The following is a 267,025-nucleotide window of genomic DNA, read 5'->3' as shown; positions in this document are numbered from 1 at the left end:
ATCACTTAATGTCAAGTTGGTAAAGTCTATGCCCTGTGGGAGCTGTTTAGGTCAGGCTACCCACTCCCGGTTCCGACCAGCCTGGCCTCAGCCCCCATCAGCCATTAGCTATTGAAGCTCAGGCGGCGGCGCAGGCGGGGACCGGGTCGGAGGTGGGCTCCTCTACGAACCTGACAGCCCCGCCCACCGCGCTCAGCTTCCGGGAACACCCTGGGGGCGTGTCTAAGGCGCTGGGCGGCCCTCAGCGCGAGCTCAGGTAAAAGGGGCGGGACTCGGAGGAGCCTGGCGTCGCAACGTGATGACGTCAACACCGCGCCTGGCGTGGCGTGCCGGCGTGAGCAGCGGCCGTTCCCCGGGTTGCTCCCGGCTCTCGAGCTGAGGGAGAGGGGTCCGTGCTGTCGGCCGGCCGAGATGTCACAGGCCTTCGGCGCTGTGGACGAGGACGAGGAGCTGGCGGAGGACTGTCCTGAACTGGTCCCCATTGAGGCGAAGCAAAGCGAGCAGGAGGAAAAGTCTGGCCCCGGCGCTAAGATCCCAGTCACAATTATCACCGGGTATTTAGGTAACTAACCATCCCGGTCAGAGAACCCGTGTATCTTGGGATTCGGGGGCGCTCACAGATTTTAGGTATTCCGGCCACCGGCCAGCAGCAATGCCTCCGGAGGTACGGGCTGGGCTTCTGGCTCCCCGATTCACACTTACAGAGTGAGACTCAGCATTAACCTCGCGTTTTGAAACTAGCTCTTGTTTTGCGGCCTGAAGCCCGGACCCGCCCCCAAACCACGCCCGTGACCTTTAACAATTACCTTTCTGAAGCTTATTTACCTCATTTGAAAATGCAAACCATACCGGTCACCTGCCTGAGTTTCTCCTTTGCAAAATGGGGCCGGAAATACGTATCTTGTAAGTTTATTGTCATTAAAGGATGCCCTGCCCGTAAAATGCTCCACACAAGGGGCGGGCCTAGTCAATTCCCTTTCCCCGCCAGCCATTCCCCCAGCGATTCCTGGACATACCACCTCTCTCAAACTTTTATTTTTCATTTGTTTGAGGTCTGTTTTCAAAGCACTGTAGGAGAAAGGGTAAGAATAAAAGCTCTGCCCTCCAAGACTTTTTTTTTTTGCTTTTTAATCGTTTATTTTTATTTTTCAATTAACAGTTGACACACAATATTATGTTTCAGGTGTGCACCCCAGTGATTAGACGTTAGAGACCTTCCTAAGTGATCCTCACAGCTGACACCATACCCCGTTACCAGGATATGACTGACTGTAGCCCCTGTTACATCCCCATGACTATTCTGTAACCGCCGATCTCTACGTCCAACTCCCTTCACCCTTTCCACCCATCCTGCCAGCACCCATCTCTATCTATGAGTCTGTTTTTGTTCTGTTTGTTCCTTAATTTTGTTTTGTTTTTTTAGATTCAATTGTTGATAGGTATAATGTATGTATTGCCATTTTATTGTTCATATTGTTTGTTTGTTTTCCTTCTTCTTAAAAAAGACCCTTTAACATTTCATGTAACATTGGGTTGGCAGTGATGTACTTCTTTGGCTTTTTTCTTGACCGGGAAGCTCATTGTATGTCCTTTGGTTCTGAACGATAGCTTTGCTCGGTAGAGTAATCTTTGTTAGAGGTTCATGCTTTTCGTCACTTTAAATATTTCTTGTCGATCCCTTCTGGCCTGCAGAGTTTCTGATGAGAAATCAGCAGTCGTGTGGGGCCTCCTTTGTAGGTAACCGCTTGTTTCTTGTTGCTTTTAAGAGTCTCTCTTTGTCTTTAACCTTTTGCATTTTAATTGTGATGTGTCTTGGTGTGGGCCTTGCGTCTTGTTTGGGACTCTGCGCTTCCTGAACTTGTGTGTCTGTTTCCTTCACCATGTTACGGAAGTTTTAGGACTTGTCAGGTCCGTTTCAGGAGGCTCTGACTGCTGGTTGTTGTGTAGTGTAGTTGTAACTTCGATGTGGCTGTGGGAGGATGTGAGTGCCACATTTACCGACGCTGTTATCTTGACCAGAAGCAGATTGTATGTCTTTAAACTGAGGTCGTCCAAGAACGCACTGGGACACTTGCGTTCATAGGTTTGTAAACATGCTACAGTTCCCTGAAGGACAGTTGATGCGCTTACACTAGAGGTACTTAATTGGAAAAGTTTGAAAAGTATTATTTGAAAGCCTTACAGTTAAATAGAAGGGCTAGAATAAATACATGACCCTATTAAAGGTGTGGGGAAATGTAGAAAAAGTGAAATGATTTGGGGAAATCATACCATTCCTAGATGCTACTAGAGACCAGCACAAACTTGGTGCACCTGAGGACCTTTTACATAAAAAAATAAGAATTAAATCACTGGTGTTTCTTTTGTTTTGTAGACTATAAGCTTATTTCTGTTTTTACTCAGGACTAATTTTATAATGGAGTTTATTTTTGGTATTTTTCCACTGTTATTCAGAGATTGCTCTTCCGTGAAATGGAACAAATTCCTTGTCCAAAACAGCACAGTTTGACTTGCCCCTCTGGCCTTCTTCATTTTGCATACTGGTAGATCAGCAGAGCATTGGAGATGATGGTCTGAAACTTAGGAATGAGGCTCATGCCAGCAACCTGTTGTTGAATCTAGGCTATAGTCTCACTGCTTATTCTTGATCATCATTTTCTATTTCTTGAAACATTGTTCCTTCCGCTTCCATCACATTTTTCTTCCAATATTTCCACCTTCGTCTCTGGTTTCTCCTTTAAAAATTTCCCCTCCTCTGTCCATTCTTTGAGCTTCATACCCAGATAGTTTCTATTTTGATGTTCCACAGACATTTCAAACTGAGAATATCCAAGACTTCATGTTATCATCCACCTCAAATCCTCCTGCTCCTGTGATCCCAACCACCTAAAAGCTTCCTGACTAGTCTTGAGTCCTGATGCCCTTTTAATATATTCCGTGTATTTTAGCCTTAGTGGTCTTTATTAACATCAATCTGACTGTGTCACACCCTTCTGTGGTTTCCATTTGGGTTAAAGTTCAAATTCCTTAACGTGAATTACAAGGTCCTGTATGGTCTGGCTCTTGACAAGCTCTCCAGCCTGCAAAACTGTGACCCAACATTGACCTACTTCTAAATGGTATCAGGAACTTCAACCCTTGTATATTCTTCTTTTTTTCTTTTTAATATATTTTTATTGATTTCAGAGAGGAAGGGAGAGGGGGAGAGAGAGAGAAACAGCAATGATGAGAGAGAATCATTGATCAGCTGCCTCCTGCCTGCTCCACACTGGGAATTGAGCCTGCAACCCAGGCATGTGCCCTGACCAGGAATCGAACGGTGACCTCCAGGTTCATAGGTCAATGCTCAACCACTGAGCCACACCAGTTAGGCCCTTGTATATTCTTCTTACTCTTATTCTTCTGGCTAGATGTCCTCTTAGGTGCTCCAGAACATCTTACACATCTATTAAATAGCATCCTGTGACATAATTGCCTCTTTATTGATCTGAATTGCCCTTCCTATCCTAGTTAATGCCTTTAAGCGGCATGAAGGTAGAGACGGTTTATCTCTGTCTAGTGCTCTTTTCACCAAGGTCCAGCATAAAATCTGATCCATAGCAGCTTTTGAATGAACTACATGTTAAAGTCTTTTGCCTCATAATATAGTTAATTATTAAGCCTTAGTAATTTTATAAGATCTCTTACAACCTCCCCTTCCTTTCCATTTCACTGCCACTACCTAGTGCAGCACTCATGTCCAGGGCCTCTTTCTTACACTTGGACTGGCTTTAAGAATTTCCTCATGTCCCTGACTCCTCGAGGTATGTCCCTTCCATTCTATACTTCACACTTCAGTGACGTTGAGCTTCGTACATAGAGCACTCTAAACACAAGCCTTCCATCCTTCAACAGTTTTTAAAGCAATACGACCTAGAAATGTTGAAGATATTAATACCCTGATACTCAGTAAATTCCTAGAAATCTTGCAAATCCACTTCAGAAGATATGTACAAGTGCTTGTAATAACAAAACACTGGAAACAATTGAATGTCCACCAACAGAAAAATAGATAAATAAATGATATATTTATACAATTGAAATACAGTACTGTGCAGTTGGGACTTTCTTTTTCCTCTCTATGAACTTTGCTGTCTATGGCTCACGAGACAAATGTTTTTCTTCTACTTCAGCTGAACATATTAGGTTTAATATGCCACCTACTGGATAAAGTTAGTGTAGCTTTATGAGTTTATCTTTCTAAAGACTGAATATTCTCTTTTGTTATTTCCTACATCCAGTCTTTGTGTGTGTGATGCATATATATAAAATCAATTTTATAGGTTGCTTTAAGCATACTAAAAGTAGACATATAGTCAGTTTGAATTGGTGTCTGGTTAATGATGGATGTTGAAATAAAAGGTCTTTATATGTAAGTTTTAGGGAATAAAATCATATATTCTTGGCTAAGAAACATTATCATCATGCAAAAGGATTTAAATATTATATAAACTACATGAGTACTTTATTCTTTGGAAGCCATTAGTTCAATATTTTTTTATTTAATAGAAAATTTTAAAGCTCTTGTATTAATTGTATTATAAATTATGTAGAAGGCATATTATTTTTGTCATAATGAGATTGAAGAAATCTGTGTGATCCAACTTACAGGAGTATTTATAAAATGTTATGTCAACAAAACATTTTAATACTTTTCAAAGGGTACTTTAATCTTCCTCTGGAATAAACTTGATTAAATAATAGTTTTAAAACCATTGTGACTATCTTTTTGTATCTTTAAATTTTGTTATTTTATAAGATCTACAAAATGTATTTTATAGGTGCTGGGAAGACAACACTTCTGAACTATATTTTGACAGAGCAACACAGTAAAAGAGTTGCAGTTATTTTAAACGAATTTGGGGAAGGTAAGTCAAGTTCAACAAATGCTATGCTGCAAGAATTTATAAGATAGTTCATTCCACTTGTGACTTGATAGTCCATATTTAAAAAATGAAAATGCAACGCATTATAATGTGAATACATTGATTTGGATAGTTTTGGAAGAATGAGATTAATTTCTGTCAAGTTTTATTTTGGACAGATTTTGAATACTGAAATTAGATAGTTTCTATAAAATTTTATTTTGTATAACTTTCACATTCATATCAATGGAATTAAATTTTTACATGAAATAAATTACTCCAGAAGTAAAAATCTATGATATATGATATGAAAGAAAGTTCTTTCAGGAACTAGAAAGATACTTTTGTACTGATTATATTGTTTACTATCGACTTTTGAAAAATTTAAAAATGCTTCATTTATTGTAAGGTTTCCTAGCTGAATGTTTATCAGCAAAGCAATTAAAACTGAAGATTTTAAAAATACGTTGAACATATGGTCTTCATCTTCAGAAAACTTCAATTACCAGTGAAAATACATACATTAAACATTCCATTTTTTGTCTTTAATGTTTAACTGTAGTTTTAAAAAAATCTATACAGCAGTATAAAACACAGTTCTTTATTACTTTTATATGTTTTTCTTCTTAAGTGTGAATTTTAATAAAGGCTCAGTTTAAGCCAAAAAATGTAACTTCTGTGGGATATTTCATAAGGTATACTATTTTTTCTGTTGTAAATTAGTAAAAGAGCTAGGTTTTATGAACAGGATGGGAGGCCTGTAGTTAACTGTGGCTTCTGGTTCCAGTAAACTAAAGAGAAAAGTCCTGTCAGACAAAATTAAAATCCCAAGATTTTTAAATCACAATCATATATTCTGGCTTCTTATTAACTGATCTTTTGGATATTGTTAACATTATTTCTTACTACTTTTCTTCATTCTTTCTGGGTCATTTTCACAATTTGTTCTTTACAGCATTCATAATACTTTCCTTCACATTTTATTGATGTTCTCTACACCCTAAATTCTGTGGCAACCCCTTTCAAAGCTCTTTGTCAGCTCCTAACTGAAATATAAACAAAAAATATGTGAATGAAAAAAAATTTTTTTGGCTGTTTGTGTTACTGGACATTTAGAACTCTTTCCTGGCTTTGGTATATTTCTTTATTGGGGAAAAAATAAGACTTTTAAAAACAATTCTTATATGATTCTTATGTGTATAAAAATCTCAAATATATTTTTTCTCAAGTAAGCATTGCTAGGAAACTAAATTTAATATTTAAGTGAGCACATTGATTCCCTGGTTAAGCAAACTTCCTCAAATGAACCAAGGTTTTTACTCACATTGGGAATACTGAGTAGACTGTCTAATAGAAACAAAAACAATTTAGAGGAAGAATGAAAAGAAAAATATAGATAAGGACCTTAAGAGGTTGAAGGGCTTATGAAAACTAATATTTAAAACATTATCTAGAAAGTTGACCACAAACAAGAAAGAGTGCCATGGTATGATTCATTAATTTTGGACTTGTCTCCTTAGGGACTTAAATCCTTTGTAAGAAATGAAAGCTAAAATCAGCTGGAGTTAATATAGATTAAGATAAGGAGGCTGCATGAGTAGAATAGAATAAAAGTTATAAAATGCATTTTTTGCTTTGAATTCTCTGTTATTGAGTATCAATTGTATATATACTAGTGGCCAGGTGCAGAGATTCGTGCACATTTAAAGGAAATTAATTAGAAGAAATATTTTAATATCGCTATTCGCCCTTTCTCTATAATAGAAGTGTCAGAGATGAAAGAAAATTAGTAAAATGTATATGAAAATAATGTGTAAATTGATTAATAAATAGCAACATGATATAACAACAAAGACATATAAAAACAACAAAAACATGATATAAAAACAACATTGATAAAAACAGTGACTAATAAATTGATTAAATTTATTCTAATATCTCCCTGTATACCACATTAAGAGTAAAAACACTTTTCAGAGTACCTGACTAATTTCCCTTTTGATGAAGTATTTACAACTTTAACGTCACACGCTCTTCAAACTCAAGCGAAAGCAACATATAACTGACCATGTCCCAAAATGGGTTCAGGTAGGAGTATTCCTATTCTGTCTGGATTGCTACCAGCGAAAACTTTATATGTATCCACATGCACGAGTCAACTAGAGGCCCAGTGCACGAAAATTCATGCAGTCGGAGTTCCTCAGCCCAGCCTGTACCCTCTGGCAGTCCGGGAACCCTCAGGGAATGTCTGACTGATGGCTTAGGCCCGCTCCCCATGGGACATCCTTAGCACTGCCGTGGAGGCAGGAGAAGCTCCCGCCAATGCCACTGTGCTAGCCAGCTGTGAGCCTGGCTTCTGGCTGAGCAGAGCTCCCCCTGTGGGAGCACACTGACCACCAGGGGGCAGCTCCTGCGTTGAGTGTCTGCCCCCCTGGTGGTCAATGCGCATCATAGCGACCGGTCATCTGCCATTCAGTCAATTTGCATATTAGCTTTTTATTATATAGGATTGCCAGTGCACATCATATGTACCAGCTAGTCAGTCGGACAGTCGGTCACTTATCCTTTTATATATATAGGTGGGGTTTTTTTTGGTTGCTAGTGAGCATAATCTAAAGAGTACTTTTTATTAATTATTTCAGGAAGTGCAGTGGAGAAATCTTTAGCTGTGAGCCAAGGTGGAGAGCTCTACGAAGAATGGCTGGAACTTAGAAATGGTTGCCTGTGCTGTTCAGTAAAGTGAGGAGTGTGTTTACAGTGTGATTGTTGGTTTACTATAAATGTTAACTGATTATATTTCTAGCTTTGATTTTCTTGTGTAATTTTACTGAATTTACACAGTCTGCTTCATTGTATTTTCAAATAGAAAATAGACTTAAAGTGTTTCTTGCTATCTTATTTCTTTTTCTACATGCTCTAATACTTTGGTCCTTTTATTGAGTTTTTTTTGATATCAGGGTTTATTTGATCTCTGTGGTGCATGAAAGTCTCATTTTATCTGTGAAAAATGGCCTGAGTTGAGTAAGTCATTGGTCTTTGTTCCAAGACTGCATCCTCTAAAAACAAAAATGAATGACTATTAAAAAAAAGAGAAAATCCTCACATTATTTTCCACCAGTTATAGTTCTTTCCAAGGACTATCTATTTTATTCACTAATATACCACAGATCTTAGAAAAGGACACATAGCAGTCACTCAATTATTTGTTGAGTGAACTAGGAAAATTAACAACTGCACTGAGTTTTGTATATTCTAGTGAATTAAATTTCTTCTACATCATTTACTATCTTAGGTGTTTAACTTTGAGTCAAATGTATTAACAAGGCTAAAGTCATAATAGGTTTTCTTAAACAACAAAAATGCATCTATTAATTATTTTCTTGTACTTTTTATGTTATAAGGAAAAAAACCTGGTACTCTAATTTAAAACAGAGATAAATGGTATTTACTAGTAGTATCCTTCTAGCTGTTATATTAAACTACTGTAATTCACAAATTTATTATTATTTTGGATGTTGACTTTTTTCAAAAGATGTAAAAATAATAGATTCTGACTTATTTTATAGTCAGGTATAGCAAACATTTCCTCTGCTTTTAATTTTAGTAAAATTAAGTATTAACTTATCATGTATTTGATTTCTTTTTATTTATCAGTGTATATGCATCTATTTTTTTCCTTCACTGGTAAATATTGGATGGACATTTTGTTAGAAGTTTGGGAGTGAGTTAAATTTTCACATGCCTAAAGATATTTTTGTCTCAGATTGCTGAATATATTTTTTAATTTTTGTAATGATTGCTTTAAAATATTTAGGCCAATACCTAATAGTATATTTTGGTATTCTCCAGGGACAATGGTCTTAGAGCTATTGAAAATTTGATGCAGAAGAAGGGGAAATTTGATTACATACTGTTAGAGACCACGGGACTAGCAGATCCTGGTAAGAAACAGTATTATTAGTAACCATAATATAGTTCTTAAATATTTTAAAATAAATATACTAGAGAAATCTCTAAAATGAGTTTTAAAGCTTTATTCTAGATTTAAAAACATTTTTTTGGTTAAGAGGAAAAATATGTGTTGTCATGTTCTTTAGAAGATGAATCACAATCAAAGTACTTAGTACTTTTAATCTGAAAATAGAATTTGAAGTTTTATTGATTGTTTCAGGGTTTTTAATAGAAACAAAAATTGTTAAAAATATGGAAATTTAGGAAAAATAGAATCATTTTACTTTTAAGTTTATATTTGATTAGTTATACCCTCACAAGATCTTACTAGTATTTCTGATTATTTCCAATCCAGTTTTCTTAGAGGGTCATTTGTAGCTACTCAGGAGCTTTTGGATTCTAATTTTCATAATACTTATTCCTATAAATTATTGTTAGCATTTTGTTTTTCTGCTACTAAACTTAAAATAATTTTGGGGGTAAATCCATAATAATAAAAGGGTAATATGCTAATTGGACCGGACATCATTCCAGACGTCCTTCCAGATGAAGCCAGGGCCAGAGGGAAGCTTGGGTTCTGGGTGCTGGTGGGCAGCCGGAGGGAAGCCAGCCTGGGTCCCGGGTGCCGGCAGGCGGCCAGAGGGAAGCCAGTCTGGGTCCTGGGTGCCAGAGGGAAGCCAGTGCTGGCAGCGGGGGAAGGAAGGCCTATTCTTACACGAATTTCGTGCATCGTGCCTCTAATACTATTAATAAGGTGTAGAGTTAAACCAAGCCTTTCTCCTGGTATAGATTGGTTATTCATGAAATTTTTACCTTTGAATGGAATTATATATAAACTTCCCTATTGAAAGCTGCTACACAAAGTCTACCTGTTTCTGTCAGTGGGTTTATTTCCTTCTTACCCAAATAACTTTTTAAAAATATATATGTTTTATTTTTTTAGAGAGAGAAAGAAACATCAATGTGAGAGAGAAACATTGATTTGTTGCCTCCCATACGCACCCGAACTAGGATCGAACCAGCAACCTAGGTATGTGCCCTGCCCAGGAATCTAACTGGCAGTCTTTCAATGTATAAGATGATGCTCCAACCAACTGAGCCACACCGGCCAGGGTTCCCAAATAACTTTTAGGTAACATTTTTATTCCTACTTTGCAGAACCTTTTCCAAGTCCAACTCATACCATTTTGTTTTGAAAGTCTGATCTATACCATTATTTCTTTTTGATCTGGATCTATGGCATTGGACCATAACACTATATTAAAGTAAGGTTTGGGGATAATTTATTAAAAGGGTCATAATTATTTAAAAGAAATATTGTAGTATACTGAAGGTTCAAACGTAATAAATGTTATTATACTTAGAAGTATTATATAATAACATTGCCCTCATGTTTTCAAACTAGTATTGAATGGGCTGTTTTGGTCCTTATGGAAGGCCTGAGTTTTTTATACATTTCATACATTTCCAATAGGTTTGACCAATGATACAACTTGAATTATTACATTAGTGTTAAATATTAAATTTACTTAGATCTAGAATGATAGGAAAATATATGCCTCTTTTTAAAATAGCAAATATCAGTATCTTTCATTGTAACACTAGAAAAACTTGTAACTTTTTTTTTTTTGAAAACGAGGTCTATGTGACATTCTTTTATTTTTAAAATATACTTTTAAAAACATGTTTTTAAAAAATATTTTTATTGATTTCAGAGAGGAAGAGGAAGGGAGTGAGAGACAGAAACATCAATAATGAGAGAGAATCATTGATTGGCTGCCTCCTGCATGCTCCCTACTGGGGATTGAACCCGCAACATGGGCATGTGCCCTTGACTGGAATTGAACCCAGGGCCTTCAGTCCATAGGCTGATGCTCTATCCACTGAGCCAAACCAGCTAGGGCCTCTTGTAACTTTCCTTTTGAGAGTAGATGAGTTTGATAAAACATCGTTCAGCTTTTCAGAGGAAGAATAAAAAGTTAAAAATCTCAGATAAAACTTTTGTACAAATTAGAGATATAAATGGGTTAATGTTTCTTCTAACTTTTTTTTAGAATAATGATTTTTATTGTTTGGGTAAAAATTAAACATTCATTATTTTTAAAAATTAAAGAATACCTAAGAAAATATGAAGTTTAAAATAAAATCATCCTGTGTTTCAGTACATTGAAATTCAAGTAGGTAAATTTCATTCCTAGGATTTCTCCGTGCCAAGCTACTCACTACGGTTGAATGATAGTATTGGCCTCAGTTAGGAGTTTGTGAAAGGAGCAGATTCTTTTTTTTATTTAATACTAGGAGCCCAGTACACGAATTCGTACACCTTGAAAGGAACTGTGGGCCGCAAGGCTGCAGTGGGCATGGGGGCAGGTCTCAGCCCATCCTCCGAGCTCCTGCCCAGCCCCTCCTGCCACAGCCCCTGGTCCCCTGTCTGCTGGCAGCCCCGCTCCCACCGTTGCCCCTCCCATGCGCTGACGGTGCCAGCTCTGCTCCCACCTGCTGACAGCACTGAGCGATTGGGGTTGGCGCCAGCAGCGGGTGCAAGCAGGGCTGTCACCAGCAGCTGGTGCGAGAAGCCGCTGCTGGCCCCAATCGTCCCTCAGGAGCAGGGGGAGGTGGAGAAGCCCTAAGGGATGATCAGGGCCCGCAGCCGCTGCTCCCGCCCACTGACAGCACCGAATGATCGGGACCAGTGCGGGGCGCTGGCAACGAGTGCGAGCAATGGCTCCAGCGCTGGCAATGGGTGCAAGCGGGGCAGGCACTGGCAGCAGGTGCGAGCGCCGGGCAGGACTGCAGCACGTGGGAGCAAAGAATTTTCAGTAACCACCAGAGGCTCTCCCTGATGACAGTGACCGGCGCCCCATTTTGGTCTGGCGCCCCGGTTCACCTGCTCCACCATCTCACTAAGGCCAATGCCCGCCATGTTCCACGCTCTGCCACCTGCTGCCGATGCCTGCCATGTTCTACACATGCCCCCTGGTGGTCAGCGCAAGTCATAGTGACCAGTTGTTCCGCCGTTCGGTCTATTTGCATATTAGAGTTTTCTATATATAGGTATTTTTATTGATTTCAGAGAGGAAGGAAGAGGGAGAGACAGAAACATCAATTGCTGGGGTCCTGCCCCAGCAGGTCCAGGGGTTCCCCAAGGTGTGGACGGAGTCGGCGAGGAAGTAATGACATGAAGGCAGTGTTCAGTTCATCAGCAGAGTTGGGTTCTCTAGCCAGGATCTCCAGCGAAGTTCTGGTCAGGATCTCCAACCAAGTTCTGGTGCCATGTTCTCTCGCTAGGTTCTCCAGCCAGGTTCTCCAGGTTCTCCAGCCAGGTTCAGTCACCAGGTTCTTTAGCCAGGTTCTATCCAGGTTCTTTTGCCATGTTCTGTCTAGGTTCTCCAGTGAAGTTCTGTAGCCAGGTTCTGTCCAGGATCTTTTGCCATGTTCTCTGGCTAGGTTCTGGTTAGGATCTGATGATTATTGTCTTGTTATATCCGTATTTATACCAGCCGATTTTAATCCTGTCAATTTCTATTACAAAGGTTAGGGCGTTTCTTATCTCCATTCCAGGGAGTAAAGATTATGTAGCTTAACTACCCGCCTGGCACTTAATTAAGGGGTTGTATCCCCTCCCTAACCTCAGGGAAAAATTCCTACCTGGGGAAACAACCTTTCTCGGAGAGGTGACTTTGGTTAAAACACATAGCGCCAAGAAGGGGAGCAAACATATTAAGAACAGTATGCCATATACGCCAGGTCCCTTGAAACAGCAAGGATGGACCGGCTCCCGGCAATCAATGATGAGAGAGAATCATTGATTGGCTGCCTCCTGCACACCCACTACTGGGGATCAAGCCTGCAACCAGGGCATGTGCTCTGGACTAGAATCAAACCTGGAACCCTTCAGTCCGCAGGCTGATGCTCTACCCACTGAGCCACACCAGTTAGGGCCAAAAAGAGCAGATTCTTGAACCCCATCATAGATCTACTGATTCAGAATCTCTAAGGGCGGGGCCTAGCAACCTCCAGGTGATTCTTTCTATATTTATAAAAGCCAAGCGACCAGAAAAACTGGAATGACCGGAATGCACTGCGGCAGCCAACTGGCCCGATCAGGACCCTGATTGAACCCCCAAACCTCCCGCGGCCCCTACCCCCAACTGGACATGCCCCTGATTGCCCCCCTCCCCCTACCCAGATCAGGGTGGGGCTTGCTGGCCAACCTCTTGGTCCCTCCCCCAGCTAGCAGGCCCTGATTGCCCAATTGGGGCCAGGGAACCAGGGGTGGGTGGCGGCAGAAGTGAGTGGTGATGGATGGAGGAGGGGGGAAGTGGGGAATTGCACGGTGGCAGCGTGTGGGCGGCCAAGGAAGGAAGGGGCGGGGAGGTGGGAAATCTGATTGGCCCTGATCGCTAGCCAGGCCTAAGGACCCCACCCATGCACAATTTCGTGCACTGTGCCTCTAGTAAATTCGTAAGTCTAGGAAGCCCTGTTCTATGCACTTCTGAAAACTGTATAAATATGCAGAAATATTTTATAAAATGGGATCTCATTCCTTGTGCTATTCTGAAATAACTAGAGGCCCAGTGCACGGATGGGGTCCAGCTGGCCCCGCCCCCGATTGCGGTGAGTGGGGCCATTCGGGGGGAGGGTCTGCGGGTAGTTCGAGGGATGGCCCTGCCCCCTGGACAAACTCCCGGGTGAGGGGGCAATTTGCATATTAGCCTTTTATTATGTAGGATTATTTAGTTTTACTTGAATTTAAAAGAAGTGAAGGAATTGCTGAATATCAGGTAAATGCTTCTTGATTGCAAACGATGTGAATTAAGTAAAAAGGAAAAGATTTTAAAGAACACAAACAAATTGGACAAGTTGTTTTTTAAACTACACATTTCAATTTTGAGAGCATTATCTATTGGCTCTCTGGAATAAAAGATGAGGGAATTATACCCTTCAACTTTTTCCCACCTCCTGGTTTAGGTTTATTGTATTCTGTGCTATGTTGTCAAGGTTTCTAATATTTACATACTGTTCTACTTTATTTAGTTTTCTGTTTAAGCAGTTTTAGTTCTCATTGCCAGTATTGTGGCTTCTCATTCCTTAGTTGATCATTCTCTTGATTGACTGAATTTCATGGTCAGGTTATGTTTTCAAGCTATAGGTGTTGTATACCTGAGTTTTTGCATACTTAATTGCTTGAGAATACTTGTGTTTTGTTTTTCTACTTGAAGGATTACTTGGCTAGGTTCAAGATTTTTCAGATCACAATTTTTTTCCCTCAGAACGTAGCAAATGTAGCTCCAAAATCTCAGTATTTTTTTGATTGGTTGAATCTCCTTGTACAGAATTTTTTTTTTATTTCATGAGGAAGGATTTGTCAATGCTCTATTTTTTGAGTTTCAATGCTTATTGTTTCCTTCAATGTTTGAGAATGTCTGCCTGTTGTTTTATTCTCAAAAGACTACTTGGCTAAAGGCAATATTTTTAGGGAAAATTTTCATTAGAACTTTCTGGTCATTATTTTATTATATTGGGGCAATGAATGTTGCTGTAGAAAAGTCTGATTTTTTTTTCTGCCTCCTTGAAAGTGACTTGCTTTTTCATCCAAAATGCCTGAAAAATGTAATTTTTAAAAAAACATATATTTTATTGATTTCTTACAGAGAGGAAGGGAGAGGGATAGAGAGTTAGAAACATCGATGAGAGAGAATCATCGATCAGCTGCCTCCTGCACACTCCCTACTGGGAATGTGCCTGCAACCAAGGTACATGCTCTTGACTGGAATCGAACCTGGGACCCTTGAGTCCGCAGGCCAACACTCTATCCATTGAGCCAAACCGGTTAGGGAAAAATGTAATTTTTGAAGTTCAGTAATATACTCTACCCATTTTACTTACATTTGTTTTGTTTTTTTCCTGAGCTCCAGTTTGAAAACTGGGTATTGTTCGGAGTAGGGGGGAAGGGGAGACTGAGAGTGCTAGATGGACAATGTGACTTTTAGGCTCAGCTCTCTGGAAATCCAAGTGCTTTTAAAAAATTTTTTTATTCCTTGAATTGCTCAATTCCAATATATTAGTGAATAATATACCACAATTTGTTTATCCACTCAATTTTTTATTAAATTTATTTGGGTGATGCTGGTTAATAAAATTTTACAGGTTTTAGATGGACAGTTCTATAACACTTCATCTGTACACGGTATTCCCAAGTCAAGTCTCTGTCCACCACCATTTATCCAAGTGCACCCCCCTCCTGGGTTTGCTCTAATTACTCATGAGTATGTATCACATACCTTGTGTGGGGACATCCTTGAGCTTAAGACCTTTCACTTCATTTTACTCTGAGCCCTAGAAAGTGACTCCCTCTCCCACAAATGTGCAGATGACAGGAAACTTTTACCTTTGAAATTTTTGTTGTTGACTTTTTCCATATTGCTTATTCCTCCTCCTTGTCATTTTGAAAGCTATTTCTGTTAAGTGTTAGGACTTTGTAAACTAGTTCCCTATAACCTCTTACTGGGTGTGAGAGTAGAATTAAGAACTATCAAAAGTTACATAGAACTTTCTGTTTCTTATTTTAACCACCACTCTTCAAAACTTATGGAAGGAGGTTGTGTATTTGATTGCTGCTGCCAAAATCTGGCTTTTAAATTTTTATCTTATTTTTCATTTTGTTAGGTTTTGAAAAGGGAGATTCTATAATCTAAATCAGGATTTCTTAACCTTTGCACAAATGACATTTTGGGCTAGATGATTCTTTGTTGTAGGAGACTGTCTTGTGCATTGCAGGAAGTTTAACAGCATTCCTGGTTTCTACCCACTACATGCCAGTAGCAGTACCCTAGATAAGACAACTAAAAATATCTCCAGACATTGCCAAATGTTCCCTGGGGGAGAAAAAGCACCCTGGTTTGAGAACCACTGACTAACTTTATTCTCTCATCTTTTCTTCTCCTAAACTCCTGCATCTAAATTTGAAATAGTTCTTTCTTGTGTAGCCTGGTAAGTATTATACCACAGATAGCCATCCGATTTTGCTTAAAAGCTCTAATACATTCTTGTAGTTCAACTTAACACTACGGAGATCCTAACTATCGAGGACTTATAAGCTATCTGAATAGAGATTAGTGAATTTTTTCAAAATGAAGATGATTTATGTATAATGTTAGGAATTATACTAAGTTGAAAAAATTAATACTTTTTTATGATTTATTGTTTGGAGTAGTGATACTCACAATAGACTTACTTTCCCCCCCTCGTTAATTAAAATCATGTTGTTAGCCAAGTAAGTGAAGAAAATTTGTATTGGCAATTCAGTTGTTTCCCATTTAGGAGACTGACATTCTCCAGTTCTAAGCTAAATAATTGTCATGGTAAAGTAATTTCCTTGAAAGGGACAGACATTGATTCAGCCCCTGTTACTCACAAATCCTATTTCAGTCAAATTGGAAAACTATTAAGTTTTTGGGAAAAAAATCAATAGGTATCAGGAAACCATTAGATCTTGGGGCCCTTGCTATATCTTGCATGAGTAATCATTGTAAACAGCTGACAGGTATTTCATTGTTGACACAGAGTGATGCTTGGGGGACCACATCTCGTCAGGGTAGGTGGACAGTTTTAGACATTGGAACAAGTTCGGTTATCCTTGTTTTCCCCCAGTACTCATTCTTTTAGACAGCCCTGTCACTAACTGGACCTGTGATGCTTTGAAAGATCAAATACTTTCTTTGCTGTCAGTTTTCTTTTCCTTGTGTTGTGGCAAACTAATCAGGGTGTGTGGATTGGTACTGAACCAGTTTCTGTTAAAAACAAGTTTTAATTTCTTATTTAGAAATTATTTTTCCTCAAACCCAGATTTTATATCAGTATTAAATAAATAGTTAAGGATTTCTTCTTGTTCTTTTTCTTCTATAGAACTTACAAATATTTTTTTTTTTTGACAATTGACTTAGGAATTATCTATGTTTTCTTTTGCTTTCCTTTAGAGATATAATTTAGTATTTTTGAACTATATGATTATTATTTTCAGGAGAGACAAAATAAAAATACGTTCTTTGTGCACACAGCCATATTGCTCAAATTATTTGATAATATCTGTTGGTAAATTATTATATCATTGGTAGAAGCTTGGTGTTGGGTTTATTATTTGATAAAAGTTGGTCTATTGTTTTTTAAGATACTAGTAAAGGGAGAGGGGAAGAAATGGATATAGATAGTAAAAGGTTCTATCACTGTAATTCCCATAAGATTGGAAACCCATATTTAATTTGTGTACGTGTTTGCCCGCTTATTTTGTTGGGGCAAATTAAAAAATTACAGACTGCCAAACCGGTTTGGCTCAGTGGATAGAGCATCGGCCTGCGGACTGAAGGGTCCCAGGTTCGATTCCGGTCAAGGGCATGTGCCTTGGTTGCGGGCACATCCCCAGTGGGAGGTGTGCAGGAGGCAGCTGGTCGATGTTTCTCTCTCATCGATGTTTCTAGCTCACTGTCCCTCTCCCTTCTCTCTGTAAAAAAATCAATAAAATATATTTTAAAAAAAATTACAGATAGAACTGTGTTTCTCAGTGTGGAGAAATATTTTTATTTGATGACTATTTATATTTTCAGGTGCTGTAGCTTCTATGTTTTGGATTGATGATGAATTAGGGGTTGATATTTATCTTGATGGTAAGTTTAAATAAGAATTTTGTTTTCAAGTAAAATATTGTATGGTTAAGATGATTTTTATTCTTTATGTTGTGATTTTAATTCCTTACATTCTTACTCTTTTTAAACTTGTTTAGTTTGATGATGAAGAAAGTCTTTGTTCATACAAATTCTAATGCCCCAGACAATGGTAGAATTAGATGTCAGATATTTTGTTTATTTTTTATTTTATTTCATTTTTTTGGATGTCAGATCCTAATCTCAACTCCCAATTTAGTGCTTCGACTAAGAGTTTCCTTTCAAAATACTAGGTTGATTTCCTATATCCTCTGTTGTTTGATTTATGTCTTATTATGTGTTGTCTGCCTCTCCTCTGTTGTGCCCTACCCTTTTCCCCACATCTCTTCACCTTTTTTTAAACCAGGTCTTTCATAGACTAAGCGGTGAAATCATTTAAGAATCATTGAAGCTGGACCCTGTTATTTGGCTCTAATATTTGTGGCATACAGCTGGTTGAATTATTAAGGCATCAACAAATTCATTCTACTGTTATCCTATGAAAAAGTTATCTAGCATATAAATTCAGAGATAGTCAAACTAACTGATCATTTGGAGATTTAGGCTCATATTATGTATAACATTTGTGTGAGTTAGATTTAGTGAGAGATTAGGTTTATTAAACAATAATTTAAATGTTAAGATTCTCAAATTTGATTATGTGAAAATAAACTAGAAATAAAGTGTCTTGTGTAATTTGTCACATTTTACTTTATATGATGAAATTAAAATTTGTCTCATAATATTTTGGATTATTATTAAAAGCTTGTTTATTTAATTTAAAAAATTTATTTATTTTATATTCTAATACCTTCAAATAGTGCTAGAGACTCAGTACACATTTGAAAATGCATGCACTTATTAATGGAATTGAATTAAATTGCAGCCTTAGCAAGAGAAAAATATACTTTATTGAGTCACATTTATATGCTGAAATAGATTAGTTTTAATTTTTATTCTCAAGTATAAAGGTGACTAAATGATTTATTTCTTTGTAGGTATCATAACTGTTGTGGACTCAAAATATGGATTAAAAGTAAGTTGAAAGGTTGCTAGGAGTTGCTGATTATTTGTTAAGAGCTGGGTATGTGGGCATTGATTATATTATTTTCTCTGCATTTGTGTCTGTTTGAAAATTTCCTTGACAAAATCTTTTGTATTTTTAAATATCCCAAATAATAGATAAAATTTGTGTGTTTTTAAATTATTATTTTGTGCTTTTGAATTAATTATTTTCTATTACTTTGGCTTGATGTGATAAAAGTTGGAGGTATAATATTTTGTAATAAGGATATTACAGGATAAAGTTAGGGTGTGTATAACTCCTCAGTAGGGTTCAGCCCCCATGTTGATAAGTTTTTCTGATTGATAGAGGAAACTGGGCTTGATAAAGCATATGAGAGCTTGTTTTTCTTGTTAAACTGCAATGCTGTAGGTAATTGAGCTTTAAAAAACAATACTGCTTCACCCTATTTTCAAGAAACCAGGATTTATACATAGTTTTAGTGAAGAGCAGCTCTTCATTAAAAGGCATCCTCCTCTGAATGTTTTTGGTACTACCAAGGTCCTCAGATGCACGTTAATGGGCTTCAATTTATAAAATGCACTTAGCAAGATTTTAAAAAGTACTCTTTGTAATTTTAAGCAATTAAAAAAAAGGCAAAAAAATTTTTTTTCATGTAGTCTATCAAAATGTAAAAAAAAAAAAGATTTTAAAAAGTATGTTGTTACATAAAGTAAAGTCATGTTTCTCAACCTTCCAAGTGAAAGAAGAGAATGAAGTTATTCTCCATCTCACAGTTCCAATCTGGGGATATGGATAGTGCCCAGTATAATAATTTTTTAAAAGTTTAAATTTAACGTTTAACAATTTATGTCTGTTTTCTGTCTGTTTTCTGTATTCTGTCCTACAATATATTAAACATGTTAATTTGAAAAAACTTGTTTTTCTTCCAAACCTTTATTAAAATGATGCTCTAGAAATCTATGGCAGTCTCATCAAATGGTTATCAATACCCTTTCTCTGGCTCTTCAATTCCGTCAGGGGTAGAGCACCCTAATTTGAGAAGTTTGAGAGATAATTCCTTATTAGATTTTTAAGTCCAAATTTATTAATAATAGTCCTAAGAATCAAAGTAAGATCCCAGATATTACAGTTTTACTCAGAAAAATTCCTACTGTTCTGAAATCTAACATTTCTAGCAAAATGTTGATGAAGAAAGAAAAAAAAAGCCAACCTTCAAATTCTTCATTCTGAATGATTATTTCTGGCATGTTTAAATTCATTTCCTATATAAATTTTTAGCCAAATTTGGGATTTTATGGGATAGATAGCAGTTAAGATTTAATTGTTTTATTGATAGACTTAAAGTGCCATACCTAAAGTCAAACTCTTTATGTATTTATGATTATAAGAATAATTTTATGTGTATATTTGGATATGGAGAGGAGTTAAGTAGAATCTATTATCGGTGTGATGGAGGCCAGAAAATCAAAGCAGCATTCTGAATAATGCAAACACAGTAAACGTTTAACCCCCTGCCACCTTGATAAAACCTCTTAAATTATTAAATCAATATACCTACATAAAACTGACATACTGTCAGGATAATGGAAACTTTAGATTTTCTAAGTCAGATGCCAGATAAATAACTTTTCCTTTATATAAAGAATTTGCCAACTTGTCCAATTCCTCGGGTTGCAAAGCTTGACCTCAGTAGGTGCTTGTGATTCAGAGAATTCTGAAGCAGTACAAGTAATGACACTTGGATAATGGGCAGCAATTTAAGGGTGTCATGCTTCACAGAGCCAGCCCATCACAAGTAAAGCTGAAAAATGGTACCCTGTGGCCAGCCAGCCAAATTGAAACTGAAGTGGTAATTGATATCATGGGCTATCACCCTAATGGGATTGTCACCCATTGATCTGAAATATTCATTTTTTAATCATGGGCAAAGAATTGGACAACTTCAATGACAGCTCTCTATTCTTAGGACTTGACACCGAGGCTACTGACATTGTTCTTTTCAGTTCTACAAATGTGACAGCATTTAATGCAATAAAATCAATGAATGAAGTTACAGAGAAAAGGTCAAGGAAGAGGTTTCTTCTTGGTTCTTTTGTCATATTGCACAAGCTGTTGAAACAATTCAGTCAGAAAACAGTTTGGCTTGAAAAAGACCAGCAAAATAAGTAGACTGACATTATGCAATATCGTTTTTTAAAAGCTAAAATAGTGTTAGATTTATAACCGATCCATTGGAAAGAAATGCCTGCTGCTTTTTTTTTTTTTTTTATAATGTCATCTGACATCTTTGACACTAGATTTATTTCCACTTTGGTCAACAACAGTGTTTTCTTTCCTTTTTTTTAAATTTAAAAAATGCAGCTTGTTTCTGCAGAAAAGGACACCCTTACTGAAGTTGTGCCTACAATGGTGTTATTTAAAAGGGTTCCTTTCTTATGGTATATTAAGTTATAGGATTGAACCTTAATCTTTTGGATATGTTGGATTAATTAGCACCAAAATTATTTTTTGTCTTTTTTGAAATATAAGCAAAAGCCACAGTCTTTAAGCAGAGATGAGGATTCCTTTGGGGAGGTATATATGTGTGTATATGTGTGTGTGTGTGTGTGTGTGTGTGTGTGTGTGTGTATTTTTTTTTGCTAAAAAGTTTTACTTCCTTGCCTGTACAGTAGAATAGAATGTCAAAATGTCCATTTTTTAAACCTTATAAATGGAAGTCATCTGACTTAATGGTGTATAAGCAGATATTAGAGAATGTCCTTTTGAATAGCAGACATTGGTTTTAGTCATTTTGTGGAGTTGTCTTAGGGAGGGGGTGGTTACATAAGGGAAATGTTAGGCTGATATACAGAGAAAATAAATGTTAGTATGCATTTATTATTTTTTTAGGTTTGTATAGCCTTCATATGTGCATAGAACAGGGTATTTATCTCTTTGGCTATAATATGATTATCACATGTCATATTCTTAACAGAGTTGTATGTGTTGGCAGATTTTTATTTTGGAGAGATGTGGGTTTTTTTAATGTTTTTATTGATTTCAAAGAGAGGGAGGGAGAGAGGTAGAAATATTGATTGGCTGCCTCCTGCATGCCCCCTCACTGGGGAATAAGCCCGCAACCCTGGGCATGTGCCCTGACCAGGAATCCAATGGGTGACCTCTTGGTGCATAGGACAACCCACAGTACACGGAGCCCACTGGCTGGGCTATTTTGGAGAGTTGTAGCATTTTTATATGTGATACTTCTGGACTGCCTAGAGGTAGTAAAATATAGCTTTGAGTGAAGATTTCTAGTTTTCTTGAGAAGTAAATGCATTAAAAACAAGAGTTACTTTGTGAAACTACCATTAGTTCTGTTTAGGTCTGAAAGTCAAAACTGGTTTCTAATTTCCTTGACAAATCTTTTTTATACTGCACCAGCTCACAGCCAATAGCCCCAAATTTATATGTAAACAAAGCCTCCAAAAGGTCAACAATATGATGTTTTGAAAAATAATTTAAAAGAACTTAAGTATTACAGGATCATTCAGGAACAGATGACTTGCTAAAAATACATCTTTACTGAATAGATTTACTACTGAATAGAAAGGGATTTGTTGCTTCATGTTATATAAAATTTTTCAAATAACATTCATGTACCTGTCAACAAATAGAGGGTGTTAATTAGAATTCATTTAACAGACACTTGTTAAGCCTGGATGTGAGGTTCTCTTTCCAGGATGGTAACAGCCTTATTCTCTAGAGGACACAATGATAGGATTTGTTAGAGCCTCAGGGCAAGAATAATTGTCAAAAATAGTAAACGTGGTCTTTTGGCAAGGAACAATTTTTGCTACAATATTCTTCAAGTTCTATGACTTCCATGATTTGAATGGGCCTGCAGTTAAATTTATAGCATTGTACCTAAAGTGAAAATCAATACATCATTACTGTACTTTTAGTTTAGTCTTATTTCCTCCAAAATAGAATTTGGCAAACTTTTAGAAGAAAAACACTTTTCTCTATAGACTTGACCAATACTGTTAAATAAAATTATTAATAGTTTGCTCTTAGGTTTCAAACTATTCAAATATCTTAATGACCTGCCTCTCCATGAATTGTGAAGCTGGTTTGATGAAATAATTTTTTTAGAAAATGTGCTGCCAGAGCAAAGATGGTGAAGTAATTTTTAATGTAATTTTTAGGTCATCTTTATATATATATTCTTATGTGATTATTAACATACTAGAGGCCTGATGTACAAAATTTGTGCAAGGGGCTCGGCCCTCGTAGCCGCAGCAGCTTGCCTTGGCCCTCACATCCCAGGCTTCATCCTGACGGTCGTCAGGAACGTCATTCAGCTGTTCAGTCTAATTAGCATATTACGCTTTTATTATAGGCATATTACGCTTTTATTATAGATGTGTAACACTGTATGCAAGACTGATTTAATAAGACAAAAAGCTTTCACAAAGATTTAAAAATGTTCATTTTCTATTATAAATTTTAGTAATTTTTACTTCATTTCCAATTTTAGTAAAATAGACCTATAATGTGTTCTATGATGGTTATGGCATTAGATTTAGTTTCTTCTTTTATAAAATGAGGAGAATAGCCTTTTCCCATAATTGTTATGAAGATTAAATGAGATAATATGTGTAAAAGGATTTAATAATTGTGAAGTTTGATTCAAATATGAAGAATATTAATCTAATTGCCTCTAATCTCAGTAGGCAGCTTTTGAGAATTAAGATAATGAAGGTGACACATTTTTTCAGAGGAACCTTATGGCATTGATAACATTGGGATATAAATAGGATTATGGAAAAATGATAACTGCCTCCAGAGGGGTGAGCACTACCTTGTGGACCTCTAAGTCAATGTCAAAATATTATTTTGGAGCTAGCGTGACTCTGGAAAACTCAGCAAAATAAATAGTTGCATGGAGAGGCCAGATCACTCAAGTGTTTCTAAATGATAAACTGTTTTTATGCTAGAATTAGGGCTGGGCCCTTCTCTCAGCACATTTGTTTCTAGGGTATATGAAGGGCCCAGTACTGAGTTAATATAATGTACCATTCTGGGGTGGGGAGTGGGGCTATTTTGTTATTAGTATTCTGTCAACTGGGTTCTTTAATTTGAATTTATGTATATCTGTTTTACAGAGAACACATATATTCATAATGATGAAGATATTTGCTAAAGATCCTGATAAATCTTCTGAAGTGTAGTTTTTTAAGGGAAGTGTATTAGGCCTTAACAAATTCTATTATTATGTCCTCTAGAGTGGACAGGAATGGAGGGAAAGTATATTAGATGTGTTTAAAGTATAATTTCAATGATTATCTTTTAAAATAAGTAGTAATGAATATTTAGAACAAGAACAACTTTATAAAAAGGAAAATGCCTAAAACCTGAACTATAATGTTCTATGTTTTTATGACTTTATTTAAATATGGAGTGTTTTCCTTTTAAGAAGAGATGTCAGGGGATACAATTTAATCTCCCCTCCCCCCTCCAAAAAAAAAACACCGTACTGGTTCACAGTAGGAACAAAAATTACCAATGGAGAAGAACTAATTTGTATATTCAGTAATAGAGCTTGTTAAAGTCTTTGTCAGAGGTGAAAAAGGAGAGTAAAATCCTTTGTGTTAACATTAGGTTTTGTTACACTACAGTAACTTTTTTCAAACTTTGTTTTTGTTCAGCATTTAACAGAAGAAAAACCTGATGGCCTTATCAATGAAGCTTCTAGGTATTCATATTTAAAGTATATATTGATTACTGGCTAATTGGAAAGAGAAAATTATGAATGTGAAAACCAAAAACAAATATAAAAACATAAGTCAAGGAATTTATTATCTTTTTTTTCCCTGTGGTTGAGTTATTGTTATTTATAATAATAAATATGTCCTCTAATATATGTCTGATAACTAAACTTTTGTTTAAAACTTTTTTATTATAGCATAAAGTTAGTGCTGGGCATAGGAGTTATTAATGGGGAGTTTGGGAACCGTTAACATTTAAAAAATATTTTCTTTTAAAAATATTTTCTTATTCTTATACCATTTCTTTGGGATTGAAAGTGATTATAAAAAAGTTGACTCAATTCAGAACAACAGAGGAACCAGTATGGATGTGGTTTAATTTGGCATTTAGAACATTTTTTGTTTAAATACCTTTATGCTTCTAATTGGTTTGTCTTTAGACTTAAAATATTTAAATTAGTTTGCCTACTCTAAGCATATTCTCACTAATAGGAAAAAGGTTTTTGGATAAGTGACAGTCACTAATTATGCTGCTGGGTTTAAGAATGGGCTCCCTTGAGTTTGCTATGGATGATCCAGACATAAATAATGAAGACTGCAAGCAAGGGATTGATTCCCTATCATTTTGGAGTGTGATACTCTGTTGTTTTGTAATCCTGCCTAAGCATTCATTTGGTATATACTTATAATTCAAATTAGACTGAACTTAAATGTTTTTGTAACTTTTTCCTTTATTAAATTATCTTTATTATAGAAAATGTAAATAAACCAACTAGAAAATAGCAAATATTATAAAAGCCAAAATAAAATTAAACATAAAAGACCTCCAATTTAAAGATTGCACCTGCTTATATTTTGAAATGTGCACATTCATGTAAAATTTACTTAAACAAAAAAAAGGGATTGTGATATGCATGCTATTGAAACCTGCTCTTTTCATGAATTAAAATTAATTTATTTTTGAGAATTTGTTTGTGTTATTTATTAGCTATACTTCCAGATAGCACAAAACTAGGATAGGAACAGATAGTCTCATGATTAAAATTTCCTGAGGAGTTGAGGAAAATTTAAAGACTCCTTCGCTTTACTATTCCTGTTAGTAGAATATATAACTTCTGTTACAGTAAGGTATTTTCTTACTTGGCTTTCTGTTAACTGGATTCTTTAACTTGAACTTATGTATATCTGTTTTACAAAAAAATATATGTTCATAGTGATGAAATAGATATTTGTTAGAGATCCTGATAAACCTTCTGAAGTGTAGTTTTTTAAAATACTGTTTAATGTTTAAAAAAACTTAATTCACTGTATTTCTTTGAAAATTATGTTAACTATTACATGGAATATTTTAGCAAGTAAACTGTCTTTATTTTTGCCATATTGGAAATCTGAATTTTATGCATTTCTTTACAAAGGAAATCATGAGTTGATAATCATCCTAATTGTAAATCATCCTTGATTGTAGACTTTTGAGGCTTGTTCTAGAGTAGCAAGTGAAAGTACTTAGTAAATATTTTTAATGAATAATGTGAAATCTGAATTTATATAGTAATGAATATAATTTATTCTTACTATCTGAAGAATAGGTTAGGAGTAAATTGAATTACTATAGAGAGTACTATATAGTTTTTAACTGATAATTGATCTGAAGGAGATGTTTCTATTTTTAATTTCTTAACATTTTTGTTTTGACATCTGTTCTTATTTGCTAATTTAGGCAAGTTGCTCTGGCAGATATCATCCTCATCAATAAAACAGACTTGGTCTCAGAAGAGGATTTAAACAAATTAAGAACAACTATTAGGTACAAAATTATAAGTGTTAAGTACCTACCAATTCTAAGTGTACTACACAAAATTTTTTACCATGTACCCTTAGAGAATCACATGTATTTTTATTGACTGACTGTTATATAAGTAGTACTATATGAAATTATTCCCCATTGCTTACAGAGCATGGCTCAAAGTTCATAGACTGATATTCAGGGTCTTCTGACTTTATCCTCCTTTTCCTGTCTTCTCTTTGACTTTTTCCTTACATGAAGTTCTCTGTATCCAGGATGATTATTTACTTATTTTCTCATGTGTCTTGTGAAATCCTTTTATTAGTCATATTGTGTTCTCACTCTGCCAGTCCTTGAATTCCTTTATCTTCTCTGTTTTTCTTCTTCATTTTCCCCCCAGTCATTTTATCCATTCTCTAAAACCCCTCCCTTCCCCATCTTTTTCTTCTTCTCTCCTATGTGAAGTTTTCCCTGACTTGTGTGGTCTTACTTTTACCTGAACCTTCATTGACTTTGTCTTCCTTAACTGTCAACTGACCATACCTGTTTTCCAACTTGTTTTAATGTCTGCAGTATCCATGGCCTACGCCAATCAATATAGGATAATATGAATGATACTCAAATATGTGTTAAATGATCCAACAGTAACTTGGACTTTTCAAGTGAGGTTAGAGTTTAGGGACTTTGAATTGTTTTATAAGACCTAAACTAGTACATGCCACCTATAAATAGACATTGAATAGCTTTTATTATTAGTCATCTTTAGTGGACACAGTCTGCTGACATCAGATTTTGAATCTGTCAGTGCCAGTTCATATAGTATATGTTATGAATGGAATCAATGAAGCTAAGACTCATTAGGAGATTGCCTACAATGATAATGATTACAGAAGAAAAAAATTCATGTTTTTCTCCATATTTGGTCTTATTTTAATAGTAATAGCTTCTCAGACTTTACTATGAAAAACTGTAATAATGTCTTCAAGTGGAGGGCAGATAATATTGCATAGTACTTAAGGTCATGGACTTTGGAATCTGCTTGGGTTTTAATCCTTGGTCTGTTTCTCACTGTATTATTTTTAAGTCTCATCTGTAAAACAAGAGTAATACGTACCTCATAAGTTGGTTTGATTGGTATATGCGATAATGTTGGTGAACTTTGCACGGTGCCCAGCACATAGTGAGTTTGTTAACTCTTACCATGATCAGATTGTAGATTTTTTCTTCATTTATATAGTAATTCCAAAGTACAGTGAGTAAACAAATGAAATAGAAAGATGGTTGACAATTTTGAAAAGTCTAGGAAAGATGAACCAGTAAATGAAGATTACTTCTTTTACCCCTTTTGACACTCATTTCCTAAATTTTGTTCTCTTCCCAAAATCCCATGCATCGTTGTGATTACTAGAAAAAAAGAACACAATCTATGTAGCAAACATTTTTGGATCTGAGATTATTACTACTGGGCTTTTCTATTTCCCTAATGACTAAGCTGGATCTGCAGGACTGACTGTTAGCCAGATAGTTGCCAGCCTGGACTGTACAGCTATACCAGAAAAGAATTTGGACAAAGCACATTAAGAAGTTAAAGACCCTTTTGGCTGTTTACCATCCATGGTATATCAGACTTGCAACTGACTTGGAATTAGGTTTGGGGAGTTGGAAGGTAAACATTTGAGAGGAAAGAGCCATCATTTTACAGAGTACATTCAAAAGAGAAGATTAAGAACTTGGTGAAATAGTGGAGAGACTTGCCTCAGAATCATTGTATGCGGGAGGCCTTACCCATGAGAACAAGCTTGAACAAATAGCAAATACCATCAGCAAGTAACACTAAAGGCAATGGAATTGATGATATAAAGATAACTAGATCAGGTGTACAGTATGTTGAAAAAGATTTAAGTATTTTTGGTGCCATGCAATGGGAGCCGTATTTTATTATCTTAGTATCAGAAAGGAAAGGATGGGTAGAGTTTCTACTCTGGGAATTGGAGAAGTTATTCTCTAAAACAGCGGTTCTCAACCTGTGGGTCGAGACCCCTTTGGTGGTTGAACGACCCTTTCACAGGGGTTGCCTAAGACCATCCTGCATATCAGATATTTACATTACGATTCATAACAGTAGCAACATTACAGTTATGAAGTAGCAACGAAAATAATTTTATGGTTGGGTCACAACATGAGGAACTGTATTTAAAGGGCCAAAAGTTTGAGAACCACTGCACTAAAAGAACCTGGATGTATGACTTAGTGTTACTGTGAGTATTGAGGACAGGCTGGGTCAAAGCCACTCAGAGCTAGGCTTTAATTCTAGCATGTGTATAGTCATTTCCACAAACTGTGCTTGGGGAATGTTGGGTATCAATAAAATGTTTTACTTATGTACTTATTTTAAGAACATTAGAATTACTGGTTATTTATGAATCACATTTTCTAAAGTGAAGGATCTTTTTATAAATCCCAAAGTAGCCCCTCTTTCTGTGAGTTGTGCAGTAAATTTTTGCATATCATATTTTAATGTCTCAGTAGAATATACCTGACTTATTATTAGAAGGAAAATAATAATTAAACTATAAAATATGTAAGTTTTGTTTTTCTATATTTTGTTTTTTTCTAGTTCCAGAAAAATTTGTATATGCTTACTTCATATTTTAGAAATAATATGCCTTGTATGTTTTTTAAAAAACAATATTTTTTACCTTTTCTTCCTCATTTTTAAATTTATTTCAGATCAATAAATGGACTGGGAAAAATTTTGGAAACACAAAGATCAAGGTACTTGTAAAAAACGATTAGTGATATTAACAATAAATTTAGTTAATAATAAATATTAAGTAATTGATAAATATACTTGAATCTAATATAAGAAAAAAACATGCATATTTTTAAATTGATTTTTAGAGGGGGAGAGAGAAAGAGAATCATTGATCGTTTGCCTCCTGTACACTGCTGACTGGGGATTGAACCCACAATCTGGTTATGTGCCCTGACTGGGAATTGAACCCTGGACCCTTCAGTACATGGGATGGCAGCAACCAGCTGAGCCACACTGGCCAGGGCACATGAGCATTTTTAAAACTAGGATCCAGAAATGTTGATTTCAATGTTTTTTTTTTTTTTTTTTATTTTTTTTTTTTTTATTTTTTTTTTTTTTATTTTCCTCTTAAAGTATTACAAAGGGTATTACATAAGTATCCTTCCCCCCCCCCCCCCGCCCTTGACAAACCACTACCCTCCCTTACCCCCCAGTGTCTTATGTCCATTAGTTATGCTTATATGCATGCATACAAGTCCTTCGGTTGATCTCTTACTCCCCTCCCTCCTGCCCCCCAACTCTCTCTGGCCTTCCCACTGCAGTTTGACAATCAGTTTGAGGCAGCTCTGTCTCTGTATCTATTATTGTTCAAAAGTTTGTAATGGTCTTTATTATCCATGAATGAGTGAGATCATGTGGTATTTTTCCTTCATTGACTGGCTTGTTTCACTTAGCATAATGCTCTCCAGTTCCATCCATGATGTTGCAAATGGTAGGAGTTCCTTCTTTTTAACAGCAGCATAGTATTCCATCGTGTAGATGTACCACAGTTTTCTAATCCATTCATCTACTGATGGGCACTTAGGCTGTTTCCAGATCTTAGCTATGGTGAATTGTGCTGCTATGAACATCTGGGTGCATATATCCTTTCTGATTGGTGTTTCTGGTTTCTTGGGATATATTCCTAGTAGTGGGATCACAGGGTCAAATGGGAGTTCCATTTCCAATTTTTTGAGGAACCTCCATACTGCCTTCCATAGTGGCTGCACCAGTCTGCATTCCCACCAGCAGTGCACAAGTGTTCCTTTTTCTCCACATCCTCTCCAGCACTTGTCGTTTGTTGATTTGTTGATGATGGCCATTCTGACAGGTGTGAGATGGTACCTCATTGTTGTTTTGATTTGCATCTCTCGGATGATTAGTGACTTTGAGCATGTTTTCATATGTCTCTTGGCTTTCTGAATGTCCTCTTTTGAAAGGTGTCTATTTAGAACCTTTGCCCATTTTTTGATTGGATTGTTTATCTTCTTTTTGTTAAGTTGTATGAGTTCCCTATAAATTTTGGAGATTAAGCCCTTATCAGATATGACGTTGGCAAATATGTTTTCCCACGAGGTGGGTTTTCTTGTTGTTTTGTTGATGGTTTCTTTTGCTGTGCAGAAGCTTTTTATTTTGATGTAGTCCCATTTGTTCAGTTTCTCTTTAGTTTCAACTGCCCTAGGAGCTGTATCAGTGAAGAAATTGTTTTGGCATATGTCTGAGATTTTGTTGCCTTTGTATTCTTCTAGAATTTTTATGGTTTCCTGTCGTACATTTAAGTCCTTTATCCATTTTGAGTTTATTCTTGTGTATGGTGTAAGTTGGTGGTCTAGTTTCATTTTCTTGCATATGTCTGTCCAATTTTCCCAACACCATTTATTGAAGAGACTATCTTGGCTCCATTGTATGTTCATGCCTCCTTTGTCAAAAATTAATTGAGAATATTGGTTCGGGCTAATTTCTGGACTCTCTATTCTATTCCACTGATCTATATGTCTGTTCTTGTGCCAGTACCAGGCAGTTTTGAGAACAGTGGCTTTGTAATACAGCTTGATATCTGGCATTGAGATCCCACCTACTTTGTTCTTTCTCAGGATCGTTGCAGCTATTCGGGGTCTTTTTTTATTCCAGATGAATTTTTGGAGAGTTCGTTCTAGATCTTTGAAGAAGGCCATTGGTATTTTAATGGGAAGTGCGTTGAATGTATAGATTGCTTTGGGTAGTATGGACATTTTAATGATGTTGATTCTACCAATCCAAGAACATGGTATGTTCTTCCATCTGTTTATGTCTTCCTCTATCTCTTTTTTCAACGTCCTGTAGTTTTCTGAGTAGAGGTCTTTAACCTCTTTAGTTAAGTTTATTCCTAGGTATCTTAATTTTTTTGGTGCGATGGTAAATGGGATTGTTTTTCTGATCTCCCTTTCTGAAAGTTCACTGTTGGTGTATAGAAATGCCTCAGATTTCTTGGGGTTAATTTTGTATCCTGCTACATTGCCAAATTCATGTATTAAGTCTAGTAGCTTTTTGATGGAGTCTCTAGGGTTTTGTATGTATAATATCATGTCATCTGCAAATAAGGACAGTTTTACTTCCTCTTTTCCAATTTGGATGCCTTTTATTCCTTCTTCTTGCCTAATTGCAATGGCTAATACTTCCAGTACTATGTTGAACAGGAGTGGTGAGAGTGGGCATCCCTGTCTTGTTCCTGTTCTTAGGGGAAATGGTGTTAGTTTTTGTCCATTGAGTATGATGTTGGCTGTGGGCCTGTCATATATGGCTTTTATTATGTTGAGGTATGATCCTTCTATTCCCACCTTTCTGAGAGTTTTTATCAAAAATGGGTGTTGGATTTTGTCGAATGCTTTTTCTGCATCAATTGATATGACCATGTGGTTTTTTTCTTTCAATTTGTTTATGTGATGTATCACATTTATTGATTTACGGATGTTGTACCATCCTTGCATCTCTGGGATGAATCCTACTTGGTCATGGTGTATGATCCTTCTGATGTACTGCTGGATCCGATTTGCTAAGATTTTGTTGAGGATTTTGGCATCTATGTTCATGAGGGATATTGGCCTGTAATTCTCTTTCATTGTGATGTCTTTACCTGGTTTTGGTATTAGGGTGATGCTGGCTTCATAGAATGAGCTTGGAAGCGTTCCTTCCTCTTGAATTTTTTGTAGTAGTCTGAGGAGGGTAGGTTTTAGTTCTTCCTTGAATGTTTGGTAGAACTCCCCTGTGAAGCCGTCTGGCCCTGGGCTTTTGTTTGCTGGAAGCTTTCTGATGACTGCTTCAATTTCTTCCATAGTTATTGGCCTATTGAGGTTTTTAGATTCTTCCTGATTGAGTTTTGGAATGTTGTATTTTTCTAGGAATTTGTCCATTTCCTCCAGGTTGTCCAGTTTGTTGGAGTAGAGTTGCTCGTAGTATTGTTTAACAATCATTTGTATTTCTGTGGGGTCTGTTGTTATTTCGCCTCTATCATTTCTGATTTGGTTTATTTGGGACCTCTCTCTTTGCTTCTTGGTGAGCCTGGCTAGGGGTTTGTCAATCTTGTTTATCCTTTCAAAGAACCAGCTCTTGGTTTCATTGATTTTCTGTATTGTTTTTTTGGTCTCTATTTCATTGATTTCTGCTCTAATCTTTATTATCTCCTTCCTTCTGCTCACTCTGGGGTTTTCTTGTTGCTCTCTTTCTAATTCTTTGAGTTGTAGAGTTAGATGATTGACTACCATTTTTTCTTGTTTTTTGAGATAGGCCTGTAGAGCTATAAACTTCCCTCTCAGGACTGCTTTCATTGTGTCCCAGAGGTTTTGGATTGTTGTGTTTTCATTGTCATTAGTGTCCAGGATGTTTTTAATTTCTTCTTTGATGTCATCGGTAACCCAATCAATATTTAATAACATGCTATTCAGCTTCCAAGTGTTTGAGTATTTTGGGTTGTTTTTATTGTAGTTTATTTCTAACATTATGCCATCGTGGTCTGTGAAGAAGCTTTTTATGATTTCAATCTTCTTGAATTTGTGGAGACTTTGCTTGTGACCCAATATGTGGTCTATTTTTGAATATGTCCCATGAGCACCTGAGAGGAATGTATATTCCGCAGCTGTGGGGTGAAGTGTTCTGAAGATGTCAATTAAGTCCATCTGATCTAGTGAGTCATTTAGGATTGCTGTTTCTTTGCTGAGTTTTTGTCTAGCGGATTTATCCAGTGATGTCAGTGGTGTATTAAAGTCCCCTACTATGATTGTATTGTTGTCGATCTCTCCCCTGATTTCTTCCAGAAGTTTTCTTATGTATGTGGGTGCTCCTGCATTGGGTGCATATATGTTTACCAGGGTTATATCTTCTTGTTGTATTGATCCCTTTAGTATTATGAAGTGGCCTTCCTTATCTCTGGTTATGGCCTTCACTTTGAGATGTACTTTGTCAGATATAAGTATTGCTACCCCAGCTTTCTTTTCCTTTCCATTTGCGTGAAAGATATTTTTCCATCCCTTCACTTTCAGTCTGTGTGAGTCCCTTCTAATGAGGTGGGTCTCTTGTAGACAGCAGATGTATGGGTCATGTTTTTTTATCCATTCAGCCACTCGATGTCTTTTGGTTGGAGCATTTAGTCCATTTACATTTAAAGTTATTATTGAAAGGTATTTGTTTGTAGCCATTTCTTTTTGTGTGTGTGTGTGTGGCTGTTTTCTTTCTGAGCTTGATATTTCTTCTTTTTACACCAGTCCCTTTAGCATTTCTTGCATGGCTGGCTTGGTGGTGATAAACTCCCTTAGCCCTTTTTTGTCTGTGAAGCTTCTTATTTCCCCTTCAATTTTGAATGATAGCCTTGCTGGATAGAGTATTCTTGGATTCAGTCCTTTGCTTTGCATCACTTTGTAGATTTCCGTCCATTCTTTTCTGGCCTGATGTGTTTCTGTTGAGAAATCATTTGATAATCTAATGGGAGATCCCTTGTATGTTACTTTCCGTCTCTCTCTTGCAGCCTGTAAGATTCTCTCTTTATCCTGAACATTTGCCATGGTAATTATGATGTGTCTTGGTGTGGGTCTTTTCGGGTTCACCTTGTTTGGGACTCTCTGGGCTTGTGTGACTTTTTTCTTCCCCACCTCAGGGAAGTTTTCTGATATTATTTCTTCGAATAGGTTTTCTAATCCATGTTCATCTTTCTGTTGTTCTGGCACCCCTATTATTCGTATGTTGTTTCGTTTCATGTTGTCCCAAAGCTCCCTTAGGCTCTCCTCCTGTCTTTTAATTTTTTTCTCCATTTGCCGTACAGTTTGAGTGTGTTTTGCTTCCTTGTCTTCTAATTCACTAATTCGGTCCTCTGCTTCTCCCAGTCTACTGTTGATACTTTCAATGGAGTTTTTTATTGAAGCTATGTCACTCTTCATTTCTTCTTGGGACTTACTTAAGTTGTTGATTTTTTCATCTGTTTCTTCTAGCTTCTTGCATAAGTAGTTGAGTTTTTCATCTGTTTCTTCTTGCTTCTTGAACATGTGGTGCATGTACTCTAGGAACCTTATTCTGAATTCTTTTTCCGTCATGTTGCATATCTCTGTCTCACTTAGCTGCTTTTCTGGCGAGTCCTCCTTTTCTTTCCTTTGGGGGTTTCTTTGCCTACCCATGTTTGATCTCGCTGACATATGTAGATGTTGAGATGTTCAGTGGCTGCTCCCTGGGTGGCAGGGGCTCCTTGGGTTGTGGTTGCTGCTCAGACGGTTGCGGTAGCAGCTGCTTTCCAGTTGGCAGCAGCTCCTCTGGTGGGTGTTGTTCACAGCTGTGTTGGCTCTTCTGGCTGGTGGGGGGAGGCTTCACGTACAGTTGCTGTTCCACAGACAGAGGGTGTGGTGATCAGGAGGCTGTGGTGATCAGGAGGCTGCGGTGATCAGGGGGCTGCTGTTGCTTGGATCTGCTGCGTTGATTTAAAGGCACAAAATACAACAGAGCAAGGCACAACGTACCAGGCACTGAACACAAGTATATTCACAATATTAATAACTCCAAATAAAGGTGACCACCCGAATTAAGAGAATTAGGGGATAAGGGAGAAAGAAGAGAAGAAGATAAAAGAGAGAACAGAAAAGAAAAATAAGAAAAAAACAAACAAAAAAGGAGTGCAAAAATAGAATTGGGAAAAAAGAGGGGGGAAAAAAAGAGAGCGAAAAAAGAGAATGAAGTAGAAGTGGGGAAGAGACTCCCCGTATGAGGAGCAAACTCCAATAGAACTGCCACTAATCTCAACAAATTCCAGCAACAGATCCCTGGAGATGAATGCAAACTACAAACCACCAATAATATCCAGAGGGGTAAGGGAAAACAGAAGCACAAAAATAACTGGGGTGGGGTGGGGGAGGGAAGGGAAAAACCAGCAGAAAAAAAAAAGAAAAAGAAAAAGAAAAAGAAAAACAACCTCACAACCAGTCCTAAAAAAGAAGAAAAAACACAAAACAAAACAAACAAACAAATTAAAAAAAAAAAAAAAAAAAAAAAAAAAAAAAAAAAGCCCAATATATTCGACAATCAAGAAAACAATAGAAAGATAAGAGAGAAAAAAAATGGTTGGAAAGTGAAGAAGGATAAAGAATAGGTGTATAAGGATTTAGAGCAGTAGATTGGAAGTAGGATATATAAGTAGGGTGGAATTAGACAGGGGGTAAAAAGAGGGAATTGGGAAAGTCTGGACCAAAGTCTTACCCTTAAATAGGGTAAGAGAAACAGGACACCAAAAGGGGAAAAGTAAGGAAGAGGGTTTTAGCAAAGAGGTGGAATTGAGATAGGGAAAATTAATGCTAAAGGAACGATGAAAATAGAATGGAGAACACTAATCCCAAAAGAAAATAAAGAGAAAATAAAATGGCACTTCAAAAAATGGCAAAATGGTAGGAGCAACAATACTGGTCAAAAACAAAAATGTGGTAATTGAAAGGGTAAAATCAGGTGATGGAAAAAGAAGAAAAAGAGAAAAAAAAAATTGGTTTCTTAGTAAAAAGGTGAAAAAATTAAAAAGAAAAAGAAAAAGAAAAAATTTGCAGTAGTGATGGTCCTTCGGCTCTTCCACTCTTCAGCCTGGTTCGCCTTAGTCCTGCCAGGTATTTAGGAGAGTGTTGAATCTGCCTGCATTACACTGTTCCTCCGTGTTGCAAATCACAGTCCCGATTTTAAAGCAGGCCGTATTTGTGATCCAGTCTGCCTTAATTTGTATTCCCCTAAGAGTCAGTTTGTGGCTCAACCTCTGGGTGGCAGTGTTTTTGGGTTGGCCTCTGAGGCTATACAGCTTCTCTATCCTTTTTTAATCCTTACCCTGCTCTGTGTTGTTGGTGGGACTGAAAATCCCTCTATAGGCCAGACCCTGGTAACTCCCAGGGACTAATCAGCTTGTTTTAGTCCTTTATCTCATACAGGGTGGAATCTGGGTGTGGCTGTGCTCCTTGCCTGGGGGGCTGGAGGGAGGAATTCCACCCTCTGGAGGAATGGCTGCCCCAGTCCTGGGCCCAGGGGGGTCTCAGCACTCAATTCGCTGCCACCTCCTCCGGCTCCCCCTCTTTCCTCAGCCTCTCCCCAGATTCCCCTCGTCTGCACCTTCACCCTCTCTTCAGCACAGGTGAGTGTCTGTATCCGAACTGTCCTATGAGCAGGGTTCAGTGAAAACAAAGAAACAGACAAACGCCGGCCGGCCGCGGAAACGCTCCTCTTACCGGTCTGGGAAACGCTCCTCTTACCAGCACTGCATGGTCTGGGAAACGCTCCTCTCTTATGGACACTGCATGGTCTGATCAGTTCCTCAGGATGCCCCCTTTAGTCTCAGTTCTCCGCAATCACAAAATCCAAATCTCAAATCTCCTGGCGCCAGCAAACCCGCGGAACTCCTTACCCTGGTCAGGGTCTGTGTCTGTCCCAAGAGACGCGGCTGTCTGCCATGCGGTCTCCCTCCGACCCTCTGGGCTCAGGTCTGGCAAACTTTCCTGCCCAGATCCCTGGTTTTTAACCTTTCCAGGGGAGGTCTGCCCTTCCAGGCTGCAAGCCGTCTCACCAGCTGAGTAAATTTGCCAATTCGGGGTGGGTGTTATTAGTTTCAGCTGCTTACTCCGTTTGCTCCGGGACAAGACCTGGGACGCGTCTGCCTATATCGCCGCCATCTTTCCATCTCTCGATTTCAATGTTTTTTATAAATTAGTTTGGCATATCTATTTATTTGCTTCTCCTTCTTGTAATTAAAACTGTAGAGCCATGATAACACTGTGCAACTGTGCTTTTGCTAATGAAGAGGAAAATGTAGGATATTCAGCTATTTATAAAAGTAACTAGTGTAGAAATCTGAAAAAAAATATATATTATTAAGAATCTTATTTTATTTTGAGATATCTAAATGGCTTTTTTATTGTTAATCCTCACCTGAGGATATTTTTCCATTGACTTTTAGAGAGGGTGGAAGGGATGGAGGGATAGAGAGGTAGAGAGAGAAAGAAAGGGAGAGAGGGAGATATCCATTTGAGAGAGACACATCGATTGGTTGCCTCCGACATGCGCCCCTGCCTGGGGTGGGGATCAAATCTGCAACCCATATACCTGCCCTTGACTGGGAATCGAACCCGAGACCCTTTGGTGGGCAGAACAATGCTCTAACCACAGAACAACACCAACCAGGGCACTGTAATATTTTGAAACCTTCCTAGTGTTTCATGGTTGCAGAAATCATCTGTCATGTAAAAATACATGGAACCTTAAAGTTCCTGATATATTCCTTTTTTTAAAAAAACTTTAATTTCCATTTCCTGTAGGTTCTTCTCTCTTTCCATTGTGTTTATACAGATGTTCATTACTTTATAAAATTATGTGTTCTTAATATATTCCTAAAATGGATTTCTATAGATTGAACTCTTATTTTCCATTGCATGCTTACAGGGGTATTTCGGTAAGCTCATTTTTTTCAGCAAGAATGGCCCAGCAGCTGATAGACCCAGAAACATGCAGCCACAGCTCTGAGACTCACAGCTTGCAGTCTGTGCCACCTAGTTTTTAATTCAAAGATCTGTCCTTGGAAGTGCAGCAGACGCCTAAGTTGAGTGGCTCATCTGCTAGGGCAGAGATTAGAGGTGCTGACAGACTACCATAAATGTTAGGCAGTAACAGCAGCAGCTGCTTATATGCGTGTCAGCAGCTGGTGAATTAATTTTGTATGCATTCTCAGGAGCCACTGGTCTGCTGGCAGAGGTGGCAGAAGAATGCCCTGAGTGTAAGTTTTCTACAAGCATACACCAAATATGCTCCCTGCATTTCAAATTCCAGTGTAAAAAATGTCTGATAGCCTACCTAACTCATATTGTGAGCATTCTTCAGTATGTCTTCTTCCTATTGCATTTTACTGTTTCTTTTCTCCTTAATGTTTCTTTCTTTATAAAATGACAGACAACTATATAATGCTTAAGTAAGGTTTTAAAAATCATGTCCATATAAATAGCTATAGTTCTGTTGTAATAGCATTTATTTGGTTCATATTTACAAACATCTTAAATCAGTTTTTTAAAGGCCTGTGGATTTATCTTGCTTAATTTTTTTAATGTTGGTTTTTATTTAGGATCTTTATTTTCCTGTATAAAGGTTTCATCTTGAATAGTTTATCATATAATGATTTTGGTGTTTATATACTTTTCTATCATTGTTCTGCTATATTATAGAATAGCAAACATGCACTGATTAAATTTTGTTACTTCAAATGGATGAATGAACAGGGAATAAATTCTCCTTTTTTTCTGTTTCTTCAGTGTCAGGTGTTTGCCAGTGTATCTGAGAATCTAGGGACTTTCTGAAGTAGCACTTCTTGTGTTGAGCATGATGTTGGGTTGGGATCCTTTTCAGTGAAGATCAGAACTCCATGGAAGAATTCTTACTAGTAGGTCAGGAATCTTATATCAAACTAGAGGCCCAGTGCACGAGATCCGTGCACTCAGTGAGGAGGAGGTGTCCCTCAGCCCGGCCTGCGCCCTCTCACAGTCCAGGAGCCCTTGGGGTATGTCCAACTGACGGCTTAGGCCCGCTTTCTGGTAGGCCTAAGCCGGCAGGCAGTCAGACATCCTAAGCGCTGCTGCGGAGGCAGAAGAGGCTCCCACCACCGCCACTGCGCTCACCAGCTGTGAGCCCAGCTTTTGGTTGAGTAGTGCTCCCCCTGTGGGAGCGCACTGACCACCAAGAGGCAGCTCCTGCATTGAGTGTCTGCCCCCTGGTGTCCAGTGTGTGTCATAGCAACCAGTCCTTCCGCCATTGAGTTGATTTGCATATTAGCCTTTTATTATATAGGATATTTCCCAAAATTCCTTGAGGCATTGTAACTTGAGTTTCCCAGTTTAGAAACTAGAGATTTGGTTTTTAACAAAACAGTTGAAATCACTCTGATGGAAGTTTTGTGTTACGGTGTGTGTATTTTTTTTTAATCCCTTAAGCATTTTGTGATAGACAAATGCTGACAGTAGTAAAACTGACCATAGTAAAGCTGCTATAAGCATGTGTAAGAAAAGCTTACCTAGAGAGTGTATAAGTTAAAGAATGACAATGATGTGTAGCATTGTTTTATTGGTATGTCTTAAGTTGATTTTGAGGCAAATGGGATTCTAATGGACCACACCCGAACTTTAGAAGCTGGAGGGAAAGATTAGGAGTTCCATTCTTATCTTTTTTTGGACTTTTTTTAAATCTTGGAGATGTAAATGGACTGCACAGAGGAAAACCTAAATCCAATTTCTTAATAATAAGTTATTCTATTCAACAAACTATATATTGAGCATGCTACCAGTTGCTAGGCATTTTGTGGTATGTTAACGGTTTAAGCAATGGGTAAGGCAAAAACTTGGTCTTCAGAGTGATCAGTCATTTGAGGAAGACAAAAGCAAACAAAAACCAATATATCATATTATTAATGTAACAGGAATATTAGATACACAGGTTCCTGTAAGAACAGGAAGATAAAGAACAATTACTCAACTGTTCTTGATGAAGAGTCAAAAAATTTTAACTGAGAAGGTGATCATTGACCTGAGTCTTAAAAAATGAATAGGAGTTTTCCAGATGGACAAGAGTAGCAATGGCATTCTAGGTCTAAGGGAGTTTTTATATTTGAGACACCAATGAATATTTCAAAATGACTAGAACGTATGGTATTATGTTGCAGAGAGAAAAAGAGATAAGACTGAGGAGATAGAGAACTTACCACAAAGGTGGTGATACCACCTTTACCATGATACATAGTTTTGATTTTCTCCTGTAGGCAGCAAGGATCTAGTGAAGGAGTAAAAGCAGTATGACTCTTGGGAAATGGATTGAATATTGCACAGTTCTTCCAAGTCAGGAAATACAGGAAGGAAGGAGCAATTTTGGGGTAGGGTGATGTTAGCAGTGGGTTTAGTAAGGTGATTTAGTTCTTTAGGCTTTTGAGGTGCCACTGAGGAAAGCATTTGGAAATTTAATTCTAGAGTTCGGGGTATAGCTATTGGATGGTATTAATAATTCACAGATCTGGAATTGGCTGGTGGCCCCTGTTCATGAGACTCACTGAACTTTGAAAAGATGACTATAGGCAATATCCCTGGAGTAGCCTCTGAACTTCCCTTTCCACCTTGGACAGCCAGAGCTCTATTCCTTGTCATTCTCCTTTCCCTGGTCTTAGGCTACTTAAAGTACTCTAGACATAGGGAAAAATGAAAGTTCTTCATTGATTAGGTACTCCTGGCATAGATAGTTCAAGAAATTAGGAGAAAAGATGAGCTTTCAAAGTTCTTTACTTCCCCCTTTGTGTTTGCTTTATTCTCTCATTTAGTTTTTACATGATGGTACTAGTCTTTATTTTTTTTTTTAATATTAATATCTTGAAAAATATCTGATGTTTTTATCTTCAAAGGAGGAAATTAAATGCATTTGATGCCAGGGCAGTTAGCTTTCTAGTGAGTGAAATCATTTATTTTTCATGGCGATAATAGATTTGAAGAAAGTCTATGGTAACTTTTATCTGGAAGCTTAGACTTTTTCCTCTTTTACTCTCCATTGAGAATCTGGTGAGAATACAGTGAGAGACTTTGATATTTTATCATTCTCTGTAGAATTTAACCTGTACAGATCTAGTGTTGATCCTATCTATTTTAGAAATGTCAAAAGAATCTGAGTACAAAGCAGAATTATCTCTAAATCTATGACATGTATTCTCAAGGACACAGTCTTAGTGAAACGAGTTTATTTAGAAGCTTGTGTTACAAAACTGACTTTTGGTATTCACACAATTGGCTTGAATTTTGATATTCACACAAATGGCATGTGTAAACTTTTTAAAACTTTAAAGTTATTTCCTAAGGTAAAGATAATAAACTTGGGGGAAACTTCATTCATCGCCTGTCAGTATAAATATTTGCTCAGTTGTGATAGTGAAAAAGGGAATATGTTTAATGTTGAGGCTTTGATCTCTTACATAAATTGATATTAAAAAATTTCTTTGCCCGGCCAGTGTGGGTCAGTGGTTGAGTGTCAACCTATGAACCAGGAGGTCACAGTTTGATTCCTGGTCAGGGCACATGCCCAGGTTGCAGGCTTGATCCCTTGTGGGGGGCATGCAGAAGGTTGCTGATCAATGATTCTCTGTCATCATTGATGTTTCTATCTCTCCCTCTCCCTTCCTCTCTAAAATCAATATTTAAAAAATTCCTTCGTGGAACATTTATTTTTTTGCTGGATCGTTTTCCTAATTCTGCTCATCTAGAATATCTGGAATTTGAAATATTGTTTGTCTATTAACAGAGAACTTTGGTGTATTCTTCTTTTAATAAGATGGGAATTTGTCTGCCTTGTGCCAGGATAAGCATCATAATCTAACAGAGAGTATTGTTGGCACAAGTATGAATATATGGCAGACTGTTAAGAATGAGCAAAGCAAACACAGCTGGTCAGTCAGTCCTACTAGTAAGTTAAAAGAGAAGGTTTAGTTTACATGTTTACGCATTTTTAAAAATCTTGACGTGGTTTGGTTTTCCTTGTGAAAAATGTAATAGATGTTTGGCAAGTTCCTGGAATCTAATTTTGAAATTTAATTATATGGTTGTCATTTTCTTTACATTGTAGCTTTGATTATAGAGAAATCACCATCTTTAACTGTTTAATAGACTCATGTAAAAATTAGAACTCAATCACTAGTCTTCATAAATTTATGAGTTCAAAACACAGCTAATGCTAATTTTGAAATGATCGTCTCTTCTGATTTGAATACTTGCTTTCATAATAAGGCTTACTTAATTACTACTAAATAATTCTAACATAATGTTTATGCAGATAGAACACTAACTAGGAAGTTTCAGTTTATATGCAACACCATTCTGAAGGAAATGAAATCAAACCACATTATTTGCATATAGATACGGGTCCTAATGAATATTTCTAATACAGTGGTTGTTTGACTCCTCACATTCTTACAATATTACCTATTATATATCATGGAAGGAGGGAGGTGGAGTAAAAGAAATATAAAAATTCTATTTGTTCCACTACTCTCATTTCATATTTTAAGTAATAAACTGCTGCTTTGAAAAGTTTCAGTTCTTTAACTGAAATTTATATATATGAATGGATTTTTAGGATTAAAAAGGTTACTGAAAATAAAAAAATAAAAAACTAACTAATGCCTGGGGCTGGTGGTGGGATGGGCTAGAATGGGTTAATGGGGGGCGGGGGGCTTATGCAATACTTTAAATAAAAATCTAAAAAATATTAAATAAATAAACAACAAACTAAAGAAACTATAGCTCATTGAAGCAATAACAAAGTAACCTGGGTCTTAGACCATTCAACCAATTTTTAAAATTTTATGTATTAAATCTATAAAAAGGTTATTTTTACAAGCTTTTTGTTTCTTGCCTGTCATTTTTGTTTTCCCAAAATACTGTGATATACTGATAAATCTTTATGTCTACATTTTTGACAAAACAGTCTTTGAGATTTTTTTTCTGGATTAATTGAATATATTTTCTAGAATTTTACACTGTTACATTGGTTTTCTTTCTTTTAGAGTTGACCTCTCTAATGTGTTAGATCTTCATGCCTTTGACAGTCTCTCTGGAATAAGGTATGTTTCCTGTATTTTGGTCATTTTTATTATAATTTACCTGTTATTCCACAGTTACAGGTGTTACAGGAATGATTTACAGAGTTGCACACTTGATTTAAGCTTCCTGTCATTCTTTGACATAAAAGACCGCTCCGAATGATTATGTTCTTGAAAGCTTTGTTAATTGGATATTTGGAAATCACAGTACATTTTCCTATAGAAGTTATAGTGTAAATGGTAGTTAACTTTAAGACTAATCATTAATATTTTTATACCAAATATATATAACATTTTCTATGACAAAATGCATGAAATACATAGAAAATTTTAACTTAGGATATTACCACAGATACTTTCTTTCCCCTCAGTGATGGATCAGTTTCCTGTGTCTTTCCCCAAAGGGAATCTTTTTTATAAGAAAGAGCATAATGTAAATTTCTTTTCTGTACATTAGTATCTTTTTTTTTAAAGGCATCTTAACCATTTTTAAGTGTACAGTTCAACAAGTATATTCACATTGTTGTGGATTGACTCTACAGAACTGCTTTATCTTGCAAAACTAAAACTACACCTATTCAGTGACAACTCTCCATTTTTCCCTCCCCACTACCCTTGGCAGCCATCATTCTATTATCTGTTTCTATGAATTTGACTACTTTGATATTCATATAAGTAGAATCAAGCAGTATTTGTCTTATCGTGACTGGTTTATTTCACTTTTTCATTTAGTCCTCAAGGTTCATCCATATTTAACAAAGAAGGATTTCCTTCTCTTTTAAAAAAATTCCCACTCAAGGATATTATTTCCCTTGATTTTTTTTAGAATGGAGGGGACGGAGGAGGAAGAGAGAGAGATCGAGATCGAGATAGAGATAGAGAGAGAGAATGTAATAGAGATAGAGATAGAGAGAGAAACACGTCAATTGGTTGCCTTTCGCACACGGCTGGGGATCAAGCCTGCAACTGAAGTACATGCACTTGACCAGGAATTGAACCCCCCTCCCCCCATCCTTTGGTCCATGGGCTGACATTAACCACAGAGCAAACTGGCCAGGGCAGGATTCCCTTCTTTTAAAAGGCTAAATAGTATTTCCCTGTATGTGTATAATGTTGCTATGAATATGGGTGTGCTAATATCTCATCAAGATACTGCTTTCATTTCTTTTGGATATGTACCCAAAAGTGAGATTGCTGTATCCTATGGTATTTCTATTTTTAAGCCTTTGAGGAACCACCACACTGTTTCCATAGCAGCTGCACCATCTTACATTCCCACCAACCGTGCACAAGGGTTTTAGTTTCTCTACATCTTGTCAGTACTTTCTGTTGTTTTTGGTAGCAGCTGTCCTAATGGGTATGAGGTGATAGCTCATTGTGGCTTTGATTTGCATTTATCTAATGTTAGAGATGTTGAGCACCTTTTCATATGTTTGTTGGCCATTTTTATATCATCTTTGGAGAAATGTCTGTTTAAGTACTTACCCCATTTTAAATCCGGTTATTTGATTTTGTTGTGGCTGAGTTGCAGGAGTTTTTGTATTTTTAGGTGTTAACTCCTATTGTTATATCGCAAATCAGCAAGCTGGACAAGATGCCTAATGAGCCAATTAGTTAGGAGTCATCTTTATTGCGCGCAGGTTCAGAGCAGATTACCTCTGTCAAATTCTGAACACCACATACAGGAAGTTTCCGGTATTTATACTTTTCAAGCCTCTTTGTTTGCAGATATTACAAAGGGCTCTGTGTATGTTATTGTTACAGACATTTGTACTTGAATACACAATGAGTTTGGCATAAGAATATGGGAATTGTTATCAATATTAGTCTACAGTGGTCGGCAAACTCATTAGTCAACAGAGCCAAATATCAACAGTACAACGATTGAAATTTATTTTGAGAGCCAAGTTTGTTAAACTTAAACTATATAGGTAGGTACATTGTTATTAACTTAATTAGGGTACTCCTAAGGCTTAGGAAGAGCCACACTCAAGGGGCCAAAGAGCCGCATGTGGCTAACGAGCTGCAGGCCTAATACATTGAATGGCTAGCTTGCAAGGTCAGACAGTTAAGTTTATCTTTTTCTATTATTTGAACTAAAAATAAAGTCATTTTACAGAATAACAGACTATCTTAAAGTGACAGAGTTTATAATGACAGAGTTTACAGAACAAGGGATTATCTAACAATAGCAGAGGATTTTAAACAGCAGTTTTCTATACAAGATGGAAGTTACTATGCTTCACTATCAGACATGATTTGCAGATGTTTTCTTCCATTTCCTCTGAAGTAGATGAACCCTTCTGTGAGCGGTTTCCTCCCTCCCTATACCTGAGGAAAGGAGCATGCTTATCTCTGAGGACAAATGGACACACGGAGGAATCTGAAGGAGCAGGCCTTACTGAGTTTCCCCCAACTTACATTTGGCTGACACACTGTCCTGTCCTATTTTTCCATGACTTTGCACTCTTTACCACACCTAACATAAACCCATCCAGGCTTAACCATTTATTTGGGTCTTCATTTTCTTATGAAGGCTCCTCTGTCTTGTAAAACTTAAGTAATTGTGTGCTTTCCTCCTGCTACTCTGTCTTTATCAGTCTAATTTTCAGACCCAGCCAGGGACCTTAAGAGGGTAGAAGAAAACTTTTTCCTTCCCTACGGAAGTTTTAGGCAGTCATTGTCTAAAAACATTAAATATTGAAATAGCAGATGACTTACTTAAGAACAGTTATAATGCATTAGTGACACTTAAAAAAGTAGCTGTTTAATGTGATGTCCCCGCTATAGGTAAGGCCTTTGCATATTTCTCAGTTGTGCTTGGTTGTTGAACAGGAGAATCCATTCCTGAGCAACTAGCTGGGAAGGTTTAATTTGACACTTTCCCTACTAAGACTTCCCCCTCACCCCCAGAGAGACTCATTCCCTCCAACAGTTCCTACAAGCCTTTTCTCTTTCCTAAACTTGCTATTACTAATTTACCCCTCGCTGTTCTTCAAGGCAAAACATCTGCAAGGTTTTAAGTCCTTCCCGCCTCCCAGCCTACCCCCATCAGTGTCTAACAATTGTCATGGTTATAATTTGTTATGCTTTTCTTGCTCTTTTCATATCAGAATAATGCATTGTTAAGATTCTGGCTTTTTGTTTTTACCACTAACTGAATATACAGAAGGTTTATATTTATGGATACTGTTTATTTTTTACTAAGTAGTCATGTACAAAGGAAAACGTTTATAAAAGAAAATTTATTCTTCTAACTTTCTTTAGGTACCAGAAATTTCATATTAGGAAGCATGGGGAGACTTGATGAAGTTTTGAGCAGTAGTAAAAATGCTTATTTATAGTTTTCTAGGCTTATTTAGATTTTTGTATCTGGGTTTCAGGCTAGTTAGAACTTTTGGAATTAAAAAGAAATCTACTGACATATTTAACCACACAAAATAGTGTTGCTAAAGATTAGTTTTTCTTTATATTGTGTTTATGTATGTGAATGTTTGTACATTTTTAAGAAAAGTTTTAAAATAATCTGCCAGCTTTTCTCTATTAGAATATGTGAGCAACATGTAAACTATATAATAGATTAAACTGTGAATATGTCTTCCTTATGTAGCTTTGTATCGTTAAGAAATGTACAAGGTTAAATAAAAAAATATATTGATCTCTGAATTTATAATTAGTTGTTCTTAGTTTGCAGAAAAAACTTCAACATTTGCCAACAATACAACCTCACCTTGATCAGGTAAAAAAAAAATCTTGAAAATATTTTTACAGTATCTCTTTAACTAAATAGGTTCTGTTTAGGACTATTTTATTAGAACTCTTTCTAAAAATGTATTTTTTAATTGTGTTGATAGTTTTCAGAATGTAAATGCTTTTGAGGTCATCTAATCTCTCTTCTTAAAACATAATAGGAATTCATTAAACTGGAGTGGCTTAGAATGTTTAGAAAATCATGCTTTCTAACTTCTCCATTCTATAGGTCACTCAGCATATTCTATCAGTTCTTCTGAGGGAGTCACTTAAAAGCAACATAGTGGTTCTATATGCAGCCTATTTTTAACTATATTGAACTGATTAGGGAAGTTTGGTATAAGCATGTATGGCTTATTTAAATAAAAATTGGCTTTGAGTTTCAATTGAGCACTATAAATTTAAACTTGTTAAGATGTTTTTCATTCTCTAAAACTCTAATTCCTGAGGTAAATATTGAAAGTGCTAGGAACAAACAAAATAAATATTCTCTGTGCTCATCTTTCTTTTAAGCAAGTCGTAGATAGTAGAGCTTTAGGGTAACTTCTTTGTTTCATGTAAGCACAGTGAAAGGAAGTGGGGTGTGGGTGAGCATTGCACCTAGTCTTCCTTCTCTGTCTTGAAGCTCTTACTCATTTTTTGAGTCCTTACTAATTGTAATAGGGCCAAAGTAACAGTAGCCACTTGTTCTTTTATCTCCGTTTTGGCTCATATTTATGGGAAGCTATACTACCATGTTTGTAACACTTTTCTCAGAAACTTAATAGAATATTTATCTTATCTTTAAAATGAGTGAATTGGAAAAATATAAAAGCCAGGTCGAATTTTTTGGAAAACTGTTTATAATTTCAATATTAGTTACAAAATGGACTTGAATCACATTTTTAATGACTTTCTGGGTAAAGGACATCATAGTAGGAGTCATAAGGTTTAAAAGATGTAGTATTCACTTTCAAGAACCTTTAAAATGGCCAGCGTCTGCACCCATAGTGTCTTGAGTATATCATGGCATTTCTCATGCTTTGTAGTTCGGGTTGACATGCTTTTCCCTTGCAGTAGTCTCTAAATTCCTTAAATGTAAATTTCTCATTGTTAGAAATTTATGATGGGTGCTTAGTGAATATTAAAAGAATGCAAAGCTGTGATTCTCAAATGGGGGTGTACATCAGAATCAATTGGAGCTTTTAAAAAGAACTTGGATGCTCAGTTGTTGCCACCTCTCATATCTCCAGGAATGGGCCTTGAGAATGTACATATTAATGTTTATGTATATTTTTAACATTTTCTCTTGAAAAATGTCAAAGATATATAAAAGTAGAAAGAGTAGTAAATGAACCCTTCATATATATGACCCAGTTGAAATGGCCATCAACATTTTGCTGGTTTAATTTCATCTATCTTCCCAGCATTTCTTTTGCTGCAATATTATTTAAACTTTTTTCTTTAAATAGAAAAGTTCAAGCATACATAAAACTAAACAAGTATAATGAACCTACATGTATCCATCACCCTTGCTGGAGTGTATTAAAGCAAATGCCAGACGTGTGTCATTTCATCAGTAACTAGGATGTGCCTATTCTTTGTGTAAAGCTCTCCAGGAGACTTCTGCTTTAGATGTCTAAACATAGAACAGAATATAATATTGCAGACAAAGGACTATGGAATCAAGAACTCCAACTGTCTCATTTGGTTTAGTAGACTGTAAAAGACTATGTTTCATCTGTAAAGTATACAAATTTTTAGTATACAAGTATCTTCACATGTACTTTTACCTATATATCTGCCCATATGTGTACATGAACACACATCCCTACAATTCCCATTCAGATCAAGATATAGAAAATGTTCAGTCAAGCAACTCTCCTCCCAAAAAGCTAACCGCTTTAATGACTTTACACCAAAAAGTAACCCCAAAATGGTAGATTTATTTTTTACCAGAAGAGTAAGGGAAAGTGTTTAAAAGTGGGAAAGTGAGAATGTTCTAGAAGAGCAGAACTCCAGTGCAGAAGTCTTCATGATTGCTTGGTATTGGGATCCTAGTATTGGCTTTGATTTGCTAGGCAAAGAAAACTCATGGCCTGGCCTACGTGGCTCGGTGGTTGAGCGTCTACCTATGAACCCAGGAGGTCACTGTTCAGTTCCCAGTCAGGGCACATGCCAGGGTTGCGGGCTTGATCACCCGTAGGGGTTGTGCAGGAGGCAGCCGATCAATGATTCTCTCATCATTGATCTCTCTCTCTCTCTCTCTCCCTCTCTCTCTCTCTCTTTCTCTCTCTCTCTCTCTCTCTCTCTCCCTTCCTCTCTGAAATAAGTAAAAATATATTTTTTAAAAAAGAGAGAGAGAGAACTCATGCTGTGTTGTCAGACAGTATTGGGTCAGCCGGATTGGCGTGTGGAGTCAGGAACCAAGCAGGAAGATACCGCAGAAGCTCACATGCCCTTGATGAGGGCCTTCTTACATTGAGAATAGAAATGGGATAAATCGAGCACTATTTCACAGGTAGACTTGTCTGGATAACTTGACTAACTAGTGATGAAGCAATAAGAAGAGAGAAGCGATGGAAACAAGCCTAGATTACCTAGAGGATCCTAGAAATACAAAACTCGGGAAGGCAAACTGAATATTCACCTCTTGGTGCCAGGATATCACAGTAGAGATACACAGGCAAAGAGGAGCAGAGGACTGGAGTGTGGAGATGCCGATTTTGGGTTTAAGCAAGTTAGTGGGCTTAGTTTTCTAGGTGAATAAGACATAGAACTGGTTGCATATTAGGTATTGTTTGCAAAAGAATGGAAAACCGAGGGAAATAACCTGGTAGGTTAAAGAAAAAAACTGAGCAAACTCCTAGAATTTAGGTTATTCCTGGATTTTATTTTAAGTTCAGTACCTTATTTTGCTTTAGTTTTCCGAATTATTGATTCAGTTTTCTGATTCTTTCTGTGTTTGGGAAAGAAGAGTTATTTTTAGATTGAAAACAATAATAAACTAGGGGAAAAGTCTGAAATGGGTAATACCTAGGACATATTGTGTGATATTAAAGTTTTATCCTTGAATGATGTTTAATACAATTCTCTATATTTCATGGATTTCTCATTTACTCCCTATAAGGAGAACTTGGGGTTGGAGGGTGGAAAGTAGATGAGAAAACCCAAGGGACAATCTATGCATACTTAGTCAGTAGAGCCAATTATGAATTATGAGTTGTGACCCTCATTTTTGCCCTGGGAATTTATGGGTTTCATCTTTAGGGTCTAATGTGAATAGAGTTTATTGACATAGAAAAACATCTTGTTTTAAAATGTTTATTTCCCTCCTTGAGTCCCATGATGCATTGTCTTAATTTTTAAAAGCTTTTTCCTCTCATGCTGGAGTTAATTGTACCTCTTAGACAATTGTCATATCTCTAACCTGCGAAAAGCAAAAATCATTTCCTGATATAAAATTTTTAGGCTAAGAATAAAGCAATAGAATAGAGCAATATTGAGTGCTACATTAAGACATTCCCAGTATTAAATGCCAAGTTATCTAACTTGAATAAAATACATTGTTAGCATTTTTGAAGATTAAATTACTACTGTCTTTTAAAATTGGCAAATTATGTTTCACTTGGCACCCTTTTGCTGTGTATTTTAATAAGATTTTCTGTACATTTTGATATAGATTTTTAGTGATTGCTTTGAGGAGGAAAGAAGGCTGTCATTTTGTTTAAATATATACTATTATTATCATAACTTACAAAAACAGTTTAAAAGCAGTGTTTAAGATTTAAAAATAAACACTTTTAAAAAAAATTGTGGTAAAAGACACATAACATGAGATCCACCCCCTTAAGAAATGTTTAAGTGTATAGTGCAGTATCGTTAAGTATATGCACATTGTTCTGGGTAGTTTGTTTTTTACTAAGCCTCATTTCCCCCAGCTTATAAAATGGAAATAACTCTCTTTATTCCACAGGATTATTGTCACATGTAAATGAAAGATAAAATGAAGTGACCCAGGCAAAAATACCTGGCTCAGTACTTATGTTGATAAACAATATATGTGCATTATCTTTCCTCTTAGCACTGAGAATCCTGGAAAGGATGAATTAAATGATGAGTACCCTTTTATGGCAGTTTCTCTGTGTAAATGCTAAACCATTGATCAACTGTTCAAAATTTAGAAAATGGAGTTGCTGATACCAAAAATCAAGTAATAGTGGGAAAATTACACATAATATAACTTTCTATGAATATGTTCCTTACTTTTCATTCTTAAAACTTAGGATTTTTTTAAAAACCACTTTTTATTTTAAAAAAAATCATTATTGATTCTCTTTCTTGATTTACAGAGTATTATTACAGTCACATTTGAAGTACCAGGAAATGCAAAGGAAGAAAGTCTAAATGAATTTATTCAGGTGAATGCAATAGTTAACTGATTAATGTTTTATCAACTGTATTGTTACATAGTTGTTGCTATTAGCAATCGTTGGTCTTACTGACATAATGTTACTTGATACAGAATCTTCTGTGGGAAAAGAATGTGAGGAACAAGGAAGATGACTGCATGGAGGTCATACGACTAAAGGTGCAGTAGACATTTTACAGTTTTGGACAGAGTCCCTTTCTTGACTGTTATATGAAAGCATATTTGGATTTAAATGGAAGCACTGGTTTTATACAAATGACCTTTATCTATTTTCATTTTTTCTTATTTCCATTGCTGAAACGCTTTGAAAATCACTGCATAAAGCATGATTTATTCACACAACTTCATTTAGTGTTGCAGCTAAAACAACCTGTGTGCTTTGAAATGTTACACTATGCTCTCTACTCCCAGGAGTTCTGAGCAGTTATCTGGCTCAGTTCATATTGAGGTTGACTGATCATTCTCCTCTGAGCAGGGGCTGGTGTCGATCAAAGATAAACCACAGCAAGTGATTGTCCAAGGTGTCTATGAGCTATATGATCTGGAGGAGACTCCAGTGTGCTGGAGAGATGACACTGAGAGAACAAATCGACTGGTTCTTATTGGTAAGTTACAAGCAGTTAAATCTCTAAAGCAAAGTGGAAAATATATTTGAAAAGATTATAATGCACTACTTAAGCAGTATTAACCAATCAGAAGTCCTTTTGTAAACCTAAATAAACTTGTAGTTAATATATTTGTCTTAATCATGTTATAACATTCATAAGAACTGCTAGACCTTTTACTCTTCAAAGAACTTTAGAAAAGTGATTAATGCAAGTGTCAGTTGGGTACTGAAGTATTTAACTAGAAAGTTAAGGAAGAAATCACTCAATTACTATTGTTTTTAATTTTCTGAAGATCATCAGCATTTAATGGTCAGGAATTGATAGCTAAACTGTGTCATTTTAATAAGCATAGCATAATCACACCATATTTTGTTCTTTTTGCAGGCAGAAATTTAGATAAGGATATCCTTAAACAACTATTTATAGCTACTGTGACAGAAACAGAAAAACAGTGGACAACATATTTTAAAGAAGATAAAGTTTATCTGTAATATTGGACACATTTCTTAGCCAAAGGATTGGATGATAATATTAGGAATAAATTTCCTACTGGTTATATTTCAAACATCTGTTCTTTGTATTCTGTTATGAATTCCAGTGTATGTTAAAATTACATTTATTTTATAGGATACATAAGATATTGTAAAGCAGAACTGTAAAACATTTGACTTTTTTTTAATATATATATTTTATTGACTTTTTCACAGAGAGGAAGGGAGAGAGATAGTCAGAAACATCGATGAGAGAGAAACATCAATCAGCTGCCTCCCACACATCTCCCACTGGGGATGTGCCCGCAACCCAGGTACATGCCCCTGACCGGAATCGAACCTGGGACCCTTCAGTCCGCAGGCTGACGCTCTATCCACTGAGCCAAACCGGCTTCGGCAACATTTGACATTTATACAATAAAATATAATATCCTCTGAAGTGTTTTTGTTTTTTTTTTTTAATAAACAGATGTTTCACAAAAATATCTTTAGAAATGGCTTGGGAGTTTACTTATGCCGAGCTTCTCATCTATGGGAGTTATTTATAACTAGAGGCCCAGTGCACGAATTTGTGCATGGGTGGGGTCCCTCAGCCTGGCCAGCTATTGGGGCAGTCAGGGCCAGCCAGCCAGGGGGAGGGACTGTGGGAGGTTGGCCAGTGGTGGGGAGTTTGGCTGTGGGAGTGCACTGACCACCAGGGGGCAGCTCCTGCGTTGAGCATCTGCCCCCTAGTGGTTAGTGTGCATAATAGAGACTGGTCGTTCTGCTGTTCAGTCGATTTGCATATTAGCCTTTTATTATATAGGATAAATTTTGAAAGGAAATAATGTTGCCATTTTTATTAAATGAAATAAAAAGTTTATTGTGGCTAGAGACTTATAGGTGGAAGAAATCTGAATAAGATAAATTAATTGGGACCATCTCTTATTTTTAGTCAGTTCTAAGCCTTCTTGATAATCAGTGTAATGAAACTTAATCCATTCACTTTGTGATATATTTAGAATTTTCTTATTGTAGAGTGTTTTTTTTTAATACTTTATTGATTTTTTACAGAGAGGAAGGGAGAGAGATAGAGAGCTAGAAACATCGACGAGAGAGAGACATCAATCAGCCGCCTCCTGCACATCTTCCATTGGGGATGTGCCCGCAACCCAGGTACATGCCCTTGACCGGAATCGAACCTGGGACCCTTCAGTCCCCAGGCTGACGCTCTATCCACTGAGCCAAACCGGTTTCGGTGTTATTGTAGAGTTTTTAACTTTAAGTACATTTTACTCCTGGTATTAAGTTCATCTTGGGTGTTTTTTTTTAACTTCTTTAATTTTTAGTATACGCATTTGAATGCCATAGCATCTATAGACATAAGCAGTGGACCTTTTTTAATTAAATTCAAAATATCATGGCAGTTAACTGGATACACAAAAAAGTGGCAAGTACAGCCCTAACTGGCTTGGCTCAGTGAATGGAGCATCAGCCTGAAGGGTCCTGAGTTCGATTCCGGTCAAGGGCATGTACCTTGGTTGCAGGCACATCCCCATTGGGGGTTGTGCAGGAGGCAGCTGATCAATGTTTCTCTCTCATCGATGTTTCTAGCTCTTTATCTCTCTCCCTTCCTTTCTGTAGAAAATCAATAAAATATATATATTTTTTAAAGTGACAAGTACAAACCATCAGATATAACTGCAGAAAACTTAATAATTCAATAATCATTATTTTTTCCTATTCCTACTAAATGCCAGGTCAGCATTGACAGTATTCAAATTGTAGGAGAATAGCATTAGATGGAATTTCAAGAAGTGCTTTTCCATGCCGAACCAGTTTGGCTCAGTGGATAGAGCATCGGCCTTCGGACTCAGGGGTCCCAGGTTCGATTCTGGTCAAGGGCATGTACCTTGGTTGTGGGCACATCCCCACTGGGGGGCGTGCAGGAGGCAGCTGATCGATCTCTCTCATCGATGTTTCTGGCTCTCTATCCCTCTCCCTTCTTCTCTGTAAAAAATCAATAAAATATATTTGAAAAAAAAAAAAAGTGCTTTTCCAAACTAAGAGTTGTTAAATATCAGAGAAGGCTATAAAAGTAGCATTTTGTATTTTTTTAGAATTTTAAATAAAAGAATTACATCTGTGTATATTCCAGTGTTTGGAGGCAGGTCAGTTGATTAGATTATATATGTTCCTTCCCTGGTATTCTGTATTTTTTATACATAACTTCTCTATATTCATCCATTTGCCTCCTGAATCCATTCTCTTAATTGGTGGTTGTGAAAATACCTGTATTTTGTAGCAGCATGTTGCCCAATAGAAAGCCAGCTAACATTTGAGTCAGATCTGGGCTTTAATTTCAGCTCTGCTGCTGTTTGTCTGTGTAATCTTGGACAAAGTATTTTCTTTGATATTAGTTTCCATATTTATAAAGTGGACAGTGATAATATCAACCACTCAAGGTTGTTCTGAGGATTAAATAGGTTTGTAATCCACCTGGCACACAACAGATCCCAGGTAAATGGATCTTCTTCCTAACAGCTTAAATTTGTTTTATAATTTATGTAGTCATTGTAATACTTCATAATGTGCTTTGACAAATAGTTCATCTGGATCCATATCTTCTAGACCAGAAAGGGTTTATAATTAACCCTTTGCGGACGTATTAAATTTGGACATGGGTGTTGTACTGGTCGGAATTAATTTCCATTGAAAGAGCAGTGATACATAACATGCAAGATTATGAAGGATAAACAAGATTTATTAATTCTTTTTTGGAACTATGTCACTACTAGTAGAATCACTACAAACGTTATCACTTTCTACGTCAGAGTCAGTATTCAAGGTGCCAAAATAAAACTCTACATCGTTACTTTCAGATTCGCAGTACACTTCTTTCGGTAACTTTCTTTTTGCCAGTTTGGAGTATTATTTTGAAATATCTTAACAAGCGAGAATGCCTAATTACAGTTAAATGTAATTTGTAAAGCTTTATTTGAAATTCTGCGAAGTATCTCCGAAGCTTGTCGATTTCTTCACTCTCAAAAGGCGACTGACTCGCCAGGGTGTTTTGCATGGCGAGTGTGGAACGACCACATTTGTTTATATTGAGTTTCGATAGCTCCAATTTGTCGGGGGAATGTTTTGGTTCGTGACAAGGTTGCTTAGACACTTAAGAGCTTTCAGAGAAATTATGAACTGATACATGAATGAATAGAGTTAAGAATCGTACGGTTCCTTGCTGTGGTGGCTGAGAGCAGACATATGACCGGGACGGTAAAAAAGCTTTGGTGGCTAAGAGTAGACAAACAACCGCAAAGCGTTAACTGTCCTGTTGTAACTGAAGAAGAAAGTTCAGGAATAAGCAATATTGTTTTATATCTATTCTTTTAGATGTCTTTTCACTTACGTAGTTTCCCAAACTGAATTATTTTCCTATGATTAAAGCTTTAATTTAAGCTACTTCTCCAGGAAACTTGCAAACTTGCCATAAATATTCTCAAGAAAAGGTTTAATTTTTATAAACTGAACTAGAGGCCCGATACATGAAGATTTGTGCAAGAATGGGTCTTCCTTCCCCTGGCTGCCGGCACCACCTTTGCTCCGGCCCGAAGCTACCTTTCTGCCTTCCCACACTGCCCAGGGGAAGGCAGTATATCCCTGGCTCTCTGAGCGGCTGGGGCAGTGCAGAAAGCCTGCATCATAGCCATGGCGATGACACAAGCGTCCCGGCCCCTCAGCGCCTGCATATGCAAATTAACCCACCATCTTTGTTGGGTTAATTTGCATACTCCTGATTGGCGGGCATTGTGAAGATACGGTCAATTTGCATCTTTCTCTTTTATTAGTGTAGGTGTTTTAAATAAAACATATATTATAATGCAGTTTGCTTTTTTAAAAAACTCAACTATTAGTCTTAGATCTTTCCATGACAGTGTATATAAATGTCTTATTCTTTAACTGTTGTACAGATATGCATAATATAGCATAGAATACATACATTTTCAAAATGTTTGTTGAGAGCTTCCAGTTTGCCCAGGTATTAGTGCTAGGACTGAAACTGCTCATGACAAAGGCTAAGTTCTCATATGCTTGCATTCTGTTCTGGTGGAGGGGCATAGGAGAAAATATGAGGTAGCCTTAAGATGGTTGATTAAAGATCAACTTCAGATTGAGTTATGGAAAGGGTCTCTGAGAAGAAGTAGTTTTTAAGTTGAGAATAGACTTAAAAGGAGTTGTTCATGCAAAGTGAGGGAGAAGGTTCTACACAGAGGGAGGGAGTTTGCAGAGGCCCTTGAGGTGGCAACCAGCACATGTTGGAAGACCAGGAAGAAGACAAGAGTGGAAGGTTACAAAGCCAGGCTTGAAGATGGAATTGGATCGTGAGCTGGGGCCAGAGGTTTTGGACTGAGTGACACATTTGGATTATTCTGGAAGCCCTAGGAAGTGCATTGATGTGGTTGTGATGGATGAACTAGTTGTTTTCTGTTTTTTTTTCATTGCAAACAGTGCTGCAGTGAACATCACTGTGCATGTGTCTTTGTTCTTATGAGATAATGTTTCTCTAGAATAGGTATGGAAGGGTGGGAATCATGAGCTTCCAGGATATGCACACTTAAAATTTTTAATAGATACTGATATAAATTGCTCTTCCAGTGGCTGTACCTCTTTACAGTAGTATAGGAAAGCACCCATTTCTCCAAACCTAGCTAACACAATTTAACATTTGCCAACCTACATGGGATGGCATGTCACTTTTAATTTAGATTTTATTCTGTATTTCTATGTTGTTTATATATTATTTTAAATGTCCTGTTCCTCATTCTTATTTTCCCCAAAATGAAGTATTTTTAAGTGACCAGAGCAATAGTATAACCAGCACCTTCAGAGAACTTTGGAACTTGTCATGAATATCCTCCAGAGAAGATTTTATTTTTATAATACAAATTGCTAACTAAAGGAAATAGTGTGGGCCATTATTCTGCTTACTATAGAAGATTTTCAGGGTATTGATGATGATAATTAAGGCTTAGGGATATTTCATCTAAAACTATAGCTTACTGAGTGATATAGGATAAATGACAAAATCTCCCTGAGCCTTTGCCTCCTTATTCATAAAATGGATATATCGATGCAGACCTCTCTGGATTGTTCCAGGGATTAAATTGAAAGCACCCTGTATACCAAATGTCAGTAAAAGTGAATTCCCTATTTCCCGCAAGACCCAATTTAAAAAAAAATAAATAAAGCTTTTGTGCACTTTGTTCAAACAAATGGCTCTTTCCTAGACTTTCCCAAGCTTTCAGTGAAAGGGGCAAGAACATTGGTATTGAGATTAAGATAGCTGTAGGAAGGTTCAGCACAGGGCATGAGGGAAGACCAGGTGATTGAAAAGGTCTATAATTTCTAGATCCTGAAGTTTGAAGGGAATTATCAACAAAATAAAGTTAACAGGCTTTTAAGCATTTATGGGCTTGGTTGCTTGTACAAATTAAATAAATGTTTCCTTTGGATTACTAGAATAGGTAGGAAAACTATTTTAGATTGCTTTGAAATTACTTTCATAGTTCTAGAAATGCCATACATTGTGGTAGTAGTGTTGAAAGAAATGAATTCTACCTTTGTCTAGCAACTTGACCTACTTTGATGAGAAAGATACCCTAGATTTTTTTCTCACAGTTTTAATATTGGAATCAACTTTACCTTTTAACTTGATATTGGAATCAACTTTACCTTTTAAATAACGACCAAATTGCCTTTAATTTTCAGAGTGAAATGGAGAGAAATCAGACATCATCATCATCCTTCCTGTAAATTAGTTTAGAAAAGGTTGTTTTTCAAACTAGTGTCTTGTGAGTCTGATAGGTTTGTTCAGGAAAAAAACCTATTAATCACCAAAAATTATGCACGAGACGCATGCTAAATGTTGCAGGAGCAACAATGTAAAGCTTTTGATTTTTAAGGCAACACTGAAGAATTGAAGGGACTGGACGGGAAGAGTGCCTTTATTTTTTTAATTTTTTTTTAGAGCGCCATGCCATAACGGAATCTTTGCAAAGCATTCAATTTAGTTTTCACTGATACAGCTCCTTGTTTTTATATTGACATATTTTGTATAACTCTAGATATAATTCATATACTATAATTAATATACCTCCTAAAAGAAACCCTGGATCCCTTAGCAGTTATTCCCCATTTTTCCCTGCTCTTAGCTACCAGCAAGTGCTAATCTACTTTCTGTCTCTATAGATGTTCTTTCCGGACTCCTTTCATTTACTATAATGTTTTCATGATTCACCATGTTGTAGCATGCATCAGCATTTTGTTCCTTTTAATTGCTAAATGACATTCTATTTATATATCACATTTTGTTTATCCACTCCTCAGTTGATGGACATTTAAGTTTTCACTTTTTGGCAATTATGTCCTTTTCCCTTATGCTTAATTTTTAATTAATAGAATATTTTTCATAACAGTTTTAGATTTACAGAAAAATTGAGCAGATAGTAAAAGAGAGTTCCCATATATTACCCTCCAACACACACACACATCTTACAGTGGTATGGTACATTTGATACATCAGTGAACCAATATTGATACAGTATTATTAACTGACGCCCACTGTTTTACAGATATCCTTACATTTTACCTAATGTTCTTTTTCTTTTCCAGGATCCTATCCGGGATTCCATGTGACATTTAGTAGCCATGTCTTATAGACTCTTCTTGGCTGTGACAGTTTCTTAGACTTTTCTTGCTTTGGTGACATCCGTAGTTTTGAGAGATACTGGTTGCGAACACAGGACGCTCCTCTTGGAATTAGTGTGTTTTTCTCATGATTAGATTGGGGCCTGGGGAGGAAGATCACAGAGTGCCATTTTCATCACATATCAAGGGATATACTATCAACACAATTCATGTGTGTTTTGTTGATATTGATCACCTGACCATCTGGCTGAAGTAGTGTTTGTGAGGTGTCCCCACCGGACAGTTAAGTGACTCTTTCCACCCCTGCCCATTCTGTGCGTCCTGGAGGGAAGTCACTATGTGCTTTGTACAATGAAGGAGTGGGGAATTACACATCCTCAAGAGCTGAGCACCTAAGTTATTTGGAATTCTTCTGCCTCTCCCGCCATTAATTAACTCAATCCTTTATCAGTATGGATACATAGATATCTATTTTATACTTTAGGTTATTATCCACGCATTTTGTTCAAATTGTCCCAGCTTTGGCCATTGTGAGCTTTTTCAGTTGCCTCCTGTGTACCCTTTGACATACCCACTCCCACCTTTCACCGTCCCCTTCAATGTGGCTTTTTTTTTTTCCTGAGTGTGTTCCTCCTTTTCTCCTTTCATTTTTAAATGACCCTAATCCTAATAGAAGTTGACTCTAGGAAAACTAACAATATTCCCTTTCTCAGGTAATCCTGATTTCTATGCTGATGGCAGAACTAAACTTTACCTGCAGGGGGTAGAGGGTGAGGCCTCTGGGAAACTAAGGTTGAATAAGACACCTGTCCTGCCCTCCAGAGTTAATTTAGTAGATCACACAAGTGATAATTGGTAAATCTGGGATTCAAACACAAATCTATTCAGCTTAAAACCTGTTATTTGCCCTACTTCAAACTATAAATAACTGGGAAGCCTTACAGGATAAATATCTTAGGAGTAAGAAATCTGATTTCAAAATTTTATCCTGAAGGCACCAGCTACTTTTTAATTATATTTTGACCTCTCAGCTGGCTTCTGACTGAAAAGTCATTATTTTACAAACATTAATGGAAGATTTACTATCTATCAATTGCCTGATACAATATTCTTCTATGCTGCATTTTAATTAGATGCCACCCCAAATTCTGTTTATAAGTAGGTGAGTTTTAAATTATGAAAATATACTGTGGCATGTATACATATACCATAATTATGAATATATACCATAAAATCCCTACTTATATAACACTACGTTATATTCTACTGGACTGCTACTTTACTCTCTGAGTTGATATAAATGTGGCCATCCAATAATCTTGTTACCTCCAAAGATGCTAAGTGAGTTAACGAAGCTTCTTTCTCATATTGATCCTCTCCCATGTGAGTAATGAATGACAACCTTGTGACTGAAACTGTGGCCTCTCCTTGCCTCACTAAGTTTTGTTATTTATTATAATAAAGGTGCTTAATGTGGGTTTTTTCTCTGAAAGGAAGAGGGAGAGGGAGAGGGAGAGAGGAGCCCCTCATATCCTGGGTGCATCCCTTGGCGTTGTGGGGCCAGGTTGTGAAAACAGGGTATTTCAAAATAGGTCTGTACTGGTTAGTATGTGGCAAAATCAATTGAATTGGTTGTGGCCATTAAAAAAGAAAAGTATCACCGATCACTCTAGTCTGAGCGTATTGCTCTTTGAAACCCATTCTAGTTATGCAAGTCTGTATATGCATGATTGTGTGGTGAAATGCATTTCCCACTGTGGTTAAATGTTCAAGGAAGTCAGCAAATCGCTGCTGAAGGGGACTTCTCTCTAGCCTTCCTGCTTTCTCTCCACCCTGAACTTCCACAATTTAATGCCAGGATATTTCTGCCTTTTCTGAAAATTTGACTCTGGAAGAACATTTTGGAAAACTGGAGGTGGGGAGAGTAGGAAAACACAACAGCTCTTCACAACCCACTGAGCTCAGGGATACAGTTAGAATATCAAATATTTCAGCTCATCATTCTGAATAAGGACAGAATCCACCAATGGAAATGGGTGATGAATATGCTATGCAGCGTGAAAACAATTTTAATTACACATTTCAATGCCCCTTCTCCTTTCCTCCAGGAGAGAGAGAGGCCTGGATATTCTTGGTAGATTGTTGGGTGTCATATTTTCCTGACCCCTTTTTATTTGCACAGTTTTATTTTATATTCATATACAATCCTCATCTGAGGATATGTTTTTATTTATTTTTTGAGAGATAAAGAGAGGAAGGGAGAAAGAGAAACATTGATGTGAGAAACTTTGATGAGAGAGAAACATTGATCCGTTATCTCCCTCACGAGCCCTGAACAACCTAGGTCTGTGCCCTGACCCAGAATGGAACCCGCAACCTTTTGGTGTACAGGCGGGACTACTCCAACTAACTGAGCCACCCGGCAAGGGCTTTTTGCGCAGTTTTAAAAGTGCATTTAGGGGGAAGGTGGGGGGGGGGTGTGGAGGTGGAGAAAAAACGCGCATTAACAGCCTAGGCAACTCCCAGTACGACTGGCTGGCTAACCCGCGGAGCGCAGCATCCTCCTCGGTGGTGGGTGGGTGGAGGGAGGGAGGAGGAGGCCGGAGGAGGCCGGAGGCTCTTCCCGGTCGGCTAATGCGCAGAGGACCCTCCTCATTGGACTGTGCGGCGCGAGGAAGTGGGAACGCTGAGGTAGGACAAGAAATGGTAGAAAGGGCAGGAGACTTCACAACATAGGGACTCGAAGAAGCTTTAATAAAAGGCAAAGCGCACCTTTGCTGGACTCGCGTATTGTATAGGAGGAGAAACCAGAAGTCAAGTAAAGCGTCCCTACTTTTTAGAACACCCTTAACCCTGGCACCCGGCCCAGCCCACTGCAGACAGGTGAGCGGCCGCCGTCCCGGAGGCTGCGGGACCTGCTCCTCCATGAACCTGCCGGGAGCTGAGCGCCTTCGCCCCACGCCGCCACGCAGCCTCCGGGGCTCCGAAGGGGAAGATGGCGAAATCGATATTCTGGGAGAGGAAGAAGATGAAGACGACGACGACGAGGAGGAAGAGGACCACGTGGAGATCAAAGTGAGCCCACAGTTCCTAGAGCGGCTGCACCAGCCGGAGCCGCCGGGGGCGCGGCAGGGCCCGAAGCCGGGAGAGCGCACCGAGAGCAGCCCAAGCGACTCCCCGGAGTTTGGCACCAAGTTCAGGGCCTCGACCGGGTCTGCAACGGCCTCTGGAGACGCCCCTCAGCCCGCGAAGCCCCCCTACTCCTACATCGCGCTCATCACCATGGCCATCCTGCAGAGCCCACACAAGCGCCTCACGCTGAGCGGCATCTGCGCCTTCATCAGCGGCCGCTTCCCCTACTACCGCCGCAAGTTCCCCGCCTGGCAGAACAGCATCCGCCACAACCTCTCGCTCAACGACTGCTTCGTCAAGATCCCCCGGGAGCCCGGCCACCCGGGCAAGGGCAACTACTGGAGCCTGGACCCCGCCTCCCAGGACATGTTCGACAACGGCAGCTTCCTTCGGCGCAGGAAGCGCTTCAAGCGCCACCACCAGCCCCCGGGAGCCCACCTGCACCACCCCTTCCCTCTCCCCGTAGTGCCCGCCACCCTGCACGGTCCCTACCCGGGCCTGCTGCCTGGGTCCCCGGCCCCGCCGCAGCCCGTCCCCGGGGCCTGCCCTGCCGCCGCGCCCCGGAGCCGCCCGTGCGCTCTGCTGCACCCTCATCCCCTTCGCTACCTGCTGCTGTCCGCCCCTGTCTACTCTGAGGCGCCAAGGAAAGTGCAAGGCGGGGACCTGGTGACCCCCGGCGCCGCCCTTGCAGCACTGCAGCCCCCACTGGGCTTCCAGCCTTGGGAGGGAGGCAAGGGGCTGGCATCGAGACAGGTAGGCGGATGCCCCTCCTTCAGCATCGAAAGTATCATGCAAGGGGGCCGAGGAGGGGGTACAGCGACCGCGCAGAATCTGTCCCGGACCCCGTGGGGCTACTGTCACCTGCTGCAGCGCCCGCCCTGCCTGTTGCACACCCAGGCTGCCGCCCCCTGGCTCCCCGTGTCCGCCACCGCCGCATCCACTGCCCGGAGGATGTTGCAGCCGCAGCTGCAGCACCAGCAGCACCAGGACTGTGCCAGCAAAGGCGCGCTGATGGGCCGGCACCTGTCTGCCGCCGTGACGCTGCTGGGGCGTCCGCCGGGAGCAGAGGGCTCCAGGCAGATGTCCTGCGGAGAGGGAACCTCGCCCGCATTTTGAGTAGCACTCGCCCCCTACCCTGGCGCCAACTCCGAGGGGCGAACCTGGAGCCAAACTAGAGGGCAGAGAGACCCAGGTCTCGCTCTCCCCGCTGCCTGTCCTCTCGCACTCCACCTTGCACAGCCAGGGCTAGGTGTATGCATTAGCATCCCGCAGCAAAGCAACGGCCAATTTCCGTTCCCAACAGTTTCCGTTCGCTGCGAAATATTTACAGAGGAAAGGTTGGCTACTGTCCCCGACAACCTGAACGCAAACTTCCTATGGCATCGATTTTCGCCTTTTCTTTCCCAGCTTCCCCTGGTGGCTTCCAGGACTTTTCTGGTTTGCACATTTCCAGAGGAACTATGAATGTGAGTGGGGTATTTTGTTCTGATATGAAAAGAAAAACAAAGATACAATGTCCAATGCACACCATGTTTTCCCCTTCTTCACCCCCTAGGAACTGCAACTATTATTCCCAAGTCCAGTACAATGTGCTCATGTCCTTTATGTCTTTCTGAAACCCATGTGTAATATAAGTAGAATTTTAATTTCAGAGCATTTATATCTGATCTGTGTGTCAGATGTGCCAACTTTCATGGAGAGGCGTTAAAAGTAAACCTAGCTGTGTAGACTAAATAAAGTGCTAAATCATTACACAACATCGTCTATTTTATGGAACTTCTTTTAAAAAACTAGTTCTTTCCTCCCAACAAACAATTTAGTTTTACAATTCTTATTCATTATAGACATCAGAAACAACCCATTTTAAAAATGGCTTTTAAAACTTAAGAATATTTGAAGTTGAAAAAGTCCTGTCTTTTGAACTATGGGATTTAATATGTATAAAACCTATAGAATAAAAGAATTGGAGGAAATCTAAATAGAGTCTATATATTTTTTATCTTCCTAAAGATGTTGATTTTTCTCCAGAATAAGTTGGAGGACTATTTGAAATCAATGTGGAAAGTAGTGGCTAACATTTATTTGGGGGGTGGGGGGGAAGTTTGGGGAGTGAAGGCATTTTTTTAAAAAAGCATTAGAACTTTCAAAACAAGGGCCCAAAGAAAAAGTATATAATGTATCAAAGAAGCATTCATGTCCTGGACATTTACAATTAAAAAAAAAAATTCTCTCCCTAGGCAAGTGCCTTCTAAGGGCTCCTATTTTCTTTCTTTATGACAGAAAGTAACTTCTTTTTGTTTCAAAAAGAGTTAATTTCTTAAAGGACTTTGCAACCAGAAAGATTTCACTGTACTGGGCTTCAGGTGACTGGGTGGGAGGGAAAGAAGACCCAGATGTCCATCATGAAATACTCCTGCCAGAGAGACCAAATTTCTCCTGCAGCTCTCCAGTCGCTAAGCAGACTCTCTCTTCTTCCCCTCACAACAATTGCTTTCCAGGTGGCTTAGGAAAAAGTCACTCTATGAGTGTGAAAAAGGTCATTGGCCCTCAGTTACTCCCCAGGCCCAGCTATGAATTTCTCATTACAGGAGGGAGGGGCTCCAATGAGACATGTTTTTAATTGGTGATTTTTACTCCAGCTCCTCATTTCCACCCCATCCCTCAGAACTTCTTTGGCATGTTCTGCCAGCAATCCCTACCTTCTCTGGGCTTGGTAGATCAGTTTCAGGGACATTCTGGAAAGTTCCCAAGCCAAACCCTTGGTAGCCACTGGGACACAGAACTTCAGATTGTACTCTCCGGCTCTGCACCTGCAACCTTTGCTTGTATGGCAAGCACCACCCCTGCCCTACATAGGCCCCTATCCTGCGGCTGCAGGCAGTCCCTCCCCTAAACCTCCTCCTCTTTCATCCACTTCTCCCTCCTTGGGTTTTTTTAAATGAAAATGTAGAGACTTTATATCATATCTATGAACCCCACCATATCCTGTGGGATATAGATAGCTAATTACATCCAACATAATTCAAAGAATGAAAATAGTCCTTTACATAAAACAAATCATAATATAAAGACTTTTGGAAATAATATCATTTCAAATTTATGTATTAGTTAGATAGTATAATTGTTTTTTATACTTTTTATTGTTGATAGCATTACAGGTATCTGCCACTCCCCTCCCCCCTCACCCCCCTCCTTCCCGCTTCTATCCCCCCCCCCCCCCCCCCCCACACACACACGTCTTCACTACTCTATTGCCCGCATCCATGGAGGCTTTGAACTCAGTCTGTCTGACTATCAGCACTTCAGCTTTAAGATCGTTTTAGCAAATTCTGCAGACTGGGCCAACCGAAGAGTTTGGAAACAAGCAAAGAGTAAAGGGAACCCATTATCCTGTCAGCTCTCTGGTGGTTCACATTCCAACTCTTCCTGGCCTTTGGCGGAAACATCTCCAGGTCTGCACCCATTCATTCATTCGAATAGGTCACCAAATGTCCTCGGAGCGCCAGGCAGAGCCTCTCCCAGCGCTACCCACTCCTCGCAGGAGACGCCGAGAAGTTCTCTTCCCCGCCTTTGCACCAAGCCAGCCACCAACACGGGTGACTGCGGATAAGAATTGGGCCCAAGCCGGCCCCCAAGCTCCTAATTGTTACCTAATGAAACTATATCGAACGATGAATTTTCAGGAAAAGCGTCGACTTAGTGGAAGAGTAGTTAAACATAGTTCTCCACCCGAACGTGGCGCTTCGGACCCACCTGCCGGGAGCGCGGCGACCGCGTGGAGAGGTCAGCGTGAAAGGGGGCCCGCGCGAAACCCCGCAAACGCGCAGAACTTGCAAGCCCCCCGCTGCTCGCAGGGCTGGCGCGTCCGGGGAGTGGAGGTGGCGCCACAGCCCCCAAGGCAGGGAGAGTCGGGGGCGGAATGGGGACGGGGCGCCCGGTGCTCGGCGCGGGGATCCGGCCCGGCCGCGTCCGGGGCCAGGCAGAACAAGAGGCAGATGCTCTGGATCCCGGTGGTTCTGCGCAGGGGCGTCCGGCACCTTCTGAGTCCTGGGTCTCTGTCCACCCCGTGCTGGCCTCTGGCCGCGATCTTGGGCAAGAGCGCCGGTACGTTTAAAATGCTGGCGAGCAGGCTGCGCCGCTTCCGAATTGCGCAATGGGATCCATGATCAGGGGTCGTTCTTGACCCTTGGACTCATCTTCTTGAGGCCAGAAAGCTGGATGTGTCCAGAACTGCCCAAGGGCGGGGCGCAGAAGGGTTGGGGCGAGAGCCAGAGGGAAACCTGAAGGAGAGACTATCTCTCTGGTCCTGCCCCGGATTAAGAGTAACCTCAGCAGGCAACCTTCATCTCCTCCTCTCTCTGCCAGACGCTGGATTCCACCCTCCCAGCACCCAAATGACTCTATGGAATCCCCATTATACAGCTAAGACATATGTAACTTGGAGAAATTAAACGACTCTCCCGAGGTCCCTTCTTAGGCAGCGGTGCCCGGCCCTGTCTGGTGTTTTAACCACAACCCCACGGGTGCTCGCGACTTGCTCCGACCCGGGCCTTCCTTGGTTGCAGGGGCCGCAAGCCAGAGGCGCGGGGAGGCGCGCCGCCAGTTCCGTCTTTCGCGCGGGGCTCTGCTGCGCGCTTCCCAGGGAAGGTCACTGGGAGGGCAGGACCGGGCCACCACCCGGCCCAGGTGGCACTCGAGGACTCCACCTAAGGCAACGTCGCCAGGGAGGAGTGAGACAGTCCCGAGAGTGTTCTTCCTCCCCGGCAGGACTGTCGTTCTCTTTCCCCGCGCGGGGCACTGGATCCCGGACGACGTGAAGGGTTGTGATGCGCCCTAGTTACGGGCGGTGGTGGCCTGGGAGAGGGAGGGAGGGAGGGGTGAGGCGCCGAGCCTCTGGAGCGGCAGCCTGCAGGTCACCCTCGGGTCAGAAGGTGCGGTGGGAGGGGAGGGGCCCAGGGGAATGGGAGGCAAGGTGGCGGCCCCCATTGAGAAGGAGAGAGGGCATCTGGGGGTCGGACGGCCTAGAGCCTAGGTGGCTGTAGGTGCCAGTGTGCCCCGTGCAGGCGCAGTCTGGCAGGGCGGTGACATTCTAAGCCCCCAGATCCTGTATGCAAAACCCTTAGTACTTGCTTATCCGTGGGAGTGTAGCTAGGGATTCAGGAGCCATTCTCCTCTCCCATCGGCCTAACCCAGACGCTCCTTCCTTTGGCTGGAATGCAGTAACAGACGGTAGAAAATCCAGAGAAGCAGCAGAACTATGAGGAAAAGACTAGAATCAAAACTGCCATAAAAACTAACCAGGCTGGGAGTGAGATAAAGCAAATCCCATCTTCTAAGATTTTGCACCAGAATTTCACATTTTATTGGAAGTGTGAGGAACTCATAGCTCTCATTGCCCCCAGTATTTAGGAAAAATAATTGCGAATGTCACCTTCTTGTAATCTCTACAAAAATAGTTTAGTCTTAATGGCTGCTTTTTCATATCAGCACTAAAATTATTTAAATGGATTTTAAGTGTTTATTGATTCCACATACATCACTAGGTTAAACAACTTAAATAGATGATAGATAATACTACCAAAATTTGCCCCTCTTTCCCCCCCAAAAAAACACCCAGAAAATTAGATGGAGAAAAAAAAAAAAGGATTTGAGAATCCAGTCCAACACCAGTTCCCTGTTGCTTAACTACCTTAATATAATCAAGGTAGATATGTTAAAATGAATGCATACAAAATAAATATGAATATAAACTTTATCTTCTTATTTGTTCTTAGAATGCAGGAATGTTTATTGCAGTCAGTCATTAAAAATATTGGGGGATAGTTATGATTTATTTAGCTAGTGAAGCAGTTTCTGTTCCCAAGTTCAAGCAGAGAAAAATGAGATTAAATTAAGCACAAGAGATTTTATTTTCTTCACATACTGTAATTTTGCTACGTATGGCTATGTCTATATTTAAAGTTAAATTTATGAACAATAGTTCTTCAGATTAAGGTGACTACTATTGTGTTATCTAAGGTAACTCTTGTATGAAAGATATTGTGCTACATTTCAAGCAGTATTTATTTTTTCCCTGAATTTTAAGCCTTTTTTAAAAAAAAATAAATAAATAAATAATGGAAACTTCCAAACATACAAAGCTAGAGAGATTAGTATAATTAACCTCTATGTACCTGTCAGCTAGGCCAACCTGGTTTCACCTTTACTCTGACAGTCCTCTCCCCACTGGATTATTTTGAATCAAATCCCAGGTAGACTATCATTTTATGCACAGATATTTTTGAACATTTCTCCAAAAGACAAGAATTCCATCAATGTAACCACAACATTATCATCACACCTACATAATTCATTAACAGCATCGATTTATCCATGCAATGTTTAAATATCCTCAATTGTCTCAAAACTTTGTTTTCTTTTTCTTTTCTTTTTTTTTAATAGTACAGGTGGAAATTTACTGAAGAACAAGTACAGACTCCCACGTGGGGAGGGGGAAAGAGTCCCCTCAAAACTTTTTTTTGTTTAGTTGATTGGTTTGAATTAGAATCCAAATAAGGTCCACACATTACATTTGGTCGATATGTTCTCTTATGTCTAGCTTAGGTTTCTCTCCAATACACTCTCTCTCTCTTTTTAAAGAAAAACAAACAAACAAACATTTTTGTTGTTGAAAAAACTGGAAGAATTTGGCGTTTTGGATTTTGTGGTTACAGGCATTATTTTTATGGTAAGATATTTCCAGGGATAAGGTTATTTTAGACTTTTGAATATTAGCAAATGTCCCTGTTCAAAGAGTCAGCTGTTGAGAACATAAATTTTTATTAAGGCAAGCATGGTTCTGGGAAAGCTTATGTAAAATTTTCCTAAATGTAAATATAATATTTTCTTACAACTTTTAAGACTAGGTTGCTATTTCCATGTAGTTATAGAAATATAGAATTACCAATCAAATATTTCATCTAAAGATTTAAATCTAGTCTTATTTTGGCAGAAATGAAGCTCTTTATACCTTAACATTTTTAGTTGAAATTCCAAAGACATTTAGTGTTTCAGAATTTTAGGTTTACATTGTTTTTAATGAAACAATATAATATTGTTTATATATTATATTTAATTTTAAATGAAAAAGTAAAATGTAAAAACATTCAGTTAGGGTCAGAGGTAGGGTAATTACAAATTCTGCGCTCATGAGAAGAAAAATCATTTTAGGATAATCCCAAATTAAAGGGACTCAGGATATGAAAGAATTTAAACTGGACAGAGCCCTAGCTGGTTTGGTTTAGTGGGTAGAGTGTAGGCCTGCGGACTGGAGGGTCCCGGGTTGATTCTGGTAAAGGGCACATACCTGGGTTGTGGGCTCAATCTCCAGTAGAGGGCGTGCAGGAGACAGCAGATCAATGATTCTCTCTCGTTGATAATTCTATCTCTCTCCCTCTCCTTTCCTCTCTGAAATCAATAAAAATATATTTAAATAAAAAGAGGTGGTGAGAATCTGAGCTAATGCAGCAGCAGCAGAAATGGAAAGGAGTGGGTATATTCCCCAAACCCTCATTGATAGAGTCCTTTGACCTTGTTAACCACAGTGAAGGGAGCAGGAGGAGTCCAGGAAGGTGCCAAGTGGCCGACTTGTTCCCTTGCGTGGACATGTGGGCTATAGAAGGAGAAGCATGTATGTTTGAGACAGGGGTTCTAGACCATGACTTCTATCTTAGCCATGTAGCACCAGCACCAGCACCAGCTGGACATGTCCAGGAGACAGTAGGAACTTCAAAACTAGAACTCAGGAAAGAAGTTTGGACTGGGGGACTGGGAGAGTCATTATCATGTAGGTGGCAGGAGAGCTGGTGTTTGGAGGAGATCACAGCAGGATATGAATAGAGTGAGAAGAGAGGTAGGGAAGATCCCAGGGATGCTGCTATTCAACAGGTGGCTGCAGGAGTAGGAGGCAGTGAAGGGGCTGAGAAGGGAGCGGGAGAAGAACCAAGGGCCAGTGATGTTTTGGATGCAGAAGGAGAAGAGGAACAACAGGGATAAATGAGTACCAAGGTCAAATACAACAAAGACTGGATTTGACTCTAGTAGGTCATATATGGAAACATTTTGGAGCCAAAAGGAAATTTGTGGTGACTTAAGGAGTGTTCGTTTCCTGGGACTGCCATAACCAATTATCTCAACTTGGCAGCTTAAAACAACAGAAATTTATTCTCTTCCTGTTCTGGAGGCCAAATGTCTGACGTTGAGGTGTTGGAAGGGCCATGTTCTCTCTGAAGGCTCTGGGGACGGATCCGTTCCATGCCTTTCTCTTAGCTTCTGGTGCTGCTGGCAATCTTTGGCATACCTGGGCTTATAAACACATCACCTCAACCTGGGCCTCTATTGTCATGTCCAGTTTCCCCTGCAAACTGTGTTTCTTCTCTTCCCTCAAGACACCAGACTAATTGCGTAGTCTACACCAGTGATGGCGAACCTTTTGAGCTCGGCGTGTCAGCATTTTGAAAAACCCTAACTTAACTCTGGTGCTGTGTCACATATAGAAATTTTTTGATATTTGCAACCATAGTAAAACAAAGATTTATATTTTTGATATTTATTTTATATATTTAAATGCCATTTAACAAAGAAAAATCAACCAAAAAAATAAGTTTGCGTGTCACCTCTGACATGCGTGTCATAGGTTCACCATCACTGGTCTACACTGTATTTCCAAAGAAGATCACATACTAAGGTTCCCAGAAGGACATGCATTTTTCTGGGGAGACACTGATCAACCCAGTACAAAGGTAAATAAGGAGCAAGGAAGATTGTAGAATTTACTTTAAGAAGCTGGAGACAGCCACTGAGTCACCAGCATGACTCAGTGGTTGAGCATCAACCTATGAACCAGGAGGTCACTGGTCAGGGCACATGCGCAAGGTTGTGGGCTTGATCCCCAGTAGGGGGTGTGCAGGAGGCAGCCGATCAATGATTCTCTCTCATCATTGATGTTTCTCTCTCTCTCCTTCTCCCTTACTTTTTCTGAAATCAATAAAAATATATTTTAAAAAAATTAAGAAGCTGCAGACAGGGATAAAGGGAGGAATATTTTTTTCCCAAGATGGGAAAGGCTTAAATAAGTTTCTCTGTTGAATAAATGGAGGACTCCCAGAGATGGAGAGGTTAAAGATTCTGGACTGAAAGCATATAATTGATGGTGCAAAATCCCGAGGGCCTGAGGCACAGGTAGATGGATCAGTAGTGGGCTGAACTAGGGAGGGGAGGGGGAACAGATGTGTGCAGATGCAGAAGTGTTTGAGGGTGGAGGGGGCAGCTCACTGAGCGGGATGAAGCGTGACAATGCTCCGTGCATGTTGGAGGTGTTCAGTAAGCAAATCCAGAGCAGATGTTGGAGTGAGCAGCTGAGACAGCAGCTTGTGAAATCAGCCCTTCTTTGTGGGTAGAGGATTAGTTAAGGATCCTGGCCCTGGGAACCAAGAAGGGGAGGGTAATCTGTTCATGCCTATTACAGAGGTTGGGGGGAGAAGTTTCAGTGTCAATCTGGAGAACGTCCATGAGGGCCAGAGCGAGAGGCCCTGCGGTCAAGGGCACCAGCCCCTGACTTGGAGATGAAGTTTTCACTCAACACTGTCATTGCCCTCTATGTAATGGTCCTAACCTGGGGCAACCTGGAAGGGTCATTATGGAAAGGGACTGAGGAGTAAGAATATAGTCCCTATGTAGAGATATGAAGAGGATTCTCTGAGATAACTAATGCAGGGTAATGGTGGAGGTAGATGTAAGAAGCCCCTTCCTGCTTCAATGTCAATGTGGAATTCAGTTTATGGAGAGCAGAGCCCATTGCTATTTGGACCCCCGTGTTGGCCTAAATTTATTCCTCAGGCTTCCTAAATTTATTCCTAGTTCAGCCCACTACTGATCCATCTACCTGTGCCCCAGGCCCTCGGGATTTTGCACCTTACTTCCCAAGAGGGAAAACCATGACCACTTGTCGAATGACAGCCTCACAAACCTGCTATGTAGTCCCTCAAGCCACTCCATTATTTTTCTTCCATTTGGCTTCACCCCTTAACCTTAGGATCTGTGTGAGGGACCAGGTTTTAGGAATAATTATTTCCAGTGGAATTCCTAGTGTGCTCTCTTTATCAAATGATGGGGAAAGCTTTATATAGTACTAGAGGCTCGATGCACAAAGATTCATGCAAGAATGGGCCTTCCTTCCCCTGGCTGCTGACATCATCTTTGCTCCAACCCGTAGCTGCCTTTCCACCTTCCCATGCTGCCCAGAGGCCCAGAGCACTGGGGCAATTTGCAAAGCCTGCATCGTTGCCATGGCAATGACACAAGCATCCTGCCCTGCCCTGGCCGCTCGGTGCCTACGTATGCAAATTAATCTGCCAGCTTTGTTGGGTTACTTTGCATACTCACTCCTGATTGGCTGATGGGCATCAGGAAGGTATGGTCAATTTGCATCTTTCTCTTTTATTAGTGTAGATAAGAATTTTCACAGGCCTATTCCTATCAAATCAGTTTTGGGTCCATGGTGAGGAATCTTTTCTGGATTAAATTGTTTAATTGTTTTGAAGATGCTGGCCTGAAATCAGAGTAGATAAAAACAATTTTAGAAGAGTTGAAATTCTAAACCCTTAGTAGTATAAAACAGAGCCGAGCCCTTGCCCCGCATTTTTATATATACATTTCAATGAGCTGCTGCTATAGCCTAAACAATGATTCTCAACTAGGGGCTATTTTGCTCCCCTACCCCCCCTCCCCCCCCCCCCCCCGCCCCAGGGGAAATTTGGGAAATGTCTGGAGACTTTTTCCCCCTCTATTTTTAAAAATTGTGGCAAATACACATAACATGAAATTTATCATTTTGACCATTTTTAAGTGCACAGTTCAGTGGCATTAAGTGCATTCACACTGTTGTGCTCCCATCACCATCACCTACTCACAGAACTCTTTCCATCTTGTAAAACAGAAACTGTGCCCATTAAACAATAACTTCCATTCCTTCCTCCCCCCCAGACCCTAGCAACCTCCATTCTACTTTCTGTATCTATGAATTTGATCACTCTAGGCACCTCACATATATGGAATTATAGTGTCTGGAGGCATTTCTGATTGTCACAACTGGGGACAGGGTGCTACTGGTGTGCTGTGGGTAGAGGCCAGGGATGCTGCTCAAAATCCTGCAATACACAGAATACCCCACGACACAGTGTAATCCAAGCCCAAATGTCAATTGTACTGAGGTTGAGAAACCCTGAACTTGAAGTGCTTCATTTAAATTTCAAGCTAAGCATATTAATCAATAGGTACTAGTTATGCTGCTGTAATAAACAACCTCCAAATCTTCAATTTAACACAAAAATATTTTATTTTGAGCCAGCTATTCAGCCATGGTGAAGTGTACAATAGCTTCTAAAACTTCCATGGAAGTGTTCACATTACATTACTTCCATTTACATTGTATTGGCAAGATCAAATCACATGCCCATGTTAGAAAGGCAATCACCACACATAGCAATGAAAAATAAACCTCATGGGGTATCATCAACTAGCTATGCTAGTATCCAGTGTAAGCCTTCCAGGAGGAAAACTCAGGCTGCATGTCAAGGGTAGCTGTGGCTGCATGTGCTGTCCCCAGAGTCATTCACTAACTTCCTAATTCTGCAACTTCATGTCTGGCTGCCACACTGGCCTCTGCTTCTTCTAGGTTTTATGTTTGCTTTTGTTTCATCTCCTTTTTGGAGCCTTAACTTACCTGCTTCTTTAACCACAGTCCCACCTCTTCCTTTGGCCTCAGCATGAATATGCTGTCATCTGAGGCAGCTGTGCCTAGTGCATCCTGCTGCTTCCTGGAATCTCTGTCTTCATAACTCTGGCCTAAAGCCTTTTGCATTATATTGCTGATTCCCCCCCCCCTTTTTTTTTTTTTTTTAAAAATATACTTTTATGGTCATGGCAAAATTGGGCAGAAAGTACAGAGATTTCCCATAGACCTTCTACCCCTACTCATGCATAACCTCCCCATCCTCAATCACCCACCAGAGTGGCATATTTGTTACAATTGATGAACCTACACTGACACATCATCACCCCAAGTTCATGGTTTACATTATGATTTGCTCTTGGTGTTGTACATTCTATAGCTTTTATGAATGTATAATGATGTGTATAGCATTAAAGTATCATCCAGCGTGGTTTCACTGCCCTAAAAATCCTCTGTGCTCTGCCTGTTCATTGTTCTCTCCCCAAAGCCTCTGGCAACCACTAACGGTTTTTCTGTCTCCATAGTTTTGCCTTTTCCAGAATGCCATAGAGTTAGTCATATGGTATATGGCCTTTTTAGATTGGCTCTTTCACTTAGTAATATGCTCTTAAGGTTCCTTCCATGTCTTTCATGGCTTCATAACTCATTTTATTTTATTCCTGAGTAATGTTCTATTATCTTGATGCACCACAGTTTATTTTTCCATCCACTTACTGAAGGACATCTTGGTTGCTTTCAGATGATTAGCTACTTTCCAGAAAGTGATTTAGCTGAGAAACTATGCTGAGACCCCAATGATTTGAAAGAAATTTCAAATATTTAAATGAGTAAGTCGTTATATTCCATCCAATAGTTCATTTAAAATAAAGCCTGGGGGTTTTTCATCTTCACTGCACACTTTCTTCATTTCTCTGTCAAATATGAGAGAGGCCTTACCTGGTACAGAGTAACACATCTTCCTGCCCACTTATCCTGCTTCACCCTTCACAGAATTCATCACCATCTGCTGTATTAAACATTCATTTGTTTATCTTCCTTTCTAGATTGTAAGATCCATGAGAGCAAAAATCTGCTCATTAACATGCTTCCAGAGCCTAGATAAATGTCTGGTCCATAGTAGGTGCTTCACAACATCTGGGATTCCATTCTGTCCCAAGATGCAAGGAACACTAAGGAAGACATCTTTTATTCCATAAAGACCCTTAATTATGGTAGAAATTGGATGCACCCGCCTAAGATTCTTCATCATACTTTCTGCGAAATTTGCCACAGATAGGCCAGTGGCCCAGGATGCGTAGCCTTCCAGTTTGATCACCTCATAAGCACTGTCACCCACCTGTTTGTGACCTTGTTTCCACTGTTCCTGATCTGCATCGGTGCCTAAATCAGGGTGCAGATTCTTTAGGGGAGACACCAGCACCATTCACTCCACTCCACACAGGCACACTAGAGTCTCCATGCTCCCAAGGACCCACCCATGACAGCTCAATGGTTGAACTCCCAGCCTCTCCCCCATTAGCTAAGGGAAGCCCGCTGAATCCAGATGGCAACCACTTCCAATAACATGGTTATTTTGGAAAGCCGCTTAACTTCTAAGCCACGTAGGTCAAGATAGCCACTGGATTGGAAACAACAAGCCATTTGCAGTTGGGACTGTATTACACAACTTTAGGAATGATGCATTTAAAGACGTTCACCCTGGACCACAGTAAGGCGGCTTTCTCCTTCCTGTTGATGTGCCCAGCTGGGGTATCAACCAGCTTGGCGTTCGCAGTCACACTCCAGTCTTTGCCAGAGACAATTTTTGGTGTTCTAAGGAAAAGGCTGCCGTGTTGGACATCCATCAGCTCTCCCTTTACTTTGTCTTCTATGACACCAACAAGAGAGCAAGTTCATCTGCCAAGTCCTTCTTTAAGATACCGACGGCACAAGCCATGCCAACAGCACCCACCCCAACGACTCTCATCGTATTCTGGGGGGCTCTGTTCTTCCTTAAGAAGAGTCACCATCAGCTGATCCTTGAGGTTGCCATATGGGCCTTGGAACCGCAAGGGACTGGCAGTGCATGGCGGCCGGGCGGGCGTCGGTGGCGCCCCGTTGGATGCGGACTCGGCGGCAGCTGCTCCGGTAACAAGTTGTAAGTTTTAAATTGGCACCGTTTTGAGTAGTGGGCGGAAATCTCGGGGAGGAAATCTCGCGATGTCCGCTCGTCGCCGCCTGGTCTGAGAACCCTCCTGGGTCCTGCGCAGTCACGCTCCCGCCACCGGTCCCTTGGCAGCCGCCATCTTGGTTGTCGGGCAGCCAGGCGCCGCACCGCCCGCCCGTGTTCACAGAGAGAAGCCTTAAGGTGCTTGTTCCTAGAGTCGGAAGGTTCATGGCAGCCTCATGCTACCTCACACGCCTACGCCACTCACCTCCCTTCCCTCACCACGCGGGCATTGTGTGTGTCACAGCCTCCCACGGAGGGTGAGTGCCGGGCGGTGAGGTGAGGGAGGGGGCTCACGCACAGGATGTTGGTATCATTGTTCTGTTTTAGCATTGGTTGTTGTTACTATCTCACTGTGCCTCATTTAGAAAGTGAACTTTATCACAGGCAGGGAGAACAGCACACCCGGGGTTGGGACCCCCTGGTTTGGGGCTCCCGCCGGGGCCTAGGGTTGCGCCCCCCGCAGGTTCAGGGGGGACCGCCGTCTACCAAGCGCGTCAAACCCTCAGGCTCACGCGGGCCACGTAAACAAGGTGTAAGTTCGTGGGGCCGCAGGAAACAGGAGCTTCCGCTTTCCTAGGAACGTAGGTTTATTTCGATAGGGACATGCTGGATACCAAGGGCTGGAATAAATGAGTCCTCGTTCACATAAAATAAGAACATTTTAATAAAAATCAATATTTTTTCTCGAACAGTAACTTACCAGACACTGAATAACTGCACAAAATTAATAAGCATAACGCAAATAAACCTATTTTTCTTGTTCTCCGAAAGCGAAATATTTCCTGTTGCGCACACCAAACAAGTCAGAACAACAAGACTAATGGCGTGGCCATCGGCTCTAGAATATTCGCTGCTGGTATTAGTGGGGTGGAATGGTGCGCCCAGCGCGTAAGGGAGGTGAATGCAACACGATGACAGCAATCAGTCATCAGCAAACGGTGTAGTTCATGATTAATAATGATGTGTAACAGGATATTGTAAAAATTAAGTTACAAATTTTTATTAAGACATTTCTTGCATACCGTTATATTGGCTGGGCCACAAAAACATTCGTTGTGCGCCACATGCGGCCCCGTGGGCCACGAGTTTGACATGCTTGATCTACACAACCCAAACCTAGGCTGTCTGGCCGCAGGTCTGGAGACTACTCTGCCGTCAGCCTTCCCCAGGTGGGTGCCCGGCACGTGCACACTCAGCGCCCCTGCCACCACGCAGGCAGCAGGCTGTCCCGGGTGCTAGGGTGGAGCCCTGGGGGCAGTGGGCGGGGAGTGGTTTTAACAGACAGGTGCGTGGCGGATTGAAGACTTTGGGATGGGACTCAGGACTTTGGAAGGCAGATGCTGGAGATGAGGGAGGGGCATCCCTGGCACAGAAGCACCTCCAGGTCTGTTTCAGGGAAAGGCCGAGGGGACTAGAGTATTTCGTGGGGTGAGGGGGCAGAGAGGGCAGCCTGAGGGCATCGGGTGGAGGTCCTGAAGCCGGTTGGAAGAGTTTTGAGTTCTGTTTGTGGAGAGGAACTAACAATGCAAGAATGGCAGACTGGAAAGGATGGTAGAGATAATGGAATTCCTGCTCCTTGTTTTACACAGGAGGAAACTGAGGCCCAGGTTCACACAGCAGTCAATGGGCAACATTGGGAACTCAATCATGCAGCAGGCAGAGTCTGCAGCATAGTCAGGCACCTGTGGTAACCCCTGGTGGCAGGAGCAGAGGGTCCACGGGTGGAAGGGAACACAGTCGGCCCGGGTCTGGGGCAGTACGGGGCTCATGGGCCCCCGCTGGAACTGAGGAAAGCGTCTGAGGCAGGAGCTGTGCTGGCAGGAGCTGTGCTGTGCCTGGATGTGTCAGGGCAGCAAAGGAAGAGGAACTGGCAGGGACACACGAAAAGAGCCAAAGAGATTGGAAGCATCTGGTGCCAGAGAAGTCAAGGCCGGAGAGGATTTAAAGGAGGAGTGGCAGCCAAGGGTTCAAGGCTATTCAAAGTTTGATTTGGTTATGGACCAAGGACATGGCTGTGTGCGTCACTGCTGTGAGAGGCACCCAGACTGTAAGGAGTTGAGGGGAGAAGGGAGGAGAGCAGACGGAGGAGGTCAGCACAGGCAGGGAATTCCAGATGTTGGCTGAAGTCAGGAGGATGGGCTCTTGAGGGAGAAACAAGTTAAAGAGTGTCTTTAGGAGAAGGGAGATAGGAGAGCATTTTTTGGCTTAGGGGAATGAGCTAATCTTGCATGATGGGATTAAATTTTCCCTTTTATTTCATCTTCCAGTCTTAGATCTTTCATCTTTAAAACAGGGATAAGGAATGTGTTATAGGCTTGTGAGGATTAAATGGAAAAACACATGACTAGTGCTTAGTATAATGCCTGGCACATTATAACACGTAATGGACAGTGGTTATTTTTAACATTGTATTACTACACATTTTTGAAGGGCCTATCCCAGAATCTTGCGGCCTAGAAAGGATTACATTTTAAATCTTGGTATCTTGTGTCACTTTATGGGGTACATTTGATTAATATATATGGTTTCACATATTTTGAAACATTGGGCTGGAAATAGGCCCAAAGAAGCATTCTTTTTATTGCTCATGTACATGTGGAAATTATACATTTTAATTGTGTTATTATATGAGCCAATTTCCTCCTCACGGGTGATGGTGGGAGTTCACCTCTCGGGAGAGGGAATTTGGTTTTGGATTTATTACTTACATCTGCAAAAGGAGTAAGAAAGACTAAAATAGGACACTTTCTGATAAGCAGTTTGACTTCTTTTTTCATTTTGATCTGAAACCTGTAGTCCAAGATTGAGGTAATTTTTCTTATTTTGAAAAAAATAATTTTCCATACGTGGGAATGATATTGTTTAAGCAAGGATAAGTCATAGATGAATCCATCTATGCCTTTTCTCTTGGAGGAATACATCTGTGCCTTTTGGTGTGAACTTCATGAAAAAGAAAAAAAAAAGCCCACAAGGCACACTACACACACACACACACACACACACACACACACACACACAGTAAGTGTGTGGGGAATTTCTGGGAAACCAAAGGGCAAAATCTTTTTCTTTTTAAAGAAGACACCTACGATGCCAGCTAGCCAGCACAGCCACATGGAACGGAAAGGAATTAGTTATAGTCCTAAAAGAGGGATAAATGCATCTGGTGTCAGATTAACCCCAGCAAACAGTTTTGCTTAGTTTGAAATACTCTGACTCAAAAGCATGCTGATTTCAGCGTGAGAAATAGATGTGTAAGACGACTTCTCAGTAATCAGAATGTAGTGGTTGCATCTTAGGTGGACGAAATACAACATGGATAGGTCTTAAAAACATAATGTTGAGTGCAACAATGAGAAAAATAAGGATTTATGATGCCATTATGTAATTTAAAGCCACATACACACACCAAACATCCCAGCCTATTCCTGTAGAGATATGTGTATATTTACTAGAGAAGTTGCCTAAGAGGTAGGGGGGCATCAGTGTTAGGATCAGAGATAAGAGAGAAAAAATCTATAATAATAAAAGCATAATATGCTAATTAGACTGGATGTCCTTCCTTCCAGACAAAGATGCACCTCGGCAGAGGTGGCAGAGACCCCCGGCCGTGGCGGTGGCAGGCTGGGGGCTGGGGCCAAGGCCCTTGCATGAATTTCATGCATCAGGCCTCTAGTAAAAATATAATAAGAGAGGGGCTATGCACAGGCTGATAATGATAATGTGCTATGAGTTTAATATGATTTTTAAAAGGAGAAATCTTTTAGTTTGTATTTTCTTTGTTGCCATATAATCAATCTGATGCAAAGGCAAAGAACTTGCAGGCAAACATGTGGTCCTCATGGTAACATGGGTTTCAGGGAATTCTTCAGAGCAGTTTTGGGTGGTGGCTTCCTGAGGGGAAAAAAAAGAAGCTGTGGTTTCAGCCAAATGTCAGAATCAGGGCACCACCTGCTTTATAACTTCAGGGGTCGCCCTTCACACGCTGATGACTACCCCCTGCCGACCTGGGTGGGACCTGAGCCTGATTCCCTCAGGGCTCTTCCAGGGCTGTATCCCAGGATATTTTTACAACTTATGTTTAGACCTTGTTCTGGTGGAAAAGTTATTTTATGAGAACAAAAACAAGCAATTTGGGAACATTTTTACGGTGAGAGAAATATGATTATATGAGAGCACAGATGAAATACTTTACTTTTTTTTTTATTTTTTTGGTTCATGATGGTGAGAAGGCTAAAAAGGGCTAATTCTAAAATCAAGTAACCCTGATATTTTGGGGGCTAGCAATTGGAATCCATGCCAGCAAGCTAACCTATAATTAAGTCATTGCCTCCTTCCCAGAAACTGGTCTTGCAGAACCTGTTACAGAGGCCATAAAACTGTGAACAGTGCACTGCTCTGGAGGAGGGTTATTAACGCTGGCGCTAGGCCAAACCATCAGATATGGCCTGGAGACCCCCAACACCTGAGGGCCTTCTTGCAAGGCCCACAAAAAGGACTGGAAACATAATCCATATTTTCGGGACAAAAGAAGCCCCCTGCATGTTTCAGTACTCAGATTTGGAAGCTATTCCCTGAGTCTGCTGGCGTAATTAAACAGTATCCCTCCATTTCTTTAAAGCGTCACTTGGTTTTTCTTGGGTCTTCTGCAACAATGGTGGGATAGAAAGAACCTTAACTCGCCTCCTCCAGTGGACTTAACAAATATACAACTATCTATGGGACAGTTCCCTCTAAAAGGGACCTGAAAATCAGGTGATCAGAGCCTACAGAACAAAGGATAAAAGATTGCATGGAGATGGAAGGAGAGGCAGAGATACCCTCTTGCGCAGGGGATGTAGGGGTGTAGAGACCGGGGATGACCCACATCCCAGTAGCTACGATCCACAAACAGGAGGGATTTCAAAAGTACAGAGGCTTTTCCTGAGGAGAGAGGGATTGTAGCTCCCCACCCCTTAGATTCTACACAGGAGAGACAACTCCCCCCCCCCCCCCAAAAAAAACAACAACAACAAAAACACCTGGGCTTTGTCTACCTTAACATTTTATAGTTAAACCTTTTTTACCCTTAAGATGCTTGCTTCAACTACAGCTTGTATATGGGGCTAGAAAAGTTCTTGGAAAGAGTTGAGCATTGATCTTGTATGGTCCACCTAGCTAGCAGGGATTCTCTAAATGTGGTCCTGGCAACAGCAGCATTAGCATGGAACTTGTTAGAAGTGCAAAATCTCAGGCTCCATGGGGATCTCCTGAACCAGAATCTCTGGGAGTGGGGACAGACTATCTGTGGTTTAACAAGCCCTCCAGGTGGTTCTGTGGCAAAGTTCTAGGATCACTGATCTAGAACTGATTCCTGTGTTTTAATGGGGCTGTACAGCCTTTCCTCACTTGTAACCTGCCATCTTTTTATTAGGACTAAATTACCTAAGCCAAACCCCAGACACTTACATTGGAATCCCTAGGAGGCAGAGCCTAGGCATCAGTATTTCTTATGTCTCCTCAGGTGGTTCTCATGTACTGAGAACAAATGACTTACCCTCCTCTGGGCTTCAATTCCCTTACCCATCAAATTACAGGACTGGGCAGGCTCTCTTTAGAGAACCACTGATCTAGACCAAGGCTTCTCAAACTTTAATGTGCACCTGAATCAACTGGAATCTTGTTAAAATGCAGAATCTGAATGAGTAGGCATGGGGTGGGGCCTGAGCTTCTGCATTTTTTAAAGCCTCCAGGGCACACTGATACTTCTAGATTGCGAACCATACTTGGAGAAACAAGGATCTGGGAGCAAGGGAAAGAGCATTAGCTGAGGGGTCATGGTTGTCTTTCTGTGGATAAACATTTAAAAAATTTAATAGCTGTGAATTTATTGTTAGAGGTTCTTTACTTAGAGCAAGTGTTGTGGCCTTTGATAGATAGCAATGATAAACCTGGCTTTTAGGAGTAATCCCATTTAAATAAATAATAATAGAAGTATATGACAGAGCAAAATTATGAAGATAGGATGACTCAAGTTTTGGAAATGCTGAGAAGGCAGATGCAAAAAGAGCTATGAGAGCTGAAAAAAAGCAACCCTTGATTTTGATTGGCTGAGTGAGACTATATATTAGATCATTTATGGGGTAAGCATTCTGCAATACTTATGAACTGGGTTGCAGAAGTCATTATTCAAAAAATATTTATTGAGTGCCTGCTTTGCACTAGTTACTCTTTTGATCACTGGGGGGAGAGACAGAAACTCATTATGTCCACAAGAAAATTATAAGAGGATAAGAGGTCATGAAATAAATGTCTGCACTTTTCATTTAGTATTCACTATAAAAATGAAAAAAAAAAATCTTGTTCACTAACAGCCAGGAAAGCTGTCTTAACACAGTAATTCATTCATACACAAATCAAAATCAGGGTGAAGGAAAGTCCCAATTCTGGCAACTTCTCCTGGATAGAGCATGTTTACTGGACATGGGGAAAGGAGCTGGTTCCCCATGCTGGCTCGCTCCTTTCCCCATGGGCTAATTTCTTGAACTAGCTAAATGGTCTTTATGTCCTATGCTACCAGGATGCCTTGTGACAGCCCATGTGGACAGAGCTCAATGAGTGTGAAAAAGAAGTCACTGACTCTGATTCAAAATAAAATTCCTAAATAATGAGGCAGGAGCACAGCACAATTCAGTGATACCTGTGATTCTGGACCTCTGTCCTTGAACATGAATGGGAACTGCCAACTGGTCATTTTCCCTCTTATTTCTATACGACATTGGGAACAAATGACTTACCCTCCTCTGGGCTTAAATGCCCTCCCCCATCAAATAACAGAATTGGGCAGTCGCTAAGTTCTCTTTAGGCATAGCATTTTGATACCTATGATTTTAAAGTTGAGAAGGTCATCTAATGGAGAATATATGGGGAAGACTGGGGGAGGGCCCTTATTAAAGGTGTAGTTAGACACTGAATTGTAAGAATTGCATTTTATAATAATGTCTTTGCCGAACCAAGGTTTACAGAGAAATAGGCACGTTAAAAATAAAATAAAACAAGACTTTGTTTGAACTTAATAATAATCTGATTCTTTTCTTTGATTTGAGTAGGTTAAGGCTGTTGAGAATATGTCCTGAATTAGGTCGACCCAGCCAGAGTGAAGGTAGAGTCAGTGTTTGATGAATTTAAATAATGTAGCCAATGAAAAGTATAATTTAACTCTTTGTCACCAACACACGTATAGGAATGGACAAACACACACTTCCCATTCTTAAGTGTGAGGTTTGAGGAATTGGAATGCAGCCATAATTGCTTGTGCTGTCCACTCTGGCTTGCTTGAATGCAGAGGCATGGAGAGGACCTTCCTAGCCAAGTCTCCCTCGATTCTAACCTGCCATCTGGAGACAGAGGTCTAAGATTGATCTTACTTAACCAAGAAGGAGCCAAAGGGAGGATGGAGGTCTGATGGCTTTGTTGCTTGATGTGGAAAAGAAACAGACTGGCGGAATTTGTGTATAATCTCTAAGGAGAAAGTGTCTTTGTGCTGTATTTCTTTTTGACCTGAAACCCCAAAAGCAAGTTAGTTAGAAGTTGGAAGAGGCAGTTCCAGAGTCTGGATTTATTTGAGTTGGAGGGGGAGGGGAAGGGAAAGCCTTGATTACAAAGGAATAAATGCTTTAGGTATATGCACCAGATATAATGCAGAATTTCCTGGTCTGTCTTTCCAGGCACCAGGAGCCTCTGATGAAATCAGTTATCTCAATTGGGAGTTACTCCTTATCATGTTGCAGAGCCTGATATTAACATTTCCTGCCCAGGAGTTGCTGGAATCCGTGTGTTCCCTTCATGTGATGACAAAATGATTGCACTAGCTTCCTGTCACCAGCATAATCTTTCTGCAGAGACTGGGGGAGGTCAGTCTTTCTGATGAGCCAGGTCCCCAGCTTGCTTTTCCTTGCTGACACAAACCAGTTTGGTTGCACTTAACAGCTCTTACTGTAAGTGGTGCTGTTGGACCATTTCCTCGTGTGCACTTCCTTTTGGTACCATAAGTGCATTCAGAGGATGATTTGATATCAAAAGAATCGTTCCTTGTGACTAGTAGAATAAACTTTCTTCATATGATACTTTCTTCCTACTGTCCCCTTCTAGTTTGCATGCCTGAGATTTCTCTTACGTGCAACAAAAAATTAATAAAGCAGTACAGATGATGTGGTGGTGTCCACTGGAAATGTCTGTGTTCAAGTGTAAGAGGAAAGCGGAGGGCTTGAGGATGCCTATTAGCTGTGGTAGCCAACGGTGTAAATAGACAGTGTAGGGGAAATTGGGGGAGTAGACTACAAATTACAGAAATCCAGTTCATCATTTATATATAAAGGAAGTAATAAAAGGAAGCCCAGAAAGGTGCAGGAAAAGGAGGAAAGATTTGCCTTGATGATTAGCCAGGAGAGGCCATTATGGGCTAATTACACGTGGGAAAGCATTGTAGTATGTATGCATGTTTGTGTGTATCTGCACGTAAGTGTATTATTTGTATAATCAAAAAATGGGATTACTTACTTTTCTCTTGTGGCTCCTTTCCTAAGTCACTGTCCCCTGGCAGGCCTGGTTACTTTTTCCCTAACACAGAACGACAGCTGAGCCTTATAACCCTGGCTCTAGGAAGGTTATGCTATGTAAACATTGCATCCGTAGCTCACTCCTTAGAGAAAGTGTCATATTTAAAAATTGTGACTCCTTTTTAACTTGCAGTTTTTATTTCAGAAGAATAAGGGACATTAAGCTTTTATTTTATTGGAGGAGTGAGCTTAGTGGCTGATGTAATTGATAAACTTGTTTTTCCTCCATTGTCATCAGCCAAGTTTTTGTGGCACTAATAAAAGGAGAACACTGGCCCTAACCGGTTTGATTCAGTGGATGGAGCATCGGCCTGTGGACTGAAGGGTCCCAGGTTTGATTCCGGTCAAGGGCACATGCCAGCTTGATCCCCTGGTAGGGGGCATGCAGGAGGCAGCCTACCAATGATTCTCTCATCGTTGATGTTTCTCTCTCATTCTCCCTCTCCTTTCCTATCTGAAATCAATAAAAATATTTTAAAAAAGGAGAACATTGGATTGGTACCCCCTGCATAGCATACCGGGACCAGTTTTTACAGATTGCAAATGCAGGAGCTTTGGTCTCGGGAAATCTGGCAGGAGAAGGTGGTATACCTATTTCCTTCTGCCACACTTTTGGTGAAAGGAATTAGACTTTTAAGTCAGGAAATTCAGCAAGATGAGTTAGAACTTTGCACAAAAACAGTGCAGGAGTTGCAGCTAGTTGGACATATGATATGGAAATGTCTTGCTAAATCAAGGTCGGTGGAATGTTGCTCTCCTGGCGGGCTCCATTTCTCTTCTTGCTATCTGTGCATTTCATGTAGAATGGAGCAAGCAGGAAGCATCAGCATCACTTGCTTGTGGAAAGACCTGATGGTTCAGATGTTTTTCATTAGGAACTGGGTGTGGGCTTCTTTCAAGTTAAACTAAAGCAGCAGTTCTAGCAGGAAGAGCCTCCCCTATCTGTGTTTTCTGTTTCTGGATACTCTTCCTTGGAGAGCCAGATTTCAGCAGGAAGGGTTGTTAATGGTGGGCTTTGTGCAATGGAAACCCTATGGGAAGAATAGGAAAACGGGAGAAACAGGAGATTATGTCATGGACTTCAGCACTTTATTTAGAAGCCATTGATTTTAGCAACACATTTTCCTAATGGATGACTGATTTTTCTGGTTGTGCAAACAGTATCCAAATTATCAGGCAAATATTTGGCTCAGGAACTAATATTTTTACCATATTGAGCCAATCACCTGTGCTTCCCAAGGTAAGGTGACTTTTCCTTTCCCTCCATCTTGTAATTTGTGTTTGTTGGGAGTAAGCTTCCTGTGGGTCCTGCGGATTGGCTTCATTGTTACCTGTAGGAAGCTCTAAACATCCTTTTCAGACAGAAACACACTTTGGCTAATTGTTCCTGAGTTCACATTTGGTTTGTTTGTTTGTTTTTGCCCCAGGATGCCTGGGGCTTTCCTGGGGGAGAGCTAGCTTTGCTATATCAAGAACTTGAGGCTGGGGCAGGGGGAGTGCTGCTCAGGACTAAGCATACAAATTGGCAGGTGTTTAGGTGGGTGATCTTGGTTAACTCAGAATCTTCAGATTCTCATGGGGAGAATTAGCCACCCACACTCTGCTTGGCAATGTGTGCCCTTGGTTGAAACAAGACCCAGATTGAATGTTGGATGAAGAGACCAAATCAATATTCATCATCATTTAAAAGATTTTTTTTATTGATTTCAGAGAGGAAGGGAGGGAGATAGAGATAGAGATAGAAACATCAGTGATGAGAGAGAATCATTGATGGGCTGCCTCCTGCACACCCCCTACTGGGCATTGAGCTGGCAACCGGGCATATGCCCTAACCGGGAAATGAACCAAGAGGTCATGGTTCATAGGATGACACTCAACCACTGAGCCATGCTGGCTGGGCTTCATTATCACTAAAAACAACTTAGATAGGTTGAAAAAAATCTGTCATAGATCTGATCACAAATCAGTGACTGAACCTGAGAGAACAGAGTTAGGGCAGGTTCAAGGGGAAGCCATTAGGTAGGTTTTCTTTCTCATATGCTATCTTGCCTTTCAGTTTCTTATTCCCATTCCTTAAGGATGCCCCCTGGCCACGCTCTCAGACCCTTTCCTCAGTGCCTGGCCTGTGGAAGAGGAGCCCACGGTTTCACAGTGTTAGGATATATTTAGCCTCCCAAGATTTCTATTTTAGTTAGGGAACTCTAGGATAAGAGCAGGTCACTCTAAGCTCTTAGTAAAAATCTGAAATGGTAGAATTTCTTATGAAAAGGGGAGATATTTTTGGACGAGAGAACTTTCCAAATGAGCCTGTTTCTTTGATGCTTAAAATATGCCTTCAATTAAATTAATTCTTATTCTTCTTTAATTCAGATATTACATACCATAGTTAAGAGATTTGAATCCAAAATTTGCCATTAACTAGCTATGTGACCTTGGGCAAGTCACTTAATCTCTCCAGGCCTCAATTTTATCACGTGAAATGGAAGAAATAATAAGCTTTTCAAAGAGTCTTTATAAAGTTGCAAATGAGGACACACACACACACACACACACACACACAATCTCCTTGTTCTGATAAGCATTAGGATATTCTGTAACATTTAGTTTCCTCCAGGGAAATCAATAGAGACTGGGATGGAATACTTTTCATTTTGTATTTTTTGAATTTTTAGCCATATAAATGTATCACCTACATAAAAAATTAAAATATCTGTAAATTACTTACCAGGAATTTGTTAATATAAAGAAATGTCACCTTACTGGTGGCTCGTTTATGCAGTGCAAGTCACTGATGAGCGAGTGCTTCACAGGACTGATCTCATTTCATCCTTACACATGTTGTGTGAAGAAGGTGCTCTAGACTCTAGAGCAGGGGTGGGCAAACTTTTTGACTCGAGGGCCACAGTGGGTTCTTAAACTGGACCGGAGGGCCGGAACAAAAGCATGGATGGAGTGTTTGTGTGAACTAATATAAATTCAAAGTAAACATCATTACATAAAAGGGCACGGTCTTTTTTTTTTTTTTTAGTTTTATTCATTTCAAACGGGCCGTAGTTTGCCCATGGCTGCTCTAGAGTCTAGAGCAGTGGTTCTCAATCTTCCTAATGCTGCGACCCTTTTAATACAGTTCCTCATATTGTGGTGACCCCCAATTTTATTGTTACAAATTGAACATAATTAAAGTATAGTGATTAATCACAAAAACAATATGTAATTATATATGTGTTTTCTGATGGTCTTAGGCGACCCCTGTGAAAGGGTCGTTCGACCCCCAAAGGTGTCGCGACCCACAGGTTGAGAACCGCTGGTCTAGAGGGTTCATGGTTGGGGTATCAAAGGGGCTTTGGCAGCTGTGGTCTGTATACATAATAACTTTAAAATATTTTTACTATAAAATATTTCAAACATGCAGGAAAATATAGAGTAGTATTTTTCTGTAATTACTTAGAATGTTCTTAAAGGGTGGCCATAGAACTTATTATCCATATTGGGATACTTTTAATAGAGAAGGGGTTGCTGTTGATAGTTATCCTTGGATTACAGATGTAAAGCAAACTGGGTGGTGTGGTCACCTTAGAACCAAGCATTGCCATGCTGAAGTACCTCCTGCGCCTCTTCCTGGCCCATGTCCCACCCCCTTTCCCTGCCCCAGACAACCATGATCTTGATATGGATGTGCATACTGTTCACAGTTTATGCTCAGACTACATATATGTGTTATAAACTATACAGAGTGCTCCTATGTGTGTTTCTAAATGTCCCATAAATGGAATCGTATGTTCTCACTTTTTTAAACCATAAGGCATTTTCCCTTCTTTTCCTGGACAATTAAACAAACTAGGGCCAGGGAATAATAATGTATTAGCTAAGGTTCTTTTGACTGAAAACAACAGAAACTAATTGTGACTAGCTTAAACCATGAGGGATTTAATGAGGAATATTGGGGCACCTTAAGCATCCATAATTGAGAAAGAGGAGTTTCAGAGTAGCTCCTGGGATATGAGTGACATGTAGCTTTTGAATTGCTCATGCACCCATCATCGATATGGTCAAACCACAGTGGCCCTAGTCTCTGTATGTCTGGGGTCCAGTAGTCAAATTCCAGAGACAGTGAGGGAGAATCCAATTGGGCCAGGCATTCTTTGCTGGGTCAACCCTTTGTATGTCATCAAGAATGGAAGATTATGTAATAAGGTCATAACAACTGAGAACTCACCTCACAGGACTGGGACCCCCAGAGATGGGGAAATTGTTAGCTGGGCAACTAAAGAAGTGACAATCACAAGTGAGCAGAGAAAATTTGGAGAGGAGAAGGAAAGCTGTATGGTTATGGTTTCTTCTGAAAAGGAGCAGAAGCAAAGTGTTTCCATTTGGGAATTGCTTCTGTGAATTTCTTGGGAATTTTACATGGACTCCCAAATTCTTGAGAACAGTTGAAATCAAGAAAATTGGATGAAGTATTGTAATTCTCCTGTGAGAATTAAGGCTTATATAATCTGTGTAGAGACCTGACTGGTATGAAGAAATCCACTGATTTGAGATTGAGAGCGAGAGCAAGAACAGTTGATGCACGGATCTGAAGGTCAAGGTCGACATTTCTGGGAACAGGGACAGGAGCAGTAGGAGAGAAGAATTAGTCAGTCTTTCTGTATCTGTTTCTCTCAGTGTGCTTTCATGTGTCTGTCCTCTGCTGATAGTGAGTAAATGTTAATAAGTTTACAGGCATAGTATACTTTTCACAAATCCTGTGAGTGCTGTTCTAAGAAATACCAAGTTTTGGAAGCAAAATATGTCATTAAATTGGCAATTCTGACATCTGCTTCTCTGTGGTGCTCTTACATTTGCCAGGAGACCCAAATATTACATTATTTGAATTCGGTTGGAGAGAACAATTGATGTTTTGTGGGGTTAAGAATTTCATTTAAAGAGTGATAGTCTTTATTTGTGGTATTATCTTCCAGTTTTTATTTTTTATTTTTATTTATTTATTTTTAAATTGTGATGCATTCACATAATGAAATTTTTTTAAATATATTTTATTGATTTCTTACAGAGAGGAAGGGAGAGGGATAGATAGTTAGAAACATTGATGAGAGAGAAACATCGACCAGCTGCCTCCTGCACATCTCCCACTGGGGATGTGTCCACAACCCAGGTACATGCCCTTGACCGGAATCGAACCTGGGACCTTTCAGTCCGCAGGCCGATGCTCTATCCACTGAGCCAAACCGGTCTCGGCTCTTCCAGTTTTTAAATGATCTTAGCATTTATCTTGTTAATGTTCATTTGTTTTTCAAAATGTTTTCTATTACACTGTATCTTTATCAGGTAGATACAATTTTTATATGTTGTTGGATTTTATAATCTTGTCACAATATGTTGATTCATAGTGTTAGCAAACTGTCCACTTGTTATTATATCATTTCTTAACAGAAGACCATGAAAACTTTTCATATAGAAAAGTTTTACAGAATAATTCTGTGTTTATTATTTTTTTAATCTTCACCCAAGGATATTTTCCTTGATTCTAGAGAGAGGGGAAGGGAATGAGAATGAGATTGACAGAGAGAGAGAGAGAAACATTGATGTGTAACATTGATCAGTTGCCTCCCATATGTGCACCAACCAGGAATTGAACCCGCAATCCAGGTATGTGCCCTGACCAGGAACTGAACCCGAAACCTTTTTTTTTTTATAATATATTTTATTGATTTTTTTTACAGAGAGGAAGGGAGAGAGATAGAGAGAGTTAGAAACATCGATGAGAGAGAAACATCGATCAGCCGCCTCCTGCACATCTCCCACTGGGGATGTGCCCGCAACCCAGGTACATGCCCCTGACCGGAATCGAACCTGGGACCTTTCAGTCCGCAGGCCGACGCTCTATCCACTGAGCCAAACCGGTTTCGGCCCGAAACCTTTTTTTTAAAAATAAATATATTGTGTTGATTTTTTACACAGAGGAAGGGAGAGGGATAGAGAGTCAGAAACATTGATGAGAGAGAAACATCGATTCAGCTGCCTCCTGCACATTCTCTACTGGGGATGTGCCCACAACCAAGGTATATGCCCTTGGCCGGAATCGAACCTGGGACCCTTTAGTCTGCAGGCCGACGCTCTATCCACTGAGCCAAACTGGTTAGGGCTGAACCTGAAACCTTTTGTTGCACAAGATGATGCTCAACCTGTTGAGCCACCTGACTGGGCTGTGCTTATTCTTATGCTTTCCTGTTATTTTTCAAAAGCATGTAAGTAAAGTGTTATGAAATTTCAGAATAACATAAATTCAGGAGGAATTTTCAGATATTCCATTTACTTATCCCAGAATACCAATGATTAATATCTGTCAGAAGTTTGGACAGTGAAAGGGAATAACATCCTCTATTGAATACTTGGTAGAGTTAAATGATAAAATGTTATTGTGGAGCCATTCTCACTAATGATGCCCCTAAGTCAGACATGTTGGAGGATCTCAGATACATAAAGAGAACTGCTATTAGATAAAAACCTGGTTGATTTCAGTTCCTACTGAAAGTGGGAAAAATCAGTTCCATGAGAATTGAAAAGTGATCACTTCCTAGGTTCCGAGGAAACATTAGAAACAGGGAAGAAAAATGCCAAAACAATGAAGGTGCTTTTGGCTTCCCTTTGAAGTTGATAACCATATTTTAGACCATAAAAGCCCAATCATTGGCACCACTTTTGGGTTAAATTAGTGTGTCCTGAAAACACTATGTTAAAATGCAGTTGTGTTCACTATTTGCTTGAGTTGATTTTCAAATTAATGTGCCCTCTGTATATGTGCTCTGAGGAAATGAACCTTTCCTGGAAGAATCTCATGAAGAAAATTGTTTAGGCAGGGTACATAGAATTGTTGGGACCAGTGTTCCTGATAAATAGGTAAGTAACATCTGAGGTAGGCCTGGGCTGGGCTAGGGACTTGAGGATGGCATGTGCTCACAACTCCAAAACTGACTGGTTTTGATATCGTAGCATTTCACTGTCAGTCATGCAAATTCACCCAGACTTCATAGCTGAAAAAAATCCATTCATAAGGTAGGAATACTGGATTGTACAGCATACTTGTTATTTAGCTCCATGATATAGATGAATATAAAATAGTTTTTAAGAAATTACTTTATAGCCCTGGCCAATGTTGCTTAGTTGGTTGGAGCATCCTCCCATACACCAAAAGGTGGTGGGGTGGATTCCTGGTCAGTGCACATACCCAGATTTCTGATTTGATCCCCAGTTGGGGCACATGTGGGAGGCAACCAATTTTACTTCCTCCCTCCCTCCCTTCCTCCCTCCCTCCCTCCCTCCCTCCCCTCCTTCTCTAAAGAAAAAAGAAAGAAAAAAAAGAAAAAGAAATGACTTTAGCTAGTAATGCTAAAATATTTATTCAGATATTAGTTATATATTGGGGATTCCTTTCTAAAATCTACCATACAAAAAAAAAAACCCAAAGAAAAATTCCACGTAGGTTATGATTAAAAATGACTAATGAAATATAATTCATAGAAAAAATATATATATTTTTAATGAATACCTAAATTGTATTTCTTTAACAAAATTCACCTATTAAAATAGAGTTTCCTTTAGAAAAGTAAATATTTTTGCCTTTTATAACAGGAGGAACTTTGATAAGACTTCCTAAAGTTTTTAATAATCTGTTATTATATATCATTGATGGTTCTAGATACTTTGGGGGACACTTGGAAATTAAATCTTCATCCCTAGTTGATCAGTCTTATTATTTTTAGGTAAAACTGAATTAAAAGGAAACGATTGGCTTTCCAAAAACAATGTTTACAAGTTAGTCAATTAACATCAAGTGCTTTTCAAAGTTGGGGCCAGTGCATGAAGGCCAGGAAACTACACCCACATTATTTTGCCCATTGGCTTCTTGTGCTGGCCTTGGGAGGCTGATAAGCAGTCCTTCAGGATTCCTAGGCATCCTGTGGCACCTCCAAAAACAAACCACACAGGAATGGGAATTTCCATGTGTTAGGCTGACAACTCCTTTTGCACTGTTACAAAGTATTTAAAGGTCAATGAAAATAAATTTTTTAATCCTTAACGCTAGTTCCCTATTTTGCCTATGATGTTATGCTAGAAAATGTGCTGAAAAGGTAATCAGACATAGTTCATTCTTGCTCTCAAAGACAATACTACTGATACAAAGATTAAGAATCATTACTATTATATGATACTATTATATTATTTGTAATTATTATGGTAATAATAAATTTAGTAAATATAACAATAAAAATTATTTTTAATAATAATAATAATGGTAATAACAAAATAATCATTGTAGCAATCACTTATTAAGCCCCTGTTATGTTCCAGGCACTGTGCTGAGCAATTTCCACGTATTAGTTCTTTGAATATGATCATCAACCCTTGGAGGTAGGTAGCATTATGTCCATTTTTCAGGTGCAGAAACCTAGCTTTAGGGAGAGAAAGCAAGTTGTTCAAGGCCACATATGTAGTCATTGATGAAGGTGGGAAACAAATATTTGAAGTCCAAGATGTGGGAACACAGGAACAAGTGCACTAGACACACATGAGACAAGGACCTTTACATCACTTGAACATTCACTTAGTGGCCTTACAATGAAGGCAGTAGAGAAGCAGCAAATTCTCTTGGGATTGCTGTGTGTTATTTCATTTGGACATAGTGAAAGGGAACAGAAGGCTTAGTGGAAGATGGTATTTTGGGAGAAATCTAATGGGCTTTCTCTACCACCCAAAGGTGTTTGGGCAGATTAAAAAGGGAACTGGTGCTTCCTTAGAGGAATGACTGCCTCATGACATTTTCCACCTGCTTTTCTGGCGCTTGTCCTGTACTTTTGGCATTTCTTCGGCTCTTAGAGTCAATGAGTCAACAGCATGTTTTTAGCATTCCCTGTGTGCACTGAAGTAGACTCCAACTCAATAGGAATACTTAACTACCATGACCAAATGTGTGTGCCAGCCTTCTCTGCCAGCCAGGGCCTCCGAGGTGGGGGTGGGAGGGTGGAAGAACAGAACATACGAAATTATATATAAATATATATGTAAGTCATTTTAAGTCTCGAAATCACTCAAGGGTTTATATTTTTTTAATATGTTTTTATTGATTTCAGAGAGAGGAAGGAAGAGGGAGAGAGCTAGAAACATCAATGAGAGAGAATCATTGATTGACTGCCTCTTGCACGCCCCCTACTGGGAATCGAGCCCACAATCTGGGCATGTGCCCTGACCAGGGAACTCCTGGTTCTTGGGTTGACACTTAACCACCACTGAACCACACCAGCCAGGCTCAAGGGTATATTTTTTAATTGGGCGATTTTACCTGCTCCCTTTTGAAATTCTAGTAACTTTCTTAATAGAAACCTGACAGAAATTAATCTTTTAACAGTGCTTCATGAGTAAAATCATTCAATGATTCCCTTTTTATCTGGAAGGGACCTGAAAGATCTAACGTGTTTCATAGAATATTAATGTCCTTGATCTGTTTTGGAAAAGGGCCCCATAGATAAAATTTGGAAAATCTGGGTTAAAGTTGAGTATTCTTTCCTATGGAACTTCAGTCTTTAATATGCTAATGCGCTTTGTGAATCTATAGGATAGGGGATAAAGTATGTAATGTTTTAACACTTATTTTACCCTAAATTCTCTTTTTGGGAAATGCTGATCTTGCTGAACCAGCTAGTGTTTTCTCTACATGAAGGTGCTGGCTGACACCTTTTTTTTGAGAGCAAGGAAGTCCCAAGGGAAAGGGAGGACATATCAGATGCTCCTGTTTCATGCCAAGAATTCTCAGTGAGATGCCTTTCTCTAGACTAGAGGCTCAGAGAAGGCTGAAAGGCATCTCTAGGCAAACAGAGCTGCCCTTCATTGTGACCCATGCTGCCAAGAGCTCTGAGTCAGTTCAAAGGGGTGACCAGTCCCTAGAAGCAGGAAAATGTACTTATCCCTGACCTAGCCCACCGAGGACACACAAATGGGAAGGGCGATGTCAACACTGTAGTCACAAAGGTAGTCTGAGTCTCTTTCCTTAAGCAAACTGGTCTTGTGAATTTAGGTTGGGAAGCACGCATTTTAAAAAAAGTTAAACTAATGTCTTTTCTGTGGGACCTCTCAGAGCTTTGAATATGAAAATGTGCATTGTGAAGCTCCAAGAATGGGGTAGAATGTGCAGGATTCTAAAAAGTTACTTAGCCAAGAAATTCTTGTTTTGTGCAGTATTTAGTAGGCATGCATGTTCTGAGGAAAACCCTTTGAGAAACACTGATCTAATCTGACCTTCTCATGTTACCAGTGAGCAACTATGGGCAAGACATTTCTTATCTATGGGGCCCTCTCAGGTCCATTCTCTATCACTGTGACAAATTTATTAAAATTAACTGGACCAAATTTGGAGGTAGCTTTGAAGATATTTCTTTAGTTATAAAACTTTCTTTTGTTTCAAGGGCAAATTACTCTATATATATTTAGTTCCCATTGTCAAAGCCTACAGATTAATTCCACTAATCTTTATAAAATATCACCTATGCCCAAAACCCTTTAAGTACAGTGGTGGTCTACAAATATATAGACCGTAATTCTTGCTATACATTAATAATGATAAATGCAACATTTATGGCAATAATATAAACACCTAACATTTGTCCAGCACTGTACTAAGTATTTTAATCCTACCAACAATTTATGAGGTAGGGATTATAATAATGCCCATTTTACAGTGAGGACACAAGGTGAGGAGAGGTTAGGGGATTATTCCAAGGTCACATACAGCTAGAGGTGAGAAGATACACGCAGAAAGGTATAGCAACATGGGAAACATTCCTTATTAGTGATACAAAGTGCTATGTGAATTCAGAGAAAAAAATAATTTTCAAAAGACTTGATCAGTGAAAGTGTGAAGGATGTGGTGAACAATTGTGATTTGGTCATCCATTTCTCTTCCCTATGGAGCAGTGGTCGCCAACCAGTGGTCCGTGGTCTGTGGACCACTGGTGGTCCGTGAGGTCCAAAAGGTTGGTGACCGCTGCTCTGGAGCATAGCACTTCCTTCCTTTGGAGGAACCATTTTCCCTTTCACTGTGGGGTTCTTTTCTGGTAATATAGTTGGGCACATTCCCTTGTGCTGGGCCAGAGTCTTTGGGAATTTGGGGGTTTGAACTAAGAAAAGTGACTTTCCTCTTGACTGGTAAAACTGTAAAGTCTTGTATGAGATGTGCCTGACTTGTCTTTAGTCCGGTGGAAGGAGCTGAGCTTTGTTGGGACAGGATGATGGAGATATCAAGACTGAGGCAGGTGCTGAAAGTGGAGAGATGAAATCCTGGAGGTCTTTTGGGCAACTGTAGGCTTGGGGGCTATGTCTTTACTGGGGTAAAGGCCTTACCACCTTCTCTTCTCCTGGGAATAATACTGTCCTTTGCAAAATGAAATGTTATTAGAAAGTGATTTAAAACCCCCACATTATAGAGATATGCACAGATCCTTAGAAGGGTTGAGGTCTGTCTGGTGCTAAGCCAAGGCTCCCTCAACCACAAATTCAGGGGAATGGACTCTAGGGTTTTATCTTTTTAGTCTGTTCTTTATTTACTCCTATTTTCTATGGGATATTTCTTGGTTTTGGATTCAGGTGAGCTTTAAGAAGACGGGGCAGACCATCTCTAGCCCCTGCAGAATGAGAGGATCCCTGGAAAGGACCTAACAGTTCCTAGTACCTAGTCCTTATTTAATTTGAGTTTGTTCATTCATTTCTGGTAGGATATTAAAAAGAGCTCAGCAATATGGGCAAATACAGTGTAAGACAAGCCTGTTTCTAAGCATGAGCTGGGCTAGCGAGGGTGGGAAGGGCAAGAAGAAGAAAATGTGTGTCTGTGTTGCTGCTGTTGCAACTAGCACAGGAAGAAATGTTTTCACACTGAAATGTGGGCTATCTGGAGATAGCCAGGGGAAAAGTGTTGATGGCTTGGCGGGCCCTGCTGGATGGAAGGGCCTGACAGTATGTGATTCCCTGCAACAAATGGTAGTGGTGGAGGGTGTGTACACACAAACACACACACACAGCACCCAGCCTCCAATTTCATCGCTGGCAGAAGATAACAATTCTCAGCTTGCCTTTCCAGGGTTATTTTTGGCTAGGGCTGTTGCTGATGGCAAAAGTTTCAGTCCCCCCACCCCACCCCCACCCCGACTCCCTCCCTAGTCCTTGTTACAGCGAGAAACTTGTGCGAGTAAACTGCTCACTCCCAGAGGACGAGGAGACAGGGTTGTTGGTGAAAGTGGAGAGGATTCCAAATCCTCCTCCAAGTCTCACCACCCCCGGGTTATTTTCTAGCGGAGGTGGGCCAGGAGGCAGTCCATTGCTGGGGAAGGCTTGGGTCAGACACAAGAATAGGAGCCGCCAGGGGACGGGGTAGCTGGCACTGGGAACAGATTTTGGGGACGACACTCCGAAAGTGAGTCCAACTGGGGGAAAAAACTGCGGCCCCCTAGGGCCATCCAGCTGGAGAGGAAGTTTGTTGGAAGGTAGAGGCCAAACTTTGCTGGGGCAGTGAGGGGCCTCTTGGAGAGGATCCACCAGTCGGTGCCGCGGGAGGGCGCAGGCTGCAGGCAGCTCGGGGAGGGGGCCGGGGCGCGAGGCGGAGTTCGGGCGCGCCGCCAGGTTGGTGGCCCCCCCCCCATCCCCCGGGCTGCAGATTCCCTCCGGCTCCCGGGAGCCGCGGCAGGACCGGACAGGAGCCGCCATGGAGGGAAGCCCCATCCCGGTGCTGACCGTGCCAACGGCACCCTATGAGGACCAGCGGCCCACTGGGGGAGGGGGGCTGCGGCGGCCCACCGGGCTTTTCGAGGGCCAGCGCAACTACCTGCCCAACTTCATCCAGAGCGTGCTGTCGTCCATCGACCTGCGCGATCGCCAGGGCTGCACCATGGTGGTGGGCAGCGATGGCAGGTACTTCAGCAGGACGGCCACGGAGATCGTGGTGCAGATGGCTGCGGCCAACGGGGTGAGTTACCTGGTCGTCCCTCGCTTCCCGCTGCTGTCCCAGGTTTTCCCCCACGCCCCCTTCTGCCTGCCGGCTGGGCACTCTCCTAGCCCAGGTCCTTCCCCGCAGTGTCCCACCACCGCCACTCTCCACAGCCTCCCTGGTGCACCTAGGACATTGTCCTATTTGCAGTCATCTTCTTCCACCCTAAAGTTTGGGTCTGCCAAATTTAACAGTAGTGTTGTCTCAGAGCACACAGCAGTGTTGATCCCTGACATATTTGGCAAGTTCAAACGGTGAAGGTTTTTAATATCCTTGGTTCATGAACCCAGTGAAATTATTTTATGATTAATTTGACTCGGATGGAAATGGGGTAGGGATCAATTTGATGCTATGCAGCCTGGGCTCAGTTTCCTGGATACATCTTTAAATGGTCAGAAATAGATTTGCCATGCCTTTCTTAAAGCAATTCCCAACTTCTCTCCAAGATGCCCTTTGGCATTTGACCACATTTCATGCCTTTTCTCCTTTAACGTTTCATCCTCATTTCCTCTCCATTCTCTCACGACCTCTGCAGCCTTCTTTTGCAATTGGAATTCTCAGACCCCCCTGCCCCCCTTCCCTTCTCCCTCCTTCCTTGATATCCTACTACTAGAAGCACTGATTGCTATATCCTCATATCCCTATTTTCTTCCCAATCCAGTGGCCTCTCAAGGACTTTCACAAGAGAGATAACTTTCACAAGAGATCTCTGAATTCTATATGGGAAACATTGTCTTAAAGAGTAATTTCAGCTTTGTTAATGTGGTCAGACCCACACACATAGAACTTTCCTTTAAGTGAAATCTCTGCAGATGTATGAGTGCGAACATTTAAAGAAGTGAAACTAAACAATTGTCTGGCATTTGGATTCCTTCCTTCCTTCCCCCCTCCCCACCCCATTGTGTGTGTGTGTGTGTGTGTGTGTGTGTGTGTGTGTGAGAGAGAGAGAGAGAGAGAGAGAGAGAGAGAGAGTGAGAGAGAGAGAGAGATCGCCAGTAAGATTTGTAGTTGTCCATGCTTCATGTTTGTCTACTATAATTTCCCCTTCCCAATGCTTCAGGGATGAGGAAATAGTTTTTTTAAAAAAATAACCAAAACCAATTGGGAGAAACAGGGCCAAAGAGTGAGTTGGGTTGTGGAATTGTGATTTCCAACCCTTAGCAGACAATGATGCTGGAGATAAAAGACTTGAATTTCTCTCTGGCTCTCACTTGGGATTGGTGAAAATTGGCTAGAATCAGGGATTTGCAAAGAGGTTGACAAATGGTCTTTTACTCTTGCCTGACAAAGCTGTTTCTGTGGAATGATGGAGAATAATGAGCCTTGGGAGAGCTATGGCAGCTTTCATACTCCTTCCAGTTTTTTCCAGGGATGAGAGAAACATAGCCTGTCCAATATTTATTGTGGGTCAGGATATTTTTGAAGCTTATAGTTGTTGATTTGCATGGGCAAATTATTATGCTTTATTATTTCTTGGCACACTTTACTATAAGGATGCTTCAACCTCTTAATACAGTGGTTTCTCTGGTAAATACATTTTATTAACTTTGAACAAAGTTTATTTTAGGGGATAGTTAGCATAAGCTAATATATGCTTAAAATAGAGTTAAATGTAACCTCACAGTGGTTATGAAGAATCCATATAGAAGTCCGTCTCTTAAATATTCTGAAAGGACTACTTCTAAGGCAGGTGGACATGGGTGAAGAGAATGGTGGATATTTATCAAAATTTCAAACAGCTCATTTTAACCGATCTTATCCTTATTTTGTTCAGTTCTTCGGGACTTTTGCTAAAGCGAAGTGAATAATCAGAAGGCTGGCTTCTGGGAAAGGCAGTTTTGATAACTGTAAGCAAAATTGGTCTTGAGTAATTGCAAATTGGTGGGAATGGACTTGTCTCCTAATTTGGACTGTTGAGTTATATTCGGGAACGATGAACTTTGATTCCAAATGCTTTGACCTTTTTTGATTTCTTATGAAATATTCAATAAAAGGCTAGAAAATAGTAGAAAAATAGAGTTTCTTTTTTTTAATCTGACTGGAATCTGACTGGGGGGCTGCATTCTCTCTATCTGAAAAATCTTGGTTTTTATTAAAAATGCTAATTTTACAAAACAATTTTTTATAAAAAAACAAAAACTTTAGTTCTTTGATTATGTAATTGATGGAGGAGAATAGAAGTTTGGAGTTTATAAAATGATAAACTACATTACCAATGTTTTAATATCTCATAAACTTTGAAATGGATTCTCAGATATATCCCTGTACAATTTGGGATTTCCCATTTTATTATAAAATTGTGAAATTTTTAAACTTTTGGAAAAGTAGAGAGACTAAATAATGACATTCATATGCCCATACCCTAAATTGTTAACATTTTTTTCTATACTTATTTCTTCTCTTTAGGGAGTAAAGTATTTTAAAGTATACTAAAGAAAATTACAGTTTACCTCTAAATTCTTTAGTATGGATCTCTAAAAAAAAGGAGAACATTTTCTTTGACAATTACACTTTCATTCCAAACAAAATAAAAAGTGATTTCTTTGTATCATTTATTACCAAGCCCACATTCAGATTTCCTCACTTACTTAAAAATGCTTTTATAGTCGGCTTGATCAAACTGGTTTATTCTAATCAATAAACACACATTGCATTTGGTTATTTGTCTTAAGTCTCTCTTAACCTAGAAAATATTTCCCTCTTTATTTTTATTTTGCTAATGAAAATTACTTGTTGGAGAGACTAGGCCAGTCAATTGTCCTATAAAATCTCCCCTCTCAGCCTCCCCCTCCCTTTTTTGGAATTTTTTATTTATTTCTTGATGGTGTCATTTAACTTTTTACTATATTAATTTGTTACTATACAAATTTACTATATTAATTTGTACTATATTTTATTTGTTTGTTGAACTAAAAATTAGTTGCAAAAGCTTACTTAGATTCGGGGTCAACAATTTTTTTACAAGAAGATTTTATAGATGATGATATATGTTCATGTTGTATCACATTAGGAAACATAATCTCTGGTTGTTCCATTATTCGTGATGCTGAAATGATTACAGGGTTATTGTGGTGATTGCCCGTAGCTTCTATTATTTCCCGCCTTGGGACTAGCAAGTAGCCTGTAGAGTGAACTAAGTACCATGTAAATATTTGTTTCCTTATCAACTTTCATCCATTTGTTTTAACATCCAGGAGTGATCCTGGCTTGAGTAAATTGTTTCATTAGGGGTTTCAAAATGTTGATTTGCTAATTCTCCTATTCCCCCTGCATGTTTTAGTTGGCATTTTACTATAGATTGGGGCAGTTTCCTCACAATCGGGCCATTTAGTTATCCTGTAATAGAGTTCCCTCTGGAAAGCAGAATATATATTTATTTCTCTCTTTACATCACCAGTTTTCATAGTAAGATTTGGTGAAACAGCAACTTCCATTGTTGTACATGACTTTTGTTTTGTTTTGCTTTCACTTTTTTAACTATTGCTATGGATACCTGGATTTTTATAGAATCAATTTGAATGCATTTGTGAGTGAAAAGGTACTTCTTTACCTGTTTTTGTAGTCTTTATGTGGCTATGTGAATATACCTAAAAATCTCCCTAGAAGTATTTTAATTCCCCTTTAAAAATACAAACAATGTCATACTAAAAAAGAAAAATAATTACTAAGTACAAAGAGTAAATTGTATCATTTAAATGAATTATGACTAAACTTAGTTTGTAACTAGTTGATTTTTTATTCTCTTTCTATTCCCATCTGCTTCAGATCCTCTTTAGGGGTTTAGATTCTCTATATACCAATTTATTCTAATCTCTTATGAGTTCAAGAGCTAAATACAACATAATGGCTACAAGAATGCCTTTGCCCTTCTCTGGGTAGATCCATCTAGCTAAGAGCATTCTCTCTCTCTTTCTCCTCTGTGTTATAATCTTTTTTTTAGTCCCAAACTACCTTTATTATTGGACAATAATAAAGCCCTGTATCTGCCTCAAGATCTTTCTGACTTTTTCTAAAGTCTTCTCTCTCTGGAAATGACATTGTATATCAGCACTGTCCAGTAGAACTTTCTGTGATGATGGAAATATTCTGTAATGTGCACTGTCCTGGCCACTAGCCACATGTGGCTATTGAACACTTGAAATGCACCCACTGAAGAACTGAATTTTACATTTAATTTAATTAATTGAATTTTAACTTTAAATAGTCACAAGTGGTTAGTAGCTACCATACCAGACAGTGCAGCTCTATAACTTAACATTTAAAGTATGTGTGTGTGTGTGTGTGTTTAATGGAGCCAGAGTATTACAGTCAAAGCAATTATAGGTTAAGTAAAGGTAAGTCATCAAATACGACAAATACGTATTTGGCAAACCCAAACCAGACGATAGCCTAGGAGATAATGAGGTTTGGTAGAGAAAGCATTGTATCAGCATCTGGAAGTCTCCCCTTGAATTCCTACCTCTGCCTTGCAAGTTACAGGACAAATGCTTTAGCCTCTCGAAATACCTAGAAACCCCTTGTTTCTTCCTCTATAAATTGGGTATGACAGCATCACTGAATTATCCTGGGAGTCAGATAACGCACTGCATAGGAAAGCATTTAGAAATATCCATAGCACTAAGATATTTAGTGGAGTATTATTAAGGTCAACCAAATACTTCTCAGATAATAATTTGAATGCATGTATTGAATAAACCATGCAATGGGCCCCTTTGAAAACAATTTATATCTCTTGTTTCATGTTTTAGTCAAGAGAAAATCCACTTGTTGACTAGCCACATACAGTATTGAGCATATGATGATCAGCAGCAACAACAACATTATTATCGAGTTACCCCATTCAAAAGCTTCTTAATGCCTTTTGAACCCCTTTTGAGGTGGAAGCTGAAGTGCAAGGGCATGAGGAAAGCTGGGTCAGAAAGAGACTTGGGTGTGCCTTCCAGCTAAGATGCTTGCACAGGTTATATTTGATTCTAACAGAACATGAAAAGGTAGTTCCAAAGAATGAGAATGCATTTGCCTTGGCATTTATTAGACCACTAGAGGCCCAGCACATGAAATTCGTGCACAGGTACAGTCCCTAGGCCTGGCCTGCGATCAGAGCCATCTTTCCCAGCTGCCCGCAGCGGGCCCTGCTGCCTGCTGCCACCCACCCCCGGTTCTCTGTTCGCCATCAGGTGATCGGTGCCTGACAGCTGGGCGAAGGGACTGAGAGGTCAGTTGTTCCTGCCTGCTTGCTGGCCCTGCCCCCACCACAGGTGGCCATCAGGTGATCGGAGCCTGCTGGCCAGGGAAAGGGACCAAGAGGTGGTCAGTGTGCCTCATAGTGACTGGTCCAGTGGTTGTTCTGGTGGTTCTGTTAGGGTCAATTTGCATATTACCCTTTTATTAGATAGGATAGTACATGGGTGGGGGCCGGCTGGCCTGACCTGAAGAGGGCCCCGGATTGGGGTGAGAGTCCCCACTGGGGGGCAGGGCTGGCTGGGGCGAGGGGCTGTGGGGTTTGCAGACTAGCTCCGCCCCCGATCAGAGTGGGGGTCCCTGCTGGGGGTGGGGCCGGCCTGGGCGAGGGGCTGTGGGCAGTTTGTAGGCCAGCCACGCCCCTGGCTTTGTCAGGAATGACATCTGGATTGACGTCCAGAAGACATCTGGTCTATCCAGTCTAATTAGCATATTACCCTTTTATTAGTATAGATATGGGAGACACACTTTGGTGTAGAACCAAAGACAAGGAACATAGGCTTGGAAGGGGAGCAGAGTGGGATATGGTGTTGGGTGGAAAGTAGAGAGGGAAGAAAAAGGAAGCAAGAGAGGGAAACCAGTGCTTCAATACATAAGGCTTCTTTCCTGGAATGGATGTGGAAATCTGGGGTTGGCTGGCCCCAGGTCTTATCTCTTGAAGTGGAAAAGAACTGAGTGGTGATTGCTATGTATTTTCTACTGGTTTTCACTACAGAATAGGTACAGGTGGCTGGAATGAGCTACTTTGGCCCAGATGTTAGGAAGGTTTATAATCTCTCTCTATAAAAGTCTAAGCAACTGGCTGACCGACTGACCGTCCAGCTATGATGTGCACGGACCACCAGGGGGTAGACACTCAACGCAGGAACAGAAACCACAGGCATGGAAACATGGAACAGACTGATGAATCTCAGAGGGAAGCGGGGAGGGAGAAAGGTGGGAAGAGATTAACCAAAGATCTTATATGCATACTAGAGGCCCGGTGCATGGATTCGTGCACCGGTGGGGTCCCTCAGCCTGGCCTGCGGGGATCAGGCCAAAACTGGCTCTTCGACATCCCCTGAGGGGTCCACAGGCCAGGCTGAGGGACCCCACCGCTGCATGAATCCATGCACTGGGCCTCTACTGCATTAGAACTCTGAAGAGCCTTCCATCACTCTATCTTGCTTCCCTTACCAAATCCCCATTCGTGGAATTGGGAAATCTATTATATGAGCAGCAGCAACTTTTAGGGAGCCTATGGTTCCATCCATCTATGTTTGGGCCAGTTCATTCTTAAATCTTTAGCCTCAAGTCCTCATTTACTTTGTGTGTGTATGTGTGTGTGTGTGTAAGTAAAGGGAGTGGGAGAGGTTTTGAGAACAGCTGGGCCCTCCCAGTTGCTGGGGTGGGTTATTTTAAGCTTTGTTTAATGTGTCCAGAGACCCAGATGGCATTTTTAACTAAGCTGCTTTAGTAAATCTTCTAATAAAGCATATGATGTTTATTGAAAAGACAGACACACATCAGCAACATTATGTGTGAAACTTGCCCTGAGAATTTTCTATGAAACATCTGTTCTCTTGGAGCCATTTGTGAACTCTGAAGTTTGCTAGTTTCTGTACAGACATAAAGAGTAGAAGTTGGAACCGATTTTTGAGGAATCTCAGCACGGGTATTGGCTTCACTAATCTTAACGCACATCTCTTGATCCTTGGCCACTCTTCTTTTAGACAACAGTAACATGAACAAATGCTGTAATAGAATTTGAATAGGATTATTGGGGAATGATAGGCAGGGGAAAGAAGGTCTAAATTTCCCAGGGATTTTTATATAGAAGATAGAAAGCTAGGGCTACAATGTTCTTTGTTAGCCTACAGCCTTGACAATTAATTGCAAACACTCAAGATTTGGCCAATATGCCTTAACTGTTTATACTTGCATAGCCAAAGGGAAAGTTTTAGGTTCTTTCATCTGCCTTGACTCTCATTAGTTATGAATAAAAGGATATTTAGAATATACACAAGACTTGCTAAAATCCACATTTTCTGAGTTCTTGGATATCTTTCATCTCTTACATCTTTAGTGACATCAAATTTTGGACTAAAGTCTGTATTTGTATGAAAAGTTTCAGGGACATTCAATTCACAAAGAAATTCTTTTTATTGGCAAAAAGTCACAGAAGTTTTTCTTTCCTTTCCAAGTCTCTAATAGGTGCTTTGTACAAATATAATATTAAATTATTGCCAGTATATTTTTCTCCTCTGATAAGAGTCCTGTTTTGTAGCTGGCGGGGTTGGGAGAGGGTATCTAGTTTTGCATTTAGGAATTTCTAATGGTAAGAGAAAAGAATTTGAAATCATAAAGACCAAAGTTTATCCCATTTGACAAAAGACCCCACAAAATATTGGGAGGAGAGTTTTACTACAAATGATTAATGTCTGCAATACATGAAAAGCAATTAAGAAAATTCAAACAATTAAAAGAAATATTGTCAACAACACAAACACATGAAAAGGGGATCAACCTCATTAATAAACAAAGAAATATAAATAAGAGCAACCCATCAGTTTGAAAAAAAATAAAAATTCTCAGAGTTTGGTGTGGGTGTGGAAAATTGTCATGTATGTACACTGTTGGTGGAAGTTAAATTAATACAACTTTTTGCTTAGGCAGTTTTGCAGTATATATCCAAATTAGTAGAGTTCTTGTTTAATAATTCAGGAGTCCCTTAATCTACAACTTTATCCTGGAGATATTCCTAATACAAATGTGCAAATGTCTCTGTATAGGAATGCTCACTGCAACATTTTGCTAAAGAAAAACTTGGAAACAAGTTTTTCTATCTTCAGCAGTAGAAAACAAGTATATAATTTATGACACAACCTCACCATAGATACATTAATATTCATAAGCATAGGAGGTGGATCTATATGTGGCATGAGAAAGATGTGAGTGATTGTTAAGTGAATCAAAGTAATTAGTAGAGTATCTTGTGTAGCATGATCCCACTTTTGTGTATATAATTTAGGCACAGAAAATAAGGTTGGAAGAAGCACACTCCAGACAGTTAACAGTGAATATATCTGGGGTCTGTGGGTGTGTATGGAGAATTCTTTTCATTTCTACTGCATATACTTCTCTCTATTAACTAATCATATATCTATATGAATTGCTTTCATAATTAAACATGTCAATAAAGAATAACGAAGAAAAAAGAAGAAGCTCTGGATTTGAGCCATGGTACTACCATTGGCAACTTGTATGCCCGTGAAGTCACCTAGCCTTCTTGGGTTTGTTTTCTCATCTGTAAAAATAGGGAAAGTAATAATACTTGCTCCCATATCTTCCAGGATTGTGGGAGGATTGAATGTGGTAATGAATTATTATCAATTATTTTATTCATTCATATTACCAAACTATTTTCCTCTGATTAAAGTAAAAGGACATGTACATATGGGCTTTTTAATCTCCAGAGCTTTACTGATCAGAGGTGCCTGTGGATGTGGTGATCACATTTGCTTTGGTGAGGCTTCCTCTTGACTTTTGGTATTCCTCCCCAGTGCAGGTGTGCACGCACACACAAGCACTCCTGCACCCACTCACTGCCATGGTACTTGAAGGGATAGCTGCTCTGGCATAGACTGTTAACTCAACTTAAGGGACTTACTTTCTTTTTTAGCATGGTCTGTGCATTATTTCCTGTTATGAATTAGTTGTGTCAGTGCCAAACTCTTCTACCTTAAACCTTTCTGAGGCTCAAGCTGTGTTAAGAGCATCCCCCCAACCTGCCCAGCCACCCCACTGTCCCCTCCTGAGGCCAGATCTTAGTCTGCTCATTTCAGGATTTTTAAGCCTAATGGACTGGGCCATGTGAGAGATTACTGAGAGGAACAGACCAAGCAGGGGCTAAGAGACTCCAGGCTAATCTGCTGAGTAGTCTGGAAATGCACAGCTGCAGGAGTTGGTGATGCTTTAAAATACTTTGTCAGGCTATTTGTTAGGGTGCCTGCTTCTGTGGCCCTGCTGAATGCTTGCTTAGGAGGCATAATCTTTTTTGGACAGGAGCTCCCAAATGTAAAGTGACAGATGCTAATGTGGAATATAATACAGAAGACCCAGCTTTGCTGTCATAAATAACGGTAAATTGTTTAATCTTGCTGAGTTGTAAATCTATGATAGCCAGATGTCTTTAGTTCATTGGAACATACTATAGGAGGTAGGGGCACTTAGCAAATGGGCAGTAATGATTAACCAGCCAGACAGAAAGTGGTCTGATGGAATTTATTTGAAGATCCATATAAATGTATTTTAATTGATGTGACAACTACTCATGGAAAAAAACATAGCTATAAAGAGAGACTTTTGTTTTTGTTTTGGAATATATATATTCTATCTACAGAGGTACCAAAGATATTGTGTTTTTGTTTTGGAATATGTATATGTGTGTGTGTGTGTGTGTGTGTGTGTGTGTAAAAATCATTGCACAGTAAGTTCTCACTTAACATTGTCAATAGGTTCTGTAACTTTAAGTGAAATGACATATAAGGAAACCAATTTACCATAGGCTAATTGATATAAATAAGAGTTAAGTTCTATGGCATCTCATTGATGTTATAATGAAATGATATCGAACAAAATGGATGTTATTCTAGGACCTGCTGTATTATAAAATTTTTATATACCTATAAAGGTGCCAGATGCAAAGTATTCTTAAGAATTTAGGTAGTTTGTCAAGTAGCATATGTGTGTGCATCTGTGCATAGGACACCCCTCCACCCCCTGGATATTCTTCCCTGGATATATTCAGGAGGAAGATAGAAGAGAGTCCTAGATGTCAGAAGTGTTTGAAGGCTTTATAGAATTGAAGGAGGTGACTAAATGTTCCCAAATGATCTATGTTTCTATGATAATAAGTAGAACTGATGCTGGAGTTGGATGGACCAAGACTAAGAAATATAAGCAATTTAAGTCCTACTGTTCTAGGCAGGAAGCTATGTTGCAAGGACATCTTTCTGCAGTGAGCTCAACAACATGGGTAAGTTAGCAGGCCAGCCTAGTATATACCAGTGGACAGTGCAAGTCAGAGGCATGGCTGGGGGAAATGTCAGAAGATCCAGGTCGAACAAGGATGCAGACATGGTCCTGTCACTCCTTACCATGCACTTCAGTAGTCTCTTAGTGATTAGTTTTGGTGGTTAAAGAAGAAAGAAGACATTATTGTCATGCAGGCATGTTTCAACTAGTTTTTTTAATTTAATTATTGGCACACTATATTCAGTTTATTCCACAGTATGAGTTCAGTCCTCAAACATTTTTTTAGTTGCACATATAAAAACTTTAAGTGAAAGAACACTTTTTTTTATTGGTCAATAAATGATAGTACATTTAAATAATGGAAGACTATATAGCCACTAAAATCATGTTATGGAAGAATATTTAGTGATAGACAGATTTTAGGGAAGGGCTAGTTATATTAAGTGCAAGATGTAGGCCACACAAATTTTTTTTTGTAAAAAATCATAAACATAAAATGAAAGGGAAGGAGGGAGAGAGAGAGAAAGAGAGAGAAAAAACAAAAACAGATAGACAAAAGACAAAGGATGCACACAGAGATGTTAACAGTAGTCATTTATAAGTTTACAGATGATTTTTATTTTTCCTCTTATGTACTTCCTAAAGGTTCAAAAAAAGGAACATGCAAATATATATTTTTGTAATTAGAAAAACATTACAAGTTATTAAAACAATAACAAATTCATTCAATTGCTATGAATTAAGAAATTCATAATTAAGAATTAAGAAATGACACCAACAAGGAATGTAAGTGAAATGTATTGAGAGTTTATTGGGTGGCAGATATTGAACTGGAGCTCAGCTGCATTGGCTTTCATCTTCCATCCTGTGATCATTTAGATCTTATACATAATAAAACTGAGATACAGAGGGATTCAGGGTCTTGTCCAAAGTCACATACCTAATAGGTGGCAAAGTCAGTTTTTACATCCTTTCCCATTGGATACCAAAATCTCAACTTATCTCAGGGCACTCAACTCTGCCTCTTGACCCAGGTAGATTCAATGGTTCTCATCCTGGTCCCAGTGGGGTTGGTCAACTCATGAAATGGCAGCAAAGAGGGCCCATTATTGTTTTAGTGAACCAAACCCTGTACCTTAAGGTAAATGTTTCAGCATTTTCCAAGCATTGAATTGCCTTATCACCAGAAGGAACCTAAGCTCCAATTCCACCCCCTCATTTGGCACCAGAGGAAAGCCAGATTGCCTGATCCTTTCAACGATATTTTGAGAACTGGTGGGCTGATTGAGGAACAGAACTTGGGCCAAGCATCTAGGTGCCTGTAGATTGTCTGAACTTGTTCAGATGTTGGGAATTGAGTGTGAAATCCATCTTGGTTTGGTTCAAATGGACTCTTGTCTCTTGCTTCCAGCTCCTGAGTGTGCGTGTAAAGACATCCAGGGGGACGGGAAGCTGAGGATGAGTTGGGTGCTCCCATCTGGTCTCCATGTAACAAAGCATTTTGCAGCACAATTATCCATGAGCAACTGGAGAAGTCCCTTGGTGTTTGGATAACCACATCCACATCTTGAGTTCGTTATGTCTTGAAATTCCACTTAGCCATCACCTGCTTACTCATGTGCAGCACTGCGTAAGGGCTGGCTCTCCTCTTTGACAGCTGGGACAGAAAGGCTGAAGCCTTGCCATCCATGGCAGTTTAGCTTTGGACTGCCTTTGTGTGTGTTTTTTTTTTTTTAACTGAGAAGACAGGAAACAGTCATCTCTGTGTGTATGGCTTTCCATGCACTTTGTAGATGGACATGGTGGCGGCTGTGTGGTCCTGTACAACACTCTATCTCTGTACCATCAAGGAAGTTTCTGTTTATTGTTCTCTTCACTTTCTCTGATTCATGTTGGGAATTATGGGGATATGACACTATGAATGGAAGACATTGAGGAATCTCATGTTTACTTTTTCTTCTCTGTCTTTGGGACTCTTTTTTAAAAAATGACTTACTTAAAGTGAAAAGGTAATCATCAAGGGGACGTCTTATTTAAGGGAGTTCACACATGAAAAGAGTCCTGCTTTCTTTTTTTTAAAAAAAATATATTTCTTTATTGATTTCAGAGAGGAAGGGAGAAGGAGAGAGAGATAGAAACATCAATGATGAGAGAGAATCATTGGTTGGCCACCTCCTGCACACCCCCCACTGGGGATGGAGCCCGCAACCCAGGCATGTGCCCTTAGCCGGAATCGAACCCAGGACCCCTCAGTCCGCAGGCTGAGGCTCTATCCACTGAGCCAAGCCCGCCAGGGCAAGAGTCCTGCTTTCATTAGTTACTGGAGAAAACTCATCTGGAGTCAGAATTCTGCATATACTCTGAGATTCTAACCTGTGGGTTTAAATTGTACACTGCTGCTCTCTAGGATTTTAATTTGAGCTAATTAAAAACTGAACACATACTAAATCTAATTTAGAAGAGTAGTTGGTAGCATTCTGAAAAGAAGGATCCATCAGAAATAAAATCATTAACAAAATTAGTTGTATATGTACCTGGTATAAAGAAATGAAAGTGCTGAGAGAAAGCTTTGTGTAATAAATTTTTTCTTTCTCAGGACACTAGTCTGTGGCATGTGGAAGGGCATATTCTCTCTGCACCTCCTATGCCCACTCATGGGTGGAACAAATAATGGTACAATCTAGGTGAGGTGAAAGGGTTGATGAAAGGCATTGGTATCGCATTAGAAGGATAGACCCAGAGAGATCATAGGGAACTGCACCATAGGAATAATGGTGATTGCATGAACTTGTTCCTACCTAGTCATGACTTCTAAATGCTTAGGGAAGGGGCGATATAGCAGGGAGATTTGCCTTATGTCAGGAGTGGAGCTAAGACTCATATCTAGATCTTCTAACTGCAGCAGCCACAGGAAACCAATATAGATTTTGCATTCCTTTATATATATATTGTTTTAGTTTCCTAGGGCTGCTTTGACAAATTACCATAAACTTGGTGGCTTAAAATAACAGAAATTTATTCCCTTACAGTTCTGGAGGCTGATAGTTGAAATTAAGGTGTCAGCAGAGCCATATTCCCTGCAGAAGTTCCAGGGCAGCATCACTTCATGCCTCTTCCAGCTTCTGATGACTGATATATTCCCTAGCTTTGGCTGTACCACTCCAATCTCTGGGTCTGTCCTCACACTATCTCCTCCCCTGTGTGCTTCTCTTTTGTGTCTGTTTAAATAAGAACAGTGTACTATGGCTTCCATAATAGAAAAGGTCCAAGTATAATCAACCTGCCATCAGGTCACTGACTGATGACCCTGGGAATGGTGCCACATTAGGGACTCGGTGTTGGTCCCTGCTGCTAGCAGATTGGGCACTCAGCAGTGGCTGTAGTCAGGTTGGCCTTGGTAATTCTAGAAGTCTATGTTACTGAGCCCATGTATAACATTCTTTTGCCACAAGGGCCACTGTGTTCCTGAGCTCCTTAGGCAATGACAGGAGTGGCTGGGAAAAGAGGATGACTAGTATTCACAAAACAGATCATTCTATTCGCTTGATTCTTAAAACCCTCCTCTGCTGAGGTTACCTTTTGGTAAGCATTCACATGGGACACAGATACATTCAGAACTTTCCATATCTTTCCTTTGCAGCTCAATCACTCATTCTCACCTATCTTCTCCAGCACTATTGTGCCTCAGTACCTCTTAACTAGATTTATATATTTTGTCCAGTACTACTTCTTTTCCCCCCTGCTATTTATAGGTTAATGAACAGGTTTGCATAAGTGAAATTTCCAGATAACTAAAATTTAATCTGTTAAACCTTCAATTATAACTAAGTTGTTTCAGGTTAAAATTTTATTCAAGTGTATTTTTCCACTTTAACCTTTCAAAGAAGAAATAATTAAAACTTAATAAGATAAAAATTTACCTATGGTCTCTTTTACTTAACAAATAAATCATATATATGTATTTCTGTATTTTTCTAAGTTCTGTCCCCAAAGTATACATAATTTTACCTGTAATAGCATAAAAGTATACATAATTTTACCTGTAATAGCATAAAAGTGACTTTGTATTCTGCATTTTTGAATTAGCATGAAAACATTGTCTGTGTTTCTTCTCTAACTGAAAGAAAATGTAAGCTATTATAGCAAATAAAACTGAAGGGTACCTCATTTTTATTGCCTTAAAAATAATGCAAAGTTATTTCTTATTCACATCATAGTCCACTATGGATGTTCCTGGTGGGCAAAGACTCTTTTCTATCCAGTAAGGCAGGTTCCTTCTACCATGTGGCTCTGGCATCTCCTAGAGCCACGTGGTCACCTATATTGAGTCTGTGGAAGGAGAAATAAGCGGTGTAGAGAAGGCATGTATCCTTCTTCACATCCTTAGTTCAGGAACTCATATTACTTCTATTCTCATTCTCACACTAGTTTAACACTCAGTGTGAAAACTAGTCATGTGGCCACACCTGGATGCAAGGGTACATCTAGATAATAGAGCCCCTATCTGGGCAGCTGCTCCTCAGCAACTCTATACTATGGAAGGGATCATAACTTTTTGTGGATTAACAAACCAAGTCTGCCACAGCTGCACAAGTTTTATAATTACCCTTTTAAATGGCTGAAGAATATTCCATAAGTCAATACATTATGCTTTATTTAGTAGGTTCTTAATTATTAGACATTTATAAAGATTGCTTTTAATTTTTCACTTCCAATGAATACCACTATAGGAAATATTTACACATACATACCTCTTTCTGTTTAAAGATTATATCTTTAAGAATGATTCTTTAATCCATTTTGAGTTTATTCTTTGTATGGTGTAAGAAGGAGATCTAGTTTCATTTTTTTGCACATATATGTCCAATTTTCCCAACAACATTTATTGAATAGACTGTCCTTATTGTATACTTTTGCCTCCTTTGTTAAATATTAATTGATTATAAAGGCATGCATAAATTTTTGGGCTCTCTATTCTGTTCCATTGATCTATATGTCTGTTTTTATGCCAGTGCCATGCTGTTTTGATTACTGTGGCCTTGTAGTATAGTTTGATATCAGGAGCATGATTCCTCCAACTTTCTTCTTCTTTCTCAAGATTGCTGTGGCTATTCAAGTTCTTTTTGGAATACTTGTTCTACTTCTATGAAATACACTATTGGTATCTTGATAGGGATTGCATTGAGTCTGTAGGTTGCTTTGGGTAGTACAGAAATTTTAATGATGTTAATCCTTCCTATTCATGAACACAGTATATACTTCCACTTATTTGTATCTTTTTCAGTTTCTTTCTTCAATATCTTATAATTTTCCAAGTATAGGTCTTTATATCCTTAATTAAATTTACCCTTAGGTATTTTATTTATTTTGATGCAATTGTAAATGATACCGTTTTCTTAGTTTCTCTTACTGATAGTTATTGGTGTATACAAATGCAACTGATTTTTGGATATTTGTTTTTTATCCTGCTTTACTAAATTCATTTATCAGTTCTAGTTGTTTTTTTGTGGAATCTTTATGTTTTCTATATGCAGTATCATGTCGTTTTCACATATGCATGTCTGCCTATTGAAATCATACGTATGTGGCCTTACAGGAGGGATCCTGGATGCAGATGATTTGCCCACATCTCATGTGAGAGAATCCCTGAAGTCTTTATCTGTAAGCACATAGAGACCCTTGCACTGACTTTAACAGCTGCTCAGCTTCCTTCATCCATGTGGATCGAGATTGGTGGATCCCATCCCTTCTCCATGGACATTAGTGGTCTCTTCAATTCCAGGCTATTTCATCAGTGCTCTGCTAGGTAGTCTCAAAAATTCATCTTTGAACAATTGTGCAAGGATTTCTGTGGGGTAACCTCCTACGAGGAGCACTGCCAGGTGCAGGTGTGCACCTGTGGGACTTTGGCAGATCCTGCACACTGTTCTCCCAGAGGGTGGCCTTTCCCCCTCCTCCCCAGGGGACCTGCTGGGGCCTCTGCTGCCTCATTTTGTCCTCAGGGTTGATTGCCACCAGACCAGAAGCCTGCCAGTCTGATGGTGACAGTGCTCTCTCCCCAGTCTTGACAGTGGGTGTGTCCCCATCGTGGAGGTTGGATATCTCTAACAGGTAGAGTTGGGTGCATTGCCTCTGGTTGGAAGTGTGTTTGCCCTTTGTCCCTTTAGAAAACATCCACTTTTAAGAGTTATCTGCACCACAGGAATTTTAAATCTTTCTCTGGCCTTAGGTTGTGAGGAATGCTTTTCAGGTTGTGGTTTGTCTTCCCAGATTTCTTCATTTTTCTCCTTTTAGTTTTGGGCACAGGAAGAACCAGCAGTTACCTGATTGGCTTTTGACTCTGGGATCACACTTAGCACAGTGGTCTCTACCACAGGATTATACACATACTTAGGAAAAGGGGCTTCTTTCTCCCAACCTCCTACCTCTGACCTCAAATCCACATGGGATTTCCCTTTCAAATAACAAAAATGCTACTTCAGATAAAAACCAACAAAAATATGTGAGCAGACACCTATTGTAATATTCTATGTATAGGGAACATACAGAACATGTAATGGAACAGAGACAGAAAGCAGACCAGGAGTTGCCAGGGGCAGGAGGAGTGGAGAGTGAGTACTGTTGGTGTAGGGTTTCCTTTTGGGGGATGGAACATCCTGCAACTAGACGGTGGTGATGCTTGCACATCATCGTGAATGTCCTTCATGCTCAAGAATGACACCATTTAAAATGCAAACAATATATTTATTTATTTATTTATTAAATTGAATCACCCCATGGAGAAACAAAGCATAAAAGAAGAAAGAATAGAGAAAAAGAAAAAGACCCCCAAATACCCTGAATAATAAAAATTTAAAAAAAAAGCTGAATTACCCTATGAGAATAATGAAACAGAAAAAGAAAAGAAGAAGAAAAGGTCATCGAGCGGGGGTAGCACAAGTTTTTCTGAGGGGACACTGTGAGCAGTCTCAGCCAGCAGCTCTGGAGCTGGCCCTGCTAGGTTTTCAGGAGGCAGCTCCTCCTCTGAGGCAGGACCCAGGGCAGGTTCCACGGAAGGTTCCTCATCCAGGGGTGGTGGGGCCTCAGTCATGTCTGTAGGTTCTTCCCAGGCCGGCTCCGGCTCCACAGCTGTAGCTAGAGTAGCTGCTGGAGGTGGCAGGACCTCTGGAGGTGTATATGCCTGTAGCTTCCATCAGGCTCCTCTGTCTGGACTTCAGGTGTTACTGTAGGAGCCTCCTCTGCATCCTGGGCCGGTGCTGGGGCTGTGAGAAGAGAAAAGATCACCCCTGTGCCTGCTTTTCCATATGCCCTTTCCTCCCCCCAAGGACATAACAGAAGCCAGAGCCTTCCAGAGAAGCCACAGCCCAGGACCCACCACAGGACGTGCTCCCCATCTGCAGTCCAGCAGGTGGATGGTCTGGAGCCAGGCTTTGCCCCTGGCCAGTCTCTGGGGGTGCTCCCTGTGTGTCTGGCACTGAGCCCTCTCCATAAGCTCGCACGCACCTCCACCCCCTAGCCCACCCAGACCTCCTCACCCTTGGGCTCTGCCTCCTGGGGCTGCAGGTCCTCTGGCCCCGTGTGATTCACATGGGCCTGGTGCTCCAGGTAGGCATCACACATTGGGAACCTCTTGTGGAGCCTGGGGGGCTCCAGGAAGGAGTTGCAAAGTGCGATCTGCCTTTGCTGATTGAGCAGCTTCCAGGACGGAGGTCTACAGAACCTGATGGGCTTCTGAGGAGGACTCCATCTCTGCCCACTCAAGGGCCCTGGCTCCCCAGACCCCCAGCTGGCCATATGCACTGCGGGCCTGCTCTGGCCCTCAGTAGTATGGCCCACCTGCCTCTCAATGGTGAAGGCAGGGCTGGGGTCTTCATGGACCAGCCGCTGCTCTTCCATGAAATGGGTTGAGCTCTGCAGTGACAGTGACCAGCAGCCAATCTAGAGTCCTCAAGGCCTGCTCTGCCCTAGTCGCTGCTGCTTCTGCCCACTGGACCTTCTGCTCCTGGATCAGGCCCAGCCCTGTGTCTGCACAGACCTCCACCCAGGGGAAATGAGAGTCACCTCCAGGGCTTGGGTTAGACCTCGGGCAGAGGGCACCACCCACACTCGTCTTCCACCCAGTGAGCCTTGACCTGGGGTGTGAACATGACTGGTCCATCAGGCTTCTGACCTCCCCTATCCCCAACCTGTTCCTGCTCCTGGCAGGCCCTTTCTGTGTGAACCCCCTTCTGTACACACACACACACACACACACACACACACACACACACAAAGGGGACATCGGGCTGCTCAGGTAGGGTCAGAGTGGTACCCTGGCCCACACAATACAGCCCAGGGCCTCCCTGTGTTACCTCTGGCTTCAACCGTGTCAAGGGCAATAGGTGTCTGGGCTGAGCCCTGAACCAGCAGTGACTGCTGTGGAACATACTCTCATCACTGCCTCTCTTGAGGCCTCGGCCTCGGAACATGGGGCGAGACAACATGAAAACATGGTGTCCTTTCCAATGTCTCTATCCAAATGAGATGGGAAGTGGCAGTTATAGAATGGGGCTGCCTGTTACTAGGGGTCCAGGTTCTGTTGGGCTCCATTGTCAAGAAGTGAGGTCACCCCAGGCATCTCCTCAGGAAGAGCAGTGACCTCACTTCCTGACAAGATCAGTGACCTCACTACACTGAGCAGTAACCACACTACACCAAGAAGTACCATGGCCTCCAGAGTCCTTGGGGATCATTTGTGGGAGAAAGCCAGACCCCAAGCCTCATGTTGGGCTGAAATAAATTGAAATACATAGTGCACACACTTAGCTAGCCAGGGACACTAAAACTAACTTTTTTTTTTTTTAAAGAGGGGCTGAGTAGGGGGAAACAAATGGAGATTTTTTAAAAATATATTTTATTGATTTTTTTTACAGAGAGGAAGGGAGAGGGATAGAGAGTTAGAAACACCGATGAGAGAGAAACATCGATCAGCTGCCTCCTGCACACTCCCTACTGGGGATGTGCCCGCAACCAAGGTACATGCCCTTGACCGGAATCGAACCTGGGACCCTTCAGTCCGCAGGCCGACGCTCTATCCACTGAGCCAAACCGGTTAGGGCCTAAAACTAACTTTTAAATTGAATTTATTTATTTATTGCAGTGACACTGGTTAATAAAATTGTATATGTTTCTTTAGTACAGTGATGGTGAACCTTTTGAGCTCGGCATGTCAGCATTTTGAAAAACCCTAACTTAACTCTGGTGCCGTGTCACATATGGAAATTTTTTGATATTTGCAACCATAGTAAAACAAAGACTTATATTTTTGATATTTATTTTATATATTTAAATGCCATTTAACAAAGAAAAATCAACCAAAAAAAATGAGTTCGCGTGTCACCTCTGACACGCGTGTCATAGGTTTGCCATCACTGCTTTAGTACAATTCTATAACACATCATCTGTATATTGTATTGTGTGTTTACCACCCCAAGTCGTCTCCTTCCATCACCAGTTATCTGCCCTTTCCCCTCTTCTACCTCCCCCAGCACCCTTTCCCTCTGATAATCACCATAATGGAATATTACTTGTTTGTAAAAAAGAGGAAATCTTACCCTTTTCCATAAATGGATGGACCTGTAGAGTATTATGCTAAGTGAAAGAAGCCAGTCAGAGAAAGACAAGTACCATGTGATTTCACTTATATCTGGAATCTAATGAACAAAATGAACTAACAAACAAAATAGAAACCAACTCATAGATGCCAAGAACAGACTGATAGCTGTCAGAGGGGAGGGGGCTTGGGGGCTTGGTGAAAAAAATGAAGGAATTAAGTGAGAAAAACCTGAGACGCAGATATCAGTGCCAGAGAGAAAGTGGAGTTGGGGGAGGTAGAAGAGAGTAAAGGGGGAATAGATCGTGATGGAAGGAAACTTGACTTTGGGTGGTGAAAACACAATACAATATACAGATGATGTGTTATAGAATTGTAAAAAAATATTAATTCTAAAAGATAGGATATATAGAAATCAATGAACAAAAGTTAAAATACTTTTTCAGGTTCTTGAATCCACAAACTTACTCCTTGAGGGAAGTTACTAACTTGTATTCATTGTTGTATCTGTACAGTCTTCTACATTGTGTGTAATAGTAAAATGAGTTGAGTGACCAAATAAATTTTCACAAGAGCATGTAGAACAAAATTTATTATGGCTCTGGATAATAATATGAATGTAATTATTGTCCTATGTCTTTCCTGTCTTAATAAGCGGCACCAGCATTCATCCAAATCTAAAGGTAGAAAGCTGTGCAAGAAATTACCATAAAGTTTAGTGGCTTAAAACAATAAATATTTATTATTTTTTACAGTTTTTGAAAGACAGAAGGTGGGTTGTTCTGACTTGGGGACTCTAATGAGGTCACAGTCATGTATTGGTGGGGGCTTTGTCATGTGAAGGCTTGACTGGGATACACTGCAAGATGGCTCACCTCCACGCTGGCAAGTTGGTGCTGGCTATTGGTTGGAGGTCTCAGTTCCTGTCCATTCAGGTGCCTACACAGAGCTTCTTGTGTGGTGTCTTCATGACATGCTGACTGGTATCTTCCAGAGGGAACAATCCAAGAGAGCAAGGCAGAAGAGGCATTTACAGCCTCCCCTTGGAAGTCACACACTCTTCCTCTTCAATGTTCTAATCACCCAGATCTGCCTCATTCATTGTGGGAGGGGACTGCCCAGAGGCATGAATGCCAGAAGAAGGGATCATTGGGAGCTATCTTGGAAGTTGGTTACCAGAGCTCCTCTCTTTCATATTTCATTCCACACATGTCTTCTATTCATTCTCCTTCCAAAAATATATCTCAGATATAATCACTTATCTTCATCTCTATTGTCTCTAGCCTAATCCAAGACATTATTCACGATCAGCTCTGCTATAATAGCCTTTCATCTGATCTTTCTCCTTCTGCTCTTGTTACTCGCCAATGCATTTTCCATATAGCAGCCATTCATTCCTCATTCATTCATTTTTTTCAATTCATTCAACATATTTATCTTGTACTTACATGCTAAGTTTTTTTAGAATTTTAAAATATATGGCAGTGACTAAACAAAGTCCTTAGAACTTATATATAGTGGGAAAATAAATAATTTGGAAGATATTAGATGGTAATATGTGTAATACAGAAGAATAAAGCAGGGTAAAGTAAACAGAGACCTGTAGGGGAATTAAGGACTAATGGGTGCTGTATTATATACAGCTGTCAATAGTGCTATCTCTGATTGTATTGGACAGAAGTGAGGAGGCATATGAATACCTGGGTAAGAGTGCTCTAAGCGGAGGAAAAGAAGGCAAAGGCCCTTCTTGGTGTGTTTGAGGAATAGCAAAGCAGCCACTGTGGCTGAAGCAAGGAGTGGGAGGGAAATGGCAGGCCATGGGGACCAGATCATGTAGGGCCTTCGAACCTATGATGAAGACTTTAGCTTTACCTTGGGTTGGTGGGGAACAAGAAAAGTCATGGGAATGTTTTGCTGACAAGATACAACTTGCTTTTTAACAAGATCATCTGAATTGCTCAGTCCATGATCTTTTAAAATGTAAATGGTATCAGATCACTTCCATTGCTTAATATCCTTTGATGGATTCCCATTTTACTTAGAATAAAATCCAAGCTCCCTTAGCTATTATTACTATTGTTGTTATTAAAATTGACACTCCATTATTTTCTGTCATAGAATTCTGCTGTCTTCCTTCCTATTATCCAATAATTGTTATTATTATTACTATTATTATTACATTTATCCTATATAATAAAGAGGTAATATGCAAATTGACCATCACACCCTTGCACAAGATGGCCACCCCCATGTGGTCACAAGATGGCTGGCAGGGGAGGGCAGTTAGGGGCGACCAGGCGAGCAGGAGAGGGCAGTTGGGGCAACCGAGCCAGCAGGGGAGAGCAGTTGGGGGCGACCGGGTCGGCAGGAGAGGGCAGTTGGGGGCGATTGGGCTGGCAGGGGAGTAGTTAGGCATCGATCAGGCTGTCAGGGGAGTGGTTAGGGGGCAATCAGGCTGGCAGGCAGAAGTGGTTAGGGGCAATCAGCAGGCAGGCAGGCGAGCAGTTGGGAGCCAGCAGTCGGACATCCCCTGAGGGGTCCCAAATTGGAGAGGGTGCAGGCTGGGCTGAGGGACAACCCCCCCAATGCACGAATTTCGTGCACTGGGCCTCTAGTTTGTTTATAAGCTGCTTCATCCACTCAAAAATATACTATGGAGATGTTGTGGTATGTGGGTCTTTTCCATACTAAGTCATCCCAAGAGTGCTTTGTTTTTGGAGTTTTTGTGTTTGCTCTCTATAGGGTATATTTTTTCTGTATCTTCCCTCATTGTCATATTTGGTCAATGACCTACCTCTGGCCATGCTATTGGATGCCAGGCTAACTGCTGTTGAGCTGGATGCTAAAGCTTGCCTTGGTTTGTGGGCTACATCAATACTTCTCAAACTTTAATGAACAAATGAATTATCTGGAAGGAGGAAAGGGGATCTTGTTAAGATACTGATACTTATTCAGTAGGTCTTGGGTGGGCCTTGAAATTCTGCATTTCTACCAAGCTCATAGGTGATGCTCATGCTGCTGGTGCTATGAGTGATGAGGTGGTTTGATTACCGAGCTTGTTTGAGCATTGGAATCACCCCCAAAACTACAAATTCCTGGATACCTCCCTCCTTCCTGAAAGTTCCAATCTTATTAGACTGGGATGCAGTATGGCGAATTAGAGTATGGTGAATTTTTTTCTAGGCTTCATTAGTGATTCTAATTTGTAGCAAAATTTGAGAGCTGCTGGATTGGATGACATTGGGTCCTATTTTAAAACAAAGCATACCAAGTAATACTCTGCAGAGCTGTATTCTTTTTTAAAAGTTAGTTTTATAGCTATAGAAAAAGTCTGGCCACACTAATGGATGACTTAAAGATCTCTGCCTAGCACACGATTGGGTAGTGTCCCCAACGTCCTCAGCACATGCTGCCACAAGGTCTAGACTTCCTGCCTTCAGAAGAGGGTTGTTCCAAGTCCAGTTAAAATATGCCCACTGACAACAAGACTATATAAATCAGGTCCCCTCCTGTGTGAACTTATGCTGAGGCAGAGAATGGGATGAAGCATAGAAATGCTCCATTTCTTTTTTTCTTGTAATTTCTAGCATGTTAATGTACAGCTTTGGAGCCAGCAACTAAGAACTTCTTGTGTGGATCAAAATAACCCTTTGGTCATCAAAAGCAGATGTTTCAAACTACTGAAGATCAATGAGACAGTTCCAATTTACAGATTAATAATTGACTGCTAGATATGGGTGTCTCAGATGGTCTTGGAGACATTGGGCAGAAGAGACAATGCCCAAGCTCTGTCTTCTTTCCCTCTCCCCTCATACCTGCCCACTCGGTTCCTTTGGCCAGGTGATTTACTGTGTGTTAGTAGAGCCTGGGGCACTTTCCTGTTGAAATGTACTTCAATCCCATGTATTAGGATTGATTTTTTTTTCCTGGCTGGTCTAGATTGGACGACTGATTATTGGACAGAATGGCATCTTGTCGACACCTGCTGTTTCCTGCATTATCAGAAAGATCAAGGCAGCTGGTGGAATTATCCTGACAGCCAGCCACTGCCCTGGAGGACCTGGGGGAGAGTTTGGAGTGAAGTTTAATGTTGCCAATGGAGGTATGTGGTTCAGAATATGCCTTAATCATCATGATCTCTTTCCTCCTTTATGTTACCACAGTCTTACAAAGACCTCCTGATGGTTGACAAACAGGGCAGAGAGGAAGTAGCTCAGAAAAAGGTGCTTGTATTAGTCAGGGTCCTCCAGAGAAACAGAACCAATGGAATATAAAGGATTTGGCTCAAGTGATCATGGGGAAAGAAGCAACTTTGAGGGGTGCGAATGGAAGTTTTGGGAATAGTTGCCTATGTCTGTTCAAAAAGAAGTAAGAAGAAAGGTTGCCTGCTAAGATCACGAGGCAAGAATAGAGACGGGTTTTGGGATAAATCAGTGGTTCTCAACCTTCCTAATGCCGCGACCCTTTAATACAGTTCCTCATGTTGTGGTGACCCCCAACCATAAAATTATTTTCGTTGCTACTTCATAACTGTAATTTTGCTACTGTTATGAATTGTAATGTAAATATCTGATATGCAGGATGTATTTTCATCGTTACAAGTTGAACATAATGAAAGCATAGTGATTAATCACAAAAACAATATGTAATTATATATGTGTTTTCCGCTGGTCTTAGGCGACCCCTGTGAAAGGGTCATTTGACCCCCAAAGGGGTCGTGACCCACAGGTTGAGAACTGCTGGGATAAATGGAGATGTTTTCTAAAAGGTACTCTGGGAAATTTGTTGAAGATTTCTGAGAAGTGAGGACCAGGGTGAAGTTAAACCCGCATTCTTAGGATAAGGCAGTCTGTATAACTCCATGACTACCTTCAGCAATGTATGGGAGTGTCAGCAGTGGGAGCAGGTAAGTGTTTGGGTAATGATCAGGTGGGTGGGCACGGCAGAGCATCAAGAGGGCTGGTGGTGGTTAATAGTGTCTGAGCTGACATCAGACAACTAAGATTCAAATCCAGCCTCTGTCAATTACTAGGTATGTGCCAAATTCCATATAAAGTGTGAGATGTGGTATATGTAAATTTCAATAAATGTTGGCTTGTGTTAATGGGCTAACAAATGTGGATCATAGGATCCTGCCTGGAATAAGACATCAATGAAACTAGAATGGACTGATGGCCTGGGATTAATTAAGTGATGAAGAGCAGGCTCAGCAGAGGTACAGAGTAAGGTAGAAGGAAGATAAGGAATTTGTGGGGTAAGGATACTCATGTTTGATATTTTTGAAGGAAGGATTTCAAGAGACATTATTACTTAAGTTATGACTGTACCAGGCATCACTAAAATGAAGAAAAAATAATTGGAGTAGAAGATGTCAAGGAACTTGGAAGTTGTCAAGGAACACAGGTGGCTGATGAGCTCTGAGGTTATCTATGTGGGTGACTGGTTGAAAATTATCATCTCATGCAGTAGAACTTGTTTTACTTTAAAAAAAATCAGTGTACTTTGGCATTAAAACTCAAATAGAGACTTAAAAACTGATAGAGACAGCACTCTAACATGTTGTAGTGTCCAGAAGATGGGGATATTTATGCATTCTTTAATCTGGTGAGCATTAGTTTTGCATAAAAAATGCAAAAATCAAATAAGATTATTTACTTTTTATGTTTTGTAAAAGGGTGAAGTTGATAAGGAATACGTTTATTACTTTGTGGTCCTTATTTTTTCTATATGACAAAAAAAAAATGTCAGTACAGTTTACTAGGCTCTATTCTTTCCCGCCTACTGGAATAGTGCTATTGCTATTCCTTCCCCACCCCCAGTTTTATTGAGGTGTAATTGATATACACAAAACTTGCACATATTTAATGCATACAATTTAATGAGTTTAGGGACTATTCCTTTTCATATGTTCAATGAACATTTATTGGGAGGCAGTAACAGTGTTATGCCCTAAAGTAGTACTGTCAAATAGAAACAGATTGTGAGTTAAATATGTATTTTAAATTTTTCTGATAGCCACATAAACAAAGTAAAAAAACAACAGGTGAAATGAGTAATATATTTTATTTAACCTAATATATCAAAAATATTATTTCAACATGTTACTATAAAATTATTAATACAATGTATTATAGTTTTCTACTAACTCTTCAAAATTTTGTGTGTATTTTATAATCATAGAACATCTCAAATTGACTATCATATTTCAAGTGCTCAGTAGCCACATGTGGCTAGTGGCTATTGTATTGGACAGTGCAGCTCTAGGATTTGGATACAAAAGAAGTCAATAAGTAATTTGTGTTCAGTAGAAAGTTAAAATATAGTTGGTGAATGAAATTAATACACAAAGCTATCTTAACATTTTTCTCTCTCTCTCCCTTTCTATCTACCATCTATTTCTCTATAATTTATATTTTAGATCTTTCAATCGACTTATTTATTTGATTCTCAGACTTGTTGCAAAAAATGTAAAGTGGCTTGTGTTAAGTCATAAAAGTTAAAAAGACAAGAAAAACTAAAGGAGGACAGTTATTGTTTTTATGTTCAATTAATTTAAAGTGGTATTACAACTAATGTATGGGGTATTTTGAGTTAAATTCATTTTAAAAAGTAGGAGTCACTAGAGAGTATGAGTTGGGGAAAATAATTTACCCTGGTAAACTCACACATCCATGAGGCAGCAGACCTGGGAGTAGAAATCATATGTTTTCCCCTCAAAGTGCACTTGGGAAGCTGCAGTTTAATTCTGGAATCCCTCACTTCTGTCAAATGCATATCCTGTTTGTGTCTCATATCCTGAATAAAGCTGATTACATAACCGGGCCTCCCTGGCAGGTGTGAAACTATTTTTAGGGAAGATGTATCATAGCTTAGAAGTAGATTCAAACAAACAAACATGTAGGTTATGCACCTCCATTGAACAGGTGAGGCTGACTGAATTTCCTCCACAGTGTATGTATACAACACAAGAAATAATTGAACTGTGGACTGTTGTCTATTGTTTAGAGAACAAATGAATCTTTCTCCTGGTTGGTAGAGGAGGAGGTAATATTTCTCTAATGAAAAGTTTAAATAAATTTATGTTTGGTGATGCATTATTTTCAAATTTTAGGTCCTGCACCAGATGTTGTTTCAGACAAAATCTATCAGATCAGCAAAACAATTGAGGAATATGCTATATGTCCTGATCTTCGAATCGACCTGTCTCGACTAGGAAGACAAGAATTTGACCTGGAGAACAAATTCAAACCATTTAGAGGTAATAGAGAGATTATGTTCTGAAGAAGTCAGAATAACTCCGTGGGTGGGTTGACTGGTTTCTGCAGGGCAGTGTACATGGGAAAGTGATTGAAGTATCAATCTTTGGAGTGATGCTTGATAAATAGATATAATCTGAATGTAGTGTAGAGGAAAATGAGAACAGCCAAGATATTCAGAACTGGCAACTTTCAAAAACCACTTTCCAAATTCTCCATCATTTTCCACATAGGGAAAGTTTCAGGGCTGACACTTTTTCATTGTTCCAAGAATAGGATGTGAATTGTGGAAAGTTGTCTTTGCTTTTCTAGCACTTAAGATGGAGATGCCCAAATACCTTAGATAATAAATGGGAGACCCAGCATGGTAGTGAGGCTATAATTTCCCATGAAGATAGAACCATACAGTTCATCTTGATTCAATGAACAATTATTGATTATCTGCTCTCTACCAACTCTGTGTTAGGAAATTTTACAAATTCAATAAGTACCTAATGGATTTAGGCAAGTGGTTCAAAAATTAGAGAACCAGAATGATATTGTCAAAAATATTATCCTATATCGTTACATGAATAAAACTTCTGACGTACTCAGAGTACAACCTTCTATTTTATACTAGAGGCCCGGTGAACAAAAATTTGTGCACTCGGGGGTAGGGGGTCCCTCAGCCCGGCCTGTGCCCTTTCGCAGTCTGGGACCCCTCAGGGGTGACCACTTGCTGGCTTAGGCCTGCTCCCCGGGGGATTGGGCCTAAGATGGCAATCAGACATCTCTCTGGAAGCCCGGCAGCCCTCAGGGGATGTCCACTTGCCAGTGGGGAGCAGACCTAAGCTGCAGTCGAACATCCTTAGTGCTGCTGAGGAGGCAGGAGAGGCTCCCACCACCACTGCTGTAGTGGAAGCCATCAGCCTGGCTTGTGGCTGAGAAGAGCTCCCCCATGTGAGAGCGCACTGACCACCAGAGGGCAGCTCCTGCATTGAGCATCTGCCCCCTGGCGGTCAGTATGTGTCATAGTGACCAGTCATTCCCAGTCTTTCTGCTGTTAGGGTCAGTTTGCATATTACCCTTTTACTATATAGGATAGAGGCCTGGTGCATGGGAGGGGGGGGCCGGCTGGTTTGCTCTGAAGGGTGTCCCGGATCAGGGTGGGGTCCTGCTTGGGTGCCTGGCCAGCCTGGGTGAGGGGCTGATGGCTGTTTGCAGCTGGTCACACCCCCTTCAGGGTGGGGGTCCCCACTGGGGTGCCTGGCCAGCCTGGATGACGGGCTGATGGCTGTTTGCAGCTGGTCACACCCCCTTCAGGGTGGGGGTCCCCACTGGGGTGCCTGGCCAGCCTGGGTGAGGGGCTGAGGGCCGTTTTCAGGCTGGTGGGTGACTGAAGCTCCCAGCCTCTTTTTTTTTTTCTTTCTTTTTTTTTTATTCTGGGATTTATTTACCTTCTATGGCTGTCACTGGAGCTGAGAGACGACTCCAGCTCTGAGGCTGTGGCTGGTTGAAAGCAGGTATCTGGGGTTTGTTTACCTTCTATAATTGAAACTCTGTTGCCATCACTGGCACTCTAAGCTCTGAGCCCGCTGGCGGCTGAAAGCAGGTATCTGGGATTTGTTTAGCTTCTATAATTGCAACATTGTTGCACCCGGAGCTCAGAGCTGGGCCACGGCAGGCGGGGAACCTTGGCTTCCTCCATCACTGGAGCAAGCAAACCTCCTGCTCGCTTCAGCTGCGTGGCTACTGGCCACCATCTTTGTTGGCAGTTAATTTGCATATCCTGCTGATTAGCCAATGGAAAGTGTAGTGGAGGTACGGTTAATTACCATGTTTGTCTAATATTAGATAGGATTGCACTATATAACAGAATTACTGCCATTTATGTGCATATCATTTCCCCCCTCTTGTTTTTATCTTGATATTTTTCTTTTTTCCTAGAAGGCATACAAGTAGCAATAAAGCTAATATTTCTTTTTTTTACTCATTTGGTATCCCTGTAAGCTTAAATACAGTTAAGATGGTACCCATGTTTTACAAGTAATTTTACTTAGCCAAAAAGATGAAATACCTGGTTCATAGCAACATGGTATTGTAGGGTCAGAAGAGCTTGAAATGAACTGTTCAAGGGTCACGTTTTGGGGCCAACTCTATTACATTTTTCTTGAAAGATTTTGAGTTAATTGTTTACTTATCAGAAATCAATGCAAAGCCATGTGATACTTACTGGAAGCAACGGAAGCCTGTTTTTATTAATCTAGTTGGGAGGATGTCAAATCAGTGTGTGTGTGTGTGTGTGTGTGTGTGTGTAGGGGTGCACACACGTGTGCATGCACATGTACATCCCCCCAACTAGGTTTGGAAGAACTGGGCAATAAGATGACTGAGAAAAATTAGGCATTTCCATCAAGAAAAAGTTTTATTGATTGATTGATTGTATCTTCACAATTTTATTTAGTTGTTCAAGAGACCAGGTCTTTGACGAACTCAGATTCATGTCCATTGCTGCAGCCACATTGCTAATTTGATGAGTTTTTTAAAAAAATGCTATGGATACCAGGAAGTGGTAGAGAGATTCCCTGGCTCCCCAAAAGCATGTGCACATAATTGTTTGGGATAATTGTGGTATGTTCTTGCTGTTTTAAATGTTGAGCAGGGCTTAGGTTAATTGGAAACAAATAAATCCTTGGCATTTCACCTTAATGGATCAACTACAACAGGAGGGCACACACAACCCACACAAGGGACACTCATGGAACACAAAGCATGAACTTTGTGGAGTGAACTTCTAAATTTCACTGAATTCTATTTGTTGTTTTTTACATTTCTGTTGGGTACTGTGTGTTATCTGCTCTAAATACAAATGTATTTAGGCAAGTGGTTCAGGAATTAAAGTACCAGATTGAAATTGCCAAAAACATTATTCTATATTTTAGAATGAGTAAAATTTTTACTATATTCAAGACATGACTTTTTATTTTATAGATTAATATTTTGTTGTGGTTATACTAGAGGCCTGATGCACGAAATTCGTGCAAGGGGCTCGGCCCTTGCAGCCCTGGATGGCCCTTGCAGCCCCTCACAGCCTTGGCTTCGTCCGGAAGGTCGTCCAGATGGTCATTCTGCTGTTCGGTCTAATTAGCATATTAGCTCTTTATTATATAGGATATATATATATATATATATATATATATATATATATATACACATATATATATATATAAAATAAAGTTTATCATTTTAACCATTTTTAGGTGTTAAGTTCATATAGATTAATTTTTAATTAATTTATTTTAAGGATTAGTATCTTCTCCCTGTCAAAATGTGATTAAAAACTGTGTTCTTTAAAAGTAATGACATTATATTTGAATGGACCTACATAGTACATTGATCTAAGTGCAAGGAAAAATAATTTTGCATATTTGACCAGAGGAAGAGTTTCATGTTACATATTAAAATCTCTTCCATTAAATATGGCATGTGGGTTTACTGAAAGTTATTAAAGGTGGATTGCTAATATTCTTAGTGCATGTTTAGGTATTTCAGGATTCCAAAGAAACATGTGTTTGAAAACTTTGAAAAACAACACATGTAAGTTTCAGAATTTACGAATTTAAAGAGGCTCATGAACAAAATCTTAGTGTCTAAAAGTCAAGTAGGAACTTTTCTAGGATAAGTACTTTCTGAGTATTATTATGTAATGATCACTAAGTTTGAAAAATGTAATGTACTCTGGTTTTATTTATTTGTCACATAAATGGAAAAGACTTGTTTTGGATTCCTGGTCATTGGGTGGTGTTGGACACTGGAGTACATTTGTGTTTGATGAGGATTTCTAATATCTGGCATTCACCCTTGAATTGGTACTAGATTGGGCACACAAGAGACTTCACACAAACTCAGGAATATATCCCTCATCCTTAATTTCGAACCTGAGTCTGTTTGGCACAATGGCATTTGGAAAATAGGAGTCACTGCTGAGGTCACTCCTTGATTTGTTTCATGCCAGCTGAGTCATTCTTTGGCCAACCCCATAGGAGAGCCCACTGAGTATGCCAGGAGGCCTTTCAGCACTGATGTGGGTGCAGTTTTTTGGGGGAGGTGGCAGAAACAGGACACAGTTTTAACTACTTTATTCTTGTGGTTGATTTTTTACTTGCAAAGGAGAATTTAAATCTTAATACTATTTATATTCATGTAACCTGAAAAGTTTGTAGCATCTTAATGTGTCTTAATTTGTGATTTTGTCTGTAAATGGACACTTGGCTTCCCACATAATGTGTGGGGTTATGATGGGATTATGATTAGAGATCCATATATTAGGGTAGTAATTCATTTTTATACTTCCAAGTCTTCTTCATGGTCACAGTTTTCCTTTGCCTTTTTATCCTTAGTGGAGATAGTGGACCCAGTGGATATCTATCTCAATCTCCTTCGGACCATCTTTGACTTTAATGCCATCAAAAGTTTGCTAGCTGGGCCTGGCCAACTGAAGATCCGAGTTGATGCTATGCATGGAGGTAAGCTTGGGGGCTTTTACCATTTGGTGGGCAAGAAATGTTAAGGAGACCTTGACCCATGTGGGGTTTCTGGTATTATGAGGAATGGTGCATTTGTAGGTATTCATACAACATATGTATTTTCAGTTATTTGGAATGCTCTGGTAAACTTCAGGGCTCTAATTCCTTTTGTTTGATGCAAATGAAAACAAAGCTTGAACAAATAAGTCTGCTGTCACACTGTGTTTGCTCCTAATAAGGTAGATCTGCTCTACCTGGTTTTGGCAGGGTGCCTTATGTACTAGGTGACCTGTGGGGACCAGTGGTACACAGTCTCCCTGATCATTGAGCCCGGTGTTCCATGAGTGTCCCTTGTGTGGGTTGTGTGTGCCCTCCTGTTGTAGATGAGCCTTGATTGCTATTGGCACATCAGTGGGTGGGGTTAACCCTCAGGCTGACTGGCTGTGAAGACTGGCCATGACCACAGGGTATGTATGAGCTGCTGTGCTCAGGCTGACCCTGTAGAGTGGGATTTGCCCCAGTGGGCTCTGGTGCCTGCCGAGACCACCGTTTGGGGGTGCTGCTTGTGGAGCTAATTGGATAGTGCTTTGTTGTGGTCTGAAGCCAGCCACGAGGTGTGTTGGTTCTGGGGCCTCTTGGGAACTGCTCCAGTACAGGCCAAAATCAGCTGCTGCCTGTAACTGGCCTGGTGCTACCTGGTAGGAGCTACAAAGTGATTCAAGGTTGGTAGCTAGCTACATGTGCTAGGCCTGGAAGTGCGTGGGAGAAGCCACACTGCTAACCGTGGCTGGCTGCCACCAGTACCATGCCTGGGCCCACTCAGCAGAAAGCACAGGGCACCCTAAGCCCTGCCCATTGCCCGTAAGGCTCAGCCACTGAAAGAGTCAGGCAGTATGAGGTGGATCCTGTTAATCTGAAAAATTATGCCCTTTTATTCTGGGAAATTATTTTGAATTACTTCTTGGATGATTTCCCCCCTCCCTCCCTCCCTCCCTCCCTCCCTCCCTCCCTCCCTCCCTCCCTCCCTCCCTTCCTTCCTTTTCTCCCTTTCCTCCCCTCCCCTCCCCTCCCCTCCCCTCCCTTCCCCTCCCCTCCCCTCCCCTCCCCTCCCCTCCCCTTCCCTTCCAGATGGCTGTTGTTTAGATATTGGACCTATAGAACTGATATTCTCATTATCCTGTTCTTCCCCCCCGCCCCCCATCACCACCATCCGTTTATCTTCTCTTTATTTTGTGATACTTTCTGGGAAATTTAATCAACTTTATCTCCAATTTCTTCCATTAAGTTTTTCAATCCCACTATCACATTTTTAATCTCTCCCAATTGTTTTTGTTTTCCAAATAATTTCTTTTTAAAATAGCTTCTTATTCATGTTTCATGAATGCCATATTTTTAAAAATAAGTCAGGTTTGCTGAGGTATAATTTATATATATGCAGCAAAATTTATACCTTGTAGGTATACAGTTAGATGAAGTTTGACAAATATAAATAGTTATGTAACCAATATGACAATCAAAATATAGAATATTTCCCTTCAAAAATTACCTCTGTGGCCCTTTGAAATCAAACCCAGCCTCTAACACTTAGCCCTTGGCAATCACTCATCTGCTCTCTGCCTACATAATTTTGCCTTTTTCAGAAAGCCCCATGTAATATGTCACCTTTTTCTTCAGGCTTCTTTCAGTCAGCATAATGTTTCAGAGATGCATTCATGGTGTTGTGTGTATTAGCAGTTATTCCTTATTTTGACTGAGTAGTAGTGCATTGTAGGGTAGTACTATTTGTTTATCTATCACCAGTTCATGTAATTAGGGTTATTTCTAGGTTTGGCCATTATAAACAAAGCTGCTTCAAACATTTGTGAACAAGTCTTTGTAGGGAGATATGATTTCATTTGTCTTGGATAAATACCTAGAAACTGCCCAACTGTTTTCCAAAGTGGCTGTATCATTTATATTACCAGGAATATATGAGGACTCCATTTTCTCTGTGTCCTCATCAATGCTTAGTATTGTTAGTCTTTTCAGTGTTAGCTGTTCTAACATAACTTGTTGATCTCTATTAGGTTACTAGAGGCCTGGTGCACGAAAATTCATGCATTGGAGGCAGGGGCAGCCTGGCCTGCCCCCTCTCACAGTCTGGGAGCCCTCAGGGGATGTCCTGACGGCTTAAGTCAGTCCTAAGCCGAAATCTGGCCTCCCTCTGCGGGAGGCCACCAGGCTGATCAGGGGAAGGCGCCACCTCCATCACCACTGCTGGCCATGGTGGCTACAAGACCTAAGCCCCAGGCCTTGCAGCCGCCGGGGCTCATGGCTGCCTGAGCCCCAGGCCTCGCAGGCACTGGGGCTCATGGCTGCCTGAGCCCACGGCCGACTGAGCCCCAGGCCTCGCAGCCGCTGTGGCTTTGTCTGGATGGACGTCCTCCCTAATTAGCATATTACCCTTTTATTATTAGTATAGATTACTGACACATATTTTAGAAGTTTTCACCCTGGCCGGTGTGGCTCAGTGGATAGAGCGTTGGCCTGTGAACTATAGGGTCCCAGGTTTGATTCCGGTAAAAGGCATGTACCTTGGTTGCCAGCACATCCCCAGTCGGGGGTGTGCAGGAGGCAGCTGATCGATGTTTCTCTCTCATCGATGTTTTTAACTCTCTATCTCTCTCTGTAAAAAATCAATAAAACATATTTTTTTAAAAAAGAAGTTTTCTTCTCTGTATAGTTTCTGTTTCCTTCAGATTACTCTTTACTCTGTTTTAGTCTCATGTTAAATGCATTCCTCAAAAGTTTGGTGATCCTTGGCTCTCTCACATGTTTAGGAGTGAGGCACTAAAAATCTGTTGGGCTCTCTGAACCCATGTGTGGAGCTTATCCTCCGTGGACTTTAAGGCCTTCTGACTGGGCTGTTTTGTTCTTTCCAATTAGGCTGGTCATATCCACAGGAAAGGATCTTTCAGGTTTTTTCCTTAGCGTTATCTGGCCAGAGGAAAGAAAGCTTCTCTTTCTAAATAGTTTGAGTAATATTTCTGGGTTTGAGCCTCACTGCCTAGCTATATGCCCATCTCTGAATCATCATTCTGGCAGAGGAATGAAGGACACTGATTGGGCAGATCTCAGTCACCTCCCCAGCTTTTGGAGAAGTGGGACTTAGCCATACCCAGATCACATGAACTGAGATGGGAAAGGGGTAAGCTCTTCCAAGGAAACCCAAAATGTTGCTACTAGGGGAAGGGGAAATGAGTGCTGGACAAGAAAAATCAAGAGCTGCCTCACTATTTGAGATTTGTATTATATTAATGAAGAATAAATGGAAAGCAATCCTTTTCATAAATTTCAGCTAACAGAATTACCCTGCTGGTCTCCAAACATGCTGTGTATGCTGCCTTCTTCTGGAAGCCTTACCTGTGGTCATTGTTTTTCTTAAGCCATTCGATCTGATGATTTTATAAGTACACATGAATTGTGCTTGTCTTACCATTGTAGTTACTCACCTGTAGATTTGACTCATCCCACTACTAGATTAAGAACCCAGCAATGCAGGAACCATGTGCTTTGAGTCCCTTGAATATGATCCCCTCCATTTCTACGGGAATTTCATGTTAGGCAATCCATAAATATGTGTTTAACTGGAAAACTCTATTCATCAGCATTTATTTTATAAAATGTACTTAGTTTTATATGCTTCAGTGGTCTATAGTGTTTAATTATACACTTGGCAGAGTTACAACAATTGCAGAGATAAAGAACATTGCTAGAGCCTTTTAGTGCTTTTGCATATATTTAGCTAAAGCTTTTAATACATAAAAAGTAAAAGACAGTGAATCATTATTAAATAGTTGATTTCTTTCTGACAAAAGTTTGGAAAAGTTTTGGAGAAAATTTTCATGTAACTGGATTATTGAATAGATCTTCTCTGTGCCTAACAAGCTAACTGGCACGTAGTAGATGCTCAGTGAATAGTAATTGATGTAAATATTATTCTTGTTGTGTCTTGAGAAAGCTGGTAGAATTTATATATATTTGTTGTTACTAAATAGTCATCCTTGTTCTAATAAAACACTCTTGGTGGTGGTGGTGATGGTGGGGGCTCTTCAAAGATTTTACATTGCTGTGTATCTTGTTTTAGTTATGGGACCCTATGTGAGAAAAGTCCTATGTGATGAGCTAGGAGCCCCAGCCAATTCTGCAATAAACTGTGTTCCTCTGGAAGATTTTGGCGGGCAGCATCCTGATCCAAACCTGACATATGCAACGACCCTTCTGGAAGCTATGAAAGGAGGGGAATATGGATTTGGAGCTGCATTTGATGCTGATGGGGTAAGTAGAAATGTTTTTTGCCTGCTGACCCTTTTGCCACGTTAATGAACCAAGCATTGGAAACCAGAGAATTAATGAACCTATCTGGGGCCGACATGTATGGGGCATATGAACTCTAACTAGCACTGTGTCTGCTCTTCTGTTTAATAAGTATTGCAATTTAGCCATTACTGTTCTTAGTTCCTGGTAAACATTATGTTATGAAAAGGTCATTTCTTTAAAAAAAATATTCATGCAATAAATCTTTATTTATGGCTGGTTTTGTTGAAAGCACCATGTTAAGGAACCAGCTGGTTTAGCTGTCACCCCTGTTTTCCATTATGTTTGGGGGACTATGTGAATTAGGATATGGAGGCTATTGAAACCTGAGGTAGCCATCCACATTTCAACAGGTGTGACACATTCTTAGTTGCGTCAAGATCTTGGGGCCTACAATATTCAGGGATTTAAAAGAAGGTTTCCCATGCCCTCTTTGGCCTCATTCAAGTTGTTTTAAATATATGATGGCAGTAAAGTGGTGATTATGGGAATGGGCTGCTAGTAGCAGTTGCCTCTGTCTGATCATTTTCATACATTCTTTCCCACAGGATCGTTATATGATCCTAGGCCAAAATGGCTTCTTTGTGAGCCCTTCTGACTCCCTGGCCATCATTGCTGCCAACCTCTCTTGCATTCCATATTTCCGTCAGATGGGGGTCCGAGGGTTTGGGAGGAGTATGCCCACCAGCACGGCCCTGGACAGGTAAGCAAGGATATCATTGTGAAAAACTTCATGGTAGGCCCTGATATCAATGTTTGCTTTCCTGCTAGCGATGACTCAATCTTCCATACTCTGTTGGGAACTTGTGGAACTTAGAGACAAATTCCTGGGTAGGAAAATGGAGAACCAGGTGGGCTGAATTTGATTCTTGGTTCTGTCACTTCTTAGTTGTGGGGATATGAGGATAATAATAGTATCATCCTTACATAGATTGTTATGAGGTAGGAGAGAGGTGTTTCATGTAAAACATTTAACAGAGTGCCTGGTACATAATAAATACTTCATAAATAAAACAATTAGTAATTAATTATTTAGTAATAAAACAATATGTAAGTGAGGTGTGAAAAGAACATGGGTTTTCAGGTCAGATAATATGTTAACCTGCTGGCTTGTATTCTTATTAGGTTTGTAAAAGTAGGGATGATCAATTATAGGTTTGTTGTGAGAAGAAATGAGATGTACCCAACAGATATTCACTTAGTATATCTAAGTGTTAGGTTGTTTTCTCCTAGCCCTACCCATCCCTACCATCTTTTTTTTTTTTTTTTTACCTTGTCTTGTAAAACAAGGAATTTCAGAGTCTAATATTTTCAAGCAGCATATATTATTATGGAAGCAGTACTTGTTGGAAAGTTAAAAGACACAACAAATAAGTAAATGTAAACATCATATCCCTTTCCCTGAGTTACCTATGTTAATAGAAAATGTGTATTTGCTATAGGATCTCCTTTTATACATATATAATATACATAAGTAATTATAATCATATATAAATGCATAATATATAATATGTGTAATACATCGTGTAATTGCTTTTTGGTAATACCAAAAAGTGATTTGAAATGCCTGATAACTTGTTTTTCCTTTTCCATCAACAATCTTCAGCTTTGTATTAATATATTTTATGTCATCTAAAACCAAGATTATATTCACATTTCCCCCAGGTGTCCCCAAAATGTCTTTAATGGATTTGTTGCTCAAAGCAAGATCATACAAGACCATACATTGCATCTGGTTGCTATGTCCCTTAAGTCTTTTATAATTTAGCACAATCCTTTTCTCTTGTACTTAATGACAGTGATTTTTGAGGAGACCTGACCAGTTGTCCTGCAGAATCCCACCTTCTGGATTGGTGTGGTTATTTCCTTATGGTGCTATTCATTTATTCATGAGGTAAAATTTACATACAGTGAAATGAGTCATCTTAAGAGTACTATTCAGTGAGTTTTGGAAAATGTATTTTCCAAAGTCATTGCATGGGTTAGTAGTTCATTCCTTTTTGTTGCTGTATAGTATACCAAGGGATGAATAGATCACAATGTATTTTTCCAGTCTCCTGTTGCTGGACATTTGGGTTGTTTTCAGTCACTAGCTATTGTGAATCATGCTGTGATGAGCATTTTTATACAAGTCTTTTTGTGGACACATCTTCGTTTTTCCTGGATAAATATCTAGGATTAGAATACTGATTGTAGGTTGACATATGTTTAATTTTTCAAGAAACTGCCAAACAGTTTCCCATTTTTACACTCTTAATTGCAATCTATGAGAGTTCTAGATGCTTTATATCATTATTATCATTTGGTGTTGTCTTTTTTATTTTAACCATCCTAGTGAGTATAAGATGCATGCATTTGGGTTTAGATTTGTATCATCTTAATCTCTAGTGATGTTGTGCTTATTTTTATATGTTTATTGTTCGTTTTTGTAACTTAATGTATTTGCTCAATTAAAAAATTGGGTTGTTTGTCTTTTTGTTATTGACTTATAGAAATTCTTTATATATTATGGATAATAAGGCTTTTGTGAGATATACGTATTACAGATATTTTCTCCACGCCTGGTGCTTGCCTTTTCATATGCTTAATGGTATCTTTTGATGTGTATAACTTTTAAATTTTAATGAACTTTAATTTATTACGTTTTTCTTGTTTGGTTAGTATATAATTTTTTGTCCTCTATAAGAAATCTTTGCTTACCCCAAGGTCAGAAAGATTATTTCCTTTTTCTTCTAGAATCATTGCAGTTTTAATTTTGATATTTTTAAGTCTTGATGATTTTGAATCAATTTTTGTGTGTGGTGTAAGGCAGGAGAAAAAAAGTTTACTTTTCCCCCCATATCCATTTGTTATAACCCTAATTATTGAAAGGCATTTCCTTTTCCTTTGGTACCTTTGTTAAAAATCAGTTGATCATATATATGTGGGTTTATTATAGGATTCTCTATTCTGTTCCATTGATTTATTTGTCTATCCTTATGCCAATATTACATTGTCTTGATTACTGAAGTTTTATTTATTTTTTTATTACTGAAGTTTTAAAGTAAACACTGCAATCAAGTGACTCCTCCAACACTTTTTCTTCTTTGTCCAATAAAAAAAAGTGTGTGCCCTAGGTCCTTTGCATTTCTGTATACATTTTTGTATCAACTTGTCAATTTTTACAAAAGCCTGTTTGAGATTTTGATTGGGATTGTGTTAAATCTATGGAGCAATTTGGGAAAAATTGCATTTTAATAATACTGAGATTTCCAGTCCAGGAATGTGGTATGTCTTTTAATTTATTTAGTTTTAATTAATTTCTTGTACATACATTTGAGTTTATTTTTTCATACATATGTGTTATAGTTTAGTGTAGAGGTCTTACCTAATTTTTCTTTAAATTTATTCCTGAGTATTTTTATACATTTTAATGTTATTGTAAATGGAATAGTTTAATGGATTTAATTGTTCAGTGTTTTGCTGCTAGTAATTAGATATACAACAAATTTTTGTAAATTGATCTTGTATTCTTCCAAAAGATGGGAAAATAATCACACACCTTTTGGATGTCCCCTACTTTATTTGTTTTCCTCAGGTGATAGTGACATCAAGTCCATGATGATCCACCTCAGTTTAAAATTTTTGCCTAGCAGCACCAAAGAGAAGGGTATATGATTCTGTGTTGTTGTTGTTTTGTGTTGTGTGTGTTTTTTCTATTTGCCTTTGTTTATGCCCTTTCTTTAAAAAAAAAAAAAAAAGATTCAGTAAAACTGTAGAGAACAGGCAAAAGTAGAACCATCTTTAGAAACTAAGAACCCAGAATTACATACATCCTGAGTGTTATGTAAGTTAATTTAACATCATGTAGGAGTGTAATTAATAATAACCTTCCACTTATACAGAATCTTATAATTTAGAACGTCTTTGATACATTTGATCTCACTTGATCTTTGCAATAATAGTGTGGTAATTGGCTAGGCATTACTCTCAACATGTTAAAGATGTCGAATCAAGTATCAGAGAGATTAAATGACTTGCATAAGGTTGCACAGCTAATAAGAAAGGACCCAGGATTTGTAACTAGGTCTTCTGATTTAAAAAAATATATTTTATTGTTTGTTTGTTTTTATACAGAGAGGAAGGGAGAGGGATAGAGAGTTAGAAACATTGATGAGATGATCACCTGCCTCCTGCACACCCCCTACTGAGGATGTGCCTGCAACCAAGGTACATGCCCTTGACCGGAATCGAACCTGGGACCCTTCAGTCCGCAGGCCGACACTCTATCCACTGAGCCAAACCAGTTAGGGCAGGTCTTCTGATTTAATTTGCTATTGCATCTGCCCAGTAATTACAACTTGATTAGGATGATCCCTGAAAAACCAATTGAGAATACTACCCAACTTTCCTGTGGGGTAGCCAGCAACTTTTCAAACCCTGGCCCCAGGAGAGGCTGGTTTCATTCTGACAACAAAAACCATTTGTCCTCTTTTCTTGTGGAAATTTCCCAGTAGTTCTTGATTTCACTTTATCCCCCTTCCCAATAAATCTGTTTCAGTCAGAAAACAGAGGCCTTGCTTCGAGATTTCACAAAGGACTTGTTCTGATATGTAAGTGACCATTTAAAAGGATTATTCATGCTTGCTGGTTGAGATTCAGAATTCTGTGGGGCTCTGATGTGGTGATTTGTTTTGGGTATTTGATCTGTTGTATAGCTCCCAGGTGGATGCTCATGATGGACACTTTCTAAGCTTCTTTCTTCCTATGTAAAATAAATGCAGATTTAAAATTTTAACAGTGGTTTCCTATGTAGGTTATTTTTAAAACATTAATAAAATCAGGAATGTGCCCAGAATTGCCAGGCACTGGAAGAATGACAACTGAGTAGTTGGGAAACATTAAATGGTGCATTTGCCTAACCTCCTGGAATTCCAGAATAAGGGGGGCCCACACCCTTGAAACTGATGAATTATTCAGACAAACTTTTATTGTTAACAGATAATCATTGTTCCCTGAGGAAAGACTTTCAGTGTCTTTCACTTCTACCTTTACAGTGTCTTTCATTTCTATCCTGTGTCACTAAAACAAGGATTCCATTCACACAGGATAATACAGTTTCAGCCTTGAAAATGACATTCTTTTGGGGCTTTGTCATTCTGAATATGTCTGATTTGTGGTTGCAGATGAGTCTATGTTGCTGAAATCATTTTGGTTTAAATGATTTGAGAAGTAAAGCACATTCAGAATACATTTGTGGCCTGAGGCCTATCTCCACCCCACGGGAAGGTATTAAATAATCCTGTGTGTTATCTTACAGTAATATTTATGAAGCGCCCATCTGTGCTTGGGGCTCTGCCAAATGCTGTGTAAAACAAGGCAAACACATGCAGACTAGAGCCCTCATTAGAGATATTTACAGCCTCAAAGAAGCTAGCATCCTTGGATATACAGCAAGGGAGCCAGATCTAAAATGTTTTGACTACAAGGGAGGCAATACAAATATATATGGTGGTGAAGGGAATTAATGCTCTTCTACCTTGTCTTTGCTTTTTGTGCTACTCCTATTGTTCACCACTTACTCACACAAGAATTATTTATGAAGGGATTTTTGTGTCCTAGACATAGTCTCTTGATCTGGTGGAACTTAGAGTCATGGAGAAGACAAACAGTAACAAGTAAAGAAAAAAAATATATATATATAGATATTTTTGTAATTGTAAATTGTAACACATGCTCATGGGAAATGAACTTGATTCAGTAATAACTGGTGGTATGGAACATCCTGCTTAAATAGAGTAGCCAGGGAAGGATTCTCTGCGGAGGTTATGGGTAGGAACCAAGTATCAGAATGATGCAGCTGGGCCTGGCTATGTTGCTGAGTTCAGAAATGGCTCATAACACATGTGAAAATACTTATTTTTCAGAATGTAGTCTATAGCTATTTGTTACAAACCCTCAGTCTGAAATATGTACTGTAGCTTTATCTTGAACATATTTAGCTGGTCTTTGGAATCCAGACATTGTTAATCCTGCAAGCATGTAAGTATTGACTGGTCTGTGATGACCTCCGTCCTTACTGCATCCTTTAGATCTGTGCTGTTTTGTCTCTAAGATCAGTCATGCCAGACTAAGGTAGTGGGAGAAAGATAAGCTAATATTTAATTAGTCTCTCCATACATTTCTTTTGCTACAGGATGATGTGAATTATTTTGCCATAGCAGATAAATATGTTCAAGTGTATCCTGTATTAAAAATTTTTTTAAAGGGGAAAAAACAAAAACATTTATCATAGGAGTTACTGCCCTGAAATTCTCTGTAGCTAATTTAGTCAAGGTCAAGGCAGAAAAGAGATGGCACCATCAAAAGGGTTTACTAAAAATAATTCAATAATAGTAACTTAATAACCTGGTTCACAGAAGTATGGGCAAAATTTTAAAAACTTATGCTATACTTCAGGACTCATAATAGCAGAAAGCTGTTAATTCTCCTAGGACTCATTCTCTCTTGCCTGCTATGTTGGCAAGGACTCTCTCTGCCACTGTAATGTCTCTAGGAAGGCATGGTTGTTGTCAGGGTGTCCAGCACCCTATTCTCAGCCCTCTCACTGACGCAGCCTCCTGGGCCTGTGCCAAGGCACTGTGGCCATGGGGGGAACCAGCTAGTGCTGACAGAAGCCGAAGCCCTTAACACCACCCTGGGGAGTGGGGATGAAAGACCTTTTAAGCAGGGATTTCAACATGCAGTCTAGAGCACAGAACTAAGTGACATGCAGTTGCTCTCCAATGGGAACATTGACTTCATGGCCCACCTTTATTCATATTCTCAGTTTCAGTTTTTAGAGGGCCCATTGGTTAAATAACCTTCTTTTGTTCCTGTGACTTAACATATTTATACAATTTAAAAACTAATCCCATTCATTAGAAATAAGGCGAGCCCCCAAAATCAGGGGTCCTGGCAGAACACCAAGGATACTCGGGAGCCAGACAGCAAGACAGAGATCTTTACTCCTGCAGGAAGGTGCACACGCACAGGGCGCAGCACACACCCTGAGCAGCTGTCTGCTCAGTCTTTTATGTCTGACGCCCGTCATCTGTCCCTCACTCTTAATTGGTCAGAGTTTAGGCTCACAGTCTTGTGGGATTGGCTAATTTAAAGGAAAAAGGGAGGGGTAGATCTTTGCCATTTCAAAATGGCGGCCCCCAGGGGAGCTGCAAGTCAAAATCTCGAACCAAAATGACAGTTGCCTAAACTCCCTTCTTTGACAGAAAAGATTACTTGTTTATTATCACACATTTATTGTTGCAAAGGGCCATGACGTAACTCTTGGTTTGGGCTGATAAAAATGTTCTATATCTTAATTATGGCAATAGCTACACAACATAGTTATACAACTATATACATATATTAGAAGCCTGGTGGGGTCCCTTGGCCTGGCCTGCGGGAATCGGGCTGAAACTGGCTCTCTGACATCCCCCAAAGAGTCCCAGGTTGCGAGAGGGCACAGGTCAGGCCAAGGGACCCCACCTGTGCACAATCTAAGCTGGGGAGGGACGCGGGAGGTTGGCCAGCCGGGGAGGGACGTGGGAGGGCTCCAGGGCGTGTCCAGCCCATTTCGCTCAGTCCTGATTGGCCAGACCCCAGCAGCAAGCTAACTTACCAGTTGGAGCATCTGCCTCCTGGTGGTCAGTGCGTGTCATAGCGACTGGTCGAATGGTCAAATGGTCCAAGTGATAATCAGCACATTAGGCTTTTATATATATACTAGACGCCCGGTGCACAAAAATTTGTGCACTCGGGGGGGAGGGGGTGTCCCTCAGCCCGGCCTGTGCCCTCTCACAGTCTGGGACCCCTCAGGAGATAACGACCTGCTGGCTTAGGCCTGCTCCCGGGTGGCAGAGGGCAGGCCCAATCCCTAGGTGCAGCCCCTGGTCGGGCTCAGAGCAGGGCCAATTGGGGAGTTGGGGCGCCGCCCCCTGTCATGCACAGAGCAGGGCGGATTGGGAGGTTGCGATGCCACCCTCAGTCACACTCAGGGTAGGACCGATTGGGGGGTTGGGGCACCGCCCCCGTCACACTCAAGGCAGGGTCGATGGGGAGGTTGCGGCGCCACCCACTGTCACGCACAGAGCAGGGCCAATCAGGGGGTTGGGGCGCTGCCCCCTGTCACGCACAGAGCAGGGCCCATCAGGGGGGTTGGGGCTCTGTACCCTGTCACGCACAGAGCAGGGTCGATCAGGGGGTTGGGGAGCTCCCCCCTGTCACCTACAGAGCAGGGCCTACCAGGGGGGTTGGGGAACTCCACCCTGTCATGCACAGAGCAGGGCCCATCAGGGGGTTGGGGAGCTCACCCCTGTCACGCACAGAGCAGGGCCGATCAGGGGATTGGGGCGCCGTCCTCTATCACCCACAGAGCAGGGCCCATCAGGGGGTTGGGGCGCCGCCACTCACACTCAGGGCAGGGCCGATGGGGAGGTTATGGCTCTACCCCGTCACACAAAGAGCAGGGCCCGTGGGGGGGGGGGGGGCGGGTTGGGGCACCGCACCCTGTCACACACAGAGCTGCAGGGTGATCAGGGGGTTGGGGAGCTCCCCCCTATCAGGCACAGAGCAGGGCTGATCAGGGGGTTGGGGCGCCGCACCCTGTCACGAACAGAGCAGGGTGGATAGGGAAGTTGTGGCCCCGCCCCCTGTCATACACAGAGCTGCAGGGCGATCAGGGGGTTTGGGCACTGCCCCTGTCACGCTGATCCCGGTGCCGGGAGCCTCGCTGCTCTGCTGATCCCAGTGCTGGGAGGCATATTACCCTTTTACTATATAGGATAGAGGCCTGGTGCATGGGTAGGGGCTGGCTGGTTTGCCCTGAAGGGTGTCCTGGATCAGGGTGGGGGTCCCCACTGGGGTGCCTGGCCAGCATGGATGAGGGGATGTTGGCTGTTTGCAGCTGGTCACACACCCTTCAGGGTGGGGGTCCCACTGGGGTGCCTGGCCAGTCTGGGTGAGGGGCTGAGGGCTGTTTTCAGGCTGGTGGGTGACTGAAGCTCCCAACCGCTCCTTTTTTTCTTTTTTTTGTTTATTCTGGGCCAAGGCCTCTGCTGCTGAAAGCAGGTATCTGGTTTGTTTCGGTTCTATAATTGAAACACTGTATCATCTCCAGCTCTGAGATCCCGGCCAGCTGAAAGCTGGTTTCTGGAGTTTTGTTTAGCTTCTATATTTGTTACAATGTTTCAAACTGCCAGCTCAGAGGCCGGTAAGTCAGGCGGGGAACGTTGGAGTCCTCCTTCACTGAAGCAAGCAAGCCTCCTGTTCGCTTCCAGCTGCCTGGCTGCCGGCTGCCATCTTGGCTGGCAGATAATTTGCATATTGCCCTGATTAGCCAATGGGAAGGGTAGCGGTTGTACGCTAATTACCATGTTTCTCTTTTATTAGATAGGACTAGAGGCCCGATGCACAAAATTTGTGCATGGGAGGGGGGTCCCTCAGCCTGGCCTGCACCCTCTCCAATCCGGGATCCCTTGGGGGATATCTGACTGCCTCTTGCAATTCGGGACCGCTGGCTCCTAACTGCTTGCCTACCTGCCTGCCTGATCACCCCTAACTGTTCCCCTGCTGGCCTGATCACCCCTAACCGTTTGTGCCTCGCCCCGCACCCGGGACCCAGAATTCCCTCCTTTGGCTGATCACAGGCAGCCGGGACCCGGGCTTCCCTCCCTCTGGCCGGCCACAGGCACCCAGGACTTGGGCCAGCTTCGCCCAGGCCAGTCACAGCCGCAGGGGACCGTGGGCAGGTGGCTTTGCCAGGGCTGCAGCTGCAGGTGCCCGGAATCATGGGGTGGGCAGCTTATCCCTCTCCTGGGCTGCAGCCTGGCTGGTCCCCATTCCTCTCTCCCCAGTATTGAGTGTCCGAGCTGTTATGATGTGATGACTATTTGCATATTAGCTCTTTATTATATAGGATACTAGAGGCCTGGTGCACAAAAATTTGTGCACTGGGGGCGTCCCTCAGCCCAGCCTGCGCCCTCTCACAGTCCAGGAGTCCTCAGGGGATATCCTACCGGTGGCTTAAGCTGCAGTCTGGCTTCCCTCAGTAGGGGGCGATTGGGCCAGCCGATCAGGGCACGGCACTGCCCCCATCACCCCACTGTTGCCACCTGGCCTCCCTCTGCGGGAGGCGATGGGACGGGCTGATCGGGACAGTGCCAGCCCCCCCATCACCCCTCTGCCGCCGCTGGTCACCACCCCCCTCATCCCTGTTCCCTCCCTCTGCCCGCTGGCACACGCCTTGGTTGGCCTGACCCTGCCCCCCGCTGACTGGTCACCCCCTGCCGACTGGTCGTTCAGTCGTTTGGTCAATTTGCATACGCTTTTATTATAAAGGACTAGAGGCCCGATGCACGAAATTCGTGCAGGAGTAGGCCTTCCTTCCCCCAGCTGCCGGCACCAGCTTCCCTCTGGCACACAAGTGCTGGGCTTTCCTCGCAGCCCCAGCTTCATCCAGAAGGTTGTCCAGAAGGAAATCTGGTCTAATTAGCATATTACACTTTTGTTATTATAGATATATATAGACACACACACACACACACACATATATATATAGTCTTGACATATAAATTGATGAATTTTATTTTATATAAATTATACCTTGGTAAAAGTGATAAAAATAATCAAAACCTATTTAAGCACAAAATAAAGCACCTCCCTTTATGACCGGGTTCAGGAATCCTCCTCCACCCTGAATAACTAGTTCCCAGCCTGGAGGCTTGCGTTGACTAGATCGTTAGTAAACATGGTCCAGGTTCAGTGGGGCTGGGTGGCTTTGGAGCTGCTGCCCACTTTCTTCCTCTCTGCGGTGACCCAGAGCATCAAGTTACTCCCTGCAGTCTAGTCCTCTGAAAAATGCTTACGTGTAGAGTCAGAGGCTCCAAGATTTCAAGGTCATTAGCCAATTTATTGGTGGCATAAAAGATACAAGGAAGATACGATAGCCCAGCATAACTCTGAAACATAATGCTTGGCCAGGCTGCCAGGTAAGCTTGGCACTTAACAATGCTTTTAATTGAAGGAGGATAATGATAAATCATCCTAGGCCTGAGGATCTTTCTGGAGTAAAAGAGCATGCACTTTGAGTCTGTGCTTCATATTTTAAAGTAGATTTGGTAACTCTAACAACAAAAGGAAAATTTTTAAATGAGTTTTAAACCCCAGCCTTACAGGGTGGTGTTCAGCTAGGCCTGTGGGAACACTGCTTAAATGATTGCTAAATATCCTTGGTTTCACTTCACCCATCAGGCTGAAAGAATAGTATCTAAGAAAGATGCACAGGGTGAATCAAGAAGCTGCCCCAAAGTTTTGCCTGCTCAGAAAAGAGTAAGAGGATACATGTATTTTTGTTTACAGTGGACTCTATTCTAATATCTTGTTCGATTTTCACACAAACCCTCAAGTATTTGAATTGGGTACTATTACTGTATTGACATTCTATTTATAGAGAAATTATGATATTGAGAGGTTAAGTAACTTGCCCAAGGTCACACAGTAAGAAAGAAGCAGTCAAAACTGGTACAGTGATCTGATTCCAAGCCTTATAATTTCTTTACTGTTCCTTATTGTTGAGAGCAGGAAAATGTTCTGATTGTACCTTGAGTGAAAGTCACTAGTGTGGGTTGGTGTGTGTGGGGTGGGGTGGCGGGGAGAACTTACATTGCCTAAAAGGTGGTGTATGACATCAGACAAGCATAATTAATTTTAACCCCAAGGTGTTGTGTAATTTTGACCTTGAACATCACTACTTTAGCAAAGCTCTGGAAGAAGTAAGTGGTTTGCTGGCTTTGACATAAAACTTCCAGGAAAATGTTGACTTGGAGTTCAAGGTAAGATGTGCATTTTATAGCCTTGCCCCAGGATCTGCTTGAGGTAGTTAAGATCACTAGCAGCAGCTAGCAGCAGCTGGGCAAAAAGCATTTATCAGGTTTCAGCAGCTCTTCTCTGACATTCTCTGTAAACTGGGTTAAGCAGATACGATTCCTTCACTCTAAGAGTTTTTAATCTCAGAGTACAGTGATGACCAGAAACATGAAAGGTACCGATTAAGTACAGTGATTTCCTTTAGTAAACAATGTGTTAGCAGTTGGATTTAAGTAAGATGCCCATGCTTAGAGACAAAAAAATGAAAATAAATCTTGTTAGGCCTTGTCTAAGATGAGGGTGGAATCAGACCGAGGGATCCATTTGTCTCATCTCTGATCAGGTTTCAGCCTGAGGTTTAAATTTGTCATCTGAAATTCCCAGTCCTTTAGAGTCCCTGATTGCATCAGTGGTTTGTTTTCTAGTAACTCACTCTTTGGTGAGTTGGTGCCTGTATTTAAGAATGTATGATCTCTATCCAAGACTCACAGAGATATTGTATCAGTCAGGATCTTTGTGCTGCAAATGGGAGAAAACCAGCTGAAATGGGCCTAAATAATAATGTGTGTTGGCTCCCATAACTGAAGAAGTGTTGGCTGCAGGTGAACCTTACTCCAGCTGCTCACATGATACTACCATTTGACCTGGATACTCGCACTCTGCTCTGCCTTAGAAGATGTTACTCTAATCCTCAGCCTCCCTGCCCCTGGCTCTTCTGCTAGAGGACTATAATAGCAATCCTCTTGTTGAGGATTAAATGAGGTAATATATAGATAGTACTAAGAACAGCACCAGTCCACAGCAAGAACTCAATGAGGTTAGCTATTATCAACAAATCCAAGGGTAGACAGTGGATTCTAATGACTGGTCTCCAGTTTTTTCACAGTAAGGAACTGAGACTAAACCTTAACCAGTGGCTACACTTAGATCCTTTATCCTCTATGTAGATAATAGCAAGTGGGTGGTGCTTTTTGCTGTGGGTTCCTCACATTTCACAGTACAACAAAGCTTTTGGGAGAATATCTGTATTTGGTAGTTTTTCAGATTACTTTGTAAATCAGCAGTTCTCAACCTGTGGGTCGCGACCCCTTTGGGAGTCGAACGACCCTTTCACAGGGGTCGCCTAAGACCAGCGGAAAACACATATATAATTACATATTGTTTTTGTGATTAATCACTATGCTTTAATTATGTTCAACTTGTAACAATGAAAATACATCCTGCATATCCAGATATTTACATTACGATTCATATCAGTAGCAAAATTACAGTTATGAAGTAGCAACGAAATAATTTTATGGTTGGGGGTCACCACAACATGAGGAACTATATTAAAGGGTCACAGCATTAGGAAAGTTGAGAACCACTGTTGTAAATAATGATTATTAATTTTCTTTAGCTCTTTTGTATGTGTATAATGAATCTTTCAATTAGGGACCCAGGATTAGACCCATTGCCATTTGATTTTTTTGTCTTTTTATTAGTATTCTTTAAAATTGTTACAAATTAGAAGGTTTTTAAATTAACTTTATCAAGTGCTTCCCTAGAAAACATATTGATACCATTGTAATTAGCTAGTTATTAATAAAAAAGGAGCAAAGGGAAGTCCAGACATCATAGGTATGTCATTTGGGCAGCTTCACATTCCCCAGGGATCCAACAGAGGGAAGATAGACCCATGCCCAGTAAAGCTGGATGACACCTGGGATCAGAGGTCATTGGCCAGAATGGGCGTGGCCACTGCAAGCGTGGGAAAATTTAGAATACTTAATCCTCTGAACAAAGAAATTCACTCTCTTGAGTCCTCTTGGCATGCTTGGCTCATGGCTCATGCTTGGCTTCCTGGCATTCTCCCATGTGGCCCATGGCCATGTGGACCCACACACGCAATAGACTAATAGACTGCAACTAGCCTGAAGGTATACTTGACCCTGCTCCAGCATGGAAGGGAAACTCTGGACACTGGCTTTGATTTTAGCTCTAATGAAACCCCAGTTACACTTCTTCTATAACTGGATTAGGGAAAATGGGACTTTGGAAACCCGGGGTATGATTCCATAGAAATAAAGCTTTCTACCATGTCGCATCTTCCCATGGGGGCCTCCAGAAATGCTTGTTCCAGCAATACCCCAAGAAGCCCACTCCCACTAGCAACGAGGGAAGATGAGGCATGCTCCTCTCTGGTATCAATATTGTGCCCTTGAAGCTCCATTTCTTTAGAAAAATTATCTTTCTGAGAAAACATAGAGGGTTTTCCTTTTTTTCTTTTAAAACACATTGTGCCTGTCTGTATGCTGGCCAAAACCCCCATACAGAGCTCAAGGATTTTTTCCCTACCACTAATTCTGATGATAGAAATTTGACTTTTCATTATATACACATCCCATTAAAATATGTAATGTGATTTGTGTGCATAATTTAAGCATTTGCCCTGCCGGAAGCCAGTCCATCCTTGCTGCTTGACACAGTCGCTGCAGGGAAGAAACATCTGCACAGCATATGTTTCAAGGGACCTGGTGTATATGGCATACTGTTCTTAATATGTTTGCTCACCTTCTTGGAGCTATGTGTTTTAACCAAGGTCACCTCTCCGAGAAAGGTTGTTTCCCCAGGTAGGGATTTTTCCCTGAAGTTAGGGAGGGAATAAAACCTCTTAACTAAGTGCCAGGCGGGTAGTTAATCACTTTAACTACGAACAATCACGCTTAAGCTACATAATCTACTCCCTGGAATGGAGATAAGAAACGCCCTAACCTTTGGAATAGAAATTGATAGGATTAAAATCAACTGGTATAAATACAGATGTAACAAGACAATAAAACACAGGACCTAGAGAGAGAACATGGCAAAAGATCCTGGACAGAACCTGGCTACAGAACTTGGCTGTAGAACCTAGACAGAACATGGCAGGAGAACCTGGACAGAACCTAGTGAGAGAACATGGCTGGAGAACCTGGACAGAACCTAGTGAGAGAACATGGCTGGAGAACCTAGGGAGAGAACATGGCAAGAGAACCTGGACAGAACCTAGCTAGAGAACCTAGACAGAACCTAGACAGAACCTGGCTGGAGATCCTGGACAGAACCTGGCTGCCGAACCTGGCTGGAGAACCTGGCTGGAGATCCGGGCTAGAACCTGGCAACAGAACCTGGCTGGAGAACCTGGCTAGAACCTGGCAACTGAACGCTGCCCCCGTGTCCTTCATTCTTCGCCGACTCTGTCCATACCTTTGGGGACCCCTGGACCTGCTGGGGCTGGATCCCAGCATTGCCCATTTCAAAATCTGTTTAGTAGTTCAGCCAAAAACTAAAATAAGTAAAATGTACTCTGTGCTATATCTATGTGTGGGCATGAAAAGACATAGGAGAGATTCCTGAAAAGTGGCTTTCCTTGTTACTGTTACTAATGTAACACTAGCTACTTCCTTTCTTACCATTAACATCTCAATCCCAATTTATTGTTGTAATGATTGTTTCCTGCTTTAATAATCACTTTTAAAAATTTATAAGCTCCTCTGGAGTCCCTTTATCTGCAAACGCATTAGCCAATTCCTCTGGTGCACTAAGGAGAGACTTGGGAGATGGAAGGGTGGATATTCCTTTGTATATGGGGTTTATTTATAAGAATCTTATCAAAACAGGTGGGTGCCAGGAGCATGAGGAATTTGAGAATGAGAGCTGACTTATACAAGGCGGTTTGGATTTGTGGACCAACTTTTGGAGTAGGTTATAGACCAGAGGTTGGCTTGTGTCTCTGGGTGGGCCTGACATTGAGCCAGGTTGAGGCTGTGATTTGAGTGTGTGATCGTGTTGGTACATCTGACTTTACCACATATCTCCCCATCTAGAAGGGGAGTAGTCAGGGCTGGTATAGTGGTTCTTTTATACAGAGCTCCAGGGACCACATTCCTTCTTCCTTGCTGGGGTTCTTGATCCAGCATCTAGAAGGGTTCAGGAATCTGGAGAAGGGGCTGTGTGTAAATTAAATAAGAGTCCAGAGACTAAACATAATTTTGAAAGGCATTTGGGGGGCCAGAAGAGCTTGGCTAAAGAAACCAAGTTCTCTTTGTCTCAGGACCCCTTGCTCTTTATTAACACAATTTGTCCTAAGGCAAGGTAGATATACACATCAAAGGGTAAGGTTTTAGTATGCAGAATCCATTGTCAGATTGGGGAAAATGCCTACGGCTGTTCAGGTGTTTTTGGCCAGTAGGAGGCAATAACATGTAGATTGAAATGCCCTAGCTGTCTGGCAGCAAGCAATCATTTTATGGTTTGGGGAAATGCCCTCAGCCATTTCCAGATGATTCAGCCTTGCTGACATGCTGTAACTGGCTTCTGGCACTTCCTCATTGCTCTGCCTCCCTTGGGTGTAACCCTTGTCTTCATTTTTCAAAATAGCAGGAACTCCAACCATCATGTCTACATTTTAGGCAGCTTCTGGAGCAAAGGATAAAGAAGGGTGACGGGAATAGATATACTATCTATTTACCTTTCAAAGATGTTCACTGGAAAATTGATATTTTTGCTTATATTCATTGGCCAGAACCTGCTGATAATGGCTACCCCTAGCTGCAAGAGAAGCTGGGAAATGGAGTCTTCATTTTTATTTTATTTATTTTATTTTTTTATTGCTAGAAGTATTACAAAGGGTATTACATATGTGTCCTTTTGTCCCCCCCCCCCCCCCCCCGTCCCGCCCTTGACAATCCCCTGGCCTCCCTTACCCCCCAGTGTCTTATGTCCATTGGTTATGCTTATATGCATGCATACAGGTCCTTTGGTTGATCTCTTACCCCCTTCCCTCCTGCCCCCCAACCCTCCCTGGCATTCCCGCTGCAGTTTGACAATCAGTTTGAGGCAGCTCTGCCTCTGTATCTATTATTGTTCAAAAGTTTGTAATGGTCTTTATTATCCATGAATGAGTGAGATCATGTGGTATTTTTCTTTCATTGACTGGCTTATTTCACTTAGCATAATGCTCTCCAGTTCCATCCATGCTGTTGCAAATGGTAAGAGTTCCTTCTTTTTTACAGCAGCATAGTATTCCATCGTGTAGATGTACCACAGTTTTCTAATCCATTCATCTACTGATGGGCACTTAGGCTGTTTCCAGATCTTAGCTATGGTGAATTGTGCTGCTATGAACATAGGGGTGCATATATCCTTTCTGATTGTTGTTTCTGGTTTCTTGGGATATATTCCTAGAAGTGGGATCACAGGGTCAAATGGGAGTTCCATTTCCAGTTTTTTGAGGAAACTCCATACTGTCTTCCATAGTGGCTGCACCAGTCTGCATTCCCACCAGCAGTGCACATGTGTTCCTTTTTCTCCACATCCTCTCCAGCACTTGTCGTTTGTTGATTTGTTGATGATAGCCAGTCTGACAGGTGTGAGATGGTACCTCATTGTTGTTTTGATTTGCATCTCTTTGATGATTAGTGACTTTGAGCATGTTTTCATATGTCTCTTGGCTTTCTGAATGTCCTCTTTTGAAAGGTGTCTATTTAGATCCTTTGCCCATTTTTTGATTGGATTGTTTATCTTCTTTTTGTTAAGTTGTATGAGTTCCCTATAAATTTTGGAGATTAGGCCCTTATCAGATATGACGTTGGCAAATATGTTTTCCCATGCAGTGGGTTTTCTTGTTGTTTTGTTGATGGTTTCTTTTGCTGTGCAGAAGCTTTTTATTTTGATGTAGTCCCATTTGTTCATTTTCTCTTTAGTTTCAACTCCCCTAGGAGCTATATCAGTGAAGAAATTGCTTCGGCATATGTCTGAGATTTTGTTGCCTTTGGATTCTTCTAGAATTTTTATGGTTTCCTGTTGTACATTTAAGTCCTTTATCCATTTTGAGTTTATTCTTGTGTATGATGTAAGTTGGTGGTCTAGTTTCATTTTCTTGCATATATCTGTCCAATTTTCCCAACACCATTTATTGAAGAGACTATCTTGGCTCCATTGTATGTTCTTGCCTCCTTTGTCAAATATTAATTGAGCATATTGGTTCGGGCTAATTTCTGGACTCTCTATTCTATTCCACTGATCTATATGTCTGTTCTTGTGCCAGTACCAGGCAGTTTTGAGAACAGTGGCTTTGTAATACAGCTTGATATCTGGCATTGAGATCCCACCTACTTTGTTCTTTCTCAGGATCGCTGCAGCTATTCGGGGTCTTTTTTTATTCCAGATGAATTTTTGGAGAGTTCATTCTAGATCTTTGAAGTAGGCCATTGGTATTTTAATGGGAAGTGCGTTGAATTTATAGATTGCTTTGGGTAGTATGGACATTTTAATGATGTTGATTCTACCAATCCAAGAACATGGTATGTTTTTCCATCTCTTTATGTCTTCCTCTATCTCTTTTTTCAACGTCCTGTAGTTTTCTGAGTAGAGGTCTTTTACCTCTTTAGTTAAGTTTATTCCTAGGTAGCTTAATTTTTTTGGTGCAATGGTAAATGGGATTGTTTTTATAATCTCTCTTTCTGAAAGTTCACTATTGGTGTATAGAGGAGTCTTCATTTTGAATGGCTGTGTGCACCACTCAAAATTAGGGGTTTTACTATCAAGAAAGAAGAGGAGAATGGTTATGGAAGGATAGCTGGCTGTCTGTGCCATAGGTTAGATGATGTTCTAAACATTTGTGGTAGAATATTGTAGGCTATGTAGCTATAAAATAGGTTTCTTTTTAATTTTTGACATGCTGAAATCTTTTGTTTATTTCTTTAGACTAAAGAACTTAGGTTGATGACATAAACTATGATGATGATGATATTAATGATAATGAGGAACAAGAGGATTTTTTATATCTAAAATCAACTCTCAACCTAATCAGAAAAGTATTTTTTTACCAATTTTACATATAAGTAAACTGATGCCCAGAGTAGGAGAAACACATGGACTTAACACTAGTCCTTACCTTTGGAGTCATGGCAACAAAAATTGGGAAGCAAGCTATTTGGGAAGGTAGTAAGGTGATTTCTTAGTGGCAAGTAACAGAAAACTGAACTCCAAAGGATATAAACAATAAGGGAAAGGTGTCTCTCACATATTAAAACATCTAGAAAGAGCTAGCTCCAGTGCGATTGGGGTGGGGAGCTATGTCATTGTCTCAGCATTGTCATTAAGGAGCCAGAATCTGTCATCCTCAGGGTGTGGTCTTTGTCCTTGGTGAGCATTCCTCATGGGAAGGTCCAGCAATTCTAGTTATTTGCTCCACAACTGACATGCTCTAATGGAAGAAAATGGACTGCCTTTTATTTATGTGTCTTCTCAAACGTAAGGAAACCATCTAGGGCATATTTGTCCTGATCTATAATACATTCACCTTTGCCGAGGATAATTAATAAAGTCATTGTTTCGTTCAAGAGGAAATCAGCATGAATGACTGGGTGAGCAACTGCCAGCACCTGCTAATGTATTTAAACTATTTTCCCACTATTCTAGATTTATGGGTGTTTCCCTGAAAATGCATTTGACATCACTTGCTGATGACAGTTTGCTCACTTACTCATCAAGAAACATTTATTGAGTGCCTTCTTTGGGTTAGATAGTGTTATAAGTGAATACAGTTCACCCTCTCCCTCAAAAAATTTATGATTTAATGAGAGAGACAGATATTCTGAGCAACGCTTACAATACAATGTGAGGAATGCCATAATAGGCCATGAGCATGCAGAGAAGAACCACTTACCTTGACTTGGATCAGGATCAGGACTTGTGGCTGTAATGGAACTTCCCTCTCTCAGGTTCTGAACGAGCTTCTTGAGAACAGGAACCACATTTTATTTTTTATCGTTGTTTTTAATATAAATACAATGCTTTGACCATAGTAGTTGCTCAGTGTGATAAGCAGGGATGAGTCAGGTTAGGAAAAGAGAAAACATTCTGGAGCACACCATCTACTAGTATTGTGAGTAAAAATGTGATACAGTGTGATGACAGTATGTGCTTAGAATTCACAAACACCTGAGTCCAAGAGAGAGCTCTACCATTGCTGTTTAAAAGTAGGGAAGTCACTTAACCTCTCTGTGCCTGTTTACTCAATTAGAGTATTTAACCTCATCAGGTTATCATGCAACTTTAATAGGATAATACATGTAAAGTGACCAGCACAGAATAAGAACTCAGTGAATATTAGCTGTTATTATTACTTAATAACATAGAATACCTTATCTTTTATCTAAATCTTCAATTTTACTGAATTGTTTGTTGAATAAAGTACTTTCTTTAAATCAGAATGTTTCTGGCAATTGGAAGGGAACCTTATACATGTTATGCTTCCCAATGTCTTAGTTGAGAGCCATAGAATTAACAGGCATTTATAGTCTGATTCTGACAAATAGCACATGCTAATATTTCCAACAGTCTGTTGACTCAGTGCTCTCCACTTCCTTAAAATAGGAAAGGGTGCATTGTTGAAGAGTTGCCAAATTTTTTTTTTCCACACGGGGCTGGGTTTTCCTTAATTGATGAAATCACCCTTTGTTGATAAGTCCCATTTCCACAGGAATTTCTAGATATTCTCAGGGCTCATGCTCTGGGTACTGCCCCAAAGGTGTTAGGTATTTTTAAGCCAAGAGTGTCAACTGGTCATAGCTGCCACACACCAGAGACTCTTATTTCCTCTAATTGGCTTCAGAGGCCATTTTCTTAATAGTTTCTTCCTCTTATAAAACTGTGCCACATTCCATTTCTGAGAAGAATACAGTTTGTCAGAGCATGTTAAGTTTTTTGGGGATAACTGACCTAACCACTGGAGCAGGGAGGTTAGGAGAAACCCAGTTGCAGGGAACCCCTGGTCTCGTGTGTGGGGTGAAGAGATTGAGGATGCTGATGTGTTCTTTGGAGGGAGAGAGTCACAGTTTGACAGGAAACATCTGTTTTAATCTGCTCCAGTATCAACACAATGGCTGTGGTAGGAAACCTGTTGTTACTGTGTGGGTTTCATTTCTCAAGCCAGGGTTTGGCTTGAGATCGGCGCTGTTTGGACAGGCAGCAATGTGGTCCCATTTGTCAAAATACGGACATAGCAAGCAGCTTATTGGACAGTGTTCTGGGGCTATTTTTCTATTTAAAGGAAACCATTTTCCTTCTAAACCTTTGTGACTGTCTCTTCATTTCTCTCTTTTCCTTTGTGTTTTTTCTTTCTCAGCACATTTCCACCTGGGTGTCTGTTATGACTGAACACTTCTTAACCTTAATTCTGCATCCTCTCTCATGAGTAAGAATGGCTCCCCATGTGAAGTAGGATTCTCCTCATGGGTATCCAAATATCTGGGAAACAATTGTGCAAACACTCAGACTCACATATACTCACACTCACAATGTTTTTGAGATTGTCATCTACCCCTTAAAGTATATCTGCCTCCTCTCCCCATCTTCAGCATCACTGCCTAGAATTAATTAAAGATGATGTTTCTTTAGCTTTATGGAACTGATTTGCAGGGAAACCCGCCTCATTTTTCATTATTCAAAAGAGTATAATTGGTATCTGACACTTAAAATTTGCCTTTGGAGAATTAAAGGAATTCAAAGAAATCTTATATCTGTGCATCTGTGGTACTAATCACTTAACACTATGACACTGCTAATGAAATGTGCAGTGTGGATTCATAGTACTGAGCTCACATTACCTCCACAATCATTTTTAAATTCTAATATCTAGAATGCCCTAGGCATTATGAACAGCTATTAAAGGAACATGGGAGCTGATGTTCATAACAAAAACCACAGTGACATTCAGATAAAATCAAGGTCCTTTTTTCATTTAAGAGAAGAATACAGTAGATTGATTAATCAAGAGATATTGGCAAGGCCGTGTATTGTATCATGGGAGTTCACTCACACCACCAGTTGAAATGAATGAATCAAGAAGCTTCCAAGTTATTTTTTATTGACCTTGGCAATGGGTCCAAATGAAAGACAATGGAAAGATCTCCAACTGATTATTTTATTCTCTGTTTCTCCTGCTTCCTATCTAATGACTTGAATGCATATGTGTTCCAGATGTTGGCCTCATCCCATGTGGACAAATTCATTTCCTTTCTTTTAACCAACATCCTCTGCCCTGGTCAGGCTGGTGTCTGTACTGCTCTGGGCACAATATGGAGGGCAGGTCCACAAGGAAAAGATAAGACACACTCTCTACCTTAGAGAATCTCCAAGCCCAGGAGGAGGTACAGACAAATAAACCAATGACCACAGAAATAATGGTTATAAGGTAGGTGACACAAAAAAGTAAGAAATCAACTTTGCTTAAGATTGGAGGATGCTGGGCAGAGATGACTTCGGAGAGGAGGGGCTATTTGAAAGTGTGTTGAAGGTCACATAGATTTGGAGAATAAGAATTTGTTGGCTAGACAGGAAGGAGAATTGAAAGGACACACCAGGGAGTAGATAACAATCAATAAAAGGGTGTGAGGCACGATTTATCAAGGCACATAAAGAGACTGCCAAGCATTACTTTTCTGGAGCATTGTTTCAGGATTTTTGGAGGCACACATAATAAAACAGTGGGAAACAGTGATGCTGGAAGAGTAACTGAGGGAAGGTCCCCATGGTATGTGCTGGGACCCGATCCTTAATGTAATGGGAAGCCAATTCTTCTCTGGACTTTCCCACATTCCCTGCAAAGTCTGTCTGGATGTATATTCACTTATTTGCCGGGCATTCAAGACTTAAACTGTCTGGTATCTAGTTGATTCTCGCATGCAGATGGAAAACCTGGGCCAGATTGAAGTCTGAAGACCTAGAGACCTGGTTGAGCTCTGGGAAGTATGGGATGTACCTACAACCCTGAGGGAGAGGAACTGGGGTGCATGTTCTGAGAGGCAGTGTTCAGGGAGATGCTGAAGCTAAAGGCTGGCAGGTGGGTATACAAAAGGGCAAAGACCTGCAAGGGAATTCAGGGAAGAGCTTTAGACCACAATTGGGAAGATTGAGAGCACAGTCTGCAACCTGGAGGAATCCTCTGAGCCACAGAATGTGGACAGCTGAAGCCAGCTGTGGGCTTGACCATGAGGAGAGAGGTTGCTGTTAGGGTTAGAACCAACTTGGCTTACAACTAACTCAGAATCATTTCTCTAAAATGTTCCCTTCATTTTTATCTGGTTGGAATTTATTGATCCTTCCTTGGTAATGAAGAGCACTCTGTTTATGCTTTTTAGTAATTATATTATGCCATGTTTTATGGTATATTTTTACATTTCTGCCTTAACTCTTGATCATAAATTTGTTAAGGCAGGGAATGTGTTTTTCTTTCAAATATCTATCTATCTATCTATCTATCTATCTATCTATCTATCTATCTATCTATCTGTCTATCATGCCCTAAACCAGCGGTCACCAACCGGTGGTCCGCGAGGTTCAAAAGGCTGACGACCGCTGCCCTAAACAGTATTTTAAACAGAGCATATATAAATACATAGATGCAATTTTAAGTTAAACTTAACTGATCAAATTTCATCCTCTTTTAAGAATAGAAATTGTGTGTTTTCCATATCTAGCAACTATTCCAAAATAAGTCAGTATTGTTGAGATTTAAAAATGACTGGCTGAAAGAAAGAAAGAAAGAAAAATAAAAATGACTGGCTGGCTTAGTCTGTTCTGGCTGCTGTAACACAATACCACAGATTGGGTAGCTTGCAAACAACAGAAATTTATTTCTCACAGATTTGGAGGCTGGAAGTCTGAGATCAGGATACCAGCATCGGCAGGTGACAGCCCTTTTCCAGGCCTCAGACTTCTCATCATATCCTCACATAGTAGTAGGGACTAGGGAGCTCCTTGGAGTTCCTTTTATATATAAAAAAGAACTAATCCCATTCATGAGGGCTCTAAAGACCCCATTTCCTAATACCTTCACTGAACTGGGCATTGAGATTTCAATATATGAATTTGGTGGTGGGGGAGCCAGAAACATTCAGACTGTGATGTGCATGCTTATGGGGAGATGTAGAATCTGTATTGTTTCTTTCACAAATGCTCTGTTATTGGTTAGTCATCGACCTCCTGCCATCCACACATACAAAAAGAAAAAAAAAAAAAGGAAAGACCCTGCTGGGCCAGTGTTGCTCAGTGGTTGAGTGTTGACCCATTAACCAGGAGGTCATGGTTCGATTCCTGGTCAGAGCACAGCTGGGTTGTGGGTTTGATCCCCAGTGGGAGGCATGCGGGAGGCAGCTGATCGATGATTCTCTCTTATTGTTGATGTTTCTGTCTTTCCTCCCTTCCTCTCTCTGAAATCAATAATAATAATAGTAATAATAATAATGATAAAAACAAAAACAAAAACAAAAAACCCCACCTGACTAGTAAGAGAAAATTCAGTATTAGGTATAGTGCTCTGAGCCTGATGGAGTCCACACAAGGAGTGATAGTTTGCTCCTTTGGGATTCCTACAGAGTGTGTGATGAGAGTTGGTGTGAAACCCCTAGCTCCTTTTCCCCTTGGGGATTCTGAGGCATGTGTTTTCATGGGTGTCTATGCAGGAGTAGGTTTCAGTCATCTGTTGTCGTAACTGCCTTGAGAGCCCACCTTTATTAGTTTTCTTCTCTTCCTCCTCTCACTTCCCTTTTCCCTACCAGAGCTCTCTCCACTCTCCTCATCTCCCCACTGACCACCTATGTGCACTAGAATCCTTGTTTCCCAATTCAAGTCTGCTCCTGGGGAACCCCAACTAAGACATCAAGTGTATTTATTCTCTTCTTATTTGGTGTTGATATATTTTAAAGCCTCAACCATTTTTCCTAAATATTCAGATCCAATTATTTGTGCCTGGATTAGGAAACATCGGCAATGAGAAAATTAAGGCACGCAGAGAAATTTTACACAATTACAATGGGAGAGCTCAGAAACATGCCCAGTTCCAGGGCATTATCTCAGGCCCCACTCAGCAGGAAATCTCAAAGGGAGTGTTTTTGGCTTTTGTGATTTTGTTATTTTATGAAATCCATTGCTCTGCAACTCTGTTTAGGAAAGACACTTGATAAAGCTAAGTATACATCCGCCACAAAGAAAATTTTATCTCAAAACTGCTATTTCCTCCTCAGCTCAGAATGTTGACAGTTTTTCTTTCCTCATGGTGTTCAACAGGTTAGCTTGAAAGCCAGGATCAAATACCAGTGGGAGGTGTGAAGACTGGGCAAGCTCAGGTTTAATGAGTACACCTTCCTTTTGCTAAGTTCTCCATCCTGATAAGATAACCACCCTCTTGAGGGGTGTAGGCCTGCTTGGTATAGGTATACTGTCTACAGCAAAGCTGTAGGAAGTCGGTACAGCTTTTAAATAGGTCCCATTCAGTAGGTGTTCCTTGGCAAGATAAAAAATAAATAAATAAATAAATAAATTTTTAAAATGGAGTGACATAGTGACAGAACTGTATTTGGAGGTCCCTCCATTGACAGTAGGATAGTTATGCTTTTAGCTTTCAGGCTAATCCATCCCCCTGAGAAGCACATGTGGTAAGATTCATGAAGCTCTTCACGCACCCTTAGGCCCTTGCCAAACCTGGGACCCTTGAGAAGAAGCTGTGAGAGTCAGAGAACCAGGGAGTGAGCTCTCCTGGGCTCTGGGGGAGAGTGAAATGTCTGTGCTGTGTCTCCATTTGTGGAAAATTTTGACCAAGTGCCTAGAGCAGTGATGGTGAACCTATGACACCCGTGTCAGAGGTGACACGTGAACTCATTTTTTTTTATTGATTTTTCTTTGTTAAATGGCATTTAAATATATAAAATAAATATCAAAAATATAAGTCTTTGTTTTACTATGGTTTCAAATATCAAAAAATTTCTATATGTGACCCGGCACCAGAGTTAAGTTAGGGTTTTTCAAAATGCTGATACGCCGAGCTCAAAAGGTTCGCCATCACTGGCCTAGAGGATCCATTTCCTGGAATAGTGAGTTACACATCCTCTTATTGCCATCACTCAAGGGATATTCAAATATACGATAAGCATTTTTGTATTCAAAGTTGTATTAAGAAGTGACATTGCCCTGGCCAGGTGGCTTTGTTGGTTGGAGTGTCGCCCTGTACACCAGAAAGGTTGCAGGTTCGATTCCCAGTTAGGGCCCATACCTAGGTTGCAGGTTCAGTCCTTGGTTGGATACATGCAGGAGGCAACTGATAGATGTTTTTCTCTCACATCAGTGTTTATGAGGGCCTTCTCTCCACTTTGTCCTCTCAAATCAATAAACATATCTTTGGGTGAGGATAAAAAAAAATTGACATTAATGCTAGAAAGGATATATGATACATCTAACCCAGCAGGAAGGGGTAAAGAGCATATAAAAGCTGCTAAATTCTAGGTCAACACCTGTCTTCAAAACCGATTTCCAGCCGAAACCGGTTTGGCTCAGTGGATGGAGCGTCGGCCTGCGGACTCAAGGGTCCCGGGTTCGATTCCGGTCAAGGGCATGTACCTGGGTTGCGGGCACATCCCCAGTGGGAGATGTGCAGGAGGCAGCTGATCGATGTTTCTCTCTCATCGATGTTTCTAACTCTCTATCTCTCTCCCTTCCTCTTTGTAAAAAATCAATAATATATATATTTTAAAAAAAAACAGAAAAAACAAACAAACAAAAAACGGATTTCCTTCAACCTGTTTACTTGAAACTTTCCTCCTTTTCCTGGCTGCCATGAAGATTTCTCTCCTGTGTTGTTTCCAGGATTTGATGGCATGTGCTCGACCTTGGAGAAGGCCAGGAAAAGCCTCTTAGCTCTGCCTCAGTTGGACCATGTCTTTCCCCTGCTGTTGGCTTCTTGGGTTACTTGAATTTCACTTTCTGTGTTACAGAAACCTCCGAAGTAACTGTCCCTGCCTGGCTTCCACTTCTCTTGAGACCCACAGTTGCCCTCTGATACGAGGGAGCAGGGAAGTTAATTCTCCTGCCTTCCATCTCTCCCTTTTGTCCTGATGAGACTCAGAGCTGTTCTTCTAGGATCACTGAGGGCCTTCTTGCCACTTTGTCCTTCTCTCTATCACAACCCTGGATTACAATCTGACACCCACCTGCTTGCAGGAGCCCATGTTTTGTTTGCTGAGTTTGACCCAAGGCACCTCAAGCTTATTTAAACTACAGAGGTCATACCCCATTTCCCTGGGCACATCAGCTGGACTGCTTTCTTATCTCTGAGACTCAGAGAAAGGAGTCCCCAGCGGATTTGTCCCTGGGGTTTTTGTCACCTCCCACCCTGCTTTGGCTAAGACGAAGGCTCTGAATAGGACTCTGCCTCTGTGCTCAGCTTCACAGACAAGTGGTATTATTTTTAGCTCGAAGACCTTTCAGTTGACATCCTGTAGCGTTGAGGGTGTGAGAGAAAAGCGCTTTGGAAATCAGACCCTGTCACTGATAGCTTGTCCTAAACTAAAGGGGCGATAGGAGAAAGGATGCTTTGTGTTCAAGAAAGAAGAAAACTCGGTCCAGCAGTTGCCACTGCAGGCTGCTTCTGTTTTTCTCACCTTGCTCTGCTCTTTGTCAAAAGGATTCACTGCTCTGGGAGGTGCTGTGCTTTCCCACTTAATCCTGTCTGAGCCCAGGGAGCCAGTTTTATCAGCCGGCTGCAGCGGGAGTGGGCATGACCGCACCCTTGTCAGGCTCCTCTCCCCTTTTCCTTCAGGACCCCTCCTGCCAGGGTGTCCGCCTGAACCCCCTCCTGTCATCCCATGACCTGTTGGTTTGAATGTCAGAGTTGGAGGGAGGAGGGAGGTGTTGGGAGATGAAGTTCAGAGGAAAAATGATACTGTGTGAGGAACCAGGCTTATGTGAGCTTTAGTGCCGAAGTTGGCATCAATTGAAAAGAGAGAATGTGGTGAGGATCAGGTCCCCTGTTTTACAATAATTGTAACTGTTACTTACTGCTTTACCAGGTACTCCCCCAACTCCCCATGTGTATGTAGAACTAAACTTCTGCTTTGGGATTTTGACAGAAAAATCCCATTAAAGAAATCACATGAAATCCATTTGATTTAATATAACACAGTTGCTCTCAATCCCATAGCTCATTATTATTTTTTAATTAGGAGGGAGATATAGGCACTATGATATGTCTGAAAGATAAGATGAACAGAAGATAATATATCTTGAGGTACTTTTTCAGTTTTAAAACTCTGTAACTGCTGGTAATATTCAGCAAATATATGGAGTATCCATCAGTTGGACATTTTATGGGTAAAGCAGCAAAACACAAATAGATTTAATGATTAGCTCCCAAACCTGACCTCCATTTCCACCAGTAGCCAGGCTTCTGGAAGAAGGCATCCTTGTTGGGAGGAGTTGGTTGTGGATTGACATACTCCTGGGGGAATTTGGCCTCAGCCAGAGTAGGTATTGCTTCCGATGCAGCTGGGCATTTTGAAGCTGATGTAGCAGAAGCCATATTGAAAGGTACAGGGGGAGGAATCAGGACAGGCAGGGTGCGGTGGGATCTCCCAGAGCTCTTCTGCAAATCACCTCCTCCTTCCTACACTTCGCTTTGTTTAGAAGCATTTCCTGGAAAACAGATCCATTTCTCTTTTCACTTAGCATTTAAATGCTCCGAGTCTGGAAATGTCAGTTGCCTTATGAAAGCTCACCTTCTAAATATTCTCAGAACCCAAACAGAACATTTTCATGGTAGAAGTGAGAGAATTCTCAGTGTTACACCTGGGACAGATGTTAAGTTTGTTTTGAGATGGACCATTCCTCTCCCATGAGAATCTGCTCAGGGTCTAACATTGTTGAGAAATCCTCTCTGTTCTGCTGAGTGCTGGTGCTGCATGGGATGTTACAATCAGATTCTAGTCTCACTGTGATGCTCCACACTGAACAGTGTGGCTGCCTTTGATCTGTAGTCCCGCCTAAGGACAGTTGCCAAAGGCATGGAGAGTGTCTTGACCCAAGCCTTTGAGGTGTCATTGTTTGCAGACTGAATCAAGTTACCATCAAACCCTTTATGCAAATGTACACCAAGAGGAATCCCAGCTATTGAATGTGATCAGCCAGTCTTGCTGCACTGGTGGCCAGCACCTCCCAGCCCTCACCCGGGGACTCTGAGGATCCTGGAATTGTGTTACTCCCAGAGGCAAACCTCTGAAGGGTGATGTGTTGCAAAAAGAGTCAGAGCTGCTTTGTTGTCTGTGGTTTTTGTGGGTTAGGAAAACAGTCAGAAATAGATCACATCTGAAGAAAGCCTGCTAATTGTGATCTTAAGTAAAGTGAAGGAAACATATCCCTTTGAATTCATGCAGTAGACCATAAGATATGTGTTATCTATGAGGAGTAAAAACATGGCACCCCTGATCTTGAGCTTTTTAACCCACAATGCCTGTAGGTTGGATAAGAGGTAGTTACCATGATGTATTTCAGGAACCGTATTAGATCAAATGGGGAGATAGGGAGGCACTTTGGAAATTGTCATGCACTATGCCAATGATTGCTGTGATGCATTTTTCTTAAAATAGGTAACTAGAAGCATAAAGTTGATTAAGAGAGGTTGACTATTGCCTGTGATTAATTTAGTTCAGCCTCCTTTATTAGTCTGTGGCCAGATGTGGGGACTTATAGCCCAGAAATCTTACTCTGCACACCACGACCTTCAGGCATTTATCAGTAGGCAGAACATTAAAGGGTCTGGCCTTGGTGCCTGAAGAATCTAGGACTTCGACCTGATTCTGTGATGCATTAGTTGGACACCTTAGTCTCTTAGAATGTTTTTGTTTGTAAAATGAGGGTGTTAATTCATGGTAGTTGGGGAAACTAAAATAAAAATCCATGTTATTTATATCTCAATTAATAAAAGGCACGGGTGATTTTGAGTGTGCTTTGAAACAGTGAAGTGTTACAGAAGTATAAGGTATTTTAATGATCATAGGGGTCTTGAAAGAAGTAATATTAACTTGAGGTTCATACTTTGCTTATGGATGGTTTCTTCTCTGGAAGGCAAGGCTGAGAAAAGATAGATGAATGAGTAATGTGGTATGTGTGTGCGTGCGTGTGTGTGTGTGTGTGTGTGTGTACCTACATGTGCATGTGCACATATGGGGCCTGTGCCATGTTGGGGTACATAGTGTAAGGTTAGATGTGTTCTAGTCATTTTCACTTTTGCATTCAGATCCATCCCCTGCCCTTACCCCGCTCTGCCCTGTATCTCAGGGAGCTACATTCCCTGGGTGCCTCCTACTGTCAGCTGCCTCTTTCACCTCAGAATTGAGGAACTAGTTCCTGTCAGATGGTTTCAGCGTCTGGGCTCCTCTTGTCCCTGCAGCCATGGAGTTTGTGGCCCATTCCTGATGCTGCTAATCTCTGGGTGGTCTCACTGTCTTCTGTTTGGCTGCTTATTCCTCCATCTCCTGGGTAACTGATTCTCCACATTAAATTATTTCTGTTTGAAATGCTTAGAGTTGATTCTGCTTTCCTGACTGGACCCTCACCAATACAAGATGTTTACTTCATAGATGGATATTAGATTAAAACAGGGGCACCAGCAATTTGTAGAGAAGAAAGAATTGTAATCAATGTTTAGCAAACTTACTAGTCTATAAATTTGATTACCCTATTTTAAAAAATGTGACCATGTTTTGAGTATACCCTGAACCTATTTGAAGACTTAATTAAAATAGAAGTTTAGCAAAGTTTGGGGTCTAATATTCTGGAGTAGATTATTTTAAGTAAAGTTAACAAAAGTTTTTCTTCCTGCAGCCCTTTTACTACTTAGAGTAACCAGCCAGTGTTTTATAGTGCCCAAATTTGTCAGGCTCCAGCTTGGATCTATAAAATGGAGTAAGATCATTATCGTCATGCAATATGCATGAATGAAGTAGAAACGCAAGCTAACTTTTACAGAAACCATACTGGAAGATTAATCTAAATGTGAGTCTTTTAATGTTGTTTTACATGGGATTAATTCTGAGTTCTACTTATGACTTATCTTATTTGAGTCATTGTTTGTCTTTATAAAATTAAGAATAGGAAGGAATTTCCCAAGTTCTTAATCATGAAGGGATCAGGGATGATTTTAAATGACTATACTGGACTAGGTGACTAATGGGGTTTCCAATTCCAAAAGGCAGTTGAAATAGCATGTTGAGAATTCTTTGGCTCTTAGAAAGTTAGACAGTTATACATTTGCTTTTTTGTCCCTTAGATCTTAACATTTCAGTTACATCTGTGGGAAGGCTTAAAAACATCTGTGATGAGGTTCAGAACAAATATAAGATCAAGTGATGAGTTATAGCTTAGTTTACATTATCTATATTAAGAGTGGAAATGAGCAATAAAAGACTGTTGATGAAATGATTAAAATGCCAAGCTTTTAAAGCATTGCTGTGCAACTAAAATTACTCTTAATCTTATTTTAAAGCATTACACTCTGATTATAAATTTTTGAAGTGTAAAGCAGATTGTTCAGTGCCTGCATATTATAAGTACTCAGCAAATATGTGTTGAGTAAACCACAAATAGAATTAAGACTGGGAAGTATTCCTGCAAAATCATGGAAGAAAAAAGCAATAAAGTTGAGTCCCTATAGCAGTAATAGATAGAATTAGCGAAGGAGTATATGATATGAAGAAAGTACAGAGGAAGATGACAGAAGGAAGTCCCTGGTTTGTGTCCATATTTATATGTAAATGAGTTAAACTATTTTGGAAAAGACAAAGTTTCTCAGAATGGAGTTTAATGGTTAAAATTAACAAGTTGGTAAAGATATAGAAAAGTTATGAACAAAAAGAAAAGAAAAAACCAAGGACAGAAAATGTTAAAGCAATGAGGAAACTTTTATTGATTTTTTATAACTCATACATATGTATCAAATAACAGCATCAACATATATAAGTAAGTGATTCTTATATGTGAAATAAATTTTTTATAAACGTTATAGTAGTGAAAGAACTTGCTGCAATTCTCCTAACTTTTGACAGAACAAGTATGAGGAAAAATCCCCAACAACAAAATAATGATTTGATGACTTGACAGGGTAGTTAATAACATTAATTGGCTCCAAAATGTCTGTACAGGGGGTTTTAAGTATCATAATCTTTTCAGAAGGGATCTAGAGGGATTGTTTTAAAACTCAATTTGGATACCAAGAACTCATTTGTTGTTCATGTTTAAATTATTGGGAGTGATTGGAGGAGGATATGGGATGGGGCTAAAGCTACTACTTCCTCTCTCTTGTTTCCACAACTGATCCTCAAGATTCTTACCGTGCTCTGATGTTCCCTATTCACCATTTAGGAAGTAAAAATGGTACACATATATGAGATAATAAAATAAAATAAAATCAGCACATAATAGGAATACAAGTAATAGGAGAAAAGCATTCTGCAAAGGCAAAAATATGAAAGAACACAAAAGTAATCTGAATTAAAAAGGGTAAAAATGTCCTCTGGTGGCAAAGTTCCTTTGAATTCTTAGAGAATTCTCTAAAACGTTTTGCAATCACGATTTGGGGAGTAATAACAATTTCAGCCAGTCTCCTCCCCTTCTATTCTCTTCCCTTCCATCCCCTCCCCTTCCCTTCTTCCCTCCGTGAAGGCTGAGATCCTTGAGGACCCTTTAGCATTCTGAGTAGTAAGATAGACCTCAAATACTATACTACATTTTGAGTGGAAAAAGTGTGGTGTGTGTACTTATACATAATTCTATCTCCTTTTTCTCTTGCTTCTCTCCTTGCCATGGGAGGAGTAGGGAGTGGATAGGGAAACAGGACAGCATTAGAGAGACGAAATTAACTTAAATGGAGAAGACTGGGCTGAATTTGAGGAAATTGAATTTTATTTTCAAACCCATCTAGATGTTACTGCCACCATGTCCCTTGACAAAATGAGTAGACATAATGTATGGCCATTTCTATTCTAACTTCATTTCAGAATTCTTCTCACTCCTTTCTTCTCACAGGTTCTTCTCAGGCATCATGACCTCACCATGAACGAGGATGCTGACATGTCTGAGAATGTTTTTTATGAGGAGCTGTTGACAAAACCTGAGATGTTTAGCATAGAAAAGATTCAGCTTTGCATTTCCTGCAAAGTGTTTCTTAGAACAAACATTTCTCATGAGAAATGTTCATGGTGTTCCAAAATAGGGCAGAAGGGTTCCATAGGCTATACAAGTTTGAAAAAGGATGAAATAAAGGTAGAATATTAAAAAAACACCTTTATACAGCCTTTAACAGGTTGTGCTTTTCCAATAGAGGGCTTTAGAATGCGATGTTCCCCAAGCTTATTTGAGCAAAGAACCTCCAACCCTGATGCATCTATTAGATCTCTTAGAGCATTAGGGTTCCTTGGGAACCACTTGGGAGAAATCTTAACCTAAATTATCAAGTGGAAAAGCAGTGGTTTTATTCTGTACTTAATCAGAAGGCAGATGCTGGTAGAAGTGTTAGGGAAAGACAACATTGACTCAGGATAAGGAAAACTGTCACTATTAATGCTGCTCTGCAAAGGACTTAAATGGACATCCCCCAAAAGGAAGCTCTGAAACCTGCAGAAGTTGGTTGGCTCAATTGTCATGGATTTTACAGGAGGGATTTTATATCAGGAGGAGGTTGAAGTGTTGTATTTTAAAGCTCCCTTCCAAAATGTGACTCTATGATTTCAAGTTGCCCTCCCTACACAGGCCTGTATTCTAATGTCCAAAATCAACCTTCTTCCTTCTTTATCTGAAATTAATATATTAATGAGATTAAACATATTTCTAGAAAGACAAATTTGATGTAAGTCTCTATTCATTAAAAAAATAAATTTTCTTATTCCAAATAAAAAAGTAATTCAAGAATTATAATGGGAGATCTTTATTGAGGATTTTTTAGTATTCTGTAAGTCTAGGTCACCTCATCCTTATTTTCTTCCCGTTGGCAGGCAAAAGGACACGTTCATGAACAGGCCAGGGTTATCAAAACTTCCATAGCAGTGAGAAAAAAACAGAGCAAGAGGAAGGCAAGAGATGCTACTCCCTTGATGGCATGGTAGAAACATCCAAATAGTTGAATTGTTTTCAAAAGATGGTAGGCAAGGCTCAATATAAAAGTGTCCCATCTGGCCAATGATGTTAATAACAGTCCATTCATATGAAAGGGAGAGGAAGAGGTGAGGGATAGAGTAATAAAGATGCTAAGGTACTATTGCTGGCAATGGGAAGTTGTAGAGACATTCAATTGTTTATGTATTTTGAAGGAAGTGGACTTGTAATTTTGCAAAGGTATATTATATTCCTTACTATACATAGCCAAGAGAAAAAAAATCAAAAGAGTACTCTCAGTGGATGTTGAAGTTGGATCAGATCCTATCCTAAGCACATCTTATTTTATTTAAGATACCTAAATTCCAGAAATATCTTTAATTCAGAGTAGCTCAGAGCTAGACATTTGGATTAAATGATTTTCTACTTGGCATGTGGGAGGGGAGCCACCTTGAAGCAATTATTTTCATTGGTCAAAGTATGATAACACCTTATCAATTTTTAGTGATTGGTAAATTAAAGCAAAGTAACTTTTATTGTCAGTATACCCTAGACATGAAAAGTGACAAGGGATGCACATACTGGCTTTCTACAGTTGGGATCAAAATGAATTTATATTGAAAGCAGAATGGGATTCACACTATCCTTATTTTCAGTTTTAGATGAAAAAGAAACACTTTCTGGTTCTCAGCAAACTTTATTTTTGTTTTTATTTAGTGTGTGAAACCCTCTCTGCTACTCTAGCTATATTTTAAAAATTATTGCTGAAAGCATTTTAAATCATGGAAAGCAAAAGTTTTATCTATGCTAGCCCAGCAACTATTTTGATTCTCTAGAAGCAGAGTAGTATAAAAGAAAGGATTTGAGATTATATGTCTTTCTTGTGTTTAAGTTTTCTGCTCTGACCTGGGACAAGTCATATATTCTCCTGAATCTCCATTCCTCATGTGCAAAAAAAAAAAAAGAAAAAGTAATTCATTATCACATTACTTATTTCCCAGGGTTGTTCTATATATTCAGTAAGAGAATATGCAAAAACCTCTTAACCTTCAGGTACCTACAATTATTTTTACTTCCTTTTAGATCTTTGTTTATGTAGATACTAGAGGCCTGGTGCATGAAAATTCGTGCACTGGGGGGAGGTGGGTCCCTCAGCCTGGCCTGTGCCCTCTCGCAGTCTGGGACCCCTCGGGGGATGTCCGACTGACGGCTTAGGCCTGCTCCCTGGGGGAACGGGCCTAAACTGGCAGTCAAACATCCCTCTGGCAGCCTGGGAGCCCTCAGGGGATGTTTGACTAATGGCTTAGGCTGCTAGTGGAGGCCCCCACCACCACTGCTACACTGGCCAGCCATGAGCTAGCTTCTGGCTAAGAGGCGCTCCCCCTGTGGAAGCACACTGACCAGTGTAGTTGAGCGTCTGCCCCTTGGTGATCAGTGTGCATCATAGCGACCGGTCATTCCTGGTTGTTCTGCCTTTAGGGTCAATTTGCATATTACTCTATTATTATATAGGATGGTTCCAATCACAGTGCCTTATACAAATTTGAGTTCCACTTTTCACCATCTAACATTATGGTTGTGCTGTAATGACGAGCTTCCCCCCTATTGATGGACATTTAAATGGTTTACAGTTGTTTCCTATTATAATAATACAGTGAAAAACATCTTTGTACATTTAGGCTTTGTTTTTAGACCAGTTTCTCTGGGACTAGTTCCAGAGGAATGATTATGGAGTCAAAGTGAATGAACATTTTTTTTAATCTAGCCTGTCTTTTGAGGTTTTTCCTTCATCCGAACCCCCCTCCCTTGGTAACTTTCCTAGAATGTAATAGAATGCTTCAAATCCTCTTGAAAGCATCCACAAGATTCAGAATGTACATTTGGCGACCATATTTCCAGCTTTAGGCTCTATCAAAACCACTTGCCTATGAGGCTTCCCCTGAGACTTCAGGGTCCTCCAGGGCAGGACTGCGCCTGAATCATCTTTGCAACCTAGCATGGCCGGGCCTGTCACAGGTCTCTATGAGTGATTGTTTAATGGAAATAAACTGAGCAGATGGCTAACACAGAATAGGCTCCTTACAGTCACCTGACTTGCCAAAACGTTCATTTATCAAAGAGTTATTAAAAATGTCAGGCAAGAAACAGTACTAGTAACCGGAGCTAGAGAGAGGCACATACAGCACAGGTGGCCTCATCTCCCTGATAGCAGAGTCCCCAGTGGTAGTGGGAGACTTGGGTCTTCAGTCTGTGAATTCCTAGAAATGGGGTTAAAAGGTGGAGCTGGCCTGACCCATGTAATGTGATTTCAGGGAAGGCCCTTGCTCTGGTCAAATATTTTAATCTTCTACTCTCTAATATCTGTCATTCTGTAACCAAGATCTTGTTACAGAGTTTGAGATGACAGAAGGGGCCTCTGTCTGTTGTTTGATAAAGATATCCTGTGTCAAAGGACTCCAGACTGTATTGCAAGAGCCAGGATGTGAAATGGAGTTCCTTGCCACAGCAGGGGTAGGGAGGGTTTCCAAATCCCCTCTGGAGCAGAAAATCCCTGTTTATCCTATGTGAGCATCACAAGGCCACCTGCTGTGGGCATGGACACTGGGGGCCTCTGGCCAATTCAGGAAACATCAGAGTTCTGAGCTTTTGGCTTGTGTATGAATAAGTCCATTTCTAAACACTATATGTATCCCACTTGCCAATTGCTAAAAAACTTTGATAAGGGGAGCAGAAATTGAGCAAATCACCCTAAATAGTTTTTTTTGGCCTTCGACTTGGGGTTGCTTTGCAACCTGTTCCTCAGGATTCTATGTAATTTTTGGAAGGCTAGCTGAAAACCAATATTGGGTCTTACTGTGAAGCCTGTTGTAGGGTTGGCTTAGTTCAGACTCTGAGGGCTCAGAGAGTCAAAGAGGGCAACTCTGCTCCAGACTCCTAATTACATACTGTTGTTTTCTGTGGAAACCCTCAGAGAACTCTGACAGGTTCTTCAGATCTCAGATTGTTTTATGTTGGACATCGCGCTATTGAGCAATGACTTGGAATTCTCTCTATGAGTTAGAATGTTATGGTTTTCCTTTTACAACATTCTGTTAAAGAGTTCCCCAAATTTGGCTCAAAAATTATACACTTTTTTTGGTATGTATTATCTGTATAGTTTATAAAACTAAATGCACTTGAACTTACAAATAGTTGAATCTCAATTTAGTAATATTTGTTAATAGTTCTAATTTGATCAGAAAGATATTATCTGCCCAAGATTGCTTTTTAATGAATAGTCATCTCTGGGATAAAGAAGTTTTTCTGTGTTTCAGAGTATTAAACATCTGCAAGTTTGAAATATCAGTTAGGAGATGGATCTCGCACAGTTGTATTGTATGGGATATTGGTTGCAATTTCCTATGTGCACATATAGAGGTTGGATAGGTGCTTGATTTATGTCTGGCTACCCACAGATGGTTTTATTACCCCAAATTTATATTGATGAGCAAATTCTTTTGAACTTTTTAATTTTAATTTCAGCTCCTATTTCAAAAGTGTATTTTTTTCTTTGTCTCTCTTGATTGGCTTTCAGGCAGGCTTGCTAATTCCTGTTTCCCCTGAGCCAAGATCATGTCTGGTGTTTCAGCTGCAAGCTAATAACCTGTCAGGAGTATGGAAATCCATATCTGGAGGTTGTGATTCTGCTAGGAATCAGGAGTGCCTGTGAGAGGAAACCCTGCTTTGTGCTTCTCAGTTCTTCAGTCCTCAGACTGACGCTCTATCCACTGAGCCAAGCCAGTTAGGGCACTTCTCAGTTCTTAATGTTGGCTCAATGTTAATTCAAAGCAGCTGCAGGAGACCCAGTTTCCCCTGGAAGTTGTTATCTCTATCTTTCACATTCTGCAATCTCACATGTGCACCCATCCGATGAAACTTAATTTCTATGAGTATTTGTGTGTGTTTTTTTGAGAATGCTCCCCATAACTCAGATTTCCTGTGTAAAATCCTTCCCACATTACTAGGAGGTGGTATCGATGGTGAAGTGCTGGGTTCAAATGCCAACTAATTACTTACTCATTGAATGGTCTTGGACAAATCTTCTAACCTTTCTGTCTTTTGCTTTCCTCATCTGCAAAATGAAGATGAAAATTATCTTGGTTTAGATTCTTCTAGTGGTCCAAGATATATAGATAAAATACTTTAGTGTCTGCTCTAGTAATTGTATTGTTATAAGGGTTATATCAGTCTTGTTATAAATATTGTAGGAAGTAATACTCTAAAGCATTTATAACAGCTCCTAGAACATAGTAAGCTTTTAGCATGCATTAGTTATCATTATTACCTTAAGGATCTCAAAAAATATTAATTCTCTGCCTCTGATACAGGACAAAGTCTAATTAAACGAAATGCATGCGTACTGTTGGAAGTTTACTTTTGTCCTCATTTCTAGATTTGATAATGTTAAAAATAATCAGCCAACCAACCAAGAAACAGCCAATAACCAATAAGCCAACAAAAAAATTAATCCAGATACTAAGCAGTAGAGTGACACTTAATTGTACTTACCACTAACAGGAAGTTCATAAAGCACAAACATATCAAAGAGTTAATCCAAACTTCCAATTAATTCTGTCCCTTCAAGAGTGTTTGTTGCTTTTATATCCCACAAAAGACAAAACTCAGCCTGACAGTGGCTTTTGTCAGGGTTTTTGGAAGTTAAATGAAACAAGTATATTTTGGAATGAAATAGTATACTATGCAGTGAAAAATTTCCTCATGTATAAATTTTTACTGCGTGAAAGAGCATTCATTTTATTTGCTCTGACATCTGAAGAATAGTCCTTATTTTTTCTCAGGCCTTTATCCCAGAATTTAACAGCTGTCACTGTTCAGAAATCATTTTTCAGAGATAATCTATTTTGTTGCAATTTAAGACAGTTTATTTTTTCCTATCTTCTACATTCATCCTTTAAGCAACAGCCAGGAATGGACTTGAACCTCACAATCCTGTAACATAGAATTGAATAGCAGTGATCTAGAATACCACTCAGTGTTTGTGTTGCTCAGAGGAAGAACAATAACTGGGTATCTGAGGTTGTTTATTACTTGATTTATCTCCTTGATACCTTTGGGCTCTACTTGAAAGGCATGAGCTCAAATGAAAAACTGCTGTTATCTTGGATGTATTATTTGGAATATTGAAACACTGAAAAATAGGCATACGTTATTGAAATAGCTCTAAAAATTAACACCTTTGGAAATACAGTCTCCTTTTGTCTTCTCTACAGTTTTGAAAATTTAACAATGAGACATTTGTCAGCATTCTGGCTTTTATGACCAAGTCTTGGGGCAGTGTGACATTCAAAGAAACAACCAAAAGCATATGAAAGTGGTTCTAAATTTTGCTTGCAGTTTTTTTTTATTGTCTAAAGTTTTACATATGTGCTTGCAGTTCTTAAAATACACTTAAGGGAATGTATGTACAGATCCTAGCCCTCTTGTCTAAGATTGTCGTTATCCTGTTCTCATTTCTTCATTGCTGGAGCCTGCCTAGAGCCCTTCTCCTCCACTTTCTTGTTCCCACCACTTCTCAATACTCTCCACTCGTTTTTCACCTCTTGGATTCTGTCTTTCTGTTCCAACCTCTTTTTTCGCTTCTTGGATTCTGTCTTTCTGTTCCAACCTCTTTTTTCGCTTCTTGGATTCTGTCTTTCTGTTTCAACCTCTTTCTTCCCATTCTCCCACTTATGTATCACAGAAAGCCAGCAATTAAGTTGGAAGATAAAAAATTTCTTTAGAGGGTGGGCGAAGAGGAGACACTAAGCAGGCATAGACAAAATTATCTTTATTGGAGTGCAGACGCCAGGTTTCAGTGTGTGGCTAGGAAAACTCAAATAATAAATTTGTCTCTGTCTCAGAAGCATTTTATAAAAAGAACACAAGGATTTAATGTAGCTATTAAAGCTCTTGCTTTACTTAGTTTAGGTCAAGCTTTCCAAAAGAGGCAACCTGTCCATAGTTCTCAGGCCCAGGCAATGGAATGTGTGCTTGGAGAAACCTCAGATAATAACATTTACAATGTTCTTTTAGAATTATAACAGAGATAGAAGCAAAATGCACTATTCAGATTCTGAGTCTATTCCATTCCATAAAGAGGGTATATTTTCCAGCACTCTGTGCTCTCTGTGCTTTTTCAGAATTTCCTTCTAGAAATAGCTGAAGGAGGCAGCTGGGTGGAAGAGGAGTGCTGGAGACAATGAAACTTGGGTTTAAATAGCACTTTATATTAGGTGAAGAGAACATCCTTTTCCACATCCTGTGGCTGCTGGAGATCAATGCAGAGCCAAAGTCTCCCCTGTCCAAGCCACCCCTGGGAGCCCCCACTGCTCATGCAAGAGCTGTTTGCAGCCCATTAGAGTTTCTTGCATGTGGTATGCCTGATGTTATTGGCATATGGATAGGCTATTTCATTATTCTTGTGGAGGTCTTTTTGTGGTATTTCTTTTTGTTTTTTAAAAACCCCACTCCTTCGCATCACACACACACACACACACACACACACACACAGTTTTGTTTTTTTAGCAAAAAAAATGAGGTCATACTTGTTTTTTGACCTGAAATTGCCTTTTTTCACTTTACAGTTTGTCGTTAATATCCATGTTAGGACATTTAGATGTACAGTATTCTTTTTGACAGCTCTTTTATTCCATTGCACAATGATGAGCTCAATATTCCCCTATTGTTGGACATGAAGGTTACTTCCAGTTTTTCACTCTACAGATAAATGGTGCAGTGAATATCTTAGTATATATTATTTTTGCACACGTGTACTAGTATTTCTGTACTGTTGATTACTAAAAGTATAATTTCTAGGACAAAAAGAGTGTGCTTTCAAAATTGTAATTGCTGCTGCAGAATTAACACTTCTCTCCAAAGAAAACTATTTTGCCCCCAAAGGCATGAGTTCTATTCTGAATTATTCTGCTTCCTAGTTGTGTACTTTAAGTAAATTGCTTCTTCCCTTCTCTGTGTCAGCTTCATCTCTGTGAAATGAGAGAAATGGCTCATGACTTTTTACATAACAAATTGATATTGCCTAAGTTCAGAAAATTATCTAGGACTGTTCCAAACCCATATGGATATCTATTCTTTAAAAGACTGGTGAGAGCCAAGCTTATTTAAGTTCATTCTGATTTAGCTTTGATTAATAAACAAATCCATTAACCCTCTGGAAGGTTCTTTTGAGACATTCAAGCTGTGAATTTTTCTTGCAGGGCTTTGTGAAAGCAGAGAGACACTGCTGTATAAACTCCGATGTAGGCCATATTTTGTTTATTTTGTTCAGTTCAAACCAGTCTGGTGACTGTGTGTTTATGTGTGCTCTTAAACGCTCTTCAGTGCTTGAACAGGTCACATTTGACCTGTTGGTCATTGAACAAGTTTGGTTTTAATCAAATCCCAAGTCAGATACAGCATTCATGTGATAATGATCTTTCATTTAAAAGCCATGTTTTGATCACTGTGCCTTGTAAAAATCAAATACATAAATAAAATGAAGAGGTTGGGAAAGATTTTGGTTTGGTTTCTTTCAACCTTTTGCTTATTGAGGGCTCAGAGCCAAAAGAAGGGGAAAGGTAGAGTGATGGGGATTTTACGCTTTACGTACTTAACTGAGCAAGTCTGCAGATGTCTGGAACCATCCTCTGTAAAATATAATATTCACCAGTTCCTAGGAGTCCCTCAGGAAACAAGCCAGGTTTGACACAGCAAATATCAAAGTGCAGATTTGAAATCTATTCAAACCAATATGTGTATGGTTTAGAATTTGCAGTGGTGGGATGCCTTTAGGCCTACTATACAAAAGATTAGTTGTGAATAATTTGTGTGCTAGTTAGACAAAGGTATGAAACCTGGTATCAGAAGTTAGATCCCTCTGTGATGTTGCATTCTAACCAGGGTGAGTGCACATTTCAAATAAGTTATTACTATTCATATGCCAAAGGGTGGTATTAATTTTATTTTTTAAATAAATCTGAGTCATAATAGATTAGGCCAAGTATTGGCCACCTGCTGAATTGTGACCTATTCACAGACAGTATCCTTTGAAATAGAGCACAAAGCTCTTCACAAACAGAGAATTACTAACACTATCAGGTTCTTTTTAATAAATCTTGAACTTAGTAATTTGAATATGCAAGAGCCCAATAAGAATCTTTAAGCAGGAGCAGAAGCTTGTGGATAGGAGGATTCTGGTGGGGGTCATGATGGTCATGAGTGATGGAAATTATACATAGATAAGTCAGAGTAATGAGAATAGAGAATCTAGAAGATAAAGTAAAAAATATCCATATACAGAGGAAGGTGAGGAAGGCAGGGAAAAGGAATAGCTGGGTCTGGGTGATGACAAGCTACATGATAAGCCATATACCCTCCCTGGATTCTGAACAAGGGATTCTGAGTGGCCGGGTGGAGGGGTGAGTCAATTGCCTGAGTGATGGAAGAAGGTTCTAGTTAGGATGTTTCCCCTATAAGTACTGCCTGGCAATTCCACACCTCGCCCGGACTGAGGGAGCCATCTAGTCCTCCTGTCTCTGTTTTGTATCTCTGTCTCTATCTGCGTCAGTGTGTCTGTGTTATCATTGTCTGGCACGTTTCTTTTTGTGTTTGTTTGTTTGTCTTTTTTTTTAAATTAAATCTTTATTGTTCAGATTATTACATTGGTTCCTCTTTTTTCCCACCATAACTCCCCTCCACCCAGTTCCCACCCCACCCTCCGCCCTCACTCCCCACCCACTGTCCTCATCCATAGGTGCACGATTATTGTCCAATCTCTTCCCACACCCCCCACACCCCTTTCCCCCCCAAGAATAGTCAGTCCATTCCCTTTCTATGTCCCTGATTCTATTACAATCACCAGTTCATACTGTTCATCAGATTATTTATTCACTTGATTTTTAGATTCACTTGTTGATAGATGTGTATTTGTTGTTCATAATTTGTATCTTTACCTTTTTCTTCTTCTTCCTCTTCTTAAAGGATACCTTTCAGCATTTCATATAATACTGGTTTGGTGGTGATGAACTCCTTTAGCTTTTTCTTATCTGTGAAGCTCTTTATCTGACCTTCATTTCTGAATGATAGCTTTGCTGGATAAAGTAATCTTGGTTGTAGGTTCTTGGTATTCATCACTTTGAATATTTATTGCCACTCCCTTCTGGCCTGCAAAGTTTCTGTTGAGAAATCAGCTGACCGTCGTAGGGGTACTCCCTTGTAGGTAACTGATTTTCTTTCTCTTGCTGCTTTTAGGATTCTCTCTTTGTCTTTTGCTCTTGGCATTTTAATTATGATGTGTCTTGGTGTGGTCCTCTTTGGGTTCCTTTTGTTTGGGGTTCTGTGTGCTTCCTGGACTTGGAGGTCTATTCCTTTCACTAGGTAGGGGAAGTTTTCTGCCATTATTTCTTCAAATAGGTTTTCAGTATCTTGCTCTCTCTCTTCTTCTGACACCCCTATAATTCGGATGTTGGTACGCTTGAAGCTGTCCCAGAGTCTCCTTACACTATCTTCGTATTTTTGGATTCTTTTTTCATTTTGCTTTTCCGGTTGGGTGTTTTTTGCTTCTTCGTATTTCAAATCTTTGACTTGATTCTTACTATCCTCTGGTCTGCTGTTGGGAGTCTGTATAGTATTCTTTATTTCAGTCAGTGTATGCTTAATTTCTAGTTGGTTCTTTATCACAACATCGAGGGTTTCACTAGATTTCTTGATGATCTCACTACATTTATCGGCGGTCTCACCAGTCTTCTTGAAGATCTCACTACATTTATTGGCGGTCTCAGAGTCTTTTCGAGGGCCTTACTAAATTTACTGGCGGCTTCTAGACAGTTCTTTAAAGACCTTAAAAGTGTGGTTTTGAACTCTATATCTAGCAGTTTGCTTTCCTCCATTTCTGTCATTTGTGTCCTGTTTCTTTGTCTCGGCATTTTTTATGCTTTGCTGTGTCGATAGAGTGCCTTTCTGTGCTAAGTGTCCCAATTACCTGAGGTAGACAATCTTGGTGCACCCCCTTGTGGGCTTTGTGTATAGTCTTGTTGTAATTAAGCCTTGATTGTTGTAGTTATCACTGGGAGGAATTGACCTCCAGTGTGAACGCAATACAGCCTGAAGCCTGGAACTAGATATCATCACAGATAGGACTCCAGAGAAGTCCTTTGTTTGCCTAACAATCAGAGAGAAATGTGTAAGGAAATTTTCCTCTTTTTTTCCCCCTTTCTTTTCTCTGTTCTCTTAATCTCTGGAACCCAAGCAGTCCTGGGGTAGCAGTGACAGTAGAAGTAAGGTAGACAGTGGGAGCCAAAATTTGGAGAAGAAATATTCCTCTCCCTTGGAGAAGTGCTTCCAAGAGAGTAGGGAAAACACTGTTGCTCTTTTTTTCTTCCCTATCTTCCCTCTGCTTTTCCTCCCACCAGAAACATGGACAGACATGGGAAATATGTGGCAGAACAGAATAAATAAAGCGCTAAGCTTCTGGTGAGAGTATTAAAAAAGAGTCTTGGGGAAGCCAGAAAGTGTCAAGGATTTCAAAGAAAGGGTGAAGTCAGGGAAAATGACCCTCAAAGTTACGTATGAACTACTGGGCTTATCCTTGAGCTGAGCATGCATGGATCTGCCCCTAAGCAATACACAAAGACTTTGAGAACTCAGCTATACTGCAGAGTTTTTGAAAACTGAAAATATGTTTGGTCAGTTTACTAAAAAGACATAACAATGATAAATGTATATGCTCCTAAAAACAGAGCTTTAAAGTGCATAAAACAAATATGGACAGAATAGAAAGGGGAAATAAAGAAATCCAGAATGATAGTTGGAGACATCAGTAATATTCTCTCAGAAACTAATAGAATGAAGACTCAACAGAGCACAAGTGTCATGTATCTTCAAATTGATCTATAGATTTAATGAAATTCCAAAACATTCCCATAGAACTGAGGTAGGTTTAGACAGATTTATTCTAAAATCTATATTGAAAGGCAAAAGAACTAGAATACGTAAAAACAGTTTTGAAAGAGAAGAATAAAGCTGAAGTACAACTTAATTGGAACCATCAGTCCAATTAAAAATGCGCAAAAGACTTGATTCAAAGAGCATGAATGGATGCCAAATAAGCACATGAAAAGATAGTCAACATAATTAACCTTTCAGAAATGCAAATTAAAAGCAGGGTGAGATACCACTACTTAACAGTTAGAATGGCTAAAATAAAAAATATGGGTAATACCAAGTGCTGCTGCTGATGTACATCACCTGGCGCTCTCATACATCACTAGTGGGAATGCAGAGTGGGACATACAGCCACTCTGAAAAATAGTTTATCAATTGCTTAGAAAAAAACAGATGATTACCATATGACTGTAATCCCCATCCTATGTATTTACTAGAGAACCAAAATCGTATGTTCACACAAAAACCTAGATACAAATATTGATAGCAGATCAGTTCATATTATCCCACAAATTGGAAACAACCCAAAGTCCTTCATCGGGCAAGTGGATAAACACTGTGATATAGTCATACAATGGAATACTATTTGGCAATAAAATGGAACTACTGATACACACATTTGATGATTCTCAAGTGATTATGCTGAGAGAGAAAGGAGCCTGATTTAAAATGTGAAATACTGTGTGATTGCACTTATGTGGTGCTCAAAAAGACAAAACTCTAGAGATGAAACCAGGGCTTACCAGGCCTAGGAGTAGGGGGCAGGTGTCATTGTATGAGGGTATTTCTTGAGGGTGAAGGAAATGTTTTGTCTCCTGATTATGGTGCGAGTTACATGAATCTATACATATGTCGAAATTCATAGAACAGAAAACAGCAAAAAGTCCATTTTATTGTAGGTTAATTTTTAAAATTAAAATACATTCTAAAGTTTCCCTCTTATTGTGGAGGTGCTCTCTGGGTTCTATACCAGTTCTCTGGAGCAACAACTAAGCGGTGGGCCCCTTAAACAGAGTTTTTGAATTTCTCTCAAAAAAGTTAGAACTCGTTTTGGAGAATCATAGTAAATAGGAAATAACCAGCAGGAGACAGGCAGTCATTTCAAAGCAAGAGTAGTAGAGAGTCTGAAAGTTTGCCTTGTTGCCAAATCAAACAGAAAACACAAATATTTGTATAGCTTTGTAACAAAAGAGCCATATGGGTTTTGGCAGAAAGATCTCTTAATGGCATTTGTAGCTTTAAAATGACTGAGCTTTGCTCCTATTACTCAGAAATTGCATGCAGATGTACCGCATGTCAGGGACCATGTGCTGCCCTGGGGAGAGGACATTAAAGATAAAACTCAGACTGACAAGGAGAGTGTGTCTACTTGTGCAGATGTGGTAAGCCCACTAACTTCTTGGCACTGGATATTGAGATTGCATGCACTGCTTAGAAGAGTCATATGGATCACTTCGAGGTTGTGGATCCATGGCTAGTTCTACTTTCAGCTGCACAAATAGAATCTTAAGCCTTTTAGTTTGGGGTTGAGGTATTTGGGGATCAAAGACAAAGACTGAGCTTTTTGGATTGAGTGGAGTGGTGGCTATTGATGCAGACCGGGGCTGCCAGTTCTGCACCCCCACCCATTCCAACTGCAAAATCTCACAATCTCTCTTTCCAGAAAGGAGATACTTAATCCCAACTCTTGTTCCCATAGGGTTGAATCAGATGCTTGCACATTTATGGTTTTGGGTTAAGGAAGTAGGTGTTCTTGGCGTATAAATAACAAGGCCAATTTTAGGGTACTTAAAAGGAATGCAATGGAAGGAATAAGGGGTAATGCTGAGGATTAAGGGAAAAGCATGTCTCAAAAAATACTAGGAATCTGGGTGACAGGAATTATATATGGGCAACCTCTTCAGAGAATTGCCTTCCAGATCAAGGAAGAAACAATATATTTTCCCCATTTTAACTTAAGATATAGCATGTGCTCTCAGTGTAGGTTGAATAATATGCTTGCTCTTTAGCCAGGGAAGACATGACATGCAGTGGGGAAGGGAGTAGTTCAATAAAAGTAAACCAAAGTTCTGATTCCTTGAGAAGGGTTTGGATATTGGGCAGGAAGAAACAACAGTTTCTAGATCATCATGGTGGGTTATTCTACATTTCAAATGAAATAGCCCTGGGGACTGTGTGGATAGGTGTGGTTGCAGTGCAGGGTCAAGTAGGGAAAGCACTGGGTATTATGGCAGAACAAGCAATAGTCTAGGAACTGGACTTGGCCCAGAACTCCCAAAGGACTCTGCCACAAGCTGGCAAGTAAGTTACTCTGCTTGGAGCTCTGCTCTCCTTATTTAAAGGATGAAAGGGTTGGATTAGCTGTTCCTTCAGATCCTGTTGGTAATAGCATAAGAGAAATATACTTCAGGCCATGATTATATTGCTTAGCTAGGTATAAAACTGTGTTAAAGTCAACAGGAGTTTTTGAGTGCTTATAGTAATGTTTCTTGGGTGTTAGAGTGCATAAGAATTTTATGGGGGTTGGGGTGTGGAGATATCCTTGTCAAAATGCAGATTCCAAGGCCCCATCTTCAGCTATTTGTATTCAGTCATGCTAAGTGGAGCCCAAGAACCTGGATTGAATAAAATGCTTAAACAAAATGGCCAGGTAATTCCGATGCAGATGGTCTAGCCTACAGACTTGCATATCTGCTTTTCGGTTCTCAATTTCCTAGAAGGAAACCTCAGTTGGAGCTGCAGGTATTTAAAAATATTTTAAGTTAGGCAACTGGCATGCCCCTAAAAGCTCCTCCTAGGCCCCTGAGATAGTGAAGGTGCTGCGAAGACAGTGCACACCATGGCAGCCAAGGGCACCCAACAACCAGGGTTCCTGCATTCTCTCCTCACATCTGCTCACTCTTTCTGCTTCGGATGTAGCCATGTGATAAAGCTGTGGGATGGAGAGAGTTTGCATGAGTACCTTTTGAGAGCTTTCCTTATTGTGAGAATTGTATGAGGATCTTAAATGACACCATTTTAGGCGAAGGCATCTATTTGGGATCACCAAGGTCTGATTTCTAAATTTTTAGTTTTAAGAAGTTGAACATCCAGGCTACACTTTCACATTAAATATATCTCATTTTGGTAGTGATACTGAAGGAAGTGTGTCCCTTGTTTTCTTAAGTATTGCTATTTGTGCTGCACCTTTATTTGGGGTTTTCTTAAGTGCTTTTTAAAGTATTCAGTTTCATATCAAGCTGCTCCTTGCATACATGTCACTTGTAAATGGTAAAGGAATACATTTTGTGTGTATAAAATGCCCGAATCTTTGTTTACTATCTTGTACAATGTGCCATTAAAACCTAGAGTGGATGCCCAAGGGTGTCCACTTACTTTTTGAGGCAGGATAGCAGAATTTGGTCATTCTAACCAGCATGTACTCCAAATAGATTCAGAATCCTGACCGAATGAAAGTGAATGATAGCAAGAGTGAAAATAGTTTAATAAATAATGAAAAGAAACTTACTGTGTATTAAATGAAAATGAATATTAATTTAAAAAATAATTCTAGGAGAACATAACCACACTGTTTGAGTTAAATTTGAATATCATATGATTTATGATGTACAGTGCACTTTCCCATACACTCCCATTTGATACACCCTCTTGTCTTTATTGGTTCCAATCATAGGACAGAGACTGGATGAGAATACTTGGTCTGTAACCTCTAACAACATGGCTAAGGCCCTTTATAGATAAGAACTGTTTGTAGTTGACTGGTCCCTGTCCTATTTATGTGTTATGTTTCAGATGAAATTGGCCTTTTTTTCAGATGCTTGGCTGGTTGTGTATATGGGGTGTGTATGTGGGTGTGTTGGAGAAACAAAGAATAGGGCGAGAGGGGTAAATATATGAAGGATAAATACAAGTTTTTATTCTTGATTTATTTTTCTCTTCCTCTGATACTTAGGGGGAGCTCTGCATATTCTTTGGCTTTAAAAAATGTTGATATTTGAAGAACTAAAGTGTTTATTCTTCAGAATTAAAAAAAAAACCTCAGCAAGTATGGATTCTGTTCCATTTGGTCTTGTAAATTCTTTGCCAGAGAGACAAGCCTTATATCTTGGTTCTGATGAAACCCCCCACATCTCCTGATGGACATTCCTCCACTCCTGTGTTTCATAAATTAGCAGGGAGGCTGCCATTGGAACACTTGACCATATAAGGGGAAGAGAGGCCCTGCTGTTATTTGGTTCTGCCCTCATGTCAGAACTGTATATAAACTTGAGGCCTTTTAAGGGAATGTGGTGCGTGCAGGGAAAACATCCCCGGGCAGTCCATCCATTTTCTTCACTACTGCAGCCTTGGTGCCTGCGAGCTGTGTCATTTGGAAACATAAATCACTAGGGGGTTGCTGGTGCCAAGCTCCAGGGAGGAAAACCTCAGAGGGCCACACTCACTGCCTAGCGCTGTCGGCATCTTAGTTTTCATTAGAAGCCTATTGCACAACTTGGCCTTCTAACTTTTAGGGAGAACTTCACAACTTATACATCCTGACATTCACTTGGTCACCCCCTCCTTGTTAAGAGTAATTATGGCTGCAGTGAGGTGATCACAACCTCCTGAAGATTTCAGATTAGTCTTGTGTGGGCTTTAGTGTTTGTCTCTGTACAGGTCTGGAGTTTAGAGAGAGCTGGCTTGGAACCACAGAGCTTTCTCTTCCTAACTCTGAGACCTTGGACAAGTTAATATAACCTCTCTGAGGCCCTAGATGGTCATCTGAAAATGGGGAAGATAGATGTGACAAACTTTGTTTGAAGTGTTTAGCATAGTAATTAGCACATAGCAAATGCTTAATAAATGCTAGCTGTTTTATTACTATTGCTGCGAAAGACAGCTATAGTCCTGTTTTGTTTTGTTTTTGTTTTTTTGCAGCAAGTATTCCCTATAGTTCCCACTACTAGATCTAGCAAACTTTTTACAGATTTTCTTTATAGGCACAACACATTCAGAAATATTCTTAGAGGCCCTGAAGAATGTCTTGGCACAATTCAGCATACAGAGCATGGGTTCTGGAACCAGGCAGGTCAGGGCCCAAATCTCCGCCCAGCCACCTATAGTCTACAGCCTTGGACACACTACTTAATCTCTTGGTACCTCAGTTTTGTAGTTGGTAGTCTGGTGATAATGATTGTTAAATCCAGGCATTTTGGTTGTCATGGGCAGAAACAAATCAAATCAGAGCAAGGACAAAGAAAGGGTTGATTGCAAAGAGATTTCATAGAAATACTGTGCTTAGGAGGTCTCCTCATTGCCACTAGAAAGTGAGATGGTGACCCTCTGGCTCTCTCCGGGACTGCATGGCTCAGACTACCTGGGGGACATCCCATCCAGCCTTGGGTCCATCAGCCCAGACCACTCCTACAACAGGACCTCTGGGCTAGGGCACTGACTCTGCATGGGAAGCAAGCAATAGAGTGGGAGGGGTGGTGGGGGCACTCGGTGCGTGAATGTGTGGAAGCACCCAGCACAGTGCCTGGAACCAGTTGAATGCTCACTAAATGTCAGCCCCACCCACCGTATCCCTATTCCGTTCTTTAAGAGTAGACACTCCACTCAGAGCTAGCACACCCAAGAGCGGGAGAGGAAAGAGAGCATGGATGCCAATTCTGGGTTAAAATTCAAAGTTGGAGAAGAGGGGAAAGGGAAGTAGGTTTCAAGGAGAGGAGGAGTTTCTACTTGTAGGTACATAGATCACCTCCTCCCATTGCAGCTAATCCTACGCTCATTTTCTTCTTTGAATCCACCCTCTTAATCCACATTTGATCTTCAAGATAGGCCAAACTAACAGAAATGTGGCACGTGTGTCCTTTGAATGCCTGCTCTTCTTTTCTAGAACAGGTCCAACAGCAACCACACTGTCCCCAAGGCAGCCAAGCAGCCAAGTCATCCAGGCCAAGTGAGTGTTGGGGGAGACACTTAAGAAAGCCTTCATGTTACCTCCCTCCAGGCCCCTGTACCTTTATTGCAGAGCCTTGGTCCCACCCAGAGGCTTCCTGCCAGCACCTTGGTGCCCTGGGCAAAATAAAAAAATCAATTATTAACATTTTGAATACACATACAAACACATATTAGGTTAACTGTTGCCTAGGTTAACTGATTACTGGCATTTGCATGTAGTTTATCTTACCTCAATGTTTTTTATAAATCCTCCTAGAAATAAGAATCTCCTAGAAATAAGAAACACTATCTATTTATATAAAAGCCTAAGCAGCCGTCTGACCGTTCGACTGTTTGACCGGTAGCTATGATGTGTACTGACCATCAGGGGCAGACGCTCTACGCACAGGCATGGAAACATGGAACAGACTGATGAATCTCAGAGGGAAGGAGGGAGGGTGGAGGGTGGAAAAGATTAACCAAAGATCTTATATGCATACTAGTTAGGCAAACAAAAGAGGAAGGAAACCTTGTCCAAGCTCATGTGCTAGGTTAGACCTTAAAGGACACTATCTGGGAATTCCATAGATATTGCCCTTTTGTGAGTTTATAAAAGTCACATCATATGAAGTCAATTTAGCTACTTTTATTTGGATTGAATATATACATTTGATTTCATAAGGAAAAATAACCCAATTGTGATATTTTATCCAGCTAGAAAAATCTGTTATAAGTGGATGATCATTTCTTTTCGTGAACCTTAGAATATTGATTTGGGATTTTCGGAGAAATGTAGCCAATAGCCTAGTGCCTGGTTAGTGTGCTAGGATTGAATGTATCTGTGTCTGGTTTTCCAGATGGGCATAATTAACTGCATTGGCTATTGGCAGAGAAAATGTGAGCTAGCTGAGAGAATTCTGGAATGGAATGTCCAGAAATAAAGTTGTAGGACCTTCTGAAAATAAGTATAGTATATGCAGAATGTTGTGGGGATAGAGTAAAGGAAAAGTTGAAGCAGTCTCCCTGAAACCTCATTGTGCAAGAAACTACCTAAGTTTCTGACATGCGTTACAACCACCATCCCTTGCCCCCAACACTCCCCACACACACATGTCCACATGCAACAGGGTCATTTTGTCCCTCACTGGCACTCTTAGCCACTTGCTTAGGGCCTTTGATATTCAAGGATTTAAAATTAGAGACCTGAAAACAATTATTAACTCCAAAAATGAAGAAAAATACAAGGTCAATATGATTAACTGCCTAGTTTAATATGAGTAAAATTCAACATATTGTTACTTTATTAAATTTAGTATCCAAGAAGCCATCATAACACTTTAAAATAATGTGTAGAGAGACCAAGATGGCGGCGTAGGTAAACACCGGAGACCGCTGCCGCAAACAACCATTTCAAAAATACAACTAAAAGACAGAACGGACATCACCCAGAACCACAGGAAGGCTGGCTGAAGAGAGACTCTACAACTAGAAGGAAAGAGAACAGCAAACCGAGGCTCAGAGGAGGCGCAGTGTGGAAAATACAAAGGTACCGAGGTGCGCGCGAAAGCGGGCTGGTGGCTGAGGGCGTGGTTGTCGTTTTCGGTCGGGAGTGAGTCTCAGACTCTGGGCTCCAGATCCGGGCGAGTCTCTAGGGACCCAGACTCAAACGGGAGAAGCGGGATTATCCAGCATCAGTTGGAACCTGAGGGCAGCTTTCTCTCCGAGGTTTGCAGCGGCTGCCGGGGTTCTGAGAAGCAGAGCCTCTGGGAACGGGTCTGAGAGCGGCCATAACTGCTCCCTCCGCCCGCCCTGTTGATCCCGCCCCACCCAAAACCTTGCGCACAGCCATTTGCCGATCGCCTCAGGCAAAGGCTGGATTAGCGCCTCCCCAGAAGGCAGACGTTTTCCACACAGCTGATTCCTACAGCCAGTCGGCCTGGTGGTCAAATCCCTCTAGTGTTAACTACAACAATTAAGGCTTGGCTAGAACAAGACTGCACACAAAGACCACAAGGAGGTGCACCAAGAAAGCATAAAAGATGCGGAGACAAAAAAACATGACAGAAATGGAGGATATGGAGCTAAGAATCGCAATTTTGAGGGCTTGCTATAAACTTGAGCAGAGCCTCACGAAAACTAATGAGACCCTCGATGCTACGATAAAGAAATTAGAAAGTAAGCATACACGGACTGAAATAAAGAATATTATACCAAATAGCAGACCAGAGGAGCACAAGAATCAAACCAAAGATTCGACAAAAAACACCCAACTGGAAAAGCAAAATGAAAAAAGAATCCGAAAGTGTGAAGATAGTGTAAGGAGCCTCTGGGACAGCTTCAAGCACACTAATATCAGAATAATAGGGGTGCCAGAAGATGAGAGACAGCAAGATATTGAAAACCTATTTGAAGAAATAATGGCAGAAAACTTCCCCCACCTGGTGAAAGAAATGGACTTACAGGTCCAAGAAGCGAAGAGAACCCCAAACAAAAGGAATCCAAAGAGGACCACACCAAGACACATCATCATTAAAATGCCAAGAGCAAAAGACAAAGAGAGAATATTAAAAGCAGCAAGAGAAAGAGACTCAATTACCTACAAGGGAATACCCATACGACTGTCAGCTGATTTCTCAACAGAAACTTTGCAGGCCAGAAGGGAATGGCAAGAAATATTCAAAGTGCTGAATACCAAGAACCTACAACCAAGATTACTTTATCCAGCAAAGCTATCATTCAGAATTGAAGGTCAGATAAAGAGCTTCACAGATAAGGAAAAGCTAAAGGACTTCATCACCACTAAACCAGTATTATATGAAATGCTGAAAGGTTTCCTTTAAGAAGAGGAAGAAGAAAAAGGTAAAGATACAAATTGTGAACAACAAACATGCATCTATCATCAAGTGAATCTAGAATCAAGTGAATAAATAATCTGATGTACAGAATGAACTGGTGATTACAATGAATCAGGGACATAGAAGGGGAATGGACTGACTATTCTTGGGGGGGGGGAAAGGGGAATGGGAGATGCGGGAAGAGAATGGACAAAAATCGTGCACTATTGATGAGGACAGTGGGTGGGGAGTGACGGCGGAAGGTGGGGCGGGAACTGGGAGAAGGGGAGTTATGGGAAAAAAAGAGGAACAAATGTAATCAGAACAATAAAGATTTAATTAAAAAAAAATAAAAAAATAAAATAAAATAAAATAATGTGTAGAATACATTTTTTTTCCATTTTGAAAGGATTCTTGAGCATGCATGATCAGTGAGAAATCATTGCCCATAGTTAATTAAACAAGGGACTTGTGGGCTTATCTCAAAAACAAAATTATAAAAATCCTTTCAAGATTCTTTGGGAGCAAAAATTAGATTTTCATGTGAGATTTGGATGTATTTTAATGTGTTTGGTATGATGATAGGGGGTGGGGCCTCACACACACACAGGCACATGCACAGTCACCACCGAATGCTTTTGGGCAGGGCATGTGGTTGGAGTAAAAGAAAATGTGCTCTTCAAAGACTGTGAAAAGCTTTGGGTCCACCCTCAGTCATGTGACCACTGGAAGGGTGTGGCTACCCCCTTCTACATCAGGAATATGCATAAGGAGGTGGCAGCTTCTGCTCTGCCTGAATTCAGGTGAGGCAGGTAGAGTCAATGCATCTTTACACAGGATGCACACTATGTAAGGGAGGGCACCACGTTTCAAGGGGGCGATGTTCACATTGAAGACACCTAACCTGAAATATTTATTATGATAGTGTTTCAGTAGATGGCATTAAAGTGCTCTTTTCTAAGGAAAGTCGTGTGCTTCCACACTGTTTGGTAGCTGCATTGGGTCCTGAAGAGGGCGGGTGTACCTTTTGCACAAATCATTGCCTGGACTGCTGCCTTGGGCTGACAAGGAGTGGTGCACCTAGGCTCCTTGGTGTCATCCTTTCACTGTAGAACATGGGATCTTCATCTAAAGAGAATTATTCCTCTCCAGGCTGTGCCCCTGGGCCCTGAGTGGTCCTCAGGGCCCAGAAGCCATCATGTCCTCTCCGCAATGAGGGTTTTGCTAAGCTCCCACTTAGGCCCAGCAGTGGCCTCTGCATGGAATGGATCCACACAGATACTGTTCCCTCACTTTGCAATCTCTGAGAAGGGGAACAGGGCAGTCAAGTGGACTTATTTCCCTGGAGAGTCTCTGCTTCTCCAATTAATTTCAGAAACTGTGTGTTCTCACCAACCTATTTTGGCTCCCGTCCCCCAGAGAAGGCTAGGCCCCCTGAGAGAGTCTGTCTCAGCTGGGGCTGGGCTGCACGGGTCACCCTGAATTTAAACAGCTGCTTTTCCCACTTCCTTCCTCTGCCCTTACTGCCTCCCTGGGTCCTGAACCCCAGGACCAGACTCCTCAGGGGAAAAGAGCCTGATTCAGACACCCAAGAGCCCTGCTGTTAACCACAGCCACTGGTCATGCCCCTGGATGTCCCCGGGAGGCCAATCTAGGAGCAGACCCTGAGGCTGGGCTCCCCTCTGCTACGCTCAGAACTTTTTGCCATCCAGGACTTGGAGGGGGTATTTTTGCTTCCCTGGGATGCCCTTCTAGCTTCTCTTAAGCCTCTCTGGGAAAGGCATCTTGCTGAGAATCCTGATGTGATTTAAGAGTATTTGACCCATTCCTTCTCCCTTGCTCTTCAAAGGTGTCCAAAGGGAGTAAATTCCTTTGAAGTCCATCCCTGCCATAATCATATGCAGAATATATTTCTCAGTTAATCTTAACCAGTGTTTCCCATGTGCTAAATGACACCTCAGCCCTGTGAGGTGCACCTTATAAATGTGAGCAGTATTTCTCTACCCTCTCCTTTAAGTTTTACAGTGAAATGAGCATTTAGTTCTGAGGAATTCCACAAAGATAAAGAGGTCAGTTTTAATATAATCTGCAACTTTATCACAAGAAACTTAAAGCCTTGCACTTGGTAAACTGATGTACCCTTAATTAGAAGTAAGGTTATCAATCTTTTCAGCCAATCCTTGGTATAATTCCATTTGGAAATTCATCCACCATAGCTTAACTTTATCCTAAGCTTTTAATGGTCTCATGTACTTGCTCCCACATGTACTTGAAGGACCTCATTCTGGAATCTAAATTACCCATGTAGGAGGAGTCTGTGATGCTTGCATAGAATTAACCAATATCTCTAAGCACTTAACTCTGTGCCAGGCAGAGCCCTTGCCCTCCAGAGGCACACAGATTACTAGTGGAGAGAGTCAGGTGTCCCAGTGTCTAATGCAGTATCCTGCAATGAGTGTGTGACAGGCAGGGTTTATAGTGGCAGCACAAAGAAGGGAGGGGCAGATTAACATGACAAATCAGGAACCAGTCTGATGAAGAGTGTGCTGTGTATCTTCCATTTGCTCCCAAGACCCTCTTTCCCTCCACTTCCTGCTCTCCGTCCTGCAGGCTGACCTCTATGGACTATATCAACTGGCTCACCTTCCTTCAGATTTCAGTTTGGTTTGGACAACTGGTGTGGCTTGGCAGTTGAGCGTTGACCCTCGACCCATGCACCAAGAGGTCCCTGATTCGAATCCCAGTCAGGGCATGTGCCCAGGTTTTGAGCTTGATTCCCAGTAGGGGCATGTAGGAGGCAATTGATGTTTCTCTCTCATCAATGTTTCTATCTCTCTCCCTCTCTCCCTTCCTCTCTCTCTAAAATTTAATAAAAACATATTAAAAAAAGAATCTTAGGCATTGCCCAGGCTAATTAATTACAGCTAGTGTGCATGGACTTGCCTTCTGCCTTCAGAGGCATAGCTATGGGACAGGGTAGAGCTTCCAATCTCCACTGTGGCTCTGGTGGCATCAGCAGCTTCTGGCTGGTTTTCTGAACCAAATGCTGTTGCATCTCGTCATTTTGGTCATTTAGTCCTATTAATTCTTCAGAGTTGCAAATGTCTGAAACCTGTTATTACAGAGGAGGAATCATATCCCACTGGGTTTTCAAGTTGAACTAGTGAGGGAGAAACTGTGATTGGAATAGCTGGGGTCTACGATAATCTTGCAAGATAGAAGTACAAACTTAATTTCTTCTTTGTGGCTCTTTTGCCTTCTATACTTTGGAGCCCTTGAACCATGGTTGTTTATTTGCCACTGTATAAATAAACCACAGCTTGTCTTTTCCCCTACTGAAAAACAGGTTACTTCTGGTTTTATTCTTTTTCTCTCTCGAAAATAGTCCTGTAATAGACATCCTTGAATCACAACTGCTTGTGCACATGTACCAGTTTCTCTGGGACAGGTATCCGAGAGAGGGCCTTGCTGGGTCATTGGGCCTGGTCAGCTCTACTAGGAATTCTCAAATTTCCCTATGAAGTGGGTGTACTCATTTACAAACTGCCATCAATCTTTGGGTTTCTGATTTCCCACCACTATGTGGAATTATTAGAGTTTTTCTTTTTTATGTGACAGGTGTGACGTTATCTATTCCCTGATTACTATATATTTCTATATTGGCCAGTTAATCTTTTTCTTCTGTGAATTGTGTGAGGTCATTTGAGTTTTTTATCCTGGTTTACAGGACTTTATTTAGGATGGCTACTAATCCTTCAGTTTTCTGCATTGCAAATATCTTATTTCAATCTATGGCTTACCTCCATCTTGGGGGGTTTTGACAAATAGACATTTTTACAAATTTTAATGTGGTTAAATTCATCAATCTTTTCCTTAAATGTATTTAGACCTAAAATGTGGAATACTCTGCTCATTCTTCTTAATCCCCCCCGCCAAAGTCTTACTTTAGTTTACCCATGGGGGTAGACTGCCAATACTCTACTGTCAAATTTTAGACTGAAAAGGTTTAAATTTAACATTTTTGCCTGGCCAGTGTAGCTCAGTGGTTGAGCATCCTGACGTCTCCTACTGAGGATCAAGCCCGAAACCCAGACATGTGCCCTGATCTGGAATCAAACCTGTGACCTTTTGGTTCATGGGTTGATGCTCAACCACTTAGCTACACTGGTTGAGCTATTGTAGTTCTTTTAAAAATTTTTTTGGGAAACTCCATACTGTTTTCCATAATGGCTGTACTAATTTATGTTCTCTCCAATAGTGCACAGAGGTACCCTTTTTCCACATTTTCACCAGCTCTTATCTTTTGTCTTTTTGATGATAGCCATTCAACAGGTGTAAGGTGATATCTCATTGTGGTTTTGATAAGCATTTCCCTGATGATAAGTGATGTTGAGCAAGTTTCATATATCTGTTGGTCATTTTAATTTTTTTTTTCTTTTTGGAAAAATGTATATGCAGATTCTTTGCCCATTTTTTATTGGATTGTTTTCTTGTTATTGAATTGTAAGAATTCCTTATATGTTTTGGATATTAATCACTTATCTGTATATATAAAAACCCAGGGACTGGAATTGCAGAACAACCAGAATGACCAGAACGACTGGTGGCTATGACACACACTGTGGCAGCCAACCAGCCTGATCCAGGCCCTGATCAGCCCCCTTTCCCCCCCCACCCCCCATGCCGGCCTGGCTCCTGATCAGCCCCCAACACCCCGATCGGGGGCTGGCCGTCCAACTGCCTGCGGCCCCTCCCCCCGGCTGGCCCCACCCCTGATCAGCCCCAACACCCTGATTGGGGGCGGGGTGCCAGCCTGGCCCGATGGGCCCCCATTGGGGTGGGCCGGCCAGACCCCACCCACACACCCAGCCAGACCCCACCCGAATTCGTGCACCGAACCTCTAGCTGGCTATAGTGTTTGCAAATATAATCTCCCATTGTATAGGTTGACTCTTCATTTTGTTGGTTGTGTCTTTTGCTGTGCAGTAATTTTTAGTTTATATAGTTCCATTTGTTTAATTTTGCTTTTGTTGCCTGTGCTTTTGGTGTCAGATCTAAAAAAATACCTAAACCAATATCTATGGTTAGTTTTGTCTATTTTTGAAGTATAAATGGAAATATACAAATATTCCTCTATGTCTAACTTCTTTCACTCAATGTTATGTTTGTGAGATTCATTAATATTTTTCTATATAGTGGCAGTTTGTTAATTTTCTCTGTTCTGTGCTATTTATTTTTGTAAATACATCACATAATACCATAATCGGTATTAATTGGCATTCCTTTAGCAATACATGAGAGTTCCAATTTTCACCAGAACTTGGCAATACCACTCTTTTCAACTAGTCTTGTGGGTGATATCTCATTGAGGTTTTAATTTGCAGTTTCCCAGTCTCTAGTGAGGGTGAGCATCTTTTCATATGCAAATTGCTCCCTGGAATATTCTCTTTTTTAAGGTGCCTGTTCAAGACTTTTGCCCCATTTAAAGGTTATCTGCCCTTTTATTGAATTATAGAAGTATTTTTAATATATGTTTTTATTTCAAAGAGGAAAGGAGAGGGAGAGAGAGATAGAAACATCAATGATGAGAGAGAATCATTGATTGGCTGCCTCCTGTAACCTCTTGGTTCATAGGTTGATGCTCAATCCCTGACCCACACAAACTGGGCTAGGAGCATTTTTAATTTAAGTTGCATGTGAAGTCTTGTGTTGTATATATGTGATACCAATATCTTCTCCTTGTCTGTGTAATTGGGGCTTTTAAAAAAGGGGCTGAGAGTCCAGTGTGTAGGCAATAAAACCATGAACCCTGCTTGGCTCTCAAGAAAGTGGACATTTGAAGATAAATCAAAGGAAGAGGGACCTGGATCTTGTCCTCTTTAAATCTATTACAATAAGCTTGAAGTAGGATTCCAAGAGCAGCTGGGTATGCTCCTGCACTTGATATAATCAGTCATTATTTATTTGCTATTCTTTCACAAGCTAAAGTAACCTTTATCGTCAATCCTTTGATTCTCATTTGGTCACACCTTAATTCTTTAAGCTCCTGTTTCAAAGAATGCCTTTGTCATCTTGATAGCCCCACTACCTGGAGAAATTCTCTTTTCTTACAATGACTAATTTAAGTAAAACATGCAGAAATGAATTATATATTTAGGAAACTACAAGTATAAAATAGAGATACATACCCTCCTGATATCCAATAGCACAACTTAAATAATAGATATTATTAGTCAAATGAAATCATACAGAATTTTTTGAGGGCAGGTTTGACCAGTGTTATATTATCCTAGATATTTAATAACTATAAAGGTATATAAGATGCATTAGTCCCTGCCTCAAATAATTTCTGACCCATACCAAGTTAGAGGAAGCTCAGTGGCAGGAAGTGTTAGTTTTTGTGTGTTGTGGTTTGTTTTGTTTTTTGCTAATTCATGCTTTTTAATATCAATGAAATCACCTGTTGCTGTCCATTGGTGGTCCCCAAGCCTCTGAGGGAGAGAATGTGGCCAAGCCTAAAAAGAGCCTCTTCTGGGAAAAGCTGTGTCCCATGGGGCCATCAGCCATGTGGAAGGTACCATGCCGAGGGCTATGCAGGTGTCCTCTCAAAGATAGTCCTTCATGGGCTTACCCACCTTCCAGTGGGAAGTCCTCCTGCTACCTAGCCTAAATGCACAGGCTGCCCTGGGCTGACCAGGAAGGGTTACTTTGGATTGATTGTGGCAATAAGACAAGGGTCATGTTAGTTAAGATAATGCAGTTTCTTTTACAAAACTTATCCCCATATATATAATGGATCAAACATAGCAAAAGTTAAAAAGTCAGTCATCAAAAGTTAAAAACAGATGTTTTTGATTGGTAATTCATTCTGCTTGAAATATTAATTTAGAGATTCAGATTCTTCCATCTTGTGGGTCCACCATCCTCAACATGTAGTTTCTGGGATTGCTGGGCTTGTCCACATTAAGCTGGTAGAAGGAGAAAGAGCATGGAGGATAGAAAAGGGTGTATGTCATTTCCACTTGGGTTCCATTGGCTAGAACTCCATCCACTATGTGGCCACTGCTAACTGTGAGGGAGGTCAGGAAGTATAGTCCAGCGGTGTGTCTAGGAAAAGGATTTGCTACAGGCTTCGTGATGGCAGGGCATTTAAGATAGGTCTTGATGCCATGTGAAATCTTTTGACAGAGATTGGAAAGGAGAATTAACATAGGTAAAATGAAAAGCATGAAGGTCTCAGACCTAAACAGAAAAAAAATGCAAGAGCATATTTGAAAAACAAAAGATAATCCAGTTTTTCAGAAGCATGTAGGGAGTATCATGGGAGAAACTGCTAGAAAGATAGGCTTAAGGCTATTTCCAACCTGAAGCCACATTTTTTGAAGTTTTTAAATCCATACCGAGGAGCTTATATCTACTTTTTTTTTTCCTACTAGGGCTCACTCCCACTTGCAGGAGAATTGTGGCCCAAATTCATTTTCTTTCTTTTCCTTCATACTCTGGTCATTCCTAGAAAGTGAGTTCCTATGTTTGCCTCCATAACTTGGTGGAAGGAGTCAAGGAGCGGGGTGCAGACCCTCAGCATGAGCAGCTTTATTTTGAGCTTTTGTACCAAAGGGTTTCAGAGACTCACTAGGGGCTTCCTGCCAAAAACCAGTCTAGGGAATGGTATCTACTGAATGCTGTTTGGGATGAATCCCAAGTTCAGTAGAAGGAGGAGGGAGAGGAATTCCTTTCTAACTCTAGGACACAATCAGCTCACGCTCAAGATCCTGAAATTTAACTGCCCACGTTGTTATCTTAGCTTGCATAGCTCCAACTGTGGCTCATAGTTATAAACGTATCCGGTCCTTTAAATTCCAACCTCATCTTTCAGCCTGATGACCTCCTGACAGTGATTTATGGGGAAGGGTGGGAGCTGGGGAAATCCTTTTCCCTCCCTTTAGATCTGCCAACTTGGCTTTGAAACTCCACGAATGTTTTGGCCAAATAATACACATCCCCACACCCTCTACTCTCACCTCTGCCCCATTCTCTATTTAGTAATCATATGCATTCCGATGTGCTAAATTAATTTTGTCCCAGGCTTTAACTAGGTGCTGCCCCTGGAAAGCTTCTGTGTGAATTATTCTTTCTTCCTTGAGCTTCAAAGCATGATATTAGTGGCTTTGAAAATTTACCTTCGATCTACAATTTGGGGAGGATTTGTTTCATTGTTCCTACCAATTTATAAGCATACTTGTCTATCTTTTTTAGACCACTGAAATAAAGTGAAAACAGACTCTGAGGTAACATCAAAAAGGTGCTTCTTTTTAAAGCAAACTTGAAAGAGACTTAGCCCATATTTTTTCAAGATCCTGAACATATTAATTATATTTGGATTTTATCGAAAGGGAGGTGTTTATTAACCTGTGTCAAGAGTTTCTAGATATTTTTTTTCTTCTGGGTGGCCAGAACCACACTTAAAGAAATCATCATTACATTGTGTTCTTTGTCCTATGTGCATCTTTCTTCCTCTTTCACTAAGATACCTTTGCTGGTCCCTCTGCATGGCCATCTTCTACACTTATGGCCTTCAAATAACTACACCTTGCTAGTGACAGGCATTTGGTGTCTTTTTCTTTAGAGTGCTTGCATATGGAAAAGGTAAAGTTCCTCAGGCCAATGTCTGGGTACCAGTTCATTCCCCAGCGTACTTTGAGATCTATTTACCTCTTGAAGCACTAAAACATTTGGGGAGACAGCATGATGTAGGGAAATAGAACATGAGCAGAGACTAAGCAGACTTGGGTCCAAATTCTAGCTTTGCTTTTTTACCTCTGTGAGACCTGAATAAAACCTTTTACCTCTTTGATCTTCTGAGCCTGAATTTTTATAGCATTGATTAGTTTTAGCTGTTTTTGAATTTTAACTAAATGAGACAATGCAATATATATTTGTTTGTTATTGGTTTCTTTTTTAAAATGTATTTTTATTGATTTCAGAGAGGAAGGGAGAAGGAGAGAGAGATAGAAACATCAATGATGAGAGAGAATCATTGATTGACTGCTTCCTGCACGCCCCTACTAAGAACTGAGCCCAAAACCTGGGCACGTGCCCTGACTGGGAATCGAACCATACCTCCTGGTTCATAGGCCGACACTCAACCACTGAGCCACACTAGCTGGGCTGTTATTGGTTTCTTTTACTCAATATTATGTTTGTTAGATTTATTTAAGTTGTTGCATATATGAATAGTTCATTCAGTGGAATTTATGGTATTGTGTTATAATTGTAAATTATTTATCCATTCTACTTTGATGGACATTTGGATTGTTTCAGTTATTATGAATTGAGATTCTATGATAATTTTTGTAAAATCTTGTGTACACAAGATTCTGTTGAGTAATGTCACATCCTGTGTAAGCAGCTCTGAGATTTGCTTATAGGAAGTTTATTTCTTTCTGCCATCAAGATCAAAGTTGCCCTTGAGATCACCACCAATGGGGGAGTAAGAAGGGAGGACTGGACAGAGAGAGAAGTTGCGACTGTGATGCACTTGCAACAAAGGCCTCAGCCAACCTATAGGGAACTCTGGAGCTGAAATGGCCCTATAGAGTTGTGCCCATTAAAGGCAAGGAGGCTGGACCTTTACATATCCCTCATTCACCAGTTATTGGATATGGCCTGACCCAGGGGAGTGAGCATGGTTTTGAGTGAGATATCTCTCTTTCCCAGAGAGTGGGGCCACATTTGTGAGCTGTCATCCATCAATATTCTTAGCAGTTGGTAGAATGAATGTTCTAATCCTAAAAATGTTAAAATGTGGGTATGTGTGTATGTTTAGGGTGAATCTGAGCAGTGCACCACAGTGTCCATTATATGTCATTAGTAATTTCTAGGAGTTGAATTTCTGGTCAATAGGATATGTGTATATATTCATTTTTAGTAGATACTATCAAACAATATTTCAAAGTGTCTATATCCAAATACCATCTTAATTTAGATTCTGAGATTCCCCAAATCAGATCTCACCACAAAGATAAAGGAACATTCATAGAAGGGAAACATAAATGTGAGACTATTCTCTATATTAATATGTTCTATATTATTGGGAAAGAAAATTTGAGAACCACTGGAGTAGGCTATTTATCATTCTCTACCTTATGGCTTGACATCCTAAAAACTGTCAATATTGTACAGGATGTTTTGAAATCTAAGTGTGGGATTAATAGAGCCTAAAGACATCCTTTTGTGCTGAGAGAAGAAAAGAAAGGGGATATATGAATTGACTTTTGCCCTGGCTTTTATTTTTCAGAGTGGCCAAATCAATGAAGGTCCCTGTGTATGAGACCCCAGCTGGATGGAGATTCTTCTCAAACCTGATGGACTCGGGACGGTGCTCTCTGTGTGGAGAAGAGAGCTTTGGCACTGGTAGGCTTTGTTGGGTTGGTGTTTCTAGAAGGGGTGGCTGTAGCACTCTGTGACCCCATTTTGGAAACCTGTGAGCCCACTATGAATCAAAGGTTAGAGGCAGAGTTAGAGGCAAATAGGTAAATAAATAAATAAGAAAGAAAGGAAGGAAGGAAGAAAACACCTAGTGGAATGTGTGTTATGATACACTTACCACATCTACCTATTTCTTCTTTTTCTAAAAATATAATCTTCCATTTCTTTAAAAAATTTACTGAATTTTAAAAAATTCATGAGTAGAGAGAATATCATATTGAATTTCCATGTGTTCATTAGTTTCAACCATTATCAACTCAAGGTCAATCTTGCTTTATCTCTACCCTTATCCACCTAGGGAGCCCTCCTTCCTGATTATTGTGAAGCAATCCCTAGTGATTCTTTAAGTATAATGGCTATCGAGAAAAAATGTATATAAACACATATTATTATCACCCCTAAAAAGGTTAAAAAATAATTTTTTGCCCTAGCTGGCTTGGCTCAGTGGTTAGAGTGTTGGCCTGTGAACTGAAGGGTCACAGGTTTGATTCCGGTCAAGGGCACAGACCTTGGTTGCAGGCTTAGTCCCTGGCCATGGTCCTGGTGCATGTGGGAGGCAGCCAATCGATGTGTCTCCCCTATCGATGTTTCTCTCTCACTGTCTCTCCCCTTTCCTTCCACTCTCTCTAAAAATCATTGGACAAAATATCCTCGGGTGAGGATTAACAAAAAAATAATAATTTCTTCTTTCAGTATTTAAAGATGTTACTTCATTGTCTTCTGGTTTGCTTAGTTTCCAAGAAGTGGGCTCTAATTCTCGTTTCTGTTTCTCTCTATTGAAATTCCCCCCACCTCTGGCTGTCTTCAGTATTTTATTTTTATCTTTTAATATGTGTTTTGTTGTTGTTGATTTCAGAGAGAGGAAGGGAAAGGGAGAAAGGTAGAAACATCAGTGATGGGAGAGAACCATTGATTGGTTGCTTCTTGCGTGCCCCCCTACTGGGGATTGAGCTCGCAACCCAGGCATGTGCCCTGACCATGAATGGAACCATGACCTCCTGATTCATACGTAGGTCGATGCTCAACCACTGAGCCATACCAGCCAGGCTCTTTTTATCTTTTCTTTTCAACAGTTTAATTATAATATTTCTAGGTATGTGTATTTTTTTTAAAACCTTGCTTGGGGATCTCTGGGATTCTTGTTTGTTGTCTTGCATTAATTTCAGAAAATTCTCAGCCATTATCTTTTCACATATTTTCCCCCAGTTCTCGTCCTCTTTTCCTTCTGGGACTTTAATTGCACTTATGTTAGATGAATTGTGACCATATGTTGTTTCAGAGCTCTTACACCCACTGTTTGGTTTTGTTTACTTTTTTTCCTTTTGTGTTTTAATTTAGATAATCTCTATTGGCATATCTTTAAGTTACTGATTCTTTCCTTAGCTGTGGCCAATCTACTGATGAGCCTACTGAAGGAATTCTTCATTTCTGATATTGTGTCTTTATTTTTTTTTTTATTATTTTTTTTAAATATATTTTATTGATCCTTTACAGAGAGGAAGGGAGAGGGATAGAGAGCCAGAAACATCGATGGCAGAGAAACATCGATCAGCTGCCTCCTGCACACCCACCACTGGGGATGTGCCCGCAACCCAGGTACATGCCCTTGACCGGAATCGAACCTGGGACCTTTCAGTCCGCAGGCTGACGCTCTATCCACTGAGCCAAACCGGTTTCGGCTTGTGTCTTTATTAATAGCATTTCTTTCTGACTTTTTAAAAATAATTTTCATCTCTCTGAAAAAATTCTTTTTATATATGTTGTTTATATATGTTTGTATGTGGTATTTATCTTTTTCATTAGATCATTTAACATATTAAACGTTATTTTAAACTCCCTGTCTGATAGTTCTAATATCTAGTTGATCTTAGTTTCTGGTTTTCTTGATTGCTTTAACTCCTAATAAAGCAGTGGTTTACTCTTTCTTGCTTTTTATTCAATTTTTAATTGAATGCTGGACAGTATATCTATATCTATATCTATATCTATATCTATATCTATATCTATATCTCAACAGTAGGACTCAGGCAAATAATATTTATACACATTAACGGGCATACCAATTCTTCTCTTAGGTCATTATTATTTAAAGTTAAGTTAATCTAGTCAGGAGTTGAGCTGGATTTGGGTTTATTATTTCTGTTATAATTTTTATTGTATCATAGGCTTTAATTTCTTCCAGAAGTGGGATAATTTTTGCTATGTGCTCAAAGGAAAGAGAGTGCCAAAGGATATTTTTTTCAGTGTTTCTATTTCATTTCAAGCTTCCAGCAGTTACTGTGATTTAAAAAAAGACTTCTGTCACTAGATGCTTGACCATTCTTCAGTGGCAGCAGAGCTCTGCTTAGTATTAATGTGGAATTTGAGGCTCAAGAAGGTTTCCTACCCTTTCTCCAGGAGCAGAGGGTTTTACTTCAATCCTATTCCAGTAGCAATGGATCTTTGCCTGGGCCCTTTATAAGAAGGCTTACAGCTTGTACATTCAGGAGTTTAAGGTTTTTGTGTCTTGTGAAAGAAGGGTGGGGAACTGGAAGGGCTCCATGCTTGTCCTCAGCAGCAGCTGATCATCTCCTGCATACCAGTACCAGCAAGTCTACCTCTTTGTTTCCCATCCTTCTTGTGAGCAGCCAGGGACTTCTGATTATTCACTTATATGGAAGCGTCCTCTTTCTCCTGTGCTCTGCCAAAAGTGAGACTGTTTTGTGTCTTGTCTCTCCTCAGAGGGGCTTGTCACTCTGCAATTCACTTTACTTTATTGCCTTGTGATTTAGGATCTCTAATGAGTTCAAGAAAAGTTATGATTTTGTAGGTTTCTTGGCCTTTTAGTATTGCTGGGAGTAGCATTCTCTTGCAGATTTTCATATCCTAAACAGAAATGCAAAAGTGGAACTGCAAAAATAATTTATTAATAATTTCTCCTATTCTCCACACCCCACAACTTATTTTTCCCCCCAGTTAGAATCCAAAAGATCTTACATTATAACTTGATGCTTTTTAATTCTTTAATCTGCATTTTTTTCTCCACATTTTTTCTTTCTGGTATTTATTCATTGAAGAAACTGGGTCATATGTCCTATAGAGCTTTCAATGTTGATGTCCTCATTTTCGTTTTTAAATTGTTTAATGCTTATATACAGAGAAGCTATTGAATAATATGCCTTTTCTCTGGTTTTCAACCACCTCAGTACATTCCATTAATTATAGCATTTTATTTTCTAGAAACTCTACATTCTCTTAGGATTTTTTAAAGGAATATAATTATACTAGAGGCCCGGTGCACAACAATCGTGCATTCAGGGGTGGGGAGGGGGTCCCTCAACCTGGCCTGTGCCCTTTTTCGCAGCCTGGGAGCCATCAGTCAGACATCCTTAGTGCTGCCACGGAGGCGGGAGAGCCTCCCAGCACCACTGCTGCGCTTGCCAACAGTGAACCTGGCTTCTGGCTGAGCGCTGCTCCCCTGTGGGAGCGCACTGACCATCAGGGGGCAGCTCCTTGGGTTGAGCATCTGTCCCCTGGTGGTCAGTGCACGTCATAGCAACCGGTTGTTTCCCTGTTTGGTTGATTTGCATGTTACCCTTTTATTATATAGGATAATCTATTACTAAAAGATTTTTTTGTTTTCTTTTCTAATATTTATACCCTTTGTTTTCATATTCTATTATATTGTATTAGCTATAATCTTCAAAGTAATATTAAATAATTGTAATACTTCGTTATTTTAATGGAAATTTATTCAGTATTTTACTCTTTAGTTTGATGATGGCTTTTTAATATTGGTAAAATGTTTACCATGTATACAAAGCTATTTTTCCCTCTTCTCATTTTACTTAGAGTCTTATTAGAAATGGCTATTGGATTTATTAGGTACCCTTTTAGAATCAGGTGATATATATATGGGTATGTTCTTTCTCTTTTATTCTGTGAATGTAATAAAATACTATGATTGCTTTGCTCATATCAAACCAACCTTGAATTCCTATTTAGAATAAGTAAATTTTGGTCATGTTTAAATAGATGGTAGTAAAACCACTCTAACTGGTCGTAATGACATTTCAGGCTATGTTGGGTTCCTGAAGACGTTTCCTCCTAAGGAATTTTATCCTGTTACCGAAATCAGTTAGACCCTAGTTACTGCTAATGGTATAGGAGGGGTGGTATGCATCAAGCTCTATCAAGTACTAGTGTTTGAACTGAGAGTGTATGGATGGCAGCTTTGCTTAGAATAGTCAGGACTGTTATACCTTTTCCCTGCTAAGACCCAACAAATTGAACAGCTTCCTTCCTTGTTGGTGTTTTTTGGGTCTAAACCAGTGACTGACTCAAAAAAATCACAGATTATAATAATTATGCCTCCTAGTTATTAAAATAACACAAATATAACAACTGGAATAGAAACTGGTAAGTCCAGGTTATCCTTTCCTCTTCATCTTTGTCTTTATAAGCATTTATTGAGTGCTTACCACTTACCATATAATTATAGTCTCTAAAATTAAAGGATAGAATATTATATGTATAAACAATTTTATACCTTAGTAATAAATATTTGCATACTTCAATTCAATAAACATTTACTAAGTACTTACATTGTATAAGGCACTGTATTATATGGTGTATATAATGCAAAATGCGTAAGATCATGCCCTTAAGGAACTCAAGATCTCTAAGGTACATAACAAGAAAAATGTACAGAAGACTGTTATACAAAGCAGAAACTTTAAAGTTCTACAATAGAGTAATAGACAAAATACTATCGGAGATAAGAAAATGAGAAAATGCTTCAGGACTAGAAATTGAAAGCCAACTTTATAGAAGAGATGGAGGTTGGGCTAGTTCTTAAAGAATGGAAAGGATTTATGCACATAGAGGTGAAATGACAGGGACTTGTCAGATGGAGGGAACAATGACAGGAAAGGAATAGTGGGGGGAGAGCAGAGGATGTGTTGTGAGTAGCCAGTTGTTCACTCTGTCTAAGCAGTGCTTTCCTAATATAAATCAAGATTCATTTGGGGTCATGAGAGGAGTAGCATGTCATGAACAGCTTAAAAATTTTGTTAATTAACTAGAAACTATCAGAATACATTGCATTCACCCTAGCTGGTTTGGCTCAGTGGATAGAGTGTCAGCCTGTGCACTGAAGAGTCCTGGGTTCGATTCTGGTCAAGGGCGATTCATGCCCGGGTTGTGGGCTTGATCCCCAGTAGGGGGCATGCAGGAGGCTGATCAGTGATTCTCTCTCATCATTGATGTTTCTACCTCTCTCTCCCTCTCCCTTTCTCTTTGAAATCAATAAAATATATATATGAAAGAATACATTGCATTCAGTAAAAGTAAATGTTTCTTGGAGAAATATGTACATATAAGTATGCACACAGGTATTTATGTATATAGTAAGTCTCATTGTAAAGTGTATATATATGAGGTAATGTTCTGAAATGTCTGAAAAAGACTGATCTCTAGCAGGTGTCAGTCCCCAAACTTTTTCTATAAAGTGGCAGATAGTGAATAATTTAGGCTTTGCAGACTAAGAGGTTACGAATGGTCTTTTTCACAATTAACTCAACTCTGCCACTGTAGCACAAAAGCAGCCACAAATAATACATAAACAAATGAGTATGCTGTGTTCCAGTAAAAATATACTTACACAAATAAGCCTAAGTCCAAATTTGGCCCGTGGGCTGAAGTTCACTAACCTCTGAGGTATAGGATAGGGTAAAGAAGGGAGTATCAAGAAACAGGACTGGACATATGAGTGCCGTGGAGACAGTTTTTGAAGCCCTTTGCCTGCCCAGCTTAGATGTTGGGACTTGACTCAACTGGAAATAGGAAACCACGGTCTGTGCAGGGGGGAGGTCTGCTTGCACTTTTCAGCAAGCTGTGCTTTCAGACAATTATGCTGATTGCAACATGTAGAATGGACTAAAAGGGAGTTTTTTAAGTTTCTCATTGTTATATTTGCTTATCATTTTCCTTTCAAGGAACATAAGAGATTTTTCTCTATATATAAGAGCCCTAGAAGTATTGCTTCCTCCACCATTCTTCAGGTTCAGATGACACTAGCATGATGGGACAGATGAAGCCCTTGAGCCCAAGAAGTGGTTAAGTGGTTCAACCAGGGCCCCATAGCCTGGGAAAGAACTCCACTTGAATTGAGTTACAGCTGAATTAAAAGACAGGTCTCCTGCATATAGTATATGCGGCTTTCCACTGTGCTGATCAATCTTTCTTTCTTTCTTTTTTCAAAAAAAATATATTTTATTGATTTTTTACAAAGAGGAAGGGAGAGGGATAGAGAAAAACATCATCGATCAGCTGCCTCCTGCACACTCCCTACTGGGCATGTGCCCGCAACCAAGGTACATGCCCTTGACCGGAATCGAACCCAGGACCCTTGAGTCCACAGACCAACACTCTATCCATTGAGCCAAACCAGTTAGGGCTGATCAATCTTTCTGATGAAAGCAATGACTAAAAATTCCATCTCTCAAGCACTCAGCAGTAAATGACTGTTAGAAGGCCTGAGGAACTGGACCACTCAGTTTTGGAAGGAGAGTGTGGCTTCATTCTGCTCTCATGCTGGGTCTTATTAATGCCAGTTCCTGCACAGGCAGAGAGCTGATTGCATCAGAATTGCCTGGAAAGTGTGCTAAAAGTACAGATTTTCTATCCTACCCTTACTTGAAATTCCTGGCAGGGTGGAGCCTGAGAATGTGCATTTTCTATACTAATAAAAGGCTAAAATTCTAATTAGACTGGGAGACCTTCCAGACGTCCTTCCAGACAAAGCCATGGTGGTGGGGCCGAGGCAAAGGCGTTTAGGGGAGATCAGGCCGGCAGGAGGGGCAGTTGGGGGCGAGCAGGCCAGCAGAGGGGGGGCTGCTGGGGGTGAGCAGGCCGGCAGGGTGGGGCAGTTGGAGGCGAGCAGATTGGCAGGGGGGAGCAGTTGGGGTTGAGCAGGCCGGCAGGGGGGGCAGTTGGGGGCGAGCAGGCCAACAGGGGAGAGGCAGTTGGGGGTGATTAGGCTGGCAGGGGGGGGGCATTTGGGGGCAAGCAGGCTGGCAGGGGGGGCAGTTGGGGGCGATCAGGCCGCAGGCAGAGTGGTTAGGGGGAATCAGGCAGGCAGGCAGGTGAGCGGTTAGGAGCCAGTGGTCCCAGATTGTGAGAGGGATGTCCGACTGCCGGTTTAGGCCTTATCCTCCAGGGATAGGGCCTAAACCAGCAGTCAGACATCCCCTGAGGCGTCCCAGATTGGAGAGGGTGCAGGCAGGGCTGTGGGACACACACCCCCGTGCATGAATTTTGTGCACCAGACCACTAGTCTAATCTAATAATAGACAAACATGGTAATTGACCATACCTCCGCTACGCTTCCCATTGGTTAATCAGAGGATATGCAAATTAACCCAACCAAGATGGTGGCCGGCAGCCACGCAGCTGAAGCGAGCAGGAGGCTTGCTTGCTCCAGTGATGGAGGAAGCCAAGGTTCCCCGCCTGCCACGGCCCGGCTCTGAGCTCTGAAAGCAACAAAGTTATAGAAGCTAAACAAACCCCAGATACCTGCTTTCAGCCGGCCGTGGCCTCGGAGCTGGAGCGGCAACAAAGTTTCAATTATAGAAGGTAAATAAATCCCAGAATAAAAAAAAAAAAGAAAAAAGGAGAGGCTGGGAGCTTCTGTCACCAGCTTGGCCAGCCTGAAAACAGCCATCAGCCCCTCACCCAGGCTGGTCAGGCACCCCAGCGGGACCCCCACCCTGATCCGGGACACCCTTTAGGGCAAACCAGCCAGCCTCCACCCGTGCACCAGGCCTCTATCCTATATAGTAAAAGGGTAATATGCAAACTGACCCTAACAGCAGAAAGACTGGGAATGACTGGTCACTATGACACACACTGACCGCCAGGGGGCAGATGCTCAATGCAGGAGCTGCTCTCTGGTGGTCAGTGCGCTCTCACATGGGGGAGCTCTGCTCAGCCACAAGCCAGGCTGATGGCTTCCAGTACAGCGGTGGTGGTGGGAGCCTCTCCTGCCTCCTCAGCAGCACTAAGGATGTTCAACTGCAGCTTAGGTCTGCTCCCCGCTGGCAAGTGGACATCCCCCGAGGGCTGCCGGGCTGCCAGAGGGATGTCTGATTGCCAGCTTAGGCCCAATCCCCCGAGGAGCAGGCCTAAGCCAGCAGGTGGTCATCCCCCAGGGGTCCCAGGCTGCGAGAGGGCACAGGCCAGACTGAGGGACCCCACCCCCCTACCGAGTGCACAAATTTTTGTGCACCGGGCCTCTAATATAATAATAAAAGCATAATATGCTAATTAGACCTGACGTCCTTTTGGATGAAGCTGGGGCTGCAAGAGAAGCCTGGGTCCCAGGTGCCTGCCAGCAGCCACAGCAAAGCCCAGGTCCCAGGTGCCAGAGGGAGGCCCAAGTCCCGGGTGCCAGAGGGAAGCTGGTGCCAGCAGCTGAGGGAAAGGAATGCCTACTCTTGCATGAATTTCATGCATCGGGCCTCTAGTTTTAAGTGTCCTTCTATAATTCTGATGTGCAGCCAAGAGTGGAAAATCAGCATTTTTGTTTTCCATTAGGCATGATAGAAAGAGTGTGCCTGAGATGCTATGCTATATTAGCTGTGGTCCAGGAGGTCTAGAGGCCTAGGAATGTGAGACTGAGGATTATATTCAAGACCTATACCTGCCACTTATGGACAAGCCATGTGGCCTCTCTGACCCTCACTTCCATCCTGTGAAAGTCAGCTGATCACAGAATCTTCCTTTTTACCCTGGGATATGGTTTTAAGAATCAAGTAATTTATATAATTAAGGCAGAGAAGGTGGAGCGATGGAAAAGTTTTAGACCTGGGACTAGGGAGGCACTTCTAAAATTTAACTAGACTTTCTTGAGTGACGCCTTTTTTAGCATCCCTGAGGCATGGAGCGGTGTACCAGCTAGGAGTGCACACTTTAGTGCCAGGAAGGCTTGACATTATGGATCTGCCTCATGCTCAAGAATGCCAAGCTTTTGCCCAAGATGAGCAGGATATATCTTGGATAAAAATTTCCCTTGCTGGCTTGTTGAGCACCCACAGCTTTCCAATATAATGAGCTGGTGATAGTATCATAGTTCCGGTTTATCTCCCATGGAAAGGTCCAGGTCCTAGACAATAGGAAACCTGTGTTTATTGCTCTGTCAAAGAACCAAGGTTATTTAAGAAGTCAGTCATCCTTTGTGCTAGGACCAGTTATTCACCCACTTCCTGGGAAGGGCCCTGGACAACTGCTTTACAGAGAGAAAGGAGAATCCTGTATACTAAAAGACTAATATGCAAATTGTCCCTTCGACTGGGAGTTCTACCAGGAGGCGGGGCTGGCTGGCCAACCTCCCACATCCCCTACCCCTGGCCAGCCTGTCCCGATCGGTCCTGATTAGGACTGGCTGTTCATACCCGACCCGTGCACAAATTTGTGCACTGGGCCTCTAGTATTTTATAAATCCTCAGATTTCAGTGTAAGAACGCTGTTAATCTCAATGACATTCTGGCTACTTTTCTAAAGTTTTGAATTTGAAGAAATCTGGGCTTGTTCTATATATAAAAGGGGATGTACTGAAATACTTAAACTTAAGATGAAAACCAAAATCTTTAAAGTTTTTTGGCATTTGTTGATGATGTGCTACTGGTTCCCATCATTATCCGTTTTCTAAGAAGTCATACAGTTTGGGGAGTGTATGAATTGTTATAGGCCAGAGGTTGTCCCTTTACAGGTAACACTGAAGAATTACTGTTTTGTGAATACCTGGTAAAGCTCCAACATTGCCCACCATCTTGAGTATTACTATTACTTTTATAATTTACTGGAGGCCCAATGCGTGAAATTCATGTGTGTGGGTGGGGGCCCTCAGCCTGGCCTGCGCCCTCTTGCAATCTGGGACCCCTTGCTATTAACCACCCACCTGCTTGCTCCTTACTGCCCGCCTGCCTGCTCCTAACCACCCTCCTGCTTGCTCCTTACCACTTGGCTTGCCACTCCTTAGTGCTGCCACTGAGGCAGGAGAGGCTCCCAGCACCGCCACTGCGCTCGCCAGCTGTGAGCCCAGCTTCTGGCTGAGTGGCACTCCCCCTGTGGGAGTGCACTGACCACCAGGAGGCAGCTCCTGCATTGGGCATCTGCCCCCTGGTGGTCAGTGCGCATCATAGCAACCGGTCATTTTGGTCATTCCACCGTAACAGTCTCTGGGTTTTTATATATAGATTTTTAAAAAGCTAATATCAATTACCACACAAATTTGTTAAGTAAAATCAGGTAAGACGATTTTTATTATTTGAAAGAGACTTCCCTCTGCTGAGTTTTTCACAATGATAATAATCTTTTTAGATGAGCACTATATGTGCTGAGGTGTTGCTAAGCCTTTGTATATATCCATCTTTTTTCTGGAAATTTGGAATTGAATCCATGTCTACTGGTACCAGTATGACTTGTCCATCATTGTCACACCGAGTTTTCCACTCTGAACTCTGGAGTACAGCCTGGTGCTCTTGAAGTTGGCTATTTTCCCAGTCTCTAGCACAAAAGCAAGAGGCATTGGGTATGTGTGTATTCCATGTCACAGGAAATCTCAAGCATCTTTCTAGTCTTTTAAGATTTGCTGGATCCCTCTGCTTGCCATGCAGAAATTGTAAGTGCTCTGAGGATGGGGGCCATGTTTCTGTCCTTCACCTCGTTTCCTTGCTATATGGCAGGCTTTGAGTGTTTGCAGGTTGGATGGAAAGGTGGAAGGAAGGAAGGAAAGGAAGAATGAAAGAAAGGCTAGAACAATGAATGGAAGGTGGATGAATGAAAAGAAAGAAGAAACAGAAACTTTTCATTTTGGCATTTCTTCTTTGCATTATTAGTAGTTATATTTTTATCATTCTTGAGTGAATGTATTTTTGGAGATCTGGGCATTAGCATATCTCAAATTTTGGAGGACTCATAAAAACAAAGCCACACAAATAAATAACAGTTGGGAAAGGGTGAGGATGTTATGAATTACAGTAAAATCTGAATTATATAAAATTTTAAAACAAAGTTTTGATATTTTTAATCATCATATAATTATCAGCACAAATTAATAGCTAACAAAACACTTCTAGGAAGACTTCTTCAAGAAAACTGCATTAATGAGCAGATTTTAAATTTCAAACACTCTTAAGTATTTGTAATTTGTTTTATTACCTTGATTATTTCCTATGTGGTGGTTGCTGACAATTACCTGTAAATAGCCATGTTTAGAGGTGGGCTAGGTTTCAGCTTTAGTGATCTTTTGTATGTACTAAATTCTTGTGGCTTTTAGCATAGACATTCTCAGCTCTGTTGTATTATGTTTTATATTATTGACTTATTTTCTGGTTGTTTTGTGAATGGATTTTTATTTCCCCTAATAATTATACAGTTTATAACACTTTCAGGGCCACACCTCTTTCTTTATATTTCACACATGGACTATATACAGCCTAGCAAAACATTAGATTCAGAGTAGTGCTGTTGAACAAATATTGAATACATTTAGCTCTTATTTATACAATTATTTTATTAAATACTGTATGTTTTAAAAAGGTAAAATAAAGGAAAATTTTTTAGTCCATTCCCTATCTCAATGATCATGAACTCTACATGTGGCTGTTTCAATATCTGTCCAAGTCTCTAGAGAAAGAGGCCCATGTGCTTGTGAATTTCAGGTTATTGAGGTCCTACCACATTTCTTTTATTCCCGGTCATTTGGTGTAAATTTGGCTGGGTAGCAGATGTGACCTGGGGAAGCAACATCAGTGCTAAGGGAAGCAGAGTCTCCGCAGGGCTGGTTGAAACAGGCCGTGCACATGTGCAATTTATCTAGGCTGGGCCAGCGCACAGAGGTGCGGTGATTGACATCCCCAAGTGCATCCTGTAAAGTTTGGAAACTGAAACTCCCTTCTGGGCCTTCTACAAACTATTAACCCTGGGAAACAGACCTCCCTCCTAGAGTGGGAAGAATGTCTTTAGCACTTAAGATCCTTTCCATGGGGTCTCCATGGTTCCAGTTCCATTGGCCCTTCAATTCATTCTCCAAGCTGATGAAAAGTGGCAAGAGAGGCTGTTGTTTGACATCTAAGTGTGGAGCAGAAACAAAAGAACGGGGCCTCTGAGGCTGTGTCCACACTTAGCAGTGCATTCTGGGACTCGGAATCCTGGGAAAGCATGGCCCTTTGCTACAGATTGAAGAGTTCCAAACAGACTGATTCTTCTCACCATGTCTAACAAGGGACTTGTAACAATGGGGCCCACCCCTAGGGATTTAAGATGCAGTCCCTGAAATCATGCTTTGAGGCTCCTCCACCTGCTCTCTGATGGTTTCTAGGTGGTCCCACTATAGAGTGACAGGTCCTCAACCTTGTGGTGCAGACCTTAAACCTACTGGAGAGATTTCTTACACTGTATGTCCTGTCTTAGAGTTGTGTTGTCCCCATCAGCAGTGGTGACAAAGAAACTAGATGGGATGTATGAGTTAGGAGGTCCCACTGTCCCTTAACCTTCCTGTACTGGTAATGCTTAGTGTGTCAGCTAGCCAGCCACAATATTTTAATGTCTTCCCCTCCTCTGGGGTGGATGGCTTGACTGCCTCAGGACATGTGTTAATGAAATAGTGCTGATACATGTTATTTATTGAGTACTTTCTAGTGACAGATACAATGGTTAGGGCCTCCTGCACATGATTTCACTGAGACTTCTCAACAGTGGACCATACTAACCCTCAGTTTACAGATGAGATCATTGTGGCTTAGGGAAGAAGGTCAAGCTATTGGCAAGATCATATTGGCAGAGCCAGGATTCAAACTTAATATTCCTGGCTCCACAGTACTCTTTTGCCCCTGTTCAAGAAAATGCCCAGGGGACTTGGTAGACTGGTGTCATGTAAACAGCACAGCACCAGGAATAGACAGACCTTGCCCCAATCTTGATTCCTCCTCTTCATGGCTGAACTACCTTACAAAGACTGCTTAACTTCTCTGGGCCTGTTTCCTCATTAGTGGGATGATCTGTGAAGATTTTTCTAATGGAATATTCCATGTTGCTTCCAGATAGCCTCTTTTAGTGAGGAGTGAATCTGATGCATTATATCAAACTTCATATTAGAGTTTCACTCACTCATTTATTCATTCAGCGAACCTTTACTGCACACCTTCTATGAGCCAGGGCCAGGATAGGGTGCTGCATAATTTCAGACATAGGCTTTATCTTTTTTAGACCACTGAAATGAAGTGAAAACAGACTCTTTGGGATAACATCAAAAAGGTGCTTCTTTTTAAAGCAAACTTAAAAGAGACTTAGCTCTTCCCTCAGGGAGCTTACAGGGTGTTGCTGTAGTCAGGATATTAGCTAAAAATCCTGTAGCATATTTGTGTCAAGCATTATTATTATTATTATCATCATCCTCATTATCATGAGTACCATCAAATTTATTGTTACACAGTCTTATTATTGGGAGCTATATTGCTCACAGCACAGGACTAGCTGCATCTGTCAGTTACTGCCTTTTTGAGCAGTACAACCTTTCTGAGCTGACAACTGACTCTGACCTGCTTTTAAGCAGCATCACTTTGTTCTCCAATGGGTGAAAATATTAGTGCACTTATTTAAAAAAACACACATTTATTTTTATGTATGGAAAAATGACTTTTCCCTGAGTCTTGCTTTTTGGCCAGATTTTAAAAGCTGAACTTAAGAGGTTTGAGACATGGGGGAAAAAAACAAAAACCTGTTACAATTCTTTAGCATGTTCTCCAATCTCAGATTCACTTGCAAGATGTGTCTCCCAACTTTCCCCTTATAACTGCTCTTTTTTAAAAAACAAATCCTTGTCTTAATAGATAAAAAGAGGATGGGATGAATTTCACTGCAAATTAATGAAACTTTGATTTGCACATGAAAGGGGTAAATTGATATGAGAGAAGTAAAGGGAAATTTGGCAACTTTCCAGCTTGTTTAGTGTGAGAAGGAAGAAATGCAAATTTACTACCTGAATCTTCAGAAGGGCTTTCTGCTTTATTGTATCTCAGGCCCGTGGTCCTTACCCGGCTATTCTAGTAGTGGGAAAGTCATAGATGTCTGAGCCAAACTGCCCAGGTTTCAGTCTTCTTTCCACCATTTAGTCACCATGTAACCTCACACTAGTGCCCCAACCTCAATCTTTTATCTGTAAAAAAGAGCTATCAGATTGTGAAAATTAGATAATAGATGTTTAAAATACTAAGTTCAGTGCCTGGTGCTTTGCTATTACTCTTCTAAGAATGGAATTTATCTCACTTTGCAATTCTGCTTCAGGAGCAAGTTTTGTATATGTATTTCCTGTCATATCTGGCTCCAGGAAATGTGTGTGCTAAGGTTTGTGCTGAATGTGCACATGTCCTAAACACCACCAGGAACCTCTTTGAGGGAGGGAGGGAGTGAGTGAGTGGCCAACGATCCTGGCTTGCTTGGGACTGAGAGGTTTCCTGGGATGTGGGATGTTTAGTGCTAAAACTAGAGAAGTTCCAGGCAGACCAGGATGAGTTGGTGACCCCCAAATTGACAAAACCCTCACAAGTTTTCTAGATGAAAAGGACAGGCATGATACTGAAGCTGACTCCATCAAGAGCTACCCACCTGGGCAAGGCCAGTGGCATCTATTGAACTAGAGACCAGTGGCTACTTTTCCTCAACACTAAATTTAAACAAAAAGAGGAAGAGGTCTAATTCACTACCCCTAAGCTATCTGCACTTAATAGGGGACATTTTGAATTTTCTTCATGTAAAGCAGTGGCTTTCAACCCTGACTGCCCGTGAGAATCACTCAAGGAAATTAAACAAATACAGCTGCCTGGCGTTCATTGCCAAAAATTCTGAGCGTTGGTATCTTTTAATAAGGTCTTTAGGTGATTCTAATGCAGCCTAGTTGAGAACCACTAACCTATGTTCCAGCTTGGAGTCGATAGCAAGTGCAAAATGATTTGTATTTTCCTAACTGGCAGATCCAAACTGTCCTGACCTGAGTGTCCGCTAAGATGACTTAATCGGTTAGTAACATGTGCGATGTTTATTTGAGTTGATTGGCCCATGCTGGGATTTCCAGTTGAAGAAAATGCAAACGGGTGATTGAGTCCTGTTTTTATTTCCCCCCTTTTCTTTTGTGAGGTCACCATACTTATGGTATACTATTTCGCTCAAAGTAATAATGGCTTTAAAGCTTGAGAAAATTCAAAGCTTAATTTGGGTGGAGGGGCAACAGGGGTTGTGTCTAATGAGAAAAAAATAGACCTTCTCTTTTGTACCAATTTGCTGGAGTCAGGAAAGAGCTGAGCACCCTCCTTCTGGTATCTGGGTGGGGACAGCTGGTTCTCTGGGCTGTTCAGAGTAAGTCTGAGTGAGCTTCAGGCTGGGCTGGCCTCTGTCCAGGTGAGTGTGAGTGGTACTTATAGGCTTTGGGAGTCTAGGTAAAAGCTCCTTTCAGTGTCCTCAACCAAGGGGCAAGCTCTGGCTGCACTACCAGCCAGGTATCCGGAGGAAGCAAGCTTCAAAACTTGTACAGATGTTATTCAGTGCTAAAAAGAAATGAGCCCTGGCCAGTGTGATTCAGTAGTTAGAGGGTTGACCTGTGAACTGAAGGGTCACAGGTTCTATTACCAGTCAAGGGCATGTACCTGGGTTGCAAGTTTGATCCTGGCCCCAGTTGGGGCACATGCCGAGGGGAAGCAACTAATGGATCTGTCTCTCTCACATTGATGTTTCTCTCTTTCTCTTCCTATCTCTCCATCCCTCCCTTCCTTCCACTCTCTCTAAAAATCAATGGAAAAAGTACCCTTAGTTGAGGATTAACAAAAAACCCCACAAAAATAAATAAATAAAATAGGGAGTTATCATTTAAAAAGTAATAATAAAAAAATGAGCTATGAAACCATGAAATTCATAGAGGAATTTTAATGCATATGACTAAGTGAAAGCTGTCAAACTGAAAAGGCTCCATACTTTATGAGTCCGACTACATAAATATCTGGAAAAAGCCAGACGAGGAAGAATGATAGAAAGATTAGGGGTTGCCAGGGGCTAGCAAGGAAGGAAGGATGAATAAGCCAGACACAGAAGATTTTTAGGGCAGTAAAACTTTTCTGTATACCCTAATGATGGATACATGTTATTTACATTTGTTAAAACCCAGAGGATGTCCAACACCAAGAGTGAACTGTAATGTAAACTGTGGGCTTTGGGTGATAATGATGTGTCAGGGTAGGTTCATCAGCTATAACAGATGTCCCACTCAATTGGGGGATGTTGATAGTAGGGGTGGTAGTATTTGTGTGGGGATAGGAAGTATATGCTAACTCCCTGTACTTTTTGTTCAGTTTTGCTGTGGAGCTAAAATTGCTCTAAAAATAGTCTATTAAAAATTGTACTGGCAATAATGTGTATAAATGCTACAGTAGAATAATTTTTTCTGGGATCTCATGTTTTAAAGACAAAGCAGATATGAACATATAAAGTGAGGAAGTAAAGAAATACTTTATTTGCTTCCCCCCCCCCAAATAGCTCTTTTTTTATTTATTAAAGGATTTTAGAGAGAGAGAAAGACATAACAGAGAAACATCAATTTCATTATTTATGCATTATTTCTGTTGTTCCATTATTTATGTGTTCATTGGTTACTTCTTGTATGTGCCATGACTGGAGATCGAACCCACAACCTTGGCATATTGGGATGACACTCTCACCAATTGAGCTACCTGACCAGGGCCTCAAAGAACTCTTTAACTGTTCACAGAATGTTAGAATTTTGCCTGGTAAAAAAGGGGTGAAATGCAGGCTGGGTGAATCCCCTCTCCACATGGCTGTGGGGGCTTTTGATGTGAATCTGAAGCTTTGTTCTTACTACTGGGGTTTTTCTGTGAGATTAACAGGGCCCGTCCTCCAAACCCATCTTTCCCCAAGGTCAACATTGACAGCTCAGCCGTGGACTTCCTTCCTTCCAGTCCTCACATCCCATGTGATACTGAAACCTTACAGGACATCCTTGATCCTAATCCTAAGTCCTGTGAGCCCCACAAGGAGGGGGAGGGGTCATATTCAGCCTCTGTGCTCTACAAAGGTATATTAGTTAAACTAAGAAATGGGATCAGGTTCAAAGTTCATCACCTGTTCATAAGTAGTACTGATCCCTTTAATAACCCACTAACTCTGTAATATACCATAAATGGAAGTAATGTTTTAAAATGTGAATTTCTATATACTATTGATGATGCAAAATTTTATTTCTTTCTTATTATGAAGATAATAAATGTTTATGGTATTAGCAAAAGAAGGAGAAGGAAAACATCTACCACTTCAGAGATAACTCTTGTTAATGGTTTGTTGTATATCCCCTCCAAAGCACACTGAGAGAATCCAGTGGAAACATCTGTGTAATTGCACCATCATCAATGTCTCTATCCCCACATCAAAAAGCTGTAAAGAGCACAGTTAATTTTACTTGATCACTGGCCCCTTAGGAATCTTGGCAAATGTATTAAGTTGTAGGCAAGTATATCCCATCCAACTCACAATCCACTTTTCAGTGGGAAACAATGGTTGAGGTGTAGTGATTTTTTAAATCCTGCTAAAAGAATTTTATGTCTCTTCACTACTAAATTATGGCACCTCATCTCACAGTTAATAGCATCTAATGGCTGTATCTCCAGGTAATGTAATCCCTCTGGACATGCAAAGTATGCAAAGCCCATGTTTTAGAACAAAAGGGTATTTTTCTCTCGCCAATAAATAAAAGGATTTTTTAGCTATAAAAGGACAAAAGGTTTTAAAATTATTCCACTGGGCAAGGTTTCCTAGATTTTTTTGGGGGGGGGGGGGGGGGGGGAGGCACTTGGCCTTGGAGCTAGTCCAGCACCTTCAGTCTCCTTCCATTTTTGTAGCAGCGTAAAGACTTTGCTAAATGAGACTAAAGTCACTCCATGGTGTGATGATTAAATCCCAGGGTCGTCTCAGTATAAAGACAGCTGCAACCAGCCGTGTAGAAGTGTTGTCAGCAGACCACTGATCAGTGTGTAGAACTAAAGACATTCCTTTTCCTTTAAATATCTTCATTGCCCTCTCAAGGTTATATTTTTTTTCTTTTTGAGGAAAAACATTTACTTTTTAACACTAATTGTAGCAAGAAGGGCAAAGCTTCACTACGAAATTGTCTAAGATGTTTAACTTAACTAAGGTATTGTTGCAGCATTTTCCAGGTTTAAATGGCTCTGTAACACCAGGTCTCCCTTTTTTATTTTCTCTATATGCTTCATAGACCTGAAACCCAAGAGTGCCATTGTCTACTGTAGTTGCTCTATTGCAAGAAGAAATGGTCCACTCCCTGGTCCCGTTCCCTTCTTAAGATATTGCTATTGCCAGAGACAGAGGATAAAGTTATATGAAGAATTGAGAACAGTTTGCCTTGAAGTGTGCATTGAGGAATCGGCACAATGTCAGTGCTTTAAGTCAATTGTCAACAACAAAATCCAACAGCAACCACTTGTGACATCCCAGTCACTCTTCTAAATACCTAGGCACATTTAGTCGCTTCATCCTGACAGTAACCCCAGGGGGTGGAGGTCATTACTGTCCCTATGTTGCAGATGATGACAGAATGGCACACAAAGGTAAATAGCTGAGCCAGAATTGAATATGAACAATTTGACTTGAGAGCCTGCCCTCTGAACCTAATTAAATTGATACAACGACCCTGAAAGATTGGTGTCTTCATTTTACAGATGAGAAGTTGGGGCTCAGAAAGATGAACATCTTTGCAAGAACTTCTCACACCTGGGAAGTAGCAGAGTTTGGTTTAAAATCCTTATTCCAAAGACTTCCCACGTTTCTCATACTGTAACAACATCTTTTGTATTCAGGGCTTTATTCACATCGGAGAGAGCTTATAATTGGCCAATAGACAGAGGCTTAATTGGCCTATGACATATTTTTCTGGATTCTTTCTGTACAGGAAGCTACCTGTTTCGATTGTACTCTTCATTCATGTAAATACCACAATATGAACTGCATCTCTTTCTATATAAATAGCTGTAGGATTAAGCTTCCCAGTTTATTCCTGCCTCAAGGACTATGGTTGCTGTCCCTCTGCCTGGAATACTTTGAACTGAGATCTTGACTTGGCTGACTCATTCATCTCAGGTGTAAGCTCAGAGATCATCACCTCAGGGGGCTGACCCTGACTATCTGTACTGGTTTCCTAAGGCTCCAATAACAATGACTACAAACTGGGTGGCTTAAAACAATAGAAATGTATTATTCTCTCATAGTTCTGGAGGCCAGAAGTCCAACGTTGAGGTGTTGGTAGGGCCATGCTGCCTCTGAAGGCTCTAGAGGGGAAACCTTTCCCTGCCTCTTTTAATTTCTGGTAGCTTCATACATTCTTTAGCTTGTGGCAGCATAACTCCCATTTTTGCCTCTCTCTGTGACTCCTCTTCTTCTAAGAATACTTGTTATTGGATTTAGGGCCCACCTGGATAATTCAGGATGACCTCATCTCAAGATGCTTAATATATATGCAAGACTATTTCTCCAAATAAGGTCACATCTAAAGGTTCTGGGTGGACATATCTTTGGGGGAGGGGGGGTGCCATTATACCCTACTCTAGGTAAACTACATTATAGATAAAGCAGTCTTTGCTGCGGTCACACTCTGACATCATCACCCAGTTCATTTTTTTCTGAGCCCTTGCCCTTATTTGATGCATCTTGTTCTTTAATCTGCCTACTCTTCTTTGTTACCTGTCTCCAGCTTCATGAGTGTCACTTCTGTGTCCTTGGTGCCTGCACCAATGCTTAGTATAGTGTAAAAATCACCAAATAATGACTGAATGAATAATACCATTGGACAAGTGTGCTGTCAACTTGGCTCCTTTCAACAATCCATAGGATTTTTAAATATTAGTTTATGTTTTTGAATTTCAGTTACATGTTTTCCGAAATGTAAGTATATTATGGAGCATGTATTTAACACAATGAATAAATATATCCGGCTATTTGAATGTAACAATTGCTAACTGGTCTTCCTGGTTCGTTTAGCTTTTACTTTATCCCAGGAACAGTCCTCAGCAGAATATTTCTTTCTCCCCTAGGCTCCGATCACCTCCGGGAGAAAGATGGCCTGTGGGCTGTCTTGGTCTGGCTCTCCATTATCGCTGCCCGGAAGCAGAGTGTAGAGGAAATTGTTCGAGATCACTGGGCCAAATTTGGCCGCCACTACTATTGCAGGTGAGAAGGGTAAAGGTCTCTGTGTGGACACTGGGAACTACTCTTAGAGAAGGTTTCTAAAACTGGTGGCCTAGGACCTGAAGAAGGAGGCATCTTTGAGGAAGATCTGAGGAACACAGAGGATAAAGCTGGATAACCCCTGAGAGGTGGTTGGGGTGGAGTCAAGGACTACCAAACTGGAGGGTTCAGATTTCATCTCTCCCAGTGCCATCCCTCTGTAATCTTTCCATCAGTGCCTATAAGGTGGGCAGTCATCTCGAGAGGGAATCTGAACTGCAGAGCCTTGGAAAGTTCTTTGGTACTCATAAGTTGTACAGTCAAACCAAGGGCTTTTCTTGTTGGCTCTCCACCCATAATTATCAAGAAATGGGGAGGGGGGCAGGCAGACAGAAGCTGTGACAGGGCAGGGTGCTTTTGTAATCCTCTCCCTACCTTTGTCTTATCTCCCACTAATGGTCCAAACCATGTCTGAGATGCCTGAGTGGCGCCCTCTGTAGGGGCCACATGATTCGGAAGTCCTAGATTTTGCTAAAGTTTTATCCCCATAAAAGGAGGTACAGAAAAGGGAAATATTACCCTGGGAAGGAGGAAGGGAAAAGGTCCGTGGCTAAAAGCTTTGGGTTGGGGGTCTCTACCACTTTTCTGTTGTTGAAGTAAGTGAGGGGACAGTCTTCTCGCTGTGTGGTTGCCTGCTAAATGTGTGTGCCTAGTACTCAGCCATGGTTCAGAGGAAACTGGTAGGAAAGGGTGTTAGGAAAGAACATGGGGATGGAGCAAAGGAATTTTTGGGTAGTCTTACAGGCTGTCTGTATTCAAAACAGATTGTGGCTCATTTGCTTTGCTTATGAATAGTTAATTCCTTTGGATGTTTGATTGTGTTTTAAGAGCTTGAGGGACAGAAAGAAAGCTTTAGACTTCCCTTATAAGGTGATTGTTTCTTCTCTTAAGAGGTCATTTACTTAGATAAATATCAGAGAATAAGGAAGCCTGTGATTGCACTCATTAAAGTGAAAGAAACTACATTGCTCTGACAAATGTAGACAATGCCATAATATTTTTGGTTCCTGTTCAGTCAAGAAGGCTAAGGATGTAAGAGTCTGCAAACCATCTCAAATTATTCATTGTGTCATAAAATAAGGACTCTCAAGACAGGTGGGAACTTGTTTTACCCCCTAGTATTTCTAACAAGTGCCCAAAAACCCTGCTTCTTGTGGACTTTTTCTTGGCCTACTAAGGAGCGAATTGGCACAGCAAATCCTTCAATTGAATAAAGCTGTTTTTTAAAAGTCCAACCTGATAAAATATATCATGATTGCTAACCTCTGGCTCAGTGAGATTGCTTTGAGAGAGGGATGTGTTTCTCATAATTTGTGGAATGATTATCTAGTTTTCTGCCAGTGTTTTGAAGACATGGTGTTATGATAAGTATATATATAATATAGTTCACGTTTTTGTGGCCAAGAGCTTACGTGATAATTACCTTTTTCATAACAAATACCATATTAGAGAATATAAAGGAATGGAGATTTGAATTCTTGTTGGACACTGTTTTATGTTTTAGGTTCTGTCCAAAAGATCATAGAGATAAAGACAGGGGGGAAAGGTAGAATGAAAGGTGAACATTTCCTTCAGCCTCCAGCTAATGCAGATTGAAAGGTGCTTGTGAAATAAGATGGTTTCTAGCCTGTTTTCTTAGAGGGGAGGAGATAATCAAACAATTTTGGTTTCATTAATACTGAGTCTTAAGTTGTAGCAGAGAACCCAAATTATTTTCCTTGTGTGAATTGACCCCAGAAGTTCTTCATTTAAAGGTTTCTTCCCTGGAATATGTGTTAGTGGTGGGGTAGTCAGAGGGGTTGTAGTCAGAGGGGAAGGACCTGCTTGTGTATGACGATGAGCATTTGGGCTGGCTGGCCTGATGACTTCAGCCATAGACTGACTTGATCTGTTATAATGTTAGTGGATTTTCTCAATTTCTGAATCACTTTCAATGCCTCTTTATCTCCTAAGAGATTCTCTTAGCCCAGTGGTCGGCAAACTGCGGTTCGAGAGCCACATGCGGCTCTGTGGCTCTTCTACAAAATACCACGTGTAGGCACGCATGTACAGTGCGATTGAAACTTCGTGGCCCATGCGCAGAAGTTGGTATTTTATGGAAGAGCCACATTCAAGGGGCCAAAGAGCCGCATGTGGCTTGCGAGCCGCAGTTTGCCGACCACTGTAGACTTAGCCCATCATCCCACCCCTTTCTGCTCAGTTTTTTACCTTCCCCAAAAGACTATCTTTAAGAGAATCTAGGCTCAGAATGCATGCAGTGATGAGAAAGAATGTTCTGAGTTCCATATTTTTTTGTTTCTGAGGTTGGGGAGGACACACCTTGTGTTAGGAGGGAGAGAAAAAAAGATATGGTTATAGGTGCAGGGGACCCGTTGTTAGACATGGTATCATTTCATGTTCTGAATTTTGGCTACTACCCTGACATTTACTTAAAAATATTGGGTGGAAAAAAGTAGAAGCAACCATTCAGATATTCCTTTTTTCATTTCACTCTGAGAATTCACATTTTCCCCTGTGTTACAGGGAGCCCAAATGTGAGGTCCCAATACCACCACTTGAGCATAGCTGCCCATCGAAAGCGCTTGCTTCTTAAACAGAACATTCTGGTTGTGCCATCAGACGTTGAGAAAGACTACAGTTTCTTTATGGTAGTGACTAAGAATAAAAGTAATTAGCAGTTTAAGCACTCGTGTCTGGCACTGTGCCAACTACTTGGTATCCATTACCATATTTAACCCTCATAACAAGAAATGAGGTTGGTGTTATTTTTAGACATTTTTTTTGCCTAATCATGTTTCAGCCCCATTGTTACATTTGATGAATGAGTACTTTTGGCTAAGAGGACTTTTTTCTTTTTTTTTTAATGGAAAAATGGTGATATTTCTTCCAAGTTTCTAAGAGACTTTTATGGTATGTTGAACTCCCGCTTTCTCTCTTTACCTCCCTTGATTCATCTCTCTCCTTCCTTCCTCCCCTTCCTCCCATCTTTTATTCCACTACTCACAAAGCACTTACTACTTATCAGAAGCAGCCGAGAGCAAAACAGGTAAGGACTCTGCCCTCCAGGAGCTTACAGTTTTTGTGGGCAAAGACAGACAAGAAATAATAAACAGAAAATCAAGGTAAATACAAATTGGGATAACTACTAAAGAAAAGTGAAAGGGTGATGAGAGAGCGGGGGATATAGAGGGAAGCTATCTCAGATGGACCTTCAGAGAAGGTTACTTTCTGGAGGTGACACTAAGTTTGAAAACTGAAGGAGAGAATGCTAGGTAATTTGAATAGCTGGGGGAAGACTATACTAGGTAGAGGGAACAGACAGCAAGAGCAAAGGCCCAGAGACAGCGAAGAGTGCAGTGTCTCTGAGAATGGAGAGAAGGCCAGTGTGGCTACAGCATAAAGAAGAGGGAGGAAGTGGGACAAAGTCACAGTCAGGAGGTGGGCAGGGTCACATTCCCTTATAGACTATGGCTAGGGTTTTGAGTCTTATTCTCAATGTGAGGGGCACTTTTGGAGGAATTTAAAGGAATGGAGTGACATGATGATTTTTACACCACCACTCTGACTGCTGTGTGGAGAATGGTTTGTAAGAGCCAGGTGGAAGAGGGGAGATTAGTTTGGAGGTACTTTTCTGTGTGGTTTTTCCTTGAAAATAAAACCAATCATGAGATGACCATAAGAGGTTCACTTAATTGCTCGTTCTCGAATTAAGTTTGTGTTCATCCTGTGTCCTGCCCTCCCTCACCAGGTTTGACTATGAGGGGCTAGAGCCCAAGGCGACATATTACATCATGAGGGACTTGGAGGCCCTGGTCACAGACAAGTCCTTCATCGGCCAGCAGTTTGCTGTGGGGAGCCATGTCTACAGTGTGGCAAAGACAGACAGCTTTGAGTATGTGGACCCTGTGGATGGCACTGTGACCAAGAAACAGGTACTTGCTAAGAAATCATCAAAACAAAAATCATCAAAATATCAGGCAGAGCCAGATGCCAAAATGTCCTAGTGTTTAGGGATGATGTACTCTGAGCCCTTCATTTTATAGATGAGAGCCCTGTAGCCAGGAGAGGGAAAAGCCCTTGGTGAAGGCTACCTACCTAGTGAGTGGCAAAGAGTAGATTAGAGCATGGGGCCCTGAATTTCTGTCTGTTATTCTTTCTACTTGGTAACTAATGGGCCAAAATCTCAAACAGGTAATAGACCCAACACCTCTTTCTGAAATGTTTGTACCTGCAGGCTTTCTATGTGGTGGCCATTACTGGTGATGAGCTCAGTTAAGTTTCCAGGAACAAAAGATCCTTTTCCTTGGGACCCCCAGGTGCAAGAATGTTTCCCCTTTTATGATCTTTTGTCGTTGAGGAATGAGAGGAGCTTAGCCAGATGGGTTTGTTACTCCTGGTAGGGGAAGAAACAGAAAATTTGCCACACCAAACCCCAAAGAGAGATTTATGATTGAGAATTATTGTTGGTTGAGAATTATTATCACCATAAGTAAGTGGTGGAATTAAGCACAACTTCTGTTATGGTCTCATCTTTGTGAATTGTGTAAGAAAAGTTGAAAGCTATTACAATTATTTTCTTCTCAGTTTTGTTTGTTTATTGTCTGTGGTAAATATTGACTGCTTACAGTAAATTTTAACATTTACAGTCTAAATAAGATACTCGGAGTAACATTAAGAGAAGTTCCGCTCTAAAATCCCCAAATTCTTATCTTCTTATACATTCTTCATCAAGTATAAATGACAAAATAAATCAGAAGCTGTAAAGTTTTGGGGACTAAATATAATAATATTTAAGTATTAATGCTATTTTAAATATAATAGTATTAAAGTAGTAATGCTATTTTTATCTTGGCCAATATTTCATTCATATTTGTTCCTCTAGGTTATCCTGACTTGCAAATGTTCCAAAATTCAATGTCATCCTGTTACTCTCTTGGTATTCTCGCTCTGGTCTGCTTCGTTTTATGGTGATTTTTCATCTCTATCAAAATGTCAGTCTTTCATCCTTAGAAGGCCTCTTATGGCCAGACAAAAGGATTACAGTCTTACTTTGGAAAGGTCTAAGGTAGTGAAGAAAATGGTGGTTACGAAGTTTAAAGACCCAGAATTGAATTCTACCCCTGCCAGTTACTAGTGTCTGACTTTGGCAAAGTTGCTTGATTTTTTTGAGCCACAGTTTCTTCCTAATCTGTAAAATATCTGGCTCAGAATTGTTTTAGAAATGGAATGAAATAAACTATGCAAAAGCTCATAGCTATCCTTGACACAGGGAGTACACAGTACATTTTTTGTAGTTATGTTTTGTTTCACTCCAGGATGCTTTCTTGACTGGCTTGAATTCTCTCCAAAATAATACCAGTGATTCCCTGGAAATGTGCAGCCAGGAGCTCAGCACATGGCGTCTTGGAGCCTCTATGCTTTGGATAAGTCCTTTCCAGTTTTGTACCATATTCCCACTAGCATTTTACGTAAGGACCTTGGGGCTTTTTCTTCTCAAAGCCAGGGCTCATTTTGTTGTTACTGTAAAATTTAAGAGTTGTAAACTACATGCTTTCTAAAGTATCTTTGGATGGTTTCCATTCCCCCATGAGGAAGGCTTGCACACCATCCCTTGAAGGGATCATCTAGTCAATGCTGGTTCTGGATTTTATCTGCTCATATAAAGCTTGTCTGTTGAGCTCATTTGTTTTGCTCTTAAATCCACTAATACTCTACCATTTTCTTCTTCAGTGCACTTAGCATTTGGATACTTTTCCCCTGGCTTTTCTTTAATTGTTCACATCAGGCTAATTGCTCAGTGAAGTCTCAAGTTTGGACATTTATTTATTCCATATCCCCTCCCCTCTAACCCTGAATACTGGTTTCCATTTTCACTCTGGAATTTATTGATATTTTTTCTTTCCACACTCTTTCATCTGAGCTCAGTTGTAGCCATAAATAGATAAGTGCTATCAGAACCTGCTCTCGGGAGCTGCTCTGAGACAGAAGGAAGGTTGTTCATCTTTCCAGATTCCAGGATCCATGTGACATCTTCATTAGCTAGTGGCCCTGAGTCACACTGGAGCTTCTCCACAGGTCCCGATTTGGCCCAGTAAGGGTTATGAGAGGCCACTAACACTCAGTGGCGTCCCATGGTCAGTAAGTCACAGGTGGTTCTTTCACCACAATTAGCCCCATTGGTTTAGAGGGGGAATTCCTGCATTGTGCGGCTGTTGCTAAACTTCCACAATGGAGGCCCACATCTCAGCATTCTTGGGATGGCAGTAATTGTCAACATTTAATTCCAAGGACAGTTGAGTCTAGGGCACACTTTATGCACCACTGTTGCAAAATAAACTACTCCGAAAAGATATATTTGAATTTAAACAAACTAGCATTATTTTAATATAGTCATAAGGTATATTGGTACATTTATTCAATAGGTATTTCTTGAGAGACTACCCAATGCATAATATTAGTGTTTTTTTTTCATGGTGCAATTTTTAAAATACAAGTATATAACAGCTTTATTGAGATATAATTCACCTACCATATAATTCATCCATTTAAAGTGTACAGTTCAATGGTTTGTGGTATATTTATAGAGTATATACACTGCTGTCAATTTTAGAACATTTTCATCACTTCAGAAAGAAACCTTGTCCTCTTTAGCTGTCCTCTCCCAACCCCTGACAACCATCTACTTTCTGTCTCTATGGATTTTCCTGTTCTACACATTTCCCATAAATGGAATCATACAATATGTGCTCCTTTGTGATGTGCTCCTTTGTGACTAGCTATTTTGGCTCAGCATAATGTTTTCAGGATCCATATATATATATATATACCTATATATTCACATTCCACTAAATATCAATACTTCATTCCTGTTTATTACCAAGTAATATTTCCTTGAGTAGTTATACCACATTTTGTTTATTTACTTATCAGTTGATAGATGTTTGGATTGTTTACTCTTTGGGGCTAGCCTATGTAATAAAAGGCTAATATGCAAATCGACTGAACTGGAACAACCAGTTGCTCTGACGTGCACTGACCACCAGGGGGAAGATGCTCAATGCAGGAGCTGCCCCCTGGTGGTCAGTGCACTCCCACAGGGGGAGCGCCGCTCAGCCAGAAGCCCTGAGCCAGGCTCATGGCTGGCGAGTGCAGCGGCGGTGGCGGGAGCCTCTCCCATCTCCACGGCAGCACTAAGGATGTCCGACTGCCAGCTTAGGCCTGAGGGGAGCAGGCCTAAGCTGTCAGTTGGACATCCCCTGAGGGCTCCCAGACTGTGAGAGGGTGCAGGCTGGGCTGAGGAACCCCCTTTGCACCAGGCTTCTAGTTATGAATAATGCTGTGTGAATATTCATGTAAAGTTTTTGTGCAGACATAGTTTTTCAGTTCTCTTGGATATACATCTACAAGTGGAATTACTGGTCAAATGGTAACTCTTTGTTTAATCTTTAAAGAAACTGCCATATGGTCTTCTGAGCAATTGCACCATTTTACATTTTCACCAGCAGTATATGAGATCCCAATTTCTGCACACTTTCTCCAGCCCTTGTTATTATCTCTCTTTTTAAATATAAAATACTCTAATTTTCAAATAACTTAGTATATTATGGATTATTTTAAAATTAAGATAGAAAGAGATTTAATCTTCACAAAAAGAAACAGAAGTATGCCTCACCTAACAAAACCCAAAGGATGTTAACATATGCATGAACATCTCCATTTGCTGGGAGAGGCAGATGGCTATAGTCTCTCCAGAGTTCTATTGTGTTGGAGTCAGATAGACACAGATTTAAAGTCAAGCTTTGCCACTGCCTAGATTTGTGACTTTGGGCATGTTACTTAACTTCTCTGAACCTCAACCTGGTGGTGGGGGTGGGTGATAGTAGTAATAATTACCATAGAGGGTTATGAAGAACGTTTGAGGGCAAAGTCCCCAGACACAGTAGCTAGTACCCATTTGATGCTTGAGAAATATAAGTTCCTTCCCGCTTTGCAGAATTCTTCACTTGCCTGAATATCAGTTTGCAGAAAAAGTGTGAGTGGTGTTTAAATGTACAGGCTTGAAGTCACAAAGTCTTGGGTTTGAATCTTAGCTCTGCCTCCTCCTTGCTGGATGATCTTAGATATGTCATTCAACCTCCCTATGCCTTCCTGTCCTCATCTGTGAAAATAAGAATAGTGATTGTGGTTACCTCATACAGCCATTGGGAGAATCACAAGATAATACAGATAAAGTCCTGGCACATAATAAACATGAATAAATGGTTAGCTAAACTAAGTTATGACATTGCAGATGAATCACGAGAATTCTCGTGTTTTCTGTTCTAAGGCTTGTGGCCAATCATGAGAATTCTTTAAAAAGATATTAGCTTGTAAGAACATGTAATAAATAACTTCAAAATGCAATGGGTATTTAATTTTAAATGATGCCTTTAACATTTATGTAAAACGTTTTTTGTACTCATTCAATAGAATCTTATCTGGCTACTAGGTAAAGCTAGCAATAAAACTACTGGTCTGCAATGTGTTAAAAGGAGGTCCTTGGGAAAGAAAGATTTCAGTGTTTAATAAAACATATGATAAGAAAAGCATGAAAAAACCATGCAGCCTTGCAGGAGATCATGTAAAGACCTGGGAGGGCCTCTGCCTTCTCTGACTTATCTGTGAATTTACTTAAAGTCACATTTCTCTGCCTTCCCTTATATCCCCCTCCTCCTCCTCCCCCAACTTCTTCCTACCTCCACTTCCACCTACCCCCCTACTTCACTTCAGAAAGGAAAAGTTCTTTTTAGGGCAGCTCAGTCTCCTTTTCGTCCTTGATTCGAGGTTGGAGTCAGGAAACAGACCGTGGAGAAAAAGCTGTTTTACACGTATCTTTAGAGATAAAGAAGAAAAGCTTCTTCGTCCAAAATGAAATTAAAATCCCCATCACCTCCTGTCCACCCCACTGCTGTGGAAATGTTCAGCAAAATCTGTCTTTCCAGTGAGACCCTGTGGGGGTCATTCAAGGAGCAAGAAGGAAACCCCTGAAGTACTCAACCCCTGACATGAATTCCCAGGGACCTATCTGGCCTCACTGTGGCCTGTCTAATCTCATGGAATGTACTATGGCTGTCTCCAAATGTCTGCATTTTTGTGACCTTGGGCATCAAGAGAAAAGTTGATGTGTGCCTTCCATTAAGCAGGACCAAAGAGAGACCCTGATCTAGAAATACCAAATTAATGACGCATAGTTCAACAACTGCACTTTGTCCTTCTGTCGCTCCCATGAAGATATGTCACTGTTTATTTTCAGGTAAAATCTAGGCACCATGAATGAATGATAATGGTTTCTTTAAACGTGAGTAAGAAAAATAAGCCAATAGTTACGTGAGAATAGAGGAGCAGTTTGACCAAATTGTTGACTAATTTAAGAGGTTCCCAATTTTTGCCTTGTAAAGAGATGGGAAAGATGAGGGAAGATAAGGTGACTCCCTAAGGCAGTGATGGCGAACCTTCTGAGCTCGGCGTGTCAGCATTTTGAAAAACCCTAACTTAACTCTGGTGCCGTGTCACATATAGAAATTTTTTGATATTTGCAACCATAGTAAAACATAGATTTATATTTTTGATATTTATTTTATGTATTTAAATGCCATTTAACAAAGAAATATCAACCAAAAAAAATGAGTTCGCATGTCACCTCTGACACGCGTGTCATAGGTTCACCATCACTGCCCTAAGGCCTAAAGGTAGCTCATTCTTTCCTCCAGGATGAATTCTTTCTGCAAACATTCAGACTTTCCATGGTGCTAGGCACTCTCTCTTTCCCCTCACCATCTATAGCCCAAGGAAGATTATCAATTCCCAGATTAGCTCTTACCATCATTCTCCCCATCTCATCCTTGTAGCTTAAATCTCCTGGAATCACCACTCTGTGCCCCACAATTATGAGACTCTCCCAGTTCTGATAGAAGGTGTATTCCGATCTGGTGTTGTGAGGGACAATGTGACGATGGCGCTAGCACTTGTCGATGGCATCATATAGCCACTATGGTGCATCAACACAGAACTATGACCTATACTTTGAAAATTAGCTTTCAAATGAGAAAACTTGACATTTCAGGGACAAATTGAAGCAACCAAGTCTCTTTGACTTGTCCAACTCCTGAATTTCTATTTAACGAGGTCAAAAATCATGACATTCTACCAGTGCTGCAGTCATTTGCAAGTAAGAGTTCAGCTGATATTTAAAAACCTGATGTAAATAAATGCATACCAGTTAGCTGATGTGGAAAACCAAATCCAATTTGATTATGTCAGGCTAACTCTGAGCTTATTAACACTCCTTCAAGTTATGCAGGTCGTGTGGAAAGATTTTGATGTTGTCTTCAACCTGGAAAAAAGAACCATTTGATACTAGTTCAGAGAAAAAGCACACTTTGAAGACTGATTCTGAAGTCAGTGTACTTGTAGAGTTGTTACTTTAACATGCAGGAAGGTGTCTGCACTTTTTAATTTCAGTATTTAAAAATAATAAAGTGAATTGGTAATCTTGAAATCACATTTTAGTTTGGCATGTGGTGCTTTAATATATACTGTTGTGTAGCCAACCCCTGGTCAACAGATATAGAGAAGTTTACTGAGACCTCATCTCTGGAGGTGTCAGGTGAAGGCAACTGGAGAAGCTGGGGCACCAGGAGGATTGCTAACTGGTCAACCTTCAATTTCAACTTTTATCCTAATCAATGAACCAACTGAGAGACTGTCGTTAACAATTTATTATTGTCCTGTAATATGCCACTTGCTGGAGAATGGTTTGAGCTATAGAAGTAGAATTTAAAAAATAATTTTAGTCATAGTGATTATCCCACCTACAGACTTTAGTTAAATCTGAAAGTTAGTGCCTACAAATAGTCCTCCTATATTAGTAACAGAAATGTTTAGGGAGTGAGATATTATCATTACATGTATATTGTGATTAAATCTGGGTTAAAAAACTCTTTTTCTGTTGCAAGTTGTGATGTTGAAAAAAATCTCTATAGTAAATACACATTTCTTTCCTATGTTAGTACAATATGGTGAAGGTAGTTGAAGTTTGATTCATTTGTGTCTTAATCTATTCAGTGAATATTTACCAAACACTGCTGTATCCTAGTCAGTTTCCTGGGCATTAAGGATACAACAGCACACAGTCTATCAGGGAAGACAAACTGGTATTAAACTTGTAATTGCTATAGAGTTTACTGAATAGCATTACAGAGAAAGAACTTATGTGGGAGTGCAATATCAGGGGGAAATAACCAGGACTTAGGGCGCTGGAAAGCTTTCTATGGGGAGGTGATATTTAAGCTGTACCCTGAAGGATGAGTGGGAGCTGGCTCAGGTGAAACCATCTTATCAGACTACATTCTTATCTTCAATCAAATGTACTTATACCATTGTTCAGTTTTCCAGATAAAGAGCTGGCATTTCTTATAGGCAATAGCATTCTCAATGGGATATTACAATACCTATGATTATGATTCTTAACTTCAGTGCTCATTCTACAATACTGTAGTTGTAAATAAAGATAATTGGGCCTCTTCTTGGTAAGACACCTTGAAAACCATAGATAATTTTTTTTTTCTAATAGCTACCTTTCCTGTGATATTTCTATTTGTCTTCGAAGGATCACATATTTGGTGCTTTATAATGACCTGTTGGCTGATTTGAAAATAGAGAGAGGGAAATGCTGTTTCTAATTAGTTGGGAAGTTCTTACTCCCCTGCTTCTGATTCATTGGAGTTATAATAAACTAGAGGCCCAGTGCATGAAATTCATGCGTGGGTAGGGTCCCTAGTGGCTGCTGGCTGCCAGCCGGGGCCTCCCTTCCCTGGGTGTCGGCTGGGGGCGGGGCCTTCCTTCATTCTGCGCTGCCCCCTAGTGGTCAGCGCACGTCATAGTGAGCGATCGAACTCCCAGTCAGTGGAACTCCGGAGGGGACACTTTACATATTAGGCTTTTATATATATAATAGAGGCCCGGTGCACAAAAATTTGTGCACTGGGGGCGGGGGGGGGGGGGGGGGGGGGGGGGGGGTTGGGGGGAGTCCCTCAGCCCGGCCTGTGCCCTCTCGCAGTCTGGGACCCCTCGGGAGATAACGACCTGCTGGCTTAGGCCTGCTCCTGGGTGGCAGAGGGCAGGCCCAATCCCTAGGTGCAGCCCCTGGTCAGGCTCAGAGCAGGGCTGATTGGGAAGTTGGGGCACCGCCCCCTGTCATGCACAGAGCAGGGCGGATTGGGAGGTTGCGATGCCACCCTCAGTCACGCTCAGGGTAAGGCCTATTGGGGGGTTGGGGCACCACCCCCGTTACACTCAAGGCAGGGTCGATGGGGAGGTTGTGGCGCCACCCTCTGTCACGCACAGAGCAGGGCCAATCAGGGGGTTTGGGGCTCCGTACCCTGTCATGCACAGAGCAAGGTCGATCAGGGGGTTGGGGAGCTCCCCCCTGTCACTCACAGAGTAGGGCTGATAGGGGAGTTGGGGCACCGCACCCTGTCACACTCAGGGCAGGGCCGATGGGGAGGTTATGGCTCTACTCCGTCACACACAGAGCAGGGCCCGTTGTGGGGGGGGGGGGGGGGGCGCCGCACACTGTCAAACACAGAGCTACAGGGTGATCAGGGTGATCAGGGGATTGGGGAGCTCCCTGCTATCGGGCACAGAGCAGGGCTGATCAGGGGGTTGAGGTGCCTTCCCCTGTCTCGAACAGAGCAGAGCAGATAGGGAGGTTGTGGCCCCGCCCCCTGTCACACACAGAGCCGCAGGGCGATCAGGGGGTTTGGGCGCTGCCCCTGTCACGCTGATCCCGGTGCCGGGAGGCCTCGCTGCTCCGCTGATCCTGGTGCTGGGAGGCATATTACCCTTTTACTATATAGGATAGAGGCCTGGTGCACGGGTGGGGGCCGGCTGGTTTGCCCTGAAGGGTGTCCTGGATCAGGGTGGGGGTCCCCACTGGGGTGCCTGGCCAGCCTGGGTGAGGGGCTGAGGGCTGTTTGCAGCTGGTCACACACCCTTCAAGGGTGGGGTTCCCCACTGGGGTGCTTGGCCAGTCTGGATGAGAGGCTGAGGGTTGTTTTCAGGCTGGCGGGTGACTGAAGCTCCCAACCGCTCCTTTTTTCTTTTTTTTTTTTATTCTGGGCCGCTTTAGCTCTGAGGCTTGGCTCCAGCTCTGAGACCTCGGCTGCTGAAAGCAGGTATCTGGTTTGTTTGGGTTCTATAATCGAAACACTGTTTCAACTCCAGCTCTGAGATCCCAGCTGGCTGAAAGCAGGTTTCTGGAGTTTTTTTAGCTTCTATATTTGTAACAATGTTTCAAACTGCAAGCTCAGAGGCCGGCAGTGGCAGGCAGGGAAGGTTGGAGTCCTCCGTCACTGAAGCAAGCAAGCCTCATGTTCGCTTCAAGCTGCCTGGCTGCCGGCCGCCATCTTGGCTGGCAGTTAACTTGCATATCACCCTGATTAGCCAATGGGAAGGGTAGCGGAGTGATACCAATTTGCATGTTTCTCTTTTATTAGTGTAGATAGATTACCTTCTCTTGACATAAGCTGATTGCTTTAGGACTATCTTCTAAAGTGTTGGGAGTAGAATCCTGCTAAGATGTGTAAACAATCTGGAGTGGTATCACATTTATTCCTACTGAAATACTAATGTCTGTGCATAGTCTGGTGGGTGACCCTTACCAGGAAACATAAATATGATAGGAAAAAGCTGTAAAGGATCACAAGAACTAAGGGAGAAAACTACCCCTGTTGTCTGGGGAAAGTGTCTGAATCTAGAATGTCCCAGAACTGGGGCTGGTATTGAGTGAACAGGAGACCAGCCATCATTTTTTGGCCAAAGACATGGGGAAATGGAATGTATATGATCTAGGTACATTGTTCCAAATCTGATAGTTGGAATCTGAGTGATAAATAACTATACGTCTTCACTGTCCAAGTAACCCTCTCATCACCTAATATGGTGTTTTGCTGGATTGATGTTTTAAAAGTGGCCTAAAGAAGCCATTTGACCTTGATTTCCCTCAGATAATTGTTTGCAATTGTTGGCTTCCACAAGTGCTGGTTGGGTAAATCAAAATTGCTTCCAAAAGTAGTGCAGCTAAGTATGGCATTATAGCAGTGAACTGTACAAAGATATGGCCTAATAGGGGAGGGAAAGTGGAAAGTAAGCCAGCAAAGAGGAAGGATCCTTTTCTGTAATTTGTCCACCTGTTTGTAATTTATACAAAGGCATGGTATGGACTAGCTGCTGCCCTTCTAGCCACTTTTGAACTCATGCTCACAGCTAACTATGACTTAAACAAACAAAAATGGGTAATTCTAAGTAATTTTTTCATGGAGAGATATGGCTCTCCAATCCAAATCTCCTGCTATATAAACTGTGTTTTTGTCTCCAAATATATGGTGCAGATGTTACACAGCAATATTTTCACCTTGAAGCTTTCCAGATAAATCATTGGGATTTCCTGTGGGAGATAACATCAGAGTTAGGCTCACGGGGTCTTTCTCTTGCAAGCCTGTCCTGTCTCCAGGTTTATATGCCTGGTGTGGCCAACTGACTGTGTGACATTGTACCAGATGTCAGGGCCATATGCTGTTTCCCTCTGGAAATCATCCTAAGTCAGTATTTGATGAGGTATAATGCTGCCAAGTAACTGTTGGTAATGTACAGTTCCTCCTTCCTTGCCTGGCTGCAACATGTCCTGTAGTCTCCAGAAGAACATCTGGCAGCTCTGTGTGTATTTAGCAACTTGCAGACTTCCCTGCATTGATTTACAAAAGGGCTTTAAAAAGGTATCAACATGTACTTATCAAACATTTATCGCATACATATTTTATATAAGGCTCTGTGCCAGTTTTGGGGACCATACAAATCCTATGAGATATTGTTCAACTATTACACATGAGAAGCAATGTATGACCAACAGCAATTTCATATGGTTCAACCTAAAATAATGAGTCTGCAGTCAGAGGACCTAGACTGAAGTCCTGGCTCCCCCATTTACTAGCTGAGTTACCTCGAGCAAGTTCTTTAATTTGTTCTTTCTTTTCATTGAAATGAGGAAGTAGCCTGAATGACTCTAAGGTCCTTCCTTCAGGACCTTAAGTGTCTAAATTGATCAACCTGGAAGGAGTACTTTTTTTTTTTTTTTTTTTGCCAAAGAAGCCAATTCAGTGGAAGGTATGGAAAAGATAAATGGTAACAGACCCCATGAGTTTAGCAATGATTTCAGAGGACATGGCAAAGTTCTTAAAATGAAATTCATCTTATTTCTGCCAAATTTAAAAATAAATAAGTATGTACATGGCATCACAAACCATCACCATTTAGGTTTTATTTAGCAATCTTTTGCAAAATCTGGAAGGTTGGACAACTTAGAGCCTAGCACCATTTTCATTAAAATAATAATAATAATATTTATATAGTGACTTACAATTTTCAAAGCATACATTTTCTGATTTGATCTCACAGCAACCCAATAAGCCAGGCTATTTTATTTTTTGTTCTCTCTCTCTCTCTCTCTCTCTCTCTCTCTCTCTCTTTAGGAAACTAAGGCTTAGAGAGCTTAAGTGACTTAACACATTGTGGATGGATCACGAGAATTCTTGCTTCATATTACACTGTTTTACAAAGTATCTTACTTTAAAAAAATATTAGCTTATAAGAATATGTAATAAATAACTTTGAAATGCAATGGGTATTTAATTTTAAAGTGTGCCTTTAACATTTTATGTAAAATGTTTTTTGTACTCATTCAATAGAAACCTATCTGGCCTCTGGGTAAAGCTAGCAATAAAACTACTGGTCTGCAATGTGTTAAGGCCACTGGCTAGAAAAGTTCCAAGCCAGAATTCAAGCCTGGGTTTTATAATTGTTATTTCTGTGTCATTTCCAAACTGACTCTATGAACAGCAAAACAAAGAGGGAGAAATTTGGGAAGAAGAATACATGCTAGAGAGAGAACTAGAAGCAGATTTGAAGGTATTTGTGTGGAGATACGGGCACACCTAGCCCATTAAATCCTTCTTCATTGGACAAAACTAAAGTGGGCAACACCCTCATCACTGAGGCATACAACTCCGGCACTCAAGGGGAAGAAAAATGCTAGGCAGGAGCTGAAATGCCCTTTGGATACCTTTACCCCATAATTAACACTTTCTTCTGATGGATAAGAGCATCTTTTTCCTCCTTTAAGCTGTGGTCGACATTCCAACTCCTATAGCTGCTGTAGCAACCAAGGCATCATAGATTTCTTCATAGTTGCTTCAAGAATTTCTTAGGAGATTGTGCTAAAAACAATTAGTGTGAGATGGCTCAAGAGGAGATACTACTAATGATTCTTCTACTGACAAACCATGAAAAGGAGGCTTTCAGAACTCAGCAAGATGATGTTTTATTATCCCCCCATGTTATGGCCCTCCTAAGATCCCAGTCCTATGGTTGTATATTCATGAAACCTTAGCTATGAAAGGAATCTCTTTAAGACTGTCTTGTAGCATATGTAAGATAGGAGTCACTCAAGGACTTAGGCGGACACAGAGAGCAAGCAGAAGGGACGTTTATTAGAGGGAATGGGGGATGGAGCCACAACCGGGGAAGATTAGGACTCAGCCTCCATTGTCCTTGGGGTTGAATTTTATGTGCAAAAACCGCAAGGGGCGGAGGCTGGGGGATGTAAGTGTTCTTAGTCTGATTAGATGGAGTTTGTTGTCCTTCAATCCGATTAGTGCTGGCCATTGAGGCTGTGGGCTGTAAGCGGCCGTTGTTATCGTTGGCCTGCTGTCTCACCCTCTGGTGCGGCTGCCTCCTATTGTGCTGGGTAGGGTGACGGGGGCTGTTCCACGACATGAGGCTGGGGCCACTCTCTCGTTCGGGACTTTCTAGTTCGCCTGAACCAAATGTCCTCTGCTGGCCTGTCAGTATAGTCTAGTCATTTGATATATGAAGCAGATGATCCAGAGAAAAGAGGCCACTACACTGGTGTACACATTTACATCAGAATCACTGGGGAGCTTTTACAATCCTGATGCCCAAAATCACACTCCATATAAATAAATCACAGTGACTGGGGGTAAAAGCCAGGTATCAATATTTTTTAAGGAACCGCACCCCGTCTTCCCTCTCCCCACCCCCTCCCACACACACACATACCAGCTGATCTCAGTGTCCAGCAAAGTTTGCAATTAATGGCTTATGATTTGTCTAAGATCACACACATGGTCGGACAGGAACCCACCATGTTCAACTCAATTGATTTTAGCCAAAACTGACTCTTGCCCTGAAAATGTAGGATGAGTAGATACGGAACAGCTGCCATAATGATGACATTTCACTTGGCCTGTGAGTCCTTCCTAAATGTAGGAGGTCTTCCAGTGGTGCTCTCTCCAGTTGTTGGACATATCATGGCATTTATTCAGGTGTTTAAGGAAAACCTACTGTGTGCAGGTGTTGGCCTTCAGTCTGCAGGCCGACGTTCTATCCACTGAGCCAAACCGGTTAGGGCTGTTTGCCCAATTCTTAAACCAGAAAGTTGAGAAACATCCATTTTTCCTCTATCTTTCAATTTATTTTATATGTCACTAAATCTTCATGATTTTACCTTCTGACAGTGTGTGAAATTTAGTCTTTCCTTTCCTTTCTGCTGTCTTAGGTCAGGCCCTCATTATTAGTCCCCTAGATCAGTGGTCGGCAAACTCATTAGTCAACAGAGCCAAATATCAACAGTACAATGATTGAAATTTCTTTTGAGAGCCAAATTTTTTAAACTTAAACTAAATAGGTAGGTACATTGTTATTAACTCCTAAGGCTTAGGAAGAGCCACACTCAAGAGGCCAAAAAGCCACATGTGGCTCGAGAGCCACAGTTTGCTGACCACGGGCCTAGGCTATGTGGATAAATGGTCACTAAGGAACAGAAGGCTTTGAGCTCCCAGAGCTTATCAGCTAATGAAGGACCAAAGACATAACTCAGCAATTCTGAAGACATAATTCAGCAATTCCAACACTTAAAGAGTTAAGTCTGTGATGGAAACTTACTTTATTCATTTGCACTGGCCCTTGCTTTTTCTAGAGGATTTGTGGCTGCAAAACTACACATAATGAAGTTGTTAGCATATAAATAAGAAACAGAAATCAAGACTAGGGAAAATATAAATAAGTGTAGAAAGTTGAGAACAGAAGAAGAAAAATGTATAATTATGCAAGTCATAAAGATCTACTTGGGCTGAACCTCAATTTTGGCATTAGGTGTCCTGGCAGCCACATTGGAAAGGGAGCTATGGTTAGTTATAAAGTTCTTATTGTCAGAAAGACAAAAAAAAAAAAAAAAAAAAAATACCAGTACCTCAGGGAAGGAAAGGCTTTCCCAGGACTTGAACCTTGAGGAAATGTCTCATGTGGAGTTCCATTTGGTTACCAATAATATTCCTATAGTGATTTGAAAAATTGGATTTTATAACACGGTGCCTTGAAGACCTTGCAATAAAATAAAGGATATAAAATGGTGAATTTGTGGCATGAGTAGGTAGTCAGGAGTAAATTGATTTGTGCCAAATATATATACAGGTAAATCTGTGGCTAGAAGCTAGACTATCTGGGGGAATGGATGGATTGGATACCCTTAACCCCTAGAGTGCCGGGGAGCGCGATCGCGCTCCTCCTGTCTTTCGCCAAAAGTGCCGGGAGTGCTATCGCGCTCCTCCTGCAGTGTCATTATTAGATGCTAGTAGTTCACTCTTTATTGACAGATGGCACCTAAGTGCAGATTACTTACGATGCCGAATGTTTGTAGTTCTAAAATTGACCACTGGCATTTATCGCCTAATTTTTTACAGGTACTACGATTTTATGAAGTTTTCTCAGATTTTATAGCCCTAAAGCTTCGAAATGGTGTCCAGTTCTAAGTCTGCTTTTATTAGTGATGATGATATTGCTAAATATGTCAATTCTTGCTGTGAAGATGACGATTTTGTGGAAGATATTGGAGAAGGGTGTCCCTCTATTTTAACACTATATGTTTTGTTCAAAATTTTTTTTCTACTAGTATTTTATAATACAATCAGCAAACAATATATGTCAAAGATGAAAACAAATGTAGTAAAAGTTTCCTTAAGTTTTTTAATATGTAACTTCATTTACTTGCGATTCATAATTTTTTTTCTAAATTGCTGTAAAATCAGCAAAAATGCCTTGGCAATTTTAGCATAGTTCCTAGGATATTGGTTGGCACTCAGAGGGTTAAAAACAGTCTTCATAATTTCTCTCTACTGGGATTTTATAAGGTAGGTGGTCTTTTTTTTTTTTTTTTTTTTTTCAATTTTCTGGGGTGAGAGTGAAGGGCAAGTATTCTATGTTGTGGCTAATTTTATGGTTCATACCAGGGGTCAGCAAACATTTTCTTAAAGGGCCAGATAGTAAATATTTTAGCCCTTGTGGGCCAGATGGTCGCTGTCATAACTATTCGGCTCTGGGGTTGTAACACAAAAGGAGCCATAGACAATACATAAATGAGTGGAAATGGCTGTGTTCCAATAAAACTTGATTTACAAAAACAGGTGCCAGACCAAATTTGGCTAACAAACTGTATTGCCAATTCCTGGTTTAACATTGAAAAAAAAAAGCAATTATATTATTGCTATTCTTTTGTTGGAATTACATAATGTTTAAAAACTCGACAAGCCTTGGTCAGTAAGTAGCTTTGACCTCATAATTTAATTGATAGTAGGTAAGATATATGCTGGAGAGAGCATGGCTCATGTTCAAGATTCAAATTCATTACATTCATTGGAGGAACATGTGGACCCCAAAGCAATCCAATATAACTAGTCACACATCACAGTGACACTCAACAGACATGGAACTAGGCTTGTTGCAGCACAAAACTGGGCTGGGTCTAAACATTTTTATTTCATGTGAAGAAGGAGAATTGTGTTTCTCACCTGGAGGTCTCACAAAGCAACATGCATTCTCTATTAAGATCTCCTGGTTGGTCCCTTAGGAAAGAGAAAAGATGTTGGATTATATCCAGTAGGTGTGTGCTATTTACTCATTCATCATCTTTTCAAGTGCAAAATCTATTCCAGGCTACCAGATGTAGATTCTAACAAGTCTGTGAGCACAGCCAATAATACAGCTGCCCTTAGGAAAAAATAATAATTTCACTGTAAAAAGGCTTAGTTACGAGCAGATAATGCATGTTGATGGTTTGCTGTGATCTGGATTTTTTAATACCTCCCACTGGCCATAAACTAATCTGAGGGGTAAATTGTGTAATGGGAGTTACCTTAAAGGGTTAATTCTGGGAGGTCATCAGAAGAGGTGGCCTCAAGTGATTTGGAATCCAAAGCAGTGGGTGATTTAGGGCTCCAGCCTTAGATACTGCTTTAACTAGTTTATGGATAACCCATGGTCCTGAACAATGAATTATGAACTCACATGTGCCATAGGTAGTGACAATGAGAAAGTGGGCTTAGACAGACAGCTTCAGAAGAGTTTGTAAAATCATGGAATACAGTTTTGAAACCCTTGGGTCTTCATTGTCAGTTTGAGCATAATTTGATATATCATTCTTTCTGGATAGTCAGGAATTGTTCCTTTTGCTCCATTTAGAATTTCCTAACTATTCACGTATCTAGCAGCATACAGTGGTTAAGAAAATGGTTTCTGTTCATTGTAATCACTACCCTAGGCCTATAGAGAACAATTACTGTGTCTTTATCTTTATCTTCTCAGGCATTGTCCTGTACCTGATCCCTAAGGGCCACTCAAAAATGGTTGCCCAGTGAATGAATCCTGGCTAATATCATCCTGTTTGCAATACTAGCATCATAGAGTGGTGTGGTGAGTTGCCAGGAAGGAAGGTGGCTCCTTTTTGTTGCACAAACTGTGACAAACCTTGAACTCCTCCAACAGAGACTTAAGACTTTTTGTTTAGGGGCTGGAATATGCCTATAAGACTTAAAAAGCAGAAAAACATTCATATGGAGTCACAGTGTCTCCCCCCAACCCCCATAAATATCACCAGGTAAAGGATATATAGGGCAGGCATGAAATATTTTTAATAATGGCTTATTCTTAACAAGCAAGATTTGAGACCAGAGAAGTTTCAAGGGTAAATTTCTTAGGGAAAATGCCTGATACCAGTCACCTGAGATTTTCACTTTTTCAGAAGTATCAAGTGACCAGACATACTATTTTATTCCCTCCTCTTTCCTCTGTCTCTTGCCAACATGCTTATTAATAACAATGACTTTATCTATTGTCTTAAGAAAACAAATTTCCTTTGGCAGAAGTTACAATATGGTTTTACAGTCATATCTTTAAAATATCCTTGCCACTAATAAGAAAGACATAGAGAATGGGGACATTTTGAGCCAAAACCAATTTAATATTGGGCAGCACTGAGATGCAGCACAGTTCTGTTCCCGCTCCACCCTTTTGGTCAGGTCTTGCCAGTAAGAATGGGGAGAGAGCCAAGAGGATGGGGATGTGCACAGGAGCTCTCAAAACCCAGCTGGGGCTCTAGCCCTGAGCATTTTATTGTAGGGTTCCCCTGCTACCAGAGGAATGTGAGACCAAGGAAAGAAACAAAGATGAATTTAAAGCAGAGCCTAACTCACATGGGTAGTTTGTCTTACTGTAATATATAAATTGCCCAACTCCATTGCATCTAGGTTTATAAGGGGTGAACTTTGGCTCCAGGACATTGAGTATCTTTTCCTCCTTATTACCTCCACCCACATCACAAGACCAAGGAAACCTGAGCATCTGTTTTGCTCCTGACCCTCCCCTAGCATTAACCACAAGGCAACATAAATAGAATAAAGAGATTAATGGATAATTTTAAGTAGCCGCTAGGTTCACGTCATACTCCCGCTTGGGTTAGTGTTGAGAGTCAATTATGAGTTGTCATGACCCTGAGTATCTTTAGATCATAGAAATATTCGGATCTCCAAAGTAGATATTAATTACTTTTACCTGTGTATTCATCTGTTCACTGATCCATTCTGACTGTTCTTGGTCTCAGGGCCTGAGGATCATTTTCTCTGATGCATCACGGCTCATCTTCCGGCTCAGTTCCTCCAGTGGCATGCGGGCCACCATCAGACTGTATGCAGAGAGCTATGAGAGGGATCCCAGCGGTCATGACCAGGAGCCACAGGTACCAAAACAGAGCTGTGCTCCCAGCACTGTGTGTTTCATGCTTCTGGCAAATTCTGGGAGCTCCTATATGCTTTTAGGTGGGAATGATTATATTCTGGAAAGTAAATTTCATATTGATACTTCCAGCTGAAGGACAAACTTAGAGTGACTACAAGCAAATTTAATTCATTCATCGCAGTGTTTGCAACAGAACAATTGTTCTCCAGCATCTATGAGACTAGCATTTCTCAAATGACTTGCCTCTCTTGATTGCTCTGCATTTTGTTAATTGGGGTGACATCAGGAAGAGGCACCTTGTATAGATAAGGAAATTTCGAGTTAGAGTCAAACTGGTCAAACTGCGCAGAGCCTTGACCATGCTCATGTAAATTATGAGTCTTCGGGTGTTTGGAAAACTCTGGGTTGAACCATGACCTTGAAGTGCCAATATAGATGATACTCTGGGCTTCCTCTCTGAGATTGCTTCCAAGCCTAGCATGCAAGGAGGGACTATGGCTGGCCTGAATTTAAAGTCAAGGGAAGACATTACCAAGGCTAAGCCAACCAGTGTTTGGCAAAGCCCCCTTAATAAGTCACTTAGAAAAAGAATAAATAGCACAAGCATAAGCCATTCCACTCCCTTATTCATTCCAGCTCCAGGCAACATTAATTAATACCAGTAAGGACCCACTATAATGTTGGGTACTGCCAGCTACACTGTTTGCTGCCCCCTCCCTCTTGGTCTTTACTTCAACCTGGGTTTTGAAGCAAGGTCTTTGATAATTTCTTGAGATGAAAACATTGGCTCCATCTGCAATGCTTCTTTTGTGAAGAAGAGAAGTAAAGAAAATGTCACTGCTTCTCATTTTACAGTTGCTCAGAATTTCCAGTTATAATTTGCATAGTTGTTCCCTGGATGGAAAAGATGCCAGGGAATGTTTTCTTTCTTTAGTGGGTTTTTTCATGACACTTTTCTTTGGAGAGGCTCAAAGAACTTGGGGAAAAGAGTACCATACATAGATCCTTACACCTGACCCTGCAACGAGCAGATCTCTCTGGAGTAATATGATCCCAGGTGGGGAAGGAGAGGCCTAGGAGGCGGTTATCAGGGTCACCAAGAGCATGAAGGGGCAGAGCTAGCATCATGTCCTTAGTCCTTCTCCCTCAGGATCACAGGCTCCCCATGCAGGGATGGGTCTCACTCTGCCAACATGATTTGTTAGTGAGTAAATTTCACCCAGGATAGTACAAAATCATGCAAAAATTGGAGGCTCACCCTACCTTTCTATATAAAACTCTCATCTATATCTCATGTTTGGGAAACAAGATAAAACAAAGACCTGAATGTTCAGAGCTTCGTACAGGGTGAGGAATGATATTCCTGGCCTCACCAGCTCTGAGTCACTCAGACTCAGGGCTATTTTTTCTCAACATTCTTTTCCCTATTTGCACGTAGTAAGTGGTTATGAATTTTGCTTATTTTTACTTACCTTCTTCACTGGCTGCAGGAGTATCTTTATAATGTCTAGGCCATTAGGCATGTGTGAAAACAATCCTATACATACATTTTCCTCTACCCTTCTAAGTTTTTCTGGCTGTTCTAACAATCAAATTGGCATGAGGCAGATTAGCAAGAGAAAAAAAAAAAGTTAGTTTAATAATGTGTAGACCTCCTATATACATGGGATAGACCCGGAAAACTGAGTAACTCTCTGAAATGGCACAAGCTACCACCTTAAATAATGTTGCCAGTTTATAAGACAAAAGATTTTGATGGTGGGGGTTTGTGGGAGGCACCAGAAAAAAGCCCAGTAAACAAGGGTAAGGTTATTATGCAGATCTCAGTCCTTGGCTCTCCAGTGATAAGAGTTTCTAGAGTTAAGGTCATCCCCCTCTTTCCAGTAAAGTGAGGGAGACATCCCTACAAATGGAAGTTTCCCTTATACATGTCTCTTACTACAGGGTAACTTGCACTCAGTTTTTAGAGCTTTTCCTATGTCTGCAATTTCTTAAAAATAAACAGCCTAAAATAATCCTTATGCAAAGAGACATTTTTTGGGGTGGCAAATGTGCTCTTCCTACAAGTCTCTGTCTGAGATGGTCCACAAAAGCTAAGTGGTGCCCCCTTTTTTAAGGCTTCCTTTGAAGCCGAAGCTTCCATGGACCTGCTGCTGGAGGGCTGTGTGTTAAGTATGCTCAGGGCCTGGGGCAGGCTGCCCCCAAATATCCCACAATGGCATAGTGATTACTTTGAATTAAAGTTACTGGGCCAGCAACCTGTGCAGGAAGGGCATGTTGGCCCTCCCTGGTCTCCTAGAATGCAGGGAATAAATCTCCCCTGTAAAAGGTGTCCTCCTTGATCCAAGGTGGTGAAGAGAGACACCCATATCGATAGAGTTAAGGAATCTAGAGCCTAGAAGCCTGTGTAAGGCTTATTTTGTCTAATTTACTACCCAGACCTTTTTTTCTGTTTAGATTCCTTGCAAATGAGCATCCAAAACTAAGTTTCTTTGTCCTGTCAAATGTTCACAAATTTATTGTTTCTTTGTCTAAAAAATGACACAAAGGTGGGCTGGTTCATCATTTCTCTGAGTATTATTTATGCTTGCCTATATGCACACATTAAGTTGGTTTTTCTTCTGTTTATCTGGTCTTTTTCAATTCTATTATTAGTGCAGTCATCAGAACTCAAGAAGGGTAGGAGGGAGAACTTCCCCCTCCCCTACAGTATATGTACTTCAGTCTGTGGGTAAAGTCACCATTGCTGTGTATTTTGAATGGTTGGGGGACCCTTTCCTTGATACTGTTCTTCTGATTGCTGATATTCTCTCCCTTTCTAATCATAGGCAAGGGTTTTCCCTTACCTGGGTAGGTGGGCCTCACAGTGTTTAGCATAGGGCCTAGATAAAAATGTTAAGTTAAGCCGAAACCAGTTTGGCTCAGTGGATAGAGCGTCGGCCTGCGGACTGAAAGGTCCCAGGTTCAATTCCGGTCAAGGGCATGTGCCTGGGTTGCGGGCACATCCTCAGTGGGGAGTGTGCAGGAGGCAGCTGATCGATGTTTCTCTCTCGTCGATGTTTCTAACTCTCTATCTCTCTCCCTTCCTCTCTGTAAAAAATCAATAAAATATATTAAAAAAAAATGTTAAGTTAAAATAGAACTTCTTATTAAAATACTACACATCACTGACTCACCAACTTAAGCCCTATTGCCTAGTACATTTAAATCAAGATGTAACTTGAATATTTTTAAACCTTACATCTAAAACCCTAAGGAAAGGGAGAAGATTCTCTCAGCAGGCCCACCTGTCTCAATTACTGCGGCCCTTGGACCATGGAGGGCCTCCTAACAGCATTGCTTTCCAGGACCATCTGCTTCTGCCTTATAAGAGCTCTGGAAAGAAAGGCCTTTGGTTAACTGTTAACAGAGATAAAAAATAAGGCATTCTCCTGAAGCTGCAAGTGTTATTACTGACCCAGGGCCTGACAGGGAAACACCAGCTGATGTTACTTTCTCAGCCACAGAGAAAAACCTCTTCCACTTTTCTGATTTGTTCTGATTGGCAGCCCAGAAAACAGAGAACAAATAGCCACCTCGCCCACCCCACACTGGCACCTGTACTCAGACACCAGTTAAAGTACCTCTGTACCTGGCAGAGATTCCATTGATAATCTCATTCCAATTCAACAGATTTTTTTAATGCTTTATCCCCTCTAACACAATGCCCATCTACATTCAAGTTATTTAGCAAGAAGACTGGAAAGTTCCTTTCAACTGGCTTTGTTAGTATCTGTTTTAATTAAGCCAACAAACATATTCACCTTCTTTCCTTGTCCCTTTCAACCTGTGGGTGGAGCGGCTAATGAACAATAAAGGAGTCTAAAGGAAAAGGAAGAAGTTTTGTTAAGGGCTGGGATAATCACAGACTGATAACCAGCTCCTGGCTAATCAACAGTTGGCTTAGGTACTTTAATTGCAGAATATAATTGCACCCAACCCTACCCCCAAATCAGGAAGGAGCCTGATTTTCCCAACCTTCTTTCCCACCGAGGCAGTGGCTCTCAAGCTTCTGGCACTTTAATTACAGTTCCTCATGTTGTGACCCAACCATAAAATTATTTTCGTTGCTACTTCATAACTGTAATGTTGCTACTGTTATGAATCGTAATGTAAATATCTGATATGCAGGATGGTCTTAGGCGTCCCCTGTGAAAGGGTTGTTCAGCCGCCAAAGGGGTCGCGACCCACAGGTTGAGAACCGCTGCACTGAGGGACTTGATGTGTGTATTTCTGATAAGCTGCACCTCAAAGTCTTTAAGGACTAATATCTAAGCACCAGGAGTCCCTCTATATTGGATTCATCTGTCAGAGCAAAGGCCATCTGTTACTTTGCCCAACCTGTTCTTAGTATGACTTTATAACCCAGAAATATAAAGTACAGAGCCATTTTGTGTTATGTTAGGAGACCATATCATTTATCATCTAAATCAGGATACTTTTAAGAGTGAAAGGGGCACCAATAATTATAGTAAGACCCTCCCCAATAAACCAGGGCAAATGGTTACTCTAGTTACATGCCTTTGTGCTATCTTAGATCTGCACGTCTCTTTAGAGAGGGGTTTCCAGAAGCACTACTAACATAAGCCTTGTAGCACAGAGGGAACATGCAGGAGTGAAGAATTAGATCTGTGGTTCTAACCCAGATTGTACACCAGAACGACTTGGGTGGCTAGTAAAAACACACAGGCCTGGGCCCCACTCCCAGGCATTGTACTTTATTGTCCCAGGGTAGAGCCTGTATTTTTAAAGCACTTCCCAGGTGATTCAAATTAGAGAAGGGCCTCTAAACTTTAAGTCTTCCTTAAAACTTCAAGTCTGATGAAGGTAGGAGAGTCTGCATTTCTCACAAGTGCTCCGGTGAGACTGTGTTGCTGGTCTAAAAGTCACACTTTGAATAGCGGAGAGTTATACGAACTGTGAAACCCTAATAGCAGGACCTTGACTTCTTTAAAATCATAAAAAGGGCAACACCTGTTTTTAGTGCCCTTCCATGCATGAGCTGCTGGCCTCTAGAGCAGTGGTTCTCAACCTTGGCTGCACATTAGAATCACCTGGGAATCTTTTTAAAATCCTGATTTCTGGGCCTCATCCTCCGGAAATTCTGTTTCTTTGTTACTAATGTTGTGGCCCCACCCCATAACAAAGAAACAGAATTTCCGGAGGATGAGGCCCAGAAATCAGGATTTAAAAAAGATTCCCAGGTGATTCTAATGTGCAGCCAAGGTTGAGAACCACTGCTCTAGACTCACATCTCCAGTTGTCCATTAGACGCCACTTGAATGTCTTCTGGGCATCTTTAACTTGAGGTATGCAAAACTGAACTCCTGTCGGTCTCCCAGGATCCTCCCCCTTCCCCCTTCCCCCTTCCCCCTGCTTCTTTAAGTTCTTCATTTCAGTAATTGATGGCTCCATCCTGTTAGTAGGTTTGGCCAAACACCTAGAATTCATCCATGGAATAATATTCTTTCTCTCATGCCCCATATTCAACAGCAGATCCTACCAACATGACCTTCAAAACACAACCAGGTCTGACCTCCTCTCACCACCTTCATCATTTCTTCATTTCTATGCAGGGCCAAGCCTCTTTTTTTTCTCCTTTTCATTATTGCACTGGTCTCTTCACTGGTTTCCTTCCTTCCACTCTTGTCCACTCCCTATCCACACCTAGTCTCAGAACAGCAACCAGAGTGATGTTTTTAAGACATGTTAGATCACCTCATTACTCAGCTCACATCATCCAGGGCTCTTCATCTCACTCAGAGAAGAGCCTATATCCTTACCATGGCCCCAAATGCTCACTGGATCTACCTCCGACTTCATCTCCCACCTCTCATTCCCTTTCCCTCTTTACTCCAGCCAATGTTCTAGGCTTGATAATTTGCTAGAACAACTCACAGAACCCAGGATAGCTCTTTGCTTATGACTAGTGGTTTATTATTAAGGGTACAACCCAGGAATAGCCTAATGGAAGAAATGCGTGGGGCAAGGGTGTTTACAGCTTCCATGCCCTCTCCTGGCCCACCAGTGTCCCAGCAGAGGTTTAATTATGTAGGAATGGAAGACTATACTTTCAGGGATCATTTCTATAGTTCGTTAATTATGTAGGAATGATTAATTAATTCATTGACCATTGGTGAATGAACTCTACTGCCAGCCCTTCTCTGCTTATTCCTGGTTGGTTCCTCTGATTATAGCTATCAATGTAGGGGTCTACAAAGAGTTACCTCAGGAGCATAAGCTCAGGTATGGTTGAAAGGGTCTTATTATGAATAACAAAAGGCATTCCTATCCCTCGGGGAATTTCAAGGATTTTGGGAGCTCTGTGCCAGGAACTAGAGACAAAGATCAAATGTATTTTTTATTATACCACACTTAATAAGTGTGGGTAAATGTGTTTTGAAAACAACCAGTTTTCCCCCCCTTAAGTTGAATTATCAATGAATATGCTTTTAAAATGATTGAAATAATGTTCTAAATACATATTGGTTAAAATTAATGGGACATCTAAAGTGACTAGAAGAATAAAATTAGAAATTGAAATAGCCAAAACCGGTTTGGCTCAGTGGATAGAGCGTCGGCCTGTGGACTGAGGGGTCCCGGGTTCAATTCCGGTCAAGGGCATGTATCTGGGTTGCGGGCACATCCCCAGTGGGAGATGTGCAGGAGGCAGCTGATCGATGTTTCTCTCTCATCGATGTTTCTAACTCTCTATCTCTCTCCCTTCCTCTCTGTAAAAAATCAATAAAATATATATATAAAAAAAAGAAATTGAAATAGTATGTGTGAGTTGGAAACAGAGTGGAATTCAGAAGTGACATATAAATAGACTATCACTTAGACCAGAGGTGGGCAAACTTTTTGACTCGAGGGCCACAATGGGTTCTTAAACTGGACTGGAGGGCCGGAACAAAAGCATGGATGGAGTGTTTGTGTGAACTAATATAAATTCAAAGTAAACATCATTACATAAAAGGGTACGGTCTTTTTTTTTTTTTAAGTTTTATTCATTTCAAACGGGCCAGATCCAGCCCGCGGGCCGTAGTTTGCCCACGACTGACTTAGACATTCAATTTTCATGACAATATGAAAAAGTATGTATGTATGTATATATGTATATGTGTGTATATATACATACACATATATACATGGTTTTGGAAACATACTAGATAAATATATAACAAAAACATTATGTTGTTATTTTAAAAAACCTGCATAGGAATGTATTAATAACCAGATATGCAAGGACAATCATGAGGAAATACATCATTTTATTTTACTTCTCAGAGTTTGATCTGTGTTGCTGTAATTTGGAAATATCATGGAGGGTGGAATAATAGAGAGAGAGTTTAGAAAAGAAATAAATGGTTAAAGAGTTGAGATGTAAATGCTATGGTCAAGTTCATAGCTGGCTCATTTTGCATGTAAGAGAGGCGTTGCCTGAGGTCTTCAGGAATGTAAAAACTAATATGAGGCTGAGAAAGATGACCAGTTGTTCTCCACAACTAATGAATATGTAATTTCAGTAAATAAACTCAAGCTGAACTGTAAGGGACTCAGATTGACTATTAGAACAATTTCAACTGTGAGGATGCCTGCCCAATTGAGGTGGCTGGTTTTCTAGACCACATAGGTTTAGATGATTTTTAAATATGGGCAAGGGTGGAAAGGAACTGAGCAAGATAACATCAGCCTTTTTTAAAAAAGAAACAAGTTGTGGTCAGGTGGGTTAGATTTCCCTCTAGTGGCATAGAAAGGAATTTAGTACAGCTTGGAGCTGAATTACAGTTGAGAAAGAAGCAAAGATGTATAGGTTTTCTGTTTCTACTCATTTAGGTACACTACCCCCTGGAAAATCAAAATGGCAAACAGTCCTTCTTTCCCTCCCTACGATATTGAAATGTGGATCAGGCTGTGTTACTGTGGATGGTGCTTTCCCTGGGGCTGAGAGCAACACTCCCTTGGGCTGGGAATGTGGCAGGTGTTTCACAGGCTGATGACTCTCCCAGTCCAGGGCTGCTGTGGGTGTGGAAGACAGTGGGACTTTGACCCGTGCTGGGTCTGAATTCTCTTCAGGGTACTGAGTGTGTGCTGGTTCAGGGTAGGGACATTCTAGGACTTGTGGGAAAGCATGTGCCTTGATGACAGTGACTTTAAACTACTCATGTCAGTCCCACCATAGGTGCCTATTTTTGGAAGTATGCACAAAAGAGACCTTTATGCCAAATCTTCAAAGACTATCTTGGCCTTGCCAATTTCTCCCAAGAGCCTAGTGGCCTTAGAAGAGCTAAACGTTGTGCCTTGATCCTGGCTTTGGCTCAATTGTGGATTAAGGTTTAGAGACCTGAAGCTCTGAAAAAATTACATTTCCCCTCCCCACTTCCCCACCTGTATTCAAAATAAAAACAACACTAGCTTTAAAAATAAATGTAAGGAAATTTTACAAAATGTCATCCTCCCTCCCCCCCCCCCCCCCCCCTTATAATGGTATTCATTTTGGTGCCTCTGCTTTGCTGTGTCCAAAGCACATGCTTAACTAGCTACTGGTTAACCTGACACTGTTTAAGTCCACAAATCAGAGTCTTGCTGGATCTTGTTTACTCAGCCTGAAAAGGGAGCATGAATGAATTTGCCTTCATCACACAAATACAGAGGGTCATGGGCCATAACTTCTCTCGCCAGATGAATGGGTTTGACAGGCTGTGGCCAACATAATCTGGCTTTCCCAGCATCCTCTTTGTTCCAACCCAGGTGCACAATACAACCAAGTTTACATGCTTTCCAGCACAAAGGTACACCAGCTCGTGAGTTGGTGGAGAGTTATGTTTCTTAGAAGCAGTGCCCTTCTTTGGCGGATAGTAAGTCATTTGCTTTGTTCATAAGTTATGGTGTATGTTGGTGAATGAATACTGATGGTGACTCTGGAGATGGCCTGTGATCTTCAGAAGAAGGCTTGGGACTATGCCATGCAGTCAAGTAACACAGGAGAAGGAAGGGCCTGGGCTCCCTACCATGGCCTCACTGTTTTTTCCCAGGGAACACAGGATCCAGGCAGTTGAGGGGAGGATGTGACTGTTTTAGCTCCACTGTCTGCTGCTCTTGGCTGATTTTTTAATTGATTTTTTTTTTTGAGAGAGAGAGAGACATCAATTTTTGTTGTTCCACGTATTTATGCATTTATTGGTTGATTCTTGTATGTGCCCTGACCTGGAATTGAACCGCCAACCTTGGTGTATTGGGATGATGCTCTAACCAACTGAGTTATCCAGCTCTAGGCTGATTTTAATTTTGACACTCTAATTCTGGAATGAGAAACCCTACTTAAGATGCAGGTAAGGAAGTTCCCCATCCTTAGTTTTTGCCTCCCAGGAAACCTGGGAGGTGTGATAAACTCCAGAACAGCATCATCTCCATACCAGAATACCTTAGGGCAGGAGGGAAAGCAATAAAAGTTTATGAAATTCTTGTTTTATGAGGGCTTTTTGTTTCCTTTGAGCATTTTTTGTTGGTACAAATCATCATGTGAGGCATTGCTTGGTAGGTTGTATCCTCTGTCCTCCAAACTTAATGATAGGGGACTGGGAGGTAAATAAGGTTATGAGAGTGTTTTAGAATGTAGGTTTTATTAGTGTTCAAGTATGGTGAGGCCAACCAATTAGGAGACAATTGCCATTGAAAAGATAGCTTGTTACTCACTGTTCCCAAGGGGAGGAAACAGGCCACACCATACCCTGCAGGGCCACACAGGGAAGCCCCAGGATCCCTTATGACGCAGAAGTGGGGGGAAATGTGGTTCCTTTGGGAAGAAAGGGTGAGGCAGGATAAGAAGGGACTGGCTGGTTTGAATAATTTCAGCAGGCTCTGGGACATCGGGACCAGCCTTTGTTGTCTGGTATTTGGCCCTGGGGTGATGAGAGCTGGTGGACAGTGGCCTGAGAGTGAGAGCTCAATAAAGGGGGTGTTTGGTGTTTGCCTTGGTCCCTCTGCATATAAAAGGTGTGCTCCCAGAAATTAGCTAGCCTTGGAAGGTCCCTAAGTGTCAGCTCATCATAATAAAAGACATGCTTAATACAAAACGACAAAGACAAAACCATGGTCACTTTTTCAGGTGGATAAAATTATTTGGCACCAAAATTTTTTTTTGTCATATACCATTGAGACTAAATGGTCCACTGTCCAAAGGTTGGGCTTTAGACTCATATATCTTTGGTGTTGAGCCTCAGTTCTACCGTTTTTCAACTCTACAGCCTTGTGCAACTTAATTTCTGTAAGCTTCAGTGCTTTCTCAGTCAAATGGGAGTACAAATACTTTGTATTTCATAGGATTGTTGTGATGATAAATGAGATAGTTCATAGAAAGTGTTTTTGGACAGTGCCTGGCACATAAAAAGTGCTTATAGCACAATGCTAATGTGCTCATAGCACATTGCTAATAACAATATCGATTAGTTTTCTGGTCACAGGAGGATCAAAGAGTCTCAGATAATTAGCAATTTTTTTATAATGGAATTAACCTATCTTGTCATATCTTCTCCCATTAAATGCTCCTAGAGCCAACTGGATCTATGGGAGATGTCCCAACAGAGCTGGCCGCTGTGATGTTACTCTTAAAAAGGGTGCCAGGGTCCTATGACATGGTGTCTTATATATACCACACTGAATTAAAAGGTTCAAAAATAAAATCGAGAGTCTCTGTCTCTCCATTCTCCTCTCTTTCTTACTCTTCCCATCTTTAGAATCCTTACATCCATGGAGCTTGTGGGACAAATTTTCTCTCCTCCTAGCTTGAAGCAAGAGGGACTGAGATGGGGTTGTTCATTAATTTTATTTTATTGAAGGTAATGTGCAATTGAAGGTTGGTTGTTTCCAGCTAATTTTCCAGAAAGGATTTAAAGACTAAAGTGGCTGTGAGACAAAAGGTAGGCTTACTGAAGATACCTGGAGTCTCTATTGCTGGTTATGAGGCATGTGCATGCTGACTTCAAAGTGTTAAATGCAAAAAAGTAGTCCCGTGGAGTAGGTATTAGCAAGCTTCTTTATGTAAAGGGCCAGATAGTAAATACTTTAAGTTTGCTAGCTGTATTAGTTTGCCAGGGCTTATGTAACTAACTGTCACAGACTGGGTGGTGCAAAGAGAAATTCATTGTCTCACAGTTTCTGGAGGCTTAAAGTCCAAGATCAAGGTGTTGGCAGGTGGATTTCTTGTAAGGGAGGTGAAGGAATGATCTGTTCCAGGCCTCTCTTCTTGGTTTATAGATGGCTGTCTTCTACCTATCTCTTTACATCATCTTTCCTCTATGTGTGCCTGTGTTCAGTTTTTTTTCTTCTTATTGAATTAGGGTTCACCCTAATGACCTCATTTTAACTTGGTTGCCTCGGTAAAGACTATCTCCCAAGGTCACAATTCTGAGGTACTGGAGGTTAGAACTTCAATATAGGAATTTGCAGGGTGGGGACACAATTTAACCCATGACACTAGCCATATGGTCTGTGTTAGAACTTCTCATCTACCATTGTAGGTTCATCCTTGGACGCAATGGCCACATCACCTGGATGCTTTTTAGAAATGCAGAATCTCAGTCCCCACCCCAAACCTGCTGAATCAGATCCTACATTTAAACAAGATCTCCAGGTGATCTTTGTGCACATTCAAGTGTGAGAGTTCCTGCTATGATAGCCTTTGGATCATTATTTCTACCTCTGCTTAGCAGGCTGACTCCCCCCTGCGCCCCACCTGAACCTTCCAAGAGCCATTTAAATCCTTGTAATGCCAAACTGCTACAGAGTATTTATAGGAGTGACTGGCCTTTGCGTTTCTCCCCTTCTGGAAAATTACAGAAAGTGCAGAAGATAACCCAGAAAAAAATGTCTCAAGACCTTTGAATACCTGCTTTCTGCTTGCCAGAACAATGAATAAAAAGGGAAGCAAGAAAATCAGATTCGCTTTGCATCTCCATAGAAACCCTACCTCAGTATCAACTCTGTAGTGTTAGACTGTTTTCTTCTCACAATTATACTAATCAAGCTGAGAGATTCAAAATAACCCAGGGATAAAGTAAAGTTCTATTTTAAAATTGAATTTATTGGGATGACATTTGTTAATAAAATTATATAGGTTTCAGGTGTGCACTTTTATAACACATCATCTGTATATTGTGTGTTCACCACCCAAAGTCAAGTCTCCTTCCATCATCATTTATCCCCCCTTTACCCTCTTCTGTCTCCCCCAACCCCACTTTCCCTCTGATGTCTATGTCTATGAGGTTTTTCTTGCTTAATTCCTTCACCTTTTCCACCAAGCCCCCAAGCTCCCTCCCCTCTGACAGCTGCACTCTGTTCTCAGCATCTATGAGTCTGTTTCTATTTTGTTTGTTAGTTTATTTTGTTCATTAGATTTCACATATAAGTGAACGCATATGGTATTTGTCTTTCTCTGACTGACTTATTTCACTTAGTATCATAATCTCCAAGTATTATTTCATTATGTAAATATACCACTGCTGTTTTATCCACTTATCTACTGATGGGCACTTGGGCTGCTTCCAAATCTTGGCTATAATGCTGCAATGAACATAGGGGTGTATATGTTCTATCGAATCAGTGTTTTGGGTTTTTTGGCTATATTCCCAGAAGTGGCATCACTGGGTCATAAGGCAGTTTCACTTTTAATTTTTTGAGGTAACTCCATAGTGGCTGCACCAATCTGCATTCCCACCAATAGTGCATGAGGGTTCTCTTTACTCCACATCTTCTCCAACACTGGTTGTTTGTTGATTTATTGATGATAGCCATTCTGACAGGTGTGAGGTGATAGCTCATTGTCGTTTTAATTTGCATTTCTTTGATGGTTAGTGATGTTGAGCATCTTTTCATATGTCTATTGGCCATCTGTACATCCTCTTTGGAAAAGCATCTATTCAGGTCCTTTGCCCATTTTTTAATTGGATTGTTTGGTTTTTAGGTGTTGCGTTTTATAAGTTCTTTACAAATTTTGAATATTTAACACCTTATCAGATATATCATTGGCAAATATGTTCTCCCATTCAGTGAGTTGTTTTTTCATTTTATTGATCATTTCTTTCGCTGTGCAAAAGTGTTTTAGTTTGATATACTCCCATTCGTACCATGCTGTTTTGATTACTATGGCCTTCTTGTATAGTTTGATATCAAGTATAGTGAATCCTCCAACTTTGTTCTTCTTTCTCAAGATTTCTGTGGCTATTTGGGGTCTTAGTGGTTCCATATAAATTTCTGGAATATTTGTTCTAATTCTGTGAACTACAGTATAGGTATATTGAAAGGAATTATATTATCTGTATCTTCCACCCTTCCTACCAGTCTTGATGTGGCTTCCTCTGTAAATCCTTGGTTATAAGTCTTCTCTTCAGCTTGCTGTCAGTTGGTTATTCAGGTTGATGGCTCTATATTTTAGTTATAATTCCAACTTGGTCCTGGGAGGAGATGAGTGTAACAGCCACCTACTCTGCCGCCGCTTTGTTAAACCTGAATTTGATTTTACCAAAATAGGAAGCCTCACTAAAATTGTGGGTAAACAGTTCAACACTACTTCAATTACTAGGCAAAAAGGTTAATAATATACTTAAAATACTTAAGGGTTATATGGCAGTTGTACCTTAAAGGCAAAGTCCACAGAAGAACATGTTCATTTGTCAAAAGTGGAAGAAACTCCCAGTCACTGCACTCATAAAATATATATTAACTGTCCATAAATTCCACGATTAGTTTTTATATTGCAGGGAAGAATCTCTCTTTGAATAGAGGGCTCATTTCTATCTCCTTTGTGCCTGGTGTTAATGATTCTCCTGCTGTACTGCCTCTGCTGTATGACCCAGGCAGCCTTCGTAGCAGAAGTTTTCTTTCCACTTTGCTTCTGCTATTGCTGCTCAGTGTGGCTGTTCTAACTAGCCGTAAGGAATGTGTCCCAAGTGCAATGATGTCTATTCCTTGTGTTTTCAGCATTATCTTGTCCAACTGCAATCTGATCATATTCCCTCAGGCTACATAGATTGGTCCTGCAAAAGGAAGGCTGGCTTTTCTGAGGCTGAGTATCTCACTGACACAGAGAGATCTTATTTCTGATTGGAGTGGCTTTGGGCTTCTTTCATTCAAAGAAAATAATACTTTTGATAGTCTTAATTTTTTTTTTTTACTTGAACTTCCATCAGAAAAGATAGTGTGGCTCTTTCCCCCTCCCCATGTGTGAGTCTGTGCTGTGAAATTCTTTCCTCTTCCCCACGTGGGAGTCTGTACTTGTTCTTCAATAAATCTCCACCTTTGCTATACCATCTTCCTCCGTTGATTCATTCTTCGACTCCTACAGGCAAAGAATCTGGGGAGCCTTCCTGCCCAGCAGAACACTATGTGTTCCAGTCCAAAAATCATGTATCACTGAATGGATCTGTAGTAAACAAGTTCCTATGCTCTCTGTTCCCCTCTTTGCAAAATGAAGAAAGCAGCAAACCAAGGCTATGTGCTCACAGGAGAACAAGGCAATGGAATGCTGGGATGCAACTTCTAGATCAGAAACCCATTCATTTGGAGCATCCCTTTGTAAGGATTGGACCATAACAAATCACAGACTGGTCCAGATGCAGGTGTCTCTTTGAATTTACCTAATCCTCCAATATCATCCAGTGTATGTACTTCTGCTGAAAGTCCACCACGAACACAAAGAAACTGTTGGTTTAAAAGAGCAGCAAGAGGAAGTCTATCAAAAGCTTCTATACAAGCTTCATAGACGTTTTCTGAATATTTAATTTTACATTTCTGCTTAAAGGTAAAATACTCAGTTAAAAAAAAAAAAAGAAAGAAAAGGTAGTGTGAACTTCATTTTATGGGCAAGGAAGGCAAAGCTGAAATGGTTGTTGTCTATCTACCAAAGGTCAATCTGTTGGGGCTAGAATGCTGGTTCACTCACTTCCACCTACTATTCTAGCAAGCTAGGCTTCCTGCTTCAATAATAATAATAATAATAATAATAATAATAATAAATAATAACAAAAACAGCAACATTCAGTAGCATGTATCATGTGCCTGCCTGTCTATGGGCTAGGCAGAATGCTATGCATTTTTGTATGTGTTATATTCAATTCTTATCACCATCTAATGTGATAGATGCTCATCCATCCATGTTTTATAAATGAGGAAACTTTGACCTTGAGAATTGAAATAACCTACTATTTCTAAGTATAGCTGGTATTTGGGCCTAGACCAGAGCCCATAGTCTTAATTAGGGGTTTTACTTGTGCTATCAAAAATATGGGGATGCGCACCCACCTATGAAAGGGCGCCCATTTCAGCCTGACATGCCCAACCCATCTACTAAGACTGTTCTCAAATGCAATTTTGAGTACCACAATTCCAGAGTAGTAGGAAGTGTGGTCTGTCTTTCAGACTTCCTAACCCCATGTATGTCCTCAAATCCCTTCCAAAGGGCTAGTCCTGTCTAAGAGGGCTGCACCCTCTAGGATCTGGAGAATGCCCCCATGCTGCCTGTAACCAGTTGCATCAAGTGGGCTGTAGTGGCAGTTGTGGGAAGTGCAGAGACTGTTAACCTTTCCCCGGGAGGAGCAGTATTAGCACCCTGGGATGGGCTTCCACCATCTGGCCACTGAGGAGCCCTGCTAGGCCTTGGCACTTCTTCAAGGTGGGAGAGGAAAAGAGCTCATCCTCTCGGGGCTTTACTCAGCCAGGAGTTCTCCCTGCCAAATGGGTTGGGGTTTTAGCAACCCTGCTCCTTGTTTTCCTTTGTTTGCACAGCTGCTTTGCCAGGCTCCAGTGTGCCCCTGGGAGGGCTGGGTTGAGAGGAGACAGTTCCTGGATTATAGTTTATGTCTTAGTCATGGTCAGCTCAGTCCATGCTGAGAATTTGAATCTCAGGAAATAGGATCTCAACCCCTTCACTGCTTCACAGTCTTCAGTCTCCTCATAGTGATAATCTCTATTTCAGAACAAGAGAAAAGGAATGTGCTAGAACTATCTGGAAAAATGTATACTCACTAATATTGAGATCTTTTCACTGTTTCTATTACATTGTTGCCAGTTCAGTGCTAGCCAATTCAGATGCTCACCTAAACAGGCAGCAAATCCTTGACTGGTGCTAGTTAAATGGGAACTCTGGTGATAGCCCTCTCCAGTTATTGCCCTATTAATAATATATGAGCTTGGAGTTGCCAGATTTCCTGAATTTTCATATGAAGTTTGATTTTTAGGCATTGACAGCAAAATTATTACCAAAAAGAAAAACTGAACCCTGTCTGAAGGACTTCTAGCTTCTAGGAATGGTGGACTACATGATTCAAACTAACCCTCCCTCTGAAAAGAAAAATGTGAGAGAAATATATAAAAACATTGTTTGAAGAATATCAGTGACCAATAGTAACATGAATAGGAAGACAGTTGGAGCTCAGGGAAATGAGCCTGAGCTCTTTCTGTCCTGCAGCATTGTTCTATCCGGGAAGGGTGCTAAGAATGGCAGCTTTTGGTGTATTACACAAGTGGGGCTTCAGGGTCCTGCTGGTAACCATTATCGCACACTGCCCCCTCTAGAATATGTAAACAACACCTTGTAAGAGTGGTTTACAGACCAGGATGTGCATTGGAATCACTTTGGGAGCTTGTCAGGGACACACCTTTCCTGCCTGGTGCCTTACTTCAGCCTCAGGTAGCAGCTCGCTGACCAATCATTGTTGATGCTTTTCATTCATCTCTAAGGACATGGCTTTCTGACTCAGAAAACCAAGCTGAATCACATTATTGTTCCAAATGTAGGAACCCGTTTTTAAAAAATGATATGAGGACTGATAACCCAGCTCTTGGCTTCAGATGAGGTTTGGGAACAGAGGAGAATGAGGAGGCAGGCGGTAACAAGGAGAGTTCTTTGAGTAACAAGAACGGGAAAGACAGTGGTCCTTTTGTTTCCATAACCTCTGCTTTCAACCTTGCAGTTACATTTCTGCTAACAGTTTTGTAAGTGGCAGGGATAGGCAACTCTAGGTGCCCACATGAAGGAAATTTGATGTCTGTTGTGGATGTCCCCGAATGAGAGAAACATGAGACTGGGATAGGGACATTTGAGGAGGGCAGGCAGAAATTGTGATTAACTGAACCAATTAACCATTTCCAGTCCTTTCACAATGTTTTTGGTGGCAGATGGGAGGAAAGAAATAGTGTAAAGAGGAAAAGGGAAAGGGAAAGAGTGATCAGAGAGCAGTTTTATGAAGTTTAAGCTGTAAACTCGGCAGTCGGTTTGTGTTTGCTCAAAGGGCAATGAAAGGGCACAGAGATTCTGCCCATTGTTTTCGGTTGTACCTGCAGACATGGCCACACTCTTGCTCTCTCCCCTTCCCCATCCCCACACAGTACTTCCTTATTTCCCAGTGTGGAGCCAAATTGAATAAAGAGGAAAATTGACTCCATGCCTCTTCCACTTTATTTTGGATTTGCAACCTAAGTGCTACCTTTCACCTCCTAAAATCCAAATCAGTTGCAAAAGTGGGGAGGGTGGTGGAGCAGAGGCAACCCTGCCCAGCCAGTGTGGTTTCCCTTAGGCTGGTCACTGTATTCCCAAACGCTCGTTTAGTTTTGGCTTTGATTGAACTTTCTGGGGTAACATTTCATCCGCAGTTTTCTTGGAATATCTTTTCCCCTCAGAAGAGAGCTTTTGTGGAGCAGTTTTTATTTTTTCTGATATTGACCAGATAAATGGGCTCCCTCAGTGTTAAGCTCAGAATACAGATTTATCTATACTAACTTTTCATATTCTGTATTTTGGTTAATTTTAGGTCTATTTTGGACCAAAATAGATAGGTAGGTGTATTACATGAAAAGGAGGTTAAAATTAGGACCATGGTTGTAAGTATTGTAATAAAGAATAAAATGTTTGCAGTGCTTAGCATTCTCACTTAATTTACATTAGAAAGATGTGTTGGATTTTATTTGAATTTCAGTAATAATTTTGCTTCTATATGCTTTCCAAATGCATGTAAAGTAGCTAGTCTTTTTTGTTACCTAAAATCTGGACTACAGTAAACAGGGCAGCATCTATACAGCACCTTTGTGCAAATTAGGAAAGGTGCCTTCAGTGGGAATACACAGGAAAGAGAGGCTGGTGGATGGCCTCTTTGTGAGAAGACAAGGCCACCCCTTCCTCCAGGAAGATTCCAGTCCTTGCCAGGCCTCCTGGCTTGCTGAGAGGAGCTGAGGATATTCCACCCCCACTTACCGGCCTATTAAAAGGTAGCCTGAGGTTACAGACCCTCATACTTGGCTCTCCTCTGTTACATTGTAGAGTATTGGGGTTTTGAAGGGCAGTGTAATCAGAAACCTTCTCCAATACTGAGATGCTTTAGAAACAAAGGCAGGGGATGATCTTTAATTTATAATCATAACAGGTCTGAATTGCTCCACAATTCCTGGGAGGCAAGAATGTCACATTTCTGTATTGTATGGATCAAACTATTTCTAACTCAGCCTCTCCTGTCTGACTTGGCAAGAAGCTCAGTAGTGGCCATTTGGGGCCCCCACCTCTTTCCAGATTATCTATGACAGCTCTCAGGGCCCGGAAAGGGTGCATATGTCCAGGTAAGGATACAGGTCTCTGTGGTTGCCTTCACCTCTACGTATTATCCTCACCATCTGTCTGGGGCGTTTATTATCAGTTTAAGGCAAAATCTGATCAGCTGGCTCAGGTTTTGCCCTAGGCTATGTCTCAGTCACTGATCAACTATGGATTGGGTGCCTATAGGTGAGGGACACTCATGGACCAATCAGCTATGGCCTTAGAGTGAAGTCATGTGATAGAAACAAGGCAACCTAGTATTTATCTAGATTCTAGAGCAAAGAATTTCACAGACACAGTAGTGGGCAACCTTAGAGCAATGGTTCTGCAAGTGTGGTCCTTGGACCAGCAGCATCCGCACCACCTGGAACCTGTTAGAAATGCATTCTTGGGCTCCACCCCAGATCTCCTGAATCAGGGGCTTGAGGGGAGGGGGCCAGCTGCCTGCATTTTATTAGATCCCTGAGATGGTTCCAATGCACGCTCAAGTATGAGAACCATTGCCTTAGCTTAAGCAAGCAACACATAGATTAAAAATGAACGTTTCAATGAAATCATGAGAGAAAGACAGTTCAGCTTTAACCAAAGTGGGAGTGTTGCTGCAAGTTGCCCCTAAGGATCAGGAGAAAATGGTGTTTGCTATAAATCCTGATTTCATGGACGTCAGAATATCAGTGTTTTCTGGTGTTGAATGATCTGCATTCTCTGGATTGTAGTACCTGCCCGAAATCACGAGCTAGGATAAGTACTGTCATCCCCACCCCTCCTTCCCACAGGACACTTTCCTGACCCTCCCAATGCACACTCCCAGTGCAGGCTCGCACCACAAAGTCTGACAAATCTTACTTAATAAGTGATTGTATCTCTGGTTAGGATTTTGTTTTTCTCCAAAAAAATCAGTTAACTATTTACTTCGAGTCTTGTGACATTCGGGTCATTTACACCTCTCCTGTCTATTGCTAGTCAGGGTAAGGAGTTCAGTTTGTTAGGGGTTTGTTATTGTGGCTCCAGTTTACATGATCATGGATTAAAACAACAACCACATGAAGCAAGAGATAAGATGGGAAAGGAAGTGAAATGAGAAACCTTTGTCTTTCCAGGGGGTATAAGGAGGCTAAAACCTAATACAGGGCCAGGATTAGGGTAAGGTGAGCAGGGCATAAAATTTAAGGGGGTGCCAAAATTTGGTAATCAAGATAAATATTTTAATACAATATTTAAAAAAATAAAAATCCATGCAAAAAAATTCATGTTAAAATATCAAAAATTAAAGTACAGGCCCCAATTCCCTCTTTGGCCTGGCAGTTAATAAACAAGGCGACAACAGCAAAATTCACCCAACCTTGGAGCCATGAGGACTGTTGAATGGACATATTGCCAACTTGGTTTGTTGCAGGATGAGCACTCACTGGTCCCTACAATTGAGTGTAGAAAAGCTATGTCAGGCACTCTAAGAAGTATTGGAATTAGAAAAAAGATACTCTATTCCTAATTGAAGTCCCTACTAGTTGACTTCCTTTATTCACAAAGAATCATCTTGGAACTTCCAAAGCATTCATGTAGCTGGGAATGCTCCTGTTCCCACCGTGCACCTGTTCTTGGTCAGTGGGATGGCTTGTCAGGCCTGTCCTCTACTGTAGGCTTGTTTGGCGCAATGGGATGATGAGACTACCATTTCTCCTTCCCCTCCCCTTAGGCTCATTTATTCGCCATTTTTCTATCACTCATGGGTCTCAGAATCAGAACTGTGTAATGGAAGAACAGCATAGGAGGCATCACTATGTTCTTATCCCAGCTTAGCCACTGAACACAGGTGACCCTGAGCCATTCTTGTCTCCTCTCTAGACTGGGTTTCCTCGTCTGTGACTGGAAGGAATCAAACAAGACCATTCCCTGTTCCTCTCTGCTGCTCAAGCTCTGTGCTTTCCGTTACACCTGAGAGACTTCACATCCACAGGCTTCTCTCTCTCTTTTGTTTTTAAATATATTTTTATTGATTTCAGAGGAAGGGAGAGATAGAAACATCAATGGTGAGAGAGAATCATCCATCAGCTGCCTCTTGCATACTGGGGATCGAGCCCACAATGGGGGAATGTGCCCTGACCAGGAATCGAACCATGACCTGGTTCATAGATTGAGCTCAACCACTGAGTCATGCCAGCCGGGCAGGCTTCTCATTTTTAACTCCTCTTCTCACTCCCCATTCTGAGAGCCTTTCTAATGCCTCAGAGAAATTAACTTCCCTTCTCTCTTTTCCATAATACATGGCTGATGATATGAAAGAAGTATCTAGGATTCACATGTATCAAAGCTGTGATTTCTTTTTTTTTATTTTTTTTATTTTTCGCTTAAAGTATTACAAAGGGTATTACATAAGTGTCCTTTTTTCCCCCCTGCCCTTGACAAAGCCCTACCCTCCCTTACCCCCCAGTGTCTTATGTCCATTAGTTATGCTTATATGCATGCATACAAGTCCTTCGGTTGATCTCTTACTCCCCTCCCTCCTGCCCCCCAACTCTCTCTGGCCTTCCCACTGCAGTTTGACAATCAGTTTGAGGCAGCTCTGCCTCTGTATCTATTATTGTTCAAAAGTTTGTAATGGTCTTTATTATCCATGAATGAGTGAGATCATGTGGTATTTTTCCTTCATTGACTGGCTTGTTTCACTTAGCATAATGCTCTCCAGTTCCATCCATGCTGTTGCAAATGGTAAGAGTTCCTTCTTTTTAACAGCAGCATAGTATTCCATCGTGTAGATGTACCACAGTTTTCTAATCCATTCATCTACTGATGGGCACTTAGGCTGTTTCCAGATCTTAGCTATGGTGAATTGTGCTGCTATGAACACCTGGGTGCATATATCCTTTCTGATTGGTGTTTCTGGTTTCTTGGGATATATTCCTAGAAGTGGGATCACAGGGTCAAATGGGAGTTCCATTTCCAATTTTTTGAGGAACCTCCATACTGCCTTCCATAGTGGCTGCACCAGTCTGCATTCCCACCAGCAGTGCACAAGTGTTCCTTTTTCTCCACATCCTCTCCAGCACTTGTCGTTTGTTGATTTGTTGATGATGGCCATTCTGACAGGTGTGAGATGGTACCTCATTGTTGTTTTGATTTGCATCTCTCGGATGATTAGTGACTTTGAGCATGTTTTCATATGTCTCTTGGCTTTCTGAATGTCCTCTTTTGAAAGGTGTCTATTTAGATCTTTTGCCCATTTTTTGATTGGATTGTTTATCTTCTTTTTGTTAAGTTGTATGAGTTCCCTATAAATTTTGGAGATTAAGCCCTTATCAGATATGACGTTGGCAAATATGTTTTCCCACGAGGGGGGTTTTCTTGTTGTTTTGTTGATGGTTTCTTTTGCTGTGCAGAAGCTTTTTATTTTGATGTAGTCCCATTTGTTCATTTTCTCTTTAGTTTCAACTGCCCTAGGAGCTGTATCAGTGAAGAAATTGTTTTGGCATATGTCTGAGATTTTGTTGCCTTTGTATTCTTCTAGAATTTTTATGGTTTCCTGTCGTACATTTAAGTCCTTTATCCATTTTGAGTTTATTCTTGTGTATGGTGTAAGTTGGTGGTCTAGTTTCATTTTCTTGCATATGTCTGTCCAATTTTCCCAACACCATTTATTGAAGAGACTATCTTGGCTCCATTGTATGTTCATGCCTCCTTTGTCAAAAATTAATTGAGCATATTGGTTCGGGCTAAAGCTGTGATTTCTAAAGAAAAACATAACAGTAAAGATCCACTACTCTTGACCCTTCCATTCACCCAGGGTGCCCTTCATAAATGGCCACGGAAGAATCAATCTGCCCTCATCATTTTCCATTCATCAGGCTGATACAGCATCAGTTTATTCCACCAATATTTATTGAATACCTTCTAAGGAGTGGGCACTTTCTAAGCCCTAAATTAGACAAAGTTCCTGCTCTTATGGTGTGCCCATTTATTCTATGTATACATGTGTATGGATGGATAAAAGTAGACTCATGGTTGTTTATAAGGAAAAAGACATGCAAGTTATGATTATTACAATAGCTTTATTAACTCAAAAGAATGTCACAATGAAACTGTAAACCTACATTTGTTCAACCCTGTATTTACACACTCAGGCAAGAAAAAAAATACCTCACTTTATGATCCTTAAATTAATTATGATTTGCGACTCCCATTTCACAATGCTGGCAACAATTCAATCTTAGGCATTTTTAGGGACCCCTCCCAGAACTCCTCAGGGGCATACAAACATCTAGAGACTCTCTGGGTTCCTGGAAAATGGCTCAGTGGACCTTACTCCCAAACCCTCACGGTCCCCTGAGGGCATATGGCTCCACAGCTTCTGTGCCAGGTTCGCCTGGGGCTCTTTGCTCAGGGTGTGAGTTCCTGTGCTCAAAATCTTCCTCATATAAAGTTTTCAAAATGTGCTTCCTTCTCTTTGGTTTGCATAATAACCATTAAGCCTTCTCCTCTGACATGATTAGGACAAGGGGCAAGTACTTGATTCACTAATCCAGAAAGAGAGTTATATTTTTAGCACAAATTATTAAATGAATACTCATTTGTCAGTCTTTTAATTTTGGTCCAAGACCTTATCTTTGAACATGAGCATACTGTTTGGTTGTGGTTATTTTTTTAAAAGATTTTCATTCATAATTCATTATCTGTAATGCTCACCTTTAATTTCTTTTTTAAAAAATTATTGATTTCAGAGAGAAAGGGAGGGAGAGAGAGATAGAACCATCAATGATGAGAGAGGGTCATTGATTGGCTGCCTCCTGCATGCCCCACCCTGGGGATTGAGCCTACAACCATGGAATGTGCCCTGACTGGGAATTGAACCATGACCTCCTGGTTCATAGGTCAGTGTTCAACCACTGAGCCACACCAGCCGAACCACCTTTAATTTTTTTATAGTCATTGGGAACTTACTTGCGAAGTTATATGAGGAAAGAATTGCTTATATATTTTTTATTTCTCCCAAATATATTATAGTATCTAATTTGACAGGATTAGCTAATGCCCATTACCTAATTCTTTCCAAAATATTCAACTTAACTATCTAGAAAAAAATCTCTTCTTATTTATATTTACATTTTACTGGTTTACATATAATTTAATAATTGCATAATCTAAATAACAAGCACAATAGGCATTAACTGACTCCTGGTAGGCTCATACCTTTTCTGCTGAATGCAGAAATTAGTGAGCAAGTTAGAGAGCCCAGAGAACTCCTTCATCTTCCATTGCCTAATGAATTAAATCTATATCCTTCACCTTTACTCTGGCAGTTTAGGTCCCTCCAAACAAGGTTTGCTCAGTTATCATTCAGGATGGTCTGTGTCTACACTCCAATCGGGACACACTGTGCTAATTGTACCCTGGGCATTTGCTGGTGCTCTTGTCTGATGAGAATGTATGCATTCCCTGCATCCCTATATCTGTTAGGTATAGGTAAGGGTTGCAAGTGAGAAAACTCCCCCACCACTCTCCAAAATTACAGGTTTTATTTTCCTCATTATGGTATCTTTTTTTCTTCCTTAATTCCAGCATTTCCCAAGCTTCTGTTATATCAGTATCTCTACTTAGGATTTGTCTTTAAATGGACTCACTTTGTTTTCACTTAGATCTATTTACCACAGGAAATTGTATCAGTGCTCTACAAGGAAAAACACATTATCCCGTGATAAATAAAATGGCACCATAAAAGGGAATTCAAAAAAACATACAACGTATCACCTCCTACCTAGGTTATCTTTGCCTGAGGTATGTTCTGTTTTGGTAAAGTGTTAAAAATTGCCAGCAAAGTTTCTCCTTGATGAAATTAGGATAATTGAAGAAGAATGGAGAATAGAGTGACTTTCTCATTGTTTTTTAAGTCACACCATGTCTATGCACCACCTAAAATAGTCTCCTGTACCAACTAAAATCATCTTGAATGATACATGCTCCACACTTTGGAAAACAATACCTTATTTCTATGAAATGATAAGCAGTTAATGGGCAAGAAATGATTCTTATTCTTCAATATATCTTTGTTATTCTTAGAATCTATTTCTTAGGCCTCTAAACCACCCTACCTCCTTCTAGGGGACCCTGAGGAGCCTCAGGGACCACTGTGTTATTTCATGAGAGAAATGAGCAGTTCTTTCTGCAGCTCTAGCCAGTGGATTGGCCTATCTTCTTTGACATTTTAAGATAGTAGGTTCTTCAGACCCATGGTCTTAGGATGGACAACGGTTGTTTTTCCTCAAGCTCATGTGTGTGTGTGGCGTGGGGGAAGGGGCACACATGTGAGGGCGGGAGGATAGCAGAGGAAGACAGATGTTTTCGGAGTTCCCTGTGTCACAAAGCTCTGTTCATGAAATGCTCCGGTGCTCTGGAGGTTGGGTTGTGCAGTTTCCTATCTTAGGTCAGTGTTTCTGAGAGTTGGATGAGACTTTGGAGATAATCTTCTCCCCCTCCTCCTCTGCCCACTTCAACCTCCTTGCCTGAAAGAGGAAACTAAGGCCCAGAGAACAGGTGTCCTACCCATGATGGCGCTGCCAGTAAGTTGTTAATTAGAATCACACCTAGATGTTTAAAATCAAAGTCCATCACAGCAGCTTTCCTGTGACTGACCTGAGTTGTTCAAAGACTGTCTTCCTCCTTTTCCAGGCAGTGCTGAGCCCTCTGATAGCCATCGCACTGAAAATATCCCAGATTCACGAGAGAACCGGCCGGAGGGGTCCCACTGTCATAACCTGAAGGAAGAAACCATGACTCACCAGGCCCAAAGGAGAGCGGTCTGCGGGAGACACGTCACCCACGCCTTCTTGCTACCTGTTTGTGCCTCTTATGACTTTGGAAAAACCCCCACAAAAGATAATTTGCTGGTGGGGGTGGGGGGTGGGAAAATAAAAAAATCTGTTTTGTTTGGGTTTTGGTCAGTTCCTCCCAATGCAATGGGGTCTTCAATTATCTGTTAAAGCTGCACTATCATTTTCCTTGGTATGTTATCACACAAAGGAACCTCCCCTTTTGAGAAAGAGTAAGTGGGCTAGGAAACTGTTCATCACGACACCTGGGCATCAGTGGTGCCAGGTGAGAAAAGTTTCTGAAATGTAATGGAGGAGAGTCCAATGCCAGAATTGAGCAGACCCCAAGCCACAGGTACCCTTGGGCAGACCTAAGAAGACCCTCCTCAGCATGGAGGAGGATTTAGCTTTTCATCCAAGGCCAGCTTTTCCATTAGGGAATTTGTAGACCTCCCAATAGTTCACCTTATCCCACCAACCACTCGATGACCCACTTCCCCACCTTCCATCTCCAAAGTCCCCGTGCCACCTTCTCTCACATCTTCTAAAGCTTTCTACACATCACAATGGCACACCATCAACAAAACATATCAAAGGGTGTTCTCTCTTATTTTGTAGATATTATTTTAACTATTGAGTTGGCTGCATTCCTTCAAATTCAGCCATTCATTATGTAGGTGGGAAATCATTTTTGGCAGGACTCCACAATGCGTGTTTAAAATTTTCAGGCCCTCCCTTGATCACATCACTGAGGGTGATACATGGGTTTATACTCATTCCTCCTGGGAAGACAAAATATCACCACGTCTGATCTCTGACGTTTTCTCCGCTATCTTATCTCCCAATAAGGGCCCATTTTTATGCACTTGTTTGGACACAGTTCAGCTCTTACTTATAATGACTGTAAAAGGAGACAATGAAATGCTGTGAAAGTAGGAAATGAAATGGATGCTGGAAGCAAACCTTATTGGTGTGGTGGTACAGTTATGGGCCTGATGAGATGCAGGTCAGAGCGGGGACCCCTGCTGGAGAGCATAGGGTCACAGCTGGATGGCTGTGCCCAGAAAAAGGGTACCACAGCCTCAGCAGCCTCCCTCTGACTCAGCCAGGACACTCGGCGCATGGGACCTGTTTGCATATGTTTTGCTTCCTTGGGAACGGCACTCTCACTTATCGTGTCATTTGGACTGATGACGTGGTGTGCTTTGACTGTTAAGCCGTTTGTTATTGCTGTAGTTAGGATTAGTGAAAGCAGGGAAACCTTCCCACTAAGGTTTTTGTTTCTATTTTCTATCTATGCCTGTCAGAAACTTACTAGGACATTTAGTTTCCAATAAAAAAAGGAATTCCTGTTTCAACCTTATGCAAAGATTGTGGAGTTTTGCTTATTTGTTTGTTTTTCCATTTGAGAAACCCCAATAGTGGTCACTATTCTGATAAGTCTGCCTTTCAGAACACTAGCAAGGGCTGGTTTTCATTATCATGACTTTAGGAATTTATTAAATAAATGGAACAGAAAAGACAGATGAATTGCTCAAAACTGCCTCTGGGAGTGAGCAGAAACTGAAATGGCGTTTGATCTTTCATTGTAAGTATCTTCACTTCAAAATAATAAGAG

The 267,025-nt window shown here is 40.7% G+C and overlaps 3 protein-coding genes and 1 pseudogene across 4 annotated transcripts; 3 read left to right on the top strand and 1 right to left on the bottom strand.

Annotated features, from left to right (window-relative positions):
• The first annotated feature begins 332 nt into the window (after positions 1–332).
• LOC139021213 (zinc-regulated GTPase metalloprotein activator 1C) lies at positions 333–52,657 on the top strand. Of its 2 annotated transcripts, XM_070431547.1 has the most exons (15): positions 333–562; positions 4,821–4,907; positions 7,547–7,643; positions 8,754–8,845; positions 17,459–17,518; positions 18,553–18,590; positions 24,269–24,315; positions 26,046–26,132; positions 28,842–28,886; positions 42,737–42,793; positions 46,460–46,511; positions 50,854–50,922; positions 51,027–51,092; positions 51,409–51,538; positions 51,926–52,649. In XM_070431547.1, exons 1-15 carry the CDS (start codon positions 412–414, stop codon positions 52,030–52,032), a joined length of 1,185 nt encoding a protein of 394 aa, XP_070287648.1. In that variant the 5' UTR covers positions 333–411; the 3' UTR covers positions 52,033–52,649. The 2 variants fall into 2 exon arrangements, with proteins under 2 accessions (XP_070287648.1, XP_070287649.1); XM_070431548.1 differs by lacking the exons at positions 333–562; positions 7,547–7,643 and having other exon boundaries at positions 4,826–4,907; positions 51,926–52,657.
• An 8,796-nt stretch (positions 52,658–61,453) lies between these two features.
• On the top strand, positions 61,454–63,045 carry LOC139020525 (forkhead box protein D4-like 1). The gene has a single exon (XM_070430155.1). The coding sequence runs from the start codon at positions 61,648–61,650 to the stop codon at positions 62,968–62,970; it is 1,323 nt and encodes a 440-aa protein (XP_070286256.1). The 5' UTR covers positions 61,454–61,647; the 3' UTR covers positions 62,971–63,045.
• Positions 63,046–74,663: 11,618 nt separating this feature from the next.
• On the bottom strand, positions 74,664–76,568 carry LOC139020315 (L-lactate dehydrogenase A chain pseudogene; annotated as a pseudogene).
• A 20,118-nt stretch (positions 76,569–96,686) lies between these two features.
• PGM5 (phosphoglucomutase 5) lies at positions 96,687–266,770 on the top strand. Its single transcript, XM_070431546.1, has 11 exons — positions 96,687–97,436; positions 121,246–121,408; positions 124,418–124,564; positions 128,942–129,067; positions 133,194–133,384; positions 133,972–134,126; positions 197,282–197,397; positions 217,617–217,752; positions 221,558–221,741; positions 239,855–239,989; positions 265,268–266,770. The coding sequence occupies exons 1-11, from the start codon at positions 97,176–97,178 to the stop codon at positions 265,355–265,357; spliced, it is 1,704 nt and encodes a 567-aa protein (XP_070287647.1). The 5' UTR covers positions 96,687–97,175; the 3' UTR covers positions 265,358–266,770.
• The last annotated feature ends 255 nt before the right edge of the window (positions 266,771–267,025 follow it).

Source organism: Myotis yumanensis, unplaced genomic scaffold (genome assembly GCF_028538775.1).
Source record: "Myotis yumanensis isolate MYYU_CA2020_CCGP unplaced genomic scaffold, mMyoYum1.0.hap1 SCAF_12, whole genome shotgun sequence".
NCBI classification, from domain to species: domain Eukaryota; kingdom Metazoa; phylum Chordata; class Mammalia; order Chiroptera; family Vespertilionidae; genus Myotis; species Myotis yumanensis.
This window is presented reverse-complemented; position numbering and strand designations above follow the sequence as displayed.

Excerpts from the sequence above, each read along its gene's own strand:
- LOC139021213 (XM_070431547.1), top strand. The coding sequence starts at position 412 with ATGTCACAGGCCTTCGGCGCTGTGGACGAGGACGAGGAGCTGGCGGAG. Across the intron at positions 4,908-7,546 it reads TTTAAACGAATTTGGGGAAG|GAAGTGCAGTGGAGAAATCT; the intron begins GTAAGTCAAGTT and ends TAATTATTTCAG. Across the intron at positions 51,093-51,408 it reads TGGAGGTCATACGACTAAAG|GGGCTGGTGTCGATCAAAGA; the intron begins GTGCAGTAGACA and ends TCCTCTGAGCAG.
- LOC139020525 (XM_070430155.1), top strand. The coding sequence starts at position 61,648 with ATGAACCTGCCGGGAGCTGAGCGCCTTCGCCCCACGCCGCCACGCAGC.
- PGM5 (XM_070431546.1), top strand. The coding sequence starts at position 97,176 with ATGGAGGGAAGCCCCATCCCGGTGCTGACCGTGCCAACGGCACCCTAT. Across the intron at positions 121,409-124,417 it reads GTTTAATGTTGCCAATGGAG|GTCCTGCACCAGATGTTGTT; the intron begins GTATGTGGTTCA and ends TTCAAATTTTAG. Across the intron at positions 124,565-128,941 it reads CAAATTCAAACCATTTAGAG|TGGAGATAGTGGACCCAGTG; the intron begins GTAATAGAGAGA and ends TTTTATCCTTAG.